This window comes from Homo sapiens, chromosome 8 (assembly GCF_000001405.40).
Source record: "Homo sapiens chromosome 8, GRCh38.p14 Primary Assembly".
Classification (NCBI taxonomy): domain Eukaryota; kingdom Metazoa; phylum Chordata; class Mammalia; order Primates; family Hominidae; genus Homo; species Homo sapiens.
The window spans coordinates 77,067,977-77,356,334 of NC_000008.11; the positions used below are offsets into that span (position 1 = coordinate 77,067,977).

At 34.5% G+C, this 288,358-nt stretch overlaps 3 annotated features.

Moving 5' to 3' along the window:
- Positions 20,733–21,309: an enhancer, noted in NCBI's record as "OCT4-NANOG-H3K27ac-H3K4me1 hESC enhancer chr8:78000945-78001521 (GRCh37/hg19 assembly coordinates)". NCBI's record gives its function as "activates a minimal SCP1, AML or CMV promoter by ChIP-STARR-seq in primed H9 embryonic stem cells {active_cell/tissue: H9 hESC(primed)}" and the evidence as "EXISTENCE:reporter gene assay evidence [ECO:0000049][PMID:30033119]".
- Positions 50,857–50,916: a silencer, noted in NCBI's record as "silent region_19306". NCBI's record gives its function as "represses an Ori minimal core promoter by ATAC-STARR-seq in GM12878 lymphoblastoid cells {active_cell/tissue: GM12878}" and the evidence as "EXISTENCE:reporter gene assay evidence [ECO:0000049][PMID:35858748]".
- Positions 62,359–63,989: an enhancer, noted in NCBI's record as "VISTA enhancer hs742". NCBI's record gives its function as "enhancer in: hindbrain (rhombencephalon)[7/8] | forebrain[7/8] | eye[6/8]" and the evidence as "EXISTENCE:transgenic organism evidence [ECO:0001131][PMID:17130149]".

The following is a 288,358-nucleotide window of genomic DNA, read 5'->3' on the forward strand; positions in this document are numbered from 1 at the left end:
TTGTTTTGATTTATCTTGTTTATTTTGTTTAGTTTTATTTTTTCAAAATATATCATTCCATTAGTAACTTTTAGTTTAAAATTTTATATTTAAGGGAAATCTGTGAGAAATACCTATTACTTTTTTTTTTTTTTTTTAGATAGAGTCTGGCTCTGTTGTCCAGGCTGGAGTGCAGTGGTGCAATCTCAGCTCACTGCAACCTCCGTCTTCCAGGTTCAACAGATTCTCCTGCCTCAGCCTCTCGAGTAGCTGGGATCACAGGCGCCCGCCACTATGCCAGGATAATTTTTGTATTTTTTGCAGAGATGTGGTTTCAGCATGTTGGCCAGGCTTGTCCTGAACTCTTGATCTCAGATGATCCACCCGCCTTGGCTTCCCAAAGTGCTGGGATTACAGGCGCAAGCCACTGCACCCAGTCACCTTTTTAAAAAATAAAAAATAAAAAAAGCCAGATAATTTAAATTTATAGTATATGCAGTTATCATCACAGATTACGAATATTGTTTCTAAATTCCTTAATCTTTCCTTTGGTATGAATCACTAAATACTTTCTAACCTACTCAATTTTGTTTTCATTTTCATTAGTCTTCCATCTTAGCCTCTTTCTCCTTAATTATTTGGAAGCTGTTTTCATCATACCAACTAATTTCTGAAGAAGTGTGGTTTTCATAAATTATGTTTAATTGATACATAATAGTTATATATATGTATGGGATACATGTGACATGAAACATGCATACAATGTGTAATGCAAATCAAAGTAATTGGGATATCCATCACCTCAAACATTTATCATTTCTTTGTGTTGGGAACATTTCAAATATTTTCTTCCAGCTGTTTTGAAATATAGCATAAATGCTCATTAATTGTAGCTGCGCTATTATGCTATCGAATAGCAGAACTTACTCTATCTACCTGTATTTTTGAACCCATTAGCAGACCTCTTTTCATGCCCTCCTCCCTCAGACCCTTCCCAGACTCTGGTAATCACCATTCTACTCACTACCTCCATGAGATCGCTAGTTTTTTCAGCTTCCACATTTGAGTGAGAAAATGTGATACTTATTTTTTTGTGCCTGGCTTATTTCACTTAGCACAATGTCCTCCAGGCTCATCTGTGTTACTGAAAATGGCAATATTTCATTCTTTCATTGTGGCTAAATACTATTCCATTTTGTATATATACCACATTTTCTTTATCCATTCATCATTAATGGTCACTTAGGTTGAAGTGTCCAAACAGTTTGATCTTGGCTATCATGATGGGTGCTGCAATAAACATGGGAGTGTAGCTATCTCTTTGATATACTGATTTCCTTTCTTCTGGATATATATCCAAGACTGAGATTGCTGGATCACATGGTAGCTCTATATTTCTTGAGGAAGCTCTGTACCATCTTTCGTAGTTGTTGGACTAATTTAAATTCCCACTGAGAGTGTGCAAGCATCTCCCTTTCTTCACATCCTCCCAGCATCTGTTATTTTCTGTCTTTTTGATAAGAGTCGTTTTATCTGGGTGAGATGATATAACATTGTGGTTTTGATTTGTATTTCCCTGATGATGAGTAATCTTGAACATTTTTTCATATATCTGTTGGCCATTTGTATGTTTGCATTTGAGAAATGTCTACTCATATTTTTTTACCAAAAAATTTAATGAAATTATTTGGGTTTTATGTGTTATTGTGTTGTTTGAACTCTATATATCCTGGTTATGAATTTCTTGTCATATGGATAGTTTGCAGATATTTTCTCCCATTCTGTAGGTTGTCTCTGCACTTTGTTGATTGTTTAAATTGCTGCACAGAAGTTTTTTTAGCTCATGTAATCTAATTGGTCAATTCTTGCTTTTAATAACGGACTTTTGAGGTCTTACTCAAAAAAAATCTTTGCTTAGTCCTGTAGCATTTTCCCAATGTTTTGAAGAAAAGTGCTTTTAAGATGACTCCACCTTGAGCAAGACCCCATTGTTTTCATGTCATAGTTCTTATACATACTTGGCAATTGTAATCTCATGGATCTAGAATCTAGACAAAATTATTTGACTTTTTCATTTCATTTCATATAGATTTTGAAGCTGCTGTCTCCCTGTTCAACTCCATGTGTCACTATTTATAGTTACTAATCAGATATTTGATTCAGACTGTCACTAAATCTTCTTTGAATTCTTCTTCCTAAATTCAGTATAACCTAAAAGCTTTTTTTCATATTACCTGAAAGCTCTTTTCACCTCTTCTACAATCCTAATAAAATATATAAAAATATCCCTTGATAAAACTCAGTGGTTTTTAGTATATGCACAAAGTTGATCAACCATCACCACTAATTAATTTTAGAACATTTCATCACACCAAAAAGAAACTCCATTCGCATTAGCAATTTTTCCCTATCTGTCCCTCCTCTCAGTCTCTGGTAAACCACTAATATAGTTCTGTTTTTATTAATTTGCTTATTCTGGACATTTCATATAAACACCTCATGCAAAATGTGGCCTATTATGCATGGCTTCTCTCCTTTAGGATTTGTTTTCAAAGTTCATCTGTGTTGTAGCATATGACAGTACTTCCTTTTTATGGTTGAATCACATTCCATTGTGTGAATAGATGACATTTTGTTTACCCATTTATCAGTAATTGGACATTTAGGTTGCTTTCATTTTTTGTCTATTATGAATAATGTTGTTCTGAACATTTGTGTGTATATTTTTATGTGAACATATGTTCTTATTTCTCTTGGGTATATAGCCAGAAGTAGAATTGCTGGGTTATATGATAACTCTATTTAATATTTAGAGAAACTGAACTGTTTTATAAAGTGGCTACATCATTTTATAGTTGAAACAGCAACGAATAAAGTTCTCGGCTGGGTGTGGTAGCTCATGCCTGTAATCCCAACACTTTGGAGTTTGAGACCCGGTCAGGAGTTCAAGACCAGCCTGGCCAACATGGTGAAACCCCTGTCTCTTCTAAGAATATAAAAATTAGCCAGGCGTGGTGGTGCATGCCTGTAATCCTAGCTACTCAGGGGGCTGAGGAGGGAGGATTGCTTGAACCTGGGAGGTGGAGGCTGCAGTGAACTGAGATAGTACCATTGTACTCCTGTTTTTTTAGAAGTTTTATCTCATTGTGATTTTGTTTTGAATGACCCTAATGATTAATGATGTTGAGAATCTTTTCATGCACATATTGAACATTTGTATGTCTTCTTTGGGGAACTGTCTATTCAAATCTTGTGCTCAATTTTTAGTTGTTAAATTGTGAAATTTCTTTGTATAGTCTGGATACAGGTCACTTACACGATATGTGGTTTGCAAATATTCTCTTCCATTTTGTGGGTTGTCTTTACATTTTTTAAAATTGGTGCTCTTTAAAACATGAAGGTTTTAATTTTGATGGAATATAAGTTATCTATATATATTTTTGTCCATTGTGCTTTAGGCATTTTTTCTAAGAACCCATCACAAATATTTACACCTATGATTTCTCCTAGGAATTTAATAGGTTTAGCTCTTACATTTACATATATGATCTATTTTGTGAGTATTTTATACATGGTGTGAGATAAGGGTCCAAGTTATTCTTTTGCTTGTGGATGTCGAGTGACCCTACACTATTTGTTGAAAAGACTACTTTAGACACATTGTTTTGTCTGGATACCACCCTTGTTGAAAATCAAATGATCATAGATGTATGGATTTATTTTTGAACTCTTAATCCTAATCTATTGATCTATATGTCTGTCCTTATGTCAGTACCACACTGTTTTAGTTATTATAACATTGTTACAAGTTTTGAAATAGAGAATTGCAAATCCTTCAACTTGTTTTTTTTCAAGATGATTTTAGCTACTGTATGTCCAATAATTGTTTTAAATGTGGCAAATATGCTTAAGAACGGTTAGTTCTTAAGTAGCATATAGTAACCATCATTGTAAATTGTGGCTCACATTTTTTTAAATTTGCATTTTATAAAGTTACTAGCGCCTTAGCTCCAAGAGTACTAGAAACAAACTATTTCACATATGTGGGCAGAATGATTGTTGACTTGGCATCTTGTTAAGAATAACAATGTTGGCTTTATATCATCAAAGACTCCCATGCTTTATTTGAGTATTGGGAATTGACTAAGGGAGTTGCCAATATACGTTGCAATTTTAGATCACCTACAATGGTGACTTACGTTTTTCCAATGTAGTACAAATAAAAGGTAAGAACTGAATCCAACTGGCTGTTCTCTAATTATGGCTCAAGGTTTTGGTGATAGTCTGACAGACTTCTTGAGAAAACACTGTAAAACCATCTCCCTCTCTAGTATAATTACTATTATTAATTTCAATAGTTAATTCAATTTTTTAAGTTGAATTATTTTTATAATTTTACCAAAAATTGATTTTTATATTTGTGCTAGACATATTAGACTGGACACATTGCATTAACGAGATGATCTGCAGGTGCAAGAAGTTGAGAAACACTGTCCTGAAATTAAAGAGAACATTTAACAAATACTAAACACTTTTTACATTTTCCAGGAGAAATTCTGTTTCCCAGAAATCATGTGATGTTTCACCGTTGCTTGAGAACTACTTTCTGCAATTCTTGGTATAAAATTTTCAGGGCAAAGATAAATATCCCATAATAGCTCATATGTGGAATTATTTTGCCTTTGTATCTGGTGTTGTGATTTCTGTTAGAGAACTTTTACTATCTTTAACAACACAGAATTGATTTTCTAAATGAAATGCATCACAGAAAAAGTGTCTAGTGAATAATTTTAATAACACTTTATGGAGCTATCTTGGGACAAGCAGTCCTCTAGCACTTATTTTCCCTTGAGACTTAGAAGAAATCATATCTCTAGTGCTCATAATAAGGAACTAATTTAACTGAGTTCAAGTTAGCTGTGAACAAATGGATTAACAAGCACCTTATTAAAATTTTAATTTACATTTCATTTATCACATTTAATAGAATCAACTTTGTTGTTTCAGGGTGGGAAAAAGCATTAATTTCCAAAGATAACTTTGGGTACCATTAATTGCTAATGCTTTCCTTGTTGGTTTTCATAATTACCATAATTGTGTACCCTATGTAGCATGGAAATATAAGATGCATAACATAAACTTTTACTCTTAAAGACCATTTAATTATTCAACAAATAAAAAATATTTATGTTTGTATAGATTGTGGATTTTGTTGCTACTGTAAGAATGTTTAATTAAGATAATGTAAAAGTTTTGGTCCTTTTAGGATATAACTTAGATAGTTACATATTTTGATGTCTAGAGAAATAGTCTGGATATTCTTTGATAATATTTTGTCTTATATCTTTTTTACTCACATTACTTATTTTTCTTAAATTTACTTAAGTATTTCTGCTATTTGTATATGAGAATGTTCCAATTATATTTGTTAAAGATTTATGCTTTTATTGGTAAAGTGTATTGGTAGAGTAAGAAAATTGTTATGTCTTCAGGAAAAAAAAATGTATGTATTATAGCATTTATTATAATACCAATGAACAAAAGACCGATGAAGAAAACGATGAAGTACACAAGTATTAACTTTAACGAAGAGAAGCAACCATTTGGAATCATTGTGTAAATTAAAACCTTTGTATCCAAAGTCTTTCCTCTAAAGCATATCAGTTGATTACTTGAGTAGGACTGCAAGGATAGTCTTAAAATTCAGTTTTGGATCTGTTCTTTAAATGAAGTTTTAACTATAATGCATGAACTCTGATGGTTCTAATAAAATAATTGATGACTTTCATCCATTTTTATAATGCCAATTATAACTATTTGATATACTTGAAGGCACAATTTTAATCACTTTATACATCTCTGAATAAGAATAAAAATATGTATATGTTTAAGGGCCTGTATTTCATTTATAGAATTAGCATCCTGTCAAGATATTTTTCAGATTATATCATTAAAATAGGAAAAGGTAACATTTTCTTAAAATGAGACAAGTGATCTAATCTTAATGACAGCTACTGTTAATGTCATGCACCTAGATATAGTTTATAATGCTTAGTAATTACAGCCATCTTTCTTCTCTTTTACTAATTATTTCAAGAGAAAGAAGTAAAAGCTTTAAGAAGGGGCACAAAAGGCAGCTACATTGGATCTTTTTTGTAAAGCAAATAGCTTTCAAATCATTCCATTAGCTGTCATCAGAGTACAAAAAGAATTAATCAAAAATGACATCAATCTTAAAGGCCTGCCAAAACCTCATGAGAAAAACAATCCCATCATAAAAAGAGATAAATTAAAGGCACTGTCCCTGATTCTGTAAAAGGATTTCACGTTTTCCCCCTATGCACCCACATTTGTGTTATAGAAGATTATATATAAGATATATACTTTAAATTCTTCTGGTACATTTATTTTGAGCAACTAGTGTATCTAATGTAATAGTTAATCAATACATTTCAGTATATTTTGTATTTACCTAAGTCCTTTTTTTCAAAACATATCTGTATTTGTCTTTTTAAGTTTAATTTTGACTTTTTTAGCATAATATTTGAAATTATTAGAATCTCGTGTGGAATCACAACAGATAACTAAAGCACATGATACTTGGAAACCAAAAGAAAGATAAAAGTTGGCAAGGACATAAAAGGTATTTTTGTTGAGTCTACATGTAAATATCCAAGAAACTGTAATTTAATATTATTTATCATACAGTTGTTTTTAAGTACTTATGAACATAACACAACTTTATGTTTACTTAAAGGGTTTCAAGCCTATATCATCTTCTTTGTTAAAATTTGGTTATTGGTAAACCTTGATATCCACAAGGATAAATATTATTTCTATTCTTTATAAGAGTTAACCAAAGCTCAGAGCAATGAGACTGCCAAACATAATAATGTATTAAAGTGGAGAAGTAAGACCTGGAAGCTGGATCTTTACATTTCCGGTGCTCTTCCCACTGCTTTACATCTCCTGTCTTACTATGTTCTGTGCAAACCACTTTGGACTTCAAACTTTAATAGGAGGTGAGTATAGGAAACATAATAAAGTCAATTCCCTTATTTTCTGGTGTTTACTTGGGATGCATCAGTGAACAAAACAAAGGTATCTGTCCTTATGAAATTTATATCATAGCAGAGGAAGACTGGAAATGAATAAATAAATAAAGAATGGAGTTTGTTGGAAGGTAATAAGTTCTGTGGAAACAAGGAAAACCAAGGCATGGAGGTTTGGAGTGCTAAAGTGAAGGTGTGAGAACAGATTGCTCTTGCTCAGTTTTCTGTCTTCTTTTGTTTAGGAAATTGTCATTCTCTGTATGCTTCATTATAATATATACAATAAATATGAATTGTTATAATTTAAGATAAATTATATAAATATAAATTATAAATGTGTGTACATATGCATATATATGCACATATATGAATACATGCATGTACATACAAATACCTGCATATTTAACACAATTTTTATTTATATAATTTATATTTTATAAATGCATATGTTTTGTAATTATGAATTTACTCAAATTTGTTTGTAACTCAAAAATGAATGCTTGTGACACTTGATTCGTCATTCAAAGACACACACATAAGTAGAACAGCAAAAAATTGGACTCTCCTAGCGTGCATATTCCCAGGGAGGTTGTATGCTCCCCGGGAATTGTTCAACCTCCCTGAGATCAAACAGGGAGAATCTATGACTTTTTGTTTCAGTCCTTCTACTGTAAACAAGTGCCCTTTTTGCAATGTGTTTAGTGCTATGTTTTTCACAATTTGTGCATTTTGTCTGTGATTTCACTGTTGAGAATGGCCCTCAAGCATAGTCCTGAAGTGCTGTCTAGTGTTCCTAAACACAACAAGGCTGAGATGTGCCCTGTGGAGGAAATACATATGTTAGATTGGCTTCATTCAGGCATGAATTATAGTGCTGTTGGTCATGAGTTCAGCGTTAATTGATCAACAAAGTGTATTAAATAATATGTCTTTAATAAATATACGTGTGCATGTGTCCTATAGTAGAATGATTTATAATCCTTTGGGTATATAGCCAGTAATGGGATCGCTGGATCAAATGGTATTTCTGGTTGTAGATCCTTGAGGAATCACCACACTGCCTTCCACAATGATTGAACTAATTTACACTCCCATTGCAGAACTATTTACAATAGCAAAGACTTGGAACCCACCCAAATGCCCATCAATGATAGACTGAATAAAGAAAAAGTGGCACATATATACCATGGAACACTATGCAACCATAAGAAAGAATGAGTTTATGTCCTTTGCAGGGACATAGATGAAGCTGGAAGCCATCAGTCTCTGCAAACTAACACAGGAACAGAAAACCAAACACCATATGTTCTCACTCATAAGTGGGAGCTGAACAAAGAGAATACATGGCCATAGGGAGGGGAACATCATACACCGGGGCCTGTCAGAGGGTCGGGGGCAAGGGGAGGGAGAGCATAAGGACAAATACCTAATGCACGCGGGGCTTAAAACCTAGATGACGGGTTGATAGGTGGAGCAAACCACCATGGAATATGTATACCTATGTAACAAACCCACACGTTCTGCACATGTATCCCAGAACTTGAAGTAAAATTAAAAAAAAGAAAAAGAAAAAGAAAAAGAAACAAGGCTGGAGAGCCTTCCAGTATCAACTGTGAACAAGATGGGAAAGCATTCACAGCCACAGAGAACAACCTGAACTAAGGTGTCCCCCCAAAAAAAAAAAGAAAAGTAGAAGAAGGAAAAAGGAAAAATTACCTTTTGAGGTGGCCTGTTTCAAGTAATAATCATATAGCATAGTCTCTCAAAAAATAATGTATTTAGACAATCACCATCTGGGCATCTACCACACACTGCACTCAGTGCTGAGGACTCAGCAGTGAACAGGTTGACAAAGCCCTACTCTGCTGGAGCTTTACTTTGGGGAGAGAAAGAAGGATGCAGGGTGACAAGTATATTAGCAATATCATTTCAATTTGTGATATATGATACAGAAAAAATAAACAAGAAGCTGTGACTAAGGGAGAAAAAAATTCCTTAAACCAAAATGCACATAAAACAAGGTTATGTCTTAATAAGTTAATAAAACAGTTGTGACTGGAGGGTCACAGGAACTTAACCCTGTTTTTCCCTGAGTGGCAATTATTCAGTATTCACTAACTCAAATTTCACAAGGACTTTTTTTTTCTTCAACTCCTATTTTAAGTTCAGGGGTACATGTGCAGGATGTGCAGGTTTGTCACATCAGTAAAAATGCACTATGGTGGTTTGCTGCACAGATCATCCCATCGCCTAGGTATTAAGCCCAGCATCCATTAGCTATTAGTCCTGATGCTCCTTCTCTTCCTGCCCCCCAACCCCAACCGGCCCCAGTGTGAGTTTTTCTCCTCCATGTGTCCATGTGTTCTCATCATTCAGCTCCCACTTGTAAGTGAGAACATGCGATGTTTGGTTTTCTGTTCCTGCATTAGTTTGCTGAGGATAATGGCCTCCAGCTCCATTTATGTCCCTGCAAAGGACATGAGCTCATTCCTTTTTGTGGCTGCAAAATGTTCCATGGTGTATATATACCACATTTTCTTTATCCAGTTTATCATTGTGGGGCATTTGAGTTGATTCCGTGCCTTTGCTATTGTGAATAGTGCCGCAATGAACATACATGTGCATATGTCTTTATAATAGAATGGTTTATATTCCTTTGGGTGTATAGCTAGTAATGGGATTGCTGGGTCAAATTATATTTCTGCCTCTAGGTCTTCGAGGAAGCCCCACACTGTCTTCCACAATGTTTGAACTAATTTACAGTCCCACCAACAGTGTAAAAGTGTTCTTTTTCTCTGCAACCTCACCAGCATCTGTTGTTTTTTGACTTTTAGTAATAGCCATTCTGACTGGTGCAAGATGGTATCTCGTTGAGGTTTTGATTTGCATTTCTCTAATGATCAGTGAGGTTGAGCCTTTTTTCACATTTTTTGGCCGCATGTGTGTCTTCTTTCACGATGACGTTATAGAATATGACTACATTGAATGAGAAAAGCAATTGTATTAGGTTACAAGGTGTTTAATATAGATTAAAATTACATCCTCAATTGCAAACAATTACAATAATTTTCACCAATAAGCCTCTGATTATTTCCTGTAGTCAGCGTATTTACTGACTAAATATTTTAGCACTATCCTGTATGATATAACAGCTTAAAAAACATCACCTTTAAGAACTACTGAATGATTCTGGTGGAGATTTCTCAATCTAATTCTGTTTGACAATGAATTTTTTTGGAGCTTTCTGAATAGGATTTTTTTATGTGGAATCTTGGCACTTGGTGTATAGCTTATTTCAATATGCTTCTTATGCAATTCTGTCTATTTTTTCTCATTTTCTCTTCATGCTTCAATCTGGATATTTTCAATTGATCTATCTTCTAGTTTACTCATCTTCTCTAAACATAGAAAAGTCTAACCTTCTCTTAAACTTATTTATTGAGTTCCTAATTTTAATTTGTGTATATATATATTTAATTTTTATTTATTTATTTTATTTGTTTATTTATTTATTTGAGATGGAGTCTCACTCTGTCGCCCAGGCTGGAGTGCAATGGCACAATGTCAGCTCACTGCAACCTCCGCCTCCGAGGTTCAAGTGATTCTCCTGCCTCATCCTCCCAAGTAGCTGGAATTACAAGCATGCACCACCACGCTCAGCTAATTTTTGTATTTTTAATAGAGACAGGGTTTCACTGTGTTGGACATGCTGGTCTCAAACTCCTGACCTCAAGTAATCTGCCTGCCTCAGCCTCCCAAAGTTCTGGGATTACAGTAGGCATGAGCCACTGCACCCAGTTATTTTTATTTTTTCAAGAGAATCTAGTTTTGTCTTTTAAAGGATTTTTAATGAGCCTGTGAATATGTAAAATTAAGCTCAGAACTGACTATGGAGTAGAAAGTTAAATTGTTCTGCCTAATAAAGTGAGAAAGCCTGGAACACAGAGAAGCAGAGAGAGAAGGAGACAATCTTGAGGGTAGAAGTGTGCTCTGAGGGATACAATAAAAAACTGAAGCCTGCACAGAAAGTTGGGCAGTGAGAAATTCCTATGAATGGGCTCAGAGAGAAGCCTGTGCATGCAGTGTGTGTTACAGGGACTCTGAGTTTAGAAACCGTGAATCATTATAACGGGCTGTGTAAAAGGGTCCTTGGATCTAGAGGGAGACATCCCTGTCTCAAGGAAACCTGTCCTGCTCTGCAGGGAAACCTTATTATTTTCCAAGGCTGTTTTCTGTACAAACATACTTGGAAAGATAGTCCGAAAAAGAGGGCCGTGCTTGAAACAAAGGACAGACAATGCCTTACTTCACAAGATATGCAGCAATGTGAGAAATCCTTGGAGAATTGTCTCCCAATGGACTGTAAAAATTCATCTTTCTTTGCAATATTGGACATTTTTTCTGGGAGCTTTTTCCATTTTAATTGCTTGGTATACTATGCCACTTAGCATCCTCACTTAGAAACACACATTTTGATCTTATGCTGTGGGTATGATTATCATATGACTCATAAATGACAGTATGATACAATCATCACCTTAAAGTAGGAAAAACTCTTATTTCTCTTCAATTACATATAATTATCCTTGGAAAACTGTATTGAAAGACTAATTTTACATTGATGTGTCACATAATTACATATCACTAGTGACATAAAAAATTCAAAATATTCTATAAATTATCCTTTAAAAAAAGCCCAGACACTTCTTACCCCAGTATTACCAAAATCAAGAGTGTTGGATCATCTAGTTTTTTATAAATAAGTTCAGATTGCTATTACTCAAACTGAGTAACTAAGCTGTGCTAAAGCTTGCAATTTGTTGGGAAAGTTGTGGGAGGCCTAAAGTTCCATCTGTCACTCTGCTCCAAGCCCTCTTCTTGGGCTCAGGTGTTTTTCCTGAGAGTTTCTTTCTTCCCTGAAGGAAGCTCCAATGACTTAGCATGCTTTCCACCCTGCTCTCAGTTTCTGTGATCTTATCCACTTTACTCCTTGGAATTTTGTTTTTCTTTCCTTCTTTTTCTTTTTTAATTCAAGCCTGATTGTAGGATGTAAAGCAACCTCTACCATTCTCCTCTTTCTAGCTACTTTGGAAAACAAACAGATATGCTTTTCTATTGAAGGATTTTAATGATCACCACATTAGGGAAAGCTATTGAGATTAATTAAATCATTAATGTGAGCAAATTACAAAATTGCAGACATCTAAGTTCTTAGTATGTAAGAATTATTCAAAGTTTCTTATTTCCTATAGAATAAAGTCCAAACATTTTATTCATAAAAGTTAGCCTATCATCTTCTCCCTACTTCCCTTTCTAACTTCATATCACTTATCAATTTCGGTTCTGCTACATTCACTGTGCAGTTTTTGGTTAAAGTCTCTCCTGTGTTTATGCTTCTCTATCTTTATAGGATGCCTTTTCCTCTCATGTCTGCTTTACTTGTTTTTTCTCTTTCTTTAAGAGTGCATTCAAATGTTTTTTGAATTGATCTCCAGGAAGTTTTCTCTGACTATAAGACGTGTTCCCATAATATACCATGTATACCTTCATATTGTACTTATATCATTTAAGAATATTATAATTTAATTATATGTATAGACCACTGTTACACTGCAAGTCAGTTGTGACAAATATTTCTGCAGCATATTTAGCACAGAGACTGTCACATAGTTGGTATTCAATGTTTGGTGAATGAATGAGTGAATACCTCTTTCCAGGGTGACTTTTACTGGTGCCAGTCTCACACTTTATATCGTCCAATCCAAGCATTCATTTGTCATCCCTGCACTCCTTCCTGTGCTTTCATTCATGATCTTCTCTTGTCAGAATGGCAATCTGTAACTCAAGCCCACTTCCTCCATTATGCTCTTCCTTGCAAACTGCTACCTTTATCACTGATAGAATGAAAGGATGCTCCCAATGAATGTCGTGTAGACACTTTTATTGTCACACTTAAAACACTATTTTTAGCATGTTTTTTTTTTCATATGTCTCTCTTTCACTGACAATTATAACCCTTCAAGGATGAGGCAGTTTTGTAAATAATTTTGCCACCCCAGAACCTAGCATAATGCCTGCCACTTGCTGGTTTGTCATATGAATAAATTGATTATTTAATACATGGTACTCTTTACATATAGCATACAGCTGATTCTGTAATAGGAAGCTCATGGTTTCTGCTCTCCATTTTTATAATGCTGAGGGTGGTATTCATCAAAACCAACCTTTATTTTTGACCTTTGTCCCTGGCCAGAGCTATAATAAAAGTAAGCTAGTCATCTCTTTTACCTCAAATGGGAAATTTGAATTTCTGAGGACCTTTTGACTAGGTAACTTCTAATTATCCTGGCTTTTATCCAGCCAACAAATTATCATCTCTAGCTAGAGATTTCTTAACATGAACATATTTTTATCTAGATATAAATATGCAGTGGTCTTGTTTGGGCTGCATGGGTTTCCACATAATGATGAAGAAAGCTGGACTGGATAAGACCATGGGCCTCAGCCAAACCAATCTTATTTAAATAATTATTCAATATTAATTCATAGGAAATACTAAAGGCACTGAAGAAATGCATCTTGTGGGGAGAAATGAAGAGAGATCATTTATATCATCTTCACCACTTTCTCTTCTTTACCCCAGCAAATCAGCTCTGGTTGAATTGTGCCCCTCACTCAGCCAACAAATCAGACCTGTAAGGAAATGCATGGCCACCACATGTTACTTAGGTATGCTCCTTAGTTGGTGGTGGTGGTTGGTTGGGGTTGGGGTTGTTGTTGTGTCCCGTTTCCACCCAGAGGAATTTAGCAAAGTATTACCTTAAAACCACATCTGGTATTTTTGCTGAAATTTTATTAAATCACTTGTTTCCTTCAAGCTGCATTTGCCGAATGTAATTTATCTCCCATTATAAATCTTGATCAGGACAACTGTAACAGGATCCTTGGGGTGTCACTTTGCCAGCTGGAAAGCTGTGTGGCTGGTGGTGCCTTTGCCCAAGTTTTGCTTGGACCCACTAGGCTTTTTCTGTCCACTCAGCCTGGCAGGCTGTGCTTGACTTGCACTACCAGCCTGGATCCCATGCCTGCCAAGGGCAAGCCAGGCACAGAGTGGTGAGGGGTGTGTGAGCAAGCGTGGGGGTCAGGGCACTGTGCACAGCCAGGTGTGCCAGGTGTGCCAGGTGCAGTGGGGCAGGCAGCTTAAAGTACCAGCACAGGCTCCAGTTCTGTGCGAGACTGTGGCTAGCTCAGGCATACCCACAAGCAGCTTCCACTTCGGGCATTGGGGAATGCAGTGGCACCCAAAAGCTTGGAGACACCAGGAACCAGAGTCCCAAACAGGGCAAACAGGGTGTCAAAGCTCTGGTTTAAGTATCCCCTAGGTCTGGGCTTCCCAAAGGGCTGCAACTCTTCTCCCCTTCTCATCACCCGCAATGTGGCAAGCAGGAGACGTGTTTCAGCCCTGTTTGTGTTACAGCTCTTTCAATCCTGCCATTTGCTGTATCCAGAGTTCTAGTCCCACATCCAAGAGGAATGAGGTACATGGACAACTAGAGAGTGAACAAGGGGGAGAGGAGCTTCATTGAGCAACAGAACAGCTCTCAGGAGACCCGAAGTGGGTAGCTCCTTTCTGCAAGCAGGTCATCCAGATGAGTGTCCAGCTCTCAGCAGAGAGGAGACCCGTGGTAGGTAGCTCCTTTCCACAGGCAGGTTGTCCCAACAAGTTGAGGAGACCCTCAGGGAGGGAAGAGGGGGCGCTCCTTCCCCTTGTGGCAGCTGGTAGTCCCCAGTCTTCTGTCTGGCTGAGTCCAGGCTTTATTTATTTATTTATTTATTTATTTATTGAGACAGAGTCTTGCTCTGTCTCCCAGACTGGAGTGCAGTGGCATGATCTCGGCTCACTGCAAGCTCCACCCCATGGGTTCACGCCATTCTCCTGCCTCAGCCTCCCGAGTAGCTGGGACTACAGGCACCCGCCACCACGCCTGGCTAATTTTTTGTATTTTTAGTAGAGACAGGGTTTCATCGTGTTAGCCAGGATGGTCTTGATCTCCTGACCTCGTTATCCGCCCGCCTCGGCCTCCCAAAGTGCTGGGATTACAGGCGTGAGCCACTGCGCCCGGCCGAGTCCAGGCTTTTATGGGCCCAGAAGAGAGGAAGTGTGTGCTGATTGGTCCACGGGCAGCCATGGGCAGGCCCAGAAAAAGCACCATAAGTTCTTATTCTGGGACATGGACTCCACCCATAACTGGCAGCCGTTCCCCCAGGCTTTAGGACATCCCTGGCTTGAAAGGGGGGTTTCACCAGGAACCTGCCCCTTTCCACCCAGGAACCTGTCTACCCCCAACCCCCCACCCTCCACTCCTCTTCAGTGCTCAAAGTCTGGAGGAAGCTGAGGCGGCAGGGGACTGGTGTGTCAGCACTGTCTTGAGTGCGCACACACCTGGCTGTTTGCGACACTGCTTGAGCTCGGCCACAGCTTTGCTCTGGGGGCACTGGGATCAGGGAGAGGTCAGGTAGCAGGAGCAGGCACTTCGAAGCTTGCAGGGGCAGAGGCTTCCTGAAACCCTGAGAACACAGGGATGCCTGGATCTGGAACCACAGCTGAGGGGCTGCAGCTGCATCCAGAAGCATGGGCTCCCACCCTGCCAACTCCATAGGGGGTGGGGCTTCCACCTCTTCCCACTTCCTGCTGGTCCTGCTGAGCATGCAACTGCAGCCGTGCCTTCCTCACCTCAGCGGCGTTTTTGCAGCAGCCACTCCAGAAGGGCCGCCGATGCCATCACAACTGTCTTACAGGAATTTACTTACTGGTAAACCATTTATGTGGAAACCTGTGAAGCTCAGTGGCACTCAGTGTTCTATGTTTCCTGTGACTGGAAAGGACTGAGAAGGGTGGGCAGCAGGGCCCCAGAACACAGCATGCTCCTGAGAAGGGTCAAGATTCCAAGACGGGTTGTGGGCCATGTTCAGCCTTCCCAAGATAAGCAAACTAGTGAGTAAATGGCAGTTTTGCTCAACTTCTTGGTTGCTCCAAGTCTTATTTAGTTGTATTTCTGCTGTTATATATTTGTGTTAGGGGGTGTAATTTTAAAAAAAAAAAAGAAGTATATTTTAGTACAGAGTCTTATTTTGAAGATTAAAAGTGGCTGAAGTCTTAATCCAATAAATAAGCAACAGTGGTGTGGAACAGCAGGACATCATTTAGTTATTCAGAAAAAAGCTCTTCATTTTTTGCCAGCAATCAAGATTTTAAGACTAACAAAGTTTTCATTAAGCTTCACATTTTTTAATTCAATAAGGATAGATTACGGCTAAATCTCTATCATTATAGCTAATACATTGAGTTAGTTTAGGAATATGGCCTGGGCCAAATGTGTATACATCATATTCTATCTATCTATCTATCTATCTATCTATCTATCTATCTATCTATCTATCATCTATCTATCTATCCACTTATCACTTACTCCATTTGGCATCTATTTGTAATATCTCCATTTTACAGTTAAAAAATTGAAATTTAGAAGCAGTAAGTAACATTTACTGAGTAGAAGAGAAACTTAAAGCTGAGTTCTCTTTCAATTGAGAACCTTATCTTTGCCCTTACACATGAATGCAAATGCACATAAATCTGACTGACAAAATAATAATGCACATTTTGAAAGTGATACGTTTGAGGGCATGTCTCAATGATTTACTATAAAATTTGAGGAGATATAAAACTTTTTTAAAGACAATCTTGATGTTACTGTCTCCTCTTCCTCCTTTCAGCTTTGAAATTTCCATCATTTGAGGTACTGTGATAGTTAATATTGAGTGTTAATTGGATTCGATTGAAGGATGCAAAGTTTTGTTTCTGGTGTGCCTATGACAGTGTTGCTAAGGGAGATTAACATTTGAGTCAGTGGACTGGGAGAGGAAGACCCACCCTCAATCTGGTGGGCACCATCTTGCCAACATGGCTAGAATAAAGCAAGCAGAAGAAGTTGGAAGGACCAGACTTGCTGAGTCTTCCAGCCTTCATCTTTCTCCCGTGCTGGATGTTTCCTGCCCTTCAACATTGGACTTCAAGATCTTCAGCTTTTGGACTCTTGGACTTACACCAGCGGTTTGCCAGGGGCTCTCCAGCCTTCAGCCACAGACTTAAGACTACACTGTCATCTTCCCTACTTGTGAGGTTTTGGGACTCGGACTGACTTCCTTGCTCAGTTTGCAGATGGCCTATTGTGGGACTTCACCTTATTATCGTATGAGTCAATACTCCTTAATAAACCCCCCTTTATAAATACATCTATCCTATTAGTTCTGACCCTCTAGAGAACCCTGACTAATACAGGTGCTTAGTGGCAACTTATGACAGGGAGAGGAGAAAGAAGGCCTGTTGTCTTTAGAAAGCACATATATTAAAGTGGAAGGAAGGAGTGAGACATTGGGGGCAACAATTCCTTCTCAAGTGAGCATGGTTGGTTATATAAATTTTACAAGTGAGAAAATGTGTCACTTTAGAAGATTCTGAGACCCTTGCCCAGATAAGAGGTAATTAAAAAGGAAAGAATCATAGACAATGCTTGTTAGAATAAAGACCATGTGAGCAGATGAGGCCTGAGAGGGAAGTCTCTGGGCTTAGGAAATCTGAAGTGGGTCCTACAAGGGAAAAGTCTTAGAAAACACGAAGCCAAGGAATAATGCCTTCTACTTTACAGTTGTACCTCTGACTAATTCTCTCCTTAATGATGGTATATAGTTCACTTAGAGACTATGTAAGCATTTTTTAAATTAAATATAACTCGTTTGAAGCAAGTTATATGAAATGGGATTAAAACATCCACTACTAATAAAGAAGTAATATTCTCTGTTTCTAGGAAAGTTGTCCCCATAAAAAAGGGTGCAGATGCAGCCATCACTGTATTATTAATTCATTCTATAAATATTTAATGGGTTCTTATTTGATGCCAAGTGCTGTCACAGGCCTAGGAAATTCAGTAGTAACAAAACATTATGATCACTGCCCTCATGTAGCTCCTACTTTGATGCTGGAGTTGATTTCTTGTTTTCTCAGCACTATTTGAAACCGCCACCCACTAGCACTCTTTCAGTGGGACTCTCCTCAGTCTTTGCCTTTAATCCTGGGAAACTGCTTTAGTTTGAACTTACAGGAATATAAATACTTTTTTTCCTAAATCCTGTAGATTTTAAGTGTGAAGATCATCATACCATCTACTGGTCCAGGTGCTACAAGGACAGGATTTCCTGATGAAAGAAATAAAAACTCACACTTTGATGTTCACAGGAGCCAGTAGGCAGAATCTAGTTTTGTAGATGAGAAGATGTTGGCAAAAAAGTCAGAGCAGGGAGCCAAGCGTTCTCTCTGTGTGTCTACAGGTCTCGAGGACTAACCTTTAAAAGCAAAATAGTCATAAAGCCTAAAAACTAGAGTGTGGGTCTTTGCATAGTTTTTAAAGTGAACTAAGGAGGAAACAAAAAAAAAATCTGAGCCAAAGTTACATCCCATTTGAATATTAAGCTGGCAATAAACCAGCAGAAAGGCACTCAGACCAAGGTGGGACACCAACTTGAAATAACAACTTCATAGGATATGCAGAAACTAAAGAAGCTTTTTAAAATGAACGATAAAATGTTAGGCTGAGGTCAGTAACAATGGTTGGAAATTTTCTCCAAAAGGCAAGTGACACAAATCAGGCTAACCATTGGGTCTGACTTTCTAAAGTTTTTATTAGATTTAAAATTGTAACCCAGATGTCAGCTGCAGTTGTACTTGAGCTTTTTAATACCAATGTGTTAGTCTGCTTCAGTTGCTATACCAAAATACCATAGATCATGTGCTTACACAACAAAAATTTATTTTCCAACAGTTCTGGAGACTAGGATGTTTGAGATCAAGGTGCCATCTGATTTGACTCTTTGATGAGGGCTCTCTTCCTAACGTCCAGATGGCTGCTTCCCATGTCCTTAGATGGCAGTATACAATGCAGTTCCACCTTCGTGTAACTTGCCAATACCATTCAGTTTTTTAAGAGAATCATTTGCTAGATAAAGTCTGCCTCTCAGGACCTTTCAATACCCAAAAATTTATTTACTACCTCTGTAATTGCCTACAGCTAATTCACTTTTTTCTTTCTTATAAAGAAGGTTGTATTAGTTTTTGAATTTCTATAAAGAAATACCTGAGACTGGGTAATTTATAAAGACAAAAGGTTCAATTGGTTCTACAGTTCTGCAGGCTGTATAGGAAGCATGTGCTTAGCTTGTGGGGAGGCCTCCAGGAACTTACAAGCATAGTGGAAGGTGAAGGGGAAGCAAGCATGTCTCATTGCTGGAACGCGAGGAAAGAGAGAGAGCGAGGAGTTGCTACACACAACCAGATCTTGTGAGAACTCTATCAAGAGAACAGCACTGGGGGATGGTGTTAAACCAAGAGAAACCTCCCCTATGATCCAATCACTTCCCATCAGGCCCTACTTCCAACATTGGGGATTACAATTGAACATAAGATTTGGATGGGGACACAGATCCAAACCATATCAACTATATTGAAGCCTCACCCATGTAGCCCTTCTTTTGAGTCTCATATTTTTGAGACTCCCATGTCCATGCGCTTGTGAAACATTTGTATGCCTGTTCTCCTATTAATCTATTGTCAGCTTATTTCAGTGGGACCTTCAGAGGGCAGAGGGGAAGTTTCCTTCTACCCCCATAGCAACCAGTAAGGTTAATTCACTCCCTCATCCCACTTGACTTCCAAGTCCTGTGGAAATGTAGAGCCCCTTCCAAGATCTTTGTGAATTTCACCAGGCTTAGGTTCTCAGCTTCCTCTACTCCTAAACTCCTCCCTCTGTGTGTGCCACCTCTGTTTTGCACTGAGAGAAAAATCTCAACTCTTTCTGAAGTTGCCCTAACAAACCCACTCTCACACATAACATTCATGAGCATGTTAAATTTTACTGAAGAATTTTGGAAGAGGTTTAAGGATCACATACAACAAATAAAAAAACATTGATTTGAATACTAGTCATTTTATTCTTTAAAGGTCCTTTAGCCATTACACTTCATAGACATTTCTACTGGCTGATTTCCTGCAAGGTCCCCACTTTCAAACCTCATTCTTCATGCTCTTGTTTGCTCTTTTTCTTCTCCTTGGTTCTCTCTCTTCCTCTCAAGAACAAACTAAAGTCCTCTCCCTCTCCAGGTAGCCTACATTTGCATTTCTGCAAACTGACATTGCTCCTCACGCTTCCAGCAGTTACTCTCAGCCTCAATTGGCTCACTAAAGTATTTTCTAAAAAACAGCTCCCTATCTAGAATAATTTTGCCAAATGTGAATATACATAACATTTTGAAAGATAATATATCACTTTTATAAAATATAAAAAATAGAGCACAGGGGAGGAGCCAAGATGGCCGAATAGGAACAGCTCCGGTCTACAGCTCCCAGCGTGAGCGATGCAGAAGACTGGTGACTTCTGCATTTCCATCTGAGGTACCGGGTTCATCTCACTAGGGAGTGCCAGACAGTGGGTGCAGGTCAGTGGGTGCGCGCACCGTGCGCGAGCCGAAGCAGGGCGAGGCATTGCCTTACTTGGGAAGCGCAAGGGGTCAGGGAGTTCCCTTTCTGAGTCAAAGAAAGGGGTGACGGACGGCACCTGGAAAATCGGGTCACTCCCACCCGAATACTGCGCTTTTCCGACGGGCTTAAAAAACGGTGCACCACGAGATTATATCCTGCACCTGGCTCGGAGGGTCCTACGCCCACGGAGTCTCGCTGATTGCTAGCACAGCAGTCTGAGATCAAACTGCAAGGCGGCAGCGAGGCTGGGGGAGGGGCGCCCGCCATTGCCCAGGCTTGATTAGGTAAACAAAGCAGCCAGGAAGCTCGAATTGGGTGGAGCCCACCACAGCTCAAGGAGGCCTGCCTGCCTCTGTAGGCTCCACCTCTGGGGGCAGGGCACAGACAAACAAAAAGACAGCAGTAACCTCTGCAGACTTAAATGTCCCTGTCTGACAGCTTTGAAGAGAGCAGTGGTTCTCCCAGCATGCAGCTGGAGATCTGAGAACGGGCAGACTGCCTCCTCAAGTGGGTCCCTGACCCCTGACCCCCGAGCAGCCTAACTGGGAGGCACCCCCAGCAGGGGCACACTGACACCTCACACGGTAGGGTACTCCAACAGACCTACAGCTGAGGGTCCTCTCTGTTAGAAGGAAAACTAACAAACAGAAAGGACATCCACACCAAAAACCCATCTGTACATCACCATCATCAAAGACCAAAAGTAGATAAAACCACAAAGATGGGGAAAAAACAGAACAGAAAAACTGGAAACTCTAAAAAGCAGAGCACCTCCCCTCCTCCAAAGGAACGCAGTTCCTCACCAGAAACGGAACAAAGCTGGATGGAGAATGACTTTGACGAGCTGAGAGAAGAAGGCTTCAGATGATCAAATTACTCTGAGCTACGGGAGGACATTCAAACCAAAGGCAAAGAAGTTGAAAACTTTGAAAAAAATTTAGAAGAATGTATAACTAGAATAACCAATAAAGAGAAGTGCTTAAAGGAGCTGATGGAGCTGAAAACCAAGGCTCGAGAACTACGTGAAGAATGCAGAAGCCTCAGGAGCCAATGTGATCAACTGGAAGAAAGGGTATCAGTGATGGAAGCAAATGGATGAAATGAATGAAATGAAGCGAGAAGGGAAGTCTAGAGAAAAAAGAATAAAAAGAAATGAGCAAAGCCTCCAAGAAATATGGGACTATGTGAAAAGACCAAATCTACGTCTGATTGGTGTACCTGAAAGTGATGGGGAGAATGGAACCAAGTTGGAAAACACTCTGCAGGATATTATCCACTAGAACTTCCCCAATCTAGCAAGGCAGGCCAACGTTCAGATTCAGCAAATACAGAGAACGCCACAAAGATACTCCTCGAGAAGAGCAACTCCAATACACATAATTGTCAGATTCACCAAAGTTGAAATGAAGGAAAAAATGTTAAGGGCAGCCAGAGAGAAAGGTCGGGTTAGCCTCAAAGGGAAGCCCATCAGACTAACAGTGGATCTCTCGGCAGAAACCCTACAAGCCAGAAGAGAGTGAGGGCCAATATTCAACATTCTTAAAGAAAAGAATTTTCAACCCAGAATTTCATATCCAGCCAAACTAAGCTTCATAAGTGAAGGAGAAATAAAATCCTTTATAGACAAGCAAATGCTGAGAGATTTTGTCACCACCAGGCCTGCCTTACAAGAGCTCCTGAGGGAAGCACTAAACATGGGAAGGAACAACCGGTACCAGCCACTGCAAAATCATGCCAAAATGTAAAGACCATCGAGACTAGGAAGAAACTGCATCAACTAATGAGCAAAATAACCAGCTAGCATCATAATGACAGGATCAAATTCACACATAACAATATTAACTTTAAATGTAAATGGACTAAATGCTCCAATTAAAAGACACAGACTGGCAAACTGGATAAAGAGTCAAGACCCATCACTGTGCTGTATTCAGGAAACCCATCTCACATGCAGAGACACACATAGGCTCAAAATAAAAGGATGGAGGAAGATCTACCAAGCCAATGGAAAACAAAAAAAGGCAGGGGTTGCAATCCTAGTCTCTGATAAAACAGACTTTAAACCAACAAAGATCAAAAGAGACAAAGAAGGCCATTACATAATGGTAAAGGGATCAATTCAACAACAAGAGCTAACTATCCTAAATATATATGCACCCAATACAGGAGCACCAACATTCATAAAGCAAGTCCTGAGTGACCTACAAAGAGACTTAGACTCCCACACATTAATAATGGGAGACTTTAACACCCCACTGTCAATATTAGACAGATCAACGAGACAGAAAGTCAACAAGGATACCCAGGAATTGAACTCAGCTCTGCACCAAGCGGACCTAATAGACATCTACAGAACTCTCCACCCCAAATCAACAGAATATACATTTTTTTCAGCACCACACCACACCTATTCCAAAATTGACCACATACTTGGAAGTAAAGCTCTCCTCAGCAAATGTAAAAGAACAGAAATTATAACAAACTATCTCTCAGACCACAGTGCAATCAAACTAGAACTCAGGATTAAGAATCTCACTCAAAACTGCTCAACTACATGGAAACTGAACAACCTGCTCCTGAATGATTACTGGGTACATAACGAAATGAAGGCAGAAATAAAGATGTTCTTTGAAACTATGGAGAACAAAGACACAACATACCAGAATCTCTGGGACGCATTCAAAGCAGTGTGTAGAGGGAAATTTATAGCACTAAATGCCCACAAGAGAAAGCAGGAAAGATCCAAAATTGACACCCTAACATCACAATTAAAAGAACTAGAAAAGCAAGAGCAAACACATTCAAAAGCTAGCAGAAGGCAAGAAATAACTAAAATCAGAGCAGAACTGAAGGAAATAGAGACACAAAAAACCCTTCAAAAAATTAATGAATCCAGGAGCTGGTTTTTTGAAAAGACCAACAAAATTGATAGACCGCTAGCAAGACTAATAAAGAAAAAAATAGAGGAGAATCAAATAGACGCAATAAAAAATGATAAAGGGGATATGACCACCGATCCCACAGAAATACAAACTACCATCAGGGAATACTACAAACACCTCTACGCAAATAAACTAGAAAATCTAGACGAAATGGATAAATTCCTGGACACATACACTCTCCCAAGACTAAACCAGGAAGAAGTTGAATCTCTGAATAGACCAATAACAGGATCTGAAATTGTGGCAATAATCAATAGCTTACCAACCAAAAAGAGTCCAGGACCAGACGGATTCACAGCCGAATTCTACCAGAGGTACAAGGAGGAACTGGTACCATTCCTTCTGAAACTATTCCAATCAATAGAAAAGGAGGGAATCCTCCCTAACTCATTTTATGAGGCCAGCATCATTCTGATACCAAAGCCAGGCAGAGACACAACAAAAATAGAGAATTTTAGACCAATATCCTTGATGAACATTGATGCAAAAATCCTCAATAAAATACTGGCAAAACGAATCCAGCAGCACATCAAAAAGCTTATCCACCATGATCAAGTGGGCTTCATCCCTGGGATGCAAGGCTGGTTCAATATACGCAAATCAATAAATGTAATCAGCATATAAACAGAGCCAAAGACAAAAACCACATGATTATCTCAATAGATGCAGAAAAAGCCTTTGACAAAATTCAACAACCTTCATGCAAAAAACCCTCAATAAATTAGGTATTGATGGGACGTATCTCAAAATAATAAGAGCTATCTATGACAAACCCACAGCCAATATCATACTGAATGGGCAAAAACTGGAAGCATTCCCTTTGAAAACTGGCACAAGACAGGGATGCCCTCTCTCACCACTCCTATTCAACATAGTGTTGGAAGTTCTGGCCAGGGCAATCAGGCAGGAGAAGGAAATAAAGGGTATTCAATTAGGAAAAGAGGAAGTCAAATTGTCCCTGTTTGCAGATGACATGATTGTATATCTAGAAAACCCCATTGTCTCAGCCCAAAATCTCCTTAAGCTGATAAGCAACTTCAGCAAAGTCTCAGGATACAAAATCAATGTACAAAAATCACAAGCATTCTTATGCACCAACAACAGACAAATGGAGAGCCAAATCATGAGTGAACTCCCATTCACAATTGCTTCAAAGAGAATAAAATACCTAGGAATCCAACATACAAGGGATGTGAAGGACCTCTTCAAGGAGAACTACAAACCACTGCTCAAAGAAATAAAAGAGGATACAAACAAATGGAAGAACATTCCATGCTCATGGGTAGGAAGAATCAATATCGTGAAAATGGCCATACTGCCCAAGGTAATTTACAGATTCAATGCCATCCACATCAAGTTACCAATGACTTTCTTCACAGAATTGGAAAAAACTACTTTAAAGTTCATATGGAACCAAAAAAGAGCCTGCATCCCCAAGTCAATCCTAAGCCAAAAGAACAAAGCTGGAGGCATCACACTACCTGACTTCAAACTATACTACAAGGCTACAGTAACCAAAACAGCATGGTACTGGTACCAAAACAGAGACATAGATCAATGGAACAGAACAGAGCCCTCAGAAATAACGCCGCATATCTACAACTATCTGATCTTTGACAAACCTGAGAAAAACAAGCAATGGGGAAAGGATTCCCTATTTAATAAATGGTGCTGGGAAAACTGGCTAGCCATATGTAGAAAGCTGACACTGGATCCCTTCCTTACACCTTATACAAAAATCAATTCAAGATGGATTAAAGACTTAAACGTTAGACCTAAAACCATAAAAACCCTAGAAGAAAACCTAGGTATTACCATTCAGGACATAGGCATCGGCAAGGACTTCATGTCTAAAACACCAAAAGCAATGGCAACAAAAGCCAAAATTGACAAATGGGATCTAATTAAACTAAAGAGCTTCTGCACAGCAAAAGAAACTACCATCAGAGTGAACAGGCAACCTACAAAATGGGTGAAAATTTTTGCAACCTACTCATCTGACAAAGGGCTAATATCCAGAATCTACAATGAACCCAAACAAATTTACAAGAAAAAAACAAACAACCCCATCAAAAAGTGGGCGAAGGACATGAACAGATACTTCTCAAAAGAAGACATTTATGCAGCCAAAAAACACATGAAAAAATGCTCATCACCACTGGCCATCAGAGGAATGCAAATCAAAACCACAATGAGATACCATCTCACACCAGTTAGAATGGCAATCATTAAAAAGTCAGGAAACAACAGATGCTGGAGAGGATGTGGAGAAATAGGGACACTTCTACACTGTTGGTGGGACTGTAAACTAGTTCAACCATTGTGGAAGTCAGTGTGGCGATTCCTCAGGGATCTAGAACCGGAAATACCATTTGACCCAGCCATCCCATTAGTGGGTATATACCCAAAGGACTATAAATCATGCTGCTATAAAGACACATGCACACGTATGTTTATTGCAGCATTATTCACAATAGCAAAGACTTGGAACCAACCCAAATGTCCAACAATGATAGACTGGATTAAGAAAATGTGGCACATATACACCATGGAATACTATGCAGTCATAAAAAATGATGAGTTCATGCCCTTTATAGGGACATGGACGAAATTGGAAATCATCATTCTCAGTAAACTATCGCAAGAACAAAAAACCAAACACCGCATATTCTCACTCATAGGTGGGAATTGAACAATGAGATCACATGGACACAGGAAGGGGAATATCACACTCTGGGGACTGTTGTGGTGTGCGGGGAGGGGGAGGGATACCATCGGGAGATATACCTAATGCTAGATGACGAGTTAGTGGGTGCAGCGCACCAGCATGGCACATGTATACATATGTAACTAACCTGCACAATGTGCACATGTACCCTAAAATTTAAAGTATAATAAAAAAAAAAATAGAGCACAAAGAAAAATGAAGATCGTCTCTGATCTTACCATTCCTAAAGAGGCTAACATTTAGCCTGCCTGCATGTTTTATTCTTTTCCCTCTATAATTTATTTAGCACATTTATATATGTAGATATTACAAGAAAATGGAACACTAGTTAAGAATTAACTGACAATTTGTTTTAGTAATTTAAATTTAACAGAATTTTTTAATGCTATAAAAATAGTTTTCTACTTCATTTATAATGTCTACTTAGTATTTAACTATCAGAATACAGTGTACTTTATTGGTTCTCTACTATTGACCATGCATGTTTGCTTCTAAATTTTTGCTAAAAGAAACAACATTTTGAAACACATTCTCAAGTGTATACCTTTGCTCCACATATATCCACAGTCATTTTTAAAGATAAACTCCCAGAAGTGAGATAGCTATAGCAAAGTATGTGTTGCTGCCTTTAAACTGTGCTGCTAAGGCCTTTTCAGGCATTACAGCCAGAGATAACCCACCTTATGTTTAATAGGGCCAGGTCCTCTAAGCAGAAAGGGACTCCAGTGGGTCCCCGGCATAGTGAATCTCAGCCAAGAGTTATTTATTGTGGTCAAAAAGAGGTTAGAATTTCAAAGTGAATCCTGTTTTTTGGTGACCTAGGGACAGGGACAAAGCATTTTTTTTCATGCATGTCTGCTACTCACAATGTATATAAATTCTCATGGACACATATATTGCTACTTCCACCCCATTTTCAAAAGGCACACACTCATACACCCACACAATGTTTCACATTGGACACCATAGTGCATACAGAAGATGGAGCTGTTGCTTTCAAGCCATTTGGAGAGCTCTTTTAAAGTTTAATTTTTGTTTAAAATTCCTTTTGCTTTCTTTAAAATTTTGAAGTGTGTAAAAATCACCCTTTCTTCCAGTGACAAATTTCAAAGTGAATTTATACACAGAAATGTGGAGAGGTGTTTGTGTGAAGTGGTACTAGACAATTGTTATCATTGCAGTATCTGTAAGTATCCTCTCAGATGAGTAAAATATTCCCTGTTGTGTCAAGTGCCTCATAGTTGCATTACATCCTCCCTCCCATTAAAGGACCACTTAGTACAATAGGGCGCAATTAAGTCAATAGAGCCTTGGTGGTCTGAAAGGTAGTTCTCTTCCAAAGTGCTTCATTTACTCCTCTGTGTTAATAATGGATGGTTTTCCCATATTATGCTATCATGGGTTACCCAGTTGTAAGAAAATACTTTAGGCCTAGACTAAATGGGACAGAAATTCTTACATTTCATCAGCATATTCTCAATTCTAGTTTTCTGCAAACATAGCATTCATTTTTCTTACTCTTTTCTAAGGACAAATATAACAATTTTACCCTTATGTAGTATATTCTAATATTTTCTGGGAAAATGATTTCTGCATCTTCCCCTGACTGTATTTTGTTGCTCTCTCCTGTGTTTTGTCTTTCAGCTTGAATCATAAATTCATATAGAAGTGGCTATCTCTACCTTAAATACAGCTCTAATGTATTGTTGATGCTCAGATATATTAAATAATGATTATAACAATAAAAGTTTAGTCCCATAGAAACATTATTAAATTTTCCTCTCCCTTAGATTACATGTCAACCTCCTGGTAATACATGGTAGCTGGATGATTTACGTGTTCTCAAAATTTTAAAATATTTCTGTGACTCTATAGCTGCTTTTTTTTTTTTTGGTGGAGATAGGTTAGTTTTTCAGTTCTTTCTTACTCTACACATTTAATTTCTTCATTTTTTTCTACCTAAAGACTAATATGAAATACTTTAATATTTTAGCCATTTTCAGTAAGTTGTATACCCCTATTGGTTTATTAGGTTTATTTTTTCCTCAATTATCTTTTCCTTAAGATCATTTATAAAATTCCATCTTGTTGCTTTATCCTGATGGCTAGCATTTTATCTTGCTTTATCTTTTCCCTTTAAGTTTCCATTAATGCTATGTATTCTTGTTTTTCTCTTTTTTTAATTTATTTCCAGGACCTTTAAATCACAGTCTTTGGTTTACTTTTCTTGACTTCCTATTAATGGTTTCTTTTTGCTTTGTACTATTAATAGAAATTGTGTGTAGTCCTTTTAAATTTTTACACTTAACGATATAATTCAGGATGATTTAGTCATTTCCCAAACTCTTGTCTTTAATATAACCTGTTTGTGAATTGCTCAATTTGTTCGTGCTTTTTCTTTAATTTACATAGTAGAACACCTTTAAGCTATAAAAGAAGTAATTTGATTCTCTTCATTTCTCCCTTACTAGGCTCCGAACCCAGGACAAACTTTTGGGAAGTGAACAGAATTATTTCCCAGAAATTCCGGCTCAGAATGTCCACGTGTCCACTCACACATAGGAATGTTAGGTGTTTGAAGGAGCTTGCTCCTTCAAATGTGGGCCCTGGACCAGCATCTCTGGCATCAGCCAGAAACTGATTTGAAATGCAGAATCTCTGCTTCCACCTCAGACCCTGGATCAGGATTTGCATTTGAAGGGTTCCCCAGATGACCCTAACTTACATTCCAGTTTGAGAAGCCCTTCTCTAAGGTTTTCCTGTGGTTCACTTTTAGGAGAGCTCCCTGGGGAATTGAAATAATTCTACCCTTAACTTGGGGGCTGAACATGGGCCAAATGTTCAATGGCTGGATATTGAAATAAACATTTGGCTGAAGCCAAAATTGAAGCCAAATATCATCAGTGTAGAAAGTCTGTGACACAAAAATACATCTGAGATTTTGTAACTGCCCAGTGGGTTCACCTTGCCCGCTGCCTAGACAGAACCGATTTATCAAGACAGGGGAATTGCAATGGAGAAAGAGTAATTCATGCAGAGCCATCTGTGTGGGAGACGGGAGTTTTATTATTACTCAAATCAGTCTTCTGAGCATTTGGAGATCATAGTTTTTAAAGATAATTTGGCGGGTAGGAGCTTGGGAAGTGGGGAGTGCTGATTGGTCAGGTTGGGGATGGAATCATAGCAGATAGAAGTTAGGTTTTCTTAATATGTTCTGTTCCTGGGTGTGACAGCAGAACTGGTTGGGCCAGATTACCAGTCTGGGTGGTGTCAGCTGATCCATCGAGTACAGGGTCTGCAAAGTATCTCAAGCACTGATTTTAGGTTTTACAATAGTGATATTATCCCCAAGAGCAATCTGGGGAGGTTTAGACTCTTGGAGCCAGAGGCTGCATGACCCCTTAATTGTAATTTCTGATCTTTTAGCTGATTTGTTAGTCCTGCAAAGGCAGACTGGACCCCAGGCAAGAAGGGGGTCTTTTTGGTAAAGGGCTGTTACCAATTTTGTTTCAGAGTCAAACCATGAACTGAATTCCTTCCCAAAGTTAGTTCGACCTACCCCCAGGAATGAACAAGGACAGCTTAAGGGTTAGAAGGAAGACAGAGTTAATTTGGCCTGATTTCTTTCACTGTCATAATTTCCTCAGTTATAATTTTGCAAAGGTGGTTTCAATTTTACCAAAACTTAGAATATATACATTTATTAATTATTTACGTTTGAAGATTCAAATTTGTATAATTTTACCTTGTGACTTAGAAACAATAATTTTTCAGCACTGCTGGCTTCTAGATGGCTCCTGTAGGTACTTTACTACATATTTGTACAGTAAATAGATGCTCCCTTTTTACTGATACCATTGGAGAAGCAAGATATGAATCTCGAAATACTTATGGCCTAAATATAATTAAATATCTCAAATTATCGGCCATTTTTTAAGGTTATATGCTTTAATGTCAGGAATGCTAGCACATAAATAATTTTACAAATATTAGAATTATAATTTTATCAACTATTGGTTGTTTTGCTTTATATCATTATTTAAATTTTTAGAAAAACTATTGACTCAAAAATTATATAATATGCCTCCCAGGGTTACCTAACTCATTCTTTTCAATATTTTTACTGTCTCTTTAACTACTAATTTCACTTCTGAAAATAAAGAAAAAAATAGTTTCACTTAAAAGTAACGGGAATCAAAGTGCTCATTAATTATTTTACTCTGGCAAAAATATTTACACAATTATGTTTCAAAAAATTGATGGAATCTCAACATACAAAGGCAGAATTTCATCACAAAGTACATATTGAACTTTTTTTATGTATGAAATTTTAATATTCAGATATTAATACAAATCTGAAAAACATACTTTATGCTCATAATGGCTCAGTTACTCTTTTGTAAGATGGTAACATACTGTAATCACATTGTCATTTGTCATGCACAATTTCTGAGTTACTAGAGGTGATACTGAAGTATGCATTTGTCGTATGAGGAAACTATCAAGTCAATTTAGGCTGAATAATAGGCTAAAGCCAAACTTGTCTGTTTTTTTCCATTCATGAATAGCTGCAGTTTTCTATTGTGCCTACTAGAGAATTTTTAGCATTACCAATGGTAAAATTTTGCCATTGTAATTTTTATGACAAATAATTTTGTCATATATGTTAACATGGGTGTTAGCTTTAAAATGTATAAAATTTTACTCACTTTGATTTTGAAAACAAAGAGAATTGAAAATATTTTCCTCAATAAAACTATATATAAATTTTTTAAAAAAATATTTTCCCTTCTACTTTTGTTAATTAAGAAATATAAATATGGGGAGACCGCATCTCTACAAAAAATATGTATATAAAAATTAGCTGGGCATGGTGATGCACCACCTGTGGTCCCAGCTACTCAGGAGGCTGAGGTGGAAAGTTTGGGCCTGCAGTGAGCTGAGTGAGCTGTGATCATACCACTGTACTCCAGCCTTCATGACAGAGCAAGACCCTCTCTTAAAAAGAAAAAAAAAAAAGAAAAGAAATATAAACTCTTTCCACACATACACATTACTAGAATTAGTCTCTCACTTGCAATTAAAAAGTTTTCATGTGGTGTTACAGAACCAGCTCAAATACCAGATGATAGTTAGTGGTATTGATAGTTATTTTTCTTGATATTGATGATGAGACAGGAGCTTCTGAATAACTATAGTAAAATAGTCTTTTCCACCTCAAAATTCATTTTAACAAATTATATTATTTTAGTTAATCTCTTATTAACTTCTAATTTTATTGAATTATTTTTAAAGAAAGCTACCTTTTAAAAATCTGTCAAGCTTTATGATGTCTCTAAATTAGGCATATAAAGGAAATGTATATTCTGTACACAAGGGATATATCTATTAAATCAAGTATTATTCACTAGCTGTTCTATGACCTTACTTATATTTTGCCTATCGGAGCTGTGAAATTCTGAGGTATACCTAAGTTTATCTTAAGCGGCATCTATTCGTTTATGCATATGTTCTTTTCATGTTGGCACTGGATACCTTTACTTTGGTCCTTTACAAAATTCCTAGCATACTGACCTTTTAAAAAAATCTGAAGTTCAATGATTCTTGAAATTATCTTTAATCTTATAGAAAACCTCTGAATCATTAAAAAGAATATTACTTGATTTTTGTAAAATTAAATTTATTTCATTTTATCAAATTTCCACGGACATATTCCAAATGCTACTTTTGAATTCTAGGACCTGAGCATTTAGGAAATATACAAATTTCTTATATTTCTTGACAACTCTACTACTCCTCTGAGAAGAATCTGTATTTGTCATTTCTATTACTATCATAACTCTGATGGTTAATGTGTCCACCAGTAGACGACAAGGAGCAATAATAAAGTTCAAGGTCAATGTTTAGTAATTATCCCTAAACTAGCTAATTAACTAAATCTCTGAGGAAAAATGTTATAGATTTCTGTGACAAATAAAGTGGGATTCTAAGTGTTGATTTCACAGATTCAAGAAAAATTCATCTATCTATACAAATTGCCAAGTATCTACAGCAATCTGATCAATATATTGATAAAGAAGAATATTTAACTACCAGGTGGCTATTAACTATAATGCCAATAATACTGGCTACCTAATGAGCAAAAAAAGGAAAAGAAAATTGCTTTAATTTTATTATAAAAAGAGATATTTGCATTGGGGGTTTGGAAGGAATAGATAAGTTAAGGCTTTGCCAGTAGTAGGCATTGTGAAGTTGAAATGAAAAGCAGAAAGTAGTGGGTCTTAAGCAATAGGGGCATTAGATACTCAAGGTTTGTCCGGGGACAGATAAAGTGGTACATAGTTTCTTATGTAATGAAGAATAGTAGGCAGAAGAATATAGGTTGTATTCCAAACTTGTAGTGCATTGACTGAGTGTTGAGAAGATACTAAAGAATGACTTTGTTTTACATTATTAGATAAGCTTTGATAGCATAGGGATGATTATGATATAAATCTATTGATTGGTGTTTATTCATAGAAGTATATTGTAGAAGTCAACATGTATACCAAAAACTACCAGTGCTAGGTGAAATGAAATCATAAAGTACTATATTTTCCAAGTTACACCAATAGCTTTCCTAAGTTATCTTGTCCATTTTTTTAATGTATACAAGGTGATCAAATTTATATTGATCCTTTCCATCACACTAGCATGAACTGTATTCCAGTTTGTACTGGTTAAGTGATTGAATTGGTGAGTTTTAGTTTGTTTAGAAAAATGTGATTTATATATTTAATAAGGTCCTATAATATTTTTCCTGATACGTTATTATCATTTTCTCTGGTATAATCCTATGCAGTGATTCCCTTGGCATCTATTTCAATAAACATATTTTTAAATTTGGCCAGCGTCATAAATACTGCTTCCAGTCATTTCATTCTCATTATTAATTAATACTTAATTCTGTTGATGTTCCTTTCATAGATAAGGAAAAGCAGGACAATGAAAAAGGGTCCATGGATGGTCTGAGTGTGCTCACAAATCTTTGTACAGAAAAGGCCCTGAGATTCCTACCTTGTTAAGCAAAGGGGCTGTATCACTACATGGTAGGGTGACTATAAAATTTATTGTCCAAACTGAGACACTTTTGAAAGTAAAAGAGAGTACTATTAATAATTACACCTGGACAACAGACATAAACCACAACTGTCCTGGCAAACCAGGACGTATGGTCATCCTATTACATGGTGACAGTACAATGATGTATGGACAGGATCTTTCAAGCCTAGAATGTAACTTGGTTTGAGATATTTTTCTGAGCTGAATTCCCTCACATTGTCTATGTATAAGTTCTGCTTCCTTTTAGCTAGGCTATCATAAGAGTTTATATGGAAATAAACTACTTATCTCCTCATTTTGAAAAAAATACAAGCTTTCATCTAACCTGGACGTTTATGTAGAGAATAATTTGAAGATGGGATGTTGGATAGTATTGATAGTTATTTTTTTGATATTGATGATGAGACAAGAGTTTAGAAGAGCTATGGTATAAAAGTCTTTTCCTCCCCAGAGTTCATTTTAACAAATTCTCAATATTATTTTAGTTAATCTTTTGTTAACTTCTAATTTTACTGAATTATTTTAAAAGAAAGCCACCTTTTAAAAATCTGTCAAGCTTTATGATGTGGCTAAATTAAGCATATAAAAACGTATATTCTCTATACAGGGAATATATCTATTAAATATACTACTATTGAGTTATTTTAAGACCTTATATTTTATCTATTAGAGCTGTTAAATTCTGAGATATACTTAAGTTTCATACTCTAATTTAGTCAAAACTTTATTGCAGTTTCAGTAGTTTTTGTTTTATATCCCTAAACTACCATATTGTTGATTTATAACATATTATTAATGAGTGTGTGTGTGTGTGTGTGTGTGTGTGTGTTTAAGGCTGTTTATATTTTTTATGAATTGTGATTTTTATCATTAAATCATTATATTGTCTATCCTTGTTGGTGCTTTTAATGCAATTATCCATCTCACCATATATCCATTCTTGCTTTCCTTTTACTTGCATTTGCCTGGTACCTCTGTTTATCCTGTTATTTCCAACCTTAAAAAAAATTGCTCTGTTTTCATTGTGTTTATCAGTTAGAAAGGAAAAGCTATGTTCCACTAACAAATTAGCCCTGACATTTAAAAGGCTTAGAGAAACAAAGTTTATTTTTGGTTCTCACTAAAGGCCAATTAGGTTTTTTTGTTGTTGTTTTGTTTTGTTTTAACTTGAAAACTCAGCTGCCCTCCATTTGTACCCTCAATAATCCAGGCAGCTTCAATCTTGAAGTTCTGCCATCTCAACCTGTGGTGTTAGGGTTCACTGTGGCAGGGGAAGAGGAAGCTGGGACATGTGCTTCCCTCTTAAATTATTTGTTTCACAGACCATTTTCTAAAACCAGTCATGTGACATATTTACCAACTAGAGTCTTCTGCACACCCAAGAAGGGGAGAATCTAATAATAGTGAATGATTTTAATGTTTACAATAACGTATTTCTTGCAAATAAGGTACAGTGTTTTAAAAGTTGAATCTTACGATCTCTATGTTTTATGAAGTGTTCATTCCGTTTACATTTAGTAGAGTGAATGATATACTTGATTTTACTAAGCATTTTTGTTTCTTTTTTGCTTTACTTTATTATTATTATTGTTATTATGATTATTTTTCCGAGATGGAGTTTCGCTATTGTTGCCCAGGCTAGAGTGCAGTGGCGCAATCTCAGCTCACTGCAACCTTTGCCTCCCGGGTTCAACCGATTCTCCTGCCTCAGCCTCCCAAATAGCTTGGATTACAGGCACCTGCCACCACAACCGGCTAATTTTTTAGTATTTTTAGTAGAGACTGGGGTTCACTCATTTACTTTATATTACTTGATAATCAAGTTGTGATTTTTCCTTCCAGAGCTTCTATTTTTATTTTCCATTCTATTAGTCTTTACATTTCCCTTTTCCTGATTTTATATGTAATCAGATGCATGTATTTCTGCTAATATCTGGAAGCAAGATACCAACTTGCTCTTTCATATTACTTAGTGTATTGGTTTGCTAGGGCTGCCATTACAAAATACTACAAACTTGGTGGCTTAAACAACAGAAATTTATTATCTCATATCTCTGGAGGCTAGAAGTCCAAAATCAAGCTGTCTTCAGGGTTTGTTTATTCTGAGACTGTGTGGGAGAATATGTCTCATGCCTCTCACCTGGCTTCTGGTGGTTTGCTGGCAATCTTTGTTATTCTTTGGCTTGTAGATACATCATGCTGATCTCTAATTTTCTTTTCACATGGTGTTCTCCCTGTGTGTATGTCTGTGTCCACGTTTCTCCTTTTTATAAGGACATCAGTTATATTGGATTAGGGGCCCACTCTATCCCAGTATGACCTCATCTTAACTAATTACCTCTTCAGCAACCCTATTTTCAAAAAAGATTACATTGTCAGGGTTAAGACCTCAGCATGTGAATTTTGGGGGAGTACAATTAAACTCATAACACTGTTTCCACAGATTTGATTCCACTGTTTTTCCCCAACCACCCCAATAAGGTAAGCTCTTTAGAAAATTTACTTTCCCCCCCGCCCACCACTTCTTTGCCTGATATAGATTCGTGCTTTTAATAGTAAATCTCTTATCTTTAAGAATGCTTGTTTGCCATTTATACTGTACACATTAAGTCTGCCTTTATCCATGTAGATTTAATAATGTTTGATATAAAATATACATGGAGATAATCATGTATATAACATAGTGTAATTATAAATGTCAAAGTTTTTTATTCACTGCTATATCTTGCATGCTTTATTGTGTCTCTAATTGGGTTCATTTGTAAATTGGTAATTTGTAAATTGGTAAGAAGTTTTCTTGCCTGCATTTTATTTAGATGGAGTTAGTAGGTGTATACTCTGAATTCTTACAGATCCTCAAACATTTTACTTTTGTCCCATAAGATGAGTGATATCTTGATAAGTATAAGCTGTAGTCTTGTCCTGTTGAGAGTTTCTGTAGTTGCTATTCCCCTGTTTCATAGCCTCCAAAATGCCAGATAAAGAGCCTGGAGACACAGATATATTTTTCAAATGCATACATTTGTTTTTCTTCCTGGCCACCTGTGAGATTTCTCTGTATCTTTAGAGTTTGGGAATGTTGCTACTATATGCCTGGGAGGTTCTCTGTTCTCCTTAATGTAGTCTAGAAGCTAGTGAGCTACAGGCAGTCTGAAGAGTCAGGACATTCCTCAACTCAGGGAAATTTTCTTCAAAGATTATTTTAGACTATTGCCTTTCCTTTATCTCCACTTTTTTCGTCTTCTGAATTACTGTTGTTTTAATGTATGGGCTTTCAAATCTACCTTCTGAGTCTTGTGTCTTTTTTGTCATGATTTTTACCCCTTTATAAATCTTTTGAACACTAGAAAGTTTCTCACATATGATAATTCATAAATGATTATTGTTTCCTTCAAGCAATCTATTGAATTTAACTGATTTTATTATTTGTATTCATATTTACATCCAATATTCCATCATTTCTATATAATGCAGAGTGAGTTCTGTTTGTTTTCCTTCTCTTCAGTTGTTAAGTTCTAGAGTACATGTGCACAAAGTGTAGGTTTGTTACATATGTATATATATGTATACATGTGCCATGTTGGTGTACTGCACCCATTAACTCATCATTTACATTAGTTATATCTCCTAATGCTATCCCTTTCCCCTCCCCCCACCCCACAACAGGCCCCGGTGTGTGATGTTCCCATTCCTGTGTCCAAGTGTTCTCATTGTTCAATTCCTACCTATGAGTGAGAACATGGAAAACTGGCTAGCCATATGTAGAAAGCTGAAACTGGATCCCTTCCTTATACCTTCTACAAAAATTAATTCAAGATGGATTAAAGACTTACATGTTAGACCTAAAACCATAAAAACCCTAGAAGAAAACCTAGGCAATACCATTCAGGACATAGGCGTGGGCAAGGACTTCATGTCTAAAACACCAAAAGCAACGGCAACAAAAACCAAAATTGACAAATGGGATCTAATTCAACTAAAGAGCTTCTGCACAGCAAAAGAAACTACCATCAGAATGAACAGGCAACCTACAGAATGGGAGAAATAAACTGTTTTCAAAGGCAATTATCTCCTGATCTGTTGGCCTTACTATATCTCAAATTAGCTATTAATAGACTATACAGTTGACCCTTGAGCAATGCAGGGTTACTCACACAGTTGAAAATCTGTGTACGGGGGGCACCAAGATGGCTGAATAGGAACAGCTCCAGTTTGCAACTCCCAGCATGAACGACACAGAAGACGAGTGATTTCTGCATTTCCAACTGAGGTACTGGGTTCATCTCACTGGGGCTTGCCAGACAAGTGGGGGCAGCCCACGGAGCAGGGCGGGGCATTGCCTCACCCTGGAAGCTTAAGGGGTTGAGGAATTCCCTTTCCTAGCAAAGAGAAGTTGTGACAGGAGGCACCTGGAAAATCTGGATACTCCCACCCTAATACTGTGCTTTTCCAATGGCCTTAGCAAACCGCACACTAGGCGATTATATCCCGTGCCTGGCTCGGAGGGTCCCACACCCAAGGATCCTTGCTCACTGCTAGCACAGCAGTCTGAGATCAAATTGCAAGGCAACAGTGAGGCTGGGGGAGGGGCATCCACCATTGTTGAGGCTTGAGTAGGTAAACAAAGTGGCTGGGAATCTCAAACTCGGTGGAGCCCACCTCAGCTCAAGGAGGCCTGCCTGCCTCTGTAGGCTCCACCTCTAGGGGCAGGGCATAACTGAACAAAAGGCAGCAGAAACTTCTGCAGACTTAAACGTCCCTGTCTGACAGCTTTGAAGAGAGTAGTGGTTCTGCCAGCATGGAGTTAGAGATCTGAGAACGGACAGACTGCCTCCTCCAGTGGGTCCCTGACCCCCGGGTAGCCTAACTGGGAGGCACCTCCCTGTAGGGGGGCGACTGACACCTCATAAGGCCAGGTTCGCCTCTGCGACGAAGCTTCCAGAGGAAGGATTAGGCAGCAACCTTTGCTATTCTGCAGCCTCCACTGGTGATACCCAGGCAAACAGCATCTGGAGTGGACCTGCAGCAAACTCCAACAGACCTGCAGCTGAGGGTCGTGACTGTTAGAAGGAAAACTAACAAACAGAAAGGATATCCACACCAAAACCCCATCTGTACGTCACCATCATCAAAGACCAAAGGTAGATAAAACCACAAAGATGGGGAGAAACCAGAGCAGAAAAGCTGATAATTCTAAAAATCAGAGCTCCTCTTCTCTTCCAAAGGAATGCAGCTCCTTGCTAGCAACGGAACAAAGGTGGATGCAGAATGACTTTGACAAGTCGAGGCAAGAAAGCTTCAGACGATCACTAATAACAAACTTCTCCGAGCTAAAGGAGGATGTTCAAACCCATCACAAAGAAGCCAAAAACCTTGAAAAAAGAGTAGACGAATGGCTAACTAGAATAAACAGTGTAGAGAAGTCCTTAAATGACCTGATGGAGCTGAAAACCATGGCACGAGAAACACGTGACACATGCACAAGCTTCAGTAGCAGATTTGATCAAATGGAAGAAAGTGTTTCAGTGATTGAAGATCAAATGAATGAAATCAAGGGAGAAGAGAAGTTTAGAGAAAAAAGAGTAAAAAGAAATGAACAAAGCCTCCAAGAAATATGGGACTATTTCAAAAAAAGCCTCCAAGAAATATGGGACTGTATCACAAGCATTCCTTTACACCAATAACAGACAAACAGAGAGGCAAATCATGAGTGAACTCCCATTCACAATTGCTTCAAAGAGTATAAAATACCTAGGAATCCAACTTACAAGGAATGTGAAGGACCTCTTCAAGGAGAACTACAAACCACTGCTTAATGAAATAAAAGAGGACACCAACAAATGGAAGAACATTCCATGCTCATGGATGGGAAGAATAAATATTGTGAAAATGGCCATACTGCCCAAGGTAATTTATAGATTCAATGCCATCCCCATCAAGCTACCAATGACTTTATTCACAGAATTGGAAAAAACTACTTTAAAGTTCATCTGGAACCAAAAAAGAGCCCACATTGCTGAGACAATCCTAAGCAAAAAAATCAAAGCTGGAGGCATCACGCTACCTGAGTTCAAACTGTACTACAAGGCTACAGTAACCAAAACAGCATGGTACTGGTACCAAAACAGAGATACAGACCAATGGAACAGAATAGAGGCCTCAGAAATAATACCACACATCTACAACGATTGATCTTTGACAAACCTGACAAAAACAAGAAATGGGAAAAAGACTCCTTATTTAATTAGTGGTGCTGGGAAAATTGGCTAGCCATATGTAGAAAGCTGAAACTGGATCCCTTCCTTATACCTTATACAAAAATCAATTCAAGATGGATTAAAGACTTAAATGTTAGACCTAAAACCATAAAAACCCTAGAAGAAAACCTAGGCAATACCATTCAAGACACAGGCATGGGCAAGGACTTCATGTCTAAATCACCAAAAGCAATGGCAACAAAAGCCAAAATTGACAAGTGGGATCTAATTCAACTAAAGAGCTTCTGCACAGCAAAAGAAACTACCATCAGAGTGAACAGGCAACCTACAAAATGGGAGAAAAATTTTACAATCTACCCATCTGACAAAGGGCTAATATCCAGAATCTACAAAGAACTTAAACAAATTTACAAGAAAAAAAACAAACAACTGCATCAAGAAGTGGGCAAAGGACATGAACAGACACTTCTCAAAAGAAGACATTTATGCAGCCAACAGACACATGAGAAAATGCTCATCATCACTGGCCATCAGAGAAATGCAAATCAAAACCACAATGAGATACCATCTCACACCAGTTAGAATGGTGATCATTATAAAGTCAGGAAACAACAGGTGCTGGAGAGGATGTGGAGAAATAGGAACAGTTTTACACTGTTGGTGGAACTGTAAACTAGTTCAACCATTGTGGAAGACAGTTTGGCAATTCCTCAGGGATCTAGAACTAGAAATACCATTTGACCCAGCCATCCCATTACTGGGTATATACCCAAAGGACTATAAATCATGCTGCTATAAAGACACATGCACACGTATGTTTATTGCGGCACCATTCACAATAGCAAAGACTTGGAACCAACCCAAATTTCCATCAATGATAGATTGGATTAAGAAAATGTGGCATATAGACACCATGGAATACTCTGCAGACATAAAAAGGATGAGTTCATGTCCTTTATGGGGACATGGATGAAGCTGGAAACCATGATTCTGAGCAAACTATCGCAAGGACATAAAAGCAAACACAGCATGTTCTCACTCATAGGTGGGAATTGAACAATGAGAACACATGGACACAGGGTGGGGAACATCACACAGGGGCAGGGGGGCCTGCCAGGGGATGGGGGGAGGGGAGATGGATAGCATTAGGAGATATACCTAATGTAAATGAAGAGTTAATGGGTGCACACACCAACATGGCACATGTATACGTATGACGTACGTAAAAAACCTGCACTTTGTGCACATGTATGCTAGAACTTTAAGTAAAAAAAAAAAAAAGAAAGAAAGAAAAAAAAACAAAATCTGTGTATACTTTTTAATTCCCCCAAAAGTTAACTATTAGTAGCCTACTGTTGACTAGAAGGTTTGCTGATAACAGAAAGAGTTGATTAACACATAGACTAGTATCTACAGATAATTTATGCATTCATGACATACCTAGCCTTTTCTTAACTTTTTTTCTGATATTTCTAGGCTATGTGATTCATCTGCAAGTTTTTTCAAATTGTCAGAAATCTCCAAAAAGTTTTCCAGTATATTTATTGAAAAAAAATCCACATACAAGTGAACCCATGCAGTTCAAAGCTGTGTTTTTCAAGGGTCAACTATACAACTAAATATAGGTCTAGCTATTGTAATCTACCACACATGCTGACAGTCTTATATGTCTGCGTTGCTGATGACATTAGTGTGTTGATCTCCTGCCAAGGCACCAGTTTCTGGCCCAGTCTCAGAGGAGACCAATTATCAGCACATCCATTACGTTCTCAATTGACTTTTCTGGTCTGGTGTACATAGAACGCTTTCACAGGGCCACTGTTACCTTGTCTCTAGGTATCTGGCACCCACCAAGTGTCAAGCTCCCTCCAGGCTCTGCTACTCTCAGAATTGCCTCCATGATTTTAGCAGTTTGTTCTGTGTTTGTCCAGGCCACTGCTCAGAGAATTGCATCTGTAACTCTCCGTGTGCTACACCATATCTCCCAAGGATTCTGGTAGCCCCTTGACATTGGCTGAGTGAGGCAAACAGTTTAGAGTGGAGTGAAAAGGAAGCGAAACATTACCCTAATCAACCCAGAGTGTCATACTTGGACTCTGGAGCTACCTGACTAGGTTTAAATCCTAGCTGTGCTACTCACTGACTGTGCAACTTTAGTCATGAGACTTGAACGCCCTGTGCCTCAGTGTCCCCATTCGTTTGAGACAGAGACTTGCTGTATTGCCCAGGCTGGGGTGCAGGAGTGTGATCTCAGCTCACTGCAGCCTTGATCTTCTGGGCTCAAGCAATTCCCCACCCTTAGCCTCCTGAGTAGCTGGGACTACAGGCATGCACCACCATGTCTGGCTGATTTTTTATTTTTGTAGAGACAGGGTTTCGCCATGTTGCCCAGGCTGGTCTCAAACTCCTGAGCTCAAGCCGTCAGCCTGCCTTGGCCTCCTAACGTGTTGGCATTCCCGACATGAGCCACCACGCTGGCCAGTTTCCTCATTTGTACAATAAACGTGATGATAATAATTGTTCCTACTTCCTAAGTTTATTGTGTGAGTTATTATATTTAAAGCACTATGTAGATGTTGCTATTGCCACTATTATTCCATAATATAGCTACAATTTCCAAACGAAAAACAAGGAACTAAAAAAAAAAAAATTGCCACCTGGCAGTTTTTGACTCTAACAGGACTCTAAACATCTACTGAGAAGACCTAAGAAAAGAAAGGACTAGACAAAGAACTTTCTACTATCTGTCTGCTGTCTATTTGGTGAGTAAGGGAGTAAAGCAACTTTCTACTACCTTACTCACCAAATCTGAGAGAATTTGAAGGTCCATGGCTGCTGATGACTTGGAGATATAAACCTAAATCCCAAAATATTTCTTCCTGTTCTTGCAAATTAGATGCTTTGTTTAGAAAGAAGACCTGCTGTTTTTAAGTGAGCAAAGGACATGAATAAACAAACAGTGCGTAGAAGAATAAAAAGAATGTAAACAATTCATGAAATAGTGTTGAACCTCAACTCAGGTTTAGGGACTATGGAAACCCAAGCAGCCCTTGGAATCTTGATGGATTATATAGATAACATATGGTTAGAAAATTTGAAATAGACAAATATGAAGAAGGAAATAAACAAAATCAGTTATCCCACTATGTAGAAATAACTATTGGTAGCATTTTAATTAAATTTTCAATTTTTTTTCTATTTGTTTCATACACTTTATATGGTAATGTATACAAAGTCTTTCACAACAATTTTTTTCGGCCTAATATGGCACCATGAGCACATTTTATACATTCAAGTATTGTTTGAAAATGAATTTCTAAGTATATTATTTTTTGATAAACATTTAGCAAAACATATTTAGCCATTTTTCCTGTTGATATATATGTATCGTTTACAAATTTTCACTAGTTGTCTGAGACTGATGATGTTGCATTTTTGACTTTCTTTTTCAAATTTTGTTTGTAAGTAAGAGAAAGCAACTTGTGCTAATCTAAGACAAAAAAGAGAAGAGTGGTATAAAACTTTTTTGAAATTTTGTGGGTTATCTTTCACAAAATTGAAGTTAATGAAGACAATGGCTACTATTTTTTAACTTGTCAAATTGAAATTGGTATTTCCAAAAATTATAATAATCAATGTTCAGCAAAGGTGTGCTGAAAGATACAACCTCAGTCAGTCTTGGGGTGGGGAAAGGAGACAACAGAACAACTTTTCTGAAAAGAAATGGCAATCCTTTAAGAAGCTTCAAAAAATAGTTTTTAACTAAATACTTTTTGAAAGGAATCTCTTTAATTGAAAAAAGTAGATGGATTCAAATATTTCTGTATGACAATTTATAGCATCTTTTTTAGGAGAGTTATCTTTCTAGCCCTCCACTTTCTGTCTCCATCCAATTAGAATTGCCCACCATGCTTATAGGGAAGTTCTCCCATCCTGAAAATGTCTGCATCGCTTTGCCTCTCTTTTGTAGCTTAATTGCCCAATGTGGATACCTGATGGAAACTGTATCAGAGATTTCCAAAGGATTTGCAGTATTAAAATGAGAGACATGGTGACCGGCATTTTTGGCAGCACAATCATATTAAAGGCAACATTCTTAAGTGGAGAAGCCATGGGTTCCTCCTACCAAGATCCCAAGGGCTGGCTGGGTTCCCATAGTCCCTAAACCTGAGTTGAGGTTCAACACTATTTCATGAATTCTCTATATTCTTTTCAATTTTTTTGTGCACTGTTTACTCATCATGTTCTTTGCTCATTTAAAAAAGTAGGTCTGCTTTCAAAACAAATGTATCTAATTTGTGAGAACAGGAAGAAATAATTTGGTATTTAGTTTTATATCTTCAAGTCATCAGCAGCCATGGACCTTCACATTCTCTCAAATTTGGTGATTAAGATAGTAGAAAGTTTTTCTAGTCTTTTCTTTTCTTGGTCTTCTCAGTAGTCCTGTTAGATTCAAAAATTACCCGGTGGAAAAACAGTATTTTCTTTGTTAATTCCTTGCATTTCATTTTAAAAATGCAAGTACGTTATAGAATAATGATGGTAACAGGGACACCTGCATAGTGCTTTAAATGTAATAACTCAACAAAATTTAGGAAGTAGGAACAATTATTGTTATCACATCTATTTTACAAATGAGGAAACTGAGTCACAGAGCGTTTAAGTGGCGTGACTGAAGTTGCACAGTAAATGAGTAGCACAGCTAGGATTAGAACCCAGTTAGGTGGCTCCAGTCTATAAACTTTTAACTCCTATGCCATATGGTTTCTCATAATAAAATAAATTGGCTTGTGTAAAGAAGTTTTATACTTCTTATATAATTACCGTCCTATTCAACATAATTTAGTGTATTGACCATTAAAAAAAGAAAATCAAACAATATGTTTTCTCTTTGAGAATTTGAAATAAAGAATATTTTACAGAAAAAAAATTAGATGTTTTTAATTTGCTAAGGAGTTTTATTTTCTAGGCTGAATATAACTAAGAGGCAGGACTGTAGAGGAACAGTCAAGGTTCTCATCATGTGACTTGTGACAAGTCACTTAAAGTCATACTTCTTACCTGCAAGATAACTATATCTGCCTTATTCACTTTCTTAAGTTGTAGAAGATGTCAGAGGAGATAGTTCATGGAATGGTTTTGTAACTTATGATATCTTGTCAAAATTTACATTGGTATTATTATTAATGTTGGTGTGGCTTTGGGGAGTAAATCACATAACGTTATTTATTTAGGGCAACATTTAAACAATATATTTTAGGATAGTAAAAATCACTTTTATCCTGAAATGACAGAAAAATACAAACGTATCATGCCAGGACTAAACAGAAAAGAGTTCAGAGGGTTAACATGAAAGTAAAAATAAAAATATGGGTCTTATTCACTTGGCTCATCATACACTGTGATGAAAAGTCAACAAATGTATAAAGAAACATAGATGTTGGGATAATTTCTTTTTGTATACCAGAAGATGTTCTGTGTCCTACCTATATTTTCAGCCACTTTGGGTTCTATAGGCGTAAATTATGACAGAAGATTTCACTTCGAGTAGAATCTCTAATGACTTGCAAAACCTTACTTTGCTTAAGAATAAATGAAGAGAAAAATATTTATTTTGGTAGTTTTGAATATTTTAATAAAGCAGAAGTATTTGTTAACTACCTATTCTGTTATCTGTGACATCTTTTAATTTTAAACCATCTTTTTACTCCTACCCCCAAATTTCCATCAATTGCGTTTCTTTAATGATAAATCAATTGGATGTTCCTCAGTCCTCATCTCCTTCACTGTCTCAAATATGGAACACTCGTGATCAATATCTGCTGGAACTTTTCTCCTTCTGCTTCCCCTCTGAGATTCCTTTTGTTTTTATAGCTAGCTATTTTCCACGTATGCCTTGAAAATCAAGGTGCCACTTGGTTATGCAGTCAACCTTCTGCACACTTGCTCCAGGTGATCTCATACACGGTCACTGATTCTTTTCACGTTGGATGCCCCAGAAGTACATGCTCTAGCTCAGTTCTCCCATAGTCCTCCAGTGCCATGTTTCTCCCTGTCCACTTTATTTATATCTCTGTGGATTCTGAAGGAATCTTAAACTCAACATGCCTCATAAAGAACCCATTATCAATTTATCCCCCTTTATCAACTTTCTCTACTTCCTCTAGTTGATAATAGTACCACAGAGTCATCTAAATTCAAAAGCTTGGCATTATCTCAGATTCTTCTGAACTTCTCACACCAAATCTCACCAGGCCCTAAGGCTATTCTCCTTTTTAAATGTGCTTCAAAGCCCATCCCTAGCTCTAGGTCACTATAATGATTTGGGTCCCAGTCCCCTCTCATCTCATAGAAACGAAGAATTTCCCAAGTGATCTTTGAGGCTTGAGATATTTGTCTTTGCTACAATCTCCATTCACATTCATTAGAATGTTTTTTCTAAAAACCAGTGTTAATTTTGTAATTTTTTTACTCTAAAAATTTCCATTGGTTTTCAACTGGATCGAGTATTTGATCCTATATAAAGCTCTTAATGCAGGTTTCCCTTTTTACCTTTACTTGTATGCGTTCTCCCCATCTCCACCTTCACATGTGCTATATGTACAGCACCACTGTTCTACTTCTTCCCTACACTTGCCTGGTGCCTTTCTACACAGTCTTCCTCTGCCTATGACCAATCTATCTATATTCTCTGTCTGGTCAACTCAGACCTGGTTCAAATGCCATTTTCTTGGTGATTTTTCTCAATAGCCAGATATTTTCTCAATTCTGCTACTGTAACAGTTTTAACATAATATTAGTAGAGCTGTTATCCTGTTGATTCTCTATCATTTGTTTACATGTCATTCTCCTGGTTAACTAGCACATTAGATTTTTGAGGCTATCAAAACCCTATCTTCTTTTTCCACTTTGCCTCTTTCATTTTACTATTGCTCACTAGTATGTGTGCAGTAAATGCTTGTTTAATATGAATAACTGAAGGAAAGAGGAAGGAAAAGTATTGTAAATGGTAAAAAGACTACCCAATTGTGGGTAAATATATTTGTAATATAAGATACAATTCTTCCTCACAAAGAAAATATCAGTGCACTTTATCTAATTTCTTTTTTGTTCCTTATTTGACAGAATTATATTTATTTTTTCCACTGTGGAAATTTTCATCAAAATTATAATGTTAAAATTAAAAAATAAATTTACTAATATGTTGAAATTATTCTATATTTTGAGTATAGTTTTTTACCAACATTCTTAATTAATTTATTATACACTTAAATACCCAGTGAAAGAGGTTTCATTGTACTGATTGAAACCATTCAAATGCAAACTAGGTGAAACATTGTTTTAAATGATTCAGGATGTGTGCTATGTATTTGCTAAAGATTTTTCATTTCCTTCACACTTTTAATCAAATAGATGATCCATGCTTTTTGTTGAAAGAAAAAAAAAAATCTTGTCTGTTCTCTGTATAGTCTACAATGAATCATGAGCATAATCTAAAAGTCTCGATGACATACTAATGGCATTCTAAAAATAGCTTCCAGAATTAAAAACTTTGGTTCTAAAGATCAAACAACACCCTTAAAGGTGGTTTGTTATTTCTTACAGCATTGTTTAAAATGATTCCTTTATTTTTCTGAATTAGCCCCACTTTTTTTCTTACTGACGTTTTGTCAGCAGGATTTTTTCTTGTCATTTCTATTTGCACTATACAGCATATACCAGCTTCATGACCTTTGCTCTCTTACTCTAGCATAAGAGTTCAACAAATGCAAACTCTAAGATTAGACAGGCAGCTGATAGATAATTATTAGCAGTCATAGAAGTTTCTTAATTTCATACTTATTTTTAAGCAGTCATAGTGTTGAATAATGAGAATTTCATACCAAATGAACTGGGTTTAAGAATCAACACTGGCACATCCTAGTGTTAATTTAATCTTTCTAAATCTCAGTTTCTTTATCTGTCAAATAGATGTTTCACAGAGTCTAATTAAATACAATGGTGTCTTTGATGGTGAAGCACTATGTAATCTAACTTTGTTTTTATTTTGCCCATTACAATAATATTAACAAGTTGTAGATTGTCATCCCTAATGAAGAGAAATATACATGTTTACTGTTTTCCTAATATATAACTTTTTAAAAGGAATATGGGATATATGGACTGAAAGACATGTCCAAATCTTATAACTAGTTCCACTGAGAAGTGATCCTATGGGAAAAACAATAAAGAATGAACTTATGCATCATTTCACATACTTCTACACATATTCAACAAACATTTATTGAAGAAATACCTTTGTGTTAAAATATTTTGAATGGGGTGGTCTGTAGAATACAAGGCTTTCAGAAACAGGTGAGTCCTTACCTTCTGGAAGTGTGCAGTTTGATAAATTGTTCATCATCTATTTATTGTTAGAATCATTAATTCAACATTTACCTTTTCTCAACCATCAATTTATCTGCCTTGCACTTGATTGAGTACTCAAGTTCAGTCAAATGACCAATACTTTTACTATATCTAAAATATGCTTTTTACTAAAGTGGAATAATTGTAAAACAATAATAATAGAGCTACAAGCATTAAGATAAAATATAATAGATGCCTCTCTGGTAAATTTGTAATACAGACGTTCTTTGAAGGGTTTCAAAATTTGGCAACAACTATTTTATATTTCTGTGACATCACAGTGTAAGGAAAAACTATGTACACTGTTTAGAAACATGTTTCTGTTGAGATTTGAGGCTAATAAAACCCACCCTTTATCTTTGTGAAAGTTGTCAAACAATTGAAACATGAGACATAAAAATCATATAGATGAGATCAGTATGTCAGTTTTATTTTTCCAAATTTGGGAAAACATGGCTTAAATCTGCAGGCAATTAGGTTTTCTAACACTTTCACTTTTGCATGTATCCACCCCAAACTGGATGCTTCTCTTCCTTCATTGTAAGTCCTCTAAGGGTAAATCCTGCCATTGTAGACCTGCTACAATTGAGAAGCAGATACTGGAGCATCCTGAGGACAGATTCTCAGAGGGGAGAAACATGGAAGGAACAGAATCATGCTGTCCCTGTTCCTTCTAAATTCACTAGTTAATGAATTCACCCCTTCCCCTTTAGAAATGAAGAGAAATCTGTCTGTCTTCTAACTTGAGGGGGAGGGGTTAAATGATTCCTCCTAACATTACCTTATAGTCGTTCATGCCCTGCCCTCAAGGGTGATTCATAAGGGATTTCGTTTAAAAAACAAAAATGTATTTGAACATTCTGAATCTTTTACGATTTAGATTTGTGCCACATGGTCTATGATGATGGGTTTAGTAGGCTTTAAAATCCAAAGTAGCCTTTAAAGTTTTTATTTAAAAAATTGCATTATTTCAAATGTGCAAAAACTTATAAAATATAATTAAACACTTTTATAGATGAGGAATTTAAGGTCCACAGAATCTAAGCCACTTGGTTGAAGACATACATAACCATTTCTCTACTAAACTGAGTCTTATTAATCGTTAGAGTCCCAGTGCCTAGCACAGTGTCCGGCACTCAACTATGTTTGTCGAATGAACGAATGAGTGGATGAATGCATAAATGAGGAGGCATAGTTTTAATACTGATTTTCTTCGTAACTTAGGTCTTTTTTTTATTATGTCCCTCTCTTTTTTTTTTTTTTTTTGCAGGCAAGAATGAAGACAGCCAGAATCTTCTCTGCACATGTGAGAAAGAACAGAAAATTCAGATAGATATTTCTCAAATAAGCCTTCAAGATTTATTACCACATGGTTAAAAACGTTACTTAACTAGCTATGATTACTAGTCAACAATAATTGTAATTGTGTTTTCCCACTTTTATTGAATTCATTAAGATTTATCCCCGTCTCTACTAAAAAAAAAAATACAAAAAATTAGCCGGGCGCGGTGGCGGGCGCCTGTAGTCCCAGCTACTCGGGAGGCTGAGGCAGGAGAATGGCGTGAACCCGGGAAGCGGAGCTTGCAGTGAGCCGAGATTGCGCCACTGCAGTCCGCAGTCCGGCCTGGGCGACAGAGAGAGACTCCGTCTCAAAAAAAAAAAAAAAAAAAAAAAAAAAAAAAAGATTTATCAATTGATAGTTTAAAAGTTGCCTATGGTCTTCTGAAAGAAATATTATTTAGACTTTATTGGACAATGAATTAATTCACTAGGGAATAAATTACTTGTAAATCAATAATTTAAAAACTTTTTAAAATTTCCAACTTCTACTTTAGAAATAACTTTTTAGTTACCCACAGAGAACCACGGAAACTTGTTTTCATAACCTTAGTTTTTTTAGGCAAGAACTCTGAAGGGTCTAAGATTTGATTGTACTTGCAAACTTACAAGGTAGCCTGCTGCAGTTCTTAGCATGATGGCAGAAGACCCGAGATTCCTAGGTTAGAGAAAAAGGACTTTTATTACTCATGGCCAGCAACTAGCATGGGCTTATTTGTATCACTTCTTGCCTATTCGTTTCAGGTCTCCCCTGGGACCCAGAGAGATGTTTACATAAGCAATGAATTATGTTACAGGAAAGGAATCTTGAGTTTAGGGAATCTAGATTTTTGTAACGTGCAGTACACATATCCTTTTTTTTACTCTGGAGAATGTATTATCTCTACTCCCTAAAGCTATAAGCACACTTGCACTGTACTCCAGGGGAAGATACTATTTCTGTCTTTCAAGGCTATTTGCTGTACAAGCATTGATGAGAGGATAATCTGAAACAAATGGTGTCACTGCCTCTCTAAGATGTGCAGAAATGTGACAGAGTCATAGAAAATTGTCTCTTAATAGTTTTCTGTTGATTTAAGGCAAAGTACATAAGTGAAAGGCCTCTAATATTTATTGAAAACCTAGGTCTATAAAACAGTATTAGATAATTAGACACTGTAGGATGCACTGTGATGAGAAAGCCACAGCCTAGGAGTTCAGGCATGTACACACACATATACTATAAACACAGTGGCATAAATGTTCCTTTTGAGGCAAGGTCACATAGCAGTTAATAGTCTGAGCTTGATGTCAAAGATGCTGGAATAGCTATAGCATAGTAGTTGAGAGTTGGGGCTAAACTCCTTGAGTTTAAATCTCAGCCCCACTGATTATCATTTGACACACGGTGTTTACCCTCTTTTGTTGTTCAGTTTCCTCATTGTTGGAATTTATATTAGTACCTACCTCATAGAGTAGTTGGGAGGATTAAGTGACTTACTATAGGAAAGAACCTAGAACAGTCTCCAAAGCATACTATCTGTTCAATAAAGGTTAGCTTTATAAAACCTAACTTCTTTTACTTTCTCATTGTAAACTTAAGTTACTTAACTTTCGCTCTGAGTCACATTTTCCTCACTTATAAAATGAGAGTGATAATATCTCATTGGTTGACTGTGAGTCATAAGTTAAAAATGTATTGAATGTGGTTAATAAAGACTTAAAAACTGTTAGCTGCTATTATTAATAGAGGAGCATATACTACACGTAATTCAAGGGATAGATCTGGATTTTTCTTTCTACCTTTTTAAATGTCTTTCACTTAGTCACAGCTGGGTAATAATGTAAGGTGGTGGGGGCAACCCGTACTATACAGTGAGACCTGCTTCTATTCTTGATTTTGTCACTAATTCATTTATTCCAAAAATGAATTGGCAAAAGATAAATAGGACAGAGTCCCTTGCCTTTAAAAATCTCACAGTAGTGGGTCAAGCCACTTTCATTCTTCTACATAGCTCCGAGGAAGCAAATGTGATCAGGAGGTGGTTTCTGACCTGGGTCATGAAAGATTAGTTGGGAGTTGGGACAATGTGAACAAAGGCACAGAGAGACCACAAAAAAAAAAAAAGAAAAAGAAAAAAAAAGCAGTCTGTTTTCAGAGAACAGTAACAAATTCAGTTTAGCCACCTTAGAGTCTGAAGGGGCAGGTTGGTTTGATCAATGGAAGCAGGGCAGGGAAGGATCTAAGTGCCAATTTCAGGGTTTTCAGGGTTTAACCTTAATTCCACAGGCCCTGTGAAACTATTAATGGTGCTGCCGCAGCTGCTAAGCTAAGCTGAGCCAAAAGCAGGACACTTAGAGAAAAATCAGATTCTCAGCCTGTTGAAACTGGAGATGCAACTGACCCAGCCTTTTTTGTTATATTAACAAGTGAGAAGTGCTCCCAACTTAATAAACATGGGAAGGAACCATCAATCACCACCGGAAGTCACCTAATCATCCCTAATTGCTATGATAGATAACACTACCTGAATAAGGCCCTAAAATATAAAGGCTAAACATTGATTTAGGGAAAAGACGAGCATTTGGGGTTAAAATTACACTCCGTGGTAGTAAGCATAAAGTGTGATCAAGAGTTTAGAAGGGAATTGCCTTGATGTTTATGGGAATGTTTTACCCCCCAGGCCACAAGGACCTGCAGTGATTCTATTTAGCTATTTAAGGTTAAAAATACTGCTCCGTGGGAGCTTACTTCTTAGCACATGAGACATTTGCTCAAATGTTTACATGGCTTTACAATATTTAGCAGAGTTAGATATTGAATTGCCAAGTATGTACATTTTATTGTAGTGCTGTTACATCAGTCCCCAAACTCTAGCATAAAATATTCTCATTAACTGCTATTACGTTCATCAAACACATAACTTCTCGGCAGGGCTCTAGCTCCCTAGGCAAGCCCATCATCAGCCCCCTTACTTCAAGCAAGTGCATAAGCACCAGCTGTCAAGGGCGCTTTCAATCCAGCTGTCAAGCCAGGTGTGGTAGGCGCTGTGCTGCGCTCTGATGTTAATGATGGATTAATTAAGGCGGTGTGTGTATTCATGCAGTGGAATCTGGAGAGCAGTTTGTGTACTGCTTTTGGCTGGAGTTCTACTGTAGTCCTCAGTGTATTCCTTGGGGGCCTTCTCTCAACTTGCCAACAGGTCTGTACACTGCATTCAAAAGCAAACAATCAGCTTATCTGAACTAAAAACAAAGAACTCCATGACTAATTCACCAAAGCTTGTGATCTTGACAGAGAAAGCACAGCACTTATTTGACAGATCCATAAAAAGAGGGGGAGGTGTTCTTTTCTCCTTACTTTTGCAGAGTAGACCAATCTGTAGGTATATTGCTTATGCTTCATAAACAAATGACATGTTGTGTTATTCAGAGCTCATCAGATAATAGGATTTTGCTACATTTAAATGTTTTCTAAAAATACATATTTTTTATATTTGTGCAGGATGGCAATAATAACAATATTATTGGCCTTTGCAGTTGCTCTTCCCCCCATATTAGTTGTCTTTTTTGTTACCAATACAATCTTTGACTTTTGACTACAGAGTTTTTATTTTTTATTTTCAACTTTTATTTAGGTTCAGGGGGTACATGTGCAGGTTTGTTACATGGGTAAATTGCATGTTGCGGAGTTTTGGTGTACAGATTATTTCATCACCCAGGTAATGAGCATTGGCGTTTTAAGTTACTACCTCTGTCTCACTCACCACTGGTGGTGTCCTATCTGTTAACACATTTCTTAGGGCTTGGGGTCCTAGTACCTATGGGCTCAAATGCTTTGATCCTGGTGTAGATTTCATTATATTTTGGTTGAGAAATGCAGGCTTTCTTTTTGTAGATGGAATAATAACGATGTTAGCAATAGTAATAATAATAGCTACAATTCATTAAGCACCTATTATGTGCTGAACTCTGTGTGGAATATGTACCTAATCTTACAAGCACATTAGCATAAATGATCATATTTATTCATGCATTTCAGAGAAGAAGTTAAAGTTTGGAGAAATTAAATAATTTTCCCAGAGTTGTGTAACTCATAATGAAGAATGGAATACATTTGGAGGGAATAGATATTGAAGAATCATTAGGGATTCATCAGGGAGAAAAACAGGGTACCTGTCAGGAAGCAAACCTAGGAGGTGAATAGCCTGGAGGCTGATAAGCACAATGCCTATTAGGAAACAATAAGAACCTGGCATTGCTGCAGCACACAAACCTAGAATAGAGAGATAGGATTGGGGAGGACAGAGAAAATGTCATGGTAAGGTGTTTGAACTGGACTTTATTCTCTTCACAGAGAAGAACGGGTGAAAAGGTATGATCAATTTCGCTTTTTGAACAATAATGACAATGAGAATGCATTGAGGTGAGAGCGTCTGGTAAGAGAATGCCGTTAAGAAATTATACCATTGATGTATACTCTACACCAGTGACAGAAAGTAAAGCAGAAAGGTGAGCTTTGCATATTCATTGCACTGCAGTCTGCTCTAGGAAGCTGTTAGACTAGAAAAATGTCAGACAACTGAACACACCACTACTTGCCTCTTCATAAAACAGCTAACGTCTGAGTGACTAATGCATGCCAGGCCCTGTTTTAAGTACATTAGGGATATTAACTCATTTGGTCCTCCCAACAAGCCTGTGAGGTACACATAGTAAAATGGAGGGACCAGGTGATGAATCCACAGAGGTTGCTTTTCAGGTTTGCTATCTTGACAACAGAATGAGGTGGTATTTTAGGAAGATATTTTATTTTATATTATTTTATTAGTTTTATTATTATGATAATTAGCTATTGTAGTTTATCACTCAGGAACATTTATGATGCTCTTTACATCAATTATATGTATATATATAAAATTGTCAATAACAAGGTGTTTTGCTTGAGAACTCTCTGAAGAGGTTTTGAAGAATTCCTGGGACAGCGTTTTTTTGTTGAAGTTTAACATTTAGGTAATGACAATTAGATCATATTATATCTCGATATCAAGGAAATATTTTATATACTACCTCCCAAGTTCTCGCCAGAAAAATAAATTCTCAATGGCTTGAATGTGCACTACTGTCAAATGGATTTAAAACACAGTGAAGGGACCCTAAGCAAAGGGTAATGATAGCAATAATAATGATAAATGGCAATGCACTGAGTTAGGACCAGGGTGCACACTTGGCTGCTTTTATTTAAGATGTCTTGGTAATGTTAAAGCCGCAAAAAGCATTAATAAATGAGTATGTAGGGTTATAATCTGAAATCTTGTTGCAGAAATCTTGGTCCTTGCTGAATGTAATTATATGTTGCTATTGTTATTTAATTAAAGATTTAAAAATAACATCAATTAGCCTGCAGGATATATCAAGTATCACAGATATTTCAAGAACCTTCATTGGTTATTTATTGTTATGCAAACCAGGACTACTAAACTGCCAGAGTGAACAAACTCTAAGTTTTCAAGGTGAAGGAAAAAAAGAAATGGAAATGGACTTTAGTTCCAGCTAACGATGTTAATTTTTTTTTTTGCAACATATAGATTTCCCAGATACAATTACAAGGATTTAAACCTACAACCTATGTTAACCAGCTTGTGCATAACTTAAAATAGTAATAACAGACACATAAAAGTGAATTTAAAAATGAAAATGTACCTATTTTTTAAAGAGATTATAAAATAAAATTAATGCGTATATGCAAATTTTCTTTGCTATGACTTCATAATTTGTAATGGTATTCAGCTTGACAATGTTTACACTTGTTAATGACTTCCTTTATGAGTGATAATTGATCTACTTCATTATCATATTAAATCCTTGATCATATGCCATTAGGTTTGATGTAATAAATGATCTGTGTGATTTTTAGTGTAATGAACTAATTAGACTAATTAAAATCAATATGTGTGCCAATATTATACTTTGAATCCAAATGCTCCCTCTAACTGTGCTGGCTTAAAATCAGCAACTCAGTAAAAAGGATCTAATGCTGATTTATGAGCACTTGAGGAACATGAGGCAGAATAAATTGCTTGTGGTAGTAGAGACAGCATTAGTGAAGTATAAGATACTAAGTGCATTGTAAGGTCAGCAATAAGGGTGTACTTACACATGTAGTTATATGGCACCTTAAACCTCCTCTTAATATATCATAACATCCTAGCAAAATTATTTGGTTTAAATGCCAGCTTTTTTAGTCTACTCTTTTTTATAAATAACGTTGCAAAAATGCAAGTATTCCAGTTGTGTAATCAGTCTACAACTCTAATGAAAATACACATATGAAGTTTGATAAATGTTTTTAAATAATTGATTTATATTCTGTAAGAGTAACGAAAACACATTCCAAAGAAAAGATTACATAAGATCAATGTGTAATTCTAGAACTTTAAATCATTCATTGTTCATTCAGAAATCTGTAGAAATTATAAATGATAATTTTGGAGAATCAATAAATTCTTCAAAACTAAGTTAAATTATTTCTTAGAAGAAGCCTTGCCTAAGTCAATAACAGATCTCCAACTTATGTTTCCCTTTTCTATTTCCCAAAATTTTAATTGTATGATAGATTGATTAATGGTTATTGAATTTCTAGAGTATAAACTCCACAAGGGCAGAGAACCCACCTCTGATTCTTCCCTATGTAGGTTTAACATAGTGCCTTGTACACAGAAGGCAAAATAGGTTTTATTTAATTTTCTTTTAAATATATGTAATTTAATTTGCTGTTTCAAAAGTTTAAGCAAATCTTATTTTAACGGAAACTAAATACCATACCTCATAAGTCAATAAGTAGCTACATAAAAGTTTAAAATCAGATAGCCATATTTTTCTACAGAGCCTGGCACATGTCTTTTGTATTTAATTCCCTCGAGAGCCGGTGGAAGTTGTAGTCACAAAAGGGAGTCGAACTGGAACGTGGAACTTTGGATTGAATGATTCTAGGCCAGATCAAAGGTTACTCAGTTTTTCTTTCTTACTGATATAAGGGTTTATATCTATGCTAGCAAATGGAGACAGTAAATAATGTCTTTGGATAATTTCCTGGCAGGTTTGTTTTACCTGTGTCTTCTAATGATTCAAATATAGGTAAGCATTTACTGTGAGCAGTTGATTTATCTTTGGGAGAGTAATCTCTAGTGATTTGACTGTGAGGCAACGTAAAAGAGATTCTCAAGGCATTTTCTCCAGTCCACTCAGAGCTTTGTTTCTCCCATTTTTTTTTCCTTCACATGCCCCATAGCTTCAGCTCATCACTCATTTAAACATATACACATATTAGTTGAGAATTTATGGAAGCATTATAGGTTCTCAGACAGAGCACAAGTTTCCTGGTCCTAAGCCATTTCTCATCTAGGAAGAAAGGTAAGACATGTACATACATAGTTCTAATCTAAAGTGATATGTGGTAAATCTTGGAAAGAGCTTCAAATAATTTGCTAATAGAAATTTAAAGATCAGCTGATGATTTCTGGCAGTGTGATTTGGGAAAGCTTTGTAATAAAGGTAGCATTCAAACTGAACTTTGATGGCTGAAATGAATTTTCTCAGTCTGGGATGGAAAGTGACCACTCTGGAGAGAATGAAACACATAATCTTCCTATTCTTAAATAAGGTGAACTATCGTAATCCAGACTAACTAGATGGGTAAGGGCAGCAGTCTAAATGAGCGCAAAGATGAATTATAGATTAGCCCTTCCTACTGTTTTCAAGTACTTGAAATAACTGTCAATTTTATAAATAAAGTGGTATCTAACAGAGATCCTAAGTAATTTTTACAGGTAAGATATAAGTATTATGACAGGTTGTTAAGAACTTCTAACATATAATGAGAATCTTATGAAATACCTTTTTAAGCTATAAATTCTAATTTTTTATCACATAGGAAACCTGTAGGCCTGGTGCGGTGGCTCACGCCTGTAATCCCAGCACTTTGGGAGGCCGAGGTGGACAGATCACAAGGTCAGGAGTTCGAGACCAGCCTGGCCAACATGGTGAAACTCTGTCTCTACTAAAAATACAAAAATTAGCCAGGCGTGGTGGCAGGTGCCTGTAATCCCAGCTACTTGGGAGGCTGAGGCAGGAGAATTGCTTGAATTTGGGAGGCGGAGGTTGCAGCAAGCCAAGATCGCACCACTGCACTCCAGCCTGGGCGAAAGAGTGAAAGTCTGTCTAAAAAAAAAAAAAAAAATAGAAAAGTGCAGTTGACTAGATTTCCCTGGCAGTAGAGAGCGAAGATGAATGATATCAATGGAAACATTAAAAGGAGTGTTCTAAAGATGCTCTCAAATCTTAGGCAAAACTCCAGTGCATAACATGGGTAAGCATGGACATCCTCTCATTGAAACTAGGATCGATCCATTCTTTTGCCCTTCTTCCCATTCCCTGAAACAACCCACAAGCTGCTTATTCGTCTGCTTAACACAGGTGGAAAAAACATGTATAAGTAGTACCATTTAACATTATGACATATGGGTTTGTCTCAAAGCACTGCTGCTCCAGAGTGACCACTCAGAAATGTTGTCTATTATTACTGTTGTGATTCTCCTCACTTGGAGACTCAGGAGACTGGAAGTCTCAGTTCTGACATAGTTGGGCTTTGTGATTTTATGACAATAGCTTGACCTGACAAGGTCTCAGCATCCTCATGTTTAAATTAGTGGGTTTTGAGCTAAGTAATAAAGTTTTTCCCAGTGATGTCATATTATTCTTCTAGTAATAATAGTGTTTTAACCCTCCCAGAGATAATTTGAATTTTTAAAGCATTATTATTTTTTAAGAAAGAATAATCCCATGGTGGAATTGAGACAGCGTGACAAATGAAGTAAAAGTATTCAGGTATTTAGGGGAAGAGTATTTTGGTTCAGGGGCCCCTGCATAGGCAGACTAGCTCTGTCTAAAATCATCCTTCTTAGAATTAGACAATGTTTCTTTGCCCTATTTAATAACCGTCACAAGTTCCCTAAATTGCCTCTCTTCCTGTTCCTATTTATCTGTATCTATTCTCCTCTCTCTGTTTGTATCTGCCTTTCTCTTGCCCTCCTCATTTGTCTCTTCACCGGTGAGGTCCTAGGCTACAGAGGAAAGACAGGTATAAGCAAGAAGTTACACTTAATCTGACAATATTTAGCTTATTTTTCTAAATAGGCATGTTTTCTAATCTAATGTATTTTTCTGATAGCAAATCTATCAAGTATATGCACTATTAAATCTGCAGGAAACAGAGGCTACATTATTTCTGCTTAAATATTTAATGCCTGCACTGTGAATCATTTCACAATTGTTCACTAAAAATCCCTGGTTCATTTCTCTGGTTCATCTAGATGTCTTTGACTTGCATGATGGTTGCCGAGAAAAAATAGATGATTGAGTGTTTTGCTTCTTTGAGGCTAATCTCTATCATTTGATTGTAATAAATGAAAACAGGCATAATTGATTTTTAAAAAGACAGTAACACTGTTACACTTCGCTGGTGGACTTTCATGTGCATTCTGCAGGCAGATGGTGTTAAATTAGAAAGAGGATTGGGCTTGGTTGCAACTTTGGGATGGCCTCGGCTCTTCTACTTGTTAATTGTATGATGGAGAACAACTCGCTAAAAAGTGAGGATGATAGTATCTTCTGTCATTCATTTGAAGCATTTTAAAGATTGCATGAAATACTGCATGTGAATGCAATTCAGAAACTTATAATGGTTCATAAACTCATAAGGATTTGATCATTGTATTAGTCGATTTTCACACTGCTATGAAGAACTACCCGAGGCTGGGTAATTTATGAAGAAAAGATGTTTGACTCACAGTTCCACAGGCTTAACAGGAAGCATGACTGGGAGGCCTCAGGAAACTTACAATCATGGCAAAAGGCAACAGGAAGCAAGCACCTTCACATAGTGGCAGGAGAGAGAGAGAGCAAGCAAAGGGGGAAGTGCTACACATCTTTAAACAACCAGATCTCATGAGAACACACTCACTATCATGAGAATAGCAAGGGGGAAATCTGTCCCCCTGATCCAGTCACCTCCCTCAAGGTCCCTCCTTGACACATGGGGATTACAATTTGACATGAGATTTGGGTGGGAACATACAGCCAAACCATATCAATCATGAATTCTTACTATGCATACAACTAGAAAATTTCACCTGCATATTTAAATATGTTGAACAAAATACAGATGTTATGTATGTAGGACAGGAAAAATAAAAGCTGAAAACTGCGATCTGTGGAATGGGTATAAAGAATAAGCCCTGGTCTGTAAGAGAGAGTTGAGTAACAAAAAAGCAACCACAACAGGAGTTTCCAAGAAAAGTATATTTTTTCTTATTTCTGATTGTTATTAAATGGTATGACTTGAGTTTGCTATATGTTTGTACATTTAAAAATGTTTAATATTTTAATATCTAATGGCACTTATGCCCAAAATGACCCTTATGAATTATTATAAGTCAAGATTAAAAGACAGAAAATTACTACACTCTCACAGTGAAAACAAAACCATACAAATATATATACACATGCATATACTTTAATTTTGAATGGGCAAGAGTTATTTTTACTTTTATTCCAACAAAAATATTCAAATATTTTTTGTCCCTGTCCGTTTCATTTAAAATTATCTTATTTTTCAGTATTGGAACTTCTGTGGAAGTCAAGGGACACTTCAATATTATACCATGTGCATCTTTAATATGTCATTTTAATCTCGAGGTAGTTTAAATTAAAATATTTTCCAGTTGAACACATATTTTGGATTTAATAGCATGCTAGTATTGTTACTTTCAAAGAGACATTTTACAAAAAGGAGCATTCAAACCACAAGCATTTTACTTGTTTAATATATTGTCTGTGCATTTTAGGGGCAGATTTATTTTTGATGGGTTATTGTACTTATTTTAATTCAGTTATCTTTTTTGTCCTCTTTTTGTATGCTAAGTGATATTTTGTGAATCTCTGAAACAAATTGATTTTCAAGTATATTGAGTCATATAGCTTTCAAAACTCTTTCTTGATGGCGCCCTTGTAGGACCTGACCTACCTGTGTCCTGTGTCCATGAGACTTCATCCTGTCTCTTTTCTAACAAATATAAACAACATTCGTACTTCTTTACCTGTCTCTTCATATTAGATTCCAAGTTTCTTGAAAGCAGGGCTATATCTCATTTCACTATTCTTGGTATCTAGACTTGTGCCTGACATTTGATAGTTAATCAAATGATATTTTTGGAAAATAATAAAATGTGAAATAACATATAACACATTTTATTTAGATTGCTTCCAGAAAAACATGAGCTGAAAAAAGAATTCCAGCTTTCTGAGCTTAAACCTATATCTAATAAGTATCAAATTCTTCATGTGTGTTAGTTATAGTATGTTCATATGTTGACTCTAGTGTATCTGTAACACACTTCTTGATTCTTTATATATAAAAAGTCACTGAATATGTGTTAACATATTTCTCAGGGCTATTGTAAAAATCAAAGAAGAATCTCTCAGAAAGTACTTTGTAAATAGTAAATTGCTGTAGAAATGTAGTAATAAGTAGAATAAATTAGTAGAAGTAGTAGTAGTCATAGTTGTCACTGTTCCATTAATGGTACTGGCTTGTTTTAGTGAGATGTTCAATGCTCAAACATTCCAGGCTTGTTATCTCACCATGCAACCTCTTATTTACTCTCGCTTTTATATCTGGAATGCTTACTTATCCCCTCCTGTATAATCTTCTCTGTAGTTTTAACCAAAGTTGCATCAAGTCTCTTCATGGCATCCTTTAGCGGTGACTTCACAAGATATTGGTCATCTGACACTAATGTTTTTGACACATAGTACTTACTTACCCATTTTCAGATAGTAACATACTGAACTTTTGTTTCAGTATTGTTGGAATCATTAATTAAGCTACGGTGCACATATCATGCTTAGGCACATGAAGCAAAGTAGGGCAGGTGAACTTCTGCATTCCTAGAAGAAATTATTTGAGCTGATTCATCTTAGTGTCTTAGTTTGCCCATTGTTCTTGCCACCCCATTCCTTAAGCTGTCCCTGTCTTTTCCAATCCAGTCCTTCTGCTTTTGAAAAATATTTACTATAAACCATTTCATACTTTTCTGATAAATCTCCTCTTAGTGTAAGTTAATTTTGGCTATGCAGGACAGAAAAGCACTAATGGATATCTTCATAGTATAGTTAACTTTGGTTAGGGATGACAGAAGAACCCTAATGATACATGGTCCATATATGTATATTATGTTTCTTTTTTCCTAATTAGAATGAGTAGTTAGTACTTGAGTAATTTTTAATTCCTTTTGAATGTTCAAAATATTTTACACTGTACTTTTCAGTATGTGTACATACTTATGAAATGCTGAATAAATAATTTATCACTAAATAATGTCCGATTGAAGTAGAAATAGCAGAAACATACACTTTAAATTTTATGGCATATTTCCTGTGGCATTTAAGTTATAATATCCACCTGCATTCATGCTGTTAAAGAGAATGACTCAAAATTGAAAAGGGATTACTTTCACACTTCTACCCTTTCCATGTTTAATAGCAATCAGCAACACAAAATTGTTTTCTTATCTCAAAACTAAGTGTTAGGGATTTATGGTCCAGTCCTCTTGAGTTTAGAAGGAGCTTGCGTTTCTAAGTAATTCATAATAAGATCACTAATTGTTTAGTCACAAGATTAACACAACATTCAGGCCAAAATTCTGAAGCTGGTTTCTAACCAAAATGATATTCAGTTGCAAATTTATTGTCCAATCAGACTTTAGTTTTGATACTTTTCATGGATAATCCTTTGTTACCTCTTTTTGGTGACCACATGTATGTGTATGAGGATAGAGGGAAACATAAATTGTCATTTCAAAAATTATGTTCATAAATTATGAACAACAGAAGACACCAGGAAAAATAATAATTTCACCCCTAGGTATGATTTCTAGAAACAAAGTGGATATTTTGTCTAAAGGTTAAATGGGCAATATTTTGTGGCTTTTTAAATTACCTGATTTGGGAATGTTAAAATATTCTTTTCTGTTGAAAAACATATGTGAAAATATGCCTCTCAACTTATGTGAACTTAGTGAAAACGTTCAGTGATTTTGTTTGTTGCCAATGCTGTTTTTCTACTTGTATTGAATTATAGCCATATTGTGTTTATTTATGTTATGATGATTAGTATCATTATTTTAAATTTGTGTCTCTCTGCTTGCAGACTTCCTCTTGATTGGTACAGTATGACAACAGGTAATAGATACAATAGCACTAAAACAGTCATCATCGCTGCTGGGATGAGAAACCCCTCCTCTTTGCTTTTTTTAACCTTCCTCAGCTGGAAAGTTTTGACATCTGCTGGTTTGGGACATGGCTGAGCAGCTGTCAGCAGTAGGGTAGCTGCTTTCAGCAGCAGTTGGCGGGATGGCAGGGTGCCAGCTTGTACCATCTGTGCGCCTGACATTTCATTCTAATTAACAGTAGGGTTAATTGTTCTGGCAGGCTCAAATGTAGTGTCTAACATTACCCAAGGGAAACATGTACAAGTGCAGGAGTGGCAGGGAGCTGGGGACAAGCATCGCTAACAAAACCATCGAGGGAGAGTGGTTAACAACTAGCGGTGATTTTACTAGCTGGCCACTTGCAATAAGGCTAAGGTATTTTTTATTCTGATGAATTATGCCAAGCCTGTAATGATATAGAAGGAATCAAGCTTAGAAAGGCTGAGACTGCTGCCTTAGGGCAATTGTGAGGGAACAATTTGCATGTTATTACTGCATATTCATACCTAATTGTGTTAGGCTTTGCTAATAGAGCAGAATGACAGTATGAAAAATCGAGCAACTGCTTTAGAGGCAACAAAGCCAATATTTTTTTCTTCCTACACTATGAGTGCTGAATGATCATTTAGACATTTAGTTGCTCAATATGACAAGTCCACCATTTGTTAGCTTGACATATTATAATTTATAAAGGAGTATTCTAATTTTACTTTTAGTTTATTCTTCTCATTTTATACAATATTCATGATAGCAATTTGAATGGGGATATTCATAGCTATTGTGAGTAGCTGTGATTTAAATAAAACTATATTTGGTATGAAATATTACCATTGTTTTATGATGTATTAATTTTAATGTTTAAATAGCTTTTTCATATGTTAATATAACATAAACCAAGAGTTGATGAGAAATCCTTATTATAGTGGTGCTCACTCACATTGCTATAGTTAATGTCTCAACATTTCCATTATATGAAGACCTATTTTTAGTGTGGCTTGGACAAAGAAATTGTCATGGGGTGCAAAGCCAAAATCTGCTGTTTTAGAAAAGTGACTACAGATTCATTGAACTGAGTATCCGATTCCATCTCCTAAGCAGATAATATTCTTAAGAAATTTTAAGCCCAGTAGTACATTTTTTATGTTAGCCCACAATGCCTTTTAAAATCTTTTTATGGAAGCTCAGAGAAGACAAGGAATTAGAAAATTTAACTTTAGAAGACTACATTTTAAAACTGGTAACATATATCTTCCATCTAATTTTCTTTCTTTTCTGATTTATAAGGCCATAGTTATATCTTTGATTTGTTCCAATTTGGCATTTGAATATGAATTTATTTCAAATTATGAGCTAACTTGCATTTTAGCTTGCTTGCTCTGAGTGTCCAAAAAAGTAGTAGATTAAATGAATGAATTGGAAAAAGAGTTTCAGTAGCTTTTCTGGTTAAATCATAATAAAAGTTTTACATTTATTTCCTATATTTTCTATTTTTTTCAGTGTCTAACATATTTATCTAACAACTTATTCTAAATATTTATTATGTATAATATTCAAAGTAAGTTAAAACTTTGCCCCATTTTAGTTTGCTTTGTGATTTTTCTTCTTGTTCTCCTTTTTTTGTTTTTTTGCTTAAAACACAACTACTTTCAAAAATAAAATGTGGTTGGTTAAATAATATATACTATAAAATCTTTTCTAACTTGGAATTAAATTTCAAACCATGGAATTATATAAAGACTACATATTTACAGCTTAATTATGCAGTAAAATATTAAAGAACTGTAATTCAAACATCATATGATATGGCTTGGTTAATTTATGAGACTAAAATGTTGGCTATTCGTTAGTAATTTCATGGCTTTGGACATAGAAATTTTGTTTCCCACATAAGATATGTTCTATATTTGTATATTTCTGAGTTACAGGGCAAATAGAGACTTCTCTTATGTATATGAGTCATCTCTGCCAATGATATACTTTATTACATTTAGTGTGTTTTGTCAAGTTTTATATATATTTTAAAAGGGTGCGGGTTAAAACATCATTTTGTAACCTTATTCCGATAGATCATGAAACTTTAAGCAATTATAGAACTTTTAAGTTGAAATCCTAGCATAATAATTTTCCTAAAATAAACACCTAACTGTTCTTCCCAAAGATATCAGGTTACATTACACTGTTTTTTTTTTCTAATCCTTATTTTTGAAGGGTAAAAAGCAAAACATTACACAACAAAACAAAATACCAAAATAAAAACCTAGCGCCTGAGTTTAACTTGTTATACATGGTTCTGTGCTGTAGCAGAATGTGTTTCTGGGCCACATGACAGAGAGATAGAGGTAACCTTGCAGTATTTTTTGGCATATCCCTTCTGCACCAGTCTCACTTGAGGGGCTGGTTACTTATTACCTTCTAAATCGAAACATTTAACTGCTGGGAATTCTTGACTATAAGGGAGTGAGATATTTTATATGTTAAAAAAGAAACAAAAGAAAGAAACTTGAGTTAGAATGAATTTTCTTTCCATAAATTAATAAACTCCAAATGTAACCTATATAGTTAGATTTTTAAAGTAAATCAACAGTGTAAAAGTAACATTATTTTGGTGAATATCATTTTTGTGAAGCAAAGTTCTTTGCTTTGAGCGCATTATCTTTTTTTTTTTTTTTTTTTTTTTTTTGAGACAGTGTCTCACACCATCACCCAAAGCCGGAGTGCAGTGGTGCAATCTCGGCTCACTGCAGCCTCCACCTCCTAGATTCAAGCAATCATCCTGTCTCAGCCTCCTGAGTAGCTGGAATTACAGGTGTGCACCACCATGCCTGGCTAATGTTTTGTATTTTTAGTAAAGATGGGGTTTCGCCACGTTGGCCAGGCTGGTCTTGAACTCATGATCTCTAGTGATCCACCTGCCTTGGCCTCTCAAAGTGCTGGGATTACAGACTGAGCCACCATGCCTGGCCTAGTGAATTATCTTTATCTCCATTTTATAACTGAGTCTTCCAAGTGAAAATGCATGGAACCATTTAATTAAAGAAAGAAAATTACTCATCTAAAAACAATAAATGCACCTCTTCTTGATGTTTGAACCAAATTTTTGATCTAGTCCTCAAGTGTACTTCATCATCATATTTATCATTATTGTCAATTTCCAGAACTTCTATTACTTGCTTCCCTTCCCGATTTTACCTGCCGGCTACTGTGCAAGCAAACACTCAACGGATATTGTTCCCATATCTCAACTTTCAAGGACATTACAATGACATAAAAATATTTGCTGAATGATTATCACGTTTCAGAAATGCTTCTAAAATTTGCATGTGTTACTTCATTTAACCCTTACAACAATTAAATAAAGTATTTGTCTTTACTATCTGCATTTCTCACAGGTGGAAACTGAGACTTAGAGAGCAACAGTGACTTGCCTGTTATCATTCAGTTAGTTAATGAGGAGCCAGAAGTGCATCTGGAGCTAGTTCTTTAATCAAAGTAATAGACACACTATCAAAATACAATACTTAGAAAGACATGAATACATGAGAAATAAACGTATATAGTTTACCTATAATGTTAAAAGCATATTTGTAGAGATAATGGAGTCTTAGGAATCATTTGTTCAGAAACTAAGAATTTTCAAAACCAAAGTTTTATACTTGATACAGCATGTCCAAGGTTTGAGAATGCACAAAGAGATTACTCTGGGTGTTCTTTTAGAAAAGGCCTAGGCATTGTCTAATGGAATGTCTGGGATTATTTGATTGTAAAGGAGTGTTCACATTTGATTAACTTTTTATTGACTAAGCTATTTTACAACTCAGTAGGGGTAGACGTCAGCCTGTAGAAAACAAATAGCAATGCAAATGATTTTTGTCCATAGCAAGGCAAACAAATTTTGTTGAGTAGAGAAACAATTGATTTTCATCCCATAAAAATATAACCCCAAATATCACATTTTTATTGCCAAACATGAAAACACCACATTTTAAAAAATTTCATATTAAGTTTTGCATCCATTGGCAAACTCATTTTTAGTATTATTGACTGCCAATATATATGCGTCTTTAAAGTTCTTTTTTGAACCAGTCTTAACATCTTATTGGATTCCTCATTAATTAAAAGGTAGAATGAAATCTTTGGCACATGATCATTTATTATTTGCTTGGGGGTTATGCTTATAACTTTTTGAAAATTATACTTTGCTAAGCATTATAAGGTTAAAACAAAAGAAAAAAGGTCAAAAGCAAGGTGACTAAATTTTATTGTGTGCCTGCTATGAGTCCAGGATTTGGCTAAATCCTTTCATACCAGAGCTATGTTAATTTTTACCATAACTCTATGTGGTACCTATTAATTTCATCACTTACAAATGATGGGACAAAGACTGAGAATGACTAAATAATAACTCCAGTGTCCTGTGCTCTAAGTAGTAAGTGGGAGAAGAGAGGATTTGAATCTACATCTGTCTTACTCCACAGAGAAATTCCTGTATATTCTCTAGGCTCAGGACACCACATAAAAGAAAACAAAAAGCTGAAATCAATGATTAGTATATGATGACTAGCCCAGGGTAAAGATGCTCTTTTACAGTGAAAGGTAGGTAAGTAACAAGATGTCTGATGTGTTTATTAAAAATAGCCACTGATAATGATGATACTGCTCTTTTAAAGGACAACACTGGAAAGTAACCTGGATATTCCAGAGTTCAAACTCCCTTCTATCATTATTGTCTTCACTATTCCTTCATTTGCATAGAGTGTACTCTTCTTTGTCTCGAGAGTTTTCAGCTAAAGTTGTCTAGAATTAACTCTTGTAAATTCTATCTAAAAATCTGAAGGAGGAGCCTCTTTTAGGCAAAAGTTATCTGAAATTTTTTAAAAATATGAACTTTATTATAAAGTAAATCATATTCCTGTAGCATAGTAAAAAGAGAGAGAGCTGGTCGCTGACAGATCTGCACTGGAATTTCAGTTTTGACACCTATGATCTGTGTGAACATGGACAAGTCATTTAAAAATTTCAACCTTAATCACCCCACTTGAAAAGTTGATATGAAAAATCTTATTTGGATTTGAGATGAACTGGGTAATAAAGAACATATAATTATGACAAATATATAGAAGCCATTTAATAAACAGAAGTTTGAAGTAACATCTGGCCTTCAGAGAAGGCATCATTGTATAATTGTTTCCTTTTTTTGTAAAATTTCAAAAGTTTGGCAAAAACGTCTTTGGACAAAGAGATACATAATTATACTTTTGTCATATTAGTTAAACATTTTTGTTTTATTTGGGAAACTACGCTTAACCCAATTTCTGGTTTCCGTATATGGAAATACAAGCCTACATAATTCTAAAAAGAGACATTTGTATTTATTTAAAATTACAAATTATATTATGTGCCTCTTAGTTCCCAAATATTTCCCAAGTTTTAGCAATTTTTTTCTTCAAAGCTAATTTAACTGATAGTATCTAATACTTATATAATATATTTCCTATTGCAAATATTTTAGTTCCAGGAAAGAGAAATTCTACTGAAAATTTATGATCACTTTTCTGCAAAATATTAGTTATATTTACAATGATACTTTTAGTAGGTAATACATAGGTATACATATAGGCTAATATTATGTAGGTGCATATTTCATTTAGTTATTTTCATTTTAAAAATGATTACCTGACTGAATAGTATTCCGTTGTGTATATATACCACATTTTCTTTATCCACTCATCCACTGATGGACACTTAGGTTAATTACATATATAGGCTATTGTGAATAGTGTCACAATAAACATGAGGGTGTAGGTACACCCTTTGATGTACTGATTTTTTTTTTTTTTTTTTGATAAATACCCAGCAGTGGGATTGCTATATGCTGTGTTAGATCTATTTTTAGTTTTTTGAGAGATCTCTGTACTGTTTTCCATAGTTGCTATACTAATTTAGAAGAAAGGAACAAGTTCCAATGTTTGATAGCAGAGTAAGATACCTATAGTTAACAACGTTTTGCATATTTCAAAATAGCTAGAAGAAAAAACTTAAAATGTTCCCCACATATAGAAATGATGAATATTCAAGGTGATGTATGCCTTAAATACACTATTTGATCATAACACATTTTATTCATGTAAAAAAAATCATACATACTCCATAAATATGTATAAATATTATCTATCAATAAAAATAAAAACAAAAAGAAAAATTTTGAAAAGCATACATTTTTTATAGTTTAACATGAGCTTACAAAAGATTTTGACTACCTAATGTCTTCCTAAAAGAACAGAAAATGCTCACTTTTGAACAGTCCATTAATTCATATTCGATACACAAAATGACAAACTTAAGCACAGGCAGTGCTGTGGTTTGAATGCTTATTGCCTCCAAAACTCATGTTGAACCTGGTTGCCCGTGTGTGTATGTTGGGATGTGGGATCTTTGGGAGGTGACTGGGCCATGAGGGCTTTGCCAGTATGCGTGCGATTAATGCTGTTACAAAGGGCGGGTTTGGACCCCATTTGTCTCTTTGCCCTTCTGCCTTCCACTGTGTGATGACGCAGCAAGTAGACCCTTGCCAGATGCAAGCACCTTTATCTTAGGCTTCCCAGCCTCCAGACTCATAAGAAAATAAATTTCTGTTCATTATAAACCATCCAGTCTCAAGGATTCTGTTAGAGCTGCGCAAAATGAACTAAGCCATGTGGGTTCTGCCTGCAGAATGTGAGGAAGTGGAGGGATGCATTTCTGAGACACAACACGCTAAAATGCAATTTGTTAATTTTAAGTATTCTGTATGCTGCAAACATGCAAAGAGGATGTCAAAATAAGTTCTGTCAGTACCAATTAAATGTTATTTCACCAGTATATTTCTCACAATGCCAAAAGTAGGAGTAAATCTAGTGAAATTATGTGTGGAGCCATTTATTTGGCTTGTTATTCATGTCGTTGGTTAACTTTTTCGTGGAATAGTATAAACAACAATGTTTTTGTTTTTGTGATTTTCAATCTAACATAATTCCTGGTCTCTAGGCCTAATCAACCTGAAGCAACAATAAAAAGATAGATATAATAGAAAAATTTATTTTTCTGAACCCCAGCTGGCTATATCACTGAGACTCCTGGCCTTTTAAGTCTCCTTTTCACTTTCACAAAGTCTCCTTGTTGGATATTAAAATTACCTTCATGCTGCTCTTTGCCTTGTAAACTGGTCACTCTAATACGCAATTCCCGTTGTCCCTATCACTTACCCAGGAGTGTTTTAATGTTGCCCTGGGGTTTAATCTCATTGTCACTGTTTAGTTACTGAATTCATAGTTCCTTCTGCAATTTGTTATTCTTCCCCTCCTCTTCTTCTTTCGATTTATTTTCCTTTCTCTTTCTCTTCCCCCTTATTTTTTTCCTCTTTTTCATTTTTTCTCCCTCTCCCTCATCCTGTTTCCCAATCCTTCTCTATTTCCTCCTCTCCTTCTTCCTCCTTCTTTTTTGTCACCCTGTCACACTCCTCCTTTCCCTCCCATCTTCCTCTCCTGCCCCTCTGTCTTCCTTCTGCCCTTCCTCTGTCTTCTTCTTTCACTGTCTCCTTCTTTACTTTTCTTGCTCCCCCTCCACCTCCTTCTCCACCTTCCCTTCCTCCTCCTCCTCTTAATTCTCCTCCTCTTTTTCATTCTTCTTTTTGAAAATGGATCTTTAATGAGAGGAGAAAGGGTATAATTAGGAAGTCATGGCAACTGTGAAAATAAATCTGCTGAGAAATAAAATAATTTCATATTTTTGAAGTGTAAGTACAGTGGCATAAGTGTTTATAACACAGTTCCTTCCTGTAGAAGCTTAGTGGACAAAATTGAGATAACTCACACAGCTTCCAGAACTTTCCAATGGGAGCAGCTGGATAAGAAAGATAATATGCACAGAACAAGTAACTTATATCAGAACTTCCTCAAGAGTTGGTTCCCAGCAGCTCAAAATCTTAAAACACAAAGGAACAAGTCAGTGTTCTGTTTGGTCTTGTTTGAAGTGATGATGAGCAAGATGTTGCATTTGAACCTTCCTCAAGTTGTCACCATGTTAAAGGTAGGATCAGGACCCAAGGTTCCATTAGTCTTTATGTTAATAATCTTTAGATTTTCCAGTTGTTTGAGGCACATTCTCTTTGTATTCTTAGAAAAGACTCACAGGAACAATATTTTATGTTTCTTCTATTTCAAACAGGTTATCTGCGGATTTTATGTTTAAAGATAAGTTTGGCATAGGTATAAAATTTGTGAATTCTATTTTATTTTTTTCAGTATTTAAAATATGTTACACCATTGACATCTAGCATAAAGTGTTGCTTTTTAAAAAGACTAAAAGCAATCCGATTTTATCGCTTTAGGAGACTTGATTTGTTTTTTGCCAGTAAGAAAAGATTTTTAAAGTTCAATAGTTTTACAAAAATATGTTTGGTGTTGGCCATTTTAGGTCAATTTTCCCACTTAAGTAGTTTCAAGTTTTTTATTACTGGGACTTTTGTTGTTGTTGGTTTTTTTTTTTTTTTTTTTTTTGAAACAGAGTCTTGCTCTGTTGCCCAGGCTGGAATGCAGTGGCATGATCTCGGCTCACTACAACCTCTGCCTCCCAGGTTCAAGCAATTCTCCTGCCTCAGCCTCCTGAGTAGCTGGGATTACAGGCACCCGCCACCATGCCCAGCTAATTTTTTTGTATTTTTAGTACAGACAGGGTTTCACCTTGTTGGTCAGGCTGGTCTTGAACCCCTGACCTCGTGATCCACTTGCCTCAGCCTCCTAAAGTGCTGGGATTACAGGTGTGAGCCACCGTGCCCGGCCTGGGACTTTTTTTTGATCTATGATTTTCAACATTGTTGTGTTCCATTGCTATGGGTTTGGAGGACATTTGTTATATGTTTCTTGAATTTCCGTGTTTTCTACCTTTATCATTATATCCAAATTCTTCTTATTCTTTCTTCATGCATTTTGCTTTTAAATTTTTTCTCCTTTCCATCTTTCATTTTTCTAAAAGCTTCATCTGTTATGCTTTTGTGCTATGTTGGTTTTTTAAAAAAATAATTGGTTTATTAAAAAAATAATATTTATTTCTAATTCTTGCCTTAATGCTGTCACCCCTCTTTTTATATTTTCCTCTTCCCCAAACATCTTAGTTTTGAGTTTTTTTCTAAATTATAAATTTCTGTTCTTTTCCAGTTTCTACATATATTATTTTGTTTATATTCATTTTGATATATTAAAAGGCAGTTTAAAATTGTTTTGAAGGCAGGACTTAGTGGCTAGCTTTTATTTTCTATAGGGGCATTATAATTATTTAAAAATGGAAATTAGAATTCTATATATTTTTATCTTGTTCATTTTTTGCATAAGATGAATTTTCATGTACTTTTTGGAAAGGATATTGGGGTCATGATTTCTTTTCCATCTTCAGGGGCTCTAGAGCTCCTTTCCCCCCCCCCCACCCCCCGCCCACAAAGCAATGAAAACATATGGCATTTCATTTTCTTCGAGTTTGTCGTTGTTGCATTTTGCTTAATAGTGAGGCTGAGGCAGGGCTCAGTGGCTCATGCCTGTAATCCCAGCACTTTGGGAGGCTGAGGAGGGCAAATCACCTGAAGTCAGGAATTCGAGAGCAGCCTGGCCAACATGGTAAAACCCTGTCTTCTACCAAAAATACAAAAATTAGCTGGGCGTGGTGGTGAGCACCTGTAATCCCAGCTACTCGAAAGGCTGAGTCAGGAGACTTGCTTGAACCCAGGAAGCAGAGCTTTCAGTGAGCTGAGATTGCTCCATTGCGCTCCAGCTTGGGTGACAAGAACAAAACTTTGTCTCAAAAAAAAAAAAAATAGTGAGGCTGAGTATCTGCTTAATAGACCTTCCTCTGCTGTATTTCCTTATTTATACATTAAATTTTGTAGTATTTGCTATTTTCTTTTTTTGTTTGTTTGTTTTTTGTTTTGAGATGGAGTCTAGCTCTGTCACTCAGACTGGAGTGCAGTGGTGCAATCTCGGCTCACTGCAATCTCTGCCTCCCAGGTTCAAGCCGTTCTCCTGCCTCAGCCTCCCGAGTAACTGGGATTATAGGCGCGCACCACCACATCCAGCTTATTTTTGTATTTTTAGTAGAGACGGGGTTTCACTGTGTTGGCCAGGCTGATCTTGAACTCCTAATCTCGTGATCCACCCGCCTCGGCCTCCCAAAGTGCTAGGATTACAAGCGTGAGCCACCGTGCTGAGCCTGTATTTGCTATTTTCTACTTACATTGTAAACACGCATAAAATGAGATTTTGTTGTTCTTATTGGTCTGTAAATGATTTTGAAGAATGTGTAAGATCTCCTAATTCCTACATAAATATGTTCCACCAAAATGTAAATATAATCAAAAATTACCTGATTATTTGAAATTTTAAAGTAAATTTAGAACAGCATTCATAATAATTTTGTGTTTACACTACAACATAGTGCATTTCCAATATCTGTAGTTTTATTCTGTGAATTGGTTGGAAAAAACTCTAATTTTGAAAGTAACCTATATTTTATTGGAAGCATTTGGTAACACTTATATACAAACAGGATATAAGTGGATATATCCTGGATCCACAAACAGGTTATAAATATCCACAAGCAGGATATATTAATATCCACAAACAGGATATTATTTATATCCACAGACAGGATATATTTATATCTACAAACAGGATATAGATATTAGAATAACCAATATACAAACAGATATTGCTTTTCCAATTATACATAATAAAACTTGGTTTGAAAATAAATGAACTTAGAAGAACAGTCATTTGATCTAAATGAAAAGTCACCTCCTTTAGCTTCTTTGTAAATCTGTAGTCTTATGCATGGTCTCCTTAAAACAACTTCTAATCACAATAAGATGTTATTATTTCTTTAGTAAATTTGTGTATTCTGGTTTTTGTGTAGTCAGTAATATCCTTAGAGCCCCATAGTGAATGACATATATGCTTAAACATTTAGTTGATGTTTCGTGTCCATCATCAACCTTTTGAGATACAGAAATTCTGTATTTTTTATTAATCATAAACTTTCATATTTTTGAGCTCATTCTCAAAAAGATTTATTTGCATGCAATGAAATCATTATATATTTTCACCCTACAATAAATGGTAGAATTATTTAAATAAGTGCACTCCAACTAATGTTTATGCAGTCTACAGTGTAACTGCTCTGCCTCCATATTCTAAAAACATATCTCATGATTTCCCGCAATATTTACTCACCACATTAACTGGCAGTTTTGCACATCTTTTAGGCCAAGGCTATTGGTGGCAAGGTAGTTAGGTGTACCTTGTAGGCCAAAATGTGGGACATGGAACAATTGTCTGGTATGCAGATAGCTTACAAAACCACCCATCATCAAATGCTTCTCTCACCAGCTCTAGAAGCTGAGAGGGAGCCTTTAGCTACTCCTCTTAGAGCACACTTATCAATAAGTAACTTGCATGTTGTCCTGGAATGTGTTGTTAGCTAGATTGTATCTGGAAAGGGTCAGGCAAAGCTAGTGGAACTCAATTCACTATACATACGACTCATGCACTCCTAGACAGAGTGTGGTGAACTTGAAGTGTAAGAGATGTTACGTCTTAATTTAATGAAACTATTGAAAATAATTTTCTGAAAAAATGAAAGCAAGAAAACAAACAAGATACTTCCTCAACCAGACAAAATACAAAGATGGCAGGTATAAGCTGGAACATTTATTACTGAACAAACTGGCATGTGTGGTCATCCTAATCACATATCTAGTTCCAAAATAGTCTTCCTTTAGTACCCAACAGTGATTGATTTTTAGGCCTCAGGCCCCCAACCTAGGAAACCAAAATTTGTGAAGACTCAAGTCCCTTACATAAAATGGCATGGTATTTACATGTAACTTATACATATTCTTTAAATCATCTCCAGATTACTTATATTACCTAATACAATGTAAATGCTATGCAAATAGTTGTAATACTGCCCTGATTTATTCCATTTGCATTATTTTAAAATTTTTGTATAGTTATTTTAATTTTTTGACTGAATATTTTTATTTATTAATTAAAAAAAAATTTTTTAAGAGATGGAGTCTCACTATGTTGCCAGGCTGGAGTGCAGTGGCTATTAGCAGTCAGGATTATAGTGCACTACTTCCTGAACTTCTAGGCTCAAGTGATCCTCCAACTTCAGTCTCCCTACTAACTGGGACTACAGGCGCCAGCCATCGCCCCTCCCCACCCCACCCTGAATATTTTGGATCCATGGTTAGTTGAATATGTGGAAGTGAAACTCAAGATGCAGCCAACAGATACAAAGGGCCCGTTAAATATACATGGCTGTTTCTGGGGTTCCTATTCTCTTTTGGACTCTTGGATCTCCCCTTCCTCAATAGCTGATACAGAAGTTACCGCCGCCTGATCTATCCAAGAGACCAGCTGCCCTGAACTTGTCCTAACGCCTGTTAAGTATCCGCATTACAGGTATGCCTATCTTAATTATGAGTCCAGGTAAATTTTTAGTTTATTCATTCTATAATTTATCAAACACTACTATGTATTTGGTGCATATCATGCATGTCAAAGTACATTTATTTGCCACGGGGACTAGAAGTCTCAAAGATTGTTTCCAGAGAAAACATTTATCTTTTTCCCACACTGTAATGTCAAAAATGTTAAATTATAAAACACCTCTTTTCATGTTAATGTAATGTTATCAAACAAAATTGGCTACCAAATCATTCTTAATTAATAAAGACTTCTTTATAAGTTCTAACATCATAAGAAATAAAACAAAATTTAAAGACATTTTTGATTTGAAAGAGTCATATTTAAATGAGAATACATTTGACCATTTCTATTTGTATATTTAGTCTTCATTGTAAAAATAATTGTTTTGAATAGCAATAATTCTGGACTATTTAGCAAAACTAAACTGTCAAATTTCTTATCAACATGTAACTGGATATTTATTTTTTCCTCTTGCTTCATACCAACCTTCTATGATCATATTTAACACATTAAATATGCAAATATTATCTGGGCTAATGAATATAGAGTTATGTGAACAAAATGACAATTAGAAATATAATTGTTAACAGGTTGTTTTACTCTTTCTTTGCTGTACTTTTTGGATAATTCTGTTATGGAATATTTGAGGGTAGAGTGATTATAAATTCATATGATTTTTGTTATACAGAAAGGAATGTATTAGGTAACAATTTATGGAATTTTGAAAACGCTGTATTTCCTTAAGATATGTTTGATATATTAAAGCTAAGTACGGGTTTTGAAAGACTTGGAAGTGTATCATTTAGCTGCAATGAATCAACTCAGTCACCCATTTCATATAATTAATAAAAAGAGTAATTATTATGATTGAATAATAGAATTTGGACATGAGATAAAAGAATTCTCACTGAGGAACCAGTGTTAGTAATGTCATGGGTTAGGAATGCTCAGGTTAACAGCACCTATTTTAGTTTGAAAATAGTGTTCTGGATATGATGAGCATTTGGAAGATAGGAAATGGAGATAGGAGACCAATTATGGAGGGCTTTGAATGTTAGACAAAGAGCTTTATCCTCTGTGCCAAAGGGAGAAACAGACAATTTTTATTTGAGGTTATATCATGATCAGATTTGTGCTTCAATGAGATAAATATGCTGTAAACCCAAGTTGGAAGAACATTTAGAATGCCAGTGTTTAAGAAAGGTAATGAGAATAGTGTCTGTGGACATAAAGAAAAGGGAATAGAATAAAAAAAATGTGCAATTAAAATGAGAAACTGAATGAGAAGACTTACAAAGGGAATGTTAAAAAAAAAAGGAGAAAAGATTGTTTTTGAGCCTGGATGATGGAAAGGTGATGGTATCAATAAGATAAATCAGTAGCATACAAATAAGTATAGTTAGAGGATGAAGATAACATTTAGTGTTGAAAATGTTTAATTTGTGGCATTGATAGGACGTATAGGTAATTGCCATTAGGCTGCTAGAATTGTGGCTATATATTTGCTTCTTCATACAAACACTTGCAAAAGAAATCCAAAGCTTCTATTGAAAACCAAAAGAAAATTATGTTAGCATCACTGTCAGGAAATTGTAATGTACAAAATATGTATTTTGTACATTACAATTGTATGATTTGTACAATTATGTACAAAATATGTACAAAATACGTATTTTGCAATGTCCTTTGCATTCTTGTTTAAATTCAAATACAAGGAATTTACTATATATTCAGTATGTATTTGGGAAATCTTGATAGTCTAGCTAAAATACAGCACACATGCTACCACAGTTTAGTTTTATTGCCAGACTTGGGGAACATTTAAACTCAGGACCCACCACAATGCCTGGAATTTAGTAGGTCCTCATGGATGAGGATGAAAGGATAAATGAATCAATAGATGAGTGAACACGTTTTTGGTCTTTTGAAGCTATGGAGGTCATTGGTGTTCTCTTTTTTGTTATAGTGTTGAAAGAGAATGTGATAGGAATACATGATGAAAGTTGGAAAAAGTTACATTGCTTAAATATAACTAGACTTCCCATAGTTGATCAGATTAAAGCCCCAGAGTCTCTTATGGTTAATCTGAAGATTTATGAAGCTACAAATTTGTTTTCATTTCCTCATTTACATAACTGTATGAAACACAGGAGAGTGGCATGTGATTGATATATATCCCCAAGTGAAATATAAAGCCAAAATTATTATTAACATTAGACATTTCTTAAAAATAATTATCTATTCCACCCATGTCTATCCACATAGGGTAATTGTTTAGCTGCCAATGACAACTGGAAAAAAAAATCACTATGTGAAGATTCATTGATTTAGGTACATTTCTACTTGATTGCAGGTGGATGTCAGAATAGACCATAGGAAAATTCTTTGTACTTTTTGGGTCTTTAGTCCACCTTGCTGTTCATTCTTTGGATTCCATTTCTTGTTTACACTATAGCATCATAAAGCTGATGATAACGATTTTAAATCTCATGATCTCCTACAAAGCTTTGCCAGCCAAGAGGAGGAAATGGTGGTGTTTTATCAATTCTGATGTGCTACCAAGTGCTTTCTGGTATTGCAAGAGTGTTTTGGATTGATTGTGTCCCCTCTGAAAGAATATATTGAAGTTCTAACCCCCATTACCTCAGAATGTGACTTTATTTGGAGTTAGGTTGTTTGCAGATGTAATTAGTTAAGATGAGATCATACTGGAATAGGATAGGGACCCTAATCCAACATGACTGGTGTCTTTGCAAGAAGATGGCCACGTGAAGACAGATACACACAACGATTTCACCATGTGATGATGAAGGTAGAGATTAGAATTATGCAGCTGCAAGCCAAAGAATGTCAAAGATTGCCAGCAAACCACCAGAAGCTGAGAGAATGCAAGGAAAGATTATCCCATACATTTCAGAGAGATCATGGTCCTGATGATATTTGATCTCTGACTTTTAGCCTCCAGAAATATGAAATAATAAATGTCTATTGCTTTAAGCAGTTGAGTTTGGTGGTACTGTGTTATGGCAGTACTAGGAAATTAGAGAGCAAAATACACTCTGGGGCATAAAATGCTAATGTTTATAGTCTCCATTACATTTTCATGGAAGTGACAGTTGGATAGGTGTGGCCACAAACTTGTGCTTCAGAATTTCCTGTATTTTGAAAAACCATGACTCCAATAATAGGTTAGTATTCTAACAACGTCCCTTGACATTTATTTCCAGATATTCCTGTCAGCTCCATCTTCTGTTTGTTTTTAAAAGATGCAACTACTGTTAAGAAACCACTTACCAAGCTATGATTTCTATGAATCATTTAAAGCCATTGGAAGCTGGACTCAAGGATATCAAATTCACTTTAGGTTTATGCAGCTCAAGGATAGTTTTTAAAAGGAATGACTTGTGTAGTTTTCCAGGATAATGAGAACTCATCATATTTTATGAAAACTGACATATTTATTACTCTTTCATACTCATTAATTATTATGTAAAGTCTTCTGACATGAAAAATCTAGTCATTAATTTTTCCTTGCTTGAATTTTGAGATATATAATTAATTTTTATTTCCTTGGGCTATGCAAGTTTAAGTAATTATTTTGGGAGAATATTTTTGGTGAGAGAATCTTATAGAACTTCACAATATCCATTTATGATTTTATTTACATTTAATTTCCTAAAAATGTATGAATTTTAACTTCACAGATTTCCTATTGAATATAGTAAATTAAAGATTCACAGAAAATCAATAACTTGTTAGCAAACAATGAGCATAATTCATCCTTTTATCATTTTTCAACGTCTGTTTTAAACTGTTTTATGTAAAATATTTCTATTTCCCTGTGACTCTGTTTTCCTGTCTACTGCTGTCCTTGTCTGGTACAAGAACAGAAAATTTCTTGTACCCTGTTCCACTGAAAAGTTATTTTTGCTATAATTATTCCTAATACATATGTAATATGCTAGGCAGATACGTAATATTATTATATATCTAGATGACATGTATTCAGCTAGTTTTTTTTCAATTCATATATCTTTATAGATGGAGAACTTTAAAAAATACAGAATCACACAAAGTTGTAGAAACTATGACATCAGGTACTGTTAAGGTCATCGATCGCACTTCTGTACTAAATAAGAAAAATGCATTGGATAATGGTTTCTTTCCATATTGTGTTTGTGTGTGTATGTACGTGTGAATAATTGATGTGTACAGCTTCTCACTCACACAAAAGTATTGAATGAAATATCCTTTATTTTAGAAAGGAAAGTACCAATGATTTTGATACATTTTGAAGGTCAGCAATGTTCAGCGTAGAGCAATATGTGGAGAACAATAGCTCCTTAGAGAGTGGAAAACATGGTACTCTCATTATCCATAATCTCAGCTGGTCACCATAGTAACAGCATTTTATTTTCCAAGATGTAAGCCTTTATAGTTCTGGAGAATTCACTTCCTAGGCCTCCAGACACTTCAGCGGCATCTAGTGGCTGAGATTTCAGCTGAATTTTTTGCGCTTTACCGCCTGCTACATTATGTTGAAAAATTGATGTCATGCACATGTGGCTAACTATGCCTATATTTCTCACTCATCATGATGGGCGACTATAATTTTTCAAAGAAATATTTGTGGGTTTCAGTCCAATAAAAGGGTAAAAATGTAAGTACAAAAAGTAATTTTATTAGTAGTCCTATTAGAAAGAATTTTTCAGGGGAACTGGGGAGTGGTAAGAGGCATTGTGTATTTTCTGAATATAGAAGGACTTTGGAAAGTTGCAGTTTCCAGAGATGATTAAATGTTTGCTCAGAGAACTATTTACAACTATATAGAACTATTTTCTGGAATGTCTAGGGGAAGGATGTGTTAAAGATTCAACAATTTCACCAGTGAATTCTGACAGTAATTAAATCGTATTTACCCATTTTCACTTTCTGATTCACGTATCTGCCCTTTACTATGCAACTTTTAGAAATTAATGAGTGGAAGAGTGGCTATTATATATTTCATATACTAACTGGAGTCTAACTGAACTTGATTGAAACAGGGCAATTCAGAGCCCCTGTTTTACCCTCAGGGAGGTAGTATGGGATGTTTGAAAAGACAAACACTAGAATGATACCCAGGTATAGTCTTGCTTCCACCATTTCATAGGTATTTATGCTGGAGCAAAATCTACAGCAGTTGTTCTCAATCCTGGCTAAAAAATCAGTACCCTGACTCTTCTCCGGACTAATTGAGTCAGAATCATTGGAAGTGGAGTCTGACCATAACTTGAAAAAAAAATCTGAGCAACCACACATTGGAATTTCTTGATGTGCTTTTTAACTAGTCACTTTTCTAACTACACCTTACTCCTCACAGTGTGGACCACTGATCACCAGCATCACTTGGCAGCTTGTTATAAATTAATACACATTTAAGTTTGTGAAGCAATGAAAACCCATAGTTTCCAATTCAGAATGTCTGGGTGAACCTAGGAATTTATGTTTTTTGAAAACTTAGGTGTTTCTGTGTGTGCTTAGTTTCCTGTTATAGCTGACACTGTTACCTAAAAGTTACCTGGGAGGATTAAATGAGGACACAGGTAAAGTACTCTGTGAGTTCCATGTTCTATATAAATATTGTTACTCATTTATTCACTAAGTCAACCAATATTTATTGAGTACCTACTGTATCTCAAGTGCTATAACAGGGAAACATAAAAGAGGAAATTTGGATGACACCCAGGGCTAAAATCAGTCTTGGAAATAGGTACTTCTTAGTTTATAAGTGTTTTTTTCTAACATTTTTTACATTCTTATCTTATACATATCAGATAAATTTTAACATAAATGAACAATATGATTTCATCATAAATTAACAATATCATTTCTTTGATATTGTTAATTCCTAAAGTATGAGATGAATGCATATCATGTGTCCAAATCGGTATTTATCTTAGTGGAAATTTTTCTTAAAAGATACAACATATTCTTTACCTTTAGAAATGTATATATTAATGTAGAAGATTGTAACTGGACCCCTTCCTTACAGCATATACAAAACTTAAGATGGATTAAAGACTTAAATGTAAACCCTAAAACTGTAAAAAACCCTGGAAGATAACCCAGGAAATACAATTCTGGACATAGGACCTGGCAAAGATGGCAGGATGAAAATTGCATCACAACCAAAAATTGGCAAATGGGACCTAATTAAACTAAAGAGCTTCTGCACATCAAAAGAAACTACCAACAGAGTAACTTATAGAACTATCAACAGACAACTTACAGAATTGGAGAAAATATTTGCAAACTATGCATTAGACAAAGGTCTAATATGCAGCATCTACTAGGAACTTAAACAAATTTACAAGCAAAAACAACCCCATTAAAAAATGGGCAAAGACATGAACAGACACTTTTCAAAAGAAGACATGTTGTGCAGCCAACAAGCATGTAAAAATATGCTCATCATCACTAATCAGAGAAATGCAAATCAAAACCACAGTGATACACCATCTCACACCAATCAGAATGGCTATTATTAAAAATTAAAAAAGTAACAGCTGCTGGCAAGGTTGTGGAGAAAAGGCAACACTTATACACCACTGATAAGAATGTAAATTCGTTCAGCCACTGTGGAAAGCAGTTTGGAGATTTCTCAAAGAGCTTGAAACAGAATTACCATTTAACCCAGAAATCCCAACAACAATGGGTAATTCTGAATACTCACTGCAGTATTATTCAAATTAGCAAAGACATGGAATCAACCTAAATGCTCATCAACAGTGCATTTGATAAAGAAAATATGGTACATATACTCCATAGAATATCATGTGGCTGTAAAAAAGAATGAGATCAGGTCCTTTACAGCAAAATGGATGGAACTGGAGGCCATTATCCTAAGCATACTAACACAGAAACAGAAAACCAAATACCGCATGTTCTCACTTATAAGTGTGAGCTAAACATTGAGTACATATAGACACAAAGCTGGGAACAAAAGACACCAGAGCCTACTTGAGTGTGGAGGGTGGAAAGAGAGTGGGAATAAAAAAAACTACCAATTTTGTACTATACTTATTATCTTGGTGACAAAGTAATTTTTACACCAAACCCTCTGACATGCAATTTGCCTGTACAATAAACCTACACATGTACCCTTGAATCTAAAATAAAAAACAGAAGAAATGTATATATTAGATGAGTAAAGCATATAAATAAAGTAATTAATGAACAATACCAGAATAAAATTGTCAAGATGAACGAATTATAAACTTTTTAGTGATGTTATACATGTTTGAAGAAAATTGTATTGGATCAGGTTTCGGAAAACAGAATCTGATATGGAGAATTGTGTGCAGGAAATGTATTAGGAAGCTGTCTTGGAATGACACCTGCAAGAGAATGAGAAGAACAAGACTGGGTAAAAAGAGAGATCTAAAAGAGAAGTATTTGTACCAGATAACATTTCATCCAGGGAACTCTGAAACTGGAATGATTATTCAAAGATGTCCAGGAGGACAGGCATTTGTAACCCTGTATCAACAAGCCATTGGATGTGAATTTCTTCCAGGCGGAGGTGTAAACTTGGGTGAAGCAGCTCTCTTTGGCTGTGGGCAATTTTCAGAGACGGACTCAACTAAGGCACCAGGAGCAATGCTCACAGCCACTAAGTGGATGAGTTCTGAAGGGTAGAACCTGAAGAGTGAATTACCTTTATTACAAAAGCACCCATCTGTTTATATACACTTATTGGATCCCCTCAGCCTCATTTTCTTACCCAGATCCATTCTATATTTCAATGCTTTACTTTTGCCACTCCGAAAAAAGTCTTTGCCTTAGCTAAACTGGCCAGCTATTATAGGCCAGGCAGAGTGGCTGATGCCTGTAATCCCAGAATTTGGGGAAGCCCAGGTGGAAGGACTGCTTGAGATCAGAAGTTCAAGACAAGCCTGGGCAACATAGTGAAACCTCAAGTCTACAGAAAAAAAAAAAATTAGCTGGGCATGGTGGTGTGCACTTGCAGTCTCAGCTACTTGGGAGGTTAAGGTAGGAGGATTGCTTGAACCTGGGAGGGTGAGGCTCCAGTGAACCAAGATCATGCCGCTGCACTCCAGCCTGGACAATAGAGCGAGACCCTGTTGCAGAAAATTATACAAATAAAAATAATTTTAAAATTGGCAAGCTAAGCTCTTCCTCGAACATGTCTCAGATTTTCTCATGCTATGCTTTCGTTTTCTTCTGACTACTGGCCTGAAATTCTCTGGCTCCTTTTTCTCTAACTTTCTTGGCCTGCTAGTTAGGTTAACAACTGATTTAGGTACTAACTTTCCAACGAAAATGTCCAAGATGGGGATTCTCCGATTTGAATGTGCATGTAAATCACAAGACCTGGACATCTGCTAAAATGCATATTCTGATTCAGCAGGTCTAGGGTGGGGCCTGAGATTCTGCACTTCTAACAAGGTATGACCATATTGGTGCAGGTCACTGAAGAACTACCTTGCTTGTATTTTAGTAGTAGCGGTTTTATCTATAGCATCATTTACTGCATGTAACTTGTTTGTTTGTAGAGTATTATTATTTTGTGTTACTAGAAATTAATCCTCTAATGAAATTTCAGGCTTTTTTACATTATAGTAATTGTGTTTGATATTTTTCTACATTTCTCATAGCACTTAACATAGTGATAATATGGATTAAGAACTCTGTAGATATCTGTTGATTGATTTTATAAGAAAGTGCTACCATGTAGTTTGATTTTTCAAATTGATCATGTGAGTTTTCAGGTTTCGCATTGTTATGCCTGCTGAATGAGAACTGCTTTTAGTCATGAAGTTTTCTGAGTGCCAGTGGAACTGTCCTGGTTCTGCTCCCCACCCATCTCAAATAGCAAAATGTGCTACATCCCCACTGAAGATTTTTTAAAAATACTTCTTTGGCTATCTTCTTGAACTAAATACACATCACATTAGTCCAAGGAACAGGTGTCATATCTCTACTAATGTTCAAGGGCACAGAAAATAAAAATAATTTTAACTAAAGACATAAGAAAAGTAGAATACATTTTTTCCCTTAATTTCCCACAATAAAAACCTCACTTCTACATTTTCTCCAGTTTTCAAGAAACAGTGACATAGGAAATCTAATGATACCTGTCAATGACCCTTTTCTCTTTTTGGGGGCTGAGAAACTGGCTCATTATTGCTGAAGAACATCAACAGTTTATATTCTATTTCCAGGTAATACTTGACACCAACATTTGATTGATAGCTATAACAAAATGTTTATTCCAATTTTCTTACTCTGGTTAATTCCACCTCCCCATTTAGGTCCCTATTTGCCATCCATATACTTTTATTATTCTGTTGCTTTACTCTTGGTAAAAATGTAGACTAGAAGATGTAGCTCTTTTCCTGACTGATTTTAAATAAATTAATTAGAATGGGTACTTGCATAATCTAGAAACCTTATGTGTTAGGGATAAGCAAGTTAAACACCTCATTAGATGATTGTAAGTTGTGAATTTGTTGCTGAACCTGTGTCCATTAATGATGCAGTGAATTACAATTGACTGACTTGGGCTATTGTCCAGGTAGATGTTTTTGCTTTTGTGATCATTATAATTTTATATGTATTGGTATAGAGTTATTGGTATTCAAACTACAAAAGAATTCAAATGATGCTTTTCAGTATGCTTCAAATTCTCTGGGAAGCCAGGAGAGTTAATACTAAATATTTGATAAGGTACAATAATTTGAAAGAACTTTAATAAGCCCTTTTACTCAAAGACTACAGAATTGTGATGAGTATTGCTTGTTACTGGTTGACAGCATGTGTATACTCAGGAATTGGTTATTTTCTTGGAAACTCAGGCACAAGCATAGTTGTGCATATTGATGTTATACAAATCAAATATGTTAAAAGAGACTAGGTTAGCAGAGTCTCAATATTAAAAGGCTATGGTTGACTCTTTCTCTTGATCTTAATTTCTGTATCTCTTTATAATTGATTAATGTTCATTGGTATAGTAAGTATGAATAATTTATGATTCACATAGCTGCTGGGTTATTAATTGTTTAATTTCAGAGAAAGTAGCTATATATTAAAGAAATTCAAGTTGTCACTCATAGCAGCCAATTGAATTTATACACTTTGTTACTGCATAGTCCAGAAGTAGTGAGAGTATATCAGACATATACTCTGTGTTTCCTACAGTGCTTAAAAAGAAGAATATTAATGAGATGTTGAAGACATTTTTATAAGTAAAAATGGAGTAACTGATTTGGAATGGCTGAGGACTGTTTACTCTGGGTTGCCTCCCCACCTCCAGCCCCCTTTCTGCATTTTCTTCTGCCTCAGTGATTCCATGTAATGTGCCAACCATAAAATGAAGTTAATTGAATGAACAATACTCTTTAGAAGGAAACATAATTAAATATGAAAAAAAGTTGTAATTAACCTTATATACATGATAATCTCTTTAGAGTTTTGGCAAATGATTTTTAATTCTGAGACATTAAAATAAAAGACAATTTTATTAAAATTAAAGACAGTGATAAATTTGCTTCTTTTAGCAACCTGCATGGGAAAACATTACTGTCTTAGAAAAAGACATATTGTTCTTATCATAATTGGTAATAATTTTATTGTTCTTTACATTTATTGCTGAAACCAAAAGCTGATATAAACTATTTAAAATAAATGTTGACTGTCTACTCTTGTTTGGTAGAATAGTTTTAAATAAATTTAAAAATCATAGTTTTAATTAGCTATCATCAAAACAATTTGCAATGAAGAATTTTAAAATTTGAACAATAGAAACTTGAAACCTTTACCTTTCTGAAACATAAGTTTTAATGTTATATAGTCAAAGAACAGATTTTGAGAAATGATCCATGAGACTGATTTTGTGCATTTTAAAATATTTTGGCTCTGTGAAAAAAGTTTCACAGCAGGGAATAGGTAGGTAATATATTTCCTAAAGGTGAAGTGTGTTTTGGTATGAGAGAAACAGGATGATTTTAATGATTTATCCTCCTCCCCATCTTTTTCATCCATTTAGTCTGAACCGTTCCCCATCTCTGATGAGCTGCTTTAGAGCTCTCAATGCTAAGCCATCGAAGGGAGCCTAAGCTTAATGTTGGCACTTTGGTAAATATTGCTATTTTCATGTGTCCTTTCTTTAAAGAACTGGGAAGAAAGAGGATCAGAAAATGCTATATAATCTTAGAAAATGAAAGAAGAAAAGAACAAAATAGCATGGGTATGTTGAGAAAGGAGGGATGAATGGCATTTTAGTTACCTTGTTTGTATCTTGCTTTTCCTAGTAGACTGGATGCTCCTTAAGGGCATGATGGCCCACATTTAATTTTACTTTATATATTTTTTATGTGAATAAAATAGAGTTGTGGGCTGACATTTCCTTAGATCTTCACAGTGCTATACCTAACATGTCCTTCGCCCAATGTTAGACTTCCTGCCTCTTACTCTGCTTTCTTATATTACTCAATATTCTTAAATTTATGCATGCCACGTGTCCTCCTATACACATTAATTTAAAAATTAAGGTATTCTTGTTACTCTTTTGCTCAAGGCTACACTTTGCATTGGTGCAATTGATTGCTCCATCATTTCTTTTCTTTCTTATTTTCAGGACATTTTCCTCTCTTGTGGCTACTTCTTAGCTTAGTAAGGAGCTCATGGTTCAGTCACAATGACAGAATCAAGTGAAAAAAAAAAACAACAAACTTTACTTTGAGCACGCATCCAACCTCAACTATCTCTTCTCATCCTGGATCATCTAAGCCACTGAGGAAAGTCATTACTTACTACTCTGTCTCTGTTTTCCTTTTTCTCATTCATTTCTCAATGTTCTGCAGTCTGATGTTAGCTTCCCTGGTGCTCTGGAAAAGATCTCCCTTGACCTCTAGATGACTAAATCCAGTGAATATTTTTTGAGCCCTGTCTTTCTGGACCTGTCTGCCACTTGGCATTTTGATTCACTTTTTAATTAGACATAATTTTAAATTATAAGTAAGGCTCAAACAAATTGCTACTACTGCTGTCCTCCTTCTCGTCTTCAGGCAATGGTGTATTTTGTTGGGTTGTTCTGAATTTCTCTTTTGTGAATTGTCTGTATACATGTTTTGTCCATTTTCTTATTGATTTGCTTTATATGTAGAATATATTTCAGATTTAAAACTGTTCTTACTGGTATGAATTGCAAATGCCTTCTTTCAGGTATGTACGTATGGAGCTTTCTCCTAAAGAATTGGCACAGATTTTGTTGAACTATGCTATTTCTTTTTTTTTTTTCTCATTTTATTAATTTTTGTCCATTTCGTTGATTTTATTTCTTTTTTCTTTTCTTTTTTTTTTTTTTTTTTTGAGAGTGCAGTGGCACAATCTCGGTGCAGTCTCGGCTCACTGCAACCTCTGCCTCCTGGGTTCAAGTGATTCTTCTGTCTCAGCCTCCCGAGTAGCTGGGATTACAGGTGCCCGCCATCATGCCCAGCTAATTTTTGTATTTTTAGTAGAGATGGGGTTTCACCATGTTGGTCAGGCTGGTCTCTTACTTCTGACCTTAGGTCATCCACCTGCCTTAGCTTCCCAAAGTGCTGGAATTACAGGCATGAGCCACTGCACTTGGCCTGATTTGATTTCTTTTACTTTCTAAGACTTTTTTTTAAACTGTTGAAATTTGGATACTTAGTTGATTGATTTTTGGTCTTTTTTCCTTTCTGAATTTCTTTTCTAATATTATTGTTTAAAGGTGTATATTTTCCTCTAAATAACACTTGAGCTTTCCCAAAAGTTTCAACAAATAGTATTTTTGTCATTTCAAAGGTTTGTAGTTTTAAATATTTATTATTATTTCTTTCTTGAATGATGTGCTATTTAGAAATATCTTTGTGAATTTACAAATGTTTGTTTTGGTTTGCTTTTTTTCCCTTTTGATTTCAATGTAATTTTATTATATACAGAGACATGATGTGTATCATATTTCTGTGAAACATGACGCTTTCCCATGACTCTATGGAATTTTATGGTGAGGCTGTTTGGTGTAGTATGTGATCAATATTTAGAAATGTATCATATGTAAATGCAAGAAAAAGTATTGATTAATTGTTGGGTATTGAGTACTACTCAGGTCCATTGGAGTGAGCTTAATTATCTTATTCAAAATTTTTAAATTTTTACTAATTTATTGCCTTCTTGTTTTTTGATTATTGAGAAAATTTTCTTAAAAATTTTCTATCTTGAGTGTGAAATTTTCCTTTCCTATAATTTTTAATTTATTCTAATTTTAAGGTTATGAATTTGCTACTTTTTATTATCGTTAATTGCCACCAAGTAGACTGAAAATATCATTTTCTCCTTGCTACCTGTCTACTGACTTAAAAGTGAAATATTATTGACATTTTTTATTGACTATGCATGAAATTTTAACATAAATACCTGTATTAAAAGTCTGCTAACAATATAATTTTCATGTTTGCATTTCTAAAATTACATGTATTTTGTTCTCACTTTTGGATGATAGATTGGATATTGACGTTTGCCTTGAGGTTTATCTCAGCACATCAAAGATATAATTCTGTTGATTTTTGATTTTTATTGCTGCTTACTGGCAGTCTTATTTGTAAATCATGCAAAAGTGAGAACAAAATACATTCACATGCTCCTTCATAGGTAACGTGTTTTCTCTATGATTTCTTTTGAGATTTTTTTTTCTTTTTATTCTTTGTTTTACAGTTTTACTGCAATAGGTCTCAATGTGGGTTTATTTATTTAGCTTAAAGGAAAGTTGTGCTTTTTTTCAACTATTCATAAAATTTTAAGGTTTTATTTAATATGCATCTTTCCATTTTCTCTATTCTTTTATAGTAAAAATCCTATTAAATGTGTATTGGAACCATAGTTTGATTTTCCATGCCTCTTAGCTTCACTACCATTTTTTAAAAAAACTTATTTCTTTTCCTGTCTTGTTGCATTCCAAGTAATTTTCTGATTTATTTTTCAGTTAACTTTCTTTTTAGCTCCATCTATGTAGGCTGTTTTACCTACTGACCAATATTTTTTATTAAAATTACTCCATATTTCAGTTCTTAAAAATTAGAACCATTGTATTTCACTTTTTTTAATGTTTGCTTTTAAAACATGGAATCATGTAGCACTTCCTCTTTATGCTTTAATCACTTTAAATCTTTTTCACTTTATACAACCCCTATGATAATTATTAACTTTTCTGTAATTTCTAGAGCCCAACTTGCTGTCTTTTGCATTTGATAACTATTGGTCATATTGAGTGTTTCTTATGGTGTTTTGCTATTTTACCTTGCTTGTCTTCAAGGCTTGTTGTGTGGTTATCCCGAGAGTTTATTTTGTTTCTGTCACATGTCTCAGAAATATCAATAGCTTGTGTGACAGCTCTCATGCCATGCCATTTATGTGAATTTGAACCCCAAAATAATCTAAGGAGCAAGCCCATGATGACTATTATTAGAATCAAGGTTCTTGTTATATTCCTGTGCTTCTAAGCAGATGTTTTTTTCCCACATTACTCCTTCAATGAGAATATGTTATGCTCAGGGTATACATTTAATTTAGTCCAACTCTTTATATCTACCAATTTCTACATTTTCTTTCCTTTCACTATGTGGTCACTATATCCAAATGCCAAAATGATACTAACAACTTTCATGCTCATGTAACCCAAGACAGGGATAGTAGGAAGCTGTACAGTAAATGGTCTGGTTTTTATTTCACAATTTTACCTAGAAGTCTCACTCTTTACTTCCATAGTATCATGGAAAAAAATGGTTGCTGTTTGTTATTCTCTGAATGATTGTTGATTGAAATGAGCATAAGTTATTGTAGGCCTAGGATGGAATCAGGCCTAGTAGAGTAGAGGCTCAGGCTTGGTATAGGATTAGGCCTAGTACAGGATCAGGCCTAGTATAGGATGAGCAAATGCAGGCACAGAAGTCATGGTACAAACTGCTGAAGAAACACTGACTGTGAAACAGATCCAAAAAATTCCTTACTTGAAAAAATTCCAAGATGGAATTTATCTTTTAGCCACATGTCCCTTGGCATTACATTTATACATTGGTAATGTAGTGCTGAATAATTGTTCCCAAAGATGTAAAATTCTAATCCCTGAAACCTTTAAATATTCTTATTTGGAAAAAAGGTCTTTGTAGCTGTGATTAAATTAAGAATGTTGAGATGGGAAGATTATCCTGAATTATCAGATGTGCCCTAAATGCAATCACAAGTGACCTTGTAAGAGAGAGACAGAGGGAGAGCTGACACAGGCAGAAGAGAAGACACACACACACAGAGGAGGAGTTATGTGAAGATGGAGCATAGAAAGATTGACACAGGCAGAAGAGAAGACACACACACACACACAGAGGAGGAGGTGATGTGAAGATGGAGCATAGAAAGATTGGAAGATGCTGACCTTGGAGATTAGAGTGACACAGCCACAAATCAAGGAATGCTTGCAGCCACCAGAAGCTGGAAGAGGCAGGAAATGGAATCTCCTCTAGAACTTCTGGAGGGAGCATAGCCCTGGCAACACCTTGGTTTCTCCTCAGTGATGCTGGCTTTGGGTTTCTGGCCTCCAGAACTGTGAGAGAGTACATTTGTTTTATGTCACCAAATATGTGGCAATAAGATACAGTAAATTTAAGAGACTAATGCAGATATTTAACAGGCCTGCTTATCTTCAAAATTAGATATTGGAGCAGAGAACTAACCCTAATCATCTTATGCCTGCTCTAAATGTCTTTAGATGTGGTCTTACAATTCAAAGCACATACAGGTTAAGGTAGGTGCTCTATCATGATATGAAGGGTAAAAGCTCTGGATTTAGGATACCTGGATTTAAATCCTACCCCTTATGAGTTTTATCACTTTGGGCAAGTTACTTAACCTCTTCTAAGCATCTTCATCTACAAAATAAGGATAACAACAGTTATAACTTTGCAATACAACAGTTGCAACAACGCCTCTCATAGGAGGTGTTACAAAGATTAAAGTAGAGATAGTTCATATAATCTGAGCACATAAACAATACTCAGAAAATGTTAGCTAACATCCCAAGGTATTACCTTACCCTGACCCTAAGGTTATCCATACCTTAGTCCCAAAGTATGGATAATGAGCATTCTTTTCTCAGATTGCACCCACTCAACTGTGTTCTTTCATTTGCATTCATTTTGTTAATAAGGTGTAAAGGAATGTCATTCAGTATTTAAGTTTTTGTACCTAAACTTTTGAATTATTCAACAAAAGATGATGATGACACGTTTTCAAATATGACATTACGTCACAATTTGTTTACATTTACTCTTAATTTGAACCATTTTTGGCATAAACCATACTGTATTTCTATATCTGGAAATCTGATCAACCTGTGCTGGACTAACTTTTAAATAACATGTGTAAAATATTTAATTTTATGACTAATATCATCTAATTATATCTGATGCATAATATTACATTGCAGGGAGCAGGAAAATGCTAAATACATATTCCTGGACAATAACCATTTCTTGGGGGAGCTTCCTAATATCTAGCACAAAAATCGCTATTCGGTTCTCAAGGAGGTCAATGATTCTAAAATAATCTTTCAGCAATGTTATAAGGAAGATGAAAATATCAGACAGGAAAAAATGTTCTCTTCTCATTTATGCATGGTTGGGACATTTGTAGGCCTGAGTTATGAGTTATGCAGCAGACAAACCAATCCTGCCTGAGTAAAGGGCTTATGAAAAGGCATCTTGGGAGATAAATTTAGGGAAGTAGGTTCTGGCATGTTGAAAAGGTTTCGAGTGATAGATAAAAATATCAACTTTGGAGTGGAGTCTGCTAGTCTAGGGTAGGAACCTACCACTTACTGGCTATACAACTTTGGAAAAATTATATTCTTCTGTAAAATGGAGATAATATTAGTATAACCTGCTGGAGTTGTTACAAAGATTAAAGAAACTCATACACTCAAAGTCATACGTGCAGTGCCTTGCATTTGGCAAACAGGCAGTGGGGAGCCAGTAAATGGCTTTGAGAAAGGGAAGAAGAGGACCAGAGTTGCACCTTGGACAGATCAATTTAACAGCAATGTTTTTGGCTGTCAGGAGTTGGGGAAGGATTGGAGGAAGGATTTGATGAACTGATGCAGGGCTTTCTAGAAAGGCTTCATTGCACAAAACAAGATAATTCTGTGGGTTGTACTGTTATGGGCATTGTCATGGGAGCTCTTAATAGACACTTACTATGAGTTACTACATAAGTTAGTTTTTCAAGTTATATACAAGGTCTATTAACTTATAAGAAAGCAATGGAACTTACTTAGGTATATAGTAAACATGAAAATGAACAGAAAATAGTTACAAAAAGATCCAAGAGATTTCTTTATCAAGAAAACAAAATAAGAGTATAAAATTAATTACTCTGTTCAAAGTAAGGAAAGGGTATTTTTATTTATTTTTTACATATGGGCACGTATCTGGGCATTTCATAGAATTTCTTTCCTTTTGTTTACTTGTGCTGAATTCTCAATTTAATTTTACTGCCCATCTTACATTACATCTGAATTTTATAGTCAAGTTGAACGAATATACATTTTTTCTAGGTACATTTTGAGAAAAAACACGTAAATAAGTTTGAGTAACATTAAAAACAGTTAATTTTCCTAGTTATATGTTAGTTCACCAAAGCATCTTAAATTTTTTCAAGTACTTATTTGGTATAATAAAAAGTTTGTTTTATAAACTCTGTCTCTGAAGTTTTCAGTTGTCATTACTGTTAATGGGTTTGGTGAAAATAAAAAATAAACGTGAGCTCTCTTCTTATTTTTCTATAACTTTAAGAGTGAAGAATGATCACTCACCCTGGGGGCTGGGCTGGAATCCAGGCAGTATCCAAAAAGAAAGAATGTCAACAATATATGGATCTGTGCAGTCAGTACTGGGAGTTGCACCTAGCACTCTCCACCATGCTGTCTAGATGGCATAGCCTTTCTATTTCTTGTATGTCAGAGTTTCTCAGCTGCTCTGGCTGACCATTGAACATTATATCTGTGCATTAAGGCCAAGTTGGAATTATTTAAGTTTCCTTTCAGGTAAATGTAGGGGAAAATATGCAAATCAATTTGACTAACATTTAAAGGCATTTGTTCCTACGTTTAGATACTTTTCTTAGGTGATTTCTGCTCTTGTATTTTTCCTCTTACAAACAATACAAATTAATTTTACAGTGAGATGGAAAGGTCAGTAAGAATTTTTTTTTTCAAGGGCTTGCTCTGCCTTTTTGACATGTCTTAAAAAATTCAGCTATGTACAATGTAGTCTACTATACTAGAGTATTTTTACGTTTCTTTAAAAAATAAGCTAGTCATAAAATATTTTACTATATCACAAAGATGACAATTTTATTGTTCCCCTGTCTCTTATGGTATCCATGAGAAACACAAGTATTCAGTGAGCTATTATCTCACCAAAACACAAGTCAGTTGGAGTGGAAGAGACTGGAGACTTCATTTAATACAGACGTTTTGAAACTGAGGTTTACAGACTCCTGGGACCTCTACAGAGACCACTTAGCCCTGTCATGAGGAAAAGAGAGATGTGAATTTATTTTAAAATAATTTTAAGGATTGAAAAACATATTTTGAAGGCCATTGATTTAGAAAATTGTACAACTGGAGATACAGTACAGTGCAGGTATACCCTGTTTCGCAATGCCAAGTAAGTGTGAATTTCTAAAATCAGTGAAGTAATTTTTTCATATTGAATAATATTTTACCACCTTGCTTTATTTCAAGGAAATCTTTGATATTCTTTTCTAAATTAAAAAATTAAATTATTTTGTAATAATGTTTTATGGATTTTTAAGTAATTGAATTTTATAAATCAGAGAACTTCTATTAACTAATGTACCATTGGTTAAGTTCAAAATTTTTTTTTCTCATCTCAATGTTATTTTAGGTCATCTCCAGTCCTTCTTTAGATGTACTACTAACTTACTGGGTAATTTTACTTCTTTATCAAACATTTTTTTAAAACTTTCTGAAATTGGCTAATAACATTAACAACATATTATGAGAAATGATTTTAATTTGAAAGCAAGTCTACAATTGTAAAATAAAATTTTATTATTTAATAAAAGTCTTCTAAGGAGTTTGGAAATTATAACAAATAATAAAAGGTGAATGTTTTTAAAGATCACTGTAGAATTTTCAGCATCACAGCACAAAATCTGTATATGAGAAATTGATAGCTTCCTCTGCATTACTCTTTGTTGCTATGGGCATCTTGTGTGATTCCTTTCATCAATATTCTTCTAGTGTAGGGGTGAGGAGATGAGTGACCGGGAGGGAAAGAGGCAACCTGGTGAGCTCTTCAGTCCTTGGAGCACCTGTTATCCATGGATTTCAAAGCACTTAATCCTGTTTGATGGTCCTGTGAGTTAAGAAGTGCTTTACTACTTGGCTGTGAACTTGTCATAGGTCTCCAGTACATTATTGGAAAATACAAGCCCTGGGCTATTTTCCTGACTCCTGGGTCAACGTTCAAGTAAAGAGACAACACTTAAGCCTTGGCTGACAAGAGGATTGGATCCTGATGGCTAACACACTGCGTAATCAATCTTCTTGTGCCCTATTTATCCATATGTACAAAACCTGCAAAATTAAACATCCCCACATTACAAATCTCAGTGGATGGAGAATGATGATCTTCTTCTATGGAAATCTGAATAATTTAAAGACCACATGATTATGCCATGAAAAACTGAAGCCAAAGAATAGAATAACTTAAAAAGCCTTGTGATAAAATATAATTTGGAGGAACTACATTAAGACATAACCCACTTATGAGATATTTATAGACTTTAACTTTGTAAAGGAACTTTGAATTTGACTGTGTTTATTAGTGAATGGGAATTTATTTCTCTATTTTGAATGAGCATTTCTTGGCAGGCAAACTGTGCACAGGCTACAATGAGCTTCAATGAAGTGCTTTCACATTCCCTTCCCACTGAGTTGAAAGCCTTCTTATATTCTCTCAAGTGTGTTTCTTTTCCCATGGAGGATGTCTTTGTTGAAAATTGCTTCCTCTTCTCTTGATTATTGAATCAGATATTATATTCAGTTATTCAATACTTTATAGAGTGTTGGTGAAAAATGAAATATAATGAGTGTGATTCTTCCTTATATTTTGAAGGCTATGTAGATTCAGCTCTAAAGAATTTAGTGGAGCTAAGCCAGAATTGGAAGAGGGATATTATTTGAGTTTTCTCTTTCTCTATAAATGTTCCCCCACTGCCTCTATCGTTATGACACTCTTCCTTTCCAGCATTTTCTTTATGTCTCAATAGCCAGAGTCAGCCCTCATCTCCTCATTTCCCTTTGTTCCTGCCCAGAGGAATCACATAGACTGAAGGTAATTTGCTATAATTCCCAAACAAACCAATGTCCTATATTCCAGAATTTGATTTTCTCTTCCTTCTTTATTCATCATTAATATTAACCCGGCCTTAGAATGTTGCTCATCTGCTGAGAAGCAGCAGAATGAAATTAAGGAACCAAAGACCCTAAAACTTAAAGTATACTAATAATAATATTAAAAAAATCACGAATACCCTTTTCCACACTTGAAATTCAAACTGCCAAGAAATGGAAAAAGCCCTGAACGTTTATTAATCTTCGCTTTTGCTTCTTCATAGTTATACTGTGCATTATAAAAATATAGACTAAATCTTACAGCTATATTATTTTTGTCTTTTGGGGTGCTATGTTGTAATAATTTTATTTTGCTAATTCATAAACAATGTAGTTATTAGATCATAAATTCTGGAACAAAATTCTTATAACAGTGTGTCTGTCAACTTCTCTGTTGTGTCTTTGTGCCTGAGATTTCTCATCTATAAAATGAAGATAAGTTTGTATTAAATAAGTTAATATATGTAGTGCTTGACATATTGTATATGCTGTACAAAGGCTTTCTGCTATTGTTATTTATTATCAAAGATTTATTGAGCTCCTATATGTATCATAATGGTGACCTTTTAGTGTTAACAGTGTTGGTGGAGGCAGATATTAATTCAAAATCATTTAAATAAATACAATACTGAATTGTGATATACATGTTGGTGAAAAATACAGGGAAAGAAGAAAAATAGAGTTGATGGAAAACAAGATTGAAAAATAGAGTTAGAGGAGGGGTCACTGATACTGAGAAACATGGGGAAGTGGGAGGGAAATGGAACTCGAGTTGGCTGTAGGAAAACACCTATTTTAAAAAAGAAATAATATGAGACTGTGACAAATGAAAGTATGTTCATAGGTTTGATGGCAGGAAATTTTCCTCTCATTGCATCTATTTACTCTGTGTAGTAGAAGGTGAAGCAATATACTGGGAATGAGGTTTCTGTGAAAGTCTGGTGGTTTGTAGACAATGTAGGAGGGCAGAAATTGTCGTGCAGAACAGAAAAGTTACCAATAAATATGGTAAAATTGCCAGGAAGTCTTAAGTATTCCTTTAAGATTGGTGATTATTAATTAATGTAAAGGTGTCAATATTACCTGTAGTGTGTTTTTTTCTAGCAAGTCTCAGCTGCCTGAAGTCAGGGCTGGAGAAAGAAGACTACTGGGGCCATCCAAATTTGGTGTCTTTAAAGTGGGTGAGATATATGTAAATGCAGAGAGGAACAGGAATTAGATAATATAAATGCAGTGATTCGAACAAGGTCTCATAATGTAATCGGGTAAGGATAGAGGTGAAGTTCTGGAGACTAATTATAGAAAGATGGTAGAGGAATCAACAAATTGGAGTTTTCAGTTTAATAAGTTTTAAGGTTGTAGTTAGTTTAGTTAAATAATAATAATAAAATAATTTAAGAAGCTGATAGTGGCCAGGTGTGGTGGCTCACATCTGTAATCCCAGAACTTTGGGAAGCCAGGGCGGGTGGATCACAAGGTCAGGAGTTCAAGACCAGCCTGGCCAAGATGGTGAAACCCCCATCTCTACTAAAAATACAAAAATTAGCCAGGTGTGGTGGTGGGTGTTGTAATCCCAGCTACTCAGGAGGCTGAAGCAGAGAATTGTTTGAACCTGGGAGGCAGAGGTTGCAGTGAGCTGAGATCGCCCCACTGTACTCCAGCCTGGGAGACAGAACGAGATTCCGTCTCAAAAAAAAAAAAAAGCTGATAGTAATCAGAATTCAGAAGACTTAAAGTAACAAAATTAAGATTTGAAGAGTTTCAGGCATGCCAAAGTCCAGTGTTTGTTTGGGAGAGTGGATGGCCGAAGAGACAGTCACTGGAGATGAGGAGTTGAAGAAATGGGAGGCCAGAATTTGGGACGACTTGTCCATGTGGCTTTTAAAATCTCCCAGGATTATGGCAGAAATTGCTATGAATAGATATACTGTGAGCAAAGTACCAAGATTTTCAACAAATGTGAGGGCTGAGGGGCTGGGATCTTGACAGATGTGATTGTGAAAGTCATATAATTGAATGGATTGTGCTTCAAAAAAACTGAATTTTATTATAAAAGCATAAGTGAATGATTGTCTACAGATATTGACATGAACAGTTCATAAAGAAAAAAACAATTTTATAACTCTTGCTTTCTAAAGAAAGTATGGTTTTCATGATTTTCTCATAATTTGTCATTAAAATACATTCTTTTGATTTTCACATAATTAAAGGTGAAATGTCAGTTTTGGCTTAAGGCCCAAACTGTCCTTTTAAAACTTGCCTGCCTTTAAAAATTTCAGTATTATTTAAAGAGCTTTGCCTTATATTTAAGCACATAAACACATATATTTTCTGTAGGTAGAAATACCATCATATAACTCATCAAACAATACCAGATATTTGATTGTATACTGAAATATTACAAATACTTAGATATTAAAAAATATGTTAGGGTGAAATGTGTTTACAAGGATATGCAAAAACACACACACACACACACAGAGGAAAATTGTGATGATGAACTCAGTGTGTGTTAAAAGAAGATATGTGAAAATAAAACATACACAGAGGAAAATTATGATGAACTCAGGGTGTGTCAAAATAGTTGCATACCACTTCATCCATGTTCATACATTAGAAAGGTGGTTTAATCACCCATAAGAAATTACTAGCTTCTCTGTTCGTGAAGCATGACATTTCAATTGCACAGCCAATAAAAGAATTACATGAAGAGACTGAAATGATTTACTGTATGGCAAGCATCAAGACCAAGGTTACCATGGTGAACTACCTTCCTGCACACCCAAGGTCAAGTGAGAGTGACCCATCAATGGGCAATCCTCAATCACAACCTACTAAGGGATTGTTCTGATGATCATTAGTTGGATTCCTTCCTAAATACTAACGATGATTCTGTACCTGTTACTCGTATTTACCTTTAAAAATATCCATTTTAAATTTAAATTTATGACTTAAAAACTGACATCATTGTTAAAGAGTTATTAGAAGAGCATTGGTGTTTCTCAGAACCTCATAAATTGCAGCTGTGCACTATAATCATTTCCTGAAAGTGTGGGTAGGTTAGGAAATGTTTACACATTTTTAATGTAACATAAAAGAGATTCCAGTTGTGTTGTAGTTTTTAATGTTTAACCAGAATCTTCTTTATTGTAAATACTATCTTTATTCCATTGGGAGGGAGAGGGAGAAAGAGTATAAATAGTGTATACATATTATAAAATATTGTTATGTATAATTAATACCTTAAAAATGTCCAAAATTCTGGGAAGTTCATATATTGCTTTCTTCAGATACATTTTGTTGATGCATAAAAAGAGGACTGTACTAATAAATGTCTTTTGAATTACACATGGTGTAAGAAAATGAAAGCCTTTGGGTTATGAATCTTGGATTTAAAGAGGCAATCATCAAATATTTAAGATGAAAATGCAGTAACACATGCTAGCTGTCATGTGTAAGTTTGGTGAGCGTATGACAAGGTTTTTAAAACATTTATAGTTGGAGTATTTTTACGAAAATATTCATTAATTCAAACAGACATTCGTATCTGGCAACCTGCATTTTAATCGTGATTTCTGGCTGCAAGAGAAAATCGGTAAAGCCATGAAAGAATAGGTGAAATATATAGCAATCATATTTAAATTATACATTATAAGGCATACATATCTGTATGTTGTCATATTATGCATTAAATTTAATGCATAAATCAAATTGTTATAATTCTGATGTCGCCAAAAGGCACAAAATATGACAAACAGGAATAGGCATGTAGATATTATCATATTCAATAATTCAATGAGCATTTGTTTTATGTAAATTAACTTTCTGTTAATAAAATTTATACTCATTTATTATACCAATTCCATATGATAATTAAAAAAAGTCTTTTCTTCTCTAAAAATCATTACAAAATGTGAATAATGCATTTGTTTAATATCTATATAAACAAGATCTTACCATCAGATTAGTTCTGGAAATGAAAGTATTATTGATTTCTGTAATAATTTTGATAATATTGCTACACTGCAGTACTGAAGCTGCTAATCTCATTTTTGTGGAGAACTCTATGCATTTAAAGCAGTGTTTAAAGTTTCTGAAAGTAAACAATCTTTGGTTTTGTAGGACACGGCAATGTACAATTTGTAGAAAATATACTTTTGGAATTAAATAGAACATACTGTGAAGAACTTGGAAAAAAGTTAAATTCCTCCTCAATTACTGTATTATATTTTCAATTAAAATAATATTGAAAGCAAATCCAATCGACTCTTAAGTTCTATATGCTTCTTTCTTAAAATTGGTAGGGGTCATGTTTAGGAGAATGGATTGAATAAACTCCCAAATGGCTGACTTAAAACCATGCAAAAAAGTTATAAAATGTCACTTTAAATGACAACAAATTATAATATTTCAGAATACATTGTTCATATTTATTTTGCAAAACGTGATGAAGCACTCTGTAATGGAAGTTTTTTTTTTCACTTTCATTATATTTTCATATTTAATGGTTTACTCAGGTCATATTATTATATGCATGGAACTTACCATCTGAATCATTCTACGGTTTCTACTTGAGCCCTGTAGGTATTCATGAAAGAAGTGAGCATGTTTTATAGATGCCTGAAGTTTTACAACTTTACTATCATGGATGGAGATGCTTATAAAGTTTTTGACTTAGTTTAAAGAAACTAGGATTTCCTCTTTAAGGAAGGCCAATGAAGGTAACTTACAGACTAATGAAGGAAATTCCATTTTAAACTTTAGGTAGCAAACTGAAGGATCAAATAAAGAACACTTAATATACACTAATTACATATCTCTACTCTATGGTACCAATGGGATGTTTAGAAAATTGTTAGGCTGAACCATATAATGTTGGTAATACTTGAACATTTTTGACTGAGGAGAATGGCAGTTTCATTTTGTTTAACTTAAAATATCATGCATATGTACTTCTTATTGTCTAAAGTACTTACTGTATACTCTACCTTTATATAGCACACTATTTGTTAATCAATAGTTTGTGAAAGCAACCAGTCCATAAGGAAAAGTATTCACACTTCCGTGAGTTCATGCATGCAAAGAGGGTCAGCATTCCAACAAGATTAGGCTCTGGTAACGATGTGGGTATGAGGAGATTGCTTATATGAGTACTACCAAGTTTGTTTTATACTAATTCATCTAATCACGTAATAATAAAAATATAAAATGTATATGAAAAATTGGGAAATAAAGAAGTTGAATTTTTTTTTTTACAATTTGTGACAGAGTGCTGACAAAACTGGATACTTAAAGGTAAAATGATACAAAAATAATTCATGTGTAAGCATGTGCAATACAAGCCATAACATGATTATCAGTCATGGTAAACAGTTGTACAAGTTGCATGTGATGACATTGGAATGTGGGGAAAATGTTAAATTAATTGGTAATATATTTATTAGAATAGTGAGCTTTCAAGAATATTTGGCTAAGTTACTGAATTTTCCATAATTTTAAGAAAAATTTTTAAAAATTTTGGATAAAACTTGAGTTGACTAAATGCTTAATAGTAAAACTTAAAACTCATTGGGTTTACTCAAGGGATTTTTGACTTGAGAATCTAACCTCTATGTAAGTTCAAAGATAAAGTTAGAAAAATCGCAACTATCCTGAAGACAATATAATAAGATAACTGGACTTTCAATATTAATTTCCAAAGCATGTCAGAGATAAGAGCTTGTCATCAACTCTGGGGAAATGTTCTTCTGAGTTACATAAAATATTTGACACTTAGTAAGGGCATACTTAATATTTTAGGTTGTAGCAGTGCGAATGAAAAGTACAAGGACCCAAAATACTAAAAAAGTATCAGTATATAATCTTAATATATATTAAGATTATAAATTATATGTATATATAATTATATACAAGATTATATATTAAGATTAAAATTAGTTTAATATAAATTTACTTTATAAAACTGAATGACTTTACATTTAAAAGCCTATTTCATAAGAAACTGGCACTCTTTCAGGTATTAATATCTAATATACAGATGGTAGACAAATGAGGTGAGTTACTTAACAGGTTAGCGTTAGTCATTAATTGCTTTTTAACACAACAAACAATCAAAAGAGAAGCTCTACAGTCACACAGAATATAATTAAGTAACTTTAAGTAGGCAAATTCCTTTATTAGACATGATGGGGGACTTCAGTAAGCAATTAAATTGATAAGAACTTTTTTAAAAATGAACACTCTTGCTTCATACAATATAATTTCTTTATACCAAACTTCCTTTTTGGTAATAATGTACTAAAATCTTTTAGCTTTATTTAGAAAATTCTTACTTAAGAATAAATTTGATTTACTCATCTTAGTAAGAAAGAAAAGTATACAAAAGTCTAATTGGCATAACCCACTAGTCATTTTATTCTGGTATTTTGTGTTGGTATATACAAATGGGCGAATTATTTGACAAAAGTGTTGCGGGACAGCAGTTCCCAACCTTTTGTCATTGAGACTGGTTTCGTGGAAGACAATTTTCCCATGGACGGTGGGGCGGCGGGGAGGGGATGGTTTTGAGATGAAATTCTTCCATCTCAGATCATCAGGCATTAGTAGATTCTCACAAGATATGTGCAACCTAGATCCTTTGCATCTTCAGTTCTCATAGGGTTCGCGCTCCTACGAGACTCTAATGCCGCCACCGATCTGGCAAGGCGGAGCTCAGGCTGTAATGCTCGCTCACCTGCCACTCACCTCCTCCTGTGCGGCCCATTTCCTAACAGGACACAGACTGGTACAGGTCTGTGGCTTAGGGGTTGGGAACCCCTGTTGTGAGTGATACAAAGCAGAAAAAGTTTGATAAGTAAAACAAAATTGATTAAAAAAATTATCCATACAAGACGGAGTGGGGTGAATGCTGTGCTGAGTACAACAGTGATTTCTAATACTATACTACAGGTAGATTTCACTTGTGATAATTTTCAGGAGTCTGGAATGAAATGAAGAAAATTGAATATAGCGTTGTATACATGTTAGTATAAAATTATAAACTGTTTCTAAATTTAATCTAAAGTTATGTTCATCCTATCTTTTTGGAGTCAAAATGTCCTATGTTTAGTGAAATAATGACATTTTAATATTCCTACGTAACAAAATTAAATACTGACTATGCCAGGCTCTGCATTTATTCTATTTTAGTAACTTCTTGCTCCATGAAATGTGAAAGTCTTGGAACAACTGGTGCAGACCAAAAACTATAGGAGCTGAGTTTAGGAAATTTAGTTTAAATGAAATAATCCATCCTGTGCAAGAAGAATCAGGAAGTTTCCTAGTTTTTATATTCTGCCATCCCTTTTTTACATATTCAATACTGAGAATAGATTATTTTCCCATATGATGCAGTCAAGGGATGTACTTTTCCTGCTTGTATGTCTGTTTTGAAAGTAGAACTGGGTGTGTATGAGGAGAGAATTGGCAATTAAGGGTTTGGATTAAAGATGCTACTCTTCATGCAAAATAAATAAAAAAGATCTGAAATAGCAATAATTGAGTCTGTATTCTCAAGATAATTGGGATTACATTTTCATAGATTAGTCAATATATAAATAATTTGCTGTCATTTTATTGAGTTGGATATATGTTAAAAAATTAAGATAATATTTAATTTTTTAAGAAAAACTTGTCTTGCAAAAATACTTTTTTATGCCATGAAGCATAGGTACAACACACTCATTCCTCTTTAAAAGCTTCAGTTGATTTTTCAGTTGAGATAGCAAACACAAGATGATCCATGAATATGCTACATATTGCCTGAGAATATTTGGCTTCCTTAATTGATGAACTTAAGTCTATATTAAATCTTAAATTAAAAATACTTTTGGTGATATTCAGGCAATTCCCTTCATAAAATGTTTACTTGAGAGTACAAATGAACATAATGTCAGACTGGAGAGAGGAAACCAGCATAATGATATTAAAATTATACAGTCATTTTTAAATAAATGATAAACAATGTCATTAATTTCTATCAATGTGATAACAATTTACTATGTTTAGAAACAAGGAAATAGATATTAAGCAGCTTGTATTTGTCACAGAGATACAACATGGGTAACTGAATAACTTTATAAAAAGCAAATTAAATAGTTTATCCCCTCTGTGTTAAAATTATGATCTGTTCCAGAAAATCTCTTAGGTTTACTTTGACCTTATGAAGGTCCATACATTTATGTTTCGTAATTTTTCTTCAATAGGCTTCTTTCTAATTTTCTTTAAGCTTTGACCTTTATCTCAAAATCAACGAAATTAATTAAACTCGATATCTTACATGTTAATTTGAAACTCCAACTGTAATTTATTGCACCTGAAGTGGAAGAAACACAAATGGTTAATGCACTTGATCAAAATTCTGGATTGCTTATAGAACAGAGTCTAGGGAAATAACTTTTTGTGGGGCAGTCCATGTAGACAATTGATACTTTAAAATGTTACAACAAAAGAATTAAAAATCATTGTAAGTGTACCTGGAAGAACAAAGCAGCCCCACTTTGATTTTGTTTGTAGAAAGAAGGAAAACAAATGTCTAGTTTCAGATTTTAAAGATCAGTGAGCAGAAGGTGACTTAGCAAAAAGTAAAGAAATGGTTTTAACCTTCAAGGTCTGCCTGATTTCTCTTCTGTGTAAGGAAGACATCCAGGCAGATGGCTCTATTATTTGGCAAAGGTGTTAATAGGCTTCATTGTTTGTGTACCGGCATCTAGCTTTCCTACAAGCACAGGACTGAAACCAGTCCTCAAAATAATGTAAAGCACTACCCGTGATTTAGGCCAGGGAATCTGAGGGATGATAAGATAGGACTATATCCCTCTTCCTTAATGTGGATATAGTCTGTATCACCTCTAAAAATCATGGTGTGTTTTTTGAAGTGTGTGTGTATGTGTGTGTTTGTGTGACTGATAAATGCGAGGTAATTAGAAGTTAGAATAAAGCCAGAATGGAGAAAGAAAGTATATCCTTGTTAATTTCCCCATTTTTTAAATAGCAGAAAGTCAATACATGCAAAAAAGAATAATTCCTTGAAAAAAGTTTAAGTAATTTTTGTAAGGTCAGGGTCTATAAGATTTACATTTTGTTGTGTAACCGTAATCCCCCGTTACTTAGCCTTATTTAATTGGATCCCATGCTCACTACTACATAATTTTTTTAATGATTTATCAATTTTAGAGCTTTGAAATTTTTGATTTACCTTTTTGTTAAAGAGATTTTTATGATCCACTAACCTTTTCTTTTTAAAAATTTCATGAGTACTCCATTCACTGCTTTCCAGCCTGGATGACAGAGTGGGACTCCATCTCCCAAAAAGCCCCAAACACCACAAAAATAAAAAAAAACTACCCTAGAAGGGGTAATTTATGGAGAAAAGAGGTTTAATTGACTCACAGTTCCACAGGCTTAATAGGAAGCATGACTGGGAGGCGTCAGGAAACTTAGAATCATGGCAGAAGGCGAAGGGGAAGCAAGCATGTCTTTGCAAGGAGGCAGGAGAGAGAGAGGGACAGAGAGCTTATGGGGAGGTGCCACACAATTTTAAACCATCAGATCTCATGAAAGCTCACTCACTATCACAAGAACCGCAATGGGGAAATCTACCCCCATAATCCAGTCACCTGCCACCAGGCCCAGGCCCCTCTTCCAATGTGACATGGGATTTGGGCAGGGACACAAATCCAAACCATATCGCCCTCTTATGACTGAATTTCCCTTACTGTCTGGATGCCTATATAAGTCTTTATTCTTGAAATGCAATGACTTCAAGAAGACATGCTTTGGCAAAATTATCCTTTATCATTTCTTTTCTGATTAGATGCACTCCCTCTACTTGCAGATTCAATTTTGTCTTCATTTCAGGAAAATGTATTCTGGTATATTTTTAAATATATATTCTAAATTGTATCTGTTTTCTTATTCAGAAATATCAAATATGCATATGTTAGGTTTCCTTTTCCTGTCTTCCATTATTTCCTTTTTCTGTCTTTTATAATTACATTGTTTTTATAAAGGCTGCGTGGAAGAAGTTATATTGGAAAATGTTTCTCTGCTTATATTAGGCCAATATTTCCAACTACATAGGTCATGTTGCTTACTCCTTAGTTTCCAATTTCTTACCACCATCCTTAGGATACGTCTGAAATTTCGAACAAAACTCAACATATTTTTTTCCGGTATCATCTGGGAATCTTCTCCCCAAAATGTCCATGCAAGCTCCACTGGGCTTGTTTTAGTTCTGCAAATATAATATGCTCTAGTGCTCTTTCTCCTTAGGAACTTTCCATGTACTATGAATTCAACCTTGAATGAGTAAAAGGGAGTAGTTTAGGAAAAGTAATCTGACTCTACTGTGTCCATTGGCATGGGGATTGTGGAAATTAGAGGTGAGGAAATCTGTTAGAAGAGTGTTAGAGATATGTGGACAATGTAATTAACAGCCTCATAAAAGGGAACCATGAGAATAAAAAAAGAGTGGACTAATAGCCAATGAGGAAAAAGATATTAGTGCCCCCACATTTTAAAAAGTCAGTGTGCTCTTCTCCACAAAACCAACTCAGTATTTATATTTGTTAGTTTTTATCTCTTTTTCTAATGTTCACCAAGTTGCCCTAACCTGAAACAAAGGTATCCTGGATGCTTTTGTCTTTGTCACAATATATTTACCAATTTCTGTCAATTAAATTTTATAAATTTCTTTCCCTCTATTCCACTGCTGTGCCCTTAGTTAAGAAACATCAATTTCTTCCTTCCTATTCGACTGACACTCTCTTACTCAAGCACTTTGTTATTCCTTGCTTAGACTAACGCAATAGCCATTTAAGTTTACCAGACTCAGCTCTTATTTTTCCTCAAGCTTTCTTCCATATTGTTCCCTGTGCAAACTTCATAATACATAATTCTGAGAGCTTTCCTCCTACCAACTTTCTTTTGTGCCTTCTGATTAAATTCAAGAAAATCTACAGATTTGTTGCCATAGTTCACAAGGCCTATTTCTTATAAACCATCTTGCTTATATCTCTTGCTTCAATTCTTGGTCCTCTGTCTTTAACATTCCATAGTTCACTCATGACTATGTGTGGTTGTGTGGACCCTCAACTATGCTATGATTATGATAATTTTTTGTTGATCTTTCAATATTTACATTTATATCTCAGACACTCTCTCCTGCTTAATTTTTAATTATAATTTTTATTTTGTGAAATCTAAAAGTACAGTAAACTCAAAAAACAATATGGCAAACATCTTTGCACACTTCACAGAGAATTAACATTTCGTCATAATCTATTTGAATATTTTTTAATAAATAAAGTAAAACATTACAAATAAAGATGACGCTCCATTTTCCCCAGTGACATCCCTGTCCCAGCTTCTTCCCTACTTCTTCCTTCCCCATTTGTATCAGTCATTGATCATTAATTTGATGTCCATCCCTTCAGTCCTTTAAACGTGTGTGTGTAGCCAATAGCATACGTAGTATTGCTTTTTTTGAAAAAAAAAGTATATAAATGACACTTAATTATATAAAACCTAAAACTTGCTTTATTAAATTATGTTTTTGAGATTTACTGATGACATTCTATATATTTTTAATTTTCATTTACTTTTTCTTTAAAAAAACCTTCATTTTAAAATCTGGGAGAGTGTATTTAGGTTCACAATGCTTAACATTATTTTAGTAAGTAACTTTAGTTGGCCATTTTGCCATCCCACCAGGATTCTATTAAAAAACAAATTGCTCTTTTAAAAAGACTTTCCTGTCTCTACTCTGTCTTGAAAGAAAAAAAAAAAAAGAACTTCCCTTTGTCTCTGAAAAAGTACTCTAGGAACAATAGTTTATATCTAGAATTATCACCTGTATATTGTTTCTTAAATCATAACTTGAAGTTTATTTTTCAAGTAAAAGAAGATTTAAAATCATGTAAACAAAATTAAAACCATACTCTAGGAGAGATGAGAAAAATGTTTAGTGTAGTAGGTAAATTCCCTTGGAATAATTTCTTATGTCCCTTTGTTTTGTCTTATGTAATTGTGTTACGCTGAAGATACATCTGGGTGTATGTGTGAAGAAATAGAAATTGTTTATACAGAAGCCTACTTCTCTGTGAGCATGCACACACACACACACACACACACACACACACACACACACACACACACCGAGTTTGTACATTATTTCAGCAGTGGGAAAAGAGTGAGCTCAAGTCATATCTAATTAAAAATGAAACTCCCTAAAGAAATATGCATAGTATTAAATTCTAGTTTTTCATAAGTGTAATGAAAATTAAATAACTAAATTAGTATATATACTCTGGAGTTCATCTATCCATCAAAATAATTGTTTTTCTTCCCCTTTATTACTTTATTAATCAGTCTCTAGTAAGTAACTGATCTACTATTGGTGGAGCATATGCTTGGAGTGTTTTTTTTTTCCTATGTTGAACTGATGGAATTTTATGTTAATTCAATGCCCCTCATCTAATCAAACCAATTAATATATTAATGTTGAAGGAAACTTTGGCAGATTCTGGGACCAGTATTATTTGTGATGTCCACAAGGCTTACAAGGCCAGCCATATAGGCAGCCATATGAATCCCTCCAAATGATATAGAAGCGTCTTTACTTCTTCTGCTTCCATGCTAAAGGTTCCATTGCCCGAATCAGACCTTCTATTTGTGTGTTCTGCTGTTCCAAGATATCCACCCTCTGTTTGCTCAATGTGGAGGTTAGGGGTGCCATATTTATGGTTTTATAGCTCCTCCCCACAGGTTTAGTCTTTTCTATGGAGGGGTCTAGACTAGAATTTGTCACCCTCAGCACTAATTGACATTTTGACTGGATAATACTTTGCTGTGGGCACGGTGGGGAGGCAACTCTCCTGTGTATTATGTAACATTTAGCAGAGTTTCTGACTTTCGTTCAGTAGATACCAATAGCACATCCTCACTCCCAGTCATTAACAACAAAAATGTCTACAGACGTTGCCAAATGACCACTTCAGGAGGAGATCCCAAGTGAAAACCACTCCCCTAGACAATACTACCATTGTCTATCATCACTACAATCAGTCTTACAAGTTTGGACAAAATTTATATTATTATATACATTGAAGTCTGATCTTTGGGGCTATGTTGGCTCCTGTTAGGCTGAATTTATATATAGAGGTATACTATTTTATTGAATGTTTTATTTGAGGTAAAAAAACGACAACTAGATTTTTCTATTTCTGAGTCTTGCTTCTGAAAAGCAACTTTACATTCTTTTAGATGTGCTTTTTGGTAAATTTCCCTTTGTATTTCAGAAGTGGGTGCTATATGAGATAGAGCTACAAATATATGGCTTTGGTTTATTGGAAATAATACTGTAGTGAGGGCTCAAATGTTAGAAGCTGAAATGTTGGCATAAGATTATACCAGGGAACAATATGAAATAAACTGTTGCCTGCCATACATTGGAAGACAGACAATGAGCTACGTGAGATCTAGAAGATATTAAGAATGTGTTTTCTTAATATTTTTATACAGAGAAAGTGAAGATAGATTAGCCTACTTGCCAAGTTCTCTCTGCTTACAGCTTGTAATGTAAGTTGACTGACAGTTGGATAGTTTGGGATCTCAAATTTAAAAAAGAAACAAAGTCTACTGATTTTTTTTTTTTACCAACTGAAGGAAGCAGATTTCTCAGCCTGTGATAGGTGCCAACGTAGTCCAAAGATCATATGAGTGGGGTTGACTTCTCACCCAAGCCTGTTGTTTCACAAGAGAGGCAGATGGCACAGATCAGAGATCAAAAACTAAATATCCGACTTACCAGATTTATAAACTATATCTTGAGAGAATATGGTTTGTGTTTACTTAAATGTACAAGTGATCAGAAGCAAGGGGACTGAATTTCTACTAAGTTTTTGAGGCAATTGGATTACTACAGAAACCACAAGCTTAACAGAAGCTGTGATCAGGTCACCTCTAAAGGATCCCCAGTCTGCATAAGCAGAAAGAGTGCTATAAAAGCAGTACAGTCTCTAAGAGGTACCCAAGCTGTAACACCAACTACAGTCAAGTAGCTGATAGGAGAGTCAAGGAATTTTCTCCACTGGTGAGGAATGGAGTTTCTTTCATTCCAGCCATTATTTAAAACACTTAAACTCCCTTGAGTTGGATGAGAAATAGTAGATTAAACTTGGCTTCACTCACTACACAAACATCTAGGTTATGTTTTCCTTTGTTTATTCTCTAATGAATATACTTACTCTCTGCTGTGCTCCATGTGTGCTCTCTTTCATTATTAAAATTAGATTATGAGAATCTTTGAGTCTCTTTGATTTCTAAAAACCATTGACATAATTGTTCCCCATTATTTATGTTTTTTTGAGACGGAGTCTTGCTCTGTCACCCAGTCTGGAGTGCAGTGGCATGATCGCAGCTCACTGCAACCTCCACCTCCTGGGTTCCTATCCAGCAGGGTTTGAATTGCTTTGGGGTACCCTATTTTCTAAACGGGAGGTTTAATTTCTGTAAACTTATTTATATTTTACCCAGTATAATGGCCACATAGTAGGCATATAATGTGATATCTGTTCTCTATATCTTCCCAAAGAATTCTCTCATGGCCGCCCATTCTAACTGGAAACATATGCAAAATGAAATTCTGGGAAATGTAGTTCAGTCTAGCCAATATGAAAGTGTACAGATTCACAGATGAAAGAAAGCTGAAGCTGAAGTCTATTATTCCTTGTGTGTTGGCTAATCTCTGTCACTCTTTGTATTCCCAGATCAGTTTTCCGTCTTTCTTTACTTTTCTCTACAACACAAGAGGCTGCCTTCTATTCATTGCAGCAAGCAAACTCCCTTGCATTCTGGCTTCTGGTTGGGTTTGGCTAATGGGAAGTGCTGAAATGAGGAATGAGCAGACAATGAGCAACATGGGGGTAGTTATTTCACACTGTCTCTCTGACTGGCTGGGATTTCTGCAAGGACTGCATTTCACAATGGTCACAAGTGCTGTCCAAAGCCTCCTTTTCATGTCCCCAGTCCTTTCCAAACTCTTGAGGACACATTCCTTCTTCTTGACCTTTAGGTTACAGTTGGTAATAACGTCTCACTGTTCTGGTCTCTGGGTGTTCACCATTCATTATTGTCCCCTTAAGTGTGCTCTCACATATGTAAGTAGTCTCTTCAATAAATTATCTTTAATTAAACCGTTTATATTACATCAAGGTTTTGTTTCTATTTTCCATCATTCATGTGTATTTATTTCTATCTTTTATCAAGTTCTTGTAGGATGTGTAAATAAACACATGGTTAACAGGAAATTGAAGAAGACTATTTTTTAAAAAAATTCCTCGTTAAAAAATGAAAATTTTGTGGCAATTATAGATTTGAAATTTAAAATGGATTTTTTTCCCTTTTCTTCAAAATAGGTGCTAATAAGGATCAGTTATATTGTCACATGGATTCCAGTTTGAAGACAGCTGACAATTGCTTTATTTTTACAAAGCCCTAAGCTGCTGTTGCTTAAGCATCCATGTTATTTCATAACTGCCTTACTAAATTTGGCACCTTAATTGATCATTCTCCTCCCACTGGATAGAAATTCTGGTTCCATCTACGATCACTCTCTAGTATATTTTCTTATCTCTAAAACTTTCTTTTATATACCTTTTTACCCCTGGAGGGCTCTTACTAATTGAAGTCTCATGGTAAGAACCTTAAAATACATCTTCCTTTATTTCTGAATCTTTAGCAACTAGGTATTTAATGAATGACTCAATGAATAAATAGGATGGAAGCCCCATTTTTCAATTTTAGTCTCTTTTAGATAGGTTATCTATATATTTTGTCTTTGCTTCTTCCAGCATTTGGTGGATTTTTTTTTAAATTTATTAAGCCCTCCAGAAAGGTATGTTGGGTAACGTAGAGGTCAGAGATCACACAAAAAAACACTAAACGCAAAGAAATTGTAATAACTTCTCAATTTTTTCTGAAACAGCTCTCCTTCCATTACACGTGGCCTGTATTAAAGCTATTCTATTCCAGATTTCTCTCTGATTTCCTTTTACTGTGCTCAAAGACAGCTTCCAAACTTTCTTTAGATTGTTACATGGTCTGGGCAAATTGACCTCTATTTGATCATTTCCAAGGTGGATAGAATGATTTTGAGTAATTTGGACTTTTCAAAATGTTTCTTAAAAAGAGTAAAAGGCATGAAGACAACTATTTGTAGTTTGAGTGGTAGTTGGCAATTTTTTTTCCCACTTCACCAAATCTCCCATTTTCTTTCATTCCAACCATTATTGAAAACATTTAAACTCCCCTGAGTTGAATGAGAATTAATGGATTAAACTTGGTTTCACTCACTAAACAGGCAACGTCTAGGTTATATTTTCCTTTTATTTTTCTCTCATGAATATATCTAGTCTCTGCTGTGCTCCGTGTGTGCTTTCATTATTAAAATTTAGATTATCAGAATCTTTGAATCTCTTTGATTTCTAAAAACTACTGACATAATTGTTCCCCATTATTTTTGTTTATTTATTTATTTTTGAGACGGAGTCTTGTTCTGTCACTCAGGCTGGAATGCAGTGGTGTGAACTCAACTCACTGCAACCTCCGCCTCCTAGGTACAAGCAATCTTCCTGCCTCAGCCTCCTGAGTAGCTGAGATTACAGACATGAACCACCACGCCCAGCTAATTTGGTATTTTTAGTGGAGATGGGGTCTCTCCATGTTGACCAGGCTGGTCTCCAACTCCTGACCTCAGGTTCTTTGCCCTCCTTGGCCTCCCAAAGTGCTGGGATTACAGGCGTGGGCCACCGTGCCTAGCCCCCATTATTTTTAAATGCAGAAAGATGAACAACAACACTTTTTAATAATAATGCTATGAGGAAAATATGGAGGCAAAATAATGCAAATAAAGAAATTACTCACACAGATTAATAGTTACAATTTAAAACGAGAGTTTGAGGAAACAGTTATTAACAATAGGTCAAAAATAGGAGAGAGATGAGTCCTAAAGATAATTGGTTTACCGTTACCAGAAAAGGTGAGGATGGATGTTAGAGAGGCATAGTAATAAAACAAAAAAGAATTTTAATAGTACTGGCATGTAGTTGTTACTGCATGCATATTTAATAAATGAAACTACTGAAGATGGAGGTAAAACACCCAGTTGCAAAGAGTTTTGTTTATTGATTAAGAGTTACAATAGAATATTTGCAGATTAAATGGGGAAAGCCTATTTTAATACATGATTTGTTTCATAAGTATATGCGTACTTTTATCCTTTTTAATATAAATTATGCTGTTTTAAAAATTATTTAATTTTTCAATTATACTTTATATCTAATATTAGTTTGTATTGTATAGATTAATGCTCCCTAAATTCAAACATATCCAACTTAAAATGATCAATATGGTAATTATATATACAGTTATGCTTATGTCCTAATGAGAGACATATTAATAGCTTATTACAGAGTGTCTGGATAAGATATCTCCATAAAATACAGAAAGTGTAAATACATGTGTGCTTCTCTGGAGTTCAAATACAGGATCTCCTATGATCCAGACAGATGGATACTATTTTTTGATCCTTATACCTGTTGGATAACTTTGAAATAAAATTGGAAGTGCAGGCAGAGAAACTTTAGGAGAAGCAACTTCCAGATAGTCTAGTCAAACTCCTACAATTCTGGTTGCTATTTATTTACTTTATTATTTTACAAAGATCTTATTAATTTTTTGTCAAATTATTATAATATGTAAGCTGAATTGAAACTATTTATAAATACCATAACTGCCTTTCTGATGACTTCACAGGTGAAATTGTTTGACCCATGAAAATCTGAAACATATGAGGTCTCTTGTTTTCATTCAGCATATGCCAGTTAAGTGCCTAATTGTTCACCCAGCACCCAGATCCTGACTCACAATTAATTTTATTTATAGAGCCTCACTGCTTTGCTGCTTCCCTACTTGTTATTTTGACTGTGGGAGCAAAAAATGGTAACAGGGAAGTTGGGTCTGGTAAATATTACTGAGCAAATAAACAGATATATACTCTGAATATGAGAAAAATTCCTGAACTGTTTCAAAATTTCATGTTTCAGAATTTTACATACTCACCTAAAAATGTTCTGTGTACTCATTTCATATGTACAACAGGTTAAATACTATAAACCCTATTCTATTTTAGGTTTACAGTCTAAAATAAACATTGGCAAGAATAAGTTGTACAAAACAGTTAAATTAATTACATGTGTACATTGAAAGAACTGTGGATCTGGAGAATACATTGAAACATCACAAAGTTGATCTGCTACTGATAGAAAATCATTTTCATTTGGATGGCTCTACTGTTTTGAGGGTTTCATTTATTTCTCATTTTTAATAAAATTCTTGCCACCACTAATGTGCTTTTAGCTCTTGATTTTTCTCTGAAAGTCTTCTCAGCATCATCTTCCTCACTTTAGTTTGATTACACATGTCTTCATCTCATTCATATCAATAGTATCATTTGTATCAATCTTAGCTCCACCTCTACTCTTGTATTGGGGTTTTTCAGAGAAAGAAAACCAATGAACACACACACACACACACACACACACACACACACACATCCCACACATATCCCATTTTTATTTATTTATTACAAGATATTAACTCACACAATTATGGAGGTTGAGAAGTTCCTAGGATCTGCAGACAGTAAACTGGAGACCTGTGAGAGCCAGAGATGTAAATTCCAGTCTGAGTTCAAAGTCCTGAGAACCAGGAGAGATGGTGGCAGTCTTAGAGTGTAGGAGAAAACTAATGTCCCAGTTCAACAGTCAGGCACAAAGAGAGTGTGAATTTTCTCTTCCTTTATGTCTTTGTGTTAATTTGGGCCTCAATGAATGGGATCCTATCACTCACATTAATGAGAGCAGGTCTTCTTTACTCAGCTGATTACTACTGATTCAAATACTAGCCTCATCCAGAAACTCCTTCAAAGACACACCCATCCCAGCACTTTGGGAGACTGAGGCAGGCGGATCACAAGGTCAGGAGTTCGAGACCAGCCTGGCCAACATAGTGAAACCCTATCTCTACTAAAAATACAAAAAAATTAGCTGAGTGTGGTGCCAGGTGCCTGTAATCCCAGCTACTCAGGAGACTGAGGCAGGAGAATCACTTGAATCCGGGAGGCGGAGGTTGTAGTTAGCCAAGATTGTGCCACTGCACTCCAGCGTAGAAGACAGTGCGAGACTCCATCTCAAAAAAAAAAAAAAAAAAATGACACACCGAGAAATGTTTAACAAAATAGCTAGGCAGCCTATGCCCCAGTTAAATTGATATAAAATTAAGCATCACACCACTCAAATTTATTACCTACTACACAGAAGCCTGACTCCTCTCTGATTAGTCAGGTCTTCTAATGATCATTACAACATTACAACATTGTGCCTTTGCTTCTTTCCACTTGCCACAACCCTGGTTCCATTTTCCTCAACTATCTATAGCCCAGGCATCCTTCAAGGACTGAGGTTGCATTTCTTCCTGGAGGCCTTCCATGCAATTCTATCTTAGCTCCAAGAGTAGTCTTCCTCACAGTCAAGGACTTGATTCTCTTCTACCTTGAATTGTTTCTTTATTGAGGCATATACCTTAGAAAGATTGCAAACTTCTTGAGGATAATCAATTTAAGGTCCTTTTATATTACTTTTTCCATATCTTAGGTATCATTTAAAATGCACAATTTTGAGGTCTAACTAACTAAAATATAAAGATGTAACATTCATATAATTACTACATTATAGAATACAAGATTTGGAAGAGAAGTTAGAGATGTTGGGATCTCTTTCTCTAAAACTATACAGAATATTCTTGGAGGAACCACAGGTAAATAATAAAAGCAAAATATAGGCATTTTTATTTCCAGATTATTTTCCTTAATTCATCTATTTTCTACCCAGGTGAGTTAAGCTATATAACTCAGAAAATAAAAGTTTTGTTTTTCTTAATGCCTTGATTCTAGAGTCTGGAGTTTAGAATAAATACTAACTAATCACACATATTCCTTTGTGTAAGGACTCACTATGAGTCCTCTTAGCTCTCCAGAAGGTTATGAGAGTTTCAAAACCAACCTCAAAAACTGAAAGGTCTTCCTACTTTCAGGAATGAAGGCCATGAGGAGCCAGTAAAGGATATTAAAAAGAAGAGTAACAGTGTGTTTTAGCATGATTATCATACTTAGAGTATCTGAGGTCCATTTTGCAGATTATAGTGCTCCAGTAAGAAAAGATTGGTGCTGAAACTCAAAAATAAACGAAAGAGTGCATCAAAACAAACAGACATTGTTGCTATTATTATTATTATTATTATTATTATTATTATTATTTGAGACAAGGCCTCGCTCTATCACCCAGGTTGGGGTGCAGTGGCATGATCATGGCTCACAGCAGCCTTGACTTCCCAATCTCAAGTGATTCTCCTGCCTCAGCCTCCCGAGTAGCTGGGTTACAGGTGTGTACCACCACACTCAGCTAATTTTTTAAAAAGCTTTGTAGAGATAGGGTCTCACTATGTTGCCCAAGATGGTCTTAAACCACTGGGCTCAAAGGATCTGCCTGCCTCAGCCTCCCCAAATGCCGGAATTACAGGCATGAACATAGCACTCAACCTCAAAGATATATTATTAAAAAAGAAGCAAGAGAACTTTGTTACTAAATTCATTTGGAGGAAAAAGTAGCACTAGAAGATAAATTATATGAATGCATGATTCCAATGCTCAGACATTTTAAATCTAATCTTGAGTAACCAACACAAAGAATATTATTTATTTTTCATTCTAAATTTACTGAAAGAGTGTCTATTATACTGAACACACATTTTCTTCAAAATAATACAAATACCTGATAATCAACTGGAGAAATGTAGTATGGATTAGTTAGCAGAAAGGTAAGTTAGAATGTCTACTCAACTTTTTCTCTGAAATCTAGACATTTAAATATAATATTCAGAAGGATTTATTGTGACCTTGTGACTAAACAGGTTAAAAGACTGTCTATCTTATTTTTTTAAATATTTTTATTTCCATAGGTTATTGAGGAGCAGGTAGTGTTTGGTTACATGAGTAAGTTCTTTAGTGGTGATTTGTGAGATTTCGGTGCACCCGTCACCCAAGCAGCATACACTGCACACTATTTGTAGTGTTTTATCCCTCACCCCCTTCCCACTCTTTCCCCCTGAGTCCTCAAAGTCTGTTGTGTCATTTTTATGCCTTTTCATCCTCATAACTTAGCTCCCACTTATGAGAGAATATATGATGTTTGGTTTTCTATCTTCACTTAGAATAATAGTCTCCAATCTCATTCCGGTTGTTGTGAATGCCGTTAGTTCACTCCTTTTTATGGCTGAGTAGTATTCCATTATATACATACTATATATAACATATATATACACACCTATATATACCATATCTAACATATATAAACATATATATCTATATATACTATATATAACACACACATATCTATATATATCTATATATATCACAGTTTCTTTATCCACTCATTTATTGATGGGAATTTGGGTTGGTTGCACATTTTTGCAATTGTGAATTGTGCTGCCATAAACATGCTTGTGCAAGTATCTTTTTTGTATAATGACTTATTTTCCTCTAGGTAGATACCCAGTAGTGGGATTGCTGGAACAAATGGTAGTTCTACTTTTAGTTCTTTAAGTACTCTCTACACTGTTTTCTATAGTGGTTGTACTAGTTTACATTCCCACCAGCAGTGTAGAAGTGTTTCCTGTTCACCGCATCCACGCCAATACCTATTATTTTTAGTTTTTGTTATTATGGCCATTCTTGCAGGAGTAAGGTGATACTGCACCCAAATACTTACATAAAGTGGGGAAAAGACATCCTATTCAACAAATGGTGCTGGGATAATTAGAACGTCACATGTAGGAGAATAAAACTAGATCCTCATCTCCCACCTTATACAAAAATCAACCAAGATGGATCAAGGACTTAAATCTAAGACCTGAAACTATAAAAATTTTAGAAGACAACATCAGAAAAACCCTTCTAGACCCTTCTAGACATTGGCTTTGGCAAGGATTTCATGACCAAGAGCCCAAAAGCAAATGCAATAAAAACAAAGATAAATAGCTGGGACTTAATTAAACTAAAGAGCTTTTGCACGGCAAAAGGAGCAGTCAACATAGTAAAAAGGCAACCCTCAGAGTGGGAGAAAATCTTCACAATCTATACATCTGACCAAGGATTAGATCTACAACAAACTCAAACAAATTATGAAGAAAAAAAAATACCATCAAAAAGTGGATTAAGGACATGAATAGACAATTCTCAAAAGAAGATATACAAATGATCAAAAGACATATGAAAAAATGCTCAGCATCAGTAATGATCAGTGAAGTGCAAATCTAACCTACTTTTCACATGTTATAATTAACACTTTATTTTCATGGGGACAATTTGAGCATGATCTTAGGCAGGAAAATAACTTTACAGCAAATATGCATGTTCTTTGCAACAAAAATCACTTTAAGACATATATAATATGTTTTATGGTAGTATGTAAGAATGCCAAAATCAATTTTTTTTTTTTTTGCTCTTGTGTCCCAGACTGGACTATAGTGGAGTGATATTGACTCACTGCAACCTCTGCCTCTGGGTTCAAGCAATTCTCCTGCCTCAGCCTCCCAAGTAGCTGGGATTGCAGGCATGGGTCACCTCACCCAGATAATTTTTGTATTTTTAGTAGAGACAAGAATTCACCATGTTGGCCAGGCTGGTCTTGAACTCCTGACCTCAGGTGATCCCCCTGCCTCGGCCTCCAAAAGTGCTGGGATTACAGGCATGAGCCACTGCACTTGGCCTAAAAACAAAATTTAAAGTGCTAAAACATATAATCTTTCTCCATCTTCATTAGAAGTAAGACCTTACTTTATTAACCTATTAGTAATTAATAATAACAATATACCTTTATATTGATGATTTGTATATAAACTTCTGGCCTAAGTTTCTGTAAATGATTAAGATTTAAAGCCAATCTAAAATCAGTGTTTAGAAATGGAAGACTGGCAGAGAGCCATCTCTTAACTTTAATTTCTGCTCTAATCCTAATTATAGATAAAAAAATATACATTGATGGGCAAGACAGAAGAACTGGAAATGTTTCTGTAATAATTTTTTTTTTATTCTGGGAAGCAAAGCAAAATTTCTTTCACGTCTGTGGAAATGTGTAGAGCAGGATAATGAGTGCCTATCCTACACTAAAATAATTATATTAAAATCCTTTCTTGATAATTTGCAATTAAGAGGACAATAATATTTTAATACTTGAGAAATTTTTAAATATTAAGATAAACAGTTAAAAATGAAATGAAATGAATGGTTACATATTTTTCTCTGCATTTTTCAACTATATAGAACACTTTCTGTAAGTCTATTATTTTGATATGCCATAAAAATACATTATAAGTCAGATTGACTTATAATGAAATTTCTGGATGTGCTCTGGGATGGATCCTTATTCATTATAGCATGGCATATTGATAATTTAGCCTCACATGATACAAAGGGAAATTTAGATTCAGATTTACCAGTTGTATCCTATTTGAATAACTTTAACAACTTTATATGCCAATTTGGCAATAAATGTTTTATAGGGAATAAAATTATGTCCTAGCTAAATTTCACATAATACTAGTTGTTATTGTTATTATAACAGTTAAATTATTTTCATCATAAGAATCTCCAACTATTTTTTTAAGATATTATTGCCAATAATTGCAGATTTTATGCATATATTTAATTTAATTTAATTTAATTTAATTTTAGACAAGGTCTTGTCCTCTCGTCCAGGCTGGAGTGCGCTGGTGCAATCACAGCTCACTGCAACCTCGACCTTCTGGGCTCAAGCAATTTTCTCACCTTAGCCTCCTGAGTAGCTAGGACTACAAGTGCACACCATCGTGTCTGGCTACCTTTTTAAATTTTTTTGTAGTGATGAGGTCTTGCTATGTTGCCCAGGCTTATGCATAGTTTTAGAGAATATGTTAAGAAGCGTTCTTAAAATTTAGTGAAACTTGTATATATCTACATTTGGAGCTATACCCGTATATTTAAAACAAATACTCATAATCTATTAATAATTTTTGTTAATCTAGGGGGAACAGACAAATAAGATTATTACATTTTCAATCATGCTCAGTGTCTCTAACCATTTGTCAGAAACATTAAAATGTAACTTGGCTAGCATAAAAGCCAAATAAAGTAGAATATTAAAGTAATTCTGTTTGGAATAATTTTTAAATTGTTTTTTCACATGGCTCATTTTTACTTCATCTTGAAGGTCCAATTGAAAGTTTTACTCCTCACTGATTTACTGCAGTAATTATGTTCTTTTAAATTCAATGTTTACTTCCTTTTACTCACTGCTATAGTTTGAATTTTTTTTCTTATAGATTCTTTCCTGAACATATGCCATTTGAAGTTTATGTATTATTTTATTCATGAGTATATTTTAACTAATGAACTCTCCTTATCCTGGCAGCAAGGCAAAGCTCTAAGACTTGTTCTAGCCAATGAAATGTGATATCTGTCACTTACAGGTTGAGGAATTTAAGATCTGGTTAGGAAACTCCATGTTGTCTCTTCTCAGGTTCTAAGAGCCATGAAAATCATGAAAGCCTCATGTGAGACGATTACATCCTAGAGTGAAGGGAGCCTGGATTCCTGAGCCAATGAGTATTCAAGAACCTCCACTGACCCGCATTGGATTTTCATGAGTGAGAAATAAACTTCTGAGGTTAAAGCATTGAGATTTGAGTTTTTCCTCTTCATGAAAGCCCATATATACATGTGTACAGCCCTAGTTTCTGACTTTCTAAAGTCCTAATTTTCTATCTGCCACACCTAGTAACTGCTTACAAGATTTCAATAATAATGAACCATTTTTTAAAGCTTTTGTATAAAATCATTATTAGAATAAAATGTCATACTTATTTGTTTTATTTGTAAACTGAATACCAAGTTTATTCACACATTTATTCATTCATTCAATGAATGTTTGTTGAGTGTTATTATGTGCCAAGAACGGTCTGTCTTGGGTCCTGGTAGCACAGCAATGATTAAAAAAAGACTAAAGATAAATCTATTCCTATGAATTTTAAATTCTGCTGTGAGAGATAGACAATAAACCATGTAATGATGCCAAATATATATGCTAAGGGGAAAACATAGAGCTGAGAGAACCGATGAAACAAGATTGTTTGCTTAAATTTTAGCTTGAGTAGCCAAAGAAGACCGCATTGAAAAAGTGACTTTTGAATGAAGATCCAAATGAAGTGAGGAAACTAACCATCAGACTGTGGGAAAAACTCCAGTGAGGAAACAGAATGTGCAAACTCAGCAGCATATGTAAAGCAGGTCTAGACTATAAAAGAAACAGCAAGGAATTTGGTGACCATAGCTGTGTGAATGCGGGAAAGTGTAGGAGCTGACACATTCAGTCAGGTAATGGCTCCCAGATTATTTAGGGCCTGAAGACCATTTTAAGGACTAGCTTTTATTCTGAGATGAAAGTTCATTGGAGAGTTTTGGCAGGGGAGTGACATGATATGGATTAGGTTTTAAAAAGACTACTGTGGTGCTAAATGAGAATCTACTGAAGGATGATATCACTGAAACAGGAAGACTTGTAGAAGTCTAACTGACATAACACTGTCGAGTGATACTGGTGGTTTGAAGTAAGTTAACAGTGATGAAGTTGAGATGTGATAAAATTCTGAACATTTTTGGAATTCAGGACCATCGGATTTGTTGTCAGACTATATATGGAGTTGAGAGAAAGATTTGTCAAGAATGACAACAAGATTTTTAACTGGAAGAGTGTAGTTGCCATTAACTAAGATGGGAAAACAGTAGGAGGAACAGTTCTAGGAGACTATCATAGATGAGTTTTAAATGTGTTAAGCTTGAAGTATAATTAAACAACTAAGTAAAGATGTCAAAGTTCTTGAAATTATGAGCTTATCATTCATGGGGAGTCCAGGTAAAAGGTATAAATTTACAAGTTGTCAGTATAAATATATGTTATCAGAAGCCGTAAAGCAGATGACACTATCAGTACAATGACTGAAGAGAGGATGAGTTCAAGGACTGAGTCCCAGAACATTCCAAAATTTAGAAATCAGAGATGAAGACTTTGACGGGGAGTGGACAAAAAGGTAGGAGGAAATCCACTTGGGTGTGATGTTTTGGAAGCTATATTTAAAAACCAAATTTGAGGAGAGACTAATTAACTATGTCAATTATTGTTGGCTGATAAAACAGGGTGAAGTCTTAGGAGTGACTATAGGATTTAGTAAAATGAAGGTCATTGCTTGTGATGGTTAATAGTGTCAACATGACTGGATTAAAGGATAAAGTATTGATCCTGGGTGTGTCTGTGAGGGTGTTGCCAAAGACATTGACATTTGAGTTAGTGGGCTGGGAAAGGCAGACCCACCCTTCCTTAATCTGGGTGGGCACAATCTAATCACCTGTCAGTGTGGCTAGAATATAAGCAGGCAGAAAAATGTAAAAAGAGAGACTGGCTTAGCCTCCCAGCCTACATCTTCCTCCCGTGCTGGATGCTTCCTGCCCTCGAACATAGGACTCCAATTTCTTCAGTTTTGGAACTAGGACTGGCACTCCTAGCTCCTCAGCCTGCAGACGGCCTATTGTGGGACCTTGTGATAGTGTGGTTAATACTTAATAAACTCCCCTAAACATATTCCATTAGTTCTGCTCCTCCAGAGAACCTTGACTAATACATTGCTGAAGTTGATAATGGCTTCTTTGCAGTGGTGGTGGTAGAAATTAACTTAGTGGATTTAAGAGAGAATAGGAAGAAACAAAACAAAACAAAACAGTACTGCTATGCATAGATTCCTTCAAAGAGTTTTGTCATAAAACCAGAAGTAAGAAATGGAGAAAGGTGCTTGCTCAGAAGAGACAGAGACTAGAGCTAAATTAGGATTAGTTCTCAACTAGAGGGGAAAAAGGGATATAATCCCATTAGTCCTGATGTTCCAAAGGCAGTAATAGCAGGGCTGTGGCTGCCGAGGGGAGAGGAGAGTGGGAGTGGGAAGTAGAGTGTTTGAGTCCTGCAGAGGAGGAAGCACAGCGTCAGTTTTCTAACTCTCACTGATGGTGGTTTGTACAGGGGATGTGCTCCAAGACCAGAGTCTCCCTCTTGATTTGGTTGTTACAGGTCTAGGTACTTTAACAAACAAATTCAGCAAGGCTGATTCACTCAGTAGAGTGGAAGACCAGGATGCAGTAAATGTTATTTCTTTTTCTAAACTGTATAACCTATCAAATTTGTCTGAGCTGTCTTCCTTAGATTACATTTCTCATGTACATCTTTCTATACTCAACAGTGAAAATTCTGCTAACCAGATAATCAGAGCAAGACCAAATGAGACCAGCCGCTCTCTGGAAATGACTTTTTGATGAGGTATAAAAGTAGAAAAGCAGAAGTAATTTTCAAACACAAGACACCTGGGGAGGTACTAGGTGATATCACCTTTACTATATGTCTTTCACTTTTAAATTAATATTTTTACTTTCTTCTTTCTTCTAGTCTGCAACAATCTTATTTTCTCTGCTCTAGTTTAATTTCTATTCCAGTGCTCTACTAATTATTTATTTTCCTCTGTAATAATTCTGACATTCATCTAATTCTAAAGATATATACCTCCACTTAAAATAATTCAATACCAAGTACTGCTTATTTTTACTTTATTTTATTTCAGTTTTCTTTTACATATAGTACAATTTATTCTTTTTAAGGTACAATTGTATGTGTTTTGACCATTACATAGAAACTTGCAAACACCACCACAATCAATATATAGAATAGTTTCATTATGTCTAAAGATTACCTCATGCTTCCCTTTATATCAAACCTCTTCCCCCACCTCTAGCCCCTGGCAACCGCAGATCTGTTCTATGTCCCTATAGCTTTGACTTTTCTAGAATGGAAATCGAATCAGAATGTCATTGGTCTTTATTCATGACAGAAATTACATTCCCCCAATTATTGAGGGCAGATATTTGAGAATCATCTGAAATAATTCATTCTTCAGACTCCACATCTAATCAGTTTATGTCCTCCTTAATATTTTTGGAATACCTTCTTCTCTTTCAATGAGCTAGAAGAAGTCAGAAAAGGAAGTTATGTGAATTTCATGTTTAATCAGAATGGTTTTGATAGTAACTTATCTTCAGTTTTAATTGAGATTTCTTCCTAGAAGGTAGACTTTATTAATCTGTTTTTAGGTTTATGTTGATGTTATGAGAAAAGAGTTGAGATGGTCCAGGACAGATAATTTTAAATGTATGCTGTAGCTTTCATTGGGCAAAGTGCACAAAACAAATAATTTGATGAAGTAAAAATATTTTCTTGGGATGAATAGAGATCTTGACCAAATTCAGAAAAACAGAAATCATACCAATCACACTTTCGAAGCACAGCACAATAAAAATAGAAATCAAGATCTCAAAAAAAGTATAGTTACATGGGAATTAAACAATCTGCTACTGAATGACTTTTGGTTTAACAAATTAAGACAAATATCAAGAAATTCTTTGAAACTAATGAAAACAAAGATACAAAATACAAGACTCTCTGGGACACAGGTAAAGGAATGTTAAGAGGAAAGTTTGTAGTGCTAAACACCCACATCAAAAAGTTAGAAAGATCTCAAATTAACAACCTAACATCATTCTTAGGGGAACTAGAAAAACAAGAGTATGTCAACCTCAAAGCTAGCAGAAAAAGACATAACCAAAATCAGAGCTGAACTGAACAAAATTGAGATGTGAGTAGCCATACAAAAGATCAACAGAATCGAAAGTTTGTTCTATGAAAGAATGAAGATGATTGACAGAGCACTATCTAAATTAATACAGAAAAAAAAGAGAGAAGATTGAAGTAAACACAATGAGAAATGACAAAGTGGACATTGCCATTGACCCTGCAGAAATACAAACAACCCTCAGAGACTATTATGAACATCCCTATGCACATAAACTAAAAAACCCAGAAGAAATGGACAAATTTCTGGAAATAGACAACCTCTAAAGATCGAACAAGGAAGAAATTGAAACCTTGAATATACCAAATGACAAGTAGTAATTAAATTAGTTATTAAAAAACCTCCCAACCACAAAAGGCCAGGACCAGATGGATTCACAGCCCGGTTTTACCAAGTGTACAAAGAACTGCTGGTAGCAATCCTTCCGGAACTATTTTAGAAAATTAAGGAGGAGGAACTCCTCCCTAACTCATTCTATGAGGCCAGCATCATTCTGATACCAAAACCTGGCAAAGATACACACACAAAAAAAAAAAAAAAAGAAAAAAGAGGACTTTAGGCCAATATCCCCGATGAACTTAAATGCAAAAATCCTTAACAAAGTGCTAGCAAACTTAATCTAGCAGCACATCAAAAAGCTATCCACAATGATCAAGTAGGGTTTATTCTTGGGATGGTAGTTTAGTTTAATCTGCACAAATCAATAAATGTGATTCATCACACAAACAGAAATAAAGACAAAAACCATATGATCATCTCAATACATGCAGAAAAGGCTTTCAATAAAATTCAACATTCCTTAATGTTAAAAACCCTCAACAAATTAAATATCATAGGAACATATCTCAAAATGGTAATAGCCACATCTATGACAAACCCACATCTATGACAAACCCACAGCCAACACTGTATTGAATGGGCAAAAGCTGGAAACATTTCCCTTCAGAAATGGACCATGACAAGGATGTCTGCCCTTACCATCCCTTTTCAAAGTAGTACTGGAAGCCCCAGCCAGAGCAACCAGGCAAGAAAAAGAAATCTCAGGCACCCAAATTGAAAGAGAATGTCAAACGATCTCACTTCACAGATAATATGATTCTGTACCTGGAAAACCCCATAGTCTCTGACCAATGTCTCCTGGATCTGATAAACAACTTCAGCAAAATTTTAGGATACAAAATCAGTGTAAAAAAATCAGCAGCATTCTTATACACCAATAATGTTGAAGCTGAGAGCCAAATCAAGAGTACAGTTTCATGAACAATAGCCATGAAAAGAATGAAATACCTAGGAGTATAACTAATCAGGAAGGTGATGGATCTCTACAAAGAGAATTACAAAACACTGTAGAAAGAAATCAGAGATGACACAAACAAATGGAAAAACCTTCCATGCTCATGGATACAAAGAATAACTATTGTTAAAATGGCCATACTGCCCAAAGCAATCTACATATTTAATGCTATTCCTATCAAGCTACCAACACAATTTCTCAGGGAACTAGAAAAAGCTACTCTAAAATTCATATGAAACCAAAAAAGAGCTAGAATAACCAGAGCAATCCTAAACAAAAAGAACAAAACTGGAAGTATCACACTACCCAACTTCAAAGTATATTCTAAGACTACAGTAACCAAAACAGCATGGCACTGTTACAAAAATAGACACCAAGGCCAATGGAACAGGTTAGAGAACCAAGAAATAAATCTGTGTACCTGCAACTATCTGATCTCCAACAAAGTCAACAATAACAAGCAATGCGCAAATAACTCCCTGGTCAATAAATTGTTGCTGGTATAACTGGCTAGCCATAGGCAGAAGACAGAAATTGGACCCCTACCTTTCACCATATACAAAAAGATGGTGATTAAAGACTTAAATGTAGAATGTGAAACTTTAAAAACTCTGGAAGAAAATCTAGGAAATGCCATTATGGACATAGCCCCTGGCAAACATTTCGTGACAAAGACCACAAAAGCAATTGTAAACAAAACAGAAGCAAAGATTGACAAGTGGGACTTAAACTAAAGACCTTCTGCACAGCAAAAGTATCTATCAACAGAGTAAACACCTAGAGAATGGGAGAAAATATTTACAAACTAGACATCAGACAAAAGTCTAATATCAAAATTTATATGGAATTTATACAAATTAACAGACAAAACCCAAACAACCCCATTAAAAAATGGGCAAAAGATGTGAACAGATACTTTTCAAAAGAAGACATACACGTGGCCAAAAGCATATAAAAAATTCTCAATATCACTAATCATTAGAGAAATGCAAATCAAAACCACAGTATGATACCATCTCACACCAGTCAGAATGGCTGTTTTTAAAGAGTCAAAAAGTAACAGATGCTGGTGAGGTTGTGGAAAAAAGGGAATGCTTACATAATGCTGGTGGGAATGTAAATTAGTTCAGCTGCTGTGGAAATCAGTTTGGAAATTTCTCAAAGAACTTAAACAGAACTACCATTAGACACAAGAATCCCATTACTGAATATATAACCAAAGGAAAATAAATCATTCTACCATAAAGCCACATAGACCCATATGTTTTGTAGCACTATTCACAATAGCAAAAACATGGAATCAATCTAGGTGCCCATCAATGGTGGACTGGATAAAGAAAATGTGGTGCATATATACCATGAAACACTACACCACCATTAAAAAAGAATAAAATCATATCTTTTGCAGCTAGAGGCCATTATCCTAAGCAAGTTAACACAGGAACAGAAAACCAAATACTGCATGTTCTCACTTATAAGTGGGAGCTAAACATGGAACACATATGGACCCTAAGAAGGTAACAACAGACAACTGGGCCTACATGAGGGTGAAGGGTAGGAGGAGGGTGGGTATTGAAAAACTATCTATATGGTACTATGTTCATTACCTGGTTGGTGATATAATCTGTACACCAAACTCCTGTAACATGCAATTTACATGGGTAACAAACTTGCACATGTACCTTAAATACATGTGCTTAAAATAAAGGTTGAAAAAAACGAAACAAAAGAAAACAAACAAAACAAGTCATGTGACCCGGAGGATCTCTCATTCTAAGTCTATTTGCAGGAAATGTCAAAATTTTCAGATTTTTTTTTTTAAAGAACAGAGTATTGGTAAAATTGGAAGTGAAAATAAATTTTAGTAATTGAGTCCATTAAAATTTAAAATCAAAAGATTACTTTTTTCTGCTTCCTCACCATTTATTTAATGCTGTGCTATAACTAGACTATTCAGCATTTTCTTTATGACATGCTATTTTATATTTTTCCTCTTGATTCTCCTTCTGAGGAAAAAAATTGAGTTAGTTCAGGTAGCTATCTTTAACAATATTTAAAGTACATTTTATCTTTAAGCTTTATATATGTAAATATACATATTAAGATTAATTGAATCTGAATTCTGTACTGAGAATTGCTTAGAATTTGCTATAATATTTATATATGATGGATGATACTGTATAAATTCCTTACTAAGGTACTGATGATAACCCTTAACAATGTGGCTAAACTGTGCTACAGCCCAGATTGCTTTATTCCACACACGTTTCGGAAAATGTTATGTAGTGTGAATTTTACTGTGAGTAAAATAATGCCTCTTAATCTTAATTTTGAGCTTTTTTCTTTAATATAATGAATATGTGAAGACCTTAATCCTGAAGAGAATGGAAATTTATCAGGTAAAAGGAACTTAATAGATAAAACAAAAACAAACAAAGAAATACAGGAACAACACATATAAGCATATACCGAATGTTGTTATATATGATTGATTAAGTTCTCACATTTCTCATCAAATTATAGTAAATATTGGGACTATGTTGGCAAGTAAATTGCTACACTTACGGGATAAAGTCTTTTTATTGTATGGTGGATTCAAAAGGAATGAAGATGATTCGTGTTGCAGCAACTAATAAAGAAGTTGTCAGGTGTAATGGCTTAGGGGTAAGGACAGTTGGGTAGGTCTTGAAGGTATGTGTCCTTTAGAATGTCCACAAATCCATAATATTCAAAGACCTATCCATGCTACCAATTTTCTTTGACTCAGGGCCTTATTTTTGTTGATGAGCAAATGCAAAGACTGTCTCTTTGCTTTAAGCTTTTCCTATTGGAATGCTCCGTTCTATTTTAGACTTGACCACAGTGAACTCTAAGAGTTAAGCTGCCTATCTCAACCCGTACTTATTCCTGATTGTTATCAGAGAGTATTTATCAGTCACCAACATTAATATGATTTGGGTATCTTTAGAATACAGTCTTGCACCACACAACAATATTTTGATCAACAATGGACAGTATATATGATGGTGCTCCCATAAGATTATAAGACAGTTGAAAAATTCATATCATTTGGTGACATCATAGCCATTGTAACATCATAGGGCAATTAGTTAAAAAATAAATTTAATGTACCCTAAGTGTACAGGGTTTATAAAGTCTACAGTAAGGTATAGTAATGTCCTAGGCCTCTACATTCGCTCACCACTCACTCACTGACTCACCCAAAGCAACTTTCAGTCCTGCAAACTTCATTCATGGTAAATGCCCTTTACAGATGCACCATATTTTATCTCCGGTACCATATTTTTACTGTACCTTTTCTCTGTGTAGATATGTTTAGATACAAAAATGCTTACTGCTATGTTGCAATTGTCTGCAGCATTCAGTACCATAACATGCTATATAGATTTGTAACCTATGAGTAATAGGCTATGACATCTAGGTTTGTGTAAGTGTATTCTGTGTGTGCAATGACAAAATCACCTAACAATGCATTTCTGAGAATGTGTCTGAAGTGACACATGACTGTGTTGTCTGCTCTGACCACATGCCTCCGTTCCATCATATATGGATTTCTATTCTCAGATATGAAAGTAGTTTATTTATTAACTAAGTAAAACATATTGTCTCACATGTCTTTCTTTTTTTAGTATATGTTAATTCAAAAATTGAATTAATTAACTTTTGGAATGAGATTTACTCGGAGTAATGCAAAAATTTATGGTAGAATAATTTCTTTACTACATTGTCAAATATACATTTTCTATCAACCATTCTATATTCTCAAATATAGTAAACCAGAAAAAAATTATTCCTGGTGAATTAAGGACCTTCATTACTATTTTCGTGGTTCAAATTTTGGTTCTGCTACCAGCTTGTTTTTGAAGTGTCAATTATTGATGTTCCCAGTTCTGATTTTATTCATTTTTAGATGGTAGGGTTGAATTAGCTTGGTTGATTTCACAATTTATGATAACAGTTTTCTTTCTGCAAATAAAAAATGCACACTGAAGTCAAACGTATAAAGTAAATCAGATCTTCTCTGACTAAAGTGTTGAGAAGGGGATGAGAAACTCAAAACCCCTGAAAGGAGCCCCTAAAAAAGTCCATTTTGAAAATCACTGTTCTGCATGATCTGGAGCATTACTTGAACTTCTAACTTCACATGAGTCCAAGTTGTATGGAGAGTATGTGAGGATTTAATTCAGACAATGTGCATCAAAATCTGTTACAAGGAGATAGGAATAATAGAAAAACAAAATGATTAAAGAGAGTTTTAAATTTAGATTTTTATTTTAGGTGAATGTTAGATTTGAGTCACCATTTACTTAGGGATCAAAACCAAGCAACTCATTGTAGCCTCAGCTGCTGGAGTCTTTGAGCCTGTAACTATAGATAGCCTAGGTGTTAGGGGAAAAGATAATCAGAGAGAAGAGTGAGGGGTTGGATAGCAGGATAAAGTTGTGAGTACTGACTGCCTGCCCTCATCCAACTCTGTCCTTCTCATGCCAGCTAGTATGAACAGCAGTTTCTCCTTTAATTTAACCATTTACTTTCCTATCAAGTATTAAACTTACTTATTTCAGTTCTGTTCATCACTCATCGAGGGCCTACTTTGTGGCAATCACTCTAGTAGGTGCTAGAGGTACAATGATAAATTCCAGATATACTTAAATCTTTCAAACAGGTGATTTCAAGGGCAGTTTAGAGAAATTGCAGTTGATGGAGCAAAGAAGAATTAAAAATTAGTACATGACTTTTTTTTTCTTAAAATATTGGTTTAGGAAAAGGTGAAAAAAGATCTGAGAAAAAAATGATAGGTAAGTATGTTTGTTTTCAAGTAGTGCAACTGAGTTATACTGTTTTCTAATCTCTGAGACCTTAATTTTTGTATTTGTTTTATAGAGAATTGAGTTTCCTCGCTCACATCTATTATATTAGGAAATAAATGAGAGATGAATGGGCCAGATAGGAAATAAAGAGGAGGTAGCAAGTGTGTATATTAAAGGTTAATGGGAAAGCAGATAGAAGATTAAGTTGGAATTGAGAGGAAGTGTTAGTGGAGGACTGAGAGAGAAATTGAATGGGACTAACATATGTTAAGAAAAAAAGAAAGGAGAGTCACAGAGAGCAACCGGAACAGAAAAGAAACATAAGTACATATTTAATAAATTTTCCAAGAAGACATCTTTAGCTAATTTTTGTTTCTATTTCATTTTAAGTGCTACTGAAATTTTAGGTTTCAAATTTTCAATTCAGATACAATGTTACTGCAACCATTGAGGAGGTATAATTTTGAGGAGGGCTGAAAAACAAAATAGCTCCAGGTAATGGTGCTATTTCACTGTAGAATGCAGCATGCATATAACTGATGAAATAGTATTTAAATACATATAAGACAATATATTAATAATTTATATAATATTTATATAATATAAATTATATTTAAATATTACTCAATGAAAAGCCTGTAATAAAACCTTTTCTGTGCCTTTGCTGATACCATGTGCCAACAATGTACCGTTGATCTCAAAAGACAAAATTCAGTGCTGTAAAGGATTTGGTAATATAAAAGCTTATTTCTAGTTCCAGTTTATGCAATAGCTGTAGTTAAAGACTAGGTACCTCTACACTCTTAAAATATAAAATTGAGACTGTTCTAAATTTTAAATAATGAAGCATAAACTAGATCTTCTACACTTGGAAATGTGTAAAAGTGGACTCCCTCTTAATTTCAGCCAGTAATTCACATGAAGAAAATGTAGCTGACTTGATTGTATTACACCTTTCAAGGTATGAGGTAATTTTGATGGATGAATATGACAGTTGACTGGCAAGTTGGTCTGTATCAGTGCATCTGCAGCACAACACAGGGAACAAAATGCTGTGAGTGAAGGAGCCAGTGATTTGGTACTCCTGGCAGTCATTTTTCTGTAGCGGAGTCCATAGCATCCTGCCTTTGGACTGCATAATGTGATCCACTAACATACAGTTCTCTTGCCTAATTTCAAATTCATTGTACAGAAATTTTGGTTCAAACATTGAGTCCGGCTCTCAAAGCTGTAATCTTGGGCAAGTTACTCAACGCCCTTTTGCCTCAGTGTCCATATCTGTAAAATTAGGATAATAATTATAAAAATGTCATAGAGCTGTTATGAATATTACATAAATGAATACATATAAAGTACTCAGAACAGTGCCTGACACATAGTAAGTGCCAAATAAGAGTTAGCTAGACTATAAACTTCATAAAATGTTTTTTTCTCTCATCTAGTTTACTGCTTTGTCTCAAACACCTACTACATAATAGGTGCTTAATAATATCTGTTGACTGAATGAACAAGTTTAATGTCTTAGCCTTTAAAAATGAGATCATGAAATGCAGAAAATACTATTCTGGCTGGTAACATTTCTATACATTATTAGAAATTAATAACATTTATTAATTTTGTATGAAATTCTGTCATACCTGTTAGTAAATCAGGACTTATTGTTTCTTGCAAAATTGATAAAACGGAATTTCTGAACCTGTATAAATTAAGAGTTGGCTGGTTGGAGGCAGTTAGTATAATGACTAAGGGAACTCGGAATCTCAGATTCACCATTTACCCATCTGTGTGATTTTGGCCATTAGTTACTCTCTCATATGTTATCTCTCATACCTAATCTCTCAATAGTAGTCATACTTATTATCTTGGAGGGTTCTTTTTGAAAATAAAATGAGATAATTTATGTCTAGTGCTTGGAAGGGTGTGTAGTACATAGTAATCCCTAAAAAATTGGTTTACAAACATAGTATTAATTCATTTATTAATGCAGCCAACAAATTTTTGTTGAAATACTTTTCATATCAGATATACAAAAACAAGTAAGATTGGGTTCCTATTTTCAGGAACTTCCACTGTAGTAATGTAGGAAAACAAGTAAAAAGGCAATTACAAAATAGTGAAAGTAGTCTTATAGAGAGATAACAGGGAATTTTAGGAGCACACAGATATGGAACTTGAATCAATGCTGAATAGGCAGAGAAGGTCAAGAAAGGATTCCTAAAACAAGACCTGTCTGAGCTGAGTTTTGAAGTAAGAGTAGGTTTAGATGCAGATGGAGAAAGCTATAGCAGCTCACAGCATGGAGAAGAGAGAATGCATGAATAGTCCTTTAGCAATTTGAACAGTACTCAGTATAGCAGGGAGAATAAACGTATGCTGCTTACATTTTCTATTAAGAATAATGGGCTGGGCTCAGTTACTCACGCTTGTAAGCTCAGCACTTTGGGAGGCCGAGGCGGGTGGATCACCTGAGGTCAGGAGTTCAAGACCAGCCTGGCCAATATGGTGAAATCTTGTCTCTACTAAAAATACAAAAAATTAGCCAGGCATGGTGGCAGAATCCTGTAATCCCAGCTACTCGGGAGGCTAAGGCACGAGAATCGCTCCAACCCAGGAGGAGGAGGTTGCAGTGAGCCAAGATTGCACCATTGCACTCCAGCCTGAGCAACAGAGTGAGGGTCTGTCTCAAAAAAAAAAAAAAAAAAAGAATAATGAAAACAATAATAATGGCATAGCTCTTTAGAGGTTATAGGGTTATCTTTATATATTTTTTTTAATTCTCACCCCAAACTATAAAATAAAAGCTGGTATTATTTTCTGTATTTTGTATTTGAGGACACAATATCTGATTTTTTTTGCTTTGCTATTAATTTTTTATTCCTTTTAGTTTCTCGAGTAAAGGACTGAAGATCTGTTAATAATTTTTTGGCATGTGCTTAGAATTGTTTTCCTGGTGGTAAGGATGAGTTTGCACCAGACCACTTTTTTTTTTAATTTTAATTTTATTTTTTTATTATTATTATACTTTAAGTTTTAGGATACATGTTCACAATGTGCAGGTTAGTTACATATGTATACATGTGCCATGCTGGTGTGCTGCACCCATTAACTCGTCATTTAGCATTAGGTATATCTCCTAATGCTATCCCTCCCCCCTCCCCCCATGCCACAACAGTCCCCAGAGTGTGATGTTCCCCTTCCTGTGTCCATGTGTTCTCATTGTTCAATTCCCACCTATGAGTGAGAATATGTGGTGTTTGGTTTTTTGTCCTCGCGATAGTTTACTGAGAATGATGATTTCCAATTTCATCCATGTCCCTACAAAGGACATGAACTCATCATTTTTTATGGCTGCATAGTATTCCATGGTGTATATGTGCCACATTTTCTTAATCCAGTCTATCATTGTTGGACATTTGGGTTGGTTCCAAGTCTTTGCTATTGTGAATAGTGCTGCAATAAACATATGTGTGCATGTGTCTTTATAGCAGCATGATTTATAGTCCTTTGGGTATATACCCAGTAATGGGATGGCTGGGTCAAATGGTATTTCTAATTCTAGATCCCTGAGGAATCGCCACACTGACTTCCACAGTGGTTGAACTAGTTTACAGTCCCACCAACAGTGTAAAAGTGTTCCTATTTCTCCACATCCTCTCCAGCACCTGTTGTTTCCTGGCTTTTTAATGATTGCCATTCTAACTGGTGTGAGATGATATCTCATTGTGGTTTTGATTTGCATTTCCCTGATGGCCAGTGATGATGAGCATTTTTTCATGTGTCTTATGGCTGAATAAATGTCTTCTTTTGAGAAGTGTCTGTTCATATCCTTTGCCCACTTTTTGATGGGGTTGTTAGTTTTTTTCTTGTAAATTTGTTTGAGTTCTTTGTAGATTCTGGATATTAGCCCTTTGTCAGATGAGTAGGTTGCAAAAATTTTCTCCCATTTTGTAGGTTGCCTGTTCACTCTGATGGTAGTTTCTTTTGCTGTGCAGAAGCTCTTTAGTTGAATTAGATCCCATTTGTCAATTTTGGCTTTTGTTGCCATTGCTTTTAGTGTTTTAGACATGAAGTCCTTGCCCATGCCTATGTCCTGAATGGTAATACCTAGGTTTTCTTCTAGGGTTTCTATGGTTTTAGGTCTAACATTTAAGTCTTTAATCCATCTTGAATTAATTTTTGTATAAGGTGTAAGGAAGGGATCCAGTTTCAGCTTTCTACATATGGCTAGCCAGTTTTCCCAGCACCATTTATTAAAAAGGGAATCCTTTCCCCATTGCTTGTTTTTCTCAGGTTTGTCAAAGATCAGAGAGTTGTAGATATACGGCGTTATTTCTAAGGGCTCTGTTCTGTTCCATTGATCTATATCTCTGTTTTGGTACCAGTACCATGCTGTTTTGGTTACTGTAGCCTTGTAGTATAGTTTGAAGTCAGGTAGCATAATGCCTCCAGCTTTGTTCTTTTGGCTTAGGATTGACTTGTCGATGCGGGCTCTTTTTTGGTTCCATATGAACTTTAAAGTAGTTTTTTCCAATTCTGTGAAGAAAGTCATTGGTAGCTTGATGGGGATGGCACTGAATCTATAAATTACCTTGGGCAGTATGGCCATTTTCACGATATTGATTCTTCCTACCCATGAGCATGGAATGTTCTTCCATTTGTTTGTATCCTCTTTTATTTCATTGAGCAGTTGTTTGTAGTTCTCCTTGAAGAGGTCCTTCACGTCCCTTGTAAGTTGGATTCCTACATATTTTATTCTCTTTGAAGCAATTGTGAATGGGAGTTCACACATGATTTGGCTCTCCGTTTGTCTGTTATTGGTGTATAAGAATGCTTGTGATTTTTGTACATTGATTTTTTATCCTGAGACTTTGCTGAAATTGCTTATCAGGTTAAGGAGATTTTGGGCTGAGACAATGGGGTTTTCTAGATATACAATCATGTCATCTGCAAACAGGGACAATTTGACTTCCTCTTTTCCTAATTGAATACCCTTCATTTCCTTCTCCTGCCTAATTGCCCTGGCCAGAACTTCCAACACTATGTTGAATAGGAGTGGTGAGAGAGGGCATCCCTGTCTTGTGCCAGTTTTCAAAGGGAATGCTTCCAGTTTTTGCCCATTCAGTATGATATTGGCTGTGGGTTTGTCATAGATAGCTCTTATTATTTTGAGATACGTCCCATCAATACCTAATTTATTGAGAGTTTTTAACATGATGCGTTGTTGAATTTTGTCAAAGGGCTTTTCTGCATCTATTGAGATAATCATGTGGTTTCTGTCTTTGGTTCTGTTTATATGCTGGATTACATGTATTGATTTGCATATATTGAACCAGCCTTGCATCCCAGGGATGAAGCAAAAAAGAGAGAAGAATCAAATAGATGCAATAAAAAAATGATAAAGGAGATATCACCACCGATCCCACAGAAATACAAACTACCATCAGAGAGTACTACAAACACCTTTATGCAGATAAACTAGAAAATCTAGAAGAAATGGATAAATTCCTCGACACATACACTCTCCCAAGACTAGACCAGGAAGAAGTTGAATCTCTGAACAGACCAATAACAGGATCTGAAATTGTGGCAATAATCAATAGCTGACCAACCAAAAAGGGTCCAGGACCAGATGGATTCACAGCCGAATTCTACCAGAGGTACAAGGAGGAACTGGTACCATTCCTTCTGAAACTATTCCAATCAATAGAAAAAGAGGGAATCCTCCCTAACTCATTTTATGAGACCAGCATCATCCTGATACCAAAGCCAGGCAGAGACACAACCAAAAAAGAGAATTTTAGACCAATATCCTTGATGAACATTGATGCAAAAATCCTCAATAAAATACTGGCAAACCGAATCCAGCAGCACACAATATCTGATTTTAAAGACAGTCTTGTGGTCATATACCCATTGTTGGAAGAGAAAATTGAGTTTTGGTTCTTCTTGTGTTTAGCATCTGGTAAAGTCTGACCCAGGGCAGAAACAGAAAGTTAGGTGACTTTCACCTGATTTTGCTTCTCCGGGTAATGGTGCTTAGCAAATTATTATTTTGTATGTATTATTTTGGCATTAACTACAAGACTTGCTTTATCATTTTCAGCTATATTTAAAATGGTTCTGTTAATGAGTGCCACTTTAAAAATTCTGTCTGATATAGGGTTAAACATATTGTGTCTGGTACATACTATTCAATATGAGTTTGTTGAGTGAAAGAGTGATTGAATGACTTCATAGCTATTTGAATACTTGTTAGTAGGGTTATTCCAGATAAGTTTTTGCAGATACAATATAAATGTTTTCTTAATTACATTCACATAAAAATGACTTGACTGACAACATATTTTGAAATTTCAGTATTTTATTAATTTTGCATCATCACGAGACATTTTTATTAATTAAATTTTTTCACTTGGCCAAGGAATATTTACCATAGACCTACTATGTACTGGGCATTTTGCCAGTTACAACATATGTCATCTGAACTAATTATCGCAAAAACCCCATAGGAATATTCTACTATTTTCTGCTCTTTTTTTTCAGAAAAGGAAACTCTCAGAGAAAAATAAAAAGGTCACCAGAGCTAACAAATGGGAGAACTGGGATGTTAAGCCAAGATCTGTCTGCCTCCGGACCCCAGGTGCAATTCAGTTTTTGTATATCATAACAATTCATTAAATTTGCATCTGTTGATTTTGTAAGGTTTTGCCTAAGTTATACTCATTTTCCGTGTGAAATATGCTAACTAGACTGAAATAGTCCATTTCCTAAAATATGGCATTCAGCATGAACTTCTTTTTGTTTTAGTATATTCTGTTCTCTTCAGTTTTTTGCTATTTTATAACTGTTCATGTGTTTTCTTAGATGTCTGTATAAAATGTTCTTCTGTAGTATCATTCATCAGAATCCATTTCAAAAAACTTAATATTTCAGTTTTTGATTGCTTACATTTATAAATACTAATCATTTGCATTTCTTTAGTTAGAGATTAAAATAATGAATAAGATTTGCTTTTCTTTAATAAGGTCATCTTTTCCCCTATTAAATACAAAATTTTTAACCCAAAATAATGACTTATTCCATGGTTATATTGCTATCAATGAACATCATTTTATTTTTGGTGTTAGTCTGAATGAAAAAAGTCAAACAGTATATAAGCATGTGTCTTAGCATTTGAGGGTGGCAATGATTCTTAAATAGGTTGAAAATGTCATCTGTGTTTTTTGTTTAGCAGGACTAAGACATAAACTTCCTTTATGTCAAGGCAAAAGCTTTGGAATAAGGGTTAAAACTCAAGCATTACTTTCTATTTAACAACACTGGCTTAGGTTTCTGTTCTGTTTATAGAGTGTCACTTTTTATTTATATATCAATCAAATGGAGAACATCTATAATTATAATTGTTGTTCTTTTCGTATAACTCATGAAGATACAAGAGTTTGCTTATTTTTCACTTCTTCTCCAATTATGATATTCAGAGAAGTACATTATGGCTTTGGGTATCTTCTAAATACCTGAAAGTCATTTAGAAGACTTCTGTGCCTACTTTCATTGTATATACATCCCTGTTTATGATTGGAAGATGAGTAGAACTCTGATTATCTTCTATCCAGGCTGAACAAGTATGAGGCTTTGTTTAATACTCTTGATGCTTTAATGGCCCATTTTAGATCTTGAACACTGAGGGGAAATATGTGCCTTTCTGTAAAGCCTGTGATTCTTATACTGCACATAGCATAGAGAGCAAAAAGCATGGAAGATCTCTTGTCTCACAGGAGAAATGGGTGGCTATATAATGCCAGTTGCATATATTACTGAACTGTTACAGAGAAGAGGAAATTACCCAGTCAGAATAGATATGTCTCTGTAGCCTTGTATCCGCATTCTAATAGCCACAGAGTTTATCTTAGTCTGAATGTAGCTCTAAGTTATTAATTGTTTTAATGATTTCATTGATTTCTGTTAATCTGGGTAATGTGTCTTACTAAACGCGGTAGTTTATTTTGCTTTTCAATTAACCTTTTACTTTTGTTATATCATTTTTTATTAAAAACAAAGGTTTTATCTACATTTTAATGATATGCCTATCTTAGTGCATTATGAATTATATTTGGCTATCTGTACAGCAGTTTTCATGAATACTTCAGGGTAATGGCATCCATAATGGCTTAGTATTTTTATTACAAGTTATCATTGATACAAAGGATTTAAAAAATATATTTGAATAAATGCTTGAATTATTTATGTAAAACCAACAACTTTTCAAAGATTTTGAAGAACGTAACTGTTTTAAAAAATGTGTTAACCTATGCTTTAATTCCTGAAGTTTAGTAATAGTGCTATTGTTTTGACTTAATTACAAGTTGTTTTAATTTTTTAAATTAATAGATGCAAAAACATGTTGAAATGCTTTGAAAAGTTAAAAGTGATTGGAGTAGCATATTCCAAAAGAAAAGATGCAGTATGTACACCCTTATATTTCAGTAGCTTACTTATATAGACTACTTAATATTAAAATACATTCTCCCTAAGTAAGGTCTTAACTTACTTTGAAAGATATAAAATTATCTGTGTGTTCACACACACAAAGAAATATTAGCGAAATGGTCCTATAGAATGCTGAAATAGGTTCTCTTCTTTTCATTTCTGGAGCATCACATTCACATATAACTTTTATACCAATTAAAAACTGTTAATGGCAAAACATTGTAATTGATTAGTCTTTGTATGTTTACAGCTTACTTTAATTGCTGAAAAACGCTGTTTGTCAGCTTCATGTTCTATTGACAATGCTATTGATTTATCTGAATTTGGCTTTGTCTTGTCTCTCGTACATAAAACTCACATATGCAGTTCAAATGGGAAATGACTGTATTGATTTCCTTAACTTGAGCCCAAATGCTAAAGATTTTTGGATAAGCTTTCTCATTACTTAAGCCAAAATCAATAAGAAAGAGCATCTTTTAATGAAAGAGCAGTTTGAGCAATGTACTTCAGAAATAGGGTCCTGTTCATTCTTTGCTTTACAAATCGATCTCCTAGGTTCCTTAAGTTAGGTCCAATTGGTTGACATTGTGGTTTGTCTTTGTGTGTAAACTTGCAGCTTCAGAAAAGAGATGAGCTTCAGAGACATTGGAAAAGAACTCTGCTTGAGAAAGAAGATCGTCCACCAGCAGGTATAAAATCTAATGTTGAAATGCAACACAGCTAACAAATATACCAATAAATTCTTACATCTCTCAAGTTCATGCTTATATAAATTTTATGACTGCACAATATTTTATAATTCCTTAACTGGCTTATCTTTTTAATAACTCTATATCATATATATGCATATGATGTACATTTACACAAATATTAATTCAATATTCACTTTTATTTTAAGAAAACTTCTATTTATTTTTACACTTTATGTTTACTTTATGTAATGCACAATAATTTGCTGAAATATCAGGTTGTTTTTCAAATAAATTGTTTAAGTGTTCTTTTGCCTTCATTTTTTAAGTGTCAAATTTCCTATCATCTGTAGGAAGACAAGCATAGACAGTGGGCTACAGAAAAAAGTGTCTGTTCTGAGGAACAATAGAATGAACTGAATGGATAAAACAAGTTTTATGGACAACTCAGACGTCAGGTACTGTACTATTATATCATTAACTTCTGTGAACTACATAAATTAAGCTGATTATGCCTTCACTTAATTAACTGACAATGACCTATTGATGTATAGGCTGAGTTAGCTAGAGACTGCTTGCTGCACTGTACTTAATTTATTGGTTTTCAATTAGTTCTTCTCTTGCCTGTGATTGTTGTGGGAAAAAAAAAAGTCCATTTACATCTATGTCTTATAGTGTGTTTTTATGCATAGGGGGTTTATATTTAAAACTTTATTCCAAGCAGTTGTTTTCTTTGCCAAAAATGCTTCATATTTTGTGAGCAACTTTTTCTTATTGTTACATGTAATTTGGCTTCTGGGTGAAATAAATATTCAGATTAATTCTTCTTGTTAGTGTTGTGATACTATTAAATGATCATTGCAAATGATCTCATAAATTCATTTCAAGAAATATCTTGCTTTAACTAAAATTTGGAAGATAATTTTTACTTAAATTATTGTTAGAGTTTTTTTTTGTGAAGCAGTCTCTGCGAAGAAAGTTCTTAGGTAAATGTTTAGGTTTTTGAAATTTTTCTCTAGCAACTTACTCTTATTTTTTTTACATAGAAAGATTATAGTATTAATTATCACTCAATGTTTTGTGGTAAGATTAATGTATGTGAGAATACCTTCGGAGAAGATTTATCCTTTAAATTTTGAACCTTTTAATACTGATTTTGTGAGGGCTATTAGACTTACTATGTTGTCCTCTACTACGCTACGCGGCTTTTGTAAACCACAAATCCAAAGATGTTTATCAGACCTTTCTTATGTTTTCAGTGTCTTCACATTATGATACTTCATCAGACATTGGTAGTCTGATTTCAGGTATTATAATTATTTTGAACTGTTTACTATTGATAGTTATTAAAATAGGGTCAGTTTAAGTATGAAAGTAAAATATAAGGAAAGTACATCACTTTGCTTTGGCAAATTGTTTCATCTTTCTCAATCTCAGGTTTTCATATGAGAATGGAGTTAATAATGGGACTTGGATTCAATACTCTATTGAGGTATCTGCCAACTCTCTTATATATGTTGCATAAATATTACATGTTTTGGAACTTCAGAAGAGATAAATATTTCTGTGAACTGGAGCCGTCAGGGATGGATTAGAGATTTAATTGCTCCTATAAGACATACATGAGTAACATTATAGTTGCTAATCCATGTTAAAATTTCATGCATAATTTAATTAATACTGTAGGGGCTTGTGGGCATATAAGGATTTAGTATTCTCATTATTTGTGAATGACTCTGAAAGCCCACTAATAGTTGTAGTAATCCACAAATGTGAGTCACATACCCTGAACACATATCCTAGTGTTGGGAGAGCAATTTAGCAGCCATTCTCAAAGAGGCATTGTTGTTTTCCACACATTTTAATATTTGCAATAATTGTGATTGAGAATTTGACTGGCCTAGTTAAACTTTCAGCCATATTCTTCTGAATTTTAAGAGAGAAGTTATATGCTATCACATAATTTGTGAATTAAGGGATACACAGACGACTTGGAATGTCCTTTGAAAATATCTAATGACTACTGTTCCTTGAAAAACAAATGTAAGTTTACATGGTAAAGCATTAAGTGGTAAGATATATATGTTTTAGGAAGACTATCCAAAGCCCAATTTCAGTTTTCTTTTATATTATCTATCTATTGGACACCAAAGTGGAGGTGCTATAGATGAGCCTTTGTATGTGTGTGTGTTTGTGTGTGTGTGTTTACACATTCAATTGAAGGGTTCGGGGGAAAGTTTTGAATTAAAGATATGAATTTGAAAATTGTCAGCATATAGATTGTATTAAAGGCAAAAGAAGGGATGAGAGACCAAGAAGTGAATGTTGAGAACAAAGAGAAACAAGGAAAAATCCTTGTTGGCACTCCAATTTTAAGAGATCAAGGATGTGAAAAACAAGGAAAGAATGGAACAGTGAGGTCAAAAGAAATCCAGGAGAGTAGAAAGTCTTGGAAACCAAGTGTCAAAAGTGTTGCAAGGAGAGAGGAGTAATCACCTGTTAAAAATGCTGCGGATAGTAAGATAAGAACTAAAATTCACCATTAAACTTAGCTACATAAGACATTGGCAGTCTTGACAAAAACAGTTTCAGTGTATTAATGGGTTCATGTTTATAATGACTGTAATGATCAATATAGAAGAATAAATGATCTTACACAACTTCATGAATTTAGAATATTTGACTTTTTAAATATGTATCTGAAATGTCTGACAAGAGTCTTGAATTTATTTACACTTGCCTGAGACTATAGTCTGTGGGAATGTATAGTTTTTTCCATTTTTCATGCTTGCTTATTTTAACGTTAACATTTTTTACTATCTTATTGCCTAAAATAATTACTAAGAATTTATAATTAAAGTAATGACATAATTGTTTAGAATTTGTAATTAAATTGATGTGATAGCTATTGTTATTTTCAAGTCAGAGTACAGTATATTACTGTAATAATCTTAGGCAAACCTTCAACTATAATTTAAAAAGTGGAGTAAATTCAGAATTTACAATCCTTTGTGTATTTTTGATCAGGTGATAAATATCATATTTATTATCAATTTTCATATTTCATCTAATCAGAAAACATTTACTACAGCCATTTGTAAAATTCCTGTTTTCTTCATTTTAAAAATGAGTGTATGTCTAGACACTTATTTTCATAGAGTTCTAACATACTCTATAGATATTTATGAGAATTCTGCTGTAAACATGTAAATATGATATATATATATATCATATATATGATATATCCAAATGGCAAAATTTTTGAAAGTTTTACATATCTTAATGATACAATTTAGCCATTTGGTATTCAATATCCTATAGTTCTAACGTGGGAAGGGACCTTAAAATTCATGTAATCTAATCTTTACATTTTATAAACTAGCAAAATTAGGTCAGATGTAAAAAAGCCCTCCTGCCCTTATAGGACATCTTTAAATGTGTTAATTAATATAACATCACTGTATTAAAGTGCATATGGCTTGGGCACATAACTTCTCCAACAATATTGAATGTATGTAGTATACAAATATAATAATATGTAATTTTAAAGTTTGTAGGCTTTTGGGAGGACACTGAGTAATATGTACTTGAGCAAATATTTTGGTGTAACCACTGAAATTTGAATAAACTTGCATCTTTTTTTCTAGTCTTAGAAAATTTATTCTAATACTCTCAAATACATTTCTTCTGAGTTTTAAGACCAGTGAGATTTTTTTTTTCTGGAGATTCTCATTGCTTGCAATCAATTGCATTAGCTCATACTATTCAATATGAGAGAATCTCTTACCCCATTATTTACGCATTACCTAAAGCAGCTGAATATTTATACTTTCTATTCTATCTAATACCATTTAAGTGGAAACAATTCTGAAGGTTCTAAGGTTGTTGGTGATATTTCCTTACGTTAAAGGTTTCATTAGACATGTCTCTTTGGGTTAGCATCCCTTTACTATAGAGTATGGGCATCCTCCCACAGGAACAACCAACCAGCTTAGCAAACAGAATAATTGGTACCATTCTTTTCACACACACAAAAGTAAGTTAAAACAGGATAGAGCTTTTATCATCAATTGATTCTCAGAAGTCCTTTCTTGATATGTCAGCCCCAAGGCTTATATCAAAGTTGTTTCCTTCAATGTGAAAACTTCAAGCTTCCAATTCACCAGTCTGCAAACCCTGAGCATCAAAGCAGCCCTGCCCTGTGATCCACGGCTAAGCACTTACTTTCTTGAAGTGATGCTTAGTGCTCTGATTCAGCATTGAGATCTAAGGGTGCTGTTACAAGAAGATAAATTAGGGAACCAGACGATTACACCCTTTGGCCTCCACTGAGATTTCCTGAGCAGGAGCACTTGTCTCCAATTCCTCTTTGACCCTTTATTGTTTCCATATGGCGGCCACTGCTCAGGATTCTCGCTTGACTAACACCGTTCCTGAGAGATTGACGTGTGTAGAGCCTGACTGCTTGAGAGGTCAGTTGTTGAGAGTCCATGTAAACCAAAAAGTCTATCCAACTGCATATTATCTTCTTTTTAGCTACTATTTTATTTAATGCCAGCGCCCATGTGTTTTTTTCAACTATACTGTCCATTAAAATAATTTCCTTGTTTTTTAAAAAAATTATGATAGTTTCTAATTTCAGTCCATCAGGCTGTTTTTCTAATTTCTTCTCCTTACTTGGAGAAATCATGATTTTAAAATAATCGTCATCATTTTCGTCATCATCATTCTTTATCTTATCTAATTGATATTTAAACAAGAAGAAAATTAAATGATATATAACATTAATATTACCTGGTTATCAAGTTTTCATTATTTTGTCCAAATTTCCACAGGTATGATGTGTTTTTTCCTGTACTGACGGGGTTCAAACCATGCTACTCCAAAATATGGCACCTTGGCATTTGAGGAAACAGCAGAATCAGGAAGACTGCTTTCACTTTCTCCTTGCCTTTCTTCCCTGAAGCAATTCATAAGACCTACATTTGAGAGGTGCCATTCCTATACCCAGAGGAAAGGAATATCTTTATCTTTGAAGACATAGGTACACGGAGAAGAATCTACAAAAGCAAGACTAGCTAACCCCCACCCCCAACCTGTTAGTTATTGTCTAATCATATTTCTTCATGACCATTCACTTTTTAAAATCAAAAATAACATAAAAAATATACAGGTTTACTTACTTCTTTAGGTTCTCATTTCCTTACAAAGGCTTCTGTGTCACATAAAGCTTATATTAAATAAATTTTTATGCTTTTGTCTTGTTAATCTGTATTTTATTATAGGGGCATCAGCCATGCATCTTGCAATGAATGAGAAAAAAATCTTTCCTCCACTATGGTTCTCATTTACGACTGTCTGATACATAGTAAATGCTCACTAAGTCACTTTCTTATTCTGCCACAAGTGATTAGACAGTCATGTGATAAGGTGGAAATATTATATCTTCGTTGTTTAAGGGTATGAATTAATACCAGGGGGCAGAAGGGGACCATTTCCTAGATGCTTTTCCCATTGATATTCTAGTCAGGTCAGCTACCCTGCTAAAATGTCTTAAATTCCCCCTTTTTATCTTTCTCTTGTCACTTATTTCAGGTCTTCAGCATCTGTCTCTTGTACTTCGGCATTCTCTCTGCCCATTGGTATCATTTTCCATTCATACTCCTGTTACTAAATTGGCTCTAAACATGTACAGTATGCACAGACAGACATTTGATTGTGGTACTCCTCCACTTAAAATTCTTTTATATTCCCAACTAACAATCGAATTTCCTTTAAACCAAGGGCACCAGGAAGAGGTAAAAGGGAGCTAACCAAAGCGGTCTTTTGAGCCTCTCACTGCCACTCAACTCTAACAATTCTGCTTTGCATATTTTATATATTAGGCCCAGCTAAAATTACATTTAAAGAGAAAGCATTAGTCAACAATCACCTTAATAATGCTATGTAATAAGCATCTTTCAAAGTCTTACAATGACAAACATTTTCTTTGTTCATAGGTTTTAGGATTTGCTGAGGTGGTTTTGTGACAGGTAGTTCAGATTTTCTTCACATGTTTTTTGGTATGAGTGGCCTTTTGTGACTTGCTGTCCCTATGAAGCATGCAGATGTCCTAGAGACAGATCAAATAATACAAGTACATTTCAAAGTTTGCTCATATCCTATCTGTCCAAATGACATTGGCCTATGACAATCAGTCAAGAAGCATACTAAACCCATAGTGAAACCATGGCAAGGGCACAGAGGTCATGGGAGATCATGAATAAATAATACTATCTGCTCCATAAAGCGTCTGCTGTTCTAAACAAAATTTTAAAACAGTTGATCTGCCAAGTAAATAGAAAACCTCAAGGGAAGAGTAAAAACCTTCATGACTTCTTATTTACCTTTCAGTTTATTTCAGGACACTCACTGCTATATCTTAGTATCTTGCAGCAAAAGAATCCTAACAGCTTCCTCTGCATATATCTTTTCTCCTGTTTTGAATGCTCTACCTCCTCTGCCTGGGAAACTAATTCTCATCCTTGGTTACCTAGCTGATGGTTAATTGTGCTATTCCCAAATAAACATTTTATTGCTGACATGAACAAATACTCTCAATCTTGAAATCAAATGACTCACATATAGGCTTAGATCCATTTAGTTCATCCAAGCAAAAACAAATCCCATTAAAGCAAAGTCTGTAAGGGAATGCTGCTGAGACTGGTTTTGCCCACCCCTGTTCAAGAATGTTGATTAAAATAGGCTAGATTTGTTTATCCGAGGCTTTAACGTATAATATTTTTAAAAAGAAGTGTATCATACAATGGCATTCATGTTGACTCTGCTACCATAATTTACGTAGAACAGAAAATAAGTGACATTCAGTAAAACTTTTATATTACTTTTTATCATTAGGGAATAATTAAAAGACTAAGTTGTTCTGGGGTTCACATTGCACTCTTTTTGTCTTTTCCATGTTCTTCTAGCACTTTAACATGCATCCTTTACAGTTCTTTCAGCCATGCTCTGCTACTTTGGAATGTAACTCTATTACTTTCTTGTATAAGAAATCTTGATATTAATTGTCTAGTTGGATCTACTCCTTAGGGTGTGTACTGTAATCATGTCTTTCGACCATTTTATTCATGCAGTCAAGAAAGGACATTTTATTTTACTGCCTTTGGAAAGGGCAGTATTTTGGGGCAAAAGCTGAATATAGTTCTTCATGGAACTGAAATGTGAGTACAAAAATACTAGTGAAGTAAATATTGCCTTGGCAGCTCAGGCTTATCTAGTTTAACCATGTTATGTTCATTGTATTGTAGATTACATATACATTCCAAAAACAGGAAATTCAATTTGTGCTTGCAAAGAACATCTCAAAGTAGATGGAGGAAGAGCAAGAGCGAAGGTATGCTGAAGCTGGTTCCCACTGGATTGTGAGACTAGACTGTTAACATGTCTTCCCAATTCCTTGTTCAGTAATACTAAGTTGATAGCTTGCAACTGACCATGGTAGGAGTATTTACACCATGGATATAGGCAACCACTCAAATCAGAATTTATTTTCCAGGGGGCTGGTTTACTAGTATACCAGAGCCAGGACTTGGACTTTTGTGTAAGTTTCTTTATCTTTCTTATGATTGTCAAATTTGTAAGTTCTGTTTAAACATTATTTTATCTTACTTCTCATGTTTTATATTATGACACATTCTATTTTCTTTTCACCTAAGGTAATTGTATTTACCATTACTTTTTTCCTTTCTTTTCATTCTCATGTTCTTTTTGTTCCCTTACTATTCTGAAAATATATTTATGAAGATTCTAACATGCTATATATTTCAAATTAAATGAATATCTTGCTTATTATTATAAATGTTACATTATGCTAAAACGTTATGTGTAAGCATTCAAAGACTTTATTCCAACTGTTAGCTTACAAGGAATTTTATTTTATTTTTTGGCAAGGGATTATAAATGAATCTAAGGAATTTTTTAATTTACTGTATATATAAAGCTAGAAAGTAGTGAGTTTAAAAAGATCCCCTCCCCTCTTTGTCAGGAAAATCCATATCTCCAAAAAAGCAGGCAAACTATTTTTTTTGCTATAGAAAATATTCAATTAGATTATAAAATATATGTAAAATATAAAATAAACGTTGTAGAAAAGTAACTCTGCAGCTACATGTAAAACTGAAAAATAAAAAACACAAAATTTATAATGTTGTCAGCTTTTGTGATTTTCTTGTTGGAATTGTGGTGCTGTGTACATAAAACTTTAGCCTGGGCCTGAGGATTTAAAATATTTACCACAGTGCCCAGCAAATTATTTAGTGGTCCAGGATTTTATTATTATTTATAAATCATTAGAAATATAAATTGAGGTGGTGGGAATAAGAAAACAAAGGAAAAATAAATCAATATTGTTGCCAGCAGAATCTGTTTCCAGAAACCAGTGACAAAACTTTATCCTTTTTATATACAAACTTGAGGAGCAAACACAATCATTCTTATCGATTTATTATCAGAATATGATTAGAAATATGTTCCACAGTTTTTTTCTGTTTTAGTGCTGTTTATATGTGCATTTATATTGTCTTACAATTGTCTTTTGAAAATGTCCTCTCTAGCTTCAGGGTCTTTCTTCTCTTACCTTTTGTTCCGGTTAAATTTCAGAGGAGGAAAAATCCAGATTGTGGCACCTTATTAGTTTGTTACCTTGAGCAATTTGACTTACACCCCATTTTCTCCCATCTGTTTACTTGGGAAAACAACACTACTTATTCTATAGTGCTGTTGTGAGATTAAACAAGGGCATGCTTATAAAGTATTTAGGGAGTGCCTAGCAGATAATTAGCATTATTTTCACAAACCACCTTCTTGATAGTTTCATTCTTAGGTCTATTGATAATCACTCACATTTTTAAATACCTGAAATATTTATTTTAACTCCCCTTGTTAATTTCCTCTTTATTTACTTGCTCTAGATTGTAGGGTCTTTTTTATTCCTCATAGAATCCAAACTCCATAATGTATTGTCATATTCAAGTGGACCTAAATAAACATTTATTGTTGACGGTGAGGTTATTGATAGAGGAATGGGGGAACAGTTCAACTTACTTTTCATAGACTTACTATGTTCAAAAAGAGTTTGCATTTGTACTCATACTTTCTCTTGCACATGACATTCAAATACGTAAGTTCTTATTTTCTAGTGCATGTCATGTGTAGTTTATTTTTAGAATTTGTGAGATCTGAATGAATGACATTCAAATAAATTAATATTAAATTATTCAAAATGGACAGTGATACATTGGACAAAATTATAAAATAATTTAATAGTAAATGTAGACTCTGTATCAGGTTTTTGTTTCATTTGCTGAAATATTTGTATTTTTTAAGTATTTGGTTATTCTATGGTGGGTGTGTTAATTTCTCATTATATATTAAATGGTTCATCTCTTCAGATGTTTGTATCTCAACTCAGAAATTCTTGAGCAGCTTAAATTTTAACTCAATAAGCATATGATACAGAATAAAAATACATAAATCAATAACAATTTTCAAAAATAAAGATTAATATTATCTATGCAATGATCAAATGAAGGGAGGCCATTTATGCCAACGACAGTTGTATTTTGAACTAGTTTATCTCTAATTCCTTTGTTTGCCTCTTACTTGTAAGATTATTCCTGAAACAAGTACAGTGGCAAGCTAATTTTGTACATTCATTTACATAATTGCCATCATAACTTATTTTCTCTTTTCTGTCAATTTATAACTAAAAGCTCACTCAGAGTATTTCTATGCAAGTTTTGTTTTCTATATTGTTTCTAAAGAACTATTGAAAGTGTTTATGATTCCAAGCCTCATTTTTATAAATATTAACCTAGAAAAAACAAACAGGTGTCTTCTCATGAACATTTAGAATAAATAGGGAAATAATTTGAACACTTAGTATAAAGATGAAAATTTATTTTAGGAACTCATAATGACATGTTCTAACTATTTTAGAATATAAATAAGATTAGGGAACATGCAACTAAATGAAAGGAGATAGTTTCGGCTATGTCTTTATGTGTGATTTAAGATGCTTTAAAATTAGAATAAAGAGTGGATGAAAGATTCAAAACACTCATTGTTAACCTTGACCAAAATACTGGTATACTGACTTCCCCATCCTTTAAAAAAATTCATGCTTTGGCTACAATCAGATGGCCAGTTTAATCAAAGATTTGATAGGTAACATATTTTCCCTAACTCACCACAGTGGTCTCCCCATATCTGCTGGAGATAAGTTCTAAGAACTCCAGTGGATGCTGATAGCTGTACATACTATGTTTTTTCATATACATACATTCCTATGATAAAGTTTAGTTTCTAAACCAGGCACCAGAAGAGATTAACAACAATACAAAAATAGAACAATTATATCAATATGTCAACATCACTAATCTTATGCTTTGGGCATTATTAAGTAAAATAAGGGTTACTTGAACACAAGCACTGCTTATATCCAGGCAAAAGATCTGATAACTGAGATGGCTGGCTGCTAAGTGACTAATGGGTGAGAGGCTAGCACAGAGAAGGTGAAGATGCTGGACAAAAGGAGGATTCATGTCCAGGATACACAGAGTGGGAGGACAAGGGATATAATTATGCTGCACAGAAAGGTGCACAATTAAAACTTATGAATTGTTTATTTCTGGAATTTTCCTTTTGATATTTTCAGGCTGCAGTTAGTTGACTGTAGGTAACTGAAACCTACGCTGGAGAAACTGCAGGTAAGCTGGAACTACTATAATAAAACTTCTGTGTAAATTCATTTAATAACTTTTAAGATAGCTTAGGGTCTTAGCACTTTGGGAGGCCGAGGCAGGCGGATCACAAGGTCAGGAGTTCGAGACCAGCCTGGCCAATATGGTGAAACCCCGTGTCTACTAAAAATACAAAAATTAGGCAGGTGTGGTGGCAGGTGCCTGTAGTCCCAGCTACTCTGGAGGCTGAGGCAGGAGAATTGCTTGAACCCGGGAGGCGGAGGTTGCAGTGAGCTGAGATCGCGCACTGCAGTCCAGCCTGGGTGACAGAGTGAGACTTCATCTTAAAAAAAAAAAAAAAAAGTTAGCTTAGGGACTTGAGTAAACAGTGTAAATTCAGAATAAACTGTGATGGGAAATAAACTACAAAACACAAAATGAAGTACTCACATTTCTGTAAGATTTGCAAATATAAACATTATGAAGAAATCAAACGAACCTATATAATAACATGCATATGTGTGTTATGTATTTAATAAAAGACTCATCTTTTAAAATGTATATTTAAGTAAATGCAATTGGATTCTTTCAATGGTCAACAAAGATGTGTAAAAACAAAAGTAAATACATTGTTTTAGTATTTGTTATGCAAGATAAATAGCAGAATGCAACTTCTAGGATGCTTTTTTGAATAAAATTATTGATTTATGATTTCACATTACTTCTAATATTTTAACTTGATTAATTTATAGAAATTATGTATTTTACTATTTAAAAGACAATTAGAATAATTTTATTATGTCCTATTATTAAGTGATTTATATATTTTTTAACTCTGACAAAACACTGTGAAATTACTATTATACTTATTTAATAATGAGAAAGCTTAGAGTCGTAGGCATTAGCTAACTCTCTGAAGATTATTTCTAGTTCACAAGAAGGCCAAGATGTGAACCCAGGCTGTCTACCTGTAAAACCCTTGCTGTTTTCATTCCAATACTCTATATCTCATTTCTCAACAGCAGCATTACTTGGGAAATAAATATTCATGCTTCAGTGGAATATTGTCAGGATAAAGATTGCAAAATTTAAGATAAAACTCAAATAGCACAAATTACAAAATTGAAAATAAAACACAATAGCTCAAGTAGGTAAATGAAGCTACAGAGTGTACTTTTCAAACTGTACCACTGTTTAATCATAGCAAGAATAATATCTGCTAGCTTCCTCTCCCTCTCTCACAATTTTTATAAAGAAATCAAATCTCCCAAAGTCGTACCTTACAGAGCCTGGGTAATTTCTCCCAATTTATTGTATTTGGTGTTATGTTTTGTTTTATGTTTTCTACCTGGGTTCAGAAATCAAAGAAGGGATGTTAATGGGAACAACTTTTTCAATAGCACCCTTATTAATCCAATAGCTTCCTATCTCCACAACATTAGACTTTGCTGTTCTAATGTTTTTAGTTTCCAAAGATAAAATATTTCCACCATGGGACACACAGTAGGTTACCTTAAACTGGAAGTTGAGGTTAACATGACTATTTTGGGTACTGATGCTGGTAAATTATATGGCAAGGTACTGAGTTTTTACTACTTGAAGTGATTGTGAATTTCGAGAGGAATTTGGGTTGCTACTACACAACGTGAATAAAAAACAGATTATGTCAGGAATGCAGAAGATTCCCTGAGATGCCTCTTTGTACTTCCATATCCCGTGGTTCAAGTCAATGAAAAACTAAAACAACCTAATTCAGGCAGGGCTGAACCAATTCAGCAACTCAGTTCAGACAGTAGTAAAAGCTTGAATCACACCAGTAGGCAAGGAACTTCAACAAGCTAAGAGCACAGGAGATATGGAGATATAGAATGGATAGTGGCAGAAGTTAGCTATTTACCAGCTACAACCACGTTACCAGAGGGAGAAATGAAAACTGTACAAGTCATGTGTATTTCTTTTAGTTTTCATTACTACCATAATACATTTATTAACCAATTATTTTCTCTTTCCATTTCTTATTCTTCAGCTAACATCAGATTTGTTAATACTAGTTAATTTAATGGGTCAATGTCTTAGTTTTAGACTATCAAAGAGGATTTGTGACTCAGCCAGAAAAATGAACATTAATTAACAATGGATGAAAGGATATTACACCCTTTATGGGAAGAAGGTTAGCTTGCTTTGTGTTTGTATGCAGGATAGGGGCATAATACTAGGTTGAAGCATGACTTTGCTAATGTCTTTCTTGGGAAGTTAACTATGGTAAGAAGAGGCATGTTTGGATGACTAGCTGACAAAAAGTAGTTTATGGTGGCTTTAGAATGTGTTAACTTGGCTAAGCTGAACTACATTTTCCCCAATTTTTTTCTTGTTAGTTTTTGCTTAGATTTAGCCACAAAAGGTATCTGTAAGATTGAGAAAGTAAAATAAAACAGTAGGTGTGTTTACTCTAGGAAGGTTGATGAAGACTGGATGTTTTGAGACTCATGAAAGTTTCTGCAGATTGCTTCGTTCACATCGGCACAGACAGTGGACCAGTCCAGGTTTTCAGCTTCTGCTCAAGATCTTCTGTCAACATCTCAGTTCTGAGCGAGGTTTAAGTTTGGCTCTTTGGCTACAGTGACAGTGTCTTCCACAAGTCATCCGTGGCACTGAGGTTGGAGGCTTAGAAAGAAGAGGCCACTGTGGGTTTCCATGGGAAACAGACACAAGTTTCAGTTATTACTTTTCTCCACTTGCCCATTTTTCAAACATCACCACCACTCCTGTGTCATCAAGCTCAGTAGCAGATGGAGTAGAAACAGCAGACCAGGACTATTTTAGCAGCTACTAAAATCACATGAAGTCAAAGCCCTAGAGTAAATCGCTTATTCTGCGTGATCCCTAATGGTTTTATTTCTCTAATTTAATTCTGATAGTATCTCTTTTATGATATACTACCTATAGGAAACAAATGTTTTTACTTTAAAGGCATATTATCAGAGCAAAAATTTTAAAATGGGAAAATGAAATATGTCAAAAGTTAACATACAATCTTTTTGAAGTTTATTTCAAACTCTATGACTCTTTAAATCATATTAAGAAAAATATCTCCAAATACCTCTTTCATAGTTTGTGCAGCAGAATCAAGCCTCTAAGGAAGAACTTTTCATTTCCTTAACCATTTCATTATCAGGAACTGCAGTACTACACATTACGAAGACTGACATAAACACCAAAAGTGATTTCATCTATTAGTTGCAGTAAGAACCTAAGCTAGCAGATAAAAATGAATCCAAATTAACTCAATTACATGTATTAAAACATAATGCTCTTTTTTTTTTGATGGAGTCTCACTCTGTCGCCCAGACTGGAGTGCAGTGGCACAATCTCGGCTCACAGCAAGCTCTGCCTCCTGGGTTCACGCCATTCTCCCACCTCAGCCACCCGAGCAGCTGGGACTACAGGCGCCCGCCACCAGGCCCGGCTAATTTTGTTTTTGTATTTTTAGTAGAGATTGGGTTTTACCATGTAAGCCAGGCTGGTCTTGATCTCCTGACCTTGTGATCTGCCTGCCTTGACCTCCCATAGTTCTGGGATTACAGGCGTGAGCCACTGACTCAGCCCCAGCTCTTCTTTTTACATATGGCAGAATTCAGCTATGAATCTGTCTGGTCTTGGATTTTCTTTGGTTGGTAGGCTATTTATTGCTGCCTCAATTTTAGAACTCATTATTGGTCTATTTAGGGATTCAATTTCTTCCTGGTTCAGTCTTGGGAGGGTGTATGTGTCCAAGGATTTATCCATTTCTTCTAGATGTTTTAGTTTATGTGCATAGAAGTGTTCCTAATATTCTCTGATGGTTGTTTGTATTTCTTGGGGTCAGTGGTAATATCCCCCTTGTCATTTCTGAATATGTTCATTTGAATCTTCTCTCTTTTCTTCTTTATTAGTCTAGCTAGCAGTCTATTTATTTTATTATTTTTTTTCAAAACATCAGTTTTTGGATTTGTTGATCTTTTTAATGGTTTTTTGTGTCTCTATCTCATTTAGTTCAGCTCTGATTTTGGTTATTTTTTGTCTTCTGCTAGCTTTAGAATTTGTGTGCTGTTGGTTCTCGATTTCTTTTAGTTGTGATATCAGGTTGTTAACTTGACATCTTTCTAACTTTTTGATGTGGGCATTTAGTGGTATAAATTTGCCTCCTAACACTCCTTGGCTGTGTCCCAGAGATTCTGTTATGTTGTATCTTTGTTCTCATTAGTTTCAAGAAACTATTTGATTTCTGCCTTGATTTCATTATTTGCCCAAAAGTCATTTAGGAGCAGGTTGTTCAGTTTCCATGTAATTTATGGTTTTGAGTGAATTTCTCAGTCTCAATTTCCAATTTGATTGTGTTGTGGTCCGAGAAGCTGTTTGTTATGATTTCAGTTCTTTTGCATTTGCCAAAGAGTGCTTTACTTCGATTATGTGATTGATTTCAAAACAAGTGCCACATGGCAATGACAAGAATGTATATTCTGTTGTTTAGGGGTAGAGAATTCTGTAGATATCTGTCAGGTTCATTTGATGCAGTGCTGAATTCAAGTCCTGAATATCTTTGTTAATTTTCTGTCTCAATTATCTGTCTAATATTGTTAGTGAGGTGTAAAATCTCCCACGGTTACTGTGTAGGAGCCTAAGTCTCTTTGAAAGTCTCTAAGAACTTGCTTTATGAATCTGGGTGCTCCTGTGTTTGGTGCATATATATTTAGGATAGTTAGATTTTGTTGAATTGCACCCTTTACCAATATGTGATGCCTTTCTTTGTCTTTTTTGATCTTTGTTCTTTTAAAGTCTGTTTTCTCAGAAATTAGGATTATAACCCCTGCTTTTTTCTGTTTTCCATTTGCTTGGTAGATTTTTCTCCATCCCTTTATTTTGAGCCCATGTGTGTCATTGCATGTGAGATGGGTCTCTTGAAGACAGCATACCGATGGGTGTTGGTTCTTTATCTATCTTGCCATCCTGCGTCTTTTAATTGGGGGCATTTAGCCCATTATATTTAAGGTTACTATTGATATCTGTGGATTTTATTTTGTCTGTCACATAACATTAGCTGGTTATTTTGCAGACTTGTTTATGTGGTTGTTTTATAGTGTCAGTGGTCTGTGTACTTAATTGTGTTTTTGTACTGGCTGGTAATGGTCTTTCCTTTCCATATCCAGTGCTTCCTTCATAATCTCTTATGAGGTAGGTCTGGTGGTCATGAATTCCATCAGCATTTGCTTGTCTGGACCTTATTTCTCCTTCACTTATGAAGCTTAGTTTGGCAAGATATAAAATTCTGGGTTGAAATTGTTTTTTTCTTTAAGAATCTCAAATATTGGCCCCCAATCTCTTCTGACTTATAGGGTTTTCACTGAGAGATCTGCTGTTAGTCTGATGGACTTCCCTTTATAGGTGACCTGGCTTTCTCCCTAGCTGCCTTTCATTTCAACCTTGAAGAATCTGATGATTATGTGTCTTGGGGATGATCTTCTCATGGAGTATCTTACTGGGGTTCTCTGCATTTCCTGATTTTGAAAGTTGGCCTCTCTAGCAAGGTTGGGAAGTTCTCATGGATGATATACTGAAATATGCTTTCCGTGTTGGTTCTTATCCTTATCTCATTCAGGTACGCCAGTCAGTTGTAGATTTGGTCTCTTTATATTATACCATATTTCTTGGAGGTTTTGTTCACTAATTTTCATTTTTTCCTCTATTCTTGTCATCCTGTCTTTTTTCAAAAAGGCAGATCCTTGGGCTCTGAGATTCTTTCCTCTGTTTATTCTATTCTGCTATTAATACTTGTGATTGCATTATGAAGTTTTTGAAGTGTGTTTCTCATCTCTCCCAGATTGGTTACATTCTTCTCTGTACTGTCAGCTTCTGCAATGTTTTATCATGATTTCTAGCTTCCTTTCATTGGGTTACAATGTATTCTTTTAGCTCAGTTAACTTAATTCCTATGCATATTCTAAATTCTACTTCTGACATTCAGCCATCTCAGCCTTAGCATGATTCTGAACTTTTGCTGGAGAAGTGATGCAGTCATTTGGTGAAAACTGGGCATTCTGGCTTTTTGAGTTTTCATCATTCTTGTGCTGATTCTTTCTCGTTTTTGTGGGATTATCTACCTACAATCTTTGAAGTTGCTGACCTTTGGATTTTTTTTTTCTTTTAACAGTCTGATCACTTTTCTGTAGGGCTGCTGCAGCATGCTGGGGGTCTGCTCCAGTCCCTAGTTGCTTTGGATTTTCCAGTACCCAGAGGTATCACCAGTGAAGCCTGCAAAACAGCAAAAATGGCAGCCTTTTCCTTCCCCTGAGAGCTCCATTTTAGGGAGGTGTGAACCTGTTGCCTGCCAAAACACACTTGTAGGAGGTGGCTAGAGACCTCAGATGGGAAGTCTCACCCAGTCAGGAGGAACAGGATCAGTGATCTGCTTAAAAATGTACTCTGGCCGCATTTTTGTAGAGCAGCTATGTTGTGCTGAGGGTCCACTTCAGCCCCTGGTCACCTCGGACACTCCAAAGGCAAAAGGCTGGAATGACTTAGTCACCCAAACAGCAAAGATGGTGGCCTGCCTCTCTTCCTTGGAGCTCCATCCCCCAGAGGTCTGAAACCTCTGTCAGATGGAGAACATCAGTGGAGGTGGCTGGAGACCCTGATTGGAAAGCTCCACCTTGTGATGAGAAACGGTTGGGGACCTGTTTAAAAAAAGCAGTCTGACTGCATTTTGGTAGAGCAGCTGTGCTGTGCTGGGTGATCCCTTTCACCCCCAGTTGGTTTGGACTCTCCAGAGCTCGAAGGCTGAAATGGCTAAGTTGGTCAAACAACAAAGATGGTGGCCTGCCCCTCCCACTAAGAGCTTTGTCCCAGGTAGGTGCAACACTGCTACTCGTGGCTGGCTGGAATTCCAAACTAGTGGGTCTTATTCTGTGAGGTGCCATGGAAGTGGGGCCCACAGACTTTCACTCCTTGGACCCCTGGATTTAGTCTCTTTCCTAGGGGTGTGCTATGAGGGTGTAACCTCTCACTTTGCTGGAATTGCAATTGCTTATGCAGGGAAGCCCAGGGCCAGAGCATCTAAAGGTCTTTTGTCTCCATGCATGCACGAGTGGCTGCTGTGCTGAGACTCCATGTGGTTCTGTGTGACAGACTGAGGGTTCTGGTGGAGTGGGTTCATAAGGGGAACTTCTGACCCTAGGGTTGTGAAGATCCAGGGGAGAAGTGTGTTTTCCCAGGGTTGCACAATCACTCACCACTTTCCTGGGCAGTGGAGGTTCCCTTGGCTCTGTGTTTCTCCTGGTGGGCCATCATTCTGCCTTGCTTTTCGATCTTCATGGATCAAGTTGTTTCCTTGATTAGTCCCAATGCAAGAACCTGGAATGAGGAAGTCTTTGCTCTTGTGCTGTAAAATGGACTGTTAAGACGTGAAAATAGTATATCAGAATTAACAGGAAGGCAATTTGTTCTCAGAATCTCATGTGCTAATGTGGGTCTGAAAGAACAAAGGAAGGAAATAGTGTCACTAGCACAGTAGAAGAAGGACCATAGGTGGAGGTCAGCAATGGAAGAGCTCTTATCTTTATTTTGTTTTGGAATATTAATTGCAAAGTTTCTAATAAAATATAAAACACAAGCATTTACTGCTTACAGATGGTGTATTTGATACTATTAAGTAATTAGCAGTAATAATATATACCCATTCACATTAATAAAACTAGTTCCACTTACATATTTGAGTTTAGATAAAACTACCATTTTCTAACAGTTTCGTATATCAATATTTCAAATGGGTTAAAAGCACATGACTTTTTTTTTCTTTTCTTTTCTTTTTTTTTTTTTTTGCAGCTAACTGCACCCTCCGCCTCCCAGGTTCAAGTGATTCTCCTGCCTCAGTCTCCCAAGTAGCTGGGATTACAGGCACCTGCCACCATGTCCAGCTAATTTTTGTATTTTTAGTAGAGACAGGGTTTCACCGTGTTGGCCAGGCTGGTCTCGAACTCCTAACCTCAGGTGATCTACCCACCTTGGCCTCCCAAAGTGCTGGGATTACAGGCGTGAGCCACTATGCCTGGCTAGCACATGACTTTTTGATTGCGATAGAATCCTGGATATAAACATTAAACAACATCAGTTGAAAGTCAAACAGATATAATGAAAAACAAGAAAAAAAAATTACTGCTTGTCAGAATTTGTAGCATAAAATTATGATAATATACTCTAATATTGCTCTTGGTATTGCAAGTTTGTGGCTTAGTTCATGTATTTGGTTATAAGCTTCTTTTTTTGTAAGTTTCAGTTGCGGTAGACACAATTTGTTTTCTGAGCAATTGTGCTAACCATTTAAAAAGGTACTGTTTTGCTAAATGTTTGCTTATTATCAAAAACTGCTGTTTGTACCTAAATTATATTCAATGCCCTTCCAATTAGAGCCTGCTTTTGATGTTAGCACCTTGTATGAAAGACTCACTGGTACAGAAGCAACAATATTTTAATTATTCTGACAATTTCCCCTTTCGTTAAATGTAGGAACAGGGGCGCTGGAGCTCTAGGTCTTGGGTTATTCTGAAATTGTTAGGCTCTGACACTAGAAGGTTTCTTCTGTCTTGTATACACAGGCAATGGAATTGATGCAACTTTTATCACTAGTCATCTATCTTGTACATAGATTTCATCAGGAAGGAGTCATTTCTAATACCTTTTATGCTAATTAAAAATTCTCTGGTGTCATATTTTATAACAATGGTTAAAGGTATAAGCAACCATTTTCTGGAGGGCCGCATCCTATTTAGCATATGTGCTAATTAATGGTACATGAACTTCAGATTAGACTTAGCTTGGACACAGATGAATTCATCACACTGTTTTTCTCAGATGTTTCTTTAAAAAGTGAATGACTCTACAGGTAATAAAACAGGTAATAGATTTTGCAGTCCATATTTGATGTGTTCTGTCTGATTCTGATAATACTCTCCCAATTTTCCCTGGAGACCTGTCCCCTTAGTTATTATTCTATGTGGTGAAATTGACTCCATTTTCTCCAAAGGGTGGATTTGTGACCCAAGGTTGGCCTTTTAGAGCTCTGATTCTTCTGATTTATTCAGACAATAAAAGTAATGCTCATGATTAAACCAAGCCATGAGAACCAAAGGCTCCAACACTGAACTTTGTTGAAACTACTGAGAAAGAGAAGTTTGTTTTATTTTTTCACTGAATTTGGAGTTGTGAAGGTATGTAAATAGAGAGCTTTTCTTTCCTTTTTTTTTTTTCTTTTTGAGACAAAGTCCAAAGTCTCACTCTGTCACCAAGGCTGGAGTGCAGTGGTGCAATCTCGTTTCACTGCAAGCTGCGCCTCTCAGGTTCACGCCATTCTTCTGCCTCAGCCTCCTGAGTAGCTGGGACTACAGGCGCCTGCCACCATGCCTGACTAATTTTTTTTTTTTTGTATTTTTGGTGGACAGGGGGTTTCACCGTGTGTTAGCCACGATGGTCTCGATCTCCTGACCTCGTGATCCGCCTGCCTTGGCCTCTCAAAGTGCTGGGATTACAGGCATGAGCCACTGCACCCGGCCAATAGAGCTTTTCTGCAACTGAAGCTAGCACAAAGGAAAGCAGAACTTAGCCAAGTAGTGAGAAAAGTCCTCATGGAAATGGAAAACCAATAACCATTACGTTTTCATTTATAAGTGGGAGCTAAGCTATGGATATGCAAAAGCATACGGAGTGGTATAATGCACATTGGAGACTCTGCAGCAGTGAGGATGGAAGGGAGTTTTGGGATAAAAGGGTACATATTGGGTACAGTGTGCACTATGCAGGTAATGAGTGCACTACAATCTCAGGCTTCACCACTATACAAATTGTGCATGTAACCAAAACCACTTGTACCCCAAAAGCTATTGAAATTTAAAAGTATATTAAAAATAAATAAATGAAAAGTATTCACATTAGCTGAATGCTTATCCAGTCAGAATTGAAACTTTAGAATTTTTAGTTATGGGACAATGTATTGTTTATTGTTTTTCTGTGATACATAGATTTATTGGTACATAAATCTATAAAACTTTAACTTGTATATGCAAATCAGTTAATTATAGGTACAATGTGAATCACTGTCCAAACACATTTTGACTAGAATTTATAATTGTCCCACTGGACTGAGAGATGTCAGCCAGTACCATGCAAAAGGTGATGTGAAAACTCTTTCCAGATAACAACAAGAGAACATTGAGTACATCCTCCTAAACTGGTGCTGTAGAATTACAGCAAGAGCCTTATACTGGAAATAATGCAGTATTACAAATAATTTTACTTTCTCTCTAGATTTGGGTCTGGATTACAGAAGTCACTTGATTTCACCTGGATCTGTTACTTCATGAGTGTAAAGATAAAGCTGGATTATGACTTCTGAAGGTGTTTTTGTTCAACACTTGAGATGAATGATATTTGAAGAGCACATAAAAGGAGTCGTGCTTAATCTTGGGAGATGTGGATTAAGAAACCTGGGTCAGAAAGCCGAAGTAGAGTACATATGGTATGAGCACAAAATGTGCAGGTTGTAGAAATTATGGTAAAATCTCTGCCACATAAAAGAAAGAGAAATCTGCGATTCAATCCCAATCTTGCATCTAGCCAGTGGTGTACTGGAATTTTCAGGCACAAGTTCCTTCATCAGTGAAATGAGAAGAAAGGAAAACACAATCTCTAAGTTCTCAGAGCTGCACCATTCTGGAAACTACACACTTTTGCTCTTCCATAAGAGCAAAGCCTAGCCAGTATCCTACCCTATTGGGCTAGACACCCTAGGGAAGCAGGTGAGCAAGATTTGATATGATTTCTTAAACAGTAGTGGCAACCTGATGTGAGCTTTGGTTGTTCCTTTATTTTCCTGAGCTTAAATAGATCATTGTTTACTTAAATTCCTTATTCAACCTAAACTTCCCTTCATAAAATGTCACCAGAGCCTCATCCCTATGTTAACTCTGGCCATTATCTTGTTGATCATCATCTCTACCTTCTTTTCTTCACTGACATCACTATTATTCCGTATTTTCATTTATGTCTATAACTTCTTTTAATGACTAAGATCAGCTATCAAATATCTTCTCAAAAACCATTTTACAAGGCAACTCTTCAATTTTTAGTATAAAGTACGTGATGACCAATTATCTAGTTGCATATGACTTTCCAAAATCTGTGAATATGTTTCTAGCTTATTCAAAGTTTTTTATTATTAAGCAAAACAAATAAAATAAGAAAGCATTAAATGTGTTTTAAATGATTTTTACGAAATTTCAAACCCACATTTGGATTAAGGCGGAAGAAACATGACCAAATCCCTAAGTCAAAATATCTTAGAGTCGTAAGTTCTAAAATTAGTTTACTACTAATATAAATCAGTCAGATATCTACATATAACTTCCATAATACATCGTTAAAAGTAAAACTATTTAAGAAGGTAATAAACCCTAAAATTGTCAGTTTTGATAGTAATTAGATATAGTACTATACTTTTTAATTTGAATGCAATTAGGTATGGAATTATATCAATAGTCCATGTATTAATGATTGATACCAGTATCTTAAAATGATTAAACTAACAACATATCCTAGACTAAAGACCTAGATAAAAGCCAATTTGAAATAAATTTTTAACAAACAGCCCCCAATTCCATAAATATGATAAAATCTATGTTTAGGAATGTCCATTACAGTGACTTTTTTTAATAACAAAAATTTGCAGAAATAATGTATCCCAAAATATGGTACTATTTGAAAAAAAAATGGATTGTGCATTCTTATACAAGCCATGTGTAGCCATTTAATATCATGTACACCTATAAGTTTTGATATAGGAGGCATCAACAATATATAGCTAAGAAAATTTGTTCTGGAATAGCAATGATAAAAAAATTTTAATAATAAAAATACATACAACACTTACTAAATGTTTACTATGAAGCAGGCCCTTGTTTCCATTGTTTTAGACACTGACACATACTGCCACATTTCATCTTCAAAAAAAATTTTTTTTTTTCTTTTGAGAGATTGTCTCCCTCTGTTGCCCAGGCTGGAGTGTAGTGGCACGATCTCGGCTCACTGCAGCCTCTGCATCCCAGGTTAAAGCAATTCTTGTGTCTCATCCTCCCGAGTAGCTGGGATTACAGGTGTGTGCCACCATATCCAGCTAAGTTTTGCATTTTTAGTAGAGATGGGGTTTCGCCATATCGCCCAGGCTAGTCTCGAACTCCTGACCTCAAAGGGATCCACTCGCCTAGGCCTCCCAAAGTGCTGAGATTACAGTCGTGAGCCACCACACCCAGCCAATATTCACAATTGTTAATTGGATACTAGTATTATTTTCTTTGTACAAAGTAGGAAATTGAAGTTCCAATAAATGGAGTTTAATAATTTGCCTGAGGACACAGAGAGTAAATGATCAATAATCATTTACTGTGTCTATAATCTTGTGTCTATAATGATCTATTTATCTATCTATATCCTATTTTAATTGGCAGCATACAATTTGAGTAGGAATCAAGTATGGAATAAACACTTGGAGACACTTCAGGATGAGTAGCTGATATATACACACAGTTGCCCTTTGCTATCCCTGGGGTATTGGTTCCAGGACCCCCAAAATCTACAGATGCTCAAGTTTGTTATCTGGTGGATACCAAAATTCACAGATGCCCAAGTTGCTGATACAAAATGAAAGTTGGCATATAACCTATGCATATTCTCCTATACACATTAAATACTATATAAGTAGTTGTACTGTATTTTTTATTGGTATTATTCTTATTGTTGCATTGCTATTTTTAATAATTTTTTCTGAATATTTTCCATCTACATTTGGTTGAATCCCTGGATGTGGAACCCACAGATAACAAAGGTTGACTATTTATGTGTGTGTGTGTGTGTGTGTGTGTGTGTATATATATATATATATATATATATATATATATATATATATATAAAATTAGGTTCAATAGTTTAGGAATTAACCCTCTGTAGGATACTTGTATTAAATTTCCTTGACCACAGTAAGTGGACTGGCAAGACTTTTGACCTCCAAAAGAAGATGGTGTCTCTATTTATATTTTAATGTTGTGGGACTTCCAAATAGTTCAGAGAGAGTATTTCAGATAAGACTATATTTTACTTTCTTCTTATGAAGTGAAGTTTAATTAATAGTTATACTGCTATTTGACAAAGAAGTTAGACATAAACTTCAGCAAATCAGCTTATTATGCATTTTTGCCTTTCTTTAATCTTATTTATCAGAAATGTTAATATAAAAATGGGATACAGAAAATACATATAAAAAGGATGACTACGGAAAAGAAAATAAGCTAATAATCTATGATGAAAAATCCCCATATAATTTGCAAAGTAGTAATAAGATAATGTTAAGACTAATCAGAAAAATTTTTATTTAAGCAAATTCCTTAACACAAAAATTATGAAAATAGAGCCTCGCACAAGCACCTGCTGCTTTAGTTTTCAGTCTTCATTCATATGATAATGATTTCTTAAAATGTGTTTTCTAATCTGCTAACTGTGAAATGAAGGAGCTGCAGATTTGTTTGTTTGTTTGTTTGTTTGTTTTTTCATGTTCCAACTAAGGAAATCAGGCTTGGAGAAGCTCAAACGTTTTCTCAAGGTCACAGAGCTGGTCTAGGGAACAGAGCTCCTAATTACCTAGTGTTTTTTTCAGCATGCTTCACTGATTCTTAATAGAAATTATGATTCAGAAAAGTTGCACCAAAGGGAATATTGTCAAACTTAGCAGAAGCTAATTAAAGTGCAAAATATTCTTAATGCAGAATTTGATAGCGATTTGTTTCAACAGCAAGTTACAGGTAATTTTGCAGTTATCTAAGTGGCTTTTATTTCTGAAATTGTGTTGTACTGACTGCTATTTTCTTGCTCTTTGCATTCTTTGTCATTTTTAATATCTTTAGTGATTTCGAAATATTTGGTGCTGGATCATTCTGCTGCAAATATGACCTGCTATTCCAACAAATGGACTGATTGAATCTGTCACACTGGTGGGATTTATAGTAAATTCACCACAGCACAAGTAAAGCCATTAGAAATTTCATTGGTTTAAATGACTGAATATAAGAGTCCCCTGATTTTATCAGCAGACTGGTTTATATTTTCCCTCCAAATGACCATGGAGAATCTTAAAATTACATCAATTTTAATGTGCATATGTTGCTGTGTTGATTTCCATTTCAGATCTGTAACATGGTTTTGGCCTCTAAAGTCTCCATATTGAAATAATTTATGGGAAGAATTAATGGGATTTTATACTGTAAAGTATTTTCCTTAGAAACCAATGAACATATCTAAAATATTCATTTTTTCATTTTAATTGTGTGTATGTGTACATTAACGTAAATAAACTACTTTTTAGTGTATATGTTAGAATACTTTAAATCATTTACTTTTTTTACATTAGCTTTCACACTAACTCACAACTGAAATGAAAAAATAACATTAAGTTATTAAGCAGAGCTTATGTTCTGGAGTAAGTTTTCAGGTATTGATAATTTGAATAATTCAATAATATTGTCATAATAGTTCATATAATCCTTGCTATTCTAAGTAAAATATTTTGAATCATTTTCACCTCTGAAGTAAAACTAAATTTAACTTTCAATTCCTAAAACATGAGTTTTTTTCTCAACTATGAAAATATATTATTTTGTATAGATAAAATATATTTTACTTTCCATTGTTAGCCTCCACTTACTTGATTACCTGTATTTTTTAGATTTTTCAGATTTAATGTAGTCATGTTTCACAGTTTATTTTACTTTGTTAACATACAGGTCAATTTGATACTATCCCTATCTGAATACTAAAACTACAATTAAAAAAAAGCAGTTTAATAGTCTTGTAAAACAGGGCACATAAAACAAGAACATTTATTTTAGTTGAAGACATGTGCTAATTTTTTATTGAGAAATGCATTAAACATTGATACATCCAACCTCTGATTGAACCTTCAGACTTGTCAAACTTAGGGGCTGTTGAAGATTTATTGCACAATATAAAATTAGGCATATACAGTAAACTTGATAGTAAATGACTTTTGCAGACAGACGACTGCCACAGAGAATAGTTGCACAATAGAGGGGGATTTGAAAAACGTATTTAAAGACATTCAAAGATGAAAGATGAAAACCGAAAAACATAAAGGAAAAAATTCTCAAATGAAATAGATATATAGAAAATGCACTTTCTAAAATGAATAGATGTTTTTAACATTTCTAATTCATTTATTATACAACAATCCATATTAGAGAGATGTTTAACTCGAATCATAAATATTTCTATTTAGTCACGGTAGCTTGACAAAGTACCTGCAAAATATTCGTAAATAAAGATCTGTTTGATCCTCAGAAAAGTACAAATTAATAGAGCAATAAAGACTCACATAAGAATAAATATCATGTGTCAAAATCAGGGCACCTTGTAACCTGACAGGAGGTTGACTTCATTGTGAATTGACTTTGGTGCACACTTCATTTTATTGTCTGTGCATTCTTCCCTTTACTTTTCTCCTCTCTCCTTTCTCTCTGTCTTTCTTCATCCCCATCGTTCTGTATTTCTTTCATACTTCAGTTGATTGCTCATCGGCATGAGTTTTCTTTTGTGGACAATTACAACTGTGTCTGCTGCATCACAAATTTATTGACATGAGGCCTTAATGATTCTTTAATTTGAATTCATAAAAACTGGGCAAAAAATGTTGAGATTTTAACATTGCTTATTCAAAGTATGTAAATTTAAAAAGTTGCATCAAGCTAACCAAAAGCAATATAAAATTATTTTAAGATAGTTGCATTTATTTCCTACCTGTGAGATTAGGTCTATTGGTTTTAAAAATAATAAAACTCATAACCATCAGAAAACAGTGCTAATAATGAGTCTGTCTAAAAATAAACTAACTTTTCTCAACGTGGTAGAATAAAATTTATATTTATAAAATCTATTTTCTATAATAAAAATAAAGACTGCACTAGAAGTTTGTATTAAAACTTCTAAAGTAATATTTTCTTGAATTTTATGTGATTTTAAGCCATATTTTTTGAATCCATGTGGTTTCCTTTTTACATGAAAGATAAAATATTCAAAGAGTCATATTAAGCTTTCTTTGCTTTTTAAAAATATTGGGAAACATTTGAGTTTTTTTTATCAGATAAAACTACTACAATCAATCTGTTTTCTAACAATTTTTGTTCTATTTTTTTTTTTAAAAACAGGTTGACCATCTCCCATCTGAAAATCCAAAATCTGAAATGCTCTAAAATCTAAAACTCGTTGAGCACTGATGTGACACTACAAGTGGACAATTTCACACCTCACCACATGTGATGGGTTGCAGTCCAAACATAGCAAAAACTTTGTTTCATGAAAAAATATATAAAAATTGTATTAAATTATCTTCAGTCTACGTATATAAAGTATATGTAAAGCATAAATAAATGTTGTGTTTAGACTTTGAGTTGCATCCCCATGATATATCATTGTGGATATGCAAATATTCCAAAATTTGAAAACATCCAAAATTTAAAAACACTTCTCTTTCCAACCATTTCAGATAAGGGATACTCAGCCTTTAATAGCATTTATAGTACTTTTAGTAAAATTGACATAGTTTACTAATGTTATGTAGACATTCTTGGGCCACATGATGAAAAGATATTTCATAATTCTGAGAATCAGATGCAATCATTCACTTCTCAGTCCCAGGACCAAACAAGTCTGAAGTAATAAATAGTATTCTGTTTTTAAAGGGGGTGTGGAGGGAATGGGAAAATCCTCCTGAAGTAAATATGACCATATCATAAAACTCCATTAAATAGGTGATACTCTTTAGCTGTGAAATTCAATTCAACAACAAGCAGTTAAACATTTTCTTAGATTGAAATTATGAGATATGATACAAGAAAGAAATCGGAGACTAGAACTGAAGTCTGATCTTGATGGCCAGCACAACATGACCTTGTCTTAGTGTCTGTATTTTTTCCTACTTATATGCTTCTCTGGGATTTTGTTTAGATGTTCCACCTTTTTAATTCTTTCAGTACTAATTTTGCTTTTTTCTTTAGTTCTTTTTTAAAAATTAAGTTTCTATTAGATCAGGCATTACTAAGAGGGAAAAATAATCAGCTGTAATGCTTTCCACAAAGCAGAGTTCGGAGGAAGATTTATTTACTGAAATAAAGATCTCACATGAAGAAAAAACTTTTTTTCACCTGAATTTATTCTCTCCCTTGCCATCTATATAACCTCATTGAAATCCATCATTATTTGGAGACTTGTAAATTCCTTTATACTTGTAATGCAAATAGATTTAAAAAGATTCTGACATAAAGAAATCTTATGCATGAGGGAAAGTTGGTAGATGACATCATTCACAAATTGCAGTGCTGTCTCCTGCATTTTCTTCTGCCTTCCACGTGGCTTCAACGCTGGTAAGTCTAGTAATTTCTTAACTTCCTTCACTGTGCAGCCTAGAATTCTTCCTTGAAGACCAGTGTAAATATTCTATCAAGATTTGTGTGTTTTGCTTTCTTCAGATTGTGCAGTTACTAAGGTGATTGCCGTCAAGTTTACACATGAGATTGTTTAGTCTGAATCTTGCTGCAGCCAATGATAGATGAATGATTAAAATTTGGGATTTGAAATTTTTAATTAAAAATTAATTTATACTAATGTTCAATGTTGAGCTAAAATGGTTCAAAAATAAAATTATGCACAATAATTATTTTGATTCACAAATTATATATTTTATGTAAATAAGGTAAGTTGTCTTTTAAGTTTTTAAGCCATTGTCTAGTAATAAATTAGGAATTGGTCAAGATATTCTTTCATCATTTCACAAATTTTTTTCAATGAATGTTCTTTTTTCTGTCTATATTTTCATCACTATCGACCCTTTTATTTCTTTTTCCTTATTTATTCAGCAAATTTTTATTGAGCACCTACACTGTACTAGGTACTATGTTGATCTTGAAGATACAGCAGAGAACAAGATGAAATTTATCTTCAAGAAATTTACTAACTACTTGGAAAAACATAAATAAATGGATGTAATAAGTTCTATAGTGAGAGTAATTACTATGGTAGCACGTGAAGGTATGTTTTTAATTCAATTCTTCTGCAATCATAATAGCATAATCTTTTTCCTTTCCTTCCTTTCCACACTCAATCTTGTCCCACTTGTGAAATTCTTTTCTTTACATTCTACTGCATACTTTAGCGTCTATAACATAGCTATTTCAAAGGCCTTGTAGAATAATTCAACATTAGGGCTATTTTTGTATCAGCTTCTATTCGCAATTTCTTCCCTTCATCATGGGTCACACTTTATTGCTTTCCTGTTATGTCTTTTTATTGATGACACACTGCACATTTGTGTTAAAATGGTAAAAATTAAAGTGTGCCACACTGCTAAAATGTGGGACTTATTTTTAGTTCATCTGAACTTGTACTCACTTGCAACTTTAGTTTATTCAGTTTATTATTAGCAGTAATTAGGGCATTTTTTTCCTTCAAGTCTAGAGACCTGAGCTCTGGAAAGACTGTTGATATCTCCTTAAGCTTAAAATTGAATCACCAGTTCTCTGAACCACGGAAGAAAGACCTCTTTCTCTCTCTTTTCTTTTCTTTTCCATTTCTTTTTCTTTCTTTCTTTCTTTCTTTTTCTTTCTTTCTTTCTTTTTCTTTCTTTCTTTCTTTCTTTCTTTCATCTTTCTTTCTTTCTTTCTTTCTTTCTTTCTTTCTTTCTTTCTTTCTTTTTCTTCTTTCTTTCTTTTCTTCCTTTCCTTCTTTCTTCCTTTCTTCCTTTTTCTTCTTTCCTTTTCTTTTTTTCTTTCTTTCTCTCTCTCCTTCCTTCCTTCCATCATCCTTCCCTTTCTTTCTTCCTTCTTTCCTTCCTTTCTTCCTTTCTTCTTTCCTTCCTCCTCCTCCTCTTCCTCCTCCTCCTCTTCCTCCTCCTCCTCCTTCTTCTTCTTCTTCTTCCTCTCCTCCTCTTTCTTTCCTTCCTTCTTCCCTCCCTCCCTCTCTGTCTTTTCTTTTCTTTTCTTCTTTCTTTCTTTTCTTTCTTTCTTCTTCTCTTCCTTCCCTCTCCTTCCCATCCTCCCTCACTACTTTGCAGCTTGACTTGAAGCCTTTTGGCTTGCAGAAGACTGCTTTCGGCATCGTGTAACACAGGTAATGGGTCTGTCTTTCTGTGTGACTCTGACCCTGTCTCTTCCCCTCTCTTTCAGCATCATTTTTGGGTTTCGAGTTTAGGAATGTAGCTGAATTACACTCTGTGAAGGCCCAGAATGCCCCAGAAGACTTGTATCAGCTCTCTTGCCCCTCTCCAGAGTCTGAGAGATGAAAACCCAGAAAACTTCCTTCATTTTCTATTTTTGATATTTTACAGATGTTACTCCACTCTCTTCTTGTTTGCATTATTTCCGATGAAAAATCTTTTGTCATCTTTATTTTCGCTCTGCAGTTTATGACATTGTAGTTTATGTTTCTAGATGTTTGATTGTGTTTTGTTTTTATATCTTTCATGTCTCTAAATTTTCCAACATATGAAATACAGTTATAATAACAATGTTAATATCTTTGTCTGCTATTCACAGAATTGTTATTCACAATTGTAATATCTGTGTTAGTTCTGGGTTGATTTTTATTGCTTGATTATGGGTCATTTTTTGCCTGCTTGATTGTATGCCTTTAAGCTTTGATTAGATAACAGATACTGAGAATGATATTTATTAGGTACTGGATATTTTTTAATTCCCGTAAGAATTCTTGAGATTGGCTCTGAAATGCAGTTAAGTTGCTAAGAGAATGTTTGATCTTTTTAGGTCTTGCTTTCATGATTTTTTTAAATGCAGAACTGGAAACATGCCCAGTCCATGGTTAATTACTTCCCCAAACTGATACAAAACCCTTCAGATAGTCTACCTAATGCTTCAACAGCAGATTTTTTAAAGCTGGCTGGTGTAAAAAGACATTGTTCCTGGTCCTGCGTGAGACACTCTTAACACTCATCCCTTTGGGTGATTCTTCCTCAGCCTTGGGTGGTTGGCCTAGATGCACGCACTGACCAGTACTCAGATGAATACTGAAGCAGACTCTATGTCTCCGCAGTTCTTTCTCTGGGCAGCTTTCTTTTTCCTGGTAATCTGTCTTGTTTACTCTAGCTGCTACAGTTTCTCTAGACTCTTAGATTCATTGCTTCAAGAATTTGGTGTCCTCCTTGAGATTTTCTCAAGGTTGTAAACTGGGAAAAGTAGAGCTCACCCTCTTCACTTGCCATTTCTCAAAGATCACTGTTTTCCATTACTTGATATCAACTATCTTGAAAGCTGTTTCATATATTTTGTCAAATTTGTGATTGTTTCAGGCAGTGATAACTCTTGCTCCTGTTATGATGTCTTGGGTGGAAACCCTTTCCCCATTCTTAAGACTACTGCTGCTTTATACTTTAAGGGAGTTTTCAAATACCACAGGAATTACTCCTTTTCAGCTTACCTGACCATTTCCCAAACCTTGGTAATATTCCTGAAAACTTGGTAAAGATTCATGAGAAGGAGTTGGCAGATGGTGTAGAATTGCTCTGTGCCAAGGCTCACCTCTTACGTAAAATCACACCCAGCCATTAAAGCTTGTTAAAATTTGTCTGCTGGCTCCATAGTCTATGTTGTTTAGCTTTTCCTCCTCTCATTTTATCAGGAGGTAAAAGCAGCTATGAGTCTCTTTTTTCCTATAAAGGTCTAAGAGCTTTCTAATGTTTAGTTCATTGGGGTTTCTTTGCATGCTCAGCTCTCTGATGAGTTTGGAAAAAAATGGTGATTTTCTAGCATTTTAAACTAGTATTGGTATTAGTAAAAGCCATGTTATTTTAAGAACTTTCTACAACCTATCCAAAGGGATTTGTTTCTTGTAACCTATGCCTTCATTCAGGTTTACTTTGCTTTTTTGCAATACATCCTCTCAATGATTCCTTTGGGGAGAGTCTAAGGAATGTTATCTATGGATACTTGTTAATGTCTTTAATTTATCTTTGCTTTTGAGTAATATTTTAATTACTAAATGTATTTCATAAAATATAAAAAGTTATTTTCCTTGAGACCTGAATGTATTATTCAATTGTCCCCTGGTATTTTTTGCTACTCAGAAGATGTCTACTCTGAACCAAATATTCCTTTGAAGGTAATCTGTCTTCTTTTCCTCTGGTAGCTTTTGAGATTGTGTCTTTATACATAAAGTCTGCGGGTTTTCTATAGTATGTTTAATTTTGTATATATTTTAGTTTAACCATCCTAATATGTGGATTACAACTATGTATAAGTTTCTTTTTGATACTGGGAAATCTTCAGCAATTATTTTTTCACATGTTCCTTTTGTCCATATTTTGATTCTTTCTATTCATTTTTATGCTGGAATATGTAATCTTAATTTTTGATTCATGTGGTTTATTTGTATATTGGAACTGGCTGAATTCTCAGCAGTATCTTTCATTTTCCAATTTACCAATTTGTCTTTTGATACTATTACATATTTATACATCTATGATTATTTTTTTAATAATTAATTCTTATTTTTCTTAACTACCTAATAGCCTTTATTTAATAATTTCCTGGTTTTTAATATAAGCTATGACCTAATTATTTCCTCTAAAAAACTTTAAACACATTTGCAGAGGTTACCCCTTTATGTATAATTTTGCTTTCTGCTGTTTCAATGACCTATGGTCAAATATGGCCCAAAAATATTAAATGGAATGTTCCAAAAATAAACAATTCATGCATTTTAAATTGCACAGTGTTGCACATGGCATGATAAAATCTCACACTGTCCTGCTTTATTCCATCTGGAATGTGAAACCTCCTTTTGTTCAGAGTCTCCATGGTGTAGGTGCTATGTGCCCATTAGTCTCTTAGGAGCCATCTTGGTCGTCAGATTGACTGTTCAGGTATCACAGTGCTGTGTTCAAGCAACCGTTAGTTTACTTCATAATACCCTAAAACACAAGAGGAGTGACGCCAGCAATTTGGGCATGCCAAAGAGAAGTCATCATGTGTTTCTTTTAAATAAAAATGTAAAAGTTCTGTATTTGATAAGGGAAAAATAAATTGTAGGCTGATGTTGCTATGATTTATGGTAACTTGAATGAATCTTCTATCCATGAAATTGTAAAGAAAATAAGAAATTTGTGCTAGTTTTGCTGTCAAACTTCCAACCACAAAAGTGATGGTCACAGTGTGTGACAGTGCTAAGTTAAGACGGAAAGGTCATTACATTTTTGAGTGGAAGACATGAAGAGAAATGTGTTCTGATTGATGGCGATCAGTTTGGTACCGTCATTTCAGGCATCCATGGGGGGGTCTTAGAACATATCCCCCCAGATAAGGGGGGACAACTGTACCTTAATAAATTTTACATTCTTTCATGACACTAATTTAGTGTGGAATAAATTCATGCCCCATGTGCTGACTTTATTGGTTTTCTCACTTAGCTTTAGGTACTCATTTATTTTGAACTTTTAATTTGCACATTCATTTAGACTGAGCTTTCCTTTCCTTTCCATTCTGTTCTTTTCTCTGTATTTCCTTGTGTGTCCAGTAGTTTTGAATTTTTGCAGCATTCCTTTTTGGCTTCCAGTCTAAAACAAGGTCTTATTATAGGATTTTAGTGGTCTTACCCCATGTTGATATGGTAAATTAGAGAGTCAGAGTTTTCAAAGAGCCAGTTAGTTGCTTGTTCAGGTTCCAGATTCTTGGACTATGACTGTGCCTTCTAGTGTCCCTGGGATTGCAGCTCCAGGCATCATGAGGGAGTAGTTTATCTTCAGACTCCTTTATGAGCTAGGAGATCTCTGTAGCCCTAGCCTTCCATAATTAAGATGATTTCCAGTCCTCATCTTTCATCAATACATTTAATCTTCATAACATCACCCAAATATTATGTTGAATTGTAATCCTCAGTATTGGAGGTAGGGAATGGTAGGAAGTGATTGTATCATAGGGGTGGATTTTTCATGACTGGTTTAGCACCATCCGCTTGGTACTGTCCTCATGACAACGAGTGACATCTTGCAAGATCTGGCAGTTTAAAAGTATGTAGCACCTTGCTTTCTCTCTTTCTTACTCCTGCTTTCCCATGTGGCACACAAGCTCCTGCACCACCTTCCACCATCATTGTGAGCTTCCAGAGGTCTCCCCAGAAGCAGATGCCAGTGCTATGCTTCCTGTTCAGGCAGCAGAATGTGAGTCAATTAAACTTTTGTCTTTACAAATTACCCAGTGTCAGGTATTTCTTTACAGCAATGTCAGACTGAACGAATACAGAAAATTGGTACCAAGAGTGGGATATTGCTATAGAGATACCTGAAAATGTTAGAACTGGGTAATGGGCAGAGGCTGGAAGAGTTTGGAGGGCTCCAAGAAAGACAGGAAGATGAGGAGAAGTTTAGAATTTCTTAGAGACTTTTTAAATGAGTATGACCAAATGCTGATAGTGATATAACAGTTAAATCCAGTATAATGAGGTCTCAGATGGAAATGAGAAACTTATTAGGAACTAGAGCAAAGGTTCCACTTGATATGCCTTAGCAAAGAAATTGACTGTCTTGTGTCCATTCCCTAGAGAGCTGTAGAAATTTGAACTTAAGAGTGATGATTTAGGGTACCTGGTGGAAGAAATTTCTAAGCAGCAAAGTGTTCAAAAAGTGGTGTGGCAGCTTGTATTAGTAACAGCTTATGGTCAGATGTGGGAGCAAAGAAATAAGTTGGAACTTACATTTAAAAAAAGAAGCAGAGCATAAAAGTTTAAAAAAATGTGAATCTTAACCATGTGGCAAAGAAAGAAAAAGCTTTTTTTGGAAGAGGAATTCAAGTGGGCTGCTGAGCACTTGACGAAAAAGAGATGACAGGGTTTTTAATCCAGGTCAAGATATACCAAGAATAAGTTTTAGATGTATAAACTTTTATCATTTACTTTGTTTTACTTCCTATTTGTAAGCTTTGTTTTCAGTAATGCCAATTTTCTAAAAGTATTTAAAGTCAAAATTTTGGCACTCTACTTATTTGAATACTTTATTGAAGTTTTCCAAGTTATTTTGAACAAGTTGTAAAATAATTGAGAGCACATTTGCAAACGTATTCTGTACCATTAAAGTATACTTTTTCGAAGGCTAAAACATTATATAAAAGTTTTGCATACCTATTTGTCTTCTAAATAATAAGTACCTACTCTTAGCAAGATTTCATTAATAATTAATATGCCTAATTTCAAAATATTTTTGTTTTATCTTAGTTGTGCTTGCTCTTCTACTCAGTATCATATTACTTAAAATTGGAAATGAAAAGATAAAACAATTATAATTTGTACTTTTTAAATTAAACTATGGAATGACACAAAAATGGAAATAAATGCAGGTATTTGCCATGTTACTGGTATTTTTTAAATTAGCAATTATTTGCCAGGCCATTCAGGTAGTTTTCTTGAGCTAATATTCAGACACTATGTTTTTGGAATATTCCATCAGAATATTTAGATTTTATAGGAAAGATTTCATTGACTTTTTTTTTCTAAAGGCAAATTTACTTTTAGCCCTCATTTAAGTGGACATGAATAGTGAACCATGAGACGTTTCATTAAGTTACATGCTTTTCAGTAATGAAGACACGTTAGCAAATGGGTTTCAGATTCAAAGGAATTCTTTTTTCATCAAAAACCCAGTTGATCTTTAAACTTCCTTTTGAGCTTTAAACTTTTAGTAATGATAAATTATAAAATTACTGATGGATTTTTTTAACTTATATTAACTATATCAGAAAGGGATCATTTTGACAGAGATTATTATATTAAGTAAAACAAAAAGTTTCATAAATATCAAATGACAGAGAATCAAATGTGTAATAAGACCTAGACAAAAAAAAATCTAAACAGACATTTCCTTTGGTGTCATTTAATAAATTCTTTTGTACAATAATTTTTGCAGAAAAAAATGGAAACTAACACTACAGAGGTGTGTTCTCTATTTTGTGTCTGACGTAAATTTAATTTTCTTGTTAAACAAAAATTACGGGAGACCACCGTTTTGGACTGAGCTCCTGCACTAAGGCCCCAACATACCAGACCAAACTAAAATGGATTCATTCATGCTAAATGTCACACAATCAAGCAGAAACTGTAAGAAAATTGGTAGATTCTCGAAACAGGCCAGATTTTCCTGAAAACAGCAGATTCCAGTCTACCCAAGTCAGCATAATAAGATAGTCCCCTCTGCTTTAACCTTTTCCAAAAAAAAAAAAAAAAAAGGTAAGTGAAGTAAACTGACATTAACAATCTGCTCTTTTTTTTTTTCTATTTTTTTGTTTCCTTGTCCCACTTTCAAAAATCCAGTTATCCACCACTGCCCAGTGGGAGCTCTCATTGTGTTTTATAGACTGAAGGCTCCCTGATTCACGAAACACAAATCAAGCTTATTTAATCTATAAGTAAATTTATTGTAATTTTGTCTTTTGATGCGATTTACTAAAACTGTATATACTTTTTTCCTTAGTATGTGTTCAATTCCTTTTAACAAATATTTTGTGTTATTTTTCTTATTAAAACCTGAACCCTTAAAGTTAAAAAGACACCTTAAAGCTACAAATACCTTCTTGAACTTCTTGAACCAATTGACAATTACATCCAGATTCTGATGTCCTTGGCAAATGCCATGCCATTGAGAATGGTGCCTGTACAGGGCTATTCCTTTCAGGATTCATCACACACTTACCCAATAAATAAATAAATATCCTGAGATACAGCATAAAAGGAATAAATTGAGTATATTTTATTCTGATGGATTTTAGTTCTTTGTATTTTTAGCGGGTTTCTACTTTCCCTGTTCTTTTGTAGGCATATTTTGTAGGCCAGTATCATCCTATCTCCCAAGAGGTACTCTTGCCTCTTGCTTTGGCCAGAGTCTGTTTTACTGAATATATGGCTTGGCCCTTTGACAAGGATGAATTGTTTGTTTGCTCATTTGTTTTTATTGCCCTAGGTCCTCAGGAGTTTTCTTACAGGATTGGCAATCACTGCTTGTTTGCTAGGTGCCTGACCCTTTTATCCTCTGTGTCATCGCTCCTGGCTGTTGTGATCTCCTCTTACATCTTGGCATGCAGATCTTTTCTCAGTTATACTTTGGTTGTTACTAAACCCTTTGGTGGTATCCCTCAAATCTTCTACTGTCCTGGCAGTATTTTCAAAGTGCTGTGTATAGTGATCCTCTGAATTTTTTTAAGGTTTCTCAGTACATATTGTTTTTCTAGTACAATGAATAGTTTCTTACGGAAGTTTCTTATTTCATAGGATTTTATGAGAGTCAAACTATCTCAGTTATTTCAAAAGCATGCTTATAACCAATGCACTTATATTTTACTGCTTATTTATGGTCATACCTAATAGTTTCTATAAAGCAGAAAAGACAGTTTTCATAAAAATCCATTGACGGCAAAAATAATAAGTCAAGACTACTTATAGTTTTAAAATTGCAATGTCAATTACTTCTTGGACATCTTCGTGGGTTTTATTATTCTTCTTAATGTTTTCTTAAAGTTTTCTTTTGAGTAACATACTTTCATATAGTATTTAATTTGACCATGCAACAATGCTATGAGAGATAACCTATCCTAGTAACTTCAGAAGCAACATCAAAAATATTTTAAAGAAATCTTCAATCTAAGATAATGCACTCAACCATTAAATACTGTGAGAAAATATATAGTAAAATAAAGCATGCTAAAATGTTTTATGAACTGTTATACAAAGGTTAATTATTTTCAGTATTATTAATTATACCTTCTTAATGGTCCATGATAGTATTTTCAATGTGAAGAGGAAAAAATGAAACAGACTGAAATTAATTTATTTATTTTCTTTTTTGAGACAGAGTCTCACTCTTGCCCAGGCTGGAGTGCAGTGGCACCACCTTGGCTCACTGCAAACTTCATCTCCCTGGTTCAAGTGATTCTCCTGCCTCAGCCTCCTGAGTAGCTGGGATTACAGGCATGTGCCACCACACCAGCCAATTTTTGTATTTTTAGTAGAGACAGGGTTTCACAATGTTGGCCAGACTGGTCTCGAACTCCTGACCTCAGGTGATTCACCCGCCTTGGCTTCCCAAAGTGCTGGGATTACAGGCGTGAGCCACTGCACCCAGCCTCATTTTTTATTTATGTAAGGACAGTGTTTTACTGGTGATTAGGACAATCTGGCTGATGCTTATCATTAAAATTTATCATCACCAAACATTATCATATTTCTCTAGTAAACTCTTTCTCTTCACAAAAAGAGGTATTTTTGTAGTTGACAAAGAATGAATCTGAATGAACTATTTGCTGGGTTTGTATCTAAGCTCTTTCACTTACCTGACCTGAAATTTATTATCTAAAATTGGGGTAATAAAATGACTTATCTTAGAGAGTTATTATAAATCACAAACAATGATAACTTAAAATTTAAAAATATTTTAAATAAAAAGTATATTTTTATTTAACAAGAATAAAAATATTAGTTTTTTCTCAAATATTTGACACTTCTTCCCACCTTCCTTTTTGGCATATGACCTTTCATATTAGAAGCCATTAGATGGGAACTTCCTCATGGTTTCTCCATCAAATCTGCAAGCCTATGGTCATCTGTGCTCATCTTTTCCTTTAATCCATTAATAATGGAGGAAACTTTCTCACCTACCCAAGACAACTCTTTCTGTTTGCTTGGAAACCCTTGATTTTCCCCTTTATCATCACTGAGATCCTTTAAATTAGGATCCTTTAAATCTTGTTAGGCTCAAAATTTTTGCTTTATAATTGATTATTCTCATTAGGATTCTGACATCTATCATCATTTGTGTTAATATCATCGGCATTTACTTCTTCATTACTCTATTTTTCTTAATTATTGACCTATCCTCACTCTCCTTTAAGACCAAACTTCTTGAAAGAGTTGTTCATATGTGATTGCTGCTATTTTATCAGTTTTCATTCGTTCTTTATTCAATTAAAAGCTTGGCTTCCAGTTGCACTTCTCCATCAAAACGACTCTGGCTAATATCACTTACCAAGTTCCATGCTGTTAAATTTCATGCATACTATTTCTGTCATTTTATATGTTCTGACACTGCATTGCACACTGTTGATTACTCCACTCCTTAAATTTTTATGCACCCTTCTCTTGTGGCTTCTATGACACGGTATTTTTTCTTTACTTTATCTTCTTAGTTTTTTGTTTGCCAAACTTTTTTCTTTTATTAAAGAGCATCTCAAATTGGAGTGGGCCATGAGACAGTGCATCTCTACAACTTCCAAGTAATGCAGACGTTGTTATTCTGTAGACCACACTTTGAGAAAAATGTTTCTACAGTATAACTGAAAATCCTTAAGTCACAGACAGCTCTTATTACTTCTCATTCAGAAATCTCTCCCTAGTTGACCTCATGCATTCTCTTGGCTTTAAATGCCATACACATGCTAATGACTCCCAAGTTTAAATATCCATTCTGGCCCACTTTCTTAATTTCCAGATCTATATATCAAATCTCTACATGGCATCATCTCTTGAAAGTTTTACCTGCATTTACAAACTTTTAATTTCAAAAGCAGGACTCTTAAGCTTTCCTCCAGTTTTTTTGTTTTTTTTTTCCTCTTAATTACCCACTTCAGTCAATGGTGCCTCTATCTACCCAACAGCAAAAGCAGACATTTGATACCAGATTTTATCTTACTCATCTGTCAAGTGTAATTCCTTACCAAGTTATATTTCACCTTTCTTTTAAATATATGAAGACTGTACACTTATTCTTTTTTCCCTACTTCTAGTCTAGCTTCTACTTATTCCTCAGGTTGTAGCTTAAATATCAATTTCTTAGTTTATCTTTTGTAACTGTTCCTATGAATGAAATCATTTAAGTTATCTTGTTAAGAACTTTCATAATATTTATGTGGGTTAATAAAGGACCAATGAAATTTGTGGAGGCAAAAGGAGAAGGTTATCTTCTAAAAGCAATTTGCATATTGCGTAGATGAAGCCTTTCATGCAAAATGAAAGTGTGCTCCAAGGAGGGGTTGTAGGGTGAGCAATTATAAAGGCAAAAATCACAGGGCAGGGGAGTCAGCGGAGAGATGAACAGTCTTGATTGGATGACCTTTAAGCCCCAAATCACCAGTCTGTCTTAATTGGCTGGTTCCGAGTGGTCAGTCTATTTATACCACGTGTTCTGTTGGTGGTCAGTTGGGAAATTTCCAGTTACAGTTTATCTCAGCACTGACAATAGGAACTGGTTTGGCTTGATTATAGAAAGGGCAGCCTTTTGACACTATTACAACTTCTTTCTGAGAACACAGTCATTTTCTGAACACACAGGGTACATGACTGTTCTCCAACCCTGCCATGGCTGCCTGGATCTGCTTTTAATTTTTGGTTTCTTAGCCACAAGGAGTCAAGTTTTTCTCTGGGTCAGGGCATACTTTAACATGGCTCTTTTCAAAACCATGCACACACACCACACACACACACACACACACACACACATTTAAACTCCATGTATTTATATATTTGTATGGCCAAGGGAAACATCCCATTCACCCTTTGAAGGTTCACTGAAAAAATTCAACTGTCAAAAGGCAGATTTATAGGAGAGAAGGCATACAAATGTATTAACATGCATAATGGAGCATCACAGAGTGATGATTCCAATCTCAATGTGGTACAGAAACTTAGCTTTTATACCATCTTGACCTGACGGAGAGAATGGGGACTCAGAGCATGTCTCCAAATAGGTTATGGTAGTATAGTGGCAAGACAGTTATAGAAGGCAGAGAAGAGGAGGCCTGGCTAGCAAAGGTGTCTTGTTATGTAGATGAAACATCACAGGTGACAGACTTCAGAAAGAATAGATGGCGAATATTTCTTTCAGATCTTTAAAGGTGTCCAACTCTCAATTAATCTTTCCTAGACTGGACAAGAGAGAGCCTGAGAGAAGGCCTGGTTGCATCAATGCAGATTTTCTCTACAAATTGCAAATCTTTCCCACAAAAGAGGACTTTTCAGCTATTCTTGTATTTCCAGCCCTTTCAAACAGCCATCTTGAAATATGTGAAATAAGTATATTTTGAGGTGAAATATGTTGGTTTCCTTCATATTCATTTAATCAACAGTTTTGAAGCATAGGGACTCTATGAGGTGTTGGTACAATGTTAAACAAAACTAACATAATCTCTGGTTTATGGAGCTTGTGAGATTATGTCAATTTTGTTCAACATTGTACCAACACCAAGCAGAGTGCTTGCACTTCAAACATATTTGTTGAATGAACATTTTAATAAAGATAAAAAAGAGATGATAGGGTTTTAATCCAGATATCTTGACCTTCTAACTCTGTAATTTATTCTGCCTCTGTGATACTTAAGTCACTCAAACTCACATTGAATTAATTTTCAACGGTCATTAATTTAAATAACTGCTTGATTTCTCCCTCAGGCCTTTGCTGCTAGATAGAATAGTTCACTGTTTCTCAATGTCAGCAGTGCTTTGTAATTGGGCTACCTGAAAACCAGGATTTGGTTACATTTTGTTAAAGAACAATTAATTACCACAAGGTATAGAAAAAGAACTGACACCTAGAATCAAGAAATGCCTAAGATGCTAGAGATTATCTAATCAAAAGATGCCAAATTGATTTCCTCTTTAGTGTCAAAATCTATTAGTTCTTAATGACTCTGTGAAGGGCTAGGGTGAGAATGAATGTGAGTCCAGCTTGGGCACAATGGCAGAGCATGCTGAGGTCTATTTGCAGTATTTGCAGTAGTTGCAGGATGGGACACTGGGGCTTTTTGATGTCTATTTCAATTCTGATTTGATACATAGATAAAGAATATGAAAATTAGGCAAAATATTTGCTGCAGTATAGGTCCCAGTACTAGTTTATGACAGAGTTAGGACTAGAATTTAGATTCCTAACTTTCAAATCTATTCCATAATTTCACTGCTGTTCCTAAAATGTTCTATTTATTTTAACCTTTTCTATGTTTATCTAAATTTTTTTCTAGACATTTAATGGACATGCAATCTTTTGTTCTTATAGAACAAGAATGGGATAAACTTCAATGCAACAAAATTAAATAAGCTTCTTTAAGATAGTACATTTGATTTTCATTTATTCAGACGTCTAAATATTATACAAAGCAATTTTTTAAAAAAATCATTGAGTTAGTGTGATAGTTTTTGTGGGTGTCGACTGGGTATATGGTGTGATAGTTTTTGTGGGTGTCAACTTGACTGGATCAAGGGGTACCCAGATAGCTGGTAAAGTATTATTTAATTCTCAGTGCTTTAGTAGGTGTTGAGCCCCTTTCTCTTCTACAAGAAGGGAAATCCAAGTAGTTTGGCATATGATTAGAATAACTGGGCTACCCAGTTGTGGCTTTGAGGGTGTTTCTGGAAGAGATTGACATTTTTGTCAGTGGACTGAGTGGGTAAGTTTTGCCCTTAATGTGGATGGGCACCATCCAATCAGCTGAGGACCCAGATGGAACCAAAAGGTAGAGGAAGGATGAAGTTGGGCTTTCTCTTCTGGAGCTGGGACTTCTTTCCCTCTTCTTAGACATCAAAACTCTAGGTTCTGGGGCCTTTGAACTCTGGGACTCACATCAGCAGCCCCCCTGGTCTCTTGGGCCCTTGGCCTCAGACTGAGAGACACTATCAGCTTCCCTGGTTCTAAGACCTTTGGACTTAGATTGAGCTATGCTACTGGTTTCCCTGGTTCTCCAGCTTATAGACAGCCTATGGTGTCTCCTCAGCCTCTATATTGGAGTAAGCCAACTTCCATAATAACTCCCCTCTCTCCCCGATAAATAGAGAGATAGATAGATACATAATTTATACATTCTATCTTTCTGGAGTACTCTGACTAAGCTGGCTTTAACCATTTTTAGACCCAAGACTATTTTGATTGTGTTGCTAGCAAATTTAACTGTATTTTATAACTCTAAATATTGAAGATTATCTTAAGAACAATTACAAAATTCTTGCCCTACTATCTCTTTCCTTGCAAAGTTTCTCCTTGGAGCATGGCTTATTGTTATGTTTATTTAAAATGGAAGTTGGAATTTAATTGTACTTAGTAGGTTTACATAAACAGTATAATATACATGGGTTACATTAGTTATTACAATTGCCCTTAAAAACTCTAATAAACATAAGATAATAACTCTATTTTCTCACTTTATTTGGTTGTCAGCATTGCACTCACCTATTCTGTTTTAAAAATTGTCAGACAAAAGTGGGAAAAGCTTAACCTTTTAATGAATGTAAAGTGAGAACCTATATCTAAGATTTGACTGGCTGAAGGCTGAAGTATTTTAGGAGGTGTGATAAATAAGATTAGTCTCCCTAGTAGAAATCTATAAGGCTGTTCAGTGTTTAGAGAAATTAGAGAATAGTTACTGAATGAGAAAAAATTCCTGTTTTGAGAAAATAAACATTCTAGAATAGCATGGGTGATAGCAACACCAACAAAAACAATAACTAAAAAAACCCATACAGCATAGAAATATTTCTTATTATAGAAAAAAAATGGATTTGATTTCAAACTAACAAAAATATATTCTGTGTTTTTCAAGATTTATACATAGTTTTTATGCTTGGTAGCAAACACAGTTGTAAGGAGGGTCTAGGTACCAAACAGGTGACTCAGTTCCTTTGTGTCTCTGCAGAAACACCTGGGTCCTGCAAAACAGGTCTTGAAGAAGCCCACTCTTGTTGAGAGTCTCCTTAAACTTGTATTATACATTAGCATTCATATTCTATAAGCTCTAAGATAACTTGGGAATTTCGAGGTCTCAAGCTACTACAACTCTGAACAACTTTCCCTGTCTCTTTGTGGCATTTTATGAAGTGATAGGCAGTGAAGTAACATGCCATAGAGTAGTTATATTATTCAGAATTCTCCAGAGAGACAGAAACAATAGGATTATATATGTGTTTTTATATACATATATGAGAGAGAGGAAAAGAGAGAGAGAGACTGAGGAAGACAGAAAGAGAAAGAGAGAAAGAGAGAGAGAGAGAGAGAGAGAGAGAGGAGAGATAATTAACTAGGGAATTTGGCTTATGCAATTATGCAGGCCGAAAAGTCCTAAGTCCAAGTCTGAAGGTTTCAGAACCAAGGAAGACAGTGGTGTAACTCTCAGTCTGAGGCTGAAGGCCTGAGAAACTGGAGGGCCATTCATGCAAGTCCCAGTGTCCAAAGACTCGACAACCCAGAGTTCTGATATTCAAGGACAGGGAAAGAAGGGTGTCCCAGCTCCAGAAGAGAGAAAGAAAAATCAAGTTTTTGCTTCCTTTTTGTTTTACCTGTGCCCTCAGTAGATTGAATGGTGCCCAGTCACATTGGATGAGGGCAAATCTTTTGAATTTACTCCAGTGATTCAAACACCCTCCTCTTCCAGAAATGCCCTCACAGACGTACCTGGAAATAATGCTTTACCAATTATCTGGGCATCCCTTAATTCAGTCAAGTGGACACCTGAAATTAAGCGTCACGGTACTGCAGTGCTTTGCATCTTTGCCTCACTTCCGGTTTCTTTTTCTTTCACTGTCTTTGTCAGTGCCTTGTAGTTTTTAAATAAAGGATTAAAATTGTAATCCTTGTTTCACACTCTACTTTCAGGAGAATCTGTCCTAAGACAATGCCCTATTGGTGTGAAGCTTACCACACCTAAGTTCACAAAGTAGCATTTTTCTCAGTGGCTTTTCCTGTGACAGTATTACAGTTCTTTTGGGTATTGCAATGGGATTATATATACAGACGGTCCCAAACTTACAATAGTTCTCCTTATGATTTTTTTGATTTTATGACGGTGTGAATGTAGTAGGTATTCAGTAGAAATCATACTTCAGTACAGTATTCAATAAATTACATGAGATATTCAACACTTTACTATAAAATAAGCTTTGTGTTAGATGATTTTGCTCAACTGAAGGATAATGTAAGTGTTTGAGCATGTTAAAGATAGGCTAAATTAAATTATGATGTTTGTTAGGCTAGATGTATTAAATGCATTTTGGAAATACTATTTTTTCAACTTATGATGGGTTTATAAGTTTGCAGCTCTATTATAAATTGAAGAGCATCTTTATATACAAAATGCATTATATATATATATATAATTAAAGAGTTTCAGACAGCTAAAATTATGGGGAAGTTACTAAATAATACAAGCTGTTATCAGTGTTATTCCTCTTTAAATTTCATGTGAAGAGGAAAAATTTCTTGAATTTATTTTACAAATAACAAATATAGTAAAATGTTACAAATTTTACAAAGAGAAAAATCCTCACTGTACAAGCCTCTTTTAAAAGAAGAAATCTTTTGGGGGGATTGTTGTTCATTAAGGAATCCCTCAGAGGTCAGCACCTTTCTTGGAAAGAAGACAATAAAAATGTAATGAATGGATTAAGGAATAAGGTCTCAGCACTAACAATTGAGCATTTCTCAATGATTCCTATTATTGTTTCTGATATGATGATTGTCCTTTATGCTTTAAGGTACACTTTGCTTTTAAATAACTTTATTTTCACCTCTGAAAAAGTCTTTTTATAACTTCAACTTTCAAAATATTATCTTAAAGTACTTAACTTTTCAATAAATATCTTCAGTCTTTACTTAATCTTTTTAAAAAATAATCTGGCGGTCTATGTGGATGATACTAAAAGCTTATTGATTCATTTATCTCAAGCAATGGGTCGATTCCCTAAATGAAATCAGTAAAATTTGTTGTTTGATTGGTTTAACTCCTGACAAAATGGTCTATTGTGTTGCTAGGTAGATACAGCCAGTTTTATTTTCTTCTTTCTATACCTTTTAAAAGTATAGTATTGCTTCTCTTAGCATATTCCAACTTAGTGCTAAGTGAAATTCTTCAGAAGAAGGTGCTATGTAAATTTAAAGTATTTTTAGTGTTACAGATGGCTTGTTCCTGACAGGCATCTATGTTTCAGTACTCAGCAATATTCATCAAGTACAGAATTTGTTTTCACTTATTTCCCAACAAATTCAAATTTCTCTCTTCCTGCAGATGTCTAGCTTAAAATCAGGGATATGAAGAACTTCTTAGGAAATTCTATCCTTATTTGAAAGTAATGCTTTTGAAGTCTTTCCCCTAGGGAATATCAGGGGTATAGATTTCTTGCATAACTTTTTATAGCAAAAAAGTCTGTAGATTTACCTAATCATAAAGGCCTGAATAAGTATGTTGTGCAAATAAAATATATACTCAAATGCTTTCTCAGAAACAGGCCTTTTCCTGTTGAATTGGGGAGAGCAACTTTATGTTTTATTTGGAGCAATATAAAAGACTTTGAAGATTTCCAACTGTAACTGATTGTATTAAAAGACTAAATTAAATGTGCATTTGGAGTTAGAATATTTTCCGTGTCCTAATAATAATAACTATGATAATAAAATGAGTTATTATTTTTTAAAAAGCGTATTTATTATATACATCTTACTTGAATGCTGAAGTTAATCAGATTTTGCAAAAGAGAATTTTACAATAATAATTTAAACACTTGAAACAGAAACAATATTTTGATTATTGTGCTTTGAGTTTCAGCCCATGTGCAACAGAAAACAATTTGTTAAAGCCATAGCCTTATCTGATTGTAATCTTAGTTTTTGGTTATATATTTATGTTTCTGAATTGTGAGTCTATTGAGGCAAATACATATAGTTTATTTATCTCTCTATCCCTAGTAATGAGTATAATACATGGATGCCCACAACATTTTTAACGGGATGAGTGAACGAATAAAAAATACATAGTTGGCATAATATTTATTACTATACATTAAGGTATAATTTTACCTGCATTTCTTTGGAAAAATTTTTACATTTAGATTTTAAAGAATGCAATTCCTTGCCGAATTACCTGGGTTTAGTCATGCACACAAACGGAGATTTTTTATATCTGTGAGAATGCTTTAGTATTAGGTCTAGCATAGTAATATGGAAGGCTGGGAATTGATACAGGGTCAGGTCCTTGAACCATGTGAACTTTCCATATGTTGTTGCTTATATAATTCAAATAGATGTGTGAGGTTGGGCCCTTTGCTTGTGTCTTTTCTCAGTTCTAACTTAAGTATATCATGGCTTATTTTAATAGACATTTATTAATATTTTTGGTAACTGTGTCTATATTTAAATAACTTCATTCCTTCACTCTTGGGAAGGGAAATTATATCTTTATATTTATTTCTTACTGTGTAATATACTAATACTTCTATTGCTCATCACAGTTTTTCAAGTGCCCAGTGATATCCTTCTGTTACTAGCCTTTCTGTACTTTGTGAAAAGTTCCCCCAAAGCTTGAAATCAGTTTTATTTTTTTTTCATTTAAGCCTAGGGTTGTTGTGATGGCACATGGAATTTTTTGAAGATGACAGCAAAATTTTATAAGTGTTTATCTATGAAATAATTTTAAGAGTAGCTTTAATTTCATGAAATAAATACAACTTAAAGATATTTATTTTAATTTCTTAAAATATAGTTTTCAGTAATTTTATTACAGCCTTCAACCACAGAAGTTATTTATAGGTAATAAATAGAATTTGATTTGATTTGATTTGTCATTTTTTCTTTTTCTTTTTTTTTTTTTTGAGACAGAGTCTTTCTCTGTTGCCAGGCTGGAGTGCAGTGGTGTGACCTCAGCTCACTGCAACCTCTGCCTCCATGGTTCAAGTGATTCTCTTGCCTCAGCCTCCTGAGTAGCTGGAACTACAGGTGCGCACCACCAAGCCCAGATGATTTTTGTATTTTTAGTAGAGACGGCTTTCACCATGTTGGCCAGGATGGTCTCAATTTCTTGACCTCATGCTCTGCCCGCCTCAGCCTCCCAAAGTGCTGGGATTACAGGCATGAGCCAAAACGCCTGGCCTGATTTGTGTCATTCTTTACAAATCTGACATCTTACAACCCCCTGAATTCATTAATTCAACAAGCATTTATTTAGCCCCTGTGATGTACTGGATATTGCTTTAAGTCTTGGAGGTACAGCAGTGAATAAAAAAAAATATTGCTCTCTCTGAGTAATTACATAAAAGTACTAAGTAAAAGGAATAAGGTTTTTACTTCTGGGACATCCTCCACCTCCTGCTAGGCTGTCATACACTTTTATTTGTCCCACAGCTCAGGAGCTTATATACACAATACTTTTCTTCCTTTTCGGGGAAATATCTTATTCTCTTAAAAAGATTGAATATAAACAATTAAAATTCCATGTGATTTTGTTGAGAAGTGCTGTGTCCAAAAACAGGGACTGGCTATCACTTATTGCTGTGTGATATTTAAACTACAATAGGATGCAATATGAAAGGTACTTTAAGATCACTTCAGTAACACAATACCCCAAGAATTCCGGAAGGCACAAGTGACTGGATTACTGTAATAAGGAATGAGTGATCATGGTGCTGGCATCATATGGTGTCATTCCCTGTTGCTATGCAGGTCTAGTCTGAGTGCCTTGGGACATGTTTTGGAACTGAAATAATCTCAAATTGCCTAAGCCCATAATGTCATGTCTATATTAGCTACTAGTAAAGGGCTTTTCGCCTACTGTAGTATAGAAAGTTAGAATATTGAGACAAGAAAGTTATCATGGTATGGTGGTGTGGTTACATATGTGACATAGTCCCAGCGTCTTCCAATAGATAGTATACAACCTAATATCACAGTAGTCCTTTGCACTACACTGCTGGGAAAAAGTCACATGACTAATTGTAACTGCTTTATATATATGTATATATATATATATATATATATATATATATATAACTGCTTATATATATAACTTTATATCTATAACTGCTTAATTATAACTGCTTTTTTAATTCTAAGAGAAGCTCTTAATAAGGGTTTAGTGCTTACCTATTACAATAAGCCAATGGTTGAGGGTGGTTATTACTTCAGATGAGGATGCTAAGCTTCAAAGAGGTTAAAGAATGTAATCACTCATGAGTGAGGTGCAGAGTTGTTAGAACAGAAGCCTGTTTGATTCATCCATAATCTTTTTACCAGAAAACTGGACTATTTTAATGTCCTTCATCTCTATTTCCTGTTTTACATTAGTTCTTGAAACGGTGTTTCTTGAAGGGTCTTCTACTAAAATACTAGTTCAGAAGAAGTGAAGGATATTTCTCTAAAACAGGCATTTGAAGTAAAATATTTGATTAACAATGGCTTGAAATTCAATTTTTTTTTCTAACAGTAATAGTGTTCTGAATGTTTGGTGTATACACACACATAAGGAATTAACAGGAAAAAAAGGTGCAGAGTGTTATTTCTAAGGAGTCCCCAATTTTCATAACTGTGATTTTTTTTTTTTTGTATGTGTGTAACATGCTTGGATTAGTGCACTAAAGAATGTATTTTTCAGCATGGTGCTTTAAACCAGATTTGCCTAGAAATTGTTAGCTCATGATAAGCAATTTAGAAAACTGAACCCAGGTGGTCATATTTATTTCCATTCAGCTATTTACCTATTAATTGCCTAATTATGCTTCCAAACTTGTCAAAATTTCAGAGAAACAACAACAAAAACATAAATACAATTGTAACTTCATATAACATCAGTAAGCCCAAGTTAGTTGTGATGACAGACTCTAATGCTGTTAAATAAACAAAAACTTAAAATTCAAAGCAAAACTCATAGACATACCACTACATTGCTGACTACTGATGGATAGTGATCTCAAGGTTGTTATTATACATGTAAAATATTGTGTTGTATACTATTAATTCATATTAAATGCATAATAAATATGCTAATATTAATGTATGAAATATATTTCGTATTTCACCTTTAAAAGCTCTTTTTGAAATTTGATCACATATTTAAAAACAAATTCTTAAAAATAATTAATAGCAACATGGGGAGTATGAAATAAATTTTGTCTTCAAATTTAGTAGTAAACCACCTAACTATTCCACTGGCAAAACTTCTCAAATTGCACAAGAATATTTCCATGTTTTTTCCACACTCTTTTCCATGTTACACATAAGAATATTTTTACATGTCAGGTATATTTGTATAGTTAAAGAAAAATCTGAATGAGCAGAATAGGTAAATTAATTTCTTAAATCAACAATGACTGAGCATAGTTCAACTGGCATAACAAAATAAAGACACATTTAAATTATCACTTCTCTTCAATAGTAAGGGCATATACCTTCCTAATCCGTGTTTCCATCCCCTACCTCTGTGGTTTACTTCTTATTTATTTCATATGTTGCTTCTGTTATAATTCAAATGTCACTTCAGCAAACCTGGGCAATAGTCCTGAAGCATTGACAAGATTAGCAACGCTGCTGAGTACAATACGCAGCAAGTCAATAATTTGGGGGATAATTTTCTTTGTAGATAATATGAAGTTTCTCATTTTAAACAATCACCATTTACTGTGCAAAGTCTTTAAATAAGATCAGTTTTACATTAACTGTTGCCCAAATTTCCAACTATGAGCTAAATTCATGGATATTTTAAGACAGTTAATATGAGAAAGGTATTTATTTCAGGCACAGCATCAATTAGAGGGGCCGCTATCGTGACATTCAGAGGCTAGGTATAATTGTAATAGTACTGAATAGAATGCAATTATATTAAATAGCATTATGGGGATTGGGTGACCCAAGGAATGACTACTGAAATGTAGTCTTTTTCTGTTTTTTCATTCAATGGTTGAAATTATGCCAAGGTCATTTGTGATTGAGAGCTATCTGATGGTTGTCGGTATTCTCTAGGAAAAATTAATTGAGGGTCACTTTTCTATTCTGAGTAGAAAGCAGAGCTGGACCTTCTAAATCACTCAGCAAGATTCTGGGAAAGCTTGTCTGAAACAATCTATTTTGTGGTTTTATTAGCAGAGATTACCTTTTAGAACAAACTGGCATGACTTTTAAGCATTGACCTGTTTTTTTGAAAATATGTTTCTAAGAGAAAAAATACTCATGCTCATAATGTGTTCACTATGTTATTATCTCCTTTAGAAATACCTTGAATTTCAATGCTCTTCCATTTTTTAAGTACACCTGTTTTCTTTTTTGATCTTTTACAACTTTCAGTAGGTTATGTTGTAATAGGTTAAATTTTCTATGGTGTATATTATATTCTTTCTTTTTAAATAGAAAGTTTTTCCCTCTTTTATCTTAGAAAATGATGTATGTTGTCTGAAAAAATACTCATATGTTTAATTAGTAGCAAAGTATTGTTTTAATGTATAACCAGAGGCGATGATTATGTATTTGAAAATTTTAACTACGAAACACAGAAATGTATGCATGTGCGTGTTTGTGTGTGTATGTGTGTGTGTGTGTGTTTTACACACACATATGCACATGAGTATTAACTACTCAATGTAAAACATTACTTATCATCAATGGGTTATCTTCTGACATCGCATTGGGATAGAACTATACAGTAAATAATGAATTGTGGGATGCAGCCAGGCTTGCAGAAAATAACTATTTGAGGGATGGTGCATGAACAGAAAGCTGTAATTTTGACAGGTGGCAAGGTGTCGTGTCACCAAGCCTTTCTAAAGCCTCATATCTCATACCTATTGATTAATGGCTCTAATTAAGGAATGAAATCAAGCATGTGAAGACAGGGGATCGCTTTAGGTCCTTGTTTGGTAGTTTTCTCTTCCTGGCATAGGACTCATCCATCTAAATATCACTGCTCTTTCATTTATTACTGCTGTATGGTATCACGAAAACAGTAGAAGGGGCGTATTCTGATCTTGTCCTGGTCGTGCAAAAATGTAATTTGGCGAGGACTGAAGTAAGAGAACGTGCCAGAACATCATTTGAATAAGAACCTTTGTGCGAGAGCACTTCACTTGCAAATGCTTCCATGGGGATTTGAGACAAGTTCAATTGCCTTTGAAAACAAACGATTATATCAGTTTACTTTCTTGGACTCGATCTTGCAAAGCTCTTACTTTCAAAGCTCTCAAATCTACTTAATTTAAAATCTTTTGTTAGGTTGTTAAGAAAACACCTTAAAATATGGCAGGTGGCATTTAGGTAAGTGAGGAGAAAAATAAACAGGTTATATTAATGAATTTTAAAGAATACCAAGTATGCCAAAATTATATTCTCCCATACTGCTTACTAACAAGATCCCAATCCTGACATTGTACTATACAGCTGAATAAGTCCCAGAGGAAATTCTTGATCCTCTGACCCGGTATGAAAATATTGACTCCTTAGCAGATACTCGGCTTAAGTTAGTTGGAGAGAGCCACCAGATGGAGTCTGCAGTATACATGGTGAAATGCTAACTTTTCTTTATAATTCATAAGCTTAAACTGAGATGTAATTAAATATCCCATCTCCAAATAAAATTTATCATATTTTTAAAAGCTTTACATGTTTAGACCATTGACAATAAAATTAACATTTTATATTGATTAAAAATAAATGTGTAGTTCTAAAGAGGGATTTATAGGTTGCATTCAGAGTGTTGTACGGATTTTTATTCAGGTAGTATGTGGATTGACATGTACAACTTGGGTAAAATGAGGTCAATTCTGACTGTTTATTGGGAGTGTTGGAATATTTTTTCCTCGTTTGCTACTTCATTTTGCTTTCTTATAATATAGAAGCATAAGATAATTTTATTCCAAAATGCTTATTTAAACACATCTCTAACCAGTTTTTAAGAAAGCACACTTGTATACTAAAATAATCTCAACTTTTATTTATCCTAAACTATAGGCTGACACTTTTTATAGAGCCATAGTTTAGAATACATTATACAGTTCTAAAACATGGATCGAAGATTGCATATTTTCTATTTTTAAAAAATGAGATAAAGCGTTTTCCATATATTGAAGCAACAATATGTTTAAATTGTATTAAAAGTAATAAAACTTTTTTAGAAATCCAGATTACTGAAATAGGGACATCTCATATATTTGTATTTCCTTTAGGTGGGATTTGAAAATTGGAACACAACTATGAGGTGAGAAGTTTTTGTTTTTGTTTTTATACTCATGGTATATTGATTTCTAGGGTGATATTTGATGAAATTATTTGCTACAAGTCCTGTATTTACTCTGATATATATATGAATACATGTATATATAGGCATGCTAATAAACTTAGAAATTTTTTCTGTCTACATTTTAATTAACTTGCTTATACTATTTTTCACTTACTAATTTTGCACACTACCTTATCTCTTTATTTTATTTTAAGAATTTTTAAGACAGAAATAGTGATAAAATCATTGCTTACTGAAGCAAGTAGACATTGAATCCAGCTATGCACATTAGAAAGATGTTACACACTGCATACTTTTAATAATGATCATTTAGAAGATAATTTTAGCATCCACACAAGGGAAAAATGGATTTTTGATGAGTTCTTATAAGACCATATGTGGTATTAGTCAGTGTGAGGTATTGCTAGCAAGCTCATTGCTTTCAAAAATCAAAGTTAAATGGTTCATCTATCATCAGAATTTGTGTCTGGGAGACTTGTCTGAACATCAGTATGATTTATGGTTTGAATTGGAGGAGTCAACCATGCATGTTTCTTAGTTTATCGTTTTATGCTGTCTTCAATTAAATGTCTATAAACACAGTGATGGCTTTATGACATTGTCCATCAATAAAGACTATCAGATTTTGCATAAGAATATGTAATTTTCAGAAACATACTGACCTTTTGACTTCTATGTGCCCTGTTGTTTCTATTATATACATATACATATAGTATTTCTTCATAGAAAATTTTACTATGGAATTTGTCATACAGAAAAATTACCTATTTTGTAGAATATCCTCAATTATTATTTAATACTTTTAAAAACACATACTTATCAAATTATAATTGGAGTTGAAGTTACAGCTATGTTTTGCACACCATATAAAATGCTTTTATCGAAATGCAAAAAAGAAAAAAAAGAATATATCTGAATATTTTCTTGCATGCTGATTCAATATTTGATTGTTTTATGGATTCAGAAGAGTTTAAACAGGTCTTTGCTAAGAGAAAATAATGTATATGATAATATTAAATTAAATTATTACACATAAAAGATGAATCCTGGAAAAATCTCGTCTTTTCATTTTCTTTGGGACATTGAATAATGATACTTTCAGTTTTCATATTTATGAACGTGGTGTATAGTATTCACACTGGCAGCTTGTGGAGGGTGAATCATTTTCTGTGTAGCTCTGCACTGATATTGCTGCTGACAGCAAGGCATTGTAAGAAACAATTAGTATTCTAGTTCTTAAAGCTATGTTGAATATCTTTTCACCATATTTTTAATAAAAAATACAATATGAAGGTTTTTATATAACAAATAATCTGCATGTAGTTTAAACACAGAAGAATAGCACAAGACAATTAAGGAAGGCTTAGATGTAAGCTTAAACAAGTGTATTTTTGTGAGTACATAATGTTCACGTATATATAGTACTCTTTCTGTGTTGAACAAGTGTTTTTTCCATCATATAACAGAAAAGTGGTGCATATGTGGCAGGTATATGAGGCCACCATCATATAACGGAAAAGTGGTGCATATGTGGCAGGTATATGAGGCTACCAACCAATGATTATCATAGTTCACATCACAGTATTGGGAGTACACTAAGATCCATGTATAGCTACAGATTGAATCTCATATGTCTTTATAAATTTTGAAGAACACATTTGATTTCTCTACTATAAATTAACAGTGCTTAAATCTATGCATAAATTGGATATTGAAACAAAAAATGATCTTTGACTTCAACTAGATAATTCAGGGAAGTGAAAATTACGTGTAGGAATGAAACTACTAGATATCATTCTAAATTGTAAAAAGCACCTGGCTATGTAGAAGAAATATTTTACATGTAGAAGAAAAATTCTGTGTTACTGGAAAATATAAATAGGTTATAAATTCCCAAATTTATAACCTATAAAGAAGTATATACATAAATATAAATATTTAAATATTGGTTTGTTTGGTTAGTGCTGTAGGATTGGCTTGCTACCTCTTTTTTAATGCAGTTATTTTAACCAAATTGTCTAAATCAGGCTGAAGATATATTCTGAGAAACAGAGATTTTAAGGATATTTCTAAAGTTTTGAATTCTCTTTTTGATTATATCTCCAGAAAAATTTTATCAATAATACAGAGATTTTTTTAAGAGATGAATTGTAATTTCAAGAAACTAGCTAGCATGAACTTTAGATTTTTTATTCAATGTTTTCCACGGTGTGGTTTTTTGGATATATTCTTTGAGGTCCAATCGTTCTGTGACAATATTTTAATTTTGCATTTTTATTTTTATAGTGATCTAACATAAGAGCAGTTGTAAAAATAGAATTATTATTTTTCAGAGACTGCAACATAGTTATTCATTTGAATACTTTAGCTTCTTAGCTACTATTTTTCAAACTTTGGCTCTGGATAATTTTTATCAGGTATGAAACATTTTTCCCCCTCAAAAGAGGAACTTATATCCTTTGATGTGAAAAACTGTGAGGTAAGTAAGTGTTTATTCTTTTTTAAGAGTTGCTTTAAAATATGCCCAATATAATGTAGAAGTAAACCTAGAAGTAAGACATTTAAAATAGTCACTATATTCTTAATAGGTGAATTTTTCAAATACCCAAATTTCCCTTAGCTGTTGCAATTTGAAAGAACTACTTATTGTGAATATGGAAAATAAGCTCTTGGTACTTGGGGGCCATGATATCAGATGTTCCCTTTTTGTTTTTAAATAACATTTTAAAATAATATAAATTAATTATTGAACAGTTGAAAATTTTCAGAGTATATAAATAAAATATAATTTTAAACATCTTAGAACATCACAGCGTGTTGTGTTTGGGAGGTGATGGTGAAAGCAGTGAGATACTTTTCTTGATGAAGATTATACGGTACTTTTTTCTTCACATTATGTCACATAGTTTTCAAGACTTTTGCATCTTATATGTAAACTATCTACGGAGAATTTAACCAATTTGTATGATTATACATACATCTTGTTTCACTTTTTTGATATTATAAAGCTTCCAATGAGCATCTTTATAGGTAGCTTTTTATTTTATTTTATTGTTTTTCCATTTATCTACTTAGGAAAATACATACTATGGCATCTATAACCATACTATAAAGACTTACTCAAATATATATAAATATATGGTGATACCTGTTTTGAGTGCTTTTTAAATAAAGTAACATTGCTGACTACAAAAAAATTGATTTTTGCAAGATTTGAGAAAACACTGTCAAATTATTTAAAATCTCTGCAAAAGAACTGATTTTACAGTGCTTGAACATAAAATTCTTAACTGTCTTTAGCCATTTTTGGTGTCATCTAAATATGCCAGAGACATTATTTTAATATCTTTGTCCTCCTCCCGTCCTTAGCCTCATTACATGTTAACTTAATACTCAAGATGTCAAGATGTTCCAGATGGCATTAGGACACTACTTTCCCAGCTACAGAATGCTTTTTTTGGAGAAGTGAATATGAGCAAAAAATAACTTTGGATTAATGCAAACATGTAAGTAGCAGTAGCTTTTCAAAAGACTAAACAAATGAAATCCATTCTACTCTTTGTTATATTTAAATCTTTTGCACTTATAGAAGATTCAAAAGGAAATATTTCCTCTATTAATACACAAAATGTATGTTTAGAGATTAAGTTAAAATGTTTGTGTTAAATAGAAATGTTTTCTAAAATGATTTGATTGCTGAAGAAGTGAGGCAGTCATAATTTGGACCCATATTTATTTTTGAGTAGAGGAGCTGTTTAAAAAATAATTTCTTACATAATTTCTGAGAAAAGAGTAAATTTTTATATGCGTGAATATGTAGATGTAGTTATAATAAATACTCTAGAAAGACTGTCTTTCTTATATGCTAATTTTCCCAAATATAATTTTTATATGATAGCCATGATTAAATGTTTTTGTCTTTCTTTTTCCTTCCTTCCTTCCTTCCTTCCTTCCTTCCTTCCTTCCTTCCTTCCTTCCTTCCTTCCTTCCTTCCTTTTCTTTCTCTCTCTCTCTCTTTCTTTTTCTTTCTTCTTTTTTCTAAAGTCTCCCTCTGTCGCCCAGGCTGGAATTACAGTGGCGTGATCTTGGCACTGCAACCTCTACTTCCTGGTTTCAAGCGATTCTCCTGCTTCAGCCTCCTGAATGTCTGGAATTACAGGCATCCACCACCACCCCTGGCTAATTTTTGTGTTTTTAGTGGAGATGAGGTTTCACCTTGTTGTCCAGGCTGGTCTGGAACTCCCGACCTCAGGTGATCTGCCCGCCTCGGCCTCCCAAAGTGCTGGGATTACAGGCGTGAGCCACCGCACCCTACCAAAATGTTTTATTTTATTATAAATTTACATAAATCAGCAAATTAATGATAAGAATTTTTTGGTATCAATTTATGTATGGTACATTTCCTTCTTTCAAGGGCTAGAGGTTGTTTTGCTAAAAATATGTGACCAAGGTTAAAATTATTTCAAAATTAGGATGGATAATAAAATAATGATGTCTTTATTGTTTTATTAGGAGGTCTACTCTTGCTCTAAAAGGATTCTGAAAAATATGTGTTGTGTTGTTTTGTTTTATTTTCCAGGTTTGTGTACGTGTGCATGCATGTGTGTGGGAAGCCTTGGAGATTAGGGTTGCAATGTGTCTGCTCAGCTATATTGATCTCTTTATTAAACTATGTTGTTTCTCCAACTTGCCTCCAGTCTCTTCATGACTTTTATATCAAGCACAGAATTTAAATGTGCATTTCTGTGTTGAAATTTTAATATGCAATGATATTGTAGTTGATTCAGCCATAGGGAATGCATAAAACGACATGAAAATTATATGATCACAGAGGCAGAACCAAACCCTTAGGAGAGACAATTGTTTTTGAAAGGTTAGCAATGTTTGTTCATTTTTATCTTCAGATTCATAATATGCAAAGTTCTCCTATTGTTTCTCAAGAAATAAATAACTTTTATAGTGTAATATTTACATTCAACTTTCTTAAGCTTAAAATGATATCAGTTCTGTCATGGTGATACTATTCTTCTTGGTTCTTGGTAGGGTTGGTGAAATAAAAGTGACTCATTTCATTACAGTTTTGGTTTCCTTTGTTTTGTGAATAGGCACTCTCCTTTAGTTATTTATTTAGAAAAACTATGTATTTTTCAAAACGGTAATGTGCTGATGGTGTAAAAACATTTGTAAATAAGCAAAGATGAAAAATAGCATGTAATTTATAAGGGGTATATTTTCAGAAATTCTATTATCATGATATCTGGTAGAAGTTTAAGTTTATACATAGCTGTGATTAATCAGCTATGTATACAACCACTTAAGCAATGGATATATGTAGCATCTTGTTAATAAAGATGAAATAACTGATGAATATACTAGGCTAAAGAGCCTTTCAGCTCTGGTTCTGATATGCTGTATCCAGATATGACTAATATCATATAATGGAAGAGACAGTCCTAGTAAATTCTGTGCATCTATACAAAAGCCTTTTTAAATTTCACCCACCCTTGTCCCACCAGATTTTAAAGTGCACAACATATAAAGGTATGTTTGGCAATTACCCCAAATACTTAGCTATTTTTGCAGAGATGCTTCTGCTCTGATCTAGTTCCTAAATGTTTTTGATGCTTGCATCTATTTTTAATCTGAAATTCCTCTTCTACACTTTGTTCTTTTGTTCCTACTTTTTCTTCTCTCCTTGTTCCTTTTCAAAGATTTTGGCTACAATTCAATAAAACAGTGCCACAGATTTTATTCACTCTGATGAGGAATCTCTGCCCTACCTAGAGTTTTAGGACCTAATTCTACCCAGCCATGGCCAATATTTGAATAATATTATGTATTAAAATAAATATGGAAAGAAAGCTTTTCTTAAATAAATCATTCCCCTGACACATATTGGTGTGTTAGCTCTCTGTATAAGATACATATGTATTCCTCTGTAGAGATGTACAGTTGTCCTACTTTTACTAGATTATAATTTTTATGCAGGCAGAGATTTTTGTGAATTTTGTTTATTGATTTATCCCAAACATCTAACATAGTTTCTGGCTTATATACCAGATACTCAATAAATATTTATCAAATGATTCCATGTTATATTAAGCACACATCTGTTCATAATTTTCTGTATATATTTTATCTCTATGTAAATACTGAAGAGTGCATACGCGGAATTGTGAATAAACCAGATAGTTCCCCCCAAAAAAGGCAAGAGTGTAAAAATCAAAAGACCTACACATATAGTCTAAAACCATAGCCAGATATAAATATCTATATATTGCATCATGATGGATTAACCAAGAGTTCTGAGGAACTCTAATTGCATGGACTTAACCCCACATTTCTTGAAAGAGGAAAACAACAGAAGACCTACTAATTATAATAAAATGTTACTAAGAAATAAGAAACAGTAAAGCAATTCATGCTGTCCTTTGACTATGACATCTTGGATTTTCAGGGAAGAAAGAGCATGAAGATGGACTTTCAGGGAAGAAAGAGCATAAAGATAAGACTGTCTTAATTGCTATACTTTATGTAACTCAGCCTTTCAATACGTAGAGCCTAGAGGTTGTAGTTGGAGATAAGAATAGTTCTTACTACATTAACTCTAATTTGTTCCTTGGGAATATGGCAGACTGCATGTGAGATTATGAATTAGTACTGTTTGATTTTAACTTGGTGCTAGCTATTTAAGAATTCAGAGATTTGTACTATTTGTTCGTGATTACTAGACAAGGAAAGGGTCTCAGAAGCTTATGGGCCCAGAAAATGCCTTTGTAAAACAGAGTAATTACAAGGGGAGCCAACATGGTTTACATATGTTATCCCTTATATTCTGCACACCCAGAGAGATAGATGCTATTAATCTCACTGTATAGTGCAGCAGAGGTATAGAGACAGTCAAACAACTCTTAAGGCCAAATAGCTGGCAAATGACAGAATTGTTCTGATTCCTAAGATCTTAGATGAAGTCTCCCAGTCTTTGCCTCCTTTGTCTTTCCAGCCATTTGTTAGATAACAAAAGATATAACTAAATTGAGAAGATACCATGCCAAACATTTTATTTTAATGCACTTATTGTAACACTTTTTTTATTTTGAGGCTTCTAGGCCTATCTGTAGATTTACCTGCATATCTCTTTAATTTATAAACAAGTGCTTATAAATTAAACACTTGTTGAAGTTCTAGCTTTACCCAAGCTAGAAAATATGTTATTATTTCTCACATTTAAAGCCAAGATATGATTAAATATTACAAAATGAATGGGGTAATAGTTGACACTTACAGGAGCTGAGTTTATTGCTACTTTATATTTCATATTCCTGCCAATTTTCTTCTGTGTGCAAAATTAATTTTTCAGGGGAAATCCAAATGTAGAAAAACCTCTTAGTTTTCATGCCTTCTGAAATATTGTTTATTAACATGAATGAGAGCCCCAAATGGCCTTCTATATGTGTATTATTTATATGACATAAATTTACTTTTGTACGTTTTGGTTTTTATTAAATTATAATTTTTGCATTATATTGTTTTTATATTCTCCAATTCATTCATTCAAAAGTATTTCAGTATCTACTAGGAGTCAAGCAGAATCCTGGATGCTGGGAACATAGTAGTGAACAAAACAGAAAAATCTATGCCCTGATAGAACTCACATTGCATTGAGGGCAAAAAGACATTAACAAAATAAATAAGTAAAATATATTATATGGTAAATGGTAATAAGTATTTGGAGAATAATCAATCAGGAGAGACAAAGAATCTCGTATTTCTGTTACAAATAATAGCAAACATGCATATAGCCAAGTAACCTTTCTTTATTGCTATCTAATTTTTAGTTCTGTATTTAAATTGTAAATGAGAGTATCATGCTACATGCCTTTCATGTGTCCCTACGGAACACTTTGTACCCTCTCCTTCATATCAGATAGGTAGGGATCTGATTGGATTGCATAAAGTCGGCTTTGCCAAAGTGAAGCATTTATGGATTGGAATTTGGGAAGGGAATAAGGGTGGGGTGTTTGTTCTTCGTGTTTCCTCCCTGACAGTGTGCTGTGGGTGAACAGTGCCTCTCTGTTGAAGGTCACAGTTTCTGTCAAGTGTCCCCCTTCATACAGTCACCCTCATGGGGTTCTAGCAAGCACCCCTACTCTTTCATACTCAGGCTCAGGAGTGATAGGTAGAGTTCCCTTTTTTTTGCTAGATACTAGTTATTGTGTTGGTTTCTTGGATCCTGGCCCACATCTCTGTAAATAGTCTTTTCTTGAATTACCCACTTATAGTATGGACTCTGGCTGACTCAAACATCTAGTACAGTAATTGGTTATTTACCTAATAAAATCAAGTGGAATCCTAGTGGAAAAACAAAAGAAGGGTCAAGAAAAGATAGAAATGGGAAGGGGGCAAGCCTTTCCTCTTTGAGTGAAACCAAGTAATAACTTCATGTTGTTAGGAGCTGCACACTAGTTTTATACACTTGGGGTGATATATACCTGTGTGCCTAGAGGTTAGGTACCCTCAGATTTCTGGACTTATATATAGAGAGAGTGTAAAGTGAAAAGGATGGATAATAGGGTGAAAAGCCAAATTTTGTTTTGATTTATGTTCCTAGCCCTCCACTCTCAATTTAAATGCAAGAAGAGAACTTAATTTTTGTTTCTTGACATCTCAGAGGTCAGTATCATCAATATGACCTCTTTTTCTTTTTTTTTTTTAACCTTCTCATTTTCACTTGGAGGAAATACGTTTCTGTAGATACATTCTACAGAACACTTTTGTATCTAATAGTGGTGATTGTGGTTTCAATGGTTAAATTTATACCATGTGTCGATAAAAACATAACTATAATTTTTCTATAAAACTTAGAAGAGCTATCAAGTCCTTCTCCATATGCATTATAAACATTCATTGAAATCAAGTTCATGAAATGCATAGATGTAAATACGTGGTAGGATTAAAAAGGCTTTTATATATCAATAATTTTGCCCATGTAATGTGATTTGTGAACATGTTTTTTATCAAAGATATTTTATTTTCTCAATAAATTATTATGCAACATCCCACTAAAATTTTGATGAAGAGAAATATGGTGAAGAGAATCATAAGGAGATAAACTTGTATGTAATGTTATTGGAGTACCAATCAGACTATGTATGATAGAGATAAAAATAACTACAAGGTAAAGCAAAAGTGATTTTTAGAAGTATAGGGTTTTAAAAAAGTTATTTTAAAGAGGTCTAAATTTTTATTCAGTTAAATCCTTAGCATAAGTTATCTGCTGAACTAAATGGAAAGTGTATACATTAATGTCTTAAATATCTTATAATCTGTACAGCTACTGCCTTTTATAAAACTTAAACTGCTAGCTTAGAAGAATTATTCAATATATTTATCTACGTGGTGGGGCTTATATTGAAATTTCACATCTCTTTTGGAGAAAAATGTTTTATATTTTTGAATGATTTTTAAACAATTTAGTAATACTACTATTTCTAATAACAGGAATTATAATCAGTGCTTCTCCTAACAGTTAATTTTTAATTACTTTATTAAACATTATTTGGTGATAATTTTAAAAGCAATTCTAGTGAAACTCGCACAACATATATTTGATGTATATGATTTATATTTCTCTGTTAATGACACTGACTTCATTATATCTTTGTCATTAAACACTATAATGTGTATTTATTTAGCTGTATATTTAATTTTATTTAAAAAACACATTTTGGCAGGAGGGTGGGCAGTAGATGGGTAATGTTGTGCTGGTGGGTAGTTCAAGGCACACACAACACTATATTTAACAATGAGAAAAGTGCATGTTAATCCTTGGCACTTTGAGCACATTTAGTGTGTGCTGTAAAGATGTATAGTATATTTACAAATATTTGCATATTTGCAATCAGAGTAATATTTCTTAATAAGCAGGAAATATGACTATTAGAGATTGAGATATTCATTTAGACAGAATAAAAATAATCTTATCTGATAATTGATTTTCCTACAGGAAATGAATGGCTTATGCTAAATTGAGAACATGGAGTATATACATTCAATGTAGTATATACCTACCATGGAATACTATTCAGATTTTTAAAAGTACGTAATCCTGCCATATGCAATGACATGAATGAACCTGAAGGATAGTATACTAAGTGAATAAGCCAGGCACAGTACAAATGAGTAGAGTAGAATGGTGGTTGCCAGGGCTCGGGTAAGGGGGAAATGGAGAATTGATGTTCAATAGGTATAGTGTTTCAGTTACACAAGATAAACAAGTTCTATACATATGCTCTTCAACATTGTGCCTATAGTTAACAATACTGCATTGTGCATTCAAAAATTTTGAGTGTAGATCTCCTGTTAAGTGTTCTTACCACAGAAATCAGCCCAAGCACACAAATAAACAAACAAAATAGAACAAACAAACCAACACCCAAAGGTGCATGAGGAAACTTTTGAAGGTGATATGTGTATTTATTACTTTGTCATGATGGCATTACAGATAAATGCATATTTCCAAACTCATCAGAGTATACGCATTAAATATGCACAGTTTTTAAATGTGTCAATTATACCTCAATAAAACTATTTTTTTAAAGAGCAATATATGAGATCTTATTTATTATGTAGGTTTTGGTGAGCATGAGGTGAGGAAATTATAGGATCCTATATGTTGCATTTTTTTCAGCTTCAGAGTGCTGAAAAGCTAATTTAAAATGTCCCTACGAGGCACAGAGGACTATGAAAACCATTTAAAATGAGTTTAAGAAGATTCAGAAAATTCTCAGTGTGGGAAAAAAAAAATCTTTTAATTGGGAAATTTTGTAGGTTTGTGCTATGGGCCATGTAAGTAATAGAGAAAGGTTTGCAGGCGAGTGAGACAGGTTGAGATAAGTGTTGTGTTGACCTAAAAGCTAAGAGATTCAACTCCAGACCATGACATGGCTTAGAGGTAATACTTGGAAACCTCTTCTTTTTTAAAAATTTATTACTGGAAGGGATTTGACACTCATTCTCTGATAACAGCAAGAGGATAAAGCCTTGGGCTGACCAAGCACATGTTATTGGAGTTTCATCTTAATTACTCAAAGGAGCTTTACGTTTCACACGGGTAGAGTTAGATGCTGAGAATGCCAGATAAAATATTAAGTATTGTGAGAATGCACAAATATGGCTTAGTGTCTTCATAAAGAGTCTATTGCAAATGTAATAATTATTTCCTCTGTCATGAAATTTCAAGATGTTAGTTTCAACATCAGTTTATTGTGGGTTAAGAAGCATTTTTATTTATCTAATTTTTACATTAGCAAATAAAGTTATACGTATTTATAAACATATAAATGTTGTTCAACATGATGCTTTGATGTATTTATATTGTGGAATGGCAAAATAAGCTAATTAACACATGCATTACCTCACATACTTATTTTTTTGTAGTAAGAACTCTTAAAAATCTAATTTCTTACCAATTTTCAAGTATGGGCACACATCAGAGATATCACAGGTTCAATTCCAGACCACAAAAATGAAGCTAATATTACAATAAATTGAGTCACGAATGTTTTGGTTTCCCAATATGTATAAAAGTTATGTTTATACTATACTGTAATATATTAAGTGTACAATACCATTATGTCTTAAAACTGTATACACCTGAATTAAAAATACTTATTGCTGACATATGCTAACAAAGAGAGCACATGCTTTTGGAAAATTGTCATCAATAGACTCGCTAGAAGCAAAGTTGCCAGTGATGTTCAATTTGATAAAAAAAAGGTAATATCTCATAAGTGAAATAAAGTAAAATGGAGTAAAATGAGATATGCCTCTATGTGATATTAGTTATTAACCATACCCATCTTGGTGTCTGATAGACCTCTTAAATTTATTGTTCCTAAATTTAATTTTGTATCCTTTCACCGGCATCTCCCAAATTCGCCAAATCCCTAGCCTCTGGTAACCACCATTTTGTTCTCTGCTTCTATGAGTTCAATTTTTTCAGAGGATTGAAATTATTTTAAAAGTATTTTCAAATGGGCTTGTTACCTTGCTTTTAATTCATTTATTCAACAATTATCACCAGGCACCCATCTTGCTAGTGAGGGTATGAAGACAAGGATTTTAACCACTAAATCCTCATAGTATATTGGCAGAAACAGATCAGAATAGTTCATACATTGAAGTGTGGTGAATCGTATACAATGGTCTATACACAAAACATCATGAAAGTATAAGAAGCGGTTCAGGGAAGGATATCTAGAGGTAATTCTAAGAGTCTGAAAAACATGTTTTTCCTCTGTGAGTGGCAACTTAACTACACAGCAAGAAATGATTCAAATGATTTATACAGAGGAATACAAAAGGACTACAAGGAAACCTTAACCTGTTTTTAGTAATCACATTGTCAGTAATAACATCATAGGCACTGTGATTCTGAAACTATTATACAGTGATAGAGAAAATTAGAGTTTATGTTAGTCATTAAGAACTAAGAATTCCAGAAGAAAATAGCAAAAATAAAATCAAGACCTTATGTAAAACCCTGTACTCCTAATTTGAATTGAAAATCAGTATTTTTAATGCATTTTTAAAATAGTATTTCCTATTTCAAATCAATGTAAAGACCTAAAAACATTACCAACCCAATGGCATAAACCCACAGGTCTAGATTGTGGTCTCTAAATGTTATTTCACAGAAGAATATGATGCAATAGGAAGTACTCAATACCATCTATGAAATATTCTGCAAATAAATAAGTAAATAAATGAATAGCCTCTAGATACAACTTCTATTCCAAGAAATTTATTCTATTTAGAGAAATGTATTAACAACACAGAAATGAAATCATCAAAATATAGAAGATGGTAAATTCTGCACTACAATGGATCAGTTTCCCATATTCCATATTGGCCAGAAGTAGATTTCAACAATTATTTAATGACTTTTGGATTTTGGAACAAAATTTTTCTAAGGAAGAAAAGGAACTAAGAAAGTAAGATTTAGTATACTTCTTAATAATCTGTATTTACTAATAGCACAAATATATTTTTATTGCTTTTTAAATGTCTTTATTTTTTTCTGGATTATAAACTTCATGAGGGTCATGTTATCTGGTTAACAGTTATAACACTAGCTACAGTTCATGTAGCATTGAGATGCTTTATTAAATTTTGTCAGCTAAAACAAACGAACAAACAAAAAACAAAATAAGTAAGCAAAACAAAGAAGGTTTGAAGGAATTGTGGCATAGAGAGAAATGCTATGTATTAGATTCCTGGGGCCTAGGAAACTGATTTCCTAAACAAGTTGAAGTTTTTTTGTCAGCACCAAAAATTTCTTTTTCATACCTATTCTATATTCCCTTACAGAGTTAACAATGTGGTTACTTAGCTGACATCACACTCTTACATATAATTTAACATGCATAAAGCTTGAAAGTTTTGTACTGTAATATTGATAGAACAAAGTACCTATATTCACATATGTTATATGTTTTATTTAGAGGTAAATTTTCTTCTACATTGCCAGTGAGGGGATTGCTCCATTTATACTTGTTTCTTCGCTAATACGTGAATTATCCATATTCTTTTATATTGTTTAATTGCTAATGTTCCTTTGCTTAAAATTTTCCAATAAGGTGAAATATTACTTAAAGTTTGAGTTAATTCATATGCTACCTCTGCTGTGAGGCTCCTCTTATCAGATGACATCAATATGAAATAATCTTTGCTCTCAGGAAAATTCATACCTTAATTATAACACTGTTCTCACTTGCATCATAATAATTTATTGACATATTAGCTATAATGAGAACTTTATGCATTATCTATATCTTATACACATTTTTGTCCAGACTACTCAGGGCGATACTTGGAATAACGAATGGCTGGTCATTACTGAAAGGGCAACAGTAAGAGTCTAAAACCTAACTTCTTTTTTTAAAAAATTTTATTATTATTATACTTTAAGTTTTAGGGTACATGTGCACAATGTGCAGGTTAGTTACATACGTATACATGTGCCATGCTGGTGTGCTGCACCCATTAACTCGTCATTTAGCATTAGGTATATCTCCTAATGCTATCCCTCCCCCCTCCCCCCACCCCACAGCAGTCCCCAGAGTGTGATGTTCCCCTTCCTGTGTCCATGTGTTCTCATTGTTCAATTCCCACCTATGAGTGAGAACATACAGTGTTTGGTTTTTTGTCCTCGCGATGGTTTACTGAGAATGATGATTTCCAATTTCATCCATGTCCCTACAAAGGACATGAACTCATCATTTTTTAAGGCTGCATAGTATTCCATGGTGTATATGTGCCACATTTTCTTAATCCAGTCTATCGTTGTTGGACATTTGGGTTGGTTCCAAGTCTTTGCTATTGTGAATAGTGCCACAATAAACATACGTGTGCATGTGCCTTTACAGCAGCATGATTTATAGTCCTTTTGGTATATACCTAGTAATAGGATGGCTGGGTCAAATGGTATTTCTAGTTCTAGATCCCTGAGGAATCGCCACACTGACTTCCACAATGGTTGAACTAGTTTACAGTCCCACCAACAGTGTAAAAGTGTTCCTGTTTCTCCACATCCTCTCCAGCACCTGTTGTTTCCTGACTTTTTAATGATTGCCATTCTAACTGGTGTGAGATGGTATCTCATTGTGGTTTTGATTTGCATTTCTCTGATGGCCAGTGATGGTGAGCATTTTTTCATGTGTTTTTTGGCTGCATAAATGTCTTCCTTTGAGAAGTGTCTGTTCATGTCCTTCGCCCACTTTTTGATGGGGTTGTTTGTTTTTTTCTTGTAAATTTGTTTGGGTTCATTGTAGATTCTGGATATTAGCCCTTTGTCAGATGAGTAGGTTGCAAAAATTTTCTCCCATTTTGTATGTTGCCTGTTCACTCTGATGGTAGTTTCTTTTGCTGTACAGAAGCTCTTTAGTTGAATTAGATCCCATTTGTCAATTTTGGCTTTTGTTGCCATTGCTTTTGGTGTTTTAGACATGAAGTCCTTGCCCATGCCTATGTCCTGAATGGTAATGCCTAGGTTTTCTTCTAGGGTTTCTATGGTTTTAGGTCTAACATTTAAGTCTTTAATCCATCTTGAATTAATTTTTGTATAAGGTATAAGGAAGGGATCAAGTTTCAGTGTTCTACATATGGCTAGCCAGTTTTCCCAGCACCATTTATTAAATAGGGAATCCTTTCCCCATTGCTTGTTTTTCTCAGGTTTGTCAAAGATCAGATAGTTGTAGATATGCAGCGTTATTTCTGAGGGCACTTTTATGTTCCATTGATCTATATCTCTGTTTTGGTACCAGTACCATGCTGTTTTGGTTACTGTAGCCTTGTAGTATAGTTTGAAGTCAGGTAGCGTGATGCCTCCAGCTTTGTTCTTTTGGCTTGGGATTGACTTGGCAATGCAGGCTCTTTTTTGGTTCCATATGAACTTTAAAGTAGTTTTTTCCAATTCTGTGAAGAAAGTCATTGGTAGCTTGATGGGGATGGCACTGAATCTATAAATTACCTTGGGCAGTATGGCCATTTTCACGATATTGATTCTTCCTACCCATGAGCATGGAATGTTCTTCCATTTGTTTGTATCCTCTTTTATTTCATTGAGCAGTGGTTTGTAGTTCTCCTTGAAGAGGTCCTTCACGTCCCTTGTAAGTTGGATTCCTACATATTTTATTCTCTTTGAAGCAATTGTGAATGGGAGTTCACTCATGATTTGGCTCTCTGTTTGTCTGTTATTGGTGTATAAGAATGCTTGTGATTTTTGCACATTGATTTTGTATCCTGAGGTTTTGCTGAAATTGCTTATCAGCTTAAGCAGATTTTGGGCTGAGACGATGGAGTTTTCTAGATATACGATCATGTCGTCTGCAAACAGGGACAATTTGACTTCCTCTTTTCCTAATTGAATACGCTTTATTTCCTTCTTCTGCCTAATTGCCCTGGTCAGAACTTCCAACACTATGTTGAATAGGAGTGGTGAGAGAGCGCATCCCTGTCTTGTGCCAGTTTTCAAAAGGAATGCTTCCAGTTTTTGCCCATTCAGTATGATATTGGCTGTGGGTTTGTCATAGATAGCTCTTATGATTTTGAGATACGTCCCATCAATACCTAATTTATTGAGAGTTTTTAGCATGAAGGGCTGTTGAATTTTGTTGAAGGACTTTTCTGCATCTATTGAGATAATCATGTGATTTTTGTCTTTGGTTCTGTTTATATGCTGGATTACATGTATTCATTTGCATATATTGAACCAGCCTTGCATCCCAGGGATGAAGCCCACTTGATCATGGTGGATAAGCTTTTTGATGTGCTGCTGGATTCAGTTTGCAAGTATTTTATTGAGGATTTTTGCATCAATGTTCATCAAGGTTATTGGTCTAAAATTCTCTTTTTTGGTTGTGTCTCTGCCTGGCTTTGGTATCAGGATGATGCTGGTCTCATAAAATGAGTTAGGGAGGATTCCCTCTTTTTCTATTGATTGGAATAGTTTCAGAAGGAATGGTACCAGTTCCTCCTTGTACCTCTGGTAGAATTCGGCTGTGAATCCATCTGGCCCTGGACTCTTTTTGGTTGGTAAGCTATTGATTATTGCCACATTTTCAGAGCCTGTTATTGGTCTATTCAGAGATTCAACTTCTTCCTGGTTTAGTCTTGGGAGGGTGTATGTGTAGAGGAATTTATCCATTTCTTCTAGATTTTCTAGTTTATTTGCATAGAGGTGTTTGTAGTATTCTCTGATGGTAGTTTGTATTTCTGTCAGATCGGTGGTGATATCCCCTTTATCATTTTTTATTGCATCTATTTGATTCTTCTCTCTTTTCTTCTTTATTAGTCTTGCTAGCAGTCTATCGATTTTGTTGATCCTTTCAAAAAACCAGCTCCTGGATTCATTGATTTTTTGAAGGGTTTTTTCTGTCTCTATTTCCTTCAGTTCTGCTCTGATTTTAGTTATTTCTTGCCTTCTGCTAGCTTTTGAATGTGTTTGCTCTTGCATTTCTAGTTCTTTTAATTGTGATGTTAGGGTGTCAAATTTGGATCTTTCCTGCTTTTTCTCGTGGGCATTTAGTGCTATAAATTTCCCTCTACACACTGCTTTGAATGTGTCTCACAGACTCCGGTATTATGTGTCTTTGTTCTCGTTGGTTTCAAAGAATATTTTTATTTCTGCCTTATTTCATTATGCATCCAGTAGTCATTCAGGAGTAGCTTGTTCAGTTTCCATGTAGTTGAGCGGTTTTGAGTGAGTTTCTTAATCCTGAGATCTAGTTTGATTGCACTGTGGTCTGAGAGACAGTTTGTTATAATTTCTGTTCTTTTCCATTTGCTGAGGAGAGCTTTACTTCCAAGTATGTGGTCAGTTTTGGAATAGGTGTGGTGTGGTGCTGAAAAGAATGTATATTCTGTTGATTTGGGGTGGAGAGTTCTATAGATGTCTATTAGGTACGCTTGGTGCAGAGCTGAGTTCAATTCCTAGTTATCCTTGTTAACTTTCTGTCTCGTTGATCTGTCTAATGTTGACAGTGGTGTGTTAAAGTCTCCCTTTATTATCATGTGGGAGTCTAATATATATGTTATAGATATGATTGACCTTAGTTTCATCAAGGTATTTGATATTATCTTTAATGATATGGAGAGACAAGATTGAAAAATGTAAACGATATTTTTCAAATGAAAAAGTGGAGATTTTTGGAATAAAATAAAAATCATGGTAAGGATACATATGTGAAAATGAAAAATCCTTGGGCTATGTTGACAGTAAAAATATGATACCTAGTGATACTAAGAAAAGTTTTCACAAATGTCGAAGAGTCTCATTATGGTTGTGAAAAAAATTTCAGGAATTTAGAGGCTGGACACAGTGACTCACGCCTGTAATCCCAGCACTTTGGGAGGCCAAGGTGGGTGGATCACCTGAGGTCAGGGGTTTAAGACCATACTGGCCAATATGGTGAAAGCTCATCTCTACTAAAACTACAAAAATTAGCTGGGCATGGTGTCGAATGCCTGTAATCCCAGCTACTTGGGAGACTGAGGCAGGAGAATTGCTTGCACCTGGGAGGTGGAGGTTGCAGTGAGCCAAGATCATGCCACTGCACTCCAGCCTGGGTGAAAGAATGAGACTCCATCTAAAATAAAAGAGAAAAAGAAAAAAAAATTCAGGAATATTGAAAATGTTTTTACTCAAAATTTCAGGAATATTGAAAATGTTTTACTTTCTAGAGTGAAAACATTAGTTTGAGCATTAGAGATTGAGAGGGAATGACAAATTTTAGGACAAGACATTGTATCAAACTGAGTCCAATTAAGAGAGAGAGAATGTTATCTATCTGTTCGGGGATTCGTTTTTTTCCTGGTTCAGTTTTGGCAGGGTGTATGTGTCCAGGAATTTATCAATTTCTTCTAGAATTCCTAGTTTGTGTGTATAGAGGATTTCATAATATTCTCTGATGGTTATTTGTATTTCTGTGGGGTCAGTGATAATATCCCCTTTGTCATTTCTAATTGTGTTTACTGGGTTCTTCTCTCTTTTCTTCTTTATTAGTCTAGTTAGCAGTCTTTCTATTTTATTAATTTTTTTTCCAAATACCATCTCTGCATTCATCGATTTTTTGAATGGTTTTTCATGTCTCTGTCTCACTTAGTTCATCTCTGCTTTTGGTTATTTCTTGTCTTCTGCTATCTTTGGGGTTGGGTTACTCTTGCTTCTCTAGTACTTTTAGTTGTGATGTAAGGCTGTTGATCTGAGATCTTTCTAACTTTTGATGTGGACATTTAGTGCTGTGAATTTGCCTCTTAACACTGCCTTAGCTGTGTCCCAGAGATTCTGGTATGTTATATCTTTGTTCTCATTAGTTTCAAAGAACTTGATTTCTGCCTTAATTTCATTATTTACCCAAAAGTCATTCAGGAGCAGGTTATTCAATGTCTATGTAATTGTATGGTTTTGAGTGATTTTCCTACTTTTGATTTCTAACTTTCTTGTGCTGTGGTCCTAGTGATACCTAAAAATAGAATTGCCATTCAATCCAGTAATCTCATTACTGGGTATATACCCAATGGAGTTAAATCATTTTTATCATAAAGAAACATGCAGGCATACATTAATTGCAGCACTATTCACAATAGCAAAGACATGGAATCAACCTAAATGCCCAGCAATGGTAGACTGGATAAATAAAATGTGGTTCATATACACCATGGAACACTATGTAACCATAAAAAGAATGAGATCATGTCCTTTGCAGGAACATGGATGAAGCTGGAAGCAATTATCCTTAGCAAAGTAATGCAGGAACAGAAAACCCATACCACATTGTTCTCCCTTATAAGTGGGAGCTAATGATGACAACAAACGGACACCTAGAGGGGAAAAACACATACTGGGGCCTATCAGAAGGTGGAGGGTAGGAGGAGGGAGAGAATCAGGAAAAATAACTAAAGGGTAGTAGGCTTAATACCTAGGTGACAAAATAATCTGTATATCTAACCCCATGACACAAGTTTACCTATATAACAAACCTGCAAATATAACCCCAAACTTAAAATGAAAGTTACAAAGAGAGAGAGAAGTCACATAGTAATCTGAACAAACAATATAGAAAATTATTAAATTATAACAAGATATTGGACTATGGAGCAATTAGCTTGTAAGAACACTAATGAGCACAGCAATAGCAGATATATGATATAATAGCACATACTATATGCACTAGCTTGCTAAAGCTACCATAACAAAATACCGCAGACTAAGTGGCTTAAACAACAGATTTTTTTTTCCTCACAGTTCTGGAGGCTAGATATCCAATATCAAGGTGCTGTCAGGCTTCATCTCTTCTGAGACTTCTCTCCTTGGCTTGCAGATAGCTACCTTCTGGCCATGTTCTCACATGGCCTTTCCTTCATGTATACAAATCCCTGTGTCTCTTTGTATGTCCAAACTGCTTCTTCTTACAAAGGGTACCAATCAGATTGGATCAGGGCCGGCCCTAATGGCCTTCTTTAACTTAATCACCTCTTGAAAGGCCCTGTCTCCAAAATATAGTCATACCCTGAGGTAGCTGGAGTTATGGCTTCAACATAAGAATTATGGAGGAACAAGATTCAGCCCATAACTATACTATACTATACTATACTATACTATACTATACTATACTATACTATACTATACATGATAAATATAATACAATATGATATAGTTTAACATGATATAATAAACTAGCCACTAACTCGAGACCTGGGTTAGAAAACTCTCGTAAGTGTCACTCCCTTCCTAAGGCTGAAGTCCAGACCCTGGTGTAGAAGATCTGCCTGCCATTCACTGGATGGTAAAGATGTTGCTGCAGTGCCCTACTGGTAGAATTGATGAGAAGTTGACCTTTGAAATTGCTGGAAATCTGCCTTCTGGGTTGCAGAAGAAAGCTGTTTCACTAGCAGAAGTCTGCTATAAAACCAACTGAAGGTGTTTGCTGGGGAAAGCATCTGGTGGCTGGTTGCTTCTGGCAGCTCTGCGCTGCAGGAACCAGACAGGTGAGCATATTGAAACCAGGAAGCAAAACACTTTCCTCTCCAGACCGTCTAACGACAAAACTTTAGTGCCAACTAGCAAAAGATAAATGTTTAAGGGGCTCACATTCATTTTCACAGAGCAGTCAAAAGGGACACATTTAGTACCGAGAGGCTCCATAACAGGCACAGACATAGATCAAATCAGCTTGGAAAATAGTGATGAGGGCAGTGATAATTGAACTGGTATATCTTATTGGGAAACAGATTAAAGAGGAAAGGAGAAAGTCTTTGACCTAGAAGATAGGAATTTGATTAGGAACTAGAAATTTACTTGTTCTCACGACCTCTGAAATAAAATAGTAAATTCCTTATCTTACCATTTCTTCCGTAAAATACTCCTAAACAATTATTGAAGGAAAATCTGTTTATCAGAAATTTATCATCTATCTGTCTATCTATCTATCTATCTATCTATCTATCTATCTATCTATCTATCTATCTATCATCTATCTATCACCTATCTATTCATCTTCTTTAGTGAAATACATACATATATAAATACAGATATATACTATGAAAATATATAGAAAGTAAAAATATTGTGAGATGAATTAATATTGAGCATTGATTTATAAGACACAAAGTTTTTATTGTGTTGAATGTTTGGCAAAGGACAAAGTAATGTGAAGATAAGGAGAAACTGAGGAAAAATATTTTTCTCTATTACTACAACAATTTTGTAAGGAAAACATTTATTTATTTATTTTTGCAAATTTCCTTCTATAAAGAAACTCTTTGCTGCTTATTTGTTTTATTATGTCAGTAATTTCTTTACTTCAGAGGAACCTTAAAAACATGTTTGTTGAGTTGTAGTCTACGTATCTCTTGTATTCAGAGTATACATTCTAAAAATCTGTAACTGTTTTGTGATTTTTTTATTTTGTTCTCTCATTTATATTATATTGTACAGATAAAAAAAGTAAGCATATTCTAGATCAATTGGATGCTGTTTTGATAGTAGAATGTTCTCATATTGAACACCCAAATAAAAATGGGGGCAGTGAAATTGATCTTTTTGGCAATAATTAGTTTTACTCCAATAGTCTGAAAAAACTTGTAGGAAAGTTAATGTATAAATGACAGTAAGTGAAAGAAAATGCTATAATGATATACAAAGGTTTCTAAAATAGTTTGAATATGGAATAGTGGTAAGGGTATGCTATGGTTAATTTTATATGTTGACTTGACTGGGACATGGGATGCCCAGACATTTGGTCAAACATCCTAATTATGTTCATAAGGGTGTGTCTGGATAACATTAACATTTAAATAGCTAAACTGAGTAAAGAAGATTGCCTTTCCTAATATGAATGGGACTAATCCAAGCAACTAAAGATCTGAACAGAACAAAAAAGTTGAGTAAAGTGGTACTTCTTTTGGTGTTAATTTGCTAGAGATTATGGCCTCTAGTTCCATCCATGTTACTGCAAAGGACACAATTTCATTCTCTATTATGACTTCATTTCATAGTATTCTACACTCCAAACTTCAGCATCAGACATTATTCCCATGTAACGAATCTGCACATACGCACCCTGTATCTAAAGTCAAAGATGAAATAAAAATAAAGATACTTCTGGCTGACAGTTTGAGCTGTGTCATTTGTCCTTTTCCTGCTTTGAAACTCAAAATGACAATTTAGTTGTTCTTGTATCTCAAACCTGATGACTTTCAAATTGAAGCTATTCCACAGGCTCTCCTGAGTCTCCAGCTTGCCAGCTGCAGATCTTGTAAGTCTTTCATACCTGTATGAGCCATTTCCTTACAGCAAATCTGTCTTTCTCCGTTTCTTTCTGTCTCTCTACACACACACACACACAGACACACACACACAGAAACACACACACACAAACACAGACACACACACTATTGGTTCTGTTTCTCTAGAAAACCCTGACTAATCAGATTTACACCATCGGTGTCATCTATATAGACATTTAGCTTCAGTTAAACAAAGCCATGTGCAACATTACATTTGTTTTAATGTTGATGGTACTGATTTTACAGTTTTCTTTATATTTACCTTGTAAAAGTGTCTTAACTTTACAGTTGTGTAAGACAATGCATAATAAATTTGTGACTTTTTATTGCTTTTTTAAAACAATTGCCCTTAACTCAAGTGTTATACTTTTGATGTTTTTGCTTTTTTTGCTTTAAAATGCTTTAATGACTCTCAGCCTTCTTCTGTTTTCCTATGGTAGCAAAAACTGCAGTATTTATAGCATCTCAATAGTACTTATATTTAATTAGCCACTGTGCATGTTGGTGTGTTTGAGAATGTATCAGGGAATATATATTTTGAGAGAATTTATAGCCAATATGTCTTGTTCTAAGAATAAAACTGTTATAAAAACTCAACATATTTCATCTCATCTAATATTAACATCAATTTATAAATTAGGATATACTGCTATACTCATTTTATAGAGAAATAGAATAAAATCTATGGGATGTGAAGATATATCTAACTACCTTGAGTTACGGTGATCAGAGGAAGAGGTTATTTCTAAGCTGAGTCTACTTTAGGTAGTGAACTTTCATGGAAAATGACATAAAAGTTAATTCAAACAGAAGGCCTAGCATAAATAAAGACCAGAGGGTGGGAAGAACCATATGCCATTGGCAAACTGCAATTATTTTGGCATGGGTGGAATTATGTTTTTTTAGTGGTATGTATGATCAGAATTTTGAGAGATTGGGACTTCTCAAAATTTGAGATATCATCTGAAAAGTTAGAATCCATTAATCTCTTATATTGCACCAGATACTGAAAAACCAAAATAAGAAGGAAAATTAAATGGATCAATTTTGAGAGCCAATGGTGTTTATAGTGGTGAACAGCCCAACCAAGAAAGATTTCTGATGACAATTGGAAGATTTTTTAATATATAAGGCAGACATCTTTATTAACATAAGTAAAATGTAAATCGTTACATTAAATATATTAATGGATCATGTTAATTATTCATGTTTATGTATCTTACTTCGAATTTTCCCAAGGCTAGAAGCTGTGACACATTTGAAGCAGGTTGCAGAAGTGACCTTCTTTTAATTTCTATGCATGTCTTTGAAATTTTTTTTATAGCTTAGAAAAGAGGTTTATCAACACTGGTTGGGATACAATAGTTTTCATGACTCAAGAGTAGGGAAAGGAACTTAACCATAAAAAGTGCATTGGGACTTATAAACAAGCCACGGTCTAAATTAAATGTGAGACAATCCAAACAAGAATGATGCTCCTGGCAGTCTTCTGAGCAGGTGAAAATTATCCATTAATTATATCATGTCAGAGTAAGAAAAAAAGCTTAGGAACCACAATTTAGAGTCAAGGATTAAGAAAGGCAAAAGCTATTTTAGATAATTTTATTTATAATAAACACACCTTACATGCTTTTTGTAAAGGATCATATCTATGCATCTGTGTCAGTTATTCATAGCTAAATAACAAACTACACAAAATACACTGGTTTAACACAACAGTCATTTTATTATATTTCATTATATTGGAATTCAGGCAGAACTCAACTGGGCAATTCTTCTATTTCCTTTAACATCAATAAAGGCTACTCAGTGAAATCTTGGTGATAGACAGGCTGATCTGGAGGGTCCAAGATGGCTTTTCCCATAAGTCTTATGCCTTAGCAGAAATGACTGGAAGACTAGACTCCAGTGGGCTATTGAGTTCACCTACAAATATGGCCTCTCCAACATGGCAGGCTCAGGGTAATCATATCTCTTTTATGACAGTTCAGGAGGCCTAGAAATAGTGTTCTCGGTCTTATAATGTTACTTTCATCACATTCTATTGGTCCAGGATGTCATTAAAGTCAGCCTGGTTTCAAGACAAAGGGGATTTGAAGCATTTTTCAATGGTAGGAGTAATAACTTGTAGCTATCTTTACTATATCTGCTACTCATTATTGGCTTTGTATGTATGTTAACGTATATAATTTCATTGTCTTACCTTTGAAAGTGGCGCAATTATGAAATAAGAGGTCAAGAATGAGACTATTAAAAAGTGTACCACCCAATATATACCAGAAAATACTTTGACTCCACAGTATTTGAGAGATATAGTTCAAAGAAATTAAATAGCATTGTGTTTGTGCTTCCATTGTATATTGTTCAGTGAAATGTGTGATGTGTGGCATAATGATGTTTTGGTCAATGACAGACTGCATATATGATGGTGGTCCCAAGATATCATAATATATTTTTACTGTACCATTTCTATGTTTAGACATGTTTAGATCCACAAATACTTCCAATTATGTTACAATTTCCTACACTATTCATTATAGTAACATGATGTACAGGTTTGTAGCCTAGAAGCAATAGGCTATACCATATAGCCTAGGTGTGTCATAGGCTTTACCATCTAGGTTAGTGTAAGAACACTCTATGATGTTCACACAACAATACAAACTCCTAATGATGCATTTCTCAGAATATATCCTTATTATTAAGCCATATTTGACTGTATATTATACATTCATGTAGTGATAAATGTAAACACATTGGAATTTTTCTCAGGCAGTGAACCAAGTATTTCTTATATTGCATGTTTGTTAATATGGTTTTGAGAGTAAAGAGGAGAGTCATCAATATAGGTAAAACTTTCAAATAGAATTGTTTTTAATTATACATTTTAAATTGTGTTGGCACACCCTGAGGTTCAACGTCATAAGTGACAATTAAAGTAAATCACAGTAAGCAAAAGAAATACGTGAACACACAGAGTTACAGGAAAGGCTATGGAGTTATTTACCCTATTAACACTCATTTAGTAAGTTTTGTTTAAAATACTCTAGTATATTGGCAGTTCTAAGAAGTCTGGGAAAATAATTTCAAAATAACTTTTGGTTTCTAATGAGAAAATTTGATCTATATAATGCCTTTGAATTGATAAACATGGATAGTAGAAAATTAAAAAACCTTGCAATCCCACCGTCCAGACATTGGCATACATCCTTATACAGAACAGTTGAATTTTGAATGATTTCTTGGTCATTGTGTATTTTCCTATTATATGTAAGCTGTCGATTTAAAAATATATGAATTATTCATTTTTGACAAACTTCCTTATAACATTAAAATAGCTGCATACTAAACCATCAAGACATGAGGATCAAAGAATGCAAAACTAATTGTACAATGCCCTACTTGTAGAAAAGTAGTTTTCTACAAGCTTTTGTTCCCAAGAGCTAACATTTCTGAACTCTTCCCATGTCTCCCACACCTCTTTCCAGGGAAGGAGGATTGATGGATTTGGAAGGAAAACCTGAGTATACACACACAGTCTCCTTCCTTTTCATCTCTTGCAAACATGCTACCTTATGGGAGAATTTATTCCCAATTTATCCATGTGTGACTCTTACATATCTGAAAATAACTCGGTTTGCAGGGAAAATCCTGAGCATTGGAGGAGGAGAAGTGTTAGTGATGGCAGTGGCAGCCCATTTGGAGTGGCTGCTGCCATGATGCCAGCTGCAGTGGGGGAGGCATGGCCTGGGTTGCTTGCTCCATAGAGCCAGGGGGAACTGGGAGCATTCAGGGGGAACTGGGAGCATTCAGGAGCACCATCCTCCTGGGTGCAACTTCAGTCACTAAAGCCATGGCTGTGGACTTAGGAATCCCTGTGCTTTTGGGGGCCAGGAGCAGGCAGGAGCTCCACCCTCCTGGGCACAGCTGCAGCCACCCAAACTGAGGCAGACCCAAGCATCTCTGCACTCTTGGGGGCCCAGGAAGGCCCCTCCTGCACCCACAGATTAGGAAGTACCAACTTCCACTGCTTGGTCTTTCCCCACTCCCATACCTGCTCCAATCTTGGAGCAAAGTTGAGGCCAAGTCCAGGTGCTGTTGCAACACAGCCAGGTGTGTTCACACTTGGAGTGGCACCGACACACCAGCCCACTGGTGCTTCAGCCCTTTCTGGATTTTGTTTGTTGATGAGGATGAAAGGAAGGCCGAGGGGGTCTGAGGCTGGTTCAGCACTGGTCTGTAGGCACCTGTTGGCACAAATAGCCTTGGCCATAAACACCAGAAGGAGGCAGGCAGGCTCCTGGGCAGAAAAGGATGGGTCCCCAGTTAAGCCTCATCTTCAAGCTGGGGAAAGCCTGAAGCCTGGGGACTAGGCTTCCAGCCCCACTGACTGGAGTGGGAACTTATGGTGCTTTATCCAAGCCTGTCCATGGCTACCCATGAACCAATCAGCACACACTTCCTCCCCTCTGAAGCCCATAAGAACCCCAGACTCAGCCAGACTTGAGTAGATGACCAGATGACCTGTCTGTGGAGAGGAGCTACCAAATGCAGGATCTCCTCTCTGCTGAGAGCTGGGCAGAAATCGTGACTACCAGCTGCAGAGAGTAGTTACCCAGTCCAGGGTCTCCTTTCTGCTGAGGGCTGGACAGATGTCAGAACTACTAGCTGTGGTGAGAAACTCCCCACTCCAGGGTCTCCTCTCTGCTGAGACCCAGGCAGATGTTGGGACTACCAGCTTTGGAGAGGAACTACCCACCCCAGGGTCTCCTCTCTGGTGAGAGCTGAACATTTGTCAGGACAACCTGCCTGTGGAGAGGAGCTACCCACTGTGGACCTCATCTCTGCTGAGAGCTGAGTACTCATTGTGACACCCTTCCTTTGGAGAGGAGCTACTCACTGCAGGTCTCGTCTGAGCTGTTCTCTCACTCAATAAAGCTCCTCTTTGCCTTGCTCTTATCCTCCACTTCTCCACATACCTCATTCCTCCTGGACACTGGACAAGAACTCAGGACCTGCCAAATGGCAGGGCTAAAAGAGCTGTAACACAAACAGAGCTGAAAGAGGCCCCTTACTCACCACATTGCAGGCAACAAGAAGGAGAGAAGAGAGAATGAGAGAAGAGTTGTGGCCCTTTGGGGATCTCAGACCTAGGAGCTGCCTGAGCCAGGGCTGTGAACCCTCTCTGCGGCTCTGCAGTTCCTGGCATCTCTAAGCTTCCAGGTTCTGCTGAGTTCCGTGGTGCCAGCCATGGAAGCTGCTTACAGTACACCTGGTCCAACTGCAGCCTCACAGGGAGCCAGTGCCCATGCTGGTGTTTGGAGCTACCCGCCCCACCATGGCCAGCATGCCTGGCTGTGCACTGTGGCTAGACCCCACACTTATTTGCTCACCCACCCCCTCACTGCTCCACACCTGGCTTGCCCTTGATAAATGTGAGATTCAGGCCAGTATTTGAGCTGGTTTAAGCATTAGGCATTATATTATTTAGGCTACAGAGAGGGCTTTGGCACAGATGAGGATCTATTTCAGGATAGATGCTTTCCTGTTTCTTTAGAAGAAGGGTTACACTTAACAAACATTAATTAAAGTTTTTAGGACTTTAAAAAAGTCCTGTTCTTAAGATAGGACACCAGAGACTCAACCAGAGGCTGATATTAAGCAAAGGCTTGAGAGGGTTTCAACCTTGTTGCTAGTTCCTTGGGTCAAAGGAGAGGTACAGCCTTAGGTTATCAAGAAATGTCGACAGTCAAGGAAGTCAGCAAAAGCAGAGATCAACCAGTGAGTTTGAACTAATGGCTCATAGGCTATTTGTGGCAGCTGCAGTGCTTAGCACTGAACTACACAGACTGAGCCCTTGGTAGCCATGTGTGGGCAGTGTGAGGATCTTAGCAGACCCCGGAAAGCCACAGAGCCCTTAGGAAGCAAGGGTAGTTAATCCAAGGATGCGTGTATAGGGACATTTTTTTTTTAACTTCAGTTTTTTTATTTATTTGGTGTATTTAAATTTCAGTAAAGGTTTATGTAGATTCCATAGCTCCACTGAGGTTTTATCTTTACAGTTTTAGTGCAATGCCACATAGTAAGTGCTAAATTGAATTTTCCAAAATCCATTCTAATTCAGTATTGAGAGGAGAATTACGGAGAGGCCAATCATGATGTGTTAAAGCTATTGCATTGATTCAAGTGTCTCCCCAGCAAGTATCCTCAGGTTGGTTCTCAATTGATTAATTATGTGTAAGAGGAAAATTTCCTTACATGGCAGTTGATAATTCCAAAGTGTGAGCCAATGAGAGCAGTAAGTGCATACTCTGTCACTAAAGCCTGAGCTCACACTTGTGTAATTCTACAGCTGCACCCATATCCCAACATGTCCAAAGAGATCATCATCTTAGTTCATCTTTGGGTGTCCTGGTTTTGTTGCTTTCAAACATATAGATGGGTGTCTTTGGCAGAAAAATGAACATCTCTGAGTTACAGAATAGGATACGGTAGTTTTTAAAAGGTTGCTTCTCTTTCATTTTTTAAGTAACTCAATATTATTTTTCTTCAAATAAATTTTAATGAAATATTTAATGTATAGAGATATAAAAATCAAAAGACTTTGTCCACTAGAGATTATGGATTTTAGGCCCATGTCTAACACCCTTCCCCAACCCCGCTAGTCCCCATACTCATCAGCACCAACCCATCTCCACTCAGGTTAGATTTTGAAGGTTAGGAGCAGGGGAGTGGTGAAGAGGGGTAAGGTCTGAGCTTATCAGCAACTTTTTATTAAGCCTTGTTGAGTGAAGAGAAGATAAGTCAAGTAACCTATACATTACTCTCATTGAAAACTTAAAGTATAATAATAATAAAATTAAAAAAAAGAAAAAAAAAGAAAATGGCATTGAGTCCCAGCCATGACAGTTTTGCTTTCCCAAACATTTCTACTCTTCCTACCCCTGGAAGATCTAAGAGCAACTTGAATCAGTTGAAATTCTTTTAGTTGCAAGTAACAAAAATCACATTCAAAATGGCACAGATTATAAAGAGGGACTTATTAGCTAATGTAACTGAAATCTGAGAAATAAACTGGGTTTCAAAGGTGGCTTAATTTTCCTGCCCTTGCAGGGTACCAGGAGCCTACTTTCTCTCCAGCTCTATATTCAGACTTTCCTTGGTTTACCTCATGAATGCACGTGATAGCTCCCCCACTGAAGTTGCTAACTCTTTCTATCTGGCTTGAAAGTGGCTAAAGCCTTTCCAATCTTCACATCTACACAACCCAATTCAACTGAAGTAGATTTTCACCATAACTTCTAGGATATCTGAAAAATATAGGGCTGTTTTCTCTAATTCAGGTGCCGTAACATTCATCTCCTCTTCTACTACTGGGTCTGACTGATTTATTGCATAGTCTTATATCCAGGCTTATTTGCACAACTCTGTGCCTCCTGGAGTTTAATCCACTTCAAATGATATAATGGAAAATGAACACAGCAGAGCTACCTCGGAGCAAAACCCAGCTATCGTTATTGAAATAAATGGAAAGTGCTTGCCAGGAAACACATATATGGGTTTCTACTGGTCCACCCCTTTGAGTACCCAACCTCTATACAAATTGTTTTTCTTGTAGAAATGCATGCAAAATTTCATTTTCCTGTCCAAAATGCACTGACACCTTACCCAAAATAATACAACCTAAAATACCTATTTTCTGATTAACCTGCAAGTCCAGAGTCTCTCTGTAACTGTGTATTCCTTTCAGTCATGTACGGTTGTAATCTTTTATTGTCTAACACCCAATTGATAAATTTAAGTTAAATTACCTTTTATTCTATGCCTTCTACATATTAGAAGAACATATACATATTCTATATATACAAGAGTAGAGATGAGGCCGTATAGCAAGAAAAACGCTCCCATTTTAAAATAAGAAGAGCCAGATACCTAGTTTGTAACAAACATAATTAATATCTTGCTTCCCACCAGTGGAGAAAAATTTTGTGTTTGACATTCTGCCTTTTCTGGATTTGCCCTCTGGGAAGGTCCCCTTTTTTCCTTTCCTCCAAGGCAACCTCCCAAGCATTCTGTGGGAATGGAGATTTCGTACAAGCTGTCTTACGTTTGTCTTAAATAAGTGGTTCTCAAAGGCAAGGTACTACTCATTGCATAATGCCTTTTAAACTTTTTTGGGCTTTTTTGATTATCACATCATTGAAGGTGCTACTAGAATTTGGTGGGAGGGGCCCAGGATTCTACTGCAGACTCATGAAACCCTTTGAGTTCATTTAATAGACATTGAACTAAACATTTCTAAATAAGTGTTGACACAACATTCAAAGATGCCTTTACATTTTATTAGTAAGATTTGATTTGGATATATTTTCACTTTATTGGCAGTCCATATATATCTTGTAGGCAATAGAATTTTTGTATAGAAAAAATGAAATAACTAGCTGGGCATGGTGGTTTGCGCCTATAGTCCCAGCTACTCGGGAGGCTGAGGCAGGAGAATCGCTTGAACCTGGGAGGCAGAGGTTGCAGTGAGCTGAGATTGCACCACTGCACTCCAGCCTGGCAACAGAGCGAGACTCTGTCTCAAAAAAAAAAAAAAAGAAAAGAAAAAAAACTCCGTTGGGCCAGGAAAATGAGACTAACATAGATATAATTAAATGGTTCAAATAGAAATACTTATAGGAGGCTTTTAAAAAACTATTAATTCTATTATTACTGAAAGGGAGCAGATGAAAAATAAATGAATCAGCAAGATGGTATAAAAGGTGGTTTCTACGTAATGTAAAGGCCCATATTAAACTCTCTTTTTGGTATGGTACAGCCAAAAGGCATTTTAAGAACATAATTTGTTACTGAAGTTGCTTCTGAAGCTGTTTACAATTATAATATAAACTTCTCTTCTGTGTACACTCAAAATACTAAGTAAAATCTACTACATTCATGTATACCCTCATTGATTCTTATTTTATTGGGGAAATAAGATTAGAGAGTAGATTTCACAGCGACAAGCATATACAGAACCAGGATCCCTGAGGTTATTTTTACAAGTGACCTGAGAATCTGAGTCTATTTTTCCTACTAAAGAATTCAAGAAAACGTGCATGAGGCCTTTTACTTCCACAGGACTAACACTGGAATTTCCAGCCAATCTTGATATGTGTTCCATAAACTCCAGTTAGTCTCTCCATCTGAGAGAATAAATTTGAAAGGACAAAAATTAATTCTATATATTTTTCTTGGAATGACAGCAAATTTATTTTTATATGTAGGTTGTACCTTCATTAATGTATACCTTCCTTAGCTGTTAAAGCATATAATATTGAACACTCTCTTCTATGGCATAATCAGTATTAATCAGTAATAAAAAGCTTCCACTTCTAAATACGTATTAAGCAACAATATACTTGTTTGATGCTACTAGTCACGTATCTATGATTTATATTATTTCCTCTCTTAAAGAAGCAGATATATCACAACTTGTTTTATCTTCTGATATGGGGTTGATGAAGAAGTAGAACTTTTTAGAGACATTCTTTCTTATGGCAGCTTCATTTATACCTTTGAACATCTGTATAAATGTAATAAATCTTTTACAGTTTTATTTGTTTTTATTCTTTATCCACAACCATCCCTTACCTGTGATCACTAATTGTTTCACTGTTGCCTAAATCCCCCAAATCCAAGAAATCTAAAACAAACAAACCACACAGGACCCCTGCAAATGTGTTTCTTCTACTCTTGTTTTCAGAATCAAAACAAAAGTGAACAGATTCTGAAACTTTGTATATTCCCCTTCAACTCATGGATATATGCATTCAGTCATCAAATACCACTAGCTTATCCCAATCACTGATATTGTTGGGTAATTTGGAAATATTTTCTTCAATCTGATTTCACAAGCAGAATTTTATTTTTACTCTCCACCTCTACAGTACCCCCCTCACATACCCATACCCATTGTACACACACACACACACATACACGCACACACACACATCTCTTACTATTGAAATCTTACTTTTACAGCAGTCCCTCATTACGGGTGATTTTGCTTTCTTTGGTTTTAGTTACCCACAGTCACTTGCAGTCTGAAAATATTAAATGAAAAATACAAAAAATGAACAATTCGTAAGTTTTCAATTGCATGCCATTCTGAGTGCAGTGATGAAGTCTCTCGCTATTTGGCTGTGTCCTGCCAGGGAGGTGAATCCTCCCTTTGACCAGTTCTGCTTACTGTCTATACTATCCGCTCTTCAACACTTAGTAGCCAGCTTGGTTATCAGGTAGACTGTCGTGGTAAGGCAGTGCTGTATTCAAACCACCGTTATTTTACTTAATGGCCCCAAAGTGCAAGTGTAGTGAAGCTGGCAATTCTATATACTAAAGAGAAGCAATAAAGCCCATCCTTTAAGTGAATAGGTGAAAGTTTTTGACTTAATGAAAAAGGAAGAAAAAATGATATGCTAAGGTTGCTACTATTTACAGTAAGAACAAATCTATCTATGAAATTGGGAAAGAGAAATAAATTTGTTCTAGTTTTGCTGTTTCACCTAAAACTGCAAAAGTTATGGACACAGCATGTGATAAGTACTTAGTTAAGATGGAGAAACCATTAAATATGTGGGTGGAAGACATGAACAGAAATGTGTTCCAGTTGATGGCAATGGTTGTGCCAGAAAGCATTGAGCCTGTATGAAGACTTTAGCCATTTACTGCAAGTAAGGAAATGGTTACACAGATTCAGAAATGTTTGCCCAGGAAAATATGAAATCATTGAAGAGCTTTCATCTGCCAATTAAACTTTATTATGGGTATGTATGCATAGGATAAAATATAATGTATCTATAAATATATATAGATAGATAGATAAATAGATACATGGATAGATAGATAGATACATAGATACATAGATACATAAATACATAGATAGATAAGGTTTGGTACTATTCATGGTTTCAGGTATCCAGTGGGGGTTGGTCTTGGAATGTATCATTTGTAGATAAAAAGGGACTCCTGAACTATTAAAATCTTAAAATCCTTCAAGAATAAGTTCAAATTTTACTTTTTTCTTGATGTCTCCCTTCAATGTTTTGCTGATTTAAATTTGTCATTATAGACACTGAGTAAATAATAGAAATTATGACATGCTTTTTTCAAAGGACACTCCAGCCTCAAAATATTTTCTTAATTTTACTGATTCCTTTCCTTCTTTCCTTGTATCCACCATTCTTTACTGTATAGTTAATTGGGGAAAATATAGGCTTTATATAAAATGATAAGTAAGAAAAAGACAGGAGTTCAATATATTTGAACTGAAGTATAATTTTAAAAGTTGTTAAGAATTTTAAAAATTCAGATTGGATATCCAAAATATAATAATTACAAAAATGTAATGAACTGTTTTCCATAAAGTTGTTTTGCAGATCTCGAAGCTATTCTTATCAGATTTCTTTCTGTTGAATGAATTTTTAAAAATAGGACCATGTTATTTTCAACACCACAATATAGCTATTGACTGCTTTTAATATTTAGCAAGCTATTACTAAAAGAGTTTGCTGTTATAATAGAAAGAAGAGGAACAGAATTAAACAGCTCTATGACAACTATACCAAGAAATGAAGGCGAAAAATAGTCAATTTTAAGCCAGAACTGAAAGCTTTGTTATAACTTCTCAGAATGAACAAGATGTTCTTTCAAATGAGGTGTATACTGCTTCTATTTCCTGACATTCTGTGAGTCATGTTTTATTACTTTAGGGCCTTTTGTAAAATTTCTGAGCTGATTTCACAGAAGTAGACTTTTATTTTCATTTTGTGACCTTGCAGATCTCTTATAAAAAGGACGTAATTCATAAGGTAAAAATATAACAAATTGATAGTGAAAATGGGGATGTCTGTTTCTACACATGCAAGTCCCTAGATTTAAGTAATTTTTCTTTGTGTCACTTTACTTTCAATTTAAATAGTCCAATTATTTGTATTAATTACGTCTTCATGGCCATAACCTAATATGATAAAAGTTAGAATTAACTAGATCACTACTTGGAATTTTCATCCTTCTATATATATATATAAGAATTCATTTTTAGAAAACTAATACCAATTATTTATATGTTTTGTATGCAAGTAGCTAAGCATTATATTTTTAAAATAACCTGCAAAAGTCTGTGTTTTTATAGATATAATTTTTTATGTTGTTGATGTTGCTGACCTCAAACTGTATAACTACAAATGCATTATACAAAAGCAACTCTTAAAACAGTTCTCCCCCTAGGGACTGCACCTGTAGTGTAATTGGACCTGGCATTTAATTGTCCCTTTAGTTTTTTGAACAGGTATGACTGCCCTGAGACTTGGATTTGAAAAATGTCAAATTCTGTGGCAAACACGTGAAGTGGAGGGTGAGATTTTCACTGCTACCTTGTTACCTTCATCAGACTGTCTCCTCGTATACGCTTAGTCAGACCATAAACCACTTTAACAGTAGTAGGATAAAACAAGTAGAGCTGGTATTTTCTATCCCTCTTCACACAATTCTATAAGGTGTTTTTAAAAGAAATATTCCAAAAAGGGGCATATGTTAAAATGTTAGGAAGCACCAAGGAAAACAAAAATCAGAATTTATTACCAGTCACTCACTCTTGGGATGCTTCTGGATCAATCTAGAGTAGTAGGCAATTATGCCACCCAGGGTTTATGGACAATATCTGGAGAAACTTTGGTTGTCACAACTAAGTGAGGAAAGGGGAGACTTCCCACTGGCTTTTACTGGGTGGAAGCAGATAATTCTGCTAAATATCTCACTAGGTACAGGATAGTCTGCCACAACAAAGAATTATTCAGCCTGAAATGTCAGTAGGTTAAGGCTGAGAAACCCTAATCTAGAGAAATAAGGAGTATCTTGCAAACCAAGGGAAATATTCTAGGTCCTAGGAATAAATGACAATTTTTATATCCATGTTTGCATTTTTAGTGCAATTAAAAATATACTCTTAGCAGGAGTGGAGGCTTACTCCTGTAATCCCAGTACTTTGGGAAGACGAGGTGGCAGATCACTTGAGGTCAGCAGTTCGAGACTGGCCTGGCCAGTCTCTGGTGAAACCCCGTCTCTATTAAAAATAAAAAATAAAATAGCCGGGAGTGGTGGCAGGTGTCTGTAATCACAGCTACTCGGGAGGCTGAGGCAGGATAATCGCTTAGTTGCGAGCAGAGGTTGCAGTGAGCAGAGATCGTGCCACTGCACTCCACTCTGGGTGAAAGAGCGAGGCTCAGTCTCATATATATATATTTGAGATATATAATATATATATATATATAAATATATAGGTATATATTTATCATTTGTTGATAAGAACCCTACACATTTGACCTTTGGAGACACAGCTGAATGATGGCCACAGCTGCAGACTCCTTTCATATCTTGGGGTCTGTATATCAGTTTGGAGCTTTCGGCTGCAAGTAACAGAATTCCTCATCCAAACTGGATTAAACATTAGAGAAGATTTATATTTTACACACAGATCCGGTGGTAGTATGAATCAGAGTTAGCTGACTCAGCTTATCAAGGACTACTTTCTCCCCTTGCTCTGTGGTCTGTCATCCACAATATTAGAGCATTCTAAGATTAATTTCCCTCCAGTCATGAAATATATGTCTATTCTCTTGGCCTGATCAGTCCAATTTATGTCACTTGCCCATGCCCATGTCTGGATGAATTGTGGTAGGACAAAATAAGATGAGAATTCATCATTATTAATTTAAGAACAGTGGGTAGATAAGAGAGACAGTAGGAAGGTAAGATATCTAATAGATATATTATAAATTCTCATAAAGAACTAAATTTCTACTTCAATTCTACTATTCCATAAGAAACCCCACAACTGACTTCAATCATTTCTCATATCACTACATAGCAACATCCATTTCTTTTTCCAGAAAACTAAGAGCAATCCTTGATTTCTCTGTAGCTCCAACACTATTGTAGCATTTTCCAGCAATGCTGCTTAATATATTTTTCTATATTTAATAGCAATTTTTCTCTACCTGCTTCTTTCCACCTCTACTAATTTCATTCTATCCTAAGACATCTGATCTCCTGAATGAGCTGCAATGCCAGGCAGAGAAAATCACTGGCAAAGTGACTCTGAGCTTTGATTGAGGTTGATATATATGAAGGACAAAATAATGAAAGACAGTACACTTGAAACAGTGGATTTTCAACTCTAGATCTTAACACAAATACTTTGTTCTTGTCATTCCAATCTCAGTAGAAATATTACCTCCTTTGAGAAGCTTTCTCTGAACACTTAATCTAAAAATACCCTTTTGCTCCAAAAGATCTCTATCTCAGTTGTTTTATTTGTCTGAGTACTTGTCACTTTTTAAAATTATTTTGCTTGTTTTGTGTAGTTACTACTTTATTTACTGTCTTTCTCATGAGAATGGAAGAAACATGAGATTATAGACCGTGTCTATGGTATTTGCAACTCAACTGATGGACTAGAATATCACCAGGACCTGGTGGTTACTCAAATATCAATTTATTGAAGAATAAATAATAAAATGACTATTCCAGAATGATTTAGAAAACTGCATATCTATCTCAAGCCTTTTTCCTTTGTAAAATGTTTCTCTCATTTATGTTCCATATATTCATCCATCCATTCATTCAGGTATACATGCATATTTGGGGAAGCAAAAGGAGAGAAAAATGAAGTACCCAGTGTAATTTGATTTTCAGTATTACAATCTCCAAGGCAGGTCTTAATTCTCAAAGACCATTTAAACCCTCACCCACCTCACTTTCCTATCAGAGAAAGTTCTTTCATTACACATCAACCAACCAAGAGGGCATAATAACCACGAATATGAGTAGTTGTAACCTTTAGAGTATTTGAATCTTGATCGCAAATAGATACTGCTGAATAGTGAAGAATTTTCCTAGTACATATACAAATATGTAACTACATTAACACATGGGCATAAAATGATTTCCAAAAATTTTCTAAATTCAGTGTTAAGGGAAAAAAAAATTTTACTATACAATAGTACCTGGTTGCATAGTGTCATGTAGAAGAAGGTTAGAGAAAATCAATTCTTCAAATTTTCAGTAATAAAGCTGATAATATATATAATATAGTTAATGTTATTTACTTTTATTAAGTGTATTGTTTAAAAGTCTGATTAATTCATTGACAAAAATACCTTTGCCATTCATTTTTGTGAGAATCTTTCACCTTGACAACAGGATTTTGGACAAGAAGGAGTATAGTTGTCATCAACCATGTGGTGGAGAGACAGTAGACTTATTCTGGGTAACAAAATTAACTTATTTCCTTACTAAACCTGATACAGCTTGGTGTTAATAGTGTCTTACACAAGGGAGTAGTGGAGGTGGGGGAAGCAAAATCAGAAGAGAAAACTGAACAAATGCCCCAGATTCCTTCTTAGGTAGGCAGGGACATGGCTCATGGCCTGGGTGTGATTTCACATGTGAGGTGGAGCTGACTTAAAGCTGAGGCGATGAGTGTTCTTGCCAGACAGGTTTAGGAAAACACACAAATATGTCTGAAGAGACTTACCTAAAGAAGACCACTCCAGGAAAAGTAGTAAAATCAAATCTGAAATGCCTCAAAAAAAAAAAAAAGACCAAAACAGGAATAGTAGAAGTAGGAGAAACTGAAGGTGAAAGCTGGATAGAGAAGCAGGAAAGAAAGAAAAGATATTATATGAGTTTGTATCTCCACCCAAATGAATTTAATAGATTGTATGTAGAAAAAAATGACCTTAGTCAGCTGACCTAAATATCCCAATTTCTCTGGACAGAACACTTTTCTATAAATGGGCATTTAGTCAAGTAGGATGAAACATATTCCTTTTGCATGTATTGCAATAGGTGCTAGTAGAAAAGAGTCTCTCTTTTTTAAGATCACAAACTACAAGGATTCAATGAGCCTGAAGCTAAAAAAGACTATTTATTTACCATGCATGGGACATTTTCTGGAGAATGGAACTATTGCACAGGAAAGCAGAACTGAAGATTAGAGAGAGTAAGAGAGATGCTTGATGAACCAAACCCAAGTCTTTGGTCAAGCATTGTATTTCAGAGCCACAAATTCAGCCGCCTTCCTTTTTTTTTTGGCTTAAACTAATTTTTGTTATAGTTATGCCACTTCTAGTGAGTTGTTATTTTTTGCCATATAACATTGAATCATTATAATTCTATTTGTTGGAGCAGTGGTAAAATATTTTTATATTTTATATAGTTTATTATTATTTTTATCATATATAGACCCAGATTTGCAATTATTGGGTTGACCTTTAATAAATAATATGTTTTCTAAAACTAACTTAAGATTTCTCTTATCTTCTTATCTTCTTATTCCTATGAAAATATTTAGGGAGGAATTTGGCTCCTTGTGTTCATTGCACTTATATCTTTTGATAGCTCATTGGGATATCAGAAGATATTTTAATTTTTTTCTGAATGTTTAGTTTAAAAGTATGGATTTTAATGTTTCATTGGTTTCATAAAACTTTTATTTTATAGATTTTCCCCCAGAATTTATATATATGTACATATATATATATACACACACATATATATACATATTGCTGGAGGCCATATATATACACATATATATGTGTGTGTATATATATGTATAAATTCTGGGGAATTTATACATATATATAATTGCTGGTATGTTTCCAGTTATTATTTAAAGGTTCTGTGAATCAGATGATCAGGTGTTCTGGGACATTATAATTGCCTGTTCTGATTTCACTGGAAAGGTTTTCAAAATCCCCTTCTTAGAAATGCTCTTCACAAGGTAAGGATGAAATTGAACTTCTATACATTTTAAGATGCCACCATTCAATTACTGTCTATTCACGACTGTTTGGTATGTACCTTTGTGTGGTATCCATGGTGCTGACTCACCAGTTCTGCTTTATAGAGGAGAACAAATTTTAAAAGCTTCACTCACCTGAAGGTAAACATTTCTGGTATACTTTTGGTTCCTGGACAAAGATATCCTGTAAAAATAGTTTTCCATCAAACACGAGACTTCCTTAAGCTCACTTTCATTCATGAAACATAGACTGGAAAAGTATAATTAAGAGCCAAAGGGTTTCAGAAAGGCTTACCTTTGTCTGTGCCTCATTGATTGATATTCGTTCACATATACGCTCAGTAAAAACCCAAACAAGCCTGGTTCTATAACTTTGAAGTGGTTTGATTATTTCAGTGAAGATTGAGATATTATACATTATAATAAAAAGCATGAACACTATGGTTACCGGAAGTTTAGGTTCCATACTTTATAATAGAAATAAGTACAGGTGGGAGGATTGCTGGAGGCCAGGAGTTCCAGACCAGCCTGGTCAACATAGCAAGATCCTGTCTCTATCTAAAAATTTTAAAAAATTAGCCAGGATGGTGGCACACATCTGTAGTCCCAGCTACTCAGAAGGCTGAGCGAGGAGGATCGCTTGAGCCCAGAAGATCGAGGATGTGGTGAGCTGTGATCACGCCACTGCACTATAGCCTGGGTGACAGAGAGAGACCGTGTCTCAAAAAAAAAAAAAAAAAAAAAAAAAAAGAAAGAAATATTGTATTGTTATATTGTTTACTTAGTTCTTTTTTTACTGACCACTCTTTTTGTTGAACTTCATAACAGCTTTTTAAATCTTCCAAAAGCTGTAAACATGCTTCTTGTTATTCTAAGCCAGAGGTTGGCAAATTATGTCCTACAGGGCAAATCTGGCTCATATCCTGTTTTGGAAATAGAGTCTTATTGGAACAGAGTCTTGCCCATTTGTCTGTGGCTCTTACCTCCCTGTAATAGCAGAATTGAGTAGTTGCAAAAGAAACTATGTGGCCTACAAAGGCTAAAATATTTATTATCTGGCTCTTTTCAGAAAAATTCTGCGAACTTTGCTCCAACTGGTTACAAAATACTCAGGAGCTAACTTTTCTTTTATGTGGTTGGCATAATTGCTATATTTTTCTCAGAAACTGTCTGGCTTTATAACTTAAACACTGCCTCCTTAATGTATACATCTGTATGTAAGCATTTGTCTTATAATTACTATTAGTAAAAAGTAGAAAGAAATATAAGTACAATAATGTTCCATTTTATTTATATCTTAAGATATCCAAGGTTAATATAAATTATATTAAAGGCTGATGAATGCAACTATAATTATTATATGATAAATATAGAAAATATGTTACTCAATACATTAAAAACAATAGATTTTGTTCACATGTTCCTACTGGATACTGAATACTACATTATGATATTTTATTTTAACCGTTCTATATTTATTTAAACTGTATTCATAGCATGTACGAATGCAGAAGATTTCCATAAATAGTATTAATAATTTTTAAGTATTGCATTCATTACCATTCAATTAAATTTTGTTTTTCCATAACATGTAGTTCCATAATTGAAATGATGATACATGGCAAAATATTATTGATTCTACATATAACATTTTACAGATGTAAATAATATGTATGGAAAGGTCAAGCTGAATAATTGATAGTTGTCTATAGTGATTAGTATTATTTTTGATAATTTCTTGTTAATATTGATTGTAAATTAATATATATTAAAATTGTAATCCAAATTTATATATATAATGAATACTTAAAATACTTCTAGCCTCAGAATATATCTTACATTCAGATTTTGAATTAGATTATTTCTAGATTTTCTAACTTATCTGTACTTTTACTATACAAAATTTGATATGAAGTATATTCTTAGAGTGAGACTTCATTGAATCAGATATTACTTAAAATAGTGTTAGAATGATTAAGACATTATTTACACGATAGGCAAATGTAAATTCTATTTTTTCCAGTCATAATTTAAATTTTCTTGATGTTACTGTATTAAGAAACTCAAAGAATTTTTAAAGTGACACCCCAGGTTTTTATATTACATGCTTCTCACAATTAATTTTGGAAGAGATAACTTTATTTTCTTTCTGTCTTCAATAATATGTCATTAAAATGCAATTTTTTTCCTGAATAGCATCACTTTCCCCAGCATCAACTCCAATATAGTTTAAAGAAGATTAATTGACATATCCACTGAAAATTGTATTTGATAATCTAATTTTACTTTAGAATTTGAGACTCATTATAAGACAAATTTTTCCTTTCATAGAAAAGAAAAATCAAATGACATGTATAGTAAACAAACAATAATATTATTGTGCTTATTTCATAATTAAAATAGGAATACATAAATTTCAAATAAACATAATTATTCATGTTGGTTTAGGTGGATATATTGATGCACTTTCTGAAAGCTTGAATACTATTATTCATTATGATACTATTATTTATTTCTTCTACGGAAGGCTGTGTTATGTTAGAATTATCACAATGGATGTTTGTGGCAACTAGGCAATAAATGGAGTTTTAGTCCATGTTCAAATCCCAGGAAGCAGAATTACCCAGTAGTTATTTCCTCTGTTCTTGAGTAATAAGTAAAATGGACATTCTCAGCAATAGGCAGAATTTTCACACTGGCTCCCTGACTCATGCACTGAGTGCCATTATGTTGCATAGTACATCTTTAGCAACATTGCTTCCTTGTGTGAATTGCAGAAATTAGGTAGAGAGTGTTATGGTCTCCATGTTTTTGTTCCCCAGAATCCATATTCTGAAACTTAAACTAAGATGATACCAATGCATAAAATTTTCTGAAACTGGAAGAAAAACCAAAACCAGACACCCATGGTGTTAATTTGGGAGGCATGAAAGCTGTGAGGAGCAGAAGTTTGTAAGCTTACTATAACAGTTTTAGAAATGGCCATCAGAGAAATGCAAATCAAAACCACTATGAGATATCATCTCACACCAGTTGGAATGGCAATCATTAAAAAGTCAGGAAACAACAGGTGCTGGAGAGGATGTGGAGAAATAGGAACACTTTTACACTGTTGGTGGGACTGTAAACTAGTTCAACCATTGTGGAAGTCAGTGTGGCAATTCCTCAGGGATCTAGAGCTAGAAATACCATTTGACCCAGCCATCCCATTACTGGGTATATACCCAAATGACTATAAATCATGCTGCTATAAAGACACATGCACACGTATGTTTATTGCGGCATTATTCACAATAGCAAAGACTTGGAACCAACCCAAATGTCCAACAATGATAGACTGGATTAAGAAAATGTGGCACATATACACCATGGAATACTATGCAGCCATAAAAAATGATGAGTTCATGTCCTTTGTAGGGACATGGATGAAATTGGAAACCATCATTCTCAGTAAACTATCGCAAGAACAAAAAACCAAACACCGCATATTCTCACTCATAGGTGGGAATTGAACAATGAGATCACATGGACACAGGAAGGGGAATATCACACTCTGGGGACTGTGGTGGGGTGGGGGGAGGGGGGAGGGATAGCATTGGGAGATATACCTAATGCTAGATGACGAGTTAGTGGGTGCAGCGCACCAGCACGGCACATGTATACATATGTAACTAACCTGCACAATGTGCACATGTACCCTAAAACTTAAAGTATAATAATAAAAAAAAAAGAAATGAAATCCTTTTCCTTTATGCATTGTATTTAGGCATTTATAAGAAAAATGCAGAAAGTTAAAGCCTTAAAAAGTTGAAATTACTTGTTATGTCATTTGTTTATATTAGTCATTCTAAAGGTCACATGAACTGTGTTTTTCATACTTGTTAAGAACAAACACATTTCTAGGGCATTCTGCACTCCGTGTTCTGTCACATAAAGTACACTAGCACAGTCTAGGAAAATATCTTTCGTTTTGATAAATGGACATGTCTAAGGGGTTACACTTACATAAGCAGGTATGCTTGAAAACTGTGTCACACTTGAGAATTTGCTATTTAATGCATCCTTCTCCATGTTCCTCCATGTTGCTTATTTATTGACTTGGAAAATTTTTTAGATATGATAAATATCATTAATTATGATTCCACTAACTTATAATATTATTTTGCCCAAGGAAGTTGGCCTTTTCTTCATCTGTCAGTTCTTCTTTCTTTCCTATTTCTTTATTTTCTCATTTCATTCCCTATTGGTTCTTCCCTCCCATTGCCTTCTTTTCCCTCTCTTGCTTCCATGCTTTACTGCACTTTTTCAGGAATAGTACATAATTTTTCCAAAATATTTCAAATTCTTTTATAATTGTAATTATTGATAGTATTCTAGATCATTTACATGACAGTTAATTTCATCAATCTTTTCAAAATTAAAAGTAAAATATAATGAATATGTAGTTTGCCAAGATTAAATTATTATTACACTAACATTAAATATTCTTAAACAATTAACTCTTTTAATTGGAAAAAATTATTTATAAACTGCTTTATTCTGTTGCAAGTAATGCGCTTTTTCTAGATTCTAAAATATTGCACTTTTAACTCTTCAATTACAACAGTAATTGTAAATTCCTTCAAGATAACTTTTATCAGGATGTCTAATGCTGAGATAATTTTGCAGATCATCAGAACATTGCAAAAATGTCATTAATAAGTTAGCCAGATCTTTCGACAAATGTATTGAATAGAAGCCTAATAAAAAACATTACTCAATACAGTTATTGAGAGATGCTGGCTAACTTACTTTTTAAAAAGTTAGAGGTAGATTTTTAAAAAGTTGACTAATTAATATAACTGTAACTCAGTATTAAACTAATTGTTTCTTCTATTCAAGTATGTTTCTTGAAAAGGGCTTATCTCTTTGTGTTCATTGAATTTCTTTTCTTTCTATGCACTGACTTATTGTTCCGTGCCAGGTACTATTTTAAATACTTACAAGCATTACATCATTAAATAATCCTACTATGTGTGGGATAATTTAATACAGTACTTTTACAGATTAGGAAACTAAGGATTATGTAGCTACTGTATCTTATCTGAGTAAGTGACAGCTAGTAAGGATAGAGCTGGTATATGAGACTAAGTCTAACTCTAAGCGTATTTTCCCAACTCCAGTTTTGTATTTTGACAACAATGTGTGAAAATAGAACATAATTTTAAAATATTTAATTAATTTTAGTATTTTCTTTTTGATATTTTATTAATAGGTGTGTATATTTGCATTTATATGCATACACAAACAAATATACACATTTATATAAATATATATGTATATCTACATAGACACATAAATAAGTTATTCTGAAGTGTTGAGTAACAAAAGGAAAAAACTCAGGTAATTTTATTTAATGTGCAGACTTCAGCTTGCTGTTAGCAGTGATTTTTGTAAAGTATTAAATTATAATTCATTCAGCTTGAATTATTTGAATAATGATAGAGTTGCTGAAGGAAAGTCTGTTGCATTTCCTAATGCTTACAAGAAAATGTAGTATATTGCCATGCACTTGTCTTATTTCACATTATTTACTAATTTGTAACCAAGCAGCGATTTATCAATTAAATCATTTTTCATCATTAGGATTTTGTAAATGCATGTTTTCTATTGCAAGATATACTTTTATCAAGAGTATTTATGTCTAGAAGTTATATGAGAAGAGTTCTGAAAAATTCAATCAATTGTATTGTCAGCATGGAGAATATTGACTGAAACAATCATTCAGTTTAACTGTGGAATGATTTGTTCTTCATATACTTAATAATATTAGCAAGGCTAGAAACTAGCATTTATGAAATGCTTTCTGTTTTGCAGGCACTATTCTCAGAGTTTTTCCTTAAACAAACTAATGTAAATAAAAATAATTAGCTCAGTCTTATTAGTAAGTACAGTGATATTATTTTCTATTTTACATAGAAATTAGTAAAGAAAATGAGTCTCACAGCCAGAAAATGAGAGTAATTGTCTATTCACATGTATAGACTAAACCAAAATCAATCCGTTACTAATAGTTCAAAAAGAAATCTATTTTCATGATAATATTTCAATTTCATTTATTTCACTTATCTATTTAATATTTAAATATTATGTGCCAGACACTAGGACACTCACTGTTAAAGACACAACATTAATCAAAATAGTACAAAACATTTTCTCACATAAACTTAATATCCTAAAGTTAGAAATAGACACTAAACTATCTGTGTATATATATATATATATTATATATATATAATATATATATATATACACAAATAGAATATATCTATGTCAGACAGTGATAAATGCCATGAAGAAACCAATGTTGAGTAAAAATATAGAAAAATACATTTGGAGGCTGTCTTTTAAAAAGGAGGTCTGGAAAGGTAACGAGGTATTCTCTAACAAGGTGACATGGGAGGAGATAACTGAAGGAGGTGAGAGGGGGCCATGAATCCATCTAGAGCATAAACAATCCAAACAGGAGAAAACTCATGTAATCCTGATGTATGCTCATGTTTGACATGTTTGAAGAATAGCAAGGGGGCCTGTAAAGCAGGATCTGGTAGAAGACTAAGTCAGGATGCAGGCAGTGGCCAGATTATGTTTCTATGTAAACCATCAAATCAACAGGCTATTAAAAGACTTTCATTTTTACCCAGAGTGATATGTAAGGCACAGGAACATTTTGATGATATGAATGTTTAAAATTGCCTTTTATTTTAAGTGAAATACTCTTACTGTTTTGTGTCAAATGGAGTCTAGAGTAGTCAGGGGGTAAACAGGGAATATTAAGTTAGTCTATCATAATAGTCCAGGCAAGCAATAATGGTGGGCTTGGACCAGAGTAATGTTAGTGGGAGTAGTTAAGTTATACAGATTTGGCTATGCTTTGATGATAGACCCAAGAAGATTTGCTGATATGTGGATGTAAAAGTTAGACAGAATTTAGGTATGACTCTACAGTCATAGGCCTGAGCAGAAGAGTGAATGGAGAAGCCATTTATTCAGATGAGAAAGATTGTAGTAGAATCAAGTTTAGAAGAGAAAATTATTTAGTTTAGGTCATGTTCAGTTATAAGTACCTATTAAATATCTATGTACATATTTCAAATAGGCAGTCAGATATATGAATCAGAATTTGAACTGCAGGTAGACTTTCGTGTCATCAATAGGTTGTACTGTATTTAAAACCAGAAAATATGGTGAGATCCATTGTAATTGAGTGTAGATATGAAACGAAAAAAAAAAAGAGGCTCAAGAAATGAGAGCTGGGTCACCATCTTACCCTTTAGAGAAAGAGAAGATGAGCAGGAAGGAATCCACAACAGACTATGAAGGAGTTTCCAGCAAGGTAGAAGGAGAATCAAAAAGAGAATGGTGTACTTTTGACAAAAATTACAAAAGTGTTTTAAAGAAGAGGAAACGGTATGCTGACACAATTTTAAAATTGCTGAAAAGTGCCCATTGGATTTAGCTATATGGAGATCTTGGTGACTAACAAGAGGAGTTCAGCAGAGAGGTAGAATTCAGTGGGATGAAATCAATGTGTAGACAGCAAGTTTAGGCAATTGTTTTATTGTTTAAAAACTTTACCAAGGTATATTTTCTTCATCATAAAGTAGACAGTACTTGTGAGTGTTGATGTAAATGGGAATATTGCTGTAAATTGGAGAAGCAGCTGGACTATAATATAAGGTGAAGGGAGGTGGGTTTCTAAATTTTAATTAGTTAATTAATTTGTTTTTAAGATGGGAGAGATTTCAGTACGAATATGATGATGGGAACCACCCAAGACATTTATACAGAAGGGAGAAACATGCAAAGAGCAAAACTCAAAAGTGTGTGAAGTAGAGGAGATAGTATACAGGGCAGAAGTTGAGAGGTTAGCTTTATCTAAGAGGAAAGACAATGTACCTTCTTATGATAGGAAGGAAGGTAGCATATGTAGGTAGAGATGCAGGTTGGTGGGTATAGTTGGTGGTGGAGGTTTTTGTAAAGCCTCTACTGATTGGTTTCATTTTCTCAGTGAAGCTTAAAGCAAGGTCATCAACTAAAAGTGTAAGTGTCTGTGTGTTGATGGGGTAGGGTCTCTGGAAGTCTGACTAGAGAGAAGACAATATGAAATAGCCCTTGAGAGAATGAACCAGTTAAGAAAATGACGGCTACATAGTACCAAGTTTCCATCTGAAATTGGAGGTCATGCACTTAAAATAACGTTAATCAGCACAGTTGGACTTTTTCTCCTATCACAATTAGAGATATAGGAGTATGTTCAAGTAGGAACTGAATTAGATTTGACCAGGTGTTAATCTAGGTGTGACTTTGCCCAAGAAGTGGGCAGGGAGGAGGACAGAAACTGAGAACATTACAGTAAGTGAAAAAAGTCAGCCACAGAAAGACAAATACTGCATGATCTGGTTGATGTGGAAATTTAAGAAGTCAGTCTCATAAAAGCAGAGTGGAATGGTGGTTACCAGAGGCTGGGGATGTTGGGGAGATGTTGGTCAAAAGATACAAAATTACAATCAGACAGGAGGATTAAATTCACAATATGTATTGTACAGCATGGTGACTATAGTTAACGAGGATATATTGTATTATTGAAAAATTCTAAGTGGATGTTAACTGTTCTCACTGCAAAAGTGATAACTATGTGAGGTCATGCATATTTTAATTAGCTCAGTTTAACTATTCTGCAATGTGTATATACCTCAAAACATCACAATAAACACAAACAATATTATCTATTTAAAATAAAAATAAATAAATAAATTTGAAAATAAAAAAACTGATAATGCCTCCTAAGGAGGGATTATAATGATGCTCCATGGAATATAAACTGAGTAAAACGACACTGAGATCCTGAAGCAGGGGAGGACCAATGAAAAGCTTAGAGTCAATAACTTAGAGATCCTGATGCCATCAAAATATTTCATACAGGCCTTTCATAAATAGGAAAAAGGTGACTTGTTGGCTTTTAGTTCAACCTTAAAAAATACGTCTTCCAGTTACCTGCAGAATTTCATTTTCTTAATGTCTGTGAATCAATTGATTTCAGTGATTCTAACTAAATCGTGATTTTTGTCTGAGGCGTAAGTCCTATTTCTATGTGATTTTTTGCTGAATAGGGCTACTTGGATTGCATATGAGGAATCAGTAGTTTTTATATCTTTCAAAAATAAGCATGCTTTTGAAAGCAGTAGGGTAACATGGAACCTATGGTAATTATTTGCAATAGTGTTGAGTAGCACATTCAGAATTTATGCAGCAGAAACTTTTAGCTTGAATGAATTAAAGCTTTTGGATTTGAAAACCTATCTGTTTCTTAATATAATCAGATATGTGACTCTCTGTAAACTTTCTTTGCTTTCAAAGGCAAACATAACTAATAATTTCTGTAAAGGTCTTGAATCGTTCCAACATCTGTTCTTGGTTTACTATAAAAACCATGTCTCTGATCTCATGTGTTGAACTACTGTATGTTTGCCACTGTCTATTTCCTGTGAAAAAATACATCGAACAATAATAGCTTTTGTTCCTAACGTTCCAACCACTAAAACAGCTGAACAAATAACATCCATGCTTTCATTTGGAATAATTTATTCCATGTACATGTTTATGCAGAGTCATTTGGCTTATTGGACGTTTCATCATTTAAAAATCAAATCTCAGAATTTTAGACTACTGAAAACTCTGGTCTAATAGTTTCCTCATGTTTATAGTAATTCTCTTAACAGGATTTCCTTCCTAATTCATCATCTTATTTTGTGTAGGGTTTGGTATATGAGTAAAAGTGGTTAAAATTCCCTGCATTAACAAAGTTAGTGAAAATTTCCATTCGAGGCTACACATTTTGCGAATAACATTAAAAGATTAAATAATTTGGCATTTGAGCCATAAAAAGTAACTATTTCTGCTCTTTTGTTGCCTAAAGAAATAATAACTAAACAGTACTAATGATACAAATTATAATACATTTGTCTTAACACACTCCAGATGACTTAATGATGGGGCAGCAACACAGAGCAAGCCTCACTTCCATTCCACAAAAATCTTAGTACACAAACTTTACTAGCCCAGACATGGAAGAAGTTTTGCACTGATTAAATAAGACAGATAAAAAAATACTCATTAAAAGTTAGAAAAATAAGTTATTTAAAAGTCAATTTTAAATCATTTGCAGTGCCATCAGTTTGGAATTTTTTAATATACTTTTTTTTTGTTTCTAAAAATTTGGAATGATAATTTAGAATCCATTTACCACAACATCCACTGAAAGCCAAAAATTTGCAGTGGGTCATTCAGCTATACAGTTGATTCAGTGTTTAATAACAGACTACCTAGAAGGCTCGGGATACCTAATGTTTTCAATTTACATTCACATATTATAATCTATGAATAAAATGAGTTTAAGTTTTAAGGTTTGAGTTTTAAGGTTTAAGGTTTTAAGGTTTGAGTTTGAAATACCAGCATTTGAGAGGTTAACATTTCATCAGAATTCCACTGCCTTAAAGGAATAACTACTTTCTTGTTTGCACTGTGTTCTAGTTCAGGAAATAAAGAAATTATGACTGTATTAGTTTGCTAGAGTTGCCATAACCAAGTACCACACACTAGGTGGCTTAGGACAATAGAAATGTATTATGTACAGTTTTAGAGGCCAGTGTCAGCCAGTTCACACTCCCCCTGGAGGTAACTATGGCAGGATCTCTCCTGGCTTCTGGTAGTTCCTTGGCTTCTGACAGCAAAACTTCCATCTTCGCATGGCATTCTCCCTGTGTACGTGTCTCTATTTTGAAAATTTCTCTTTTTTATAAGTACACAATTTACATTGGATTAGGGTTCATTCTAATGACTTTATTTTAACTCCATTGCCTTTGTAAAGGCCTTATCGCCAAATAAGATAAAATTCTGAGGTACTAGGGATTAGGGCTTCAGTGTTTCTTTTTCTGGGGACAGAATTTAGCCCACAACAATGGTATTTGTCATAGGTATGGCATACGTATGCTTTGCAACTGAAGCATTCTCAACAATTTTTACGTTTTTAAAATTATATATATATATAATAATTGGTAATACTTAAATAGTTTAGTCAGTCATTTATAAACATATTATTCACAATTATGTCTTAGAGAATATGATAACTTAGTAACTACTTCCCAAATCCAAATTTACTTAGCTTTGGGACTCTCACTAGATCTCATTCTCCCCACATTTCAGGGAAGTGGATGACTGCTTCTTGCAGCTCACCATGAATCTCTGCTTGAGTCGAGCTGATATCAGCGTCACATCAAAAGCTCTTGTAGCTACACACATGCAATTTCTGATGGCTTCTCTGGTAATTTGTGGTTAATTTCTTATTTTATGTATGACTTGTCAGAAGGCCAAATAAGAAAGGATTGCAAATATTCTACACAGTTTCATAATATTGCATGCTTTCTTCCCACTCTTTTTTCTACAATAAAAATTTGATTTTACATGTTCATTACTAATTCATTGAAAAATAATCTTTCACACAAAGGAGGATTAATTCATAGATTATATTCCATTAATTTAAAAATACTTGCTGTGTTTAGTTATTACTAATTATTGACTTCATTTAGATGCAGCTTCCTGTTAAACAATGACTTCTTTCATGTTTCTTTTTAAGAACAAATATTTGAAAAAAATAAAAATGTTACCAGCTTTATTGAGGTGCAGTTGACAAATAACTTTACAAATAAACATTGTATATATACAAATAAACATTGTATATATTTACAACGTACAAAGATGTTTTTATAAGATTATACATTGTAAAATAATGATGTTTTATAAGCTTATACAATTTTTATAAGCTTATACATTGTAAAATAATGATAATGATAATGACCACAACCAAGATAATTAACATATTTGCCACCTCAAAAAGTTGCCTTTTTTGAGGTGAAAATATTTAATATCTACTCAGTTAACAAATTTCAAGAGTATGGTGTAATATTATTAACTAGAGTCGCCATAGTGTATATCAGTCTTCAGAACTTATTCATCTTGCATAACTGAATCTTTTTGACCAGCGTTTATTCATTTCCCTTACCCCTCAGTCCCTGGCAATACCATTCTATTATATACTTCCCTGAGTTTGACTTTGTAAGATTCCACATGTTAAGTGAGAACATGCAACATTTGTCTTTTTGTGCCTGACTTATCTCACCTAACATAATGTCCTCCAGTCACATCTATGTTGCTGCAAATGACAGGATCTTATTCTTATGGCTGAATAGTATTCTATTGTGTATATATGCCACATTTTCTTTTTCTTTTTCATCTATCAATGGACACAGATCTTGGCTATTGTGAATAATGCTGCAATGAGATGGGATTTCAGGTATCGCTTTGAAATACTGATTTTAATTTTTTTGGATATATATACCCAGAAGGGGGATTGCAATTCAACATCAGTTTTTGGTAAGTATTCTCAACAAACTAGGCATAGAAGGAATGGACCTCAACTTAATAAAGGCCATAAATGACAAGCCCCAAACTAACATTATACTTAATAGTGACAAGCTGAAATATTTTCTTCTAAGTTCCAGAACAGGATGAGAATGTCCACTTTCACTTCGTCTATTCAACATACTACTGGAAATGCTAGCCAGAGCAATTAGACAAGAGAAGAAATGAAAGCCCTCCAAATCAAAAAGGAAAAAGTCAAATTGTATCCACAGATATACAAAATATTATATATAGAAAACCCTAGAAACTCCATCCAAAAATTATTAGAACTAATAAACATATTCAGTACAGTTTCATGATACAAAATCAACATATAAAAACTCATTTTATTTCTATCTGCCAACAAACTACCCAAAAAAGAAATTAAGAAAACAATCCCATATATAGTACCCTCAAAAAATAGAATCTTTATGAATAAGTTTAAATAAGGAGATGAAACATCTGTGCAGTGAAAACTATAAAACAGAGGTGAAAGAAATTGAAGAAGACTCAAATAAATGAAAAGACAATCTGTTCATAGATTGGAAAAATTAATATGGTTAACATGTCCGTACTAGCCAAAGTGATTTACAGAGTCAATGAAATCCTGATCAAAATTTCATGCACATTTTTTAAGAAATAGAAAAACAATGTTAAAATTCATAGAAAACCACAAAAGATTGCAACTAGCCAAAACAATCATGAGCAAAAAGAACAAAACTGGGTGGATAAAACACAACAAAATAAAACATAATAAAGACACTATAGTCATCTACCAGGGATGTTGGATTATTTCATATGTAAGACAATTTGATTTTAAACTTTTCCAATGCATTCTGATATTTTTCCTTTTCAGGTTATTTATTTCTGTTTTATTGTAGTCTGTACATTAAAGATATTTCACAAATCACTAATGTATAACTTCTCATAGTTTGAAAGCCTCTGAGAATCTGGGATTTGGACACACACACACACACACACACACACACACACACAAATTTATACTCCTGTACTGGAAACAGTGATGCCCACCTGGTAATCTACTGGCCAATATTGCATGTTTGCTGCTGTGTATTCTTGTTTCTGCATACCAGCTCAACATGGTTCCAGAATCATGAGATTGGAACTGTTCTCCTTGTGTGAAATCTCTCATCTCTGGGTATAAGATACTCTAAGGCATAATAGGAGCCTATGGTGAAAAAAGATAAATTTAGCTTCTTTATTTTGCTCTCCTATCTGTACTTTATTTATTCACTCAATAAGTATTCATTGGGCACCTAGTACATGCAGGGTGTTATGGTAGGCACTGGAATTTGATGAGTAAATTAATGCAGGCATGGGCTGTGTCATTACTAAGATTAAAATCTAGTGATTGACAATATATAATCACGCAAAAAATGTAAAATTGCAACATTTTATGACATGTTTGAGAGAGATTCTTTTGCTTCTTAACATCCTTTTCCTACTACTTTCTCCTCCTCTTTCTTTTCTTCCCCTACTAAATATTGTGAATGAAACAATCTTCAGCAGATAAATCTAGGAAAGTCACCACAAGTGTCTCTCCAGAGAAAAATAATGTGGTGCCACTATACACACACAAATAGCATATTACATTGTATTTTTGGAGAGAAAAAGACAGAAAAGTAGAAAGGAAGAAAGGAAAGAAGAAAGAAAAAATAGCACCTGTCTCAATTCCTGTCACTTGATTTTCATATACAGATTTGGAATGTAGCTCATTTGAGTTTGAGGATTTCCTGAAATGTATTTTCACAAAACGTAATAGCAGTGACCAAATTGTCAGCAAATTTGATTTATTTGATACATGAATTTTCTCATTCCAGACAGACATCTTGCCTTTACTTTTCCTGAGGCAGGTAGAGCCATGTAGATTCACGGAACAAAACAGATTTGCTACTCTTGTTCTTTTCTTTGGACTGATTATTTCTTATTAAAATAGATTCTCCTTAAGTTTCAGTCAGGCTTCCAGTCAGTGATGGTTATCCTGAACAGTATTGGCAGGAGGCTCTGACTTTCATTTGGATTTTGAGCTTTAGTGTCAGGTTGAGTAAGGAGTTGATTAAATTATTTCATTTCATTTCTAAGGTACCATTTTTAAATGTCAAATCATTGTTAGATGCTAGACCTTTCATTGTATTTTAAAGTGTATTTCAACCTACTTTTAAAGAAAAAATACTCCACAAAATATTGAATCAATAGTACCTAAATGATGTACATTTATGCAGTCTCATCCACTTGTCTGAAAATGAGACCTGCATTATAGTTACATGGAATCTTCCAACCTTCTTATGATGTTAGGTTGTTAGATTACTTTTCAGTGAGTGTCATGTGTAAATCTCCAGTAATTCTGATTTTCAATGGTAACATCCTCAGAATAAAATCTTACGATGAAAAGTACATTTAGTCCTAAAGACACAGATAGTTTGTAAAAACTAAAATTTGCCAGATAATCACATTTAATATATTGCTTTCTATAGAACACCTTGCATAAATTTAAATATAGCTAAATGTAGCATTTGTGTCACATTCATGTTTTTCAAATCAGGCAACAGTTTAGTTAGATGGTTTCATCTATTTTTCTTTTTTTTATAAAATGTCTTTCAAACAATAGAAAATGCAAGACTAAGGGCTAAAGCAAGATGCTTGATCAAACATTTCTGTAAGTCATATTCAAGCACCAAATGAAAGCAGATAAAACATTATATTGAACTATATTAAATAATATTATATGATATCAAATCATGTAGCAGTACTCTTCCTAGTATTAAACTTGTGTGGCTATAGTTAGGATAGGGTAAGGTTTTAGGGCTAAAATCTTGGGCTTTTTGGCTAACAAGACTTTGTTCTCTGAGAACAGTTACATGCCCTTGGGTAAATTATTTCACTTCTCTAAACCTAAACTTCTTCAATTATAAAATGTACACAAAATTACAAAAAAAATTGCATTGCAATAATGAAAGTGGCATTAAATTAACTAATTTGCTTAGCATGTTTGCATAGTACCTGGTAAACAACAATAGTAATAATTATATTTCCACATTTTCTCTACATTGCCCGTGATTCATTTCTCAGTGTTACCCAAATATGAAGGGCCAGGTAAAGAATCATAGGCAGTACTAATTATCACTGTCCATCTGCAAAGTTCTGTTGTTTGTGAAAATAGAGATTTTTCTTTCTTTTCCCTTGTGCTTGTACCCAAAGGGTTCTAAAAATCTAATATGCCTCTTATTCCTGTAGCCATGTTCATGTCCCCAGTGCCAGTGCTATCCGGTGCCCTCCAGGAATGATGTATTGCTCAAAGTTATATTTCAGCAAGTTTTTATAACATTTCTTCTGACTGCCCTGCTTCTTGTGACTTTAGCTTGCTATCCAGAATCTTATTAGATATTCTTCTATCATCAATTTCTTCATAAGTCTAGCTCAGTGGATCTATTTTATATCAAGTAATGTTTAAACACTACTGGACTGATTGTATTACAGGATTCATTAATCTTGTCGGTTGATATTAACAAATGCCTCTAGAGTATTATTTTCTATTTGGCAGGATTTTTTTCCTGAAAGGGTTAGCTTCATTCTGGATTTGGATATCTACAGAGACTAGCCACTGATGGTGAAATACATCTTTAGATCCTAAAGATATTGGTTCATTGGACTTTATGTTGAAATTCTTTAAAAATCTGAGTGATATTCCTGGTAAATTCAACATTTAGCATTGAGAATTCATTGGTGCTATCTTTAAAAATTATTAGTTTGCAATAGAGAAAAGAGAAATCACTGACCTTTTGTCTCCATCCTCAAGTTCATATATTGAAGCCCTAACCCTGAATGTGACTATATTTGGAGAAAGGACTTATAAGAAACAGTTAAGATTAAATGAACTCATACAGGTGAGATCCAAATCTGATAGGATTTGTGGACTTGTAAGAAGAGAAAGAGAGTAAGATTTTTACTACCACTCTTTGCCATGTGAAGACACACTGTGAAGGCTGTCATCTGCAAATTAGGAAGAGCACCCTCATCAAAAACTAAACCCTCTGGTATCTTAATTGTGGACTTTCCAGCCACTAGAAAATAAAATTCTGTTGTTTAAGTCAACCAATTTTTGGTATTATTTTTTATGGCAAACCAAGCCGACTAATTCACCTCTCATCACATTTTCTTGCCTCCAAGGAACTTGCTTGTCTACTTTTTAAGCAAAGTATAGATATTTTTTATTTTTGTTGGTACATAGGTGGTGTATACACTTATGGGGTACATGACATGTTTTGATACAAGTATGCAATGCTTAATAATTACATAATGGAAAATGGGGTATCCATCACCCCGAGCATTCACCCTTTGTTTTATAAACAATCCAGTTATGCTCCTTTAGTTATTTTAAAATGTAAATTAAATTATTCTAGGCTATAATCACCATATTGTGCTTGTCCTCTTGATTTCTTTGTCCAACGGTGTTTCAGTCAAGGATTTTCTGCTTAGTTGCATAACTGGTTGACAGGATATACTCTTTTACTTAAAAAAAAGTCAAATAGTCAAAGTTTTTATTATACATATACAAAATTTTATACATAAATAAAATATATTCTTTTTGAACATTATGCTGGGGATTACAATAATCTCAATGTATACAATTATAAACTGTTTAGGACAAAGTAAACTGTCTAAAATTATAGAAAAGAGAGGCAAAATAAACGTTTTTAAATTATAGAAATGAATAATGTAGTTGAACTTCTGCAGAAATACAATGCATAATTTCACAACTCATTTTAAGTTTTTTTCATTAAAATGTATTCATTATTAAAATTACAAACAAAATTGTATGTATTATTATAACATGCTGTCTTATAATACATATATTGTGGAATGGTTAATGTAGCTAATTAATGAATGTATTACCTCACATAGTTATCATTTTTGTGGTGAGAACACTTAACGTCCATTCTCTCAGTTTTTTTTTTTTTTTTTTTTTTTTTTTGAGACAGACTCTCGCTGTGTCTCCCAGGCTGGAGTGCAGTGGTGCGATCTTGGCTCACTGCAAGCTCAGCCTCCCTCCCGGGTTCACGCCATTCTCCTGCCTCAGCCTCCTGAGTAGCTGGGACTACAGGTGCCCTCCACCACGCCTGGCTAATTTTTTCTATTTCTAGTAGAGATGGGGTTTCACCGTGTTAGTCAAGATGGTCTCAATCTCTTGACCTCGTGATCTGCCCACCTCAGCCTCCCAAAGTGCTGGGATTACAGGCGTGAGCCACCGTGCCTGGCCTCCCTTAGCAATTTTTTAGAACACAATGTATTAGTCATTAACTGTAGTCACTAGGCTGTACAACAGGTCCCCCGAATTTACGCCTCCTATCTAACGTTTGACCAACATCTCCTCAATTCCTTCTCTCCCCAGTTACTCCAGCCTCTGGTAATCAACTTTCTAGTCTTTACTTCTAGGAGAAGTAGATATAAAATCTCATTTTGATATTTTCATTTCAACAAAACCTAAACATTTAAAAAATATTTTACTCAAAAAGTTTATTGCAACATTATTTTTAGTGATGAAAAATTAAAACCAAACAAGGTAATGCATGTGCATCAATAAAAATTGGAGAAAATTGTAGAAAAAGAAAATAAGGTTATGTTGTTAGATTATAGATGCTTTGATTGTTCTCTGTTTTACTTCGTATTATCCAAATGTTTTTTCAATAAATTTTATGTATGTATAAAGTGTGTGTATGTGTACGTATGTGTGCATAAGTATTCTTGCATCTTTTCTTGAAAAATAAATACTCATTGCTTAAATAAATTCAAAAGTGCCATCATTTATACATATGTAACTAAAATGTAGTTCTAAAAATAAGCTCTGATATTTAAATGTTTATCTTTGTGAAGTTTTATTTTAAAATAGCAGGCATCTCAGAAAATAGTGAAGGTTAGAAACGACCAAAATGATTAAGAAACTTTAAATTTATTTCCATGCCAGAATCCAGCAAATGCATTCTCAAAGTAATGGAATACACTTGACTCTCTACATGACTGATTGCATCTTCCTCCTGTAGCTACACGATATAAACATTATGGAGACCACAATTACATAAAATGTCCAAGCAATGCACAACAATAACAAAGCCACCATTATGTCACATTTTTATAAAATCTTAAATTGTCATAATATGGATACCTATGAAATTTGAATACAAATTTAAAATTTACTAATAAAATACAGTTGTCCCTTTTTACCAGAAGATCATTACTATCAGTAATAGTAAACTAATAGTAGCAACTTTCATAAAATAATAAATAAGTTTTATTTTCATTGACTGTGATATTGAAATAAGCCTCACTGAGATCCTGCTCAAATATCGCTCATGTCACATCGGACTCATATGTATTTTTGAAGCAATTAGCAAAATTCAGAAATTGAGTGCAAGGCTTGCATTTTCACTACTTAGCATAAAAATCTTTTCATTCCTTTAATCATTTGGATGTAAACAAATCCAGCTTCATATCTCTTCTACTGAGACTCCTATAAAGCACACATCATTGCAGTAAAACTAACAGAAAAATACACATGCTTGTGCTCACTAGATATTTTCTATCTTTGAATATCAAATTAGCAGGCCATTAGCTGAGATGTTATTTTGATATTGAGATTTCTTTTATAAAACATATTTTAATGAAATATTAACAACACAGCCACAATATCCGTATGTTTACTTTGGTAAAAGTGAAAGCATAATTTGCACAAACAGCAGATTCTACCCAATGTGCAAAACCTTTCTTTAGATATAGAATGCATAAATTGAAATGAAATGATATTTGGATTAGCATTGAGGATGGGTAGCAAAAGCCTGCAAATGAGCAATAATCATGTTTCTTTTAGATGATTTTGAGGCATGGTTGTAGAACTGGAATAAAGTTAGAAAGGAAAGCCCTATTTAACTAAATCTACCTTAAACATTTTTCAAACTCAGGGCCAAATTTTGAAGTCTTTTAGAATGTCCTATACTTTTCTTAGAAAGTTAATGGAAGAATAAGTATGGAGCCTACGTTATTGAGAACTTGGTATTTGCTGATTGCTTTGTATGCATCTTCTCACTTGACACTCCTAATAAATACATGAAAGGTAAGTGTAATCCCAATCAACATACAAGGAAACTGAAGCTTTGAGGAAATACATAGAAATACATCACATATGCAAGATCACTCTGTTAATAGATTATAATGTTACAATTGGCTCTCTGTTATGCCTGATTCCAGAGACCATGCTTTGTGTGATTCTTTTTGTATACAGCAAATAATATATATCTAGGAGTCCAGACACACAAAACAGTCCAACAATAGAATAGTATGTGTGTGTCTGCGTATGTGTGCGTGTATGTGTGTGTGTGTGTGTGTGTTGGATAGCCTTTAGTTTTCTTTGATGAAGAACAGAGATATTTTAAATAAACAAAATGAAAATATCAAAATGATTTCATCATCCATGTGAGAGATATGCTTAATAGATCAACACTCTCAGTATATACTTTAGTCTTTTATTGCAAAGTTGAGATTATTGATTTTCTAATTTTATCCTTAGCAGATTCCATACTCTGTTCATACATTCCTTATGATATTTTACAACTATAAGGAGAATGAAGAGAGTGAAAGTTTTGAGGAGACACAGGTACTCTGCCATTCCTCATTAGTTATGTACGGTTGTTCTTTCCCGTCTCTTATTGCTTATGAATTGCTTCGTTGGGAATATCCCAACAAATACTTTTCCTTAGTTTTTTAATTTTTTAAAAAATTTCAACATGCTCCTTTTTCTAAAGTCCCATATCAATCTAAAATATCGCATTACTTTCCAACTTAAGTCTCTAGAAGTTTTCAAGCCAAAAGGCTCAAGAAGAAGCCTAAAATGTGAGATAGTGGGAAAATATTTAAATATAGCAGCTTATGTGGTTTACAAATTATTAAACAGGAATTTGATGGTAAGAATTCCAATTAATACAGATATCTGGGAAATAGATTTGTAGTTACCTGTACTTACTACCTACCTATTTCCCAATGAATTTTGTATAGAATAGGAATTTTTCCTTGTCCTGCCCAGGTCATATCACCTATGCAGGCATCCTGGCAGTGACTAATATCTGTATTAAGAAAATGAAAAAAAAAATTCTTGATCTTCACTCAGATCATAGAGGTATACCATTAAAAATACCCTCTTGTCTCTCAATGTCAATAATACCGCAAGGTAGAGTATGGTCATATTTTATGAAAAACATTAGAATATTCTAAAAGCTCAGACATTCTCAGGATTTAAGCCTGAATAATTATGCAAAATAACAAAATTTTCAGTAGGTTGTAAACAAGGACATATACCAAATTAAATCTATTTGGCAAATTTCTCTTACTTTTCTTAAGACTGGTACTTACTTTTCTTTATGATTATTAAAACCTCGACATTGTTAATGTTTTTTGATGATGATAGGTCTAAATTAAATGAACAAACAGATTAATCATTACTTTAAAAGTAAATTTCAATTATTTAGCAATTAAGAATAATAGTTCATTTAAAAAGCAATGCTGTAAGGAAAAACCATTTTTAAGTATGTTTTTTTCTTTCTTTTAAGAAAGATGTGCTTTGATAAATTGCATAAACATATTATGCATTATTAAACTTTAAAATTATATGCTTGACAGATTATGTGTACTTCTCTCTAGGGCTTTATTGCAATCTGTGGAACTTATTAGTTGTGATTTCATTGCCAGCGGCAAAAGGTAGTATGTTCTATAAATTAAAACATTTGGCTGTGGCCATGGGAAATTTTTTATGGTGAGCAGAGATTGGACGTGGGGGTAGGAAACAAATCTAACAGTTTTAATCCAAAAAAGAAAAAAATTCCGCGTGTGATGAATTTGTGCTTGGCGTTTGTTTATCTCAGGGATTGCACATTCTAAACAATTTGGGAATTGCAGTAATTTTAGAACTAGGGTAGATAAATTTACCAGTTAAATCACAATGTTTACAAAAGAGTATATAGAGCAGTACACCTTACTTACACCAGATGCTGGTAATCTGGACATTGGACTATCAATTAAATTGGACAATTACTTGGCCGTTTTTCATGTTGCTTCCATTTTGCCAAATCCTTCTTTTTCCAGGTTTTTTAAAATACTATTTGCCTGTTACTTTCTGTCATTATCAACATTTAGTAACTCTGTATTTTTCATCTCATATTCAAATAAATTACTTTATTGAAAACAACAAATATATTTTCCACCACTGGCCCATTCAGGGCAAGACAATATAATTTTCTGAGGTAAATACATTTTCATGTATAATGAAATAGATAGTCAATTTCATTCTTATTTTTATTATATTAATATAAAATTCTACATAGGAACACATTTCTGTGATATTAGGCTTGTATATCTAATATCGATGAACCTTACAGTTTTACATAGGAAAGAAAAGATCAGGAATAAGTGATTGCAGATAAATTATTATCAATGCATAAATAACGAAGGCATTTTCAAAGGAACAACTGATAACTAATTAGTTAAACTTGCCAAATAATTACCAAATAATCACAGCTCTCATCAGCAGCTGTTAAAAACTGATAAAATTTGATTCAATACAGTATGTATAAATTTACACTTGGCTGAAACATCTGCAAACTGTGGCAAACACTTTTTTTGTGCATAGGGCTAGAGGCATTTTTGCAGTCATTTTCAAACTATGTTGAAGCCAGTATTCCCTTTCCCTTTACAACCTGCAAACTTGTCCTTTCTGTTCTCCCTGCTCCTTTTTGTCTTTGTGTTCTCCTCTTTTTGTTTCCTTACTGTTTTAATCTCTTCTTTATTAAAATTTCAAACATAGCACATATGATTCATTTTACTCTGCCATTGCGCTCTGAACCTAAAGCATTTAAAACTTTGCATGTGTTTTTGTAACTAAAGAATTATATATGTACACTTATTTCATTATTCAAATTCTACATTAAATATACATAATACATATCTTTGATGAAATAAAAGACAATAGATTGATTTCAGATTATTTACTTTTCAGACTAAAAAATTGTACGTACTTGTTGATTTGCTTGTTTTCTGTAGAGTTAGTCCTCCTGCAGTTATTTCCTCTATGATCATCTTCTGAGCTAAAACCATAAATATCTATTGCCTAGCCTGAATTTACCTGCCAGAAACTCTTTTTAAATCTTAGTGTTTTATACATGGGAAAATGCACACAGCTACAAACCTACACCTTTTGTATATACAATACAGGTAAAAACAAAGACAAAAGTAACTCAGGTAATTGTGTTATTAAATTTGGTTCAGGCATTGGACTATGTTGTTTGAAATGTAGGAGTAAGCATGATAAAAATTCTTAACTTCTGTCATATCTTGCTGTTCTTTAAAGAGCTTGAAGATATGTTTACCTCATAACACTGGAAAAATAAAGACAGTAATTAGATCTATATTTATTTCACCAATATATTACCAGCTCCAAGTCATGTTCATTGCACAAAGCTTTTGTGACATACATCTCTGATATAAAATAATTGTATTTGTTTTGTCAGAACATTTGGTACTTTCCTGGAATCAATAAATTCCCAATAAATTTATAGTAATAAAATAATGAAGTAAATAAATGAGAAACAAGGGATACCATATAATATGTGTGCAGAAGACATAATGGGACGAGAGAGCAATTTCATAGTTTCTCCCAATTGGTTATTCCATTAAACACTTCATTTTTTGCATTGGAAATGGCCTTAAAACTCATCAATTCTAACTTCCCAATATTACAGACCAGACAAGTAAACTTCAGAAAGGTTGAGTGATGTTTCTATTTAACCAGTTGTCTACAATCTGTCCAAACAGTTACAAAGCCAATTGTGAGGGCTATGCCAAGGAAGATTTCCTGAAAACTAGGTCAGTGGTCTTTCCCCTGCAACACGCTTCTGTCAGCCCAAGTATATATGGAAGGACCATAGTAGAGTAAAATACACAATGACTCAGGATTCACAAGACCTGTGACTACAGACCACCCTGGTCACTTACTGGCAAGTAACTTAGTTCTTCAAAGCTTCACCTTCCACATGCATACGTTAAAATTACATATCTATCCTGAAATGTTAGCAGATACATTCATCAAATAATATGCTCTCTGTGAAAGGGAACAGAACTCTAGAAAATGTTTGTTTCATAAATGAATTAGATTTTAAATTTACATAGTATAAAAGTGAATTCCCAAGCCAAATTCAACTGTTTAATCATGATTTTCTATTAGAACATTTCTCATATCTAACATGCAGATATTCATTGACAAACATTTATCAAACACAATCTATATGCCAAATTCAATACAGGAGATGTGAAGTTGAAAAAGAGATTACTTTGTATTCAGAATTAATTTTACTTGGTTAGCCTGTGCTCAAAGCTCAAATGTTTTATTTAATCGACTTTCATAGTCACAGGTTGTACTCCTAGCACAGCTGATGTTTTTCAATTAGATCAAAAAGGTTACATAGAAAGAGGAGAACTTTGGGACTGAACTCAACCTTGATTATTGCCATTTGCTTAAGCACAACAGGTAATTCTTTGCCAAATTCTATTGGCTTTAAATTCCCAATAAATCAGTCTTATTTCTATTTCAATTTCTACCACCTAAGTTAAAGTACCATCATATTTCATCAAGATACTAGACAACGACCTCCTAACTATAGTAGTCTCTTTTTCAATTTCTGGCCCCTTATGCTCTACTCAGCACAAACGTAGAGTAATCTTTTGAAAAACAACATAAAGATCACGTTACATTGAAGTTTTAAAACCCTCCCATGATTACCAGTGCATTGACAGTGAATTCTGGGCTCTCTACCAATGACTTATGGGACCATAGATGGTCTGACTGCTACTTAATTTTCCAAATACACACTATACTACCTGGATTCAGCTTCACTGGCTCCCTTTCTATTGCTTGCACGAACCCAATTTTTTTTTCTACTTTAGAACTTATGAACTTGTGGTTCCCTTTGCCTGAATGCTGTTTCGCTAACTCTCTGCATGAATGACTTTGTATCTGGGCTTAATTTTTCAGCTATGGGCTTAAATTTTATCTCTTCAGAGGACACTTTCTTTACCACACTGCCTATGGGTCATTCTTTACCAATTTAACAAATATTTATGGAGTGCCTATAAACCTAGTCTTGGCCAGTTACTCTGTATAATATCACTAAGCTACTAGTTCCACTGTACTTAGAATAATTGCTACTTGTCTTATTTATATATTAATTTACGTATTTATTCTGTCACTTTAGAAGGTTTAATTTTTCAAGATGCAAAGATTTTGTTGGTTTTACTCATAGAAATGCCCCCAGAACTAAGCATAGTGTCCAGCATATTATAGGCACTAAACAAATATATTGAAGGAATAAATAATTTTATAAATATTATTTGAGAAGCATCATATGCCTGCCATTGATAGCTGCTGAGCACGTAGTTCTTGCCAACAAGACTGAGAGGCAATAAATGTGAAATAATTAGTTCATTCAAGTTTAAAAAAAATACCAAATAAGCATCAGTAGCTGTCCCATGTAGATGCTAGAAATACAGGTGTATTTCTATTTAACCAGTTGTCTACAACCTGTCCAAACAGTTCAAAGTCAATTGTGAGAGCTATGCCGAATAGCCGTCACATTCTAGCCCACCTACGTAGGACAGCTTCTGATCCTTATTTGCTTCACAATTCTGGAAATTAGAAGTCCAAATTTTTAGAGTCAGTCTGAGTCTGAAGGCCTGAGAACCAAGAGTGCTGAGGGCAAGAGAAAATTATTGTGCTAATTGGAGCAGTCAGGCAAAGAGTAAATTCAAACCCCCTTCTGCCTTTTTATTTTATTGGGCTCTGAAGAGATTGGATGATGCCCATTCACAATCAGAAAGACCATAGACTTTACTCAGTTCATCAACTCAAATGCTAATCTCTTGTAAATACCATTACAGACACATCCAGAAATAATATCTAACCAGGTATCTGAGCATCTCAAAGTTCATTCAAGTTGGTATAAAATTAGCCATCATAGTAGGTGTGAGGAGACACATAGTTGAACAGAATTTTAAAGACTTTCAATGTTATAAGCCATTTATTTGTGTCATCTTTAATTGCTTTCATCAGTTTTGTAGTTTTCTTTGTAGAGATCTCTCACCTCCTTAGATAAATGTATTCCTATGTGTGTTTTTTTGTATCCATTGTAAACAGAATTGACTTTTGATTTCTTTCTCAGCTAGCCCATAGTTGGCATATAGAAACACTACTGATTTTTGTACTTGGATTTTGTACTCTGCTAGTTTACCTAATTCATTTATTAAATTTAAGAAGTTTTGTATAATTGTTAGGTTTTTTGAGACATAAGTTCATATTATCAGAAAAGGGGAACAATTTGACTACCTCTTTTCCAATTTGGATACATTTTATATTCTTCTATTGCCTGAATTTTCTGGCCAGGACTTCCAGTACTATGCTAAATAGAAGTGGTGAAAGTGTCTTATTCCAGTTCTTAGAGGAAAAGCTTTCGACTTTTTCCCATTAAGTATGGTATTAGCTGTGGGTTTGTCATATATGGTCTTTATTTTTTTTGAGGTATGTTTATTCTATGCCTAGTTTGCTGAAGATTTTCATTATCAAAGATTTAAAACTTTATCAAGTGCTTTTTCTGTATCTATTGAGATGATAAAATGGTTTGTATCCTTTACTCTGTTGATGTAATATATCATGCTTATTGATTTGTGTATGTTGAACCGTCCTTGCATCCCTAATATAAAGTACACTTAACTGTAGTTTATTATCTTTTCGATGTGCCATTGGATTCAGTTTTCTAGTGCATTGTTTAGAATTTTGTGTCTATGTTCATCAGGGATAATGGCCTGTAATTTTCTTGTATGTGTGTGTTCTTGTTTTATTTTGGTATCGTGGTAATACTGGCTTTGTAGAATGAGTTAAGGAGAATTCTGTCCTCTTTGATTTTTTGAAATAGTTTCAAAAGGATTGGTATTAGATCTTGGTAAGTTTAGTAGAATGCAGCTGTGAATCTATCTGATCTGGGAATTTTCTTCATTGAGATTAGTTTTATTACTGATTCACTCTTGCTGCTCATTACTGGTCTATTCTGGTTTTATATTTCTTCTTGATTCAGTCTTGGTAGGTTATAGATTTCCAGAAATGTATCAATTTATCTAGGTTTTACCATTTGTAAGTTTATAGCTCTTCATAACAGTCTCTGATGATCTGTTGTATTTCTGTGGTATCAGTTGTAATGTCTCCTTTTTCATTTCTGATTTTGATTATTTGGGTCTTGATACAGTTTGGCTCTGTGTCCCCACTGAAATCTCACCTCTAATTGTAATCCCCACATGTCAAGGAAGGGACATGGTGACAGGTGATTGGATAATGACAGCAGTTTCCCCCATGCTGTTCTCATGATAGTGAGAAAGTTCTCATGAGATCTGTTGGTTTAAAAGTGGCAGTATACTCTGTGCTTTCTGTCTCTTGCTGTCATGTAGGATGTGCCTTGCTTCCCTCTCCACCATGATTGTAAGTTTCCTGAGGCCTCCCTCGTCATGTAAAACTGTGAGTCAATTAAACCTCTTTTTTTCATAAATTACCCAGTCTCAGGTAGTGTCTTTAGAGTAGCGTGAAAACAGACTAATACAGGTTTTTTTCTACTTTTCTTGGTTAGTCTACTAGGAGTTTATCAACTTTGTTTTTCTTTTTGAAGAACCAACTTTTTAATTTGTTAATCCTTTGTATTTTTTGTCATCTCTATTTCATTTAGTTATTCTCTTCTTTTTATTATTTATTTTCTTCTGATAATTTTGGGTTTGGCTGGTTTTTGCTTTTCGCTTTTCTGCTTCTTTAACGTGCATTGGTAGATAGTTGTCTGTAGTCTTTCTACATTTTTGATGCAGACATTTATTGCTAGAAACTTCCCTTTTAGTACATTTTTTTCTGTATCACACAGGTTTTCATATGTTTTGTTTCCATTTTTATTTTTTAAGATTTTTAAAATTTATATTCTAATGCCTTGTTTTTACCCAATCATTATTTAGGAGCATGCTATTTAATTTCCATATATGTGCATAATTTCCTGGTGTTTATTTCTAGTTTTATCCCAAAGTGGTCTGAGAAGATATTTGATATTATTTTGATTTTAAAAAATTTTATTGAACTTGCTTGTTTCCTAACATGTGGTCTATCCTGAAGAATGTTTCATGTCCTAATGAGAATAATTTATATTCTTCAGATGTTTCACAGATGCCTTTTAGGTCCATTTGGTCTAAAGTCCAGTTTACACCAAAAATTTCTTTGTTAGTTTTCTGTTTAGATGACCTGTCTAATGTAAAAGACCTCCCTCCATGCTTTGCAATTTCTCTTTCTCTCTAGGTCTGGTAATATTTGTTTTATGAATATGAGTGCTTCAGTGTTGGGTACATATATATTTAGGATTTTAATATCCTCTTGCTGTATTGATATTTTTACAATTATATAATGACTTTCTTTGGCTATTTTTTTCTTAACTTAAAATCTGTTTTATCAGATACAAGTATAGCTACATCTGTCTGCTTTTAGTTTCTGTTTGTGTGAAATGTCTTTCTCCATCTCTTTATTTCAGTTTCTACGTCTTTACTGATAAGCCAAGTTTCTTGGAAGCAACTTAGCTGGATTATACATTTTAAATCTATTCAGCCATTCTGTATCTTTTCATTTGGTCCATTTCATTCAAGGTCAATATGTGAGGCTTTGTTTCTGTCATATTGTTAACTTTTTTGTGGTTGTTTTATATCTTCTTTGTCCACTTCTTTTTTTCTTTGTCATTATGGTTTGGTGAATTTCTGTAGTGACACATTTGGATTTCAGGCCTCTGGGCAACTGGTGTGGTGTGGGCAATGGCTTATTCTTCATTTTTTGTATGATTGTTTTACTAGTGAGTTTTATGCTTCCATGTGTTTTCATGGAGGTAAATGTCATTCTTTTACTTCCAGGTTTAGGACTCCCTTGAGCATTGTTCGCATGGCTAGTCTAGTGGTCACAAATTTCCTGAGCATTTTCTTGTCTGAGAAAGGCTTTACTCTTTTTTCATTTATAAATGATAATTTTGGTGAATATAACAATTTTTTTCTTTCAGAACTTCAAATTCATTATGCCATTCTCTTTTGCCCTTGTAAAGTTTCTGCTGATAAATCTAATTTTAGTCTTATGGGATTTCCTTTATAATTCACTAGCACTTTTCTTTTGTTGTTTTTAGAATTCACTCTTTATTTTTGACTTTAGATAGTCTGTCTATAATATGCTGTGGAAAGAATGTTTTTTTACATTGTATCTTCCTGGGGATCACTGATCCTCATGTATATGAAGGTCTAAATATCTTCCTAGACTTGGGAGTTTTTCATTTATTATTTTGTTAAATAAGTTTTCTAATTTTTTCATTTTCTCTTTACTCTCTTAGATACCGACAATTCAAATATTTGGTCACTTTAAGTCATCCCAAATGTCATAAAAGCTTTGCTCATTCTTTTTTATTATTTCTTTCTTTCTTTTTCTCTGACTGGATTATTTCAAAAGATCTTTTGTTAAGTTCTGAGATTCTTTCTTTTGCTTTATATAGTCTATTTTTGAAGCTTTCAAATGTATTTTGTATTTCCTTCAATGAATTATTAAATTTCAAAATTTTCATTTCATTCTTATTTAAAATATCTATCTCCTTGGTAAAATTTTCATTCATATCCCGAATTGTTTTTCTGATTCTTTGCATTACTTTTCAGAATTTTTTGTACTTTGCTGAGTCTCTTTAAAATCAATATGTTGAATTCTTTATCTAGGATTTTGAAGATTTCTTTTTGATTAAGATCTATTGTTACAGAATTATTATGTTCCTTTGCAAGTGTCATATTTTTTCTTACTTTTTAATATTTCCTATGTTCTTACATTTATATCTTTACATCTGTTGTAACCATCGCTACTTATTTTGAATTTACTTTCGTAGGGGAGAATATTTTCCTGAATATGTATTTATAGTGTTGGTTAGGTAGGGCAAACTGGCTTTGATTCTGGATGCATGCTCTAATGTAGTCTCTGTGTGATGTTTTTGACTGTAAACAGAATTAGTGGTATCTGTGATTTTTTTCAGTTGGTTAAGGTGAAGTTATTAAGGGAGGCTGTGGTGAAGCTGTGCTGGGGAATGGTGTGCCAGGTAGGCCAGTTTTTAGGCCCCGTTGGTGGCTGTGGTGGGCTATGTCTATCCTGAACCCCAGGATGGTTTTTGTTGGCAATAATGTTGGCAGTTACCAGCAAGCTGTTTTCCTGGGCTTCCAGGTGGCTTTCTCAAATTCCAATAGAGGCAGTGGTGAACTGGATAGGTGGGTGGATTTTCAGGCCCCTGGGCAACTGGTGTGGTGTGGGCAATGGCAGTAAGCAGTGGTGGGAAAATTCTGTAAGTCCAGAGCAGTGTGTGTTGTTATTAGTGATGGCTGTGATAGGCTGGGCAGGCTAATCTCCAGGCCCTCAAGTAGCACTTGCAGGTAGGTGCTAGATGAGGTGGTAGAATCAAGAAATTTAGGCCCAACTTCAGGCTCTTGCTATGCGTGCTCAGATGCCCAAGTTAGTGGACTGGGTTGGGCAATCCCCAGGATCCTGGGCAGTGTACTCTGTCTCAGAGGAGGGGCACAAAGCTGGGCTGAACATGCTTATTCTCCAGCTTCTAAATGGTGAGAGTGGGCCTCAGCCATAGTGAACAGGGGAAGGATGATCCTCAGGCCCCAGGCAGAGTGCTTGGATGAGTGGGAGTAGTGGCCACACTGAGGCTCTGCCACTGAAGTGAGTAGGGCTGGCCTTGGCGGCCACAAGCTAAGCTGGCATGTAGGGAATGCATGTCCCCCTTATGCTGCGATGCTGGTAGGGCTTGCCCCTAAGCCCTGGCTCCAGCAGACCTCACCCAGAACACAACTAAGTTCCAGCAGCAACTTTGTCCCACTTGTATCCCAGTTTCAGCCCTGTCAGTGCTTGCTTCTTAGCATTAACAGATGCAGACCGTGTTTGTCTCACTCCTTAACCCTGGCTCCCAGCTTGCACACCAGTCTCAGAAGCAACAGCCTAATTTTCCCAGACACCTCAGACCCAATACTGTTGGGCCCCAGAAGAGTGTGCAGTCTGCCAAAGGCTAGGTTTGAAAATGACAACTTGTTGTAGCTGCTTAGATCGCAGAAAGGGTGTGGGAAGCAGTGCAAGCACACTCGCTAGAGCAGTTTCATCTCACAGTATCCTGGAAACTTCCTGTGTTAGTTTCAGGGACTAGGAGGTTCAAGGGGCTCTCCCCTTGGCAAGATTGCACAGTTCTACTGTGGGGATGTGGGCCACTGGAAGTCTCTCACTTATCACTCTCTGTGTTGAAAACTTATTTCCAAATCCCACCCAATCCCAGCCAAACAGACTGCAACTTTCCTTCTCTGTCCTTGCTTTTGGTGTTTCCTGTCACTTTTCTGTTGAAATTCAATGTTCTTTCTTTGATAATGTATTTTGTGTCCTTGTTTCTACATTATTTTTATTCTTTTAAGTAGAGAGGAGGCCATGTAATGCTTCTTGTCAGCCATCTTTAATCTCATCCCCACTATTTTTAAATTTAACAACTTTAAATGTTGGTCAGTTGATACTTGGATAAGATAAATGAAGATTTAGCTTACTTCACCAACTCCCCTTCCTTGTCCCATTCTACCCCAAACTTTCACTAAAGCCTTTTAAAACCTAACATTGGCCAATTAAAGAATGACAATACCTCCTATAAAATAGTTGAGTAATTTTTAACTTTTGAGAACCCATGAGTTTCACATTTACATGAGAAAGCTAATAAGGATAGAAGAAACATTTTAATTTCTGATTTTTTTCCTACCTGATATTCTTAAAAAGTAGTTATTTTGGATAACAATTAAAGCACATGAGAAAAATGTTCACTTCAAAACTAAGACTGTTCTTGCTCTAATGAATTAAGATTTTTTACAACACTTAATTTTCTTAAGTTTTCATATTAAAGGTCACAGTAATCAAGTTTTTTGATTTCTCAATTGGAAAACATTTTAACTTAAACACTGTATATCTAAACAGTTTTTCTTATTTCTTCACCTATAGTTATTACTCTTTCATTCTCAACTTTGTTGTTTGAAGACAGTAATATCTACCTTTATCTCCTTCATTGCTAAAGAAACTAAATTCAACCATATTTATGTTTACTTTTACATCTTAGATATTTGTATTGATTAAAATTAACTTTATGCTTTTTTTATTATACTTTTAAGTTTTAGGGTACATGTGCTCAATGTGCAGGTTTGTTACATATGTATACATGTGCCATGTTGGTGTGCTGCACCCATCAACTCATCATTTAACGTTAGGTATATCCCCTAATGCTATCCCTCCCCCCTCCCCCCACCACACAACAAGCCCCGGTGTGTGATGTTCCCCTTCCTGTGTCCATGTGTTCTCATTGTTCAATTCCTACCTATAAGTGAGAACAAGTGGTGTTTGGTTTTTTGTCTGTGCGATAGTTTGCTGAGAATGACGCAGCCATAAAAAATGATGAGCTCATGTCCTTTGTAGGGACATGGATGAAGCTGGAAACCTTTATTTTTTTTTCTATGAATTCATTCAAAAAGCTGAAAATCTACAAATGTGTTTGTATTATTATGACTATTTTATATTTCAAAGCCAAGTACTCATATTTACTTATTTTATTGTACATTTTTTCTGGGTTTCCAGTTGTCTTCTATTTTTGCATTCCTTAATTTTCTCTAGAATAGTGGAGTCTTTTCTTACCATACTTTTTATTATATAGGAAATATGGATTACAAATTCGAGTTAAATAACACTGGAGACACAAGAACAGTTAGAAAGCTGCTGCATTGTATAAGCTGAAATATAAAAGGAGCTTAAATGACAACAATGGCAGTAAAATCAGCTCAAATTCATCATTATTATGGGTAAAACAGCTGGAAGCACACATGCTCCATACAGTGTGTCAGTATCATCATTTTGCACAGAAAGTGTTGCACAGTATCATTACATTTTTTATTGTGCAAATTCTAAGATTAGTGACCATAAATACTGTAGGTCATAGAAATTTCACAACTAACAAATGTAAACACACACACACACTAATTCAATAGCTATTCGTTTAGTGTTATGTCACAATTGTATCATACTTTTAAGAGCTACACAAAGATTTTTATGGGCTTTTTTTTAAGTTATACGGATAAAAATTTCCTTAGTTATAGTAAAGTTAGTGCTTTTTATAACATGTATCCTTAATAGACAATAATTAATTGGAGTATGTATGTGTTGAGGGGTAGTTGTTAGTATTTTTAAAGGATGACCTTGACATGGTTTGTGAGGCCTCCAAAGAAATTACTGAAAAAACTGACATGAAAAGCAATGGTAAAAAGCAGAGAGAACTGCTTGAATTAGTCCAAATCATAGACATTGCTCAGCAGCATTAGATGATAGTTCACTTTTAATGAGGGAAGACACAAGGCAATTAAATCTTGACATACAATTATGAAAGAAAATATCAGGTTACAATCTTGCTATGAAATATAAAAAGAAGAAAAGACATTTTCTGAAAACTTGCCTGATGCTCTGTCATCTGAAACTATTCTTTATGAGTGCAGGGTGAAGGTCAAGGAGGTATCTCAACTCCATCAATCCTTTGGACAGTTACAAATGACCTTTCGCTTTCCATAAGACATTCAATATTCTGAACTGGAGGGATACATTTTTCTGTGTTTAGAAAATGGCAAAATTGAAACCTTTCCTATCGCAGGAGGTTCACTTCTGTTGACTCTTTTGGACAGCCTGTTCATTCCCAAAGCTTACAGAGGCTGTGATCTTATTTGCATTAGCTACCTGAGCTAGAAAAAAAATGTCAAATTTATGTTATTTATCAGAAATTGTTCTACTTGCTGAATAACTTTCACTCAAGCCTTTTAAAACCTAACATTGGTCAATTAGAGAATGATAATACCTCCTCTAAAATACTTGAGTGATTTTTAACTTCTGAGAAATAATCCAAAAGTTTCACATTTACGTGAGAAAAATAATAAGTAGGATAGAAGCAAGATTTTAATTTCTGATTTTTTCCTACCTGATATTCTTAAAAAGTATCTTTTTAAGTTATCTTGGATAACAATTAGAACACATGAGAAAAATGTTCACTTCAGAACTAAGACTCCTTGCTCTAATGAATTAAGATTTTTACAACACTTACTTTTTTTAAAATTTTCATATAAAAGGTCACAGTAATCAAGTTGTCATCAACTTATGATATATATAGTGGAACAGCTACTGGCTAAAATTACATTTATAGTTACTTTAAGATAACACAAGATTTATACCATATTTGTGAATAAGTGCATTGTGACAGGGAGTTATAAAATTATAAGTGTTAAAATGCATCTGACACCATTCAAAGAGTAAGGCATTGTGTTATGTATTTATTTATGTAATTATTTGTTTAACATAAAAATAATGAGTCTCTGCTATGTCTAAGGGACAGCTCTAGCACGAGTAATACAGCAAAGGAGCAAGACAGACAATACTCTTGCCCTTGTGGAGTTTCCACTGTGGAAAGATGTATAAAGATAAAAACAAATAAATAAATTATATAATCCCAATATTGTTAAATCCACTGGAGAAATAAGACAGACTAATGGGTTACATTAGGTTAAGTTAGAGCAGAGAAGTGTATTTTACACAGTGTGGTCAGGGAATCTTTGACTAAAGTATGTACTTTTGCCTGAAGGTATTGGAATTGAGAAACAAATATATGGCACTTAACCAGTAACTGATTAAAGCTATGGTCACTGATTGCATTCTTCCCTAAGTCATTTCTCCAGTTGAACCATTCAGAGTGATTTTTACCTATACTCATTATTTATTCTTCTTAAAGAGAAAGGTAGTTGTTGATCATTGGCTAATCATATAGAAAAATTACAGAATGTACTAATTTGCTTAAATTTCTTATATTGCCTGCAATATAACTATAAATAAATCAGTATTTTAAAAAACGTTTCATGTTTAATTTTGGAAGAAGTTAATATTACAGATGAACTTTTTCATTTTCTAAAGCTTGTCTTTGTTTTATGTAAATTAAAGAATTTTTAGGGAATTTATTATAAAATTATCCAAAGTTCCATCATATATTATACAAAAGAGGATACATTGCATTTTAATGGTCTTCTGTTTAATATTACATGGTAACTATGTTCACCACTCCTGAATTTCTATGTAATATTACAGGTTTACTTACAGGAGGCAGAGAATAGTTTTTGTTGGCCATACACAGATATAGACAGCTAAAGACAACCTAAAGAGAATTGACAAAGCAGAAAACAAAAAGAATAAATGTATTGATGATAATGTTATTAAAACACTTAATAGAGCTTTGAAACTTAATTCAGATATAATAAGTTTATGATAAGTCATGATTAATTCTACTCAGAGTGTGGCTGTGTTCATGTTAGTTGATCTCAAGGTTTTGCAGAAGTATAAATGCAGTACTGTTATTTGCCTTACCTAAGAGCAAACACTTAAACTTTCAATGGAAAATTAAATCTAGTTAAGTAAAATAATACACTTTAGGACTAGAACTTAATTGCAGGGAGATTTTCTATTTTTAACAGGAAAAAGTAGTTTACTCTTTGTAGGATGGAATTCATTTAATTTTTACAAATAATGGCTTTGATTTTTGCGTGTTGTAAGATGAGATGTAAAATATCCTATTGTCAAATCAGATGCATGAGAATCAGAGACCTTAGTGTCATGCTTTTCTATTAAATTCAAAGATAGAAGTCATGAGGCACAAGCAAAGCAGAAAGAGGTCTGAGATTGCCAGACTCTTACCTGCTTCTATCTAGCTGTATCAGATTCATTCTGACTCAGCTGAACTAGGGAGATTTGTAATGATGCCTGTGGCCACATTACTTACATGGAAGGAGACATTTTGGTTATGAAACGTCTCCATTTTACACTCAGTTACATAGCTAATACAACATTTTTCCAGGAATCCACGTGGATTCATGCTACGTGAATTGGCAGATTCCAGATTTGCTTACCACCAGCAATACCTAGCATGTATATCCTGGCATATCCACTGATAGGGATTTTTCTGTTAGCAAATAACAAATCTTTTTTACCATGAGGTCTATTATTAGCCTTTTTAGAAGATTTGACTGTGTCAAATTTTCTCCATCCCTGAGGCATTATCCTTATGCCCTCTCCAGCTAGGCAAAAAAATAAAAAATAAAATGAAAAATAAATGTTTAACCGTTTATTTCCCATAAGCAAATATGCTATGCTCATTTGAAATTAATCGTTTCAGGTTCACATACCTTGGTAGAGGAGCCGCCCTAACCTGAGCTAGTGAGGAGCATGTCCACCAGGAGACATCTGTGAGAGGGTAGCAGAAACTTTGTTCTACTCCTCCTCTTGTCCTAAGCAGAAAATCCTAGCTCCATCTCCAAATAAGGATCATTTCTAATGGATCATTGCAACTAAATCATTAAAATAATTCCTAGAAACTTTAGTTTCATTACTTCCCCCATATATTCAGCTTAAAATCAATGAAAAGTAAAAGGGAAAATATAATTTCCTTCAGCTACATTTACGTGTAGTTGACTAAGAACCCAAGAAAGAAAGTGCATGTGTTGGTTAAGGATTCACATCTGCAGTCACACCACCTGGATCAAAACCTGGCTTCACTCTTTTCACCTATGTGATGTTGGAAAACTTAACCAACCTCTATTCACTTTCATTTTTTTCTACTATAAGTTGGGGAATGTAATTATACTCTCTTCATAATATTGTTGTAAGAATTAAATAACATATGTAACATTCTTAGAAGCAACTCACTTCAAAAATAGCATCACCCTAATAATCATTTCAATCTTATGAGTTGTGATTGTGCTGTAACACTTATTCAGTTTTTCTATTTTAATACACTAGTACCAAAACACAATTATACTCAGTGAACTTATTCTGACATCATTTGTATCCTATTGTTCATATTTACATTTGATTTTTATGTTGCTATTGTGTTGTAGAGGTTACATTCATAGTAACGGGTTGATTCTAATGTCATTACATGAAATATAAGATGAATAGTGAAAATAAAAATACAGCCATAAAAACTTAGAATAATATTATGTGTTTAAATTCAAACAGACAAGTAGAACTAGAGATTGTGAACCTTCATGATGCTGGTAAAATGAACATAAGATTGTAATTATTTTCACAAGCAGCGGAAAGAGAAACAAACTGCAAATAGAAAACTTGAACTTAGTATCAAAATACTATATTCAATTAGCTAATTATTTAATTTTAGTGCTCAGTGTGTTTTGGTCAATTTTTGTTGTTTTGTTAGCGACACCTTTATTTTCAGAGTACTCTTTCTGGTAATCTGATTGAAACACATTGGAATAATGGCAAATAATGCTTTCCTATATTAAATAAATATTGGCCAGGAAGACAAAATAAAAGACCAAATTTATAGCAATATCATTCTAAGTTGCACTTTTTGTAGCAAAGACAGATGTACTATTTCTGAGAAGCTCATAAAGCTGGTGTAAAGTATATGACAAATATGCTCAAAGAACAAGGTGTATTGATATTGGCAAAATCTCTTTATTAAGTAACAGAGTTGCACAGTGCATAGTACAAGTGGCATATATGGCAGAAGAAAATTGACTACTGAATCGATGGGTTGGTAGATAACTATCATTGCAGTCCAATGACTCCACTAATGTGCAGAGTATGAGCCTCTCTTAGCAATTTGCAAAAATATATGGAAAAAGTATGGGAGAATGAAATTTTGTTCTGTTATAACTGAAACATCATGATGCAAGAGGGGTTTTATTGTTTTTTATTTTGGTAAAGGCATACTTAATTATTAATAATTATATTTTACTGCCAGACATAGTGGTTCCCTCCTGTAACCCCACCTACTTGAAGGTTGAGACAAGAGAATCACTTGAGCCTAGGAGTTCAAAGCTTCAATGAGCTAAGATTGCAATTGTGACACTGCACTCCAGTATTAGTGACAGAGCGAGATGCCATCTCTAAATAAATAAAAAATAGAAATATTAATACTATTTCTTTTCTGGAATCATAATGTTGACTAAGAAAGTTACTCAGAATCAGTTCTAATGGAGCAGCAACCACTAACAAAGTGTCTGCTTCTAAGTAAAGTCCCCAAATTGCCCTCCTAATAGAACATTTGGAAACACCAATAGAGCTTTTTAGTTTTTTAGTGTTAAAATAAATAATAAACATAACACATAAAAATGGACTAAGTTCCAGTCACAAATAATATATTTTTTCAGCTTCTATTGAGTTCAAGATTTTTATTTTTCATTCTGAAGTATGTGTCTGGTGAAAAATTCTCAAGCTAGATAGGAAAATGGATAAAATATGAACATTGCTTTATGACATTGATATTGCCAAGAAATTCCATTTCTATGATATTACATCCAAGAGATGTAACTCAGTAAGAAATGCATTAGCTTCAAATGCCTGAATCTATTATTTGAGAGTCAATACATTATATTTTAAATGTTGACAGTTATGTGTCAGCATTTATTAAGGAGATAAGCAAATGGAGTGACCAATGACAATTCTTCCAAGGGACCTGGTGGGAGGTGACTGGATCATGTTTTCCCTCATGCTGTTCTCAGGATATTGACACAAGACCTGAAGGTTTAAAAGTGTTTGGCAGTTTCCACCTTAGCGCTCTTTCTCTCCTGCTGCCATGGAAGACGTGCCTTGCTTCCTCTTTGTCTTCTGCCCTGATTATAAGTATTTTGAGACCTTTACAGTCATGCAGAACTGTGAGTCAATTAAACTTTTTTTATTTATAAATTATCCAGTCTCGTGTAGTATCTTTATAAGTGGTGTGAAAATGGACTAATATCTGATCTAAATATAAGTTATTTTTATTAGAATTACTCTTCTGAGTTGGGGCTTAGTTTTCTTTTTCTTTATGGTTTTTTTTTTAATAAGTAAAAGTTATAGATTTTAATATAGTTAGATATATCTAATTTTTCCTTTATTGTTTGTGCTTTTGGCATGTTTTAAAACAATAAACATTTTCCTATGCTTGTGCATTCATACTTCTTACCTTAAAAGTTTTATAGTTTTACTTTCTACATCTTTAGTTCATGCCAAATTTGTGTTTTACATATGATATGAAAGTGAGATGGAAATTCAATTTTTTATTTTTTGACATATATACAACCAATCATGCTACACTCTTCATTAAGAAACCCATAATTTCCTATGCTATTTGCCATTCCATTCTTTACATATATCATATTTACTTATGTATGTAGGTTTGGTGCTAGGCTCTCTGAGATTCTTGATTTGTCTATCCTTGCTTCAAAAATTCACTGTTGTAATTTTCATGATTTATAATGTATTGACACACTTTTCTTCTTTCTTTGAATGTACCATGGCTAACTTTTATAGATTTAGAATCCATATGCTTATATAAAATCTACTTATACAGATTTTAGCATCTACATTCCACACTCCTCCAAAAATATAGGTAAAATTATGAGTATGTGACATGGTTTGGATTTGTGTCTCCACCCAAATCTCATGCTGAATTGTAATCTGCAGTGTTGGAGGAGAGGCCTGGGCAGAAGTGACTGGATCATGAGGACATATTCCCCCATTGTCCTAATGATAATGAATGAGTTCTCACAGCTCTGGTTCTTTAAAAGTTTGTAGCACCCCCACCCCAAACTCTCTTTCTCCTCCTCCAGGCATGTAAGATGTACCTCCTTACCCTTTACCTCCAGCCATGACTGTAAGACTCCTGAGTCCTCCCCAGCCATGCTTCCTGTACAGCCTGTGGAAATGTGAGCCAATTAAATCTCTTTACTTCATAAATTACCAAGTCTCTGGTAGTTCTTCATAGCAATGCAAGAACAGGCTAATACAGAAAATTGGTACCAAGGAGTGGAGCATTGCTATAAAAATACCACAAAATGTGGAAGCAATTTTGGAACTGGGTAACAGGCAGAGGTTGGAACAGTTTGCAGGGCTCAAAAGAAGACAGGAAGATGAGGGAATATTTGGAACTTCTTAGAGACTTGTTGAATGGTTGTGACCATTCGACTAAACATTTAACTAAATGCTGATAGTGATGGACGTTGAAGTACAGGCTGAGGTGGTCTCAGATGGAAATGAGGAACTTACTGGAACTGGAACAAAGGTCAACTTTGTTGTGAGTTAGCAAAGAGGTTGGAGGTATTGTGCCTCTGTCCTATAGATCTGAGGAACTTTGAATTTGAGAGAGATAATTTAGGGTATCTAATGGAAGAAATTTCCAAGCAGCAAAGCCTTCAAGATATGACCTGGCTGCTTCTAACAGCATATGTTCATATGAATGAGAAGAGATGATCTGAAACTGAAACTTACATTTAAAAGGGAAGCAGAGCATTAAAGACAGAAAAATTTGCAGCCTGACCATGTGGTAGAAAAGAAAAACCCATTTTCTGGGGAGGAATTCAAACTGGCTATAGAAATCTGCATAAGTAAAGAGGAGCCGATGTTAATAGCCAAGACAATTGGAAAAATGCCTTGAAGGTGTTTTAGAGACATTTACATCAGCCCCTCCCATCACAAGCCCAGAGGCATAGGAGGAAAGAATGGTTTCATGGAGTGGGCCCCAGGACCCACTGCCCTATGAAATCTCAGAATACTGCTCACTGTGTACCAGGTGCTCTAGCTGCAGCTGTAGCTAAAAGGGCCCCAGATACGTCTCAGGCTGCTGCTCCAGAGGGTGCGAAACATAAGCCTTGGCAATTTCATGTGGTGTTAAGCCTGTGGGTGCACAGATGGCAAGAGTTGAGGCTTGGGAGCCTCTGACTAGATTTCAGAGGATATATGGAAACACCTGAGTGTCCAGGTGGAAGTCTGCTGCAGGGGCAGAGCCCTCATGGAGAACCTCTACTAGGGCAGTTTGGAGGGGAAATATGTGGTTGGAGACCCCACACAGAGTCCCCACTGGGGCACCGCCTCTTAGAGTTGTGAGAAGAGGACCACTATCCTCTAGACCCCAGAAATTTCCTCCAGACCCCATTGACAACTTGCACTGTGCACTTGGATAAGCCACAGGCACTTTTTACAGAGTCTGGATATTAGAACTTTGTCGGATGCATAGTTTGTAAATATTTTCTCCTGTTCTGTAAGTTGTCTGTTTACTCTGTTGGTAGTTTCTCTTGCTGTGCAGAAGGTCTTTAGTTTTATTAGGTCCCATTTGCCAATTTTTTATTATTTCTGCAATTGCTTTTGGCATCTGTATCATGAAAGCTTTGCAGAGGCCTGTGTTCAGAATGGTATTTCCTAGGTTATCTTCCAGGGATTTTATAGTTTTAGGTTTTATTTACTTCTTCCCTGTCTAAGCAATCAAATACATTGCTATGGATGTGTAATCTACCCCTCTTTTTTTCTCCTTTGTGCCTTTGTACAAATTTTTCTGAATTTCTTTAAAAGTTGTTATATTACAAAGCTTTTGGGATGGAACCTCTTAAATAAGTTAACTGTATTCAGAGTGCAGAGTTCAAAGTGTATTACCTTTTCAAGACAACCCAATCATCAATGACGTAGTCCCTGAATGGCCTTAGTTTATATTCATGGCAATGTTTACTATCCATGAAGGTCTGACCTAAAATTTGATTACTTTATTTCTTATGAAGCATATAGAGTCAACTGATAAACGTAAAGCTAGACTCAATAATAATAAGGTATAAGTCAGTTTTTTTCACTCATTTGCAGAGATTAAGTGTATACACAGAATATTCGCAATACATATAAGACAATGAATTTATATAGTTTCTGATATGTAATTATAAACACAGAATTATTTATTTTAGAACACCCTTTCTGAATAATGTATTTAATTTTTCCATCATTTAAAAATATGTTTTATGAATAAATATATAGTTAATTATTGGGGAAATAAAATTATTGTGGAAAATTACCCATAGCAAGATTTAATATTGCAAAAATTTTACACCCCTTTATTTTGTACATGTTTACCTTTGCATGTCCACTGTCTGAGAGAGTGTCTACTGCCTAGTAGGCAATAAATAGATATACATAGAATAAATAAATAAATAACATATAGTTCAAAGTTTGATAAACATATGTGAAGATTATATGGCCTTTTGGGGCTTTTCTTCTTCACATCCTTGAAAACAGTTTTTAGTGATTTTCAGTGAACTATTTTTGATTATAAGTCTTCACTGATTTAGTTCCCGATGACTATAGTTCTTATATTCTGATTATTGCATACAAATAAATTTGGCCTATTAATTACAGAGGGAACTTATTTTAGAAATTTGCAATTCATTCTTTATGGAACTATGGATGTCATTTTCCCTGTTTTAGGTCTATTCTTGAATGAATATAAATGTTAGACCTGGTTAGACTAAAATACACCATTGGTGAGTAAGTGAGAATTTTTTTCTACATACTATTGAGTATCTTGTATATGTCAAACAATGTGCTATTTTGCCTATATTATTTCTTTTAATCCATTTTATAGCAAGAAGAAGAAAGTATCACTTTGTGGCTATGAAAACTGAAAATTAAAATTGCTAAATAAGTAACATAAGGTTTATGAGTAGCAAACTTAGATTTTGGAGCCAAAAAATCTTTCTCCAGAACCTGTGTCTGTAACTACGACATTACATTTCCTCACACAGGGCAGATACTTTATATTACTTCCCAAAGTAATCACACACCTTAAATAGTGTGTGGCACAAAGTAGGTGCTGAAATAATTTGTTATAACAGGATGGTTAATCTAAGGTCAAGTCTGTTGTCATAACAAATACCAGAAAGATAAGATTTTTAGAATAACATAATTTAGAATTTCTGCAACAAAATGACTTCAGATATTCTTTTTAGCTCCTCATAGATATATAAGATATATATAATTGACAGAAAAAGGTATTAGATATTATGAAGCATTTTGAGTCCAATGCCCCCGGATGGGTAACATAAGATATTCAAGTTAAATATTTTTAAATGTGTTTAAAAATATATAAAATAATGTATTGTACACTTAAAATTTGTTAAGTGTAGTTATAAATCTCCTGTTAAATGTTACCACAATAAAATTAAATTATATATAATTATATATATACAATCATATATACATATAATATATGTCTGGTATATATCGTATGTGTGTATGTACATATTTTCCATGGAAAAAGTAATACAGAGATTTTTACCTGAAAATGGTTTTCCTATTTATTTTAATATTAAACTATTTACCATTGCATACTTTACATAATCTAGCCAAAATTTGCAAGATTCAAATTCTACATACCCTCTACAAAATTTGTACCAATTGTTGACATCATTTAGAGACAACTAAAACAGGTCTTAGAGGCAATCAAAACCTTTTTGTGATAATTTCTATTTACTTTAACAAATACGATATCCACATTTATTCCATAAAAATATTAAATTATGCATTTTTTCTGTGAAAAAATGATTTCTGCTTCTCATGGAAGTCTTTGTTTATTTCCTATTAATTACCAGTAGTAATTTTTATTTATAAATAAATTTATTTATAAAATTATTCATGAATTATTATGTACAAATTATTTTATAAATAAAATAAATATTTTATAAATATTTTATAAATTTATATTTATAGTTTTATAAATATATAAAATACATAAAATATATCTTTTTATATATGTATGTGTATATATTTTCATATATGTATACATAAAAATACATATATACATGTGTATATATAAAAATACATATACACATATGTGTACATATATAAATATATATATTCATATATATATTTATATATATATTCATATATATATATATTTTTATATATATTTATATATATTTATATATATAAATATATATAATATATATTATATATATAAATATATATAATATACATTATATATATAAATATATATAATATATATTATATAAATTTAAATTTATAAATATAAAATTATTTATAAAACAATAAATATTTTGTAAATAAAATAAAATAAAAATTATTTTATTTATAAATCATGATTTATAAATTTATTTATAAATAAGTAAATTTGTTTATCAATACATTTATTTATAAATAAATAAAGTTATAATTTTTTTATATTTGCCATTGGAGGTATAAATAAAATTATAAATTTATAAATAAATTTATTTACAAACAAATAAATAAATTTATTTATAAATAAATAAATTTATTGACAAACAAATAAATAAATTTATTGACAAATAAATAAATAAATGTATTGACAAATAAATAAATAAATGTATTGACAAATAAATAAATTTATTTACAAATAAATAAATTTATTTATAAATAAATAATTTCATTTACAAATAAATAAATTTTTTACAAATAAATAAATAAATTTTTTTACAAATAAGTAAATAAATTTATTTACAAATAAATAAATAAATTTACAAATAAATAAATAATTTACAAATAAATAAATTTATTTACAAATAAATTTTTTTTACAAATAAATAAATAAATTTTTTTACAAACAAATAAGTTATATTTATTACCTAAAAGTTCAGTAGTAATTTTTTCCCACAAATATGTAATAGCCTTACACTCTCTGTTTCACCCACTTTCCAAATCTACTTTAAATTCAGTTATTACAAATGAATACATTTCATTCTTGATATTTTTATGTCCTATTTAAAATCTGCCTATATGTAAACTAGCACAAACAACCCTCTCTTCTTCCCATAATCCCTCCCATGAGCTGAAATACCAATATTCTGCAGTCCTGATAAACTATATGATTTATAAACTTTATTTTTAATGTACAAACATTTATATATTTATAATATGAATATATTGTTTATGACATCTGCAAATTTGCTCCAGATCTGTAAACATTTCAAACATTTTTCCCTCATGACATTATATATCTTTTCAGATTGCACAGTTCCTCTTTAATTTGAGGGTATAAAGACATGCAGCTTTTAAATAAAGGGGAAGGGATTAGACTTTGCCATTGAAGGTATAAATCAAAACCAGTCTTGTTTCCCCAAAACCTATAGAAATAAAAATAATAATAAAATAAAGTAAAAATAAAAATAAATGAATAATTTTTAAAAACCAGTACATACAGACAATTTTACTTACAATTAATAATAACTACAGTATGCTTAATCTTAGAAGATATTCATAAAAATACTTATTTAAATTAAATTTAAAGCAAGTACCTACTACTTCTCCATTACCTGCTCTATAACATAATTATTTTTAATGCCTAATATCAGATATCAAAAGCTTTAAACTAATCCAAGTTAAACCATTAAAGGAATTACCAAAAAGATAAATTTTGTGATTAAGAATATAGTAATTACTGCCACCTAATTGATCAGTTGCTGGAAACTTCAAGTGAAATAAATTGGTCTAAATTAAATAGTAATAGTTGCAATACATTTTTTTCTTTTATGTGAAAAAATATAAGTGGATTTCTATTTTTATTGACCTCTTTTTACATCCTTATCATAATATTTTAATTTTGTGTTTCAAAAGTTACTAAAAATTTAAGTTGTATTTTTCTTAGGTCAATAGTTCCGTTAAAAAATTGGACCAAGAAAGCAAATTTAGATGTCTCTATGTAACTATTTTCATTTGAAACAAAAGTATTCAAGTTGTGTTAAAAGCCATATGAACAAATAAAAAGGAGTGAAGTGCTGATACCTGCTATAACATGCATGGACCTGATAAACATAATGCTGATTGGGAGGCCAGGGAGGCAGATCACGAGGTCAGGAGTTCAAGAACAGCCTGGCCAATACAGTGAAACCCCATCTCTACTAAAAATACAAAAATTAGTTGGGCGTGGTGGCGGGTGCCTGTAATCCCAGCTACTCGGGAGGCTGAGGCAGGTGCATCGCTTGAACCCGGGAGGAGGAGGTTGCAGTGAGCAGAGATCATACCACTGCACTCCAGCCTAAGCAACAGAGTTAGACTCCATCTCAAAAAAAAAAATATGCTGAGTGAAAGAAGCTAGCTGTGAAAGAACACATATTGTATGGTTTCATTTATATGAAATGTCTAGACAAGGCAAATCTACAGAGATAAAATGGATATGTGATTGCCTCATGCTGACAGTAGAGATGGGAATGACTCTAAATGGGCCCAAAGTTTCTTTTTGGGGTTATAAAAATGTTCTAAGATTAGACTGTAGTAATAGTTTACAACTCTCTGAATATAATAAAATTCATACAATTGTACATTTGAAACAGATCAATTTCATGGCACGTAAATTATATCTCAATAAAAATTATCCCAAACCCTCCCTCTACCAAAAAAAAAAAAAAGAAAGAAAAACACCACATATGAGCAAAGGCATTAGAGTTCCAGTAACTGTGGAAGTAACTCTTGATGTGGAAGAAGAATGTCAAAAAGACTAGTACTTGAGTATCATTTTCTCTAATAATCATCTTTCTCCTTGATTCATGCTTGATCATATTCTCAGCTGAAACTGGTGACATTGAAATGGTTCAAAGTTCAAGTAAAAACCTTGAACCTATTGAGTAAAGAGATTGAATCTCAATGATTATAAGTTGAAAACTTAATATTCAATACAAAACATTAACTCCCTGATGATCTTAGAGAATACAAAACTATTTTTAAAAGATCATAATTTATTCTCTTCTTATTGGTTAAAAAAGCTTCCAAAACTTGCATTGCCTTCTCCAGCAATATTAGAGTTGTGTTTTATAAATCTGCTCTCTGTAGAAAGCTTAGGATATAAAGGTAAATAGATGTGTCGATACTGTGTGATACCTTGCAAGGACTGAATTTTACATTTGGTTTGTGAAAATTCAGATCATGGTTTGCCCATGGTGGTAATTTAGTATAAACTTAGTGAATTAATGAATAGATGACAGAATGGACTAGTGACTGATGCAGTATATAGAGTTGTGAGGGTAGCTGAAATAATGTTTTTGAAGAACCTTAAATTTCTCCAACCAGGTTTCCCACAATATGGAGTACTGGATTTGATTGTACAGTAATTCAACTCTATAGTGAGAAAATTGCTTACTAAAATGGAGTGAGTTATCTCTTCCCAAAATATGAAGGTTCTAGCGCACTAATGTACTGGAAGTGATTATTTACCAAATGTAATTCCTATCTTTTGAAGTTAATCCAATTCACATGGTTAAAATGTGTAGGTCTAGTGACTATTTACATTGGCTAATACCATCTTTTCTTGTAAAATTTATATTTAAAATATTCATGTTAATGCATTTGTGTCGCTGCTGTTTTATAACCACTGGATATATGCACAGTAAAAAATGAAAAATGCTAATAAGTAGGTAGGTTTTACTCTTGATACTATTAAAATGAAATTTTACACCAGAACTTAAAAGTTAACAATTGTTACACTAGCAGAAAAACAGACATAAAAAAATTAAAATGTTAAAAAAGATCTTCCATAGAAACTCTCTGGTTATTGGTTGTGCTATAAAATTTGCTACTTGGGGGTGTTAATTGTGCTAATGGAGAGAGCAATTTTAAGCTGTAATCAGGTTTAAGACTCCATAAGACTCTTCATTTTTCTTTCCATTTGATGACAATTTTCTATAATTAATATCAGTCCTTTTTTACATCAACCAACTGCCTTGATATTACAAATAGAGTATTGTGCTGTTGCTTTAGGTAAGGATTAAATTAAAAACAGATGAAATTTTCACAGCCTTCTCTCAGAAAATGTTCATGTTTATAAAACAATATAAGTAAATAGTTACTGAGGATGTGAAATACATAAGAAAAATCTCATGTTAAAAATCTTTAGTGATTTTTCTAAAGTTACATTAATTTAAATTCATCAGGGCTCATGCATTTGAATGGGCATGCAAAGAATTTTAAAAATGTATGGCAATATGTAAGAAGCAGATACATGTTCATGAATAGATGAACATAGATATATTTTATTATTAGAAATAAAGTTACAATTGGACATTCAAAAATAACTGAATTCTTAAAATTTTAATGGAATTATTAGTCATGACTTGTAAAACTATCTTCAGTTTGTATAAGTGGAATGAATTACACAACCAAATCTTTGAAAGTTTTAGGTCTTTTGCTTTAGTTGTTACAGGAAAAAGAAAAAAAAATAGAAATCTAGAAACTTACACATCAAAATATTGCCTGTGGTTATTTTCTATTAGAAGATAAGGAAAAATATGTACGTCTCCTCACATTGATTTCTTCTCCTTTTTTCCATTAATGGTTTCTATTTTATTTCTGTATGATACACATTTTCTTATGTATTTAAAAGAAATAAATATTTTCAAAAAACTGTGATTATTTTGTGAGAACTTTGTTTTGACAACATTGAGGCATAAAATAGTAGAAAAATGAGTTTTAAATTAGATAACTCTTTTTACCTTTCACATCACGTTAAATTGTTAATGATTCTGAAAGTCCCAAATGGATCTAAACAGTTGGTTTTGACAAGGTAAGTCTAGCCATTATGAATAAATGAAAATAATACTCTTAAAGGACTCAGTAGGACTAAAATAAAACAAAATAGTAAAAATAAAAGGATAATGTGATAAATATATATAAAAATTATTTAATTTTAACAGGCAGAATATGAGTATCCTGTTTCTGGATTTTACTTCCGTAAAACGGAAATAGTAATGCTGATTATTGATTCAGTCAGTATTATACACGTTACTAAAAAATTATAAGCTAGAGTAACAGCCTTGCAACTCAGAAGACAAATACTCCTGGAACTACAGAATGGAGAAATAAATACATTATGGAGTAACAGTGTTCCTGAAAAATTCAATTTTCTTGTTGCGTATGAATACCAAATAGGGATGTTTCTTATAAAAAAAAAGATCACCTTTAAAAAAGAGGAGTCCATTTAAAAACAAATTCTTTCTCCTCCATACAGAAGGTAACTTTGTTACATTCACACTTAAAATTTGATAATCCCTGAAATATATCTCATTATTATTTCATTATGTAAGAATGATAAACCTGGGGACAAATGCATGATTGGGTTTTTTTTTTTTTTTTTTTTTTTTTTTTTTTTTTTTTTTTTTTAGTAGAAGCCCCCAAATAAATGTTACATTGCAAGGAAACTGATCTTTAGAAAATAGTGTTCATATGGGCACAAGTAAATCTTTTATCTACTGAAGTTGTACAAACCTTTTGGAAGTGAAAATAATGATTAATTAGCAAATAAAGAAATGTTTTTAAGTTTGTTTTGTGTTCTCAGCTAGTCTTGAGCAAAACTTGTGGAGACTACATTTTAAAATTTTGTTTTACCAACATTATGAAATACCTGCCAAGTTCTTAAAGTAATTGTAAGTTTTAGATTTTTTGACTTCCTCAGGGGTTACAAGAAGAAAAAATATTCTGAACCTTTTAGGCTTATAAAAACTTGAAAGTTATGCAGCACTTATATTTAGAACAGACTTAGTTGAATAGTTTCAGGTTACTGCCTGAGCTTGGTAGAATAACAAAATATTGCTACTGCAGAAATAAGTTACTCTGTCATTGGGGAACACTAGGAGAATCTACTTACATTTGAAGAAATATCAAATAAATGAAACTCAAAGTTGAACCAAAACCTGAACAAAAAATAAACTGCTTCATGAAAAAAATAGATAAATAGGTAAGAAAAAATAATTTGGCTTTCATGTTTTTCTTTATTTTTTATCTTAAATACATACATAAACCAAAATATTTGTATGACGTTCACAGAATGTATTTTTTTCAATTTGAATAAAGATTATTTTAGTCAGAGTAATACACAGTATAAAATGAGCTAAATATTGGAGTTAAATTTCAACACCATTTTTTTTCTTTGGGTGGAATTTGGTAAGCTTTTAAAGATACAAAGTGTACTCATTATTATATGCAAAGCTTTGTTGATTAAATGTTAAATCTGCTGTACAAAGCGAGGATGAATAAAATGCTTGTGCATTTGGTTATACATTACCCTTTACAAATATTTTCAAAGCCCAGTATTTAAATTTTAAGGCTTTACCTTTAAAGTTCTGAAGTAGTACCAAAGATCATAAAGGTCACATGTCCAACCTATTAATTTCTTGGGGCTTTTTTTTAATCAAAATGCATTTCCAGTGACCATGAACTTTATTACCAAGTAAATGCTATTTCAGTTTTGTGTATGGATACACTCAGGTTTTATAAAAGAAATATTTACATTTCTATGTTTATATAATTATGCAAGAAAATTCCTTTTCTGAGTTAAGGGCAAACATTTCAAAGGAAATTGGAGTTGATAAAGGTATTTGAGTTATCATTCGCATGCATGCATGCATATTTTGTCTTACATTATTACTTCTCTTTCAAGACAACATTTTGACATTTGCATTCTGTTGTCTAACCATATTTACAGTAATCATTTAGATAGTATTTCTATGTTTAGCTGGTTTCAATATTCATGATCAGTCCTTTCACGTAATGGATTTTTTTTGATTTGTTGATTATTTTATTACTATCTCAATTGACCAAATGTATTAGTTTGCTAGGGATGTTGTAACGAAGTACTGAAACTGGGTGTCTTAAACAATAGCTACATTGTCCTGCAGTTCTGAAGGCTAAAAGTCTAAGATCAAGGTGTTGGCATGGTTGGTTTCTTCTGAGTGCTGTGAAAGATCTGTCTCATGCCTCTCTCCTAGTTTCTCATTTGTGGGAAATCTCTCTGGCATTCCTTCTCTTCCTCTGTATCACTTTATCTTCACACGCCATTCTGCCTGTATGTGTGTGTCCAAATTTCTCCTTTTTATAAGAACACCAGTCACTTTGAATAACGGGCCCAATTTAGTCTAGTATGACTTCATCTTAAATAATTACATCTGCAATGACCTCATTTACGAATAAGCTCACATTCTGTAGTACCGGGGCTTAGAACTTCAATATGTTAATTTTGAGGGTGGAACAATTCAACACATAATAGTGAGGATATCTTTAATTTACAAAGCAATTATTGGTGGGGTAATGTCAGCAACATGTTTACTAGTCCCTTTCCCAGCTAGAATGTGTTTTAATTCCCTTCATAAACAAATAGCAATTTTGTTCATTATAAAATATTTTTTGTTTGTTTGTTTCTTTTTTTTTTTGAAATGGAGTCTCACTGTGTCACTGAGGCCAGAGTGCAGTGGTACAATCTCAGCTCCCTGCAACCTCTGCCTCCTGGGTTGAAGCGATTCTCTTGCCTCAGCCTCTGGAGGAGCTGGGATCACAGGCACCCACCACCACTCCCCACTAATCTTTGTATTTTTTGGTAAAGACAGGGTTTCACCATGTTGGCCAAGCTGGTCTCGAATTCCTGGTCTCAAGTGATCCTCCCGCCTCAGCCTCCCAAAGTGCTGGGATTATATATTATATAATTATAATATTTTTGAATTACCCTTTTGATTAAAAAAAAAGTTGAAGCAGGTACTCTCCATAAGCATCTAGTTCCAAAGCCAGACTGATTGTATCTTCTTCGTGGCTGATATATTTTTTACCTGTCCATATATTTGAAAAACATTTTTATTATAGATATTATTTTTAAATAATTTTACCTGCCACATAGTCAATTTAATATAGAAAACCTGGTGATATTAGTTAAGACAATGATTTGCTATTGAAACAGATCTCCATAGTTCACAAGAGCTTACACGGTTCGGAAGTTCATTTCTCTCCTGTGTAAATGTTCCTTTGTTATCAAGGTCTTCTTCCATGAGATCGTCAAGTGCCCCGGCTCAACATACCTTGCTACTATTCACCCTCGATATTTAGCTTCCATCTCCTGGTACAAAAATATTTATTCCAGTTGCTGCCATCTTATCTCCATTCCAACTATAGGAAGAATAAATTCAAAGACCTGATTATTTGTAATTAGGACATTGACCAGAAATTGTACATATCACTTCCGCTCCTACCCCACAGAATGGAAGGTAGATATGTGACCACACTTAGCAACAGGCATTCTTGAGAAACATAGTCTTTCACTTGGGCTCAACAAAAAACTGTATGAACACAGAGGAAATATTAATAGATAGATATTAGTGACAACTAGTAGGCTCTGCTAGAGTCCACACTTTGCTTTTATCAAATATCCGTTTATCACCTTCTTCTCATGCATTTAATATTCTTGCCCCTCTCCAAAGGCAGCGACCTCAACATTCCATGCAGTCACTGTAACCTACTCAATGTCTCCGGAAAATGTGTAGTCTAATTTGTTAGATATGATTTTTGACTCATAATGGCCCAGTACTTTTCAAATAAATGGCATACTATCTGTCTTTTCTTGCTCTCATAATCCCCACCACACATATGTAATATGTGATAATAGAAGGACATAGCAAGAAAATAACTTCCCATTCTTATTATTAAAGAAAGGGAACACATAACAGTCTTTTTGTGTGTCAAGTGATTATTTATGTAAGAGACTTCATAGATTTGAGAGAGAAACTATGTGAAAGTGCAAATCCAGATACATGATAGTAGTTCAATATAGTTAAATTCAAATTTTTCCTTGAAATGCTAACATAAAACAAGTGGCATACTGAGCCAGTCTCAATTATGACCACATTTGTCAGTTTAGCCACACGTAGTTGGCAATGGTCATCTGATGAACTGAATCAGGATCCCAAATAAAGTGGCAAAATATGGATAATATACTTTATAAAAGTATATTTTATAAAAGTGAAGCGATAAACAAGTCATAATCACAAATATTTGTCAGATAGTTACTTGATAATATAAATAATAATTTATTTTAAATAAGTATAATAAATAGAAGCCGATTATAAATGGAGTAGAATTTATGTTGAATCCTGTGAATAATTTACCTCTAAAGGGTAAATCTAAAAGATATGTACTATTTTAGAATTAAACTTTTTATAAATTTTTACTTATAGATACTTTTTTCCTAAGGATGTAGGCCTTGACACCGATATTTTTGTTTATATTATTTTTTCTCCAACCATCCTTTTAATATTTATGGCAGCTTGCTTAGGCTCCATCTACTGAAAGGCACCGAGCAGTACAGAACCTAAGAACGCTGGCTCTCTAGCCACACCGCCTCGTTCACATATAGGCTCTACTACTTCCTGTCTTTGAAAACTTAGACATGTTATTTAGCCTTTCTATGGCTCATGATGGGGTGATCCTCCAAGTAAGAATAAGCAATTCATTCTAAACTATTTTCACCCCAGAATGTTGATACTGAACTATCAGAGTAATATGAATTGGGGGTAAGAGATGTTTGTATTTTGTGTGTGTATGAAAGGAGGGATAAACTTAAAAAAAAAAACAAAAAACTTCAAACAATAATCACAGGCCAGAGATGGAGTTTGGGGGACCCTGATTTGAGAAATCGAAGACAGTTTGGACTACATAAGTTCCTCAGACTAAAAAGAAGAAATTACTTGAAATTCACAAAATATCACCTATACTTTGAAAACCTATAGTTGTTTTCCTTTGGATTGTAGACACTTACATAAGAAGTGTCACTTCATGTACTTAAATATTGCTGTGGGTTGAATGCTTATGTGCCGTCTCAAATTCCTAATGCAATAGTATTAAAAAGCAGAGCTTTCAGGAGGTGAGTAGGCCATGATTGTTCCACTGTCTTGGATGGGATTAGCACCTTATAAATGAGCTGGAGGGAACTAGCTAGGCCTTTTTTTTCTTTTTTTTTTTTTTTTGCCCTTCCATGCCTTATGCCCTTGCATCTTCCACCATGTGAGGACACAGCATTTCTCTGTTCTGGAGGACACAGAGTTGAAGGCTCCATCTTGGAAGCAGAAACCAGGCCCTCATCAGGCAATGAATCTACTAGTATCTTGATCTTGAACTTACCAGCCTCCAGAACTGTGAGAAATAAATTTATGTTGTTTACAACATTCCCAGTTTCAGGCATTTTCTAAATAACACCACAAATGGACGAAGACAACTTTTAAACATATGCAGATATCTGTTCAAATTCTAATCTTTGAGTTTCAGGTGACATTTTGCTGTATAAAAATAATACCCAGGATTCAAACTTCTACCCAAGGTCACAACATATAGCATATGCATATGTGTTGCTTCACTAGATACAGCTAAGCAGTATTCTACATGTTTCAAGCAATTTAAATACCTATCATAAATATATACAAATTAATTTTCTCTATAATATTGGCAAAATATTATATAAAAGTAGTTCAAAATTATACTTTTCCTGTGAGTAGATAGTAGAATTTTGATATAGATTTAATCTGCATTCATCTAATGACTAATAAAGTTGAGTAAATATGGTAAGAATGATTCTGAGGTGCCCCTTTCCAACACACACACACACACACACACACACACACACACAACACCCCTGCCTTCTAAGGTACACACCCCATATAATCCTCTCTCCTTGAGTGTGGTGAGACTTATGAATATAATGGATCTTGCTCCTATGATTAGGTTATAGTAATATTGTAAAGCTGAAGGAATTACACACATGTAATTAAGATCCTTAATCAGTTGACTTTGAGTTAATCAAACGGAAGATTTCCCTAGGTGAACCAGACCTTATCAGATGAACCCTTTAAAGATGGCAGAGTGATCAGAGACTTGAATGAGCAGAGAATCTCTCTCTAGTCTGCTGGCCCTGAAAAAGTAAGCTGTTATAATTTATACAGCTGAAAGTAAATGAATTCTGCCCACAACCATGTGTGGTTGGAACAGGGCCTCAAGCTTCAGAGGACACCACAGCTCTAGCCGATACCTTCATTGCAGCTGGTGAGACACTGGGCAGAGGGCCCAGCTAAGCTGTTTCCAGATGCTTGACCCAGAAAAACTGTGAGAAGATAAACTTCTCAATTCATGGTGACTTGTCAGGTACCAACAGAAAACAAAGATATCAACTTTATGTGTGTGTGTGGGTGGAGGATGTGTGTCTGTATAAAACCTCCCTTTTTTTTGGAAATGCCTATTCTACCAATGTTGCTGTCGGTTTTTTAGAAGTATCATAGACAGGGTGTCTTACAAACAAGAATTTATTTCTCACAGTTCTGGAACCTGAAAATTTTAAGATCAAAGTGTCAGCAGATTTGTATCTGGTGAGTGCTCACTTTTTGGTCCATAAAGGGCCATATTCTCCCTGTATCCTGCTACAGTAGAAGGGTGACAGATTCTGGAGCCTTTTTTATAAGAGCACTAATCCCATTCATCATGGCTCTAGCCTCAAGTCCTAATGACGTCCCAAAGTCTTTACCTCCACATATCATCACATTGGAGGTTATGTTTTAACATACAAATTTTGGAAGAATACATTCAGTTTATAGCACTTTGATATTATATATGAATTATTTGCCAGATATGTGATTGCCATTATCTTCCCTTACTCTGTGGCTTGGTTTCTCACTCTGTTAGAAGTGTCTTGTGACGGAAATAAATCCGAACGTTAATGTAATCTAATTTATCAATATTTTCTTTGTGCCTGTTGCTTTTGAATCAATGTTTAACATCATCATAAATTAAATGCGTTTATTCTTCTATCATAACTACTATATGTTTTTTTTTCAACTTTCACTTCTATATCTACAGTCTATGTGGAATTTATTTTTATGTGTGGTATCAGGTAGGAATAAAGATTTATTATTTTCCCCAGTGGATAAAATGATCTAGTATCACTTATTGAAGAGACTCTCATGGGCCTACTGCTGAGAAATATAATTTTGTCAAAGATTGAATAAACTGATATATGATAGCCTATTTCTGAAAGAGCTATTTTGTTCCTTGCTCTGTATGTCTATCCTTGCAACAATACCACACTGTCATATCATAAGCCTTAATATTTGCTAGTAGACATTATACACATTTTTTCATCTTTAAGATTTCCTTTTATATATTCAGTCCTTTCTATTTCCATATAAACTTCACAATCATTTAATCAATTTTTATTTTTAAACATACACATGGATTATGATTAGCATTGTATTAAAATATCTCCTAAGAGATAAATGATATTTTTGCAGAATTGGGACTTCCAATTCAAAAAATTATATATTCCTGTATTATTTACAGATTTTTCAATTTCTCTCAGAGGTATTTAATAGTTTTTCCTTATAAACATTTAGCGTATATTTTTAATATTTTTTTCTTAAGCATTAGATCTTCATGTTACTGCAAATAATTTTCTAAATATTTTATTTTCTAGTTTTTATTCACAAAAGGGAAAATACATTTTAATACATTTTATACATTTACTTCATATAAAGCAAAATTGCTAAATTTATTATTAAATATAATAATCGGCAAGTTGATAGTCATAGACCTATAATCATGATATTGACAAATAATAAAAAATTATTATAATTTTTATTTGTTTGTTTTGTTCTTAATGCAAGGCTATGCCTACTAGTCCAGTGACAAGTAGAATTGGTGATAGCAGACATTCTCATCTTATTTTTAATCTCAGGGAAAAAGCTTTGAATATTTTCCTATTCATTATAATATTTCCTGCTTATTTTTACAGAGATGTTCTTTATCAGATTATGGAAGTTCACGCATTACTAATTTGATTAAAGTTTTATTTTTAAAATAATGAATAAATATTGAATTTTATAAAATCGTTTTTCTGCATCAACTTAGATTTTTATTAATTTATTATTGTGTAGAAATACATTTACTCATTTTCTTACTTAATTCAACCTTTTATTTCTGAAAAATATTTAAATTTCTATATTGCTCTTTTGAGTTAATACTTTGCTTATAGTTTTTTTTTCTAAGTTTGTAAGAAAAATTGAAATGTATA